This window comes from Aulonocara stuartgranti, assembly GCF_965226115.1.
Source record: "Aulonocara stuartgranti genome assembly, chromosome: 15".
NCBI lineage: Eukaryota > Metazoa > Chordata > Actinopteri > Cichliformes > Cichlidae > Aulonocara > Aulonocara stuartgranti.
In genome coordinates this window covers 26,546,561-26,809,549 of record NC_138951.1, presented here as the reverse complement: position 1 = coordinate 26,809,549, position 262,989 = coordinate 26,546,561, and the positions used below count along the sequence as shown (strand labels likewise).

Sequence of the window (262,989 nt, the reverse complement as noted above, 5' to 3'; positions counted from 1 at the left end):
ACTGTGAGAAAGAGTGTATACACCTGCGCAGCGCTAACATTTACATTTCTTTTTACAGCAGATGGTTAATCATGTGATTTGATCATGTGATTTACAGCAGGACACAACTTAATGATGTTTTTCTACCACAGGATTACTGAGATTTTGTGTGAAGAAAACTGTAGTTACAGGCTATATGTTGATGATGAAATTACACTGTGTTGTTGAGAGAATGTTGGAGAAAATGTGACTGTTACAGGGGAGAAATTAATACAGTGTGATGAGACCATTGTTACTTTTTCCACAGCGAGTGTTAACTTTATGACTTTTCACAGCTCCTCTGGAATCTGGATGGCCGACACCTGACAACCAGGATGAACCGTGTGTTTGGCTAATGTTTGTTTTTCTTTAAGAGTGCTTGTAAAGGATTCAGCACAGACAGACAAGTGACAATTGAACAGATGTGCAGTGGTTACAAAATAGTTACATGGGGCTCATTATCTGACCACTATTGGGCTCATGGTGAGTAACAAACTTAAGGGAAGTCACTGATTACAATGTGGAATGACGTTGAGATGTTAAATGATTTGGCAAGGCAAGGCAAGGCAAATTTATTTGTATAGCACAACAAGGTGATTCAAAGTGCTTTACAAAGTGCTTTACAGAGACATTAGAAACAAAAACAAATAAAAAGTATGATTTACAATTGATTAAAACAAGCAAACAAACAAACTAACTAAACACACACATTTCACACCTGTTCGCGCGATCTGAAACCTTATCGTAAGGGGAGCTACCAGTCCTTCTGTGGACGAGCTACTTTCTATTTTAAATTCCCTGAATTTAAAATACTCTCTAGACCCAGTCTAGACCCAGTTGGGGAGCTACCCAGAGCTCTAATCCCACACCTGTTCGCGCGATCTGAACCCTTATCGTAAGGGGAGCTACCAGTCCTTCTGTGGACGAGCTACTTTCTATTTTAAATTCCCTGAATTTAAAATACTCTCTAGACCCAGTCTAGACCCAGCTGGGGAGCTACCAAGAGCTCTAACCCACTTAACAAACAAACAAACAAACAAAACAGTATGTAAAATCAAAACAGATAAAATCTGAACAGTAGATAAAATCAGTAGTTAATGTAAGTTTTGAAATTTAAGCTTAACTAATTAACAAACAAACAAAACAGTATATAAAATCAAAACAGATAAAATCAGAAATAGATAAGATCAGTAGTTAATGTAAGTTTTGAAATTTAAGCTTAAAAGTTTGGAACAAATTATGGGAAAAAGTAGGAGTTTAATGAGTTTAGAATAAACCTGCAATGATACTTGTCTCTGTGACGCTGAATACTTTATTACTCTTATGATCTATAGTTGGTTGCAAATGTGAAGTTGTTTTAACTTAAAGACTTTTTCTTCTAGGATACAGGCTCTGGGTGGAGCTGGGAGCTAAACAAGCAAAACATTTAATTGCTGACTAATGTTTTTACACAGGGTTACAGCTTGGAGTGAAGCTGCTCCAAGGGACAAACCCTGGAGATTGTTTTAGGGAGACTGTGCAACATTCTTGTACATGTCTCATTGGGGAGTTGACACATGGCGAAAGCCGTGTGGCAAGAGGAGTGTCATTTTTTAATTTGTAGAGACAATATACCCTGATAGCCAGTGTGAGAACTAGTAGAACAGTAAAGTTAAGACTTAGGAAGACAGGCAGGTAGGGATGGGTATTGATAAGATTTTAACGATTCCGATTCCATTTTCGATTCTGTTTAACGATTCGATTCTTTATCGATTCTCTTATCGATTCTTATTTTTAAAAAAGGAGAACACTAAGGTCGATTAGCTTAGAACTTTGTTTTTTATCTTCTCTTTGAACAAGATAGAAATTTAGGAGTAACATGGCCTTACAAACCCAACACTGAGATCTTAAGAGATCCAGCCTACGGCTCTTCAATGGGGTGTCACAGGGTCCCCAGGAAAAAAAATGTAAATGTAAAATAATAAAATAAATATTCTCCTGTAGCAATAACAAAGTGTAACATAAATTATTCTGTAGCAATTACACAAGAATATCCAGTAATGTCCTGCCTACAATTAAACACATTCACTTACCAAAGTGAAATCGGGGCATCTGCTGTGGCAAATGGGTGCAAGCCTTTGACCACAAACTCAGTCACTGCTCGGTGACATTCGTCTATCCTGGCCTGAAAGGAGACGCTACCGGTAGACTGCAGTGAGAACTGCCAGCATCTGAGCCAGACTCTGTCTCTCTCGTCATGGTCACCTAAATGCACAGTAATGGCAGGTTTTGTAATAAGGCAGATCGCGCTAACATAATATGCACTGTTAGTTGATTATTTACCTGCCGCATTAACGGGAGAGGACGTGTAAACGTTACCGCTGCTGCTGGGTTGAGATTCACGAGTCCGGAGCGGAATTAAAAACACGACATTCATTTAAGGTTATCACGTGTTTTGTGAGCAAATGCTTTTGCATATTCGTAGTGTTTCCTCCCTTAAATGAAATATCTACTTTGCAAGTATTGCAAGTTGCCCTGTTGTCATCCGTTCTCGTAAAGTATAACCAAGCTTTTGAGCATTTGAGCCGCTGGCGCCGTGTTTCCTGCCAGGTAAATGACGCTCCGCAACGTGGTGACGTCATTCGGGGCGACTGGAATCGATAAGGGAATCGTTTGCAAAAATGGCAAACGATTCCAAGGAATTGAAACAGTGGGAACCGGTTCTCAACAAGAACCGGGTTTCGATACCCATCCCTACAGGCAGGACATGGTTAGACTGTATAGAATTAGTTAGGATATACATGAGGACTACTCCAACAGAGAACGGTCTGACTCTTTGAGATTACATATGTTAGAGCATTTAGAGTTCTAGTCTTCTATAGTGATGATAGAAAAGCAGAAGAGAGCATATTAGCAGATTAGATGCTTGAAATGTTTAAAAATAAAGAAGTCTTGAGAACAAATGATCTGCCAGATGATTCTGTTTCTCCGCAGGAGCAGAGTCTGAAGTCTGGAGATTGGATGTTGATAAGGCCATGGAGAGGAAGTGCTGATCCAGTCCGCGATGGAAAGGTCATATCAATGTTTACCTCAAATATTGTATGATAAGTAGGGCTGGGTATCGTCACTGATTTCTAGAATCGATTCAATTCCGATTCACAAGGTCCCGAATCGATTCGATCCACGATTCGATTTAATTCGATTTAATTCAATTTAATTCGATTCGATTCGATTTAAATCTGGGAAATTTTGACAGTCAGAAATATTATAATTCAAATCAGTACATTTACATATTTTTGTATCAATAAAAAGGAAGCTGACACACGCAAGACTTTATCAAAGGTGTGAGCATCACAGCAGATGCCTTTGTGTCAAAGTAGCTGAAGATAAAACACAGAAAAACATGAAGGTGATTTTCCTGGCCTGGGATTTTATAAAAATATTCTGCAGTACATCAAAAATGAAAGAAAACCATTAACCCTTTAAGACCTACCATAGAACCAAGTCCGCCAGAGCTTATATTATATTTTTACATGCTGTGGAGCCATTTTTGGGAGCATTTCAAGTTGCTATACATCAATACAACCATTATAGCCCAGATGTTAATAATATGTATTCATTAAGTGCATAGTAATTACATAAATTGCAAAAAAGTGCAATAAACTACAAAAAAATTGAAAATCGTTTTTGATTTTTTAACATATATTTGTAGTTAGAGAAATTTAAGAGGCTTATCCCTCAAAACTGTAAATACAAAAAAGTTGCACAAAATAGTTTCCCACCACAGGAAATTTATTTTGAGTGTCTTCATAGTTTTATTTTTGAAATACACCAATTTTTATACACTGCAGGAAAAACAAAAATAAATATTATACTGCAAATTTGCAAAAAAGCAGCATATGCATCAAAATAAACTATTTCCAGCAGTGCAATATGAGTCCTAAGCATCCCAGAAACGACACAGAAAGTCATAAAGTCAAAGATAACTTTTAAAAAGAGCAGTATAGGCCCTGAGGCCCTGATCGCAAAAAAGACTACATTTCCGCGAAAATGACGTCACTTCCGGTTTCGGCCAGGTAATGGCGGAAATGCAAAAGTTCGCGCTGACGTCTATTCCAACGTAGGAAGTGTTTTGATCAGCTGATCGGACCGGCAAAGCGTGTTTCTGGAATATTATGTTTTTGTTCCTGCAAGCGCTTTTTATGCAGTTTTTGCAGAGCTTTATGTGGAAGGAAACCGTGACCTAGGACAAGCTGATGGCACAATATGTAAGTAAAAAAATTTTTGCGCTAGCTTACGTGGTTGCAGTGCTACCGGGATTTAAAAATAGTTACGCATAACAGAGCGTTCCGCTCCGATCGGCTCTAAAGGGTTAATCAGCATATGAACATTACCTCTGAAGTTACAGCGGTTTTATTAGAGACACGGTTAAGCGTTTTGCATTTTGAATAATTTTAAAAAGTTTACATTTGTTCAGTATTGAACAGCAGAAATGAGGTTTTCTTTTCGGAAGAATGTAAAAGGGAAAAAAACAGTGGCTGACAGCGCTGTAAACTACGGTAGACTGGTGCGTAACAAGCAAGCGAATAATGAAGAAAGGGAAACTGTTCTTGAAGTACAGAGAGAGAGAGGGGGGAGGGAGGGAGAGAGAGAGAGAGCGAGAGAGAGAGAGCTGTGCATCGCGGTGGAAGCAAAACAGTAAAAGTCAGAGTGAATTCATGACGATTTTATGTGAATCGTTTGGATCTTCTTTTGCTGCTGGTTCGGTCAATATTGTTTGGAGAGAGATCTGTCATGATCCTGGGTCGTTGACCCAGCGTTTTGTGTTTCTTTTTGGGTTCATCTTGTGTTTGGTGTTTATTCTGATTCTGTATTAATTCTTTGGGTTGGTTGTCGTGTTTATTATCCCTACCTGTGTCTCCCCTCTGTGCTCCGTTCAGGTCCCTGTGTTTTTGTTGCAAAACAGTCTGGGTGTTTCCGGTTTTACTTTGTAGGTCTGCCTCTCATCATGTCCATTAGTATCAGCTGTGTCCACCCCTGCACGTCATCTCCTCATTACCTAGTGTGTATTTATAGTGTGTGTTGGCTTCTGTTCATCGTCGGATCGTCTGTGTTTCTCGGTGTAACTACGTCTCTCTGCATTGTCCGCTCCTCGTTTCATGCTTAGGTTTGTTATTTAGTTTTCCCAGTCTAGGTTTTTTCAGTTATTCGTCTTGTCTCACTACCTGTTCAGTCGCTCCACTTCTGCAAATAAAACTTCATTCTCATCACCAGTCAACTGCCTGCATTTTGGGTTCTTTTCCTCCTACACCACACGGCTCACGCCGGCAGCCGTGACAGCACGATCCGACCATACTATGGACCCCGCAGGCTCCGCCCGTGAGGAAGATATTCTCCGCGTACAGTGTCTGATGAGCCGAATAACCCGCGCCACGGACCCACGGACAATTTCTGTTGGACTAAACGCTATTAAGGCGATCGTCGAAGGAAATCCTTTCCTTCGTGAGCTTTCCTGCTATGGAGATTTCATGGGAGAATTAAGCCGAGGCCAGGAGGCGTGGCGGGCTCGGGAGCGGTCAGAGCGCGTCGATTCCCGGAAGGCCTCGCTGCAGTCGCAGCCGATGGAGATCTCTGCAACGCAGCAGCAGACTTTACCACGGAGAGCTGTTTCCGTGCCGGTGCCAAGGAATTCTTCAGCCTCCGCGTCCCGCTCTGATCACTACACACCTGCCTCTTTCCTCGCGGCTATGTGGTCAGACGATGAGGAGCCAGATTCCTTTTCCCCATCACCACTAGCCTCCTCTGTCGTCTTCTCCGCCTCCTCCTCCCGCAAGAAACGGCGTATGCGCCGCCAGCGCTCCTCTCCTCAGCTGGACTCTGAGATTATGACACAGCCAGCTGTGGTGAGTGGTAAAGACTGTCTTTCTGCTTTCTCCGAACTGCAAAGTGTTACCCCAGAGACTGAATCCAAAGTTTCTATGGGCTCAGGATCAGATATCACTGTCTCAGTTAATGCTGAAGCGGCAAAATTAAAGACTGTGGTTTCAGAGACCATTTTTTCCAGTCCCAGGGATTTAAGGGGCTCTCTTCATGCACCCTCTGAATCCAGGGATGCTTTAAAGGGTACGGTTAATACTGACTCCAGGATTGGAGATGCTAGCCCTGTTTTTCAAGGGACTGCGACCCCCTCCGGGGCCTCCCCAGAAGCTGAGCCACCTTCCTCAGCTGATTCTGGACCCCTGGAGGTTAAGGAGCCAGGGCAGGTCGTTCAGGAGCAGTCGCCTTTCCCACTGTTAGCACAGCCGTTAGCTCAGTCTCCAGCATCAGCTGCTCACTTGCCCTTAGCTCAGCTACCAGCTCAGGTTGCAGGTCAGCTATTAGTTCCACCACCTGTTCAGCCATCACCTTCACCTACTCCTCCTGTACATGCAAGCCAACCCATAACGGACAGTTCAACAACTTCTTACTCTAAGCAGAGAGACAAACCCAATAACAATGGAAACATTCCTCAAGAGCTGGCCAGTTCTGAGACTGAGACACACTCCAGGGCCTCCCCAGAGGCTTGGTTTCGGCCCCCAGCTGACTCTGGACCCCTGGAGGTTAAGAAGCCAGCTGAGGACTGCACCGGACTGTCGCTGCCTGAGCTGAGTCACTGCTCAGTGCAGCTGCAGTCTGCTTTATGTTTGCCAGAGGCCCGTGTGCCTGCTGGTTCTGTTGCGTCCCTGCCAGAGGCCCGTGTGCCTGCTGGTTCTGTTGCGTCCCTGCCAGAGGCCCGTGTGCCTGCTGGTTCTGTTGCGTTCCTGCCAGAGGCCCGTGGGCCTGCTGGTTCTGTTCCGTCTCTGCCAGAGGTCTCCGCACCTGCTGGTTCTGTTCTGTGTGTGCCAGGGGCTCCAGTGCCCACTGGTTCTGAGACTGTTTTTTCTGGGGGGCCGGAGGAGCCCGTCCAGCGTCCTGCCTCGTCAGCTGGGGGGCCCGAGGAGCCCGTCCAGCCCCAAGACTCGTCAGCTGGAGGGCCCAAGGGGCCCGTCCAGCGTCCTGCCTCGTCAGCTGGAGGGCCCGAGGAGCCCGTCCAGCCGCCAGCTGCAGCCTCATCATCCTCGCCAGCTGCAGCTTCATCCACGCCGCGGGCAGCAGCAGCTTCTTCCACGCCTGCAGCGCTACAGTCTCCGGCTTCCACGCCGTCGCCTGCTGCAGCCTCATCATCCTCGCCAGCTGCAGCCTCCCTGTCTTCACCCACACCGTCGCCTGGTCCAGCCTCTCTGTCTTCACCCACACCATCGCCTGGTCCAGCCTCCCTGTCTTCACCCACACCGTCGCCTGGTCCAGCTTCAGCTTCATCAGCTTCGCCGTCGCCTGGTCCAGCTTCAGCTTCATCAGCTCCGCCTGGTCCGGCCTCCTCATCAGTGTCATCAGCTTCGCCTGGTCCGGCATCTGCTTCAGCATCTTCCTCGCCTGGTCCAGCGTCTGCTTTGGCTTCATCCGCTTCGCCTGGTCCAGCCACTGCTTCATCCTCGTCTGGTCCAGCCACTGCTTCATCCTCGTCTGGTCCAGCCTCCGCTTCATCCTCGTCTGGTCCAGCCTCCGCTTCATCCTCGTCTGGTCCAGCCTCCGTGTCTTCAGCATCGCCTGGTCCGGCTCCAGCACCCTCATCAGCTTCGCCTGGTCCAGCTTCAGCCTCCTCATCAGCTGCTGCCTAGCCTGGTCCAGCTTCTGCTTCTGCTTCAGCCTCGCCTGGTCCAGCTTCTGCTTCTGCTTCAGCCTCGCCTGGTCCTGCTTCTGCTTCTGCTTCAGCCTCGCCTGGTCCTGCTTCTGCTTCTGCTTCAGCCTCGCCTGGTCCAGCCTCCGCTTCTGCTTCAGTCTCGCCTGGTCCAGCCTCCGCATCCTCATCATCCTCATCAGCCTCGCCTGGTCCAGCCTCCGCATCCTCATCATCCTCATCAGCCTCGCCTGGTCCAGCCTCCGCATCCTCATCATCCTCATCAGCTTCGTCTGGTCCAGCCTCCGCTTCCGCCTCGTCTGGTCCAGCCTCCGCTTCGCCTGGGGCTGCAGGGGCCACGCAGCCTTCAGGTCCCCTACTACCGCCTCCTCATCGTCGGTCATCTGCCGGGCCGCTTGTTGGGCATCTCCGCCACCGTGGACGCCCTCCTGAGCACCCCCCTGAACGCCGCCACTGCCTTCCGCGTGGCCGGCCCCCTTCTCCCATCACTCGCGAACAAGACCCCGAGATACTTGAACTCCTCCACTTGTGGCAGGAACTCATCCCTGACCCGGAGTGGGCACTCCACCCTTTTCCGGCTGAGAACCATGGCCTCAGATTTGGAGGTGCTGATCCTCATTCCCACTGCTTCACACTCGGCTGCGAACCGTTCCAGTGCGAGCTGGAGGCCTTCACCCGATGAAGCCAACAGAACCACATCTTCTGCAAAAATCAGAGATGAGATTCTGAGGCCACCAAAGCGAAAGCCCTCCGCCACTTGGCTGCGCCTAGAAATCCTGTCCATAAAAATTATGAACAGAACCGGAGACAAAGGGCAGCCCTGGCGAAGCCCATCACCCACCGGGAACGAGTCTGACTTATTGCCGGCAATGCGAACCAAGCTCTTGCAACGGTTGTATAGGGATCGAATGGCCCGTAGCAATGGGCCAGACACCCCATATTCCCGCAACACCTCCCACAGGACACCCCGAGGGACACGGTCGAATGCCTTCTCCAAGTCCACAAAACACATGTAGACTGGTTGGGCAAACTCCCATGCACCCTCAAGTATCCTGGAGAGGATAAAGAGCTGGTCCAGTGTTCCTCCTGTATCCGAGGTTCGACTAACGGACGAACTCTCCTTTCCAGCACCCTGGCATAGACTTTCCCAGGGAGGCTGAGGAGTGTGATCCCCCTGTAGTTGGAACACACCCTCCGGTCCCCTTTCTTAAAGATGGGGACCACCACCCCGGTCTGCCAGTCCACAGGTACTGCCCCTGATCTCCACGCAACATTGCAGAGGCGTGTCAACCAGGACAGCCCTACAACGTCCAGAGCCTTCAGGAACTCGAGGCGGACCTCATCAACACCAGGGGCTCTGCCACCAAGGAGTTGTTTAACTGCCTCAGTGACCTCGCCCCCGGAAATTGGCGGGTCATTCCCCTCATCCCCAGACTCTGCTTCCTCCTCGGAAGACGTGTCAGTGGGATTAAGGAGGTCCTCGAAGTATTCCTTCCACCGCCTGACAATTTTCTCAGTCGACGTCAGCAGCGCTCCGCCAGCACTATACACAGTGCAGGTAGAGCACCGCTTTCCCCTCCTGAGACGTCTGACGGTTTGCCAGAATCTCTTCGAGGCAGTCCGAAAGTCTTTTTCCATGGCCTCTCCGAACTCACCCACACCCGAGTTTTTGCTTCAGCCACTGCCCGAGCCGCATTCCGCTTGGCCTGTCGATACCTGTCGGCTGCCTCCGGAGTCCCACAGGCTAACCAAGCCCGATAGGACTCCTTCTTCAGCCTGGTGGCTCCCTTCACCTCTGGTGTCCACCATTTGGTTCGGGGATTACCACCACGGCAGGCACCCACCACCTTGCGGCCGCAGCTCTGAACATGGTCCATTCGGACTCAATGTCCCCAGTCTCCCTCGGAATGCTGTCGAAGCTCTGCCGGAGGTGTGCGTTGAAGATCTCGCGGACTGGGGCCTCTGCTAGACGTTCCCAGCACACCCTCACTACGCGTTTAGGTGCACCAGGTCTGTCCAGCGTCCTCCCCCGCCACCTGATCCAACTCACCACCAGGTGGTGATCAGTTGACAGCTCAGCCCCTCTCTTTACCCGAGTGTCCAGAACATATGGTCGCAGGTCTGCTGATACGATTACAAAATCGATCATCGACCTACGGCCTAGAGCGTCCTGGTGCCACGTGCACTTATGGACACTCTTATGTTCGAACAGGGTGTTCGTTATGGCCAAACTGTGGTTAGCACAGAAGTCCAATAACAGAGCACCGCTCGGGTTCAGATCAGGGAGGCCGTTCCTCCCAATCACGCCCCTCCAGGTCTCGCTGTCGTTACCCATGTGAGCATTGAAGTCTCCCAGCAGGACAACAGAGTCTCCAGGTGGAGCACCCTCCAGCACCCCCCCCAGGGACTCTAAGAAGGCTGGGTACTCTGAACTGCCACTCGGCGCATAAGCACAGATGACAGTCAGGACCCGTTCCCTGACCCTAAGGCGCAGGGAACAAACCCTCTCGTCCACCGGGAAAAACCCCAACGTACCGGCAGCAAGCCGAGGGGATATTAGGATACCCACCCCAGCCCGCCGCCTCTCACCAGGGACAACTCCAGACTGAGACAGAGTCCAGCCCCTCTCCAGGAGACTGGTTCCAGAGCCCAAGCCATGTGTAGAGGTGAGCCTGACTATATCTAGCCGGTACCTCTCAACCTCACGCACTAACTCAGGCTCCTTCCCCACCAGAGAGGTGACATTCCATGTCCCTATTGCCAGTCTTGGCAGCCGGGGGTCAGTCCGCCAGGGCCTCCGCTCCTGGCCGCCACCCGGCACACAATGCACCCGACCCCTATGGCGCCTCCTGCGGGTGGTGCCCGGCCTCTCGGCCTGGGGCTCGGTCACTCAGGCACAGCTGGCGGCCGGCGGAGCTCACGGGCGCGTCACTGCAACTCCCCCTGGCTTCTGCTCCGCGGCTGCTGAGTGAACCCTCATCTGGGACTCTCCTCAGCTCTTACTGGAACAGTGGCGCGGCTGCCCCTCTGTTGGTCTTCCATGGTTTCTTGTGTTCTGGGGGCCTCTGGATGTCTGGAGTTTTGATCTCCTCCATACCTGCTTCACACCCTGGAGGACGGGGCTGTGGCCCCCCCACACTCCCTAGCAGATCGTTACATGGAGAAACCTTTGGAATGCAAGCATGCTGATCCACACAGGTATGCACACAGGTGTACACATGGGTATTCACAGACGCGGACTACAGCTTTCTTGGCTGCTGCCTCAAAGCACATTGTGCGCTGTCTATCTTGCGTGCTGCACAATATCGTTTATTATTTAGTATCTACTGATATCTACTGCTAGCTAGTTTATTGTGATGGTGCTGTTTTTTTTATTATGTTGCTCTTTGTTGTTTGCTTTCTCTTCTGTTTTTTTTCTCCATACAGGTGACCCAGGTGTTTTGTTTTTTTGTTTGTTTGTTTTTTTCTTTCTTCCCCCCCTTCTCACCGTCTCTTCTCCCCTTTGGTTTTCTTTCTCTCCCTCTCTTCCCATATGGAAAAGAAATAGTAAAAACATATATGATTTACTCATGAAAGTGGCCAATTTCTCATTACTTTCATATATTTTTTTAGTAAGTATACAAAACATACAAGTTTCATTGTATAATTTTTCAAGGGATCTTATATGTGTTTTCACTCTTGTATGCTTTTCGTACAAGTTTCATACAAGACAGATAAAAACTTTATAAGATTTATATATATCTTTTCCATGTGGGTTTCTTTCATTCTTTCTCCCTGTCCTATCCCCCAGTCATGTCTGTCCCGTTTGTAGCAACTGAAAATAAAATAAATTCATAATTATAATAAAGGTCAATCAAATGGACCAATATGGCAAGGCCATGATGATCCACTTGGTAAAATAAATCCGCTTGGCATCTTTCTTGGCCTTAAGACAACAATTCTGATGGCTAAAGATCCAAAAGGGACACAAAAAAACAAACAAAAACAAAACAAAAAAAACACAGCGCTGTAAACAACGGTAGACTGGTGGGTAATAAGCAAATGAATAATGCACAAAACAGATTTGAGACGGGAAACTGTTCCTGCGTGTGGGGGGGCGGGGGGGGAGGGGGAGGAGAGGGAGAGAGAGAGATGAAGTGTGATTTTTTTATAAAAGTCAGAGGGAATTCATGACGACATTGATCAAATGTGAAGCGTAGTTTGCTGCTTCTTTTGCTGCTGGCTCGGCGAATTTTGGTTGGAGAGAGTCAAAACCTGCAGCTCAGAATCTAGCGCAAAAAAGACGTAAACACCCGGAACCGACGCATCGGAATCGCTAAGCTCCGACAGTGTGTCCGTGTACAGGCCGTCGGGTGAGAAAGCCGAGAAAGACAAAGCTCTGTGTTTACGTCTTTGTGTGGAATCTGTTAATGAATTGATATCGCTTTATTCAAGCTACTCACCTCTCTCTTCCACCTGCACTTTCAACTGGACCACGGCCAATCAGAGAGGTCCCGCCCCTGACTATCTCTGATTGATTTAGTCCACTATAGGGGCATAATGTGTGTCTGCTGTTGACCAGTTTGGGTTTTTTTTGTTACCCGAATTTATTTATTTTATTTTTTTTTTTGCGACCAAATTGGTCGCACTCTAGAGCCCTGAGTGTATATTTATTTTTATATATATTCTTATATATATTTTTTGTTTACTTGCACTGCTGTAACTGGAGCCTCGCTGTCTCGTCTCTCTATATCTCTCTATACTGTATGTAGCGGAGATGACAATAAAGTTTACTTTGACTTCAGCAGCAAGCAGGTGCACCGAGGGCTCTCGCGCTCACTTTTCACGTATAGAATTTTGAAAAAAAAACATTGGTGCAAATTATAAGTCTGTATCATAATGTCTGGTGTTTTCGTGTTTGTTTTTATTTTGTTTTATTTTGCGGGTTGGTTATTAGATGCTGCTCCAGCCAGCCAGAGAATCCCCCGCCGCCCCGCCCTCTCGTCTCTGGGCCACAAGCAGCAGGCGCACCTCGCAAATGGAGGGCGCCCTTAGTCCCAGCAAATGGGCGATAGAAAACTGATAAGTGCCTATGCCATTCCCAATATGCGCTGGCATGATGTCAGGGAAGCATGAGTATGAGCTTTTTTTTTTCTTGCCGATTCCCGTGATGCCGGCTCCCCACCACAATGCCCGTGTCACCCGTATCAAAAAACGCTAATGCAAACACCCATTGTAAAATCCCCCTATGGTGCATCATAAACCCTAAGGCATTGAGTGTGTATGTGTATGTATGTGCACGTGTGTGTCTGTGCGTGTAAATGGGGTTGCATTTGTGTGACTTCCTGCTCCCAAAAGGGTCATCTCCCCCACCCTGTATATGGCTTAACCCCTTTAATGGTCTCACCATACACAAACACAGGTGAGCACATAAAGGGCAGGAAGTAAAACATCCTCACTAAATAAGAAAAAAAAGAACCCTCACATAGGATGTCCCTGTAGTTAAACAGTATAACCTCCCCCACCATTCAACACACTGGGGAGGACAATAGAATCACAAAAATGTTTTTGATCATACAGTTTAAGGCAAGGCTTACAAATTTAAGTACAATAATCAGGGCTGCACATAAGTGGTCCACAGGTGCGCATAAGCTGTCAAAATAAAAGACGCGCACCAGATAAGAAGTTTGTGTACATAAGATTTTCTGGATGAGGACGGACATTTGTTCAGAACTCTTAAAGATGTCGAAGAAGCAAGCTCCGTAAGCAATTACTTTGGTGTTCCTCCACCGCAAAAGAAGCGCAGAAATTCTGAGAATATGCGCTTCTTTTGTGGTTCGGACTCCTTCTGATGTTTCTTCGGAGGTGGGGGAACACCAAACACCTGCGGACCACTTATGTGCAGCCCTGACAATAATGGCAACATTTAACCATTTCAACCTAACAGTAATTTAATAATTGGAGGTGAATTTAATTCAGTATTAGACCCATACTTAGATAAATCCCTCTCCAAAAAGACCACAATGTGTAAAGGTAGCAGCTTATTAGAATGTACATGGATAAAATGAGCATTTGTGATGTCTGGAGAACTTTAAATCCTTCAGGAGGAGAGTACTCTTTCCACTCTTCTGCACATAATGTTTACTCTAGGATTGATTATTTTCTGATAGATGGAAAAATGCTCCCCAGTGTCCATAATGCAACCTATCACAACATCATTATTTCTGATCATTGTCCTGTCACCTGGTCTGTTACACTTGGTAACTTCACTAAAACACATAGGAGCTGGAGATGTGACCCACAATTGCTGAATGATTCAAAATTTCAATAATATAGAAATTCTCAGACCTCTATTTTTTGACATAAACATAAACTACACCTGATTTATTATGGGAACCATTTAAAGCCTATATTTAAAGTATAACATCGTATCAGGCCTCACAGAATAAAAATAATAAACCAGAACAGGTAAAATTAGAAAAAAATTATTCATGATTTGGACACTGACAATGCAAGGGTTCCCTCTTTAGATGAATACAACACTATTTGTGCATTAAAATACAAACTAAATCAGATACTATCCAGTAACATTAATAGAGCGTTCACCTTTGTAAGACAGAAGTATTTTGAATTTGGGGACAAGCTACATAAGCTACTAGCTAGACAGCTAAAGAAGTTAGAAAATGACAGCATGATTCACAAAATTAGATCGTTCAATGGAAACCTTGTCACTTCACACAAAGACATCAATGATAGCTTTAGACAGTTTTATGAATCTCTTTATACTACTCATTCCACTGCCAGGCCTAAAGACATGCAGGACTTTCTAGACAAATGTGACCTCCCTGTGTTGGATCAGGTGGATTGCAAGATCCCTAATGCCAAGATTTCAACTGAAGAAATCTAAATCTATTGGTTTATTAAAAAAATGGTAATGGAACCCCTGGCACAGACAATTCGTACTTATCCTGATATACATGGTTACGACACAACATATACCTCTAATACTATATCGCTCTATGGTGATGACATTTTACTATACATAACAAAACCCCAAACTTCTGTCCCAGCAATTCTCTCTGTTTTTGACAAATTTGGCTTGTAAACGTCAAAATTTGGCTTTTTTGACGTTTACAGGATCAACTGGCCCAGGAATTCGCATGACAAGGTGGGGCCAGGTTTCACAATGAACACACCCGAAACTCTGGCTGATTGGGTCCCACACCCAATTTCACACCTTGGCTCAGGCGATTAGAGGATCATCAGGGGGTCCTTTTGTCCCTCTGTGGGGGGTCACTCCCACTAGGTTTATATCTGGGACTCTCCACCATTTGACCTTAGAACTGAAGAAGCTTCTCGGATGAGAGGTGAAACGTCTTCAAGCAACTTAAAGTCCAGACGCTTTTCTTTGCAAGCTCCTTTGACCATATCTGTGAGTTCAATAAGGATGGTCTTTCTCCTGCAATATCTGCACTTGGTACAAAATATCCCAGTGTTTCATTATTATGCCGTTTATTTGGAATTACAAAACACATAGAATAAAAAAAAGAACATCTCTCTAAACACAGATCTCTTGGAGGACTTGCTCTACCTAATTTTATACATTATTACTAGGCAACAAATTTAAGAATAATTTCTCTCTTGCTGGATGATACAGCCTTACTCCCCAAAGGCCTGCAGATGGGGAATTTGTAAATTAAAAGACTTATATTCAAAGGATACCTTCATGTTGCGGAACCTGCTATACATTTCCCAGAGGTGGGTAGTAACGAGTTACATTTACTCCGTTACTTTTACTTGAGTACATTTGTGAAAAAGAAACGGTACTTTTACTCCGCTGCATAAATTCGACTCGTTAGTTTTTAAAAAATAATTAGTTTAACACATTAGATAACATGCCGCCAGTGGAGTTTCTGGTAACTTTTTTACCAATCAGATGTGGCCATGCAGTCACATGACCAGTTTGAAACTGTGGCAGGCAGAGCCGCCCAAGCGTTTCAAAGTAGCGGACACACAGAAAGAAGAAACACATGAAAACATGGCATAGCCAATTGTCTACGCTAGAGCTGAAGAGGATGAACACCCTTGGCCTCATATACAAAGAATGTTTCGCATAAAAGCAGTAGCCTACAAAAGAACAGCTATGTCTTCAGTGAGAGCTAAAACAAACCAACTTTTCTGTGTGAAAAAAACTCCGCTTGTGTAACTTGAGGAAAGTTTTCTCTAAATATCTTTTTAGCTGTGGTTAGCTGGATGTCAGTCTTATGTTACAGCAGCTGTGTCGAGCTTGATCTGCGAGTCATATTTTCGGCGCTACGTTGTAGTGAGATAAGTTTGTGGGTGTTTTGTGGAGCTTTGGCTGTCCTTTTAACTGCTCACTGGTTAGCTAGCGTAAGCTATAAGCTAACAGCTAGCCTGGTTAATGACGCTAGAGTTCAACGCGCATGCAAACAGCTTGTCTCTACTGCTTTAACTGTTAAAACAGAAGGCAATACTGTGGCTGACAGGGTTTATTATGTGAAACAGCAGCTTGTTTAGTTTAAACAGTCTGCATTAAGCTGGGCAAACACTGCGATTTTTTTCAGTCACGTTATTCAGCTCCTGCTCAAACTGTACAATTGAATCGCAGGGGTTAAAAGTTCATAGGTCACGATGCAGGGTCTCACACTATACGGCCTGATGCTCTGATGCAACTTGAGTGCTCAAACTGTGTGTCCATAACATGAAGCTTATCATACAAAATCTGTCTCTCGCTCTCCCTCTCTATGTCTTACACACACACACACCCTTTGCTAAATTACTAATGAAAAACATTGAGCAGACAGCTGCAATTGAGCAGCAGTGTCCATCCAACTCTTTTCATGGTTGTTGTAGTCGTGACAATTTTGTGAGGCCACATTGAAAAGCCTCGGATACGGAAGCGTGGTACGGAAGTGTAGAGCTGCAACCGAGGCAAAAGAAAAATAGAAAAGTATATTGTTCTAACAATATACTTTTCAAGTTTGTACAATATACTATCATGTTAGTACAATATACCTTTCACGTTTGAACAATATAATATCACGTTATTACAATATACATAATTATCACGTTCGTACAATATAAATATTATATAGGCTACATCGCAGTTCCAGTCACGCTTCCATCACCGTCTTTCTCGTCTTTTCCCAGAGTAACAGCCAAACAGGAGGATCCATTGGCTAGCACTGCTTAGCCTTGCACGCATTCTTATTTTAAATTTAATCTGGAATTCATTGCAAACTGTTTGTGCGGGTTATGAATGACAGGATTTTGTTTTTCTACAAGAGTTAGTAAAAAACATCTCCAGTGTGATCACATCTTCTTGCCAAACATCTGCAGCTTGACAGTGTATACAGCACTATAATAACCAGACCTAATTCTTTTGAAAACCATACATCTTTCCACAGGTCTCAACTTCATCAGACATCACCTAGACTAAGAGCTGGATGAGGCCAGCACAAACAGCGGCCTAACCGACTAAGATGATGGATCCATGGGGTCAGGAAAGCCAGAAGCAGGGCTGGAGAGGTACCTTTCATGTCCATTCACTGGAGGTGTGGATCTATTGCATGGCGTTCCTCACATCAAGAAGCTGTCAATCAAAATCGACAGCTCTTCATGCATCTGGAGCTTGTGAAGGACTTCTCAGTCATGCAGGACTCCTGTTCACTGCTAAACAGTTACAGCTTCACAGAAAGAACCTCGAGAGCAAACTGCTGCTGAAGCTTAACCATCACCTCACTGAGTGAAGAAATGGCACATTTTTGCTAAATATGCAGAAATAAATGCACACCCATACAATTTATGGTAAACTGAGCTCCCTTGTATGTACATATGTTGAAGATGCCTCATTCTAATGTTTTCTCTGAGGCTGCTGTGCCATTTGGAGCAAAAATGAATACAAAGTTTACAGCATATCTTGTCACTGGAAATTCTTTGCATTGTTTATGTGTTTATATTATTTACTGTAGGTATTGGTTAAAAAAAAATTATGTTGTGAAAAACTGAAATCTGGAAGTTAGAATTGTTGTACCTTGTTTTGTTGATCTTTTTACATATATTCCTGTTGAAAATACAAATTTTTTTTATATTTATTTATTTTTGTTTGTCTGATAGCATTTATTTAAAAAATAAATCAGTTACTCGCTACTTGAGTAGTCTTTTCACCAAGTACTTTTTTAATCTTACTTGAGTAACTTTTCACTTTTACTTGAGTAATAATATTTTAAAGTAATGCTACTCTTACTTGAGTACAATTTTTGGATACTCGACCCACCTCTGATATTTCCATAGGTAAAGCCACAGTTCTTACACAAGATAATATGGTGTTAAAAAGCATGGTCATTATTTGGCACAAAGTCAGGTGCCTGGAAGGATATGATAATTGTTTCTCCCTTCTTACTCCCATTCATGAAAATTCTGACTTCTTACCTGGTCTTTGGGCTGGTTTTGGACTCGGCATCCAATTCTATTTGGGAGAAGAAGTTTAAACTCTTACATAGGCTTTATATTACACCCGAGAAGAGGCACACAATGTTTCCAGCTTTGTGAAATCTCTGAAACAAATGTCAGTCTGCTGTTGGTTCTTTTTTTCCCCCATTGTCTGTGGACCTGTCCTGTTATTCTACAGTTTTGGAGATCACTCATAGACAAGTTATACATCATATTTAATTGCTGACTGCATCTGGGTCCAAGGACTTGCTTGTTAGGACTAAATGATGAGCTACCTGCCAACTTCCACAGAAAAGATCAGTGTAACCCGGATCAGAGTGCAATCTGTTTTACTAGATTTTAGTCATTTCCTACACTCTTCCTGCCATTGAACATTCCATGGTGTCCTGGGTGTGCATTCCTGGAATGCACACCAAGCCTTTGCAGCCTGCTAAAGATCACACATCCTATCACTACACAATTGATTATACACCTCTAAGCATATATGGTTAAATATTTCTAAGCATAAATGACAATCAACAATACAAAACCTAACAACCATCTTTAAGTACAGCTGACTCTGACATTATGTTCATGAACTGTTTATCTTCTACAGACATTTCTGCACGCTCATTACACTGGTTCTCCACAAAATCTTGATTATACTGTTTAACCAGCATTTCTTCTAAACTACTTATAGAAATGCGGTTTACCTGGACAAAACTAGCATCATGCTCATCCTTTTCACTACCCTGATTGAGTGGCCCATTGACAACCCAACCAAGCTGATTTAGCACAGCATAGGGTCCATTACCCTCACTGTTAATGATTCTCCAAGGTTCTAGTGCTTTGGAGAATTTACACCAATAAGCAGCCCAATGCCAGCATTTATCAGTGTCAACTCAACATCTTTTAAGTAAGGCCATTTTCTTAAGTCTTCTTCTTTAGTGACTGGAATAGCCTTTTGAGTGTACACATCAGGCAACCTCAAATACTCATTCTGTTTTAAAGCAGCTACTTCCATACCAAAAAGTTTATAGCTACTTACTGGCCTTTCCTGACCCATAGTCTTTAACATGATTTCCACTTTCTTTCCAGATGCATTTAACTGCATCATCAACGCCTCAGTGCAAAAAGTTGCAGAGCTGCCAGGATCAAGAAAGGCATATGTCTCAACAACCTTCATCCCATTTTCCAACTTCACTTTTACTGGAATAACTGACAAGGCACATTCATTAGCCCCGGCCCCAGTATGGCTACCAAAGTTCAAAGAAACAAGAGCATTTGAGACTAATGATTCTTTACAGACAGCTTTAGTTGCTTGCCACTGCCGTTGTTTTGAGTCTATGTGGAGAACAGTAGGGTGATTTTTATTACAGGTGTGGCACGTCAAACGATGTGGACAAGATTTACTTATATGGCCTCTCTGTAAGCAACCAAAGCATAAACCTTTACTCTTAAGGAATGTCACCGTTTCTTTGATGGCTTTTAGTTTGAATGAGTCACATACGTCCAAAAAATGATTTTGGTTACAAAACAAGCACCGAGTTTGATCCAACCCTTTATCTTCATGGCTTATTTGAATACGTTCCAGTTTGTGTTTGTCATTGTTCTGTTCTGAAACTACAGCAACAGAAGTAGCAAAGCTACTGCTTTTAGTTTTAAACGGTGCCTTTGAAGCCATCTTTTCTTTTGTGTTTTGACTCTCTCCAAAAACAGGATCTAATGCAGCTCTTGTTTGCTTTTCAAGAAAATCAAGAAGATCTTTAAATCTTGCTCTGCGATTGCACTTTTCTGTTATATCAATGACTATTATTCGCCATTTATCACGAAGTCTAAAAGGCAACTTTGAAACAAGAATCCTCATATTGGTTGAATTTTCCAGCTCATCAAGAAACCCGGCTTCATCCATTGTGTTGAAGCAGCTTCTTAGAAAGAATGTGTAAGCACGTAATGCTGAAGCATCATCAGACTTTAAAACTGACCCGTTGAGAGCCTTGTCTATAAATGCAGATGTTATCTTTGCTCTGTTACCAAAATTCCACTCAAGCTGCTTTTTTGCCTCAACATAAGCTTTCTGTGGACTCATGTGCATGCAACTTCTCACTAAAATTCTGGGCTGTCCTGTAGTAAACTGTTCTAAATAATAAAGCCTATCCTGCATGTTATCAGTCTTAGTTTCTATTCCTTGCTCAAACGCCTTAAGAAAGGATCTAAAATGCAAAGGATCACCACCAAAAACAGGAATTTCTTCTGCTGGAAGCAGTGACAACCTCTGTTGTTTTACAAGCATCTCAGTAATCTCATTTTTCTTTCTCATGATCTCTGTTAGGGCACTGCTGTGGACATCAACCTGAGAAGAGATTGGCCTTGGGCTTTCCCCTTCTGGTTTAACCTTAGCAGGTGCATGTGTCTCTAGGGGCATTGGCAAAGGTGAATGAACTAAAGGGGCTTTCTTTGTTCTTGAAGCCTTTTTGAACTGTAGCAGCAGGTATGAACTCAGTAGATGTTCCAGAAGGAGCTGTAATCCTGCCTTCTGATTCAACCTCAGGTGAAAATTTGCATTTTTGCATCTTGCCAAAACCAACTTAGTTCTTAGAGCCAATGCTTCTTTTCTTGCTTTTAATTGAACTTCTTCCAGTTCGAGCGCATGTTTTTCTTCCAGTGCGTCCACCTCCACTTTCAAAGCGGCTCTTTCCAACTCAGCTTCCATCAGCGCCATTGAAGCTGCACGCGAGCTTTTACTCCTTAAACTTAAGGCTGCAGTAACATTACTGGGCGCTTTACTAGAGCCCTTGCTGACAGGTTTAGCAACTCGTTCAGAAATCATGTCGCTCATTTCTTACTTGTGAGACACTGTCAGGCTGCGCAATGTCACTGTCATGAGATGCTACCTTTGATTCAACATTAGAGGCTGCAACTTCATCCTTTTGTGGATCACGGTCTGCATTTATCCAAGTGTCGATTTCATGCAGAAATTCTTTAAAACCGATCAGCTTAGGTTCATACCAATCGCTGTGATCTGTTTCCTTTTCATCATCGTTCAGCAATTTTTGAACTGAAGTCTGTAAGTCCATAAACTCTCCCAAGTAATCATTAAATGTTTTCATGTGTTCATCTATGGAAGCTTTTGATTCTCCAGCATCAATGAGAGCATTAATGTCATTTCGTTTTTTTGTCAGAACGCCAAGTTTCGCTCTGCATTTTTTAATCAAATTAAAAAGCTCTCTTTCTTGTTCCTCCATTTTAACCACAAAATTCGTTTCACAAGGTCAAAAAGATAATTGCTTAATATAAATGTTTCAGAATGTGACAGGTGAGACCTGGAGACTTGGGACCGCCCCTGGTGGGCGGAGCGGGTCTTTGCTCCTTTCATAAGCGCAGGTGTGGGCAGTTGGGTATTCCTCTGTAAACCTGAAGCTGCGAGTGCTTGGTCCGAGTTGGGCAAGTTGGTGTTTTTTAACGCCTGTCTATGAAAGTCTGATACGGGTCCTCCCCTAAACTTCTGTTAGAACGGTGGGAAACATTGCTCCCGGGAGAACGGTATATTGGACTTCATCGCCACTGACCCACATTTATTAGGGTGTGACACGAACTTGTGGACAGAGTACCGAGCTGCTGCTTTGCCAGGTGGATTTCTGGCTGCGGGCAAAGGACCCGACACATCAGTGTGTTTTAATTTGTTTTAACCTGGTGTAAGTCGACAGACTGACTGCTGCGGCTGTCGATGGTTTTGGTTTTTTGTTTTAATCTTTTCTGTATCAGTAGGCACCACAGATATTGATTCTTTTAGTATTTTAACCCCTTTTTATATATATATATATATACATACATATATATATATATATATACACACATATATATATTAGGGGTGCAACGATATTCGTATCGATATTGAACCGTTCGATACAGTGCTTTCGGTTCGGTGCGCATATGTATCGAACAATACAACATTTGTAATTTATTTTATCAATTTTCCTTCTGACGATGCTGTCTGTGTTGAGCGCTCAGTGAATCTGTGTTCGACTACTCCGCCTAGGCTGCACTGTCGAGCGCAGATCCACTGAGCGCTCAACACAGACAGCATAGTCAGAAGGAAGAGCGCAGGGCAAGCTAGCGAGACAGAAGTTAAGCTCTACTTGCAACAGGCAAATTGAACCTCATTCAGATCTGGCGTTTGGAATTATTTTGGTTTTCATGTGACGTATGACCCTGAAGGTAAGCGAGTCATGGACTAAAGTAAAACAGTATGTTGGATGTGCCATGCAATGCTCAGTTACATTGGTGTGAACTAGTGTGTTAGCGCAGTTAGCTCGTTAACGTGTTGGCCGTCTAGCCCCATGCACGGAGCGATCGGCGGTAGCTCGTTAACGGAGATTTGCCGTGTTGTGGCGTTAAGGTCATTTCAACGAGATTAACCTGAAAGCACTAGTGGGAACACAACGAATATGACTGCACATTTACGCCGACATCATCCTAGTGCAAAGACAAGTGGAAGCAGACAAAAAAAAGCAAGCATGCTACTAACTTTAGCCGAGTCATTTAGACAGCTGTTAGCACATGATTCTCCTTATGCTGCTGAGAATATACCCCAGAAGAAGCGGATAGTATAGCTTTTATTTTGGAAAGAGCCATTTCTCTGTAATAAACTCTCTTTTCCAAAGATGAGTGATTCCTCAATCAGATACAGGGCTCGCAATATCGCTAGCCCGACGTCCTGGGGCTAGCGATTTTTTCAGTCGGGCTACCAAAATCTTTCTCTTCCCTGCCCGTCGGGCTATTGTAGGAAAAATATATGTTAATGCTTTTGCATTCTTTCAGAAATGTAGCTGGGTAATTATGTCATTGGCATCGGTGAGCCACTGTCAATATGTGACATATTGAAGTCGCGTTTGAATTTGCGCTTGTTTTTTTGCTTTCACTTTGCAATCGTGCGAACTGTGTATAGAGAGCGACAGCACTGATCTGTGAGTGATGATAATTTGTGCACCAATTCCTCTGACATCGTCTTATTAATCGTTAGCTTACTATGCAAACATGACAAGTGAAATCTCCCGCAGCAAGCTTAAACATGTGAGAGGTTGATCGCGCAGAGAATCGCTGAGCTTATGTGAGTGAGCGTGTAAAAGCATTTCAGTTCTGCTGAGCCAAATAAGACAGGTCAGGGTGAAGAAGTGACAGCCAAAGAAAAGCTTACCACAAAACGGAGAAGTTATGACAAATCAGACTATAAGGCAAAAAGAAAGTGCAGCTTTATGGTTTCATGGACAAAAGAATTTCTGTGGCTGCGATATGATGAGCTAAATAACCAGGGCTGCACATAAGTGGTCCGCAGGTGCGCATTCGCTGTCACAATAAAAAACACGCACAAGGGTTAGGGTTAAATTTAAAAACTGTACTTTTGAGTTAAAATATATATTTATAATTTTAATAAATGACAAATTAAAAATGCATGAACATTTTTTTGTATCGAAAAAATATCGAACCGTGACACCAAAGTATCGAACCGAACCGAACCGTGAATTTTGTGTATCGTTGCACCCCTAATATATATATATATATATATATATATACATACATATATATATATATATATATATATATATATATATATATATATACATATATATATATATATATACATATATATATATATATATATATATGTATATATATATATATATATATATATATATGTATGTATGTATATATATATATATATATACATACATATATATATATATATATATATATATATATATATATATATATATATATATATACATATATATACTAGGGGTGCAACGATATATACATATATATATATATATATATATATATATATATATATATATACATACATATATATACATACATATATACATATACAGAAACTGCTGAAACAATGGTTCACCAGGGCAGTGGGGATGTACATTACTACTGGACGCTTGACCTGTTAACCTCTAAACCAGACCAGATAAGCCATAAAATGTTGACCACAGCTGAGGAGAGATTAGCTGAGGGCTATCATAGACAGGTGCCAGATGAAATGCATATCACACTTAGTTTTAAAACTACACCAGGACCTGATGAGGCCTACACTGAAAAAGTAATGAAATTAGGTCCTCAAAGAATTACTGTAAATGCAATATACACTGATGAAAAACAAATGGCAGGATGCAGTGCGATAATTTCTGAAGCAGCTCAACAACGTTTTAAGGGAAAGGTGCCACATGTTTTGTTAAGTGTAGCACAGCTGAGTGAAGAGATTTGGCATTCTTAGTGGAGCAGGGAGAGCACACTGAGTGGCAGCAAGCTGCAGGGGAATGGGAGGCAGATATGCACAACAGTATCTTCCGTAAGAAACTGGGATGGGTGACACATGCAACACCACAGATACACTTACAGGGAAGTGAGAATGAAACAGCAGAATGATATATGGTAGATTTAAATGATCACCCTGAGCTCAAACAGATCCCAGACATTTTGTGGTCAAAAGGGAAGACTGATGTAGGGTTAATGATAACAGCAAACCCAGTAGTAATTACAGCCTAAAACCTCATATAGACCCAGAGTGAAACAATATCCCCTCAAACCAGATGCAGAAGTAGGGATCAAGCCTGTAGTAGAAGACATGATTAAAGCAGGAATACTGGTAGAAGCCCCAAATGCAGCATGTAACATGCTCATTTTTCCAGTTTAAAAAGCAGATTCCCAGTCGTGGTGCCTGGTTCAAGACTTAAGGGCTGTAAATCAAGCTGTAGAGAGTATTGCACCATGTGTCCCAGACCCCCATACCTTGCTAAATCAGATAAAACCAGGCATGACATATTTCACAGTGGTAGATCTGAGTAATGCTTTCTTTTCCATACCAGTGCATGAGAATTCACAAGATTGGTTTGGATTTACACACCAAGGTAAAAAATACACCTACACTAGATTACCACAAGGTTTCTGTGACAGCCCTACCCTTTTTATGCAGGCAATTACTAATTGTTTGTCTGATTTCAAAATACTATCCCATTCACAGATACTAGTTTACGTGGATGATATTTTGATAGCGTCTGACTAAGAACAAAATTGTAAAACCACATCTATGGCGCTGCTGACACATCTAACAAAAACAGGGAATAAAGCGTCACTTTAAAAGTCACAGTGGATACAAAAGGAGGTGAAATTCTTAGGTCACCAGCTCAGTTCAGCAGGGAAAAGCATACACCCAGAGAGGAAAGCAGCTATTAGCAGCTCCTAGGCCAGTGACAAAGAAACACGATGCAGTTTCTAGGATTGTCTAATTATTGTCGTTCCTGGGTGACTAACTTTGCCGAAGTGACTCAACCACTGTTAGATATGGTGTATAGCCAGTCTTTAGCAATGTCAGATAGTCTGAGCTGGAAGCCAGAGGGAGAGCAGGCATTTTGCATGTTGAAACAACTGTCGACAAGTTCGACTGTGTTAGGATTGCCTGATTATAATAAGCCGTTTGTCCAAACAGTTGACTGTAAAGGACGTTTCATGACTTCAATGTTAGCACAAGACAGCGGGGGAAGAATGAAGCCAGTAGCCTACTATTCTAAAAGATTAGATCCAGTTGCTTGCGCTTTGCGTGTGTGAGGTCAGTATGTGCAGCGGCTCAAGCTGTACAATGTTGTGGGGAAATAGTTCTATTTCATCCTTTGACACTGCTAGTTCCATACAAGGTAGATGTTTTACTGCTGCACACTAAAATGACGTTTCTGTCACCTGCAAGACACTTGTCTTTAATGTCACTGCTACTCTCACAACCACACATAACCATAAAGCGGTGCACAACTTTGAATCCGTCAACCCTTCTGCCGACGGAGGATGAGGGCACTCCTCATGAGTGTAGAGAGCACGTGGAGAAGGAGTGTAAACCAAGAAATGACTTAACAGACATGCCACTTGTTGGGGGAAAGGTTTGGTTTGTTGACGGTTCAAGTTTTGCAACAGCAGAGGGACAGACTAAAACAGGTTTTGCTGTAGTAGATAGTGAGAAAGTTATCCGTGTAAGACAGTTAGCATGTTCCATGTCTGCTCAAGCAGCAGAAATAGTAGCTTTAACGGAAGCGTGTAAAGCTGCCAAGAAACAAAATGTGACAATATACACTGATAGCCAATATGCATTTGCTACATTACATTTCTTTGCAGTGCAGTGGGCAAGACGAGGTATGACAACCTTGACAGGGAAACCTGTAGAACATGCCAAGCTCCTGCAAAATTTGCTGGAGGCAGTATTATTGCCCAGCAGAATTGTTGTTTGTAAATGTGCAGCACATGCCCGAGGGAATGATCCAGTCACATTAGGGAATGCTTTTGCAGATAAGATTGCAAAAGAGGCAGCTTTAGGAGCACATGGTGTTCACATTTTAGTAGTACAACACCAGCAGACAATCCCTATTACACAATGGAAGAGACAGGCAGGACATGGGTAGACTGTATAGAATTAGTTAAAATGTATATGAGAATTACTCCGACAGAGAATGGTGTGACACCCTTTGAGATTATATATGGTAGACCATTCAGAGTTCCAGTATTCTGTAGTGATGATAGAAAAGCAGAAGAGAAGAACACATTAGCAGATTGGATGCTTAAAATGTTAAAGAGTAAGGAAGTCATGAGAACAAAAGATCTGCCTGATGATTCTGTTTCCCCACAGGAGCAGGGCCTGGAGATTGGGTGCTGATAAAGGCCTAAAGAGGAAGTACTGGTCCAGTCCGCGGTGGCAAGGTCGCTATCAGGTGCTGCTGATGACGCCCACAGCAGTGAAGATAGCTGAGAGGCCCACCTGGATACATTAAGCGCACTGCTTAATGTAATCTGAGGAGACCGTGGCTCAGGGGGTTGGGAATCGCATCTGTAACCGGAAGGTCACCGGTTCGATCCCTGGGCTCTCTGTCCTGGTCGTTGTGTCCTTGGGCAAGACACTTTACCCTACTTGCCTACTGGTGTTGGCCAGAGGGGCCGATGGCGCGATATGGCAGCCTCGCTTCTGTCAGTCTGCCCCAGGGCAGCTGTGGCTACAACTGTAGCTTGCCTCCACCAGTGTATGAATGTGAGAGTGAATGAATAGTGGCATTGTAAAGCGCTTTGGGTGCCTTGAAAAGTGCCATATAAATCCAATCCATTATTATTATTATTATTATTATTATTACTGCAAGAGGGTAACACACTTCCTGGCCGACTCTGGGTAATGGTGAAAAGTCCAGGTACAAAGGGTGCGCGACTTTTAGTGTCGTTTTGGTGTCAAACTGGTGAAGAAACCAACGGATCCTGAACCCAACTTAGCATGGCTGGGTATGTGCTGTTCACCTTCTTGGGCCTGTTGACCCTGTGTGGGCTGACAGGAGCACACTGGGACAAAGGAAACCACACCCAGTACCCACATGGGTTTTCAACAATTACTGGTGGGAGTTTATGAACACAACCGCTTACATAAACAACAAGACTAATTGTTATGTTTGTGCACACATGCCACTGTCTACACATTCTTCTGGGCTATAGCCGTATAGTATCACTGAGAGCGAGACAGTTTGTTTGCTTGTTTTAGCCACACACCCAGGAGGAAAACGTACTTGGAATAGACTATTTATAGTGATAATGGCCCACACATTGTAAATGAAGTGATTGGGTACATGGCAATCTCACCCTAAACTCTGGCTGATTGGGACCCACACCCATTTTCACACCTTGGCTCAGGCGATTAGAGGATCATCAGGGGGTCCTTTTGTCCCTCTTTGGGGGGATACTCCCACTAGGTTTAAATCTGGGACTCCCCACCATTTGACCTTAGAACTGAAGAAGCTTCTCGGATGAGAGGTGAAACGTCTTCAAGCAACTTAAATGGTAAATGGCCTGTATTTATATAGCGCTTTACTAGTCCCTAAGGACCCCAAAGCGCTTTACATATCCAGTCATTCACACACTGGTGATGGCAAGCTACATTGTAACCACAGCCACCCTGGGGCGCACTGACAGAGGCGAGGCTGCCAGACACTGGCGCCACCGGGCCCTCTGACCACCACCAGTAGGCAACGGGTGAAGTGTCTTGCCCAAGGACACAACGACCGAGACTGTCCAAGCCGGGGCTCGAACCGACAACCTTCCGATTACAAGGCGAACTCCCAACTCTTGAGCCACGATCGCCCCGAACTTAAAGAAGTCCAAACGCTTTTCTTTACAAGCTCCTTTGACTACGATGACCTGGATGACTGAGAACCTTCACAGACATACTTCACCGACCGGGGTTTCCCTTGCGCAAGTTAAAACCGATCAGTCGCTGTTTGTCTTGCTTTGTTAACGGGAATACGTTTCTGAACCAGCAGGGCTGCTGAAGCGCAGACCCAACAAGAACTGTGCCAGTAAAGCTCAGATATTTTTGTAAAATCCAGTTGGGAGCTATGAGAATGTTGTGTATTGATTTTACTTTTCTTGTTGTTACTTCTAGTGTGGTATAGGTCTTTAAAATGTGCTAACGCTACCAGTGTGATGCTAGCTGCTATGTGCAGGATGGAGGAAAGTATTCAAATACAGGAACTTGTTCTGGTTTTATTGAAGCAGTCAGGTTTTAGTAGAAGCAGCCTATCTCAGGATTCAAAATGTTTGTAAATGAAGTTATATTTGGTTGTTAAAAGGAAAAGTGATAATAAATAGTTATTATCACCATTTGTGTTTATTAAATCTTCATTTAAAAAAAAAACACACAACTTAACTGCAATCTGAAGTTTGCTGACACCTAGCAGTGAAAATGTTACACATTGTACCATGAAGAGTAGAAAACATCACTTCAAATATACCATACCCGTTTGTATCATTATACTGTGACAGTGGACTGATGAAAATTCATGCCCAGAAACAAATCAGTACATGAAGGTTGTGACTTTAACACTCCTGTGTTGGACAGTCTGTGTTTTTCACTCATGCATCGGTCTGATTTAATACACTCACATATCCACAGTTTGTCCTCAGTGTGGTCATATCATTCATGTGCGTCCTTCTGATTCATGCGTGTGAACTCAAGTCACAGACATGGTTTTATTATTTACCAAAAGGCAGGACAGATGACAGAACACTGACACTGAGACTTCGGTATGTGGAGTCCAGAGGTCCAGTTAGTGAAGAGACACGCTCCAATTTCCACTGTCAGATAGAGGCTAAAACATGCATTGCACACAGTGAATTCACTGCCCAGTGTTACACTGTCAGCAGAGCTGTCAGCAGCAATTTAAGTGTGATATCGTAGCAGAATTAACACTGTCACTCTCCGTCAATGGTCTAATTGGAATATTTCCATTTTTTTTCTTCTCGTTTTTTTTTTTCTTTTTTCCCATGTCTTTTTTATGCCGCTCACCCTTGTCCTTGGTTTCTTTCTTCTTATTTTCTTTCACTGCTTCCATCACCTACTTCCAGACTCATCCACAAACAACATCCTTTATTTCGACATATACGTAAAGCATGATCACGGACAGTCATGCGCTCAACGGCAGCACATTTACATCAATCACACAGTGCACACAGATGTATAGGATACACACACTTAAGTCAAGCGTACTCATATTAGTAAATATGCACACACATAATCAGACTCATTTTTTTTTCTCTCCTTCTCTCTATTTACGAACAAGTGATGTATTCTCTCCACCTGTCTAAGCGACACACACAGTGGCCTCTATACCTCGGGGAGTGGTGGGGGGAGATAGGCCTCCATAAGGCTATCTCCCCCCACCACTCCCCCTGCCAGTGGCAGACGCCCTCAGACATCGGTGCATTGGTGGTTCTTGGTGTCTGGGGATGGGCGTCCAGGTACACACCGGCTCACTCCTGGTGGCTGCTAGTTGGGGCCTGGAGCCTGGGGCTCACTCGGGGCCCTTTGGGGGGTGGGGTGCCCTCGGCCTCTGGGCCTGGGGCTCGGTCACTCTGGCACAGCTGGCTGCCGGCGGAGCTCACAGGCACGTCACTGCAACACTGCATTATACAATAAAATAATGTGATTAATACATAAGTAAAAGAAATTCCTATACAGCCATAGTCCTGTTTTTGTGGAGTCTAATTCTGCAAAGAGTCTGAACATTGAGGTCATGCCGTAACTCAGCTGAGTGCAACAAAGTACTCCTTTAAAAGTATTTTGTTGCACTCCTTTAAAAGGAAATCAGTAAACGTCCTTTAAACACCAGAGCTTTAAATCCCATTAAAGCCACAGAGACGTTAAAATAAAAACTCAGACTCGTAGAAATAGACGAAATAAACTGCATTTATTCTGAAAGGCACAAATCTGACAACTGAGCTGTAATGTTACATTCAAAGGATACATTGGGTGTCATAAAAATAAACCCAGGCACGAACAGTTAAAAAAAAAGAATGAGAGGAATTGCAACAAATAAGAGTTGGATATGAAGAAAAGCAGAGTTTTTGAAATGTTTGAGCCTTGAGACAAAATTAAAACTGAAAACCTGTATTTCATCAGGGCTTAAATGAGGATGTGAAAACCTCTGAAAAGTTTCAATTCTTAATCCTGGAAATCACCTGTGAGCAGATTAGGATTACACATTCACGTCAATGCAGACTACTTGCACAGTTCTGATATAAATGAAATGACAAACAGCAAATTAACATTAAAAAAAATTCTTAGGTACAAAATTTTAAAAAGGGATTGAAAACATGCCTGTAATGTGGGTGATGGAGCCTATCGGCTGTTATTTGTTGGTAGGTTTTAATGGTCAATGTCCAGTTAGTCTGCTGAGGAACCTTCTAACAGGTCAGGGGTCAGGTTTAGGCTCATCCCTTATATGGATATATTTTACTGTGTGACACACTTACATGACAGAATCACTGTAACATTGATCATCTGGCTGGAACACAACCAAACTCTAAGCCTGACCCCTGACCCTGATGACCAGTACTCCACGCAATGCCAGCCATCTTTTATTAATCTGCATTGATGGGTGGTGGCTGGCAGCGATATGAGTAAAAACAGCTCATTAAAAGTTTTCACAAAGCAATCACAGACATTGTCACCAGACAAGGAGCTAGAAGGTGTTGGTCTGATGACGAGTTTACTACAATGAGCTGATCAGGTGTGTTGGGGATTGGACAATCCCCCTCACTCTTAATTTGAAAATTCATGTGCTCGCTGTCGGGGTTCCTGGTACAGATGGTCCGATTAGAGTGGGTTTAGTTCTGGTTCTGCTCTTGAGGGTCTCTCTAACCAGAAAGTGCAGCAGGTGGAGAACTGGTTCATGAGCAGAACCAGGACCAGGGGGCGTAGTTCAGCTGTGGGAGGAGGGACTCACTGGAGAGGCAGCTGATTATTGCTGCCTATGCAGGTCACATATCTATTTTACCTGAGCACAGGAATATTTCAGGTGTGCAGGACTACACATCAGAGCCTGTTGCATCCTTTCTGGACCTTCAGAAGACAGGAAACACTCAGCCTGTTGGGAAGTTTCCAGTCGCTATCAGTCTTTTCAAGAACACATCAGTCAGAGAAACTCTTCAAGGTTATTTTTATCCTCGCTTAGAGCTCATCATCTGCAGCTGCAGGAGATGTTGAGCTCTGGGCTTCAATTGTGTAATACAGACAGCAGGAGGCTCTGCAGGAGACTCGTCTTCAGTCAAATGCAGGAGTTGGAATATTTCTCAATTAAAATGATGAAGTACAACAAGATGTGCAGCATGGTGTTAGATCTTTTTATCTTCAAAATATTTCACTCTGGATTAAGAATCTCGTCGGTAAAACAGAAGTGAGTCAGGAGAGGTGAGTTAGAGACTTGGAGCTTCAGAGATCAACACATGGATGTCTTCACATGGTGAAAGAAGCGCCACTGTTGCTGGACCCATCCATCGATCGACGAGTGGAGGACATGTAGAAGTCAGAGGTGACTCTGGAGAAGCGGCGTGGGGCCATGTACTTCTTTCCAAGACACCACAGGTCCCTGAAGATCCTCCTGAAGTGGTTCCTGAAGTTCACCCCTACGAAGGCGTACAGCACTGGGTTCAGGCAGCAGTGCATGTAAGCAATGGTCTGGAACACCGTCTTGGCCATCTCCAACATGTCCGCCTCACCACACGAGACCTCCTGAAACAGGCTGACCGTGTCATACAGCAGCACTATGTTGTAAGGCAGGTGGCAGATGATAAAAACGGCCACAACCACCAGCACCACCCGTACTGCTCTGTGCCGCTGGAAGTTTTTGGCCTTCAGCAGGGTGATGATGATGGCACTGTAGCAGAAGATCATGATGAAGAGTGGCAGAAAGAAACCCACGCTGATCTGGGTGCTGGGGATGCCCACCTTCACCGCAGCGGCTGTTTCTGAGTCTTTAAACTTGAACTCACAAACATGCGTTTGGTTATTAGGATCACTCAAGTGTGATGGCTCGTACCAGTTGTAGAAGTAGAAGCTGGGGACGGACACAAGTATAGCGAAGATCCAGACGATGGTACAGATGACGCGGCTGTATGACAGTGAGCGCAGTCTGAAACTACGCCGAGCCTGGACAATGGCGATGTAGCGGTCAGTGCTGATGCAGGCAAGCAGCAGCATGCCACTGTACAAGTTCACACTATAGGAGCCACGCAGCAGCTTGCAGGCCACCTGCCCCATCGGCCACGACCACTGCTCGTTGTAGACGATGAATGGCAGCGCCAGCACGAACAGCAGGTCAGCGATGGCCACGTTGAACAGGTAGATGTCAGTCATGGACTTGGTCCTCTTATAGAAGGCGTAGGTAACAATGACCAGGCTGTTTCCCACAAAGCCCAGGATGCAGATGATAGAGTGGATGTACGGGCCAATCACCTTCGCCGCACTCTGGTTGTTGGGAAATGAACAAAATCCACCGTAATCTAGGTAATCAATGACATTATTGTCATCATTGGACGTCGACATAGGGTATGCTTGGTTTGACATATTTGTGGTGTATGACTGGTTGGACATATTCGTGGTGTATGATTGGTTGGACATATTCGTGGTGTATGATTGGTTGGACATCTCCGTGGGGTATGATCGGTTGGACACCAAATCCTCTGCAGAGTAGATCACTGTAAAGCAAGCAGAGAGAAAACATCAAACTACAGCACATGTGTCTGATGGACTCACAGTGAAACAAAGACAATGGCAAGAGGAAGACCAGAGAACACATGATGAAGAAGCTGTGTGAATGCTATAGCATCTTCAGTTCGCACATTAATCAGCTCTGTATTTTCATAAAAAATTAAATGAAATCCACATGTTATTCAACTACATCTCTGCAAACACTTAACAGCTAAGGGCTGGTTCAGGTGCAGGGTCACCTGAACCAGCCCTAACTACAGGGAGTGCAGAATTATTAGGCAAGTTGTATTTGTGAGGAATAATTTTATTATTGAACAACAACCATGTTCTCAATGAACCCAAAAAACTCATTAATATCAAAGCTGAATGTTTCTGGAAGTAGTTTTTAGTTTTTTTTTAGTTTTAGCTATTTTAGGGGGATATCTGTGTGTGCAGGTGACTATTACTGTGCATAATTATTAGGCAACTTAACAAAAACAAATATATACCCATTTCAATTATTTATTTTTACCAGTGAAACCAATATAACATCTCCACATTCACAAATATACATTTCTGACATTCAAAAACAAAACAAAAACAAATCAGCGACCAATATAGCCACCTTTCTTTGCAAGGACACTCAAAAGCCTGCCATCCATGGATTCTGTCAGTGTTTTGATCTGTTCACCATCAACATTGCGTGCAGCAGCAACCACAGCCTCCCAGACACTGTTCAGAGAGGTGTACTGTTTTCTAGAGATGGCACGATACCACTTTTTTATGTCCGATACCGATACCGATATCATAAATTTGGATATCTGCCGATACCGATATGAATCCGATATAGTGTTTTTTAATCAACAAAACTGTTTTTTAAATATCTTGCTGCATTTTGTATAAGTTCATACTCAAGTTTAAAACAACAACTACACTAAAGCTATTCTGTTATACCTGTATGCAAAAAAAAATATTTCATAGTTCAGCAATACTGATCAATCTAATAAACTTAAACCTACACCATCCTCCCTATTCTGGTATTTTAAAGAGTACTTAGCATAAATATTAAGCAACCTAACTAATAGGGTTCCAACTCCCAGCAACAACAAAAATAAATAAATAAAAAATAGGGAACCACCCCTCACGCTCCACCTCATGATGCTTAATCAACGTAATCAACCTTAATTTGATGCAGTGTGAAAAAAAAAAAGCACAGAAATCAATTATTTTTCAAGAAATATTAAATAGATTCAACATCTTTCTTCAACAAAATTGCAGACTGCACAGATGGTACCTTCCCAAAGGAAAAAGTACTATAGCTTACTAGGGTATATATATTAGACTTAATAGTCACTATATACAGTAATTGACTTCTATTCATTTTACATCAAATTAAAACTTTGGGTGTCAGATAATTATTTATTAAAAGCTCGACATTTTAAATGAGAATAAGAAAGAAAAGTATGTCTTTGTGCCCCTTTTCCCTGTTCATGCCCTATCGGCCCCCCTGGCTAAACTTTGCTAGATCCGCCCCTGCACAGTTACAGCCGTCAGCTGTAGAAAAAGATCCTGGAGTAGAAAGTAATAATAAATACATTCTAACAATAGCTGATCAAGCTTAAACGTGCTGCTGTTGTTCAGCCGCTGGTTTCCTCTTTCTGGTGCAAAGTGGGCCAAAAGCAAACTAGAGACACGGACTCGCGACAGAAAAGCCGATCAGCTGATCGTTAAGCAGTTTCATGATTGAAGTAGCAGCAGGAGAGGCAGTCGCTCCATATATCGCTTCTTAAGCTTAACGCAGGAATGCTTTACAAACATTCAGAGATGGACTTACACACTTGCTTTACTTCTCTCGGGATAACTTTGTCGGAGATGAAATGCCGGGTTGCTAGCGAAGCTCCAAATGCTATCCAGACCACCGACAGGTCCCGCATGCCACAGCCGCTCTATCACGTGATGCATACTGCTCCGACGTGCTAACGTTCTGAGGTGAGTTACAGCGTGTTGCAAGTTTTGTGAGGTGCTTTCGTGATATTTAATGGATCGGATTACATTTTTTATTTTTCTCCGATATCCGATCCAGTAATTTAGGTCAGTATCGGACCGATACCGATACGTAATATCGGATCGGTCCATCTCTACTGTTTTCCCTCCTTGTAAATCTCACATTTGATGATGGACCACAGGTTCTCAATGGGGTTCAGATCAGGTGAACAAGGTGGCCATGTCATTAGTTTTTCTTCTTTTATACCCTTTCTTGCCAGCCACGCTGTGGAGTACTTGGACGCGTGTGATGGAGCATTGTCCTGCATGGAAATCATGTTTTTCTTGAAGGATGCAGACTTCTTCCTGTACCACTGCTTGAAGAAGGTGTCTTCCAGAAACTGGCAGTAGGACTGGGAGTTGAGCTTGACTCCATCCTCAACCCGAAAAGGCCCCACAAGCTCATCTTTGATGATACCAGCCCAAACCAGTACTCCACCTCCACCTTGCTGGCGTCTGAGTCGGACTGGAGCTCTCTGCCCTTTACCAATCCAGCCACGGGCCCATCCATCTGGCCCATCAAGACTCACTCTCATTTCATCAGTCCATAAAACCTTAGAAAAACCAGTCTTGAGATATTTCTTGGCCCAGTCTTGACGTTTCAGCTTGTGTGTCTTGTTCAGTGGTGGTCGTCTTTCAGCCTTTCTTACCTTGGCCATGTCTCTGAGTATTGCACACCTTGTGCTTTTGGGCACTCCAGTGATGTTGCAGCTCTGAAATATGGCCAAACTGGTGGCAAGTGGCATCTTGGCAGCTGCACGCTTGACTTTTCTCAGTTCATGGGCAGTTATTTTGCACCTTGGTTTTTCCACACGCTTCTTGCGACCCTGTTGACTATTTTGAATGAAATGCTTGATTGTTCGATGATCACGCTTCAGAAGCTTTGCAATTTTGAGAGTGATGCATCCCTCTGCAAGATATCTCACTATTTTTGACTTTTCTGAGCCTGTCAAGTCCTTCTTTTGACCCATTTTGCCAAAGGAAAGGACGTTGCCTAATAATTATGCACACCTGATATAGGGTGTTGATGTCATTAGACCACACCCCTTCTCATTACAGAGATGCACATCACCTAATATGCTTAATTGGTAGTAGGCTTTCGAGCCTATACAGCTTGGAGTAAGACAACATGCATGAAGAGGATGATGTGGACAAAATACTCATTTGCCTAATAATTCTGCACTCCCTGTATATGCTTTAGCAAAAAGGAAAATTTGAAGCCTAAGGAAGAACAAGTATTATACAAGTAATAAATGCATGAACTAGTTTTTCAGCATCACTCTGAGACAGGATATTTCTAATGGTAATGCACAAGAGAATTTAATTCTTCTTCTTGTTTTTCAGCTCCTTTCTCTAGCCATGTGATCATGTGCATTCATCTTCTCCTATCCAAGCATCCTCCTTTGTCACACCAACCCTCTGCATCTCCTCCTTCACTAAATCCATGGACCTCCTCTGAGGTCTTCCTCTTCTCCTCCTGCCTGGGAGCTCCATCTTCATCATCTTTTTTCCAATATATCCAGTCTCCCTCTGCACATGTTCAAACTATCCATCACAGCAAGTCTCACTACTGTTTTCAAACCCACCCTTTAATTCTAGCCTGCTCTTCCTTCTCTCTTTCTCATGCATGTATGATGTGAATAAGTATTGGTCGCAGCATTGAAACCTGTGGGTCTCCATGACTAACGCTGTGTGTGATGACAACTCTGTTTTTTGGAGTCTATCAGAGAGAAACGACTCAAACCAGCGCAGTGTTTCTTTTTAACACCAGCGTTTTATTGCAGTGAAACTCTAGGAGCACTAAGATGAGTTCACTGTCCAAGGCTGTGAGACAGTGGAAAGCAGCCTGAGCTGGAAATCCACAGAACTGCCTGTGGATCCCAGACACGTCATCCTAAATTACCAACTCCAAGAACTAAGTGCCACACTATTACCATAACTTTAACCTGAAGCAGGCATGTTTCCGGCTGATGAAACAGCATTTCAAAATACCACAGTGACTCTTCTTATTCATTAATTTAAACACTGTTTTTGGTGACTTTGATGCAAACACAGTGACAAAGCTTCACAGTGGGTGTAAGCTTATTTCTTTGAAACGTCCCATTGTCCACTTGAATGCTCTAAATGTTCCCATTTTCCCATAATCTCCCTCTTAAGAATCTGAAGAATGAGTTTTATCTCATTTTCATGTTGCCGTTGCTGTTCTCTGCATGTGTTATGTTCATGTTCCTGCACTGTGATGTGATCATTGTTGTGTCATTGTAAACTAGGCAGAACTCTGCGAGGCTCCTGGCCCTCGTTTGGGTTCTGAGCTCAATGTGAGGCTGATGGTAAGTGTTGGTTACAGCACAGACTGAGGTGTCTGTCAGTGAGATGTTTTTGGAAACAGCTTCTGAGGAAAGTCTGGATTGATTTGTAAAGAGAAAACAGACAGTGTCAGTCACAGAAAGCTTTGAGATGTTAATGAGTGACACACTTTACAGCCTCCAGATTTCAGCGCTTGCTCTTGATCTGACTCATCCCCGCTGAGCTACGAGTCCTGAAACCTAAACGGGACTTTGACATGTTAAACGTGTGAAAGTGGTGCAGAGACCGGTTACATTGAGCTGCTGCTGCTCGTAAACTCAGATGAGGACATGCTTGTTGCAGTGCCAATGGTGTGCGCGTCACGCCATTTCAGGTGTTTGAGCTTTTGCAGGAAGTTTGCAGAAAAGAGGTCAGAAACAGCGAGTGACCCACTTCGTGCATGCATGGTTTCCCCCCTGGTTACTTCCCCCACAATCCGCAGCCAACAAACACCTACCCCTCTTATGTTCTTCTTCACATATTCACATTTTTACCTTCATATCAAATGGACTGATTCTGATTCTTATATAGCGCTTTTCTACTCTCCCGGAGTACTCAAAGCGCTCTATACAACATGCCACATTCACCCAATCACACCCATTCTCACAAGCACTGACACTAAACTGAGTGCTGTCTAACTACATTTGCACACATTCATATGGATGGATGCATCGGAGAGCGGCAAAGATTAAAGTCGAGCCGAAAGAGCCAGGTGTGTCTAACTGACAGGCTCAGGTGTGTTTTTTTATCGATGTGCTTCCTGTAAATAAGAGAACTTCCTCCTAACCTTTAGCTGCAGTTAGTCATCAATAAATGTCCAAATGTCACTAAATGCTCTATGAATGCAAGGCACGAGTCAAGTTCATTTCATGTTACCAGCTGTAATCACCCAGTGTGAGCAAAAGTAATGAAAAGTAACTTTTATTTATCATCTTTTTAATGTAATTTCATTTTTCATTTTTATTTGATGTATTTTCATTTTTATATCTTTATATTTTTACCTTTGTGTAATTTATTTATTCTGCAGTTTGCTGTATTTTATTGTATTCTTCATATTTGATTTTTATACCTTTAGTTTTCTTTTAAACTTCATTTTGTTTAATAGTCTGGTTTATTTTGTATTGTCTTCTTTTCTTTATTATAATTCTTTATCATTTGCATAGGTTAAATTAATATAACTGTATTTATTTATTGTGTTTTTAAGCTTTTGTTCTGATTTGGTATAAATAAAAAGTATAAATAAAACTAAACTGAATATAGTCTCATGTAGTCTACAGTTTTTATTTTTATCTTTATTATTTTCTTATGTTAAATTAATGCAACTATATTTATTTGAAAGTCTTGCTTTTATATTTTTATTGTGTTTTTAATTGATTTTTGATTTGACAGGTGTGTTTGTGCCTTAAATAAAGTTCAGTCAGTCCATTAATCACAGGACGGGAAATGTAATAGATTATTTGGAGTATGCGGGCAGGTGTGCTCAATGCTGGCCTGAGATCAGCTGCTGGTTTTCAGGAAGTTAATTCACAAACACCTGAGCAGGTGACAGAAAGACACAAACGAGAAGTGGCCGTTTCCCACCACTCGCACGTCCGATGTTTGGGGCAGCGTGGTGGATGAAATCGTCTGAGGTCTTCTGGACCTTTCGCTTCCCCGCAGGTGACATTTGAAATACAGGAAGTCTGAGGGGACAAATTAGAGCCGAGGGCCCTGGGAGCAGAAGTGCAGAGCAGGAACCCGAGGTGTTTGAGGAACTATTTATTTCTCCTTTAAGATCAGTTTAACCTGCACGACACAGATGCCGCATCGCCGTTCCACCAAGGCTCATGGGAAGATTTCTATTCTGCTTGTGGAGAAATGTGAGCTGGCAGTTCATGACAGCTTGGAGCTTGCCTGGGCTCGCACGTTTATACTTAGAGTCCTTCTGAGAGTAGCCACTCACCCACATTTGGGTAGGCCAGAGGTTATTGAGCGTTTCTGACAAGTGGAAAAGTTCAGGCTCCAGAAAACGTGTTAAATTGATTCTAACGGTTTTTATTTCTTTGTTTTTCAAAGTTTAAAAATCAGATAAAGTATAAACATGATATTTTCTGCTTTGATGTTTCTGTTGACAATCATTAACCTGCATCTGACGGCAACCTCTTCTTCCAGCAAGCACAAACTTTATCCTGCAGTGATTTAACGACAATGTTTCTGAGCTGCAGAGATGCTGCAAAGCTGATGGACTCAGTTTCTCTTTGATTAAACTTTGTTCTTGATGCAGTAAAGAGGAATTTACTGTGTGGTTTCTGTGCTCATGCGAGCAGCTGACAGAACGTGCCATTCAGAGGGAAACGTTGTCTTATCGATTCGATCAACAGAAAACGCCTCACTGCACCACACCTGATCTTATCTAAAAAATATCACACATTACATCATTTAACAGAGTTTAACCTCAAACTTTCTCTCATGCTGTATTGAAAAGCAGGAAAAACACACCTGAAGGTTCAAAGTGCCACCTCTGAGCTTCAGCCTCTGTTTCCAGCCTGAAATGTTGACACAGCCTGCAGAGCAATGTGGAGAAGCTGGGGTCTGACCGTTCAAGTCAGCGCTACAGCAAAAACTCCAGTCAGAGAAAACTCACAGGTGTGGCGGTGGATGATGAAGCTGGCTGCTGAGGCCACACAGGTGAAGACAAGGATGAGGAGGGCGATGATGCAGCTGCACAGCATCCAACAAACACTAAGCGCTGCAATTAAAGAGAACTACAAAGCAGTGAGAAACCCCAGTGCGAGCCTTCCTCTTTACCCTGCCCTCTGTGTGTGTGTGTGTGTGTGTGTGTGTGTGTGTGTGTGTGTGTGTGTGTGCCCGGCTCAGCACACATTACTGTGATGTCAGCTCTTCGTCTCAGCTTCCTCTCACAGTTTGATAAAAGAAATAAAATAAAAGTCAGAATTGTTCCATTTTTCTGCCCAAGGTCTTGTCACTTCGTCTTTACTCACACTGAACTTTATTTATATCTCCTGTGGAGACAGAGCATTATAACATTTGGGGGTCGCTGCTGTAAGATTAAAGGCTGTGTGTGTGTGTGTGTTTGCTGATAAAAATCATTTTTGTATTATCTGTTGTGTCGGTTTCCTGTTGTGGTTCCTCTCGTGCTGTGGGGGGTTAAAAGTGCCATAGCAGCATTACACATGATTTATTGTTTGTAGTTTTGCTTCGCCTCAGATGACTCTCAGACCATCAGTGACGTTCAGACTCTCAGCTTTAATATAGTTCTGCATGGACCGCTCAGCATTACAGACGTGTCAGAAACATGTAGTAACACAGTCTATGGCATCATTACATGTTTAGATTTTCTGTAAAATTACAGTGTAATTATATTTACATACAAACACATGCTGTAAGTAAGCTTTGCCCGTGTATAAACTAAGAACATCATTATAAGCTTGCATAGGCCTGCAGGTTTATTCTTTATTGGGAGGGAGAACAGTCATTACCACGTTCATATCTGTAAAAGAAAAGCTGACCTCCCTCACGCACAGCAGCAGAGTGAATATTCAATAGAGATGTAAAAAGGAAGATTCCCTCCGTAATGCGGCACACACCCTGAGGACAGACCTGCAGAGCCTGGAGAAATAGTTTGTTGCTTTATAAGAAAGCCCTCCTCAAAGCCAGAACATCTTACTATTCATCACTGATTGAAGAAAATAAGAACAACCCGAGGTTTCTCTTCAGCACTGTAGCCAGGCTGACAAAAAGTGAAAAAAAAAAATGACTCATAATCATCTCAGATGTAACATTACCTACAACTACTTTCAGTACCATTGATATTCATTTAGAGTCTTTCATTTAGAGGCAGTATCAACAGAATGCATAGCATACATTTTCGCTATGAATATGACACCCAACTTTATCTATCCATGAAGCCAGATAACACACACCAATAAGTTAAACTGCAGTGATGAGTATGTCTTAAAGACATAAAGACCCTGATGGCCGCTAACTTTCTGCTTCTTAATTCAGATAAAACTGAGGTTATTGTACTCGGCCCTGAATATCTTGGAAATATGGTATCTAACCAGATTCTTACTCTTGATGGCATTACCTTGGCCTCCAGTAACACTGTGAGGAACCTTGGAGTCATTTTTGACCAGGACATGTCCTTCAATGAACATATTAAACAAATATGTAAGACTGCGTTCTTCCATTTGTGTAATACCTCTAAAATTAGAAATATCCTGTCTCAGAGTGACGCTGAAAAACTAGTTCATGCATTTATTACTTTTAGGATACTTGTTGTTCCTAGAGTATTTAAAAGTAGAATGGGAGGCAGAGCCTTTTCAGGCCTCTCTTCTGTGGAACCAGCTTCCAGTTTGGGTTTAGGATACAGACACTATCTCTACTTTTAAGATCAGGCTTCCTACTTTCCTTTTTGCTAAAGTATATAGTTAGAGCTGGATCAGGTGACCATAAGTTATGTTGCAATAGGTGTGGGATTCCCATGATGCACTGGGTGTTTCTTCTTCTCTCACTATGTGTTAATAGACCTCTCTGCACTGAATCATACTTATTAATCTCTGGCTCTCTTCCACAGGATGTCTTTTATCCTGTTCTCACCCCAATCGTTCGTGGCAGATGGCCGCCCCTACCTGAGCCTGGTGCTGCCCGAGGTTTCTTCCTGTTAAAAGAAAGTTTTTCTTTCCCAGTGTTGCCAAAGTGTACAGGGGGTCATATGATTGTTGGGTTTTTCTCTGTATATGTTACTGTAGGGTCTACCTTACAATATCAAGTGCTGTGAGGCGACTGTTGCTGTGATTTGGTGCTGTATAAATAAAACGGAATCGAAATATTCTGTGGACTGACGAGACAAAAGCTGAACTTTGTGAAGCATTTGAGTCCTGCGTCAAACTAACAGCATTTCATAAAGACATCACAGCAACAGTCAAACATGGTGGTGGTAGTGTGATGGTCTGCTAACACTGCAGCTTCAGGACAAACCATGAATTCTGCCTTCGACCATTTTCTGGTACAGAGCGGAATTCATGGTTCTGATGGCCATCATCATTTCCTGCCCTAAAGCTTACTGGGTAAAGACTAGTGGGCCAAAATTTGTCCACAGCGATGTTAAACACTCATTGAATAATAATAACAATGGATTGGATTTATATAGCGCTTTTCAAGGCACCCAATGCCACTATTCATTCACTCTCACATTCACATGAATGTGAGAGTTGTAGCCACAGCTGCCCTGGGGCAGATTGACAGAAGCGAGGCTGCCATATCGCGCCATCGGCCCCTCTGGCCAACACCAGTAGGCAGCAGGGTAAAGTGTCTTGCCCAAGGACACAATGACCAGGACGGAGAGCCCGGGGATCGAACCAGCGACCTTCCGGTTACAGATGCGCTTCCCAACCCGCTGAGCAACGGTCATGATAGCACGCACGCACGCACGCACGCACACACACACACACACACACACACACACACACACACACACACACACACACACACACACACACTAAAACCCAGGGAGGATGTATTGATTTATGAACACAGAGCTTTATTCTTCACTGAGACTGTACAAGCTTAAATATCAGGATATAAAGAAGAGGTGCATGATAGGAGGCTCAGCTCACGTCCTCCATGTAGTCGGCTCCATGACTCTGACTGAGCTGGGAGATGCTGACGTCCTGAGTGGATTCATCCACCTGTGGACAGAGACAGAAATGAGCCTGAGGCTGCAAGTGGAGCTACAGGTGGAGCTGCAGGGGCATGGTCTCACCTTGTCGCTGTGGTCGGGGCCCTCAATGGAAACCTCCTCGATCTCCTCGCCGATGCTCAGCTCGCTCTTGGAGAACTCAGAGCGGTGACTAAACAAATAGAAGAAAAAAAAGTGAGACAATCCTCCACCTGCTCAGCCTGACCGCAGGACAGATATCACTTTAATGCAAAACATGACAGTGGCTCTGTGGCACTGCGGTCAGCAACACATCTGTCCTCTGTTCCTTCGAGCTGAATCTGAACAGCTGCTGTAAAGGTGTGGAAGGTTTCAACTACTTTCTATTTCTATTTATTTATTTATTTATTTATATAGCACTTTTAATTACAACAGTGGTGTTGACCAAAGTGCTGTACAAACATACAAATTACACAATAAAATAGCAATATCAATTAACATCAATACCAAACAGCTAATAACAAATAAATAAGTAAATAACTCTCATGCAGAATTAAAAGCCAGTGAGTAGAAATGTGTTTTAAGATAGGATTTAAAAAGGTTGAGGGTAGGAACCAGTCTAATGTGGAGAGGCAAATCAATCCTCAATTTAGATGCCACGACTGCAAATGTACAATCACCTCCAAAAACCAACCTCGACCTTGGTGTGCCCAAGAGCAAAATATTATCCGATCTAAGAGTTCTAGGGGGCGTATAAGGCTGCAGTAGGTCTGACAGATACCCTGGGGCCTGTCCATTCAGTGCTTCATAAGTTACCAAGGTTTTTGTTTATTGATTCTAAAACGTACATGGAGCCAGTGAAGCGAGGCAACTACCGGGGAGATATGTTCATTTCTCTTCGTTCGTGTCAAAAGACAAGCAGCGGCATTCTGGACCAGCTGGAGCCTTGAAAGACAAGTCTGACTAATGCCAGAATATAAAGAATTACAGTAGTCCAGTTGGGATAGGATGAAAACATGAATTGCCCGTTCTAGGTTTTTAAAGGACAAAAAAAAGATCTCACCTTGGATAAAAGCCTCAGTTTAAAGAAAGACCGCTGTACAACTAAGCTAATCTATTTCTCAAAGGTGAACTTATTGTCAAATATAACCCCCAAATTTTTAGCATGCGATTTGATAAAAGGTTTTAAACTGCGAAAATTTAAATGTGAGGTTCTAGAATTGCAACTTGGTCCAAAAACGATCACTTCAGTTTTATTTTCGTTGAAATTAAGGAAATTAGAGGCCATCCAGGCCTCAACTTCGACGAGACACTGAAATAAAGGTTCTAGCGAGGCAGAACTGTTTCTCTTTAGCTAAAGATAGATCTGAGTGTCGTCAGCATAGGAGTGAAGACTAATGTTACTGTAACTGTCCCTGAGACAGTTAAAATAAAGTTGGTTATTTCATGTTTCTGTGATAGATTCATGCTTAATTTAGTTCTTTTATTTACAAGATAAGATGATAAAAGTGTAACATTAATTAAAAAACATGTCTAAAATATGTGATTACAAAATATGGGTTTGTTAAATATGTAAAGTGCTGTAAAGTTTGTATGAGGTAAAGTTTGTAATTGTCACATGACCAGAGTTTGGTTGAGAGCACAACCATGGCATTGTGGAGCTAGCATGGATACATGGCTACAGATGCATCTACAGCCTCAGCGTTAATGTTATTCTGCATGTGGTCCAAGAGGCGCACACGGTATGGTTTCATGTATATTGTTTGTATAATGTTGCATACGTGTTCTACACTGGTAATGAGAGGACATTTTTTGTGATATCCATTATTGTGCATTTTTCTGTTCTGCTTGCACAAGACTGTTTATGGACACTGATATGAGAGACTGAAAAGCTCAAAACATTTATGTTGTAAACTTTGTGTTTCTTCAGTTTTCACGGTGTCTGAAGACAATAAGAGTGAGAGAGAGAGAGAAATAAATTTCCGAAGACATCAGTATGATGCGTGGCCATTCTTTGTTGGACCCCTGTAGTTACAGTGAAAACGTACCGCCAACGTGGCTGGAAGTTCGACGTAAGAAGCAATGCATGTTCCAGAATAAGAAAAGAAGAAACGTTCTTGACAGCGCAGTGTGTGTGGTTCGAGAACACAGCGGAAAAGAGGCTTGCAAACTTAAAAAGAGGAAACACCATTATTGGCGCTTTGGACGGCAACGACCACGACTTCACCAATAGAGGGCGACATTGACCATCATAAACTACAGCTCTGCAAATCTCTGCCGCTGCACACAGCAAGAACTGTAAAATCCCTGGCGGTCTTCAAGGAAAAGATAACGGCTCTTCAGTCAGCGCCAGGTTGGGCTGTGATATATCCACAACTTCATGGAGAGGTTTGGAGTTTGGAGAGGTCTATTAAAATAATAATTTATTTTGTTTAAGAAAGGTACTGAGTTAAAGGTAACCAACCTGTCATTATAGCCAAAGTGTTCCCTTTTATTTTACAAGTGGTGTTGTTTAAAGTGTTCTAAAAATGTTTAAGAGTTCAACTTAAAAGAAGAATAACAAGGGGTGTAGTTAAGCAAATTGTTGCAAGAATCAGATTGTACTGAGAATTGTATATTTGCCAGGATCGCATGTACATATAGCAACAACTTGTTTATGCAGCAGGTTTGCTGAAACATGTACAATGTCAGTAAACACAGAAAAATCACATATTGAAGAATGCAGAGAACAAATTGATTCCCTTAAGGAAGAGCTAAGTAGATTGAATGAACAATTGAAATTACACACTGATGATGTCGAAAGAGAGAAATTGGAGTTACTCATAGGTGATATTCATGCTAAAATAGAAATCAAGCAGATAATGTTGAAGAAGCCTGCCTCTAATACTTCAAGACTAGAGCCCAGGAAATCCTCAAGGGAGCGAAAATTAACGCCCAAAATGCTAGAACTTAAGCAACAAGAGTTTTCTCAGAAGGAGAGTAAATTTAACTATATGACTATATCAAACTATATCAAACTATATGAAAGCTGGAAAGAACAAGTTAAAGCTACACGTTCCAAACTTAAAGATGAGTGCTCTGACCAGGAATTAGCTGACATGATGGATACTGTCGAAGGGCTAGAGTCACAAGTGAAAAATACATACGAAGATATGAGATCGCAGTCAGCCCCTTCTACTGAGACTAGAAGAAAAATTGATTCCTGCACAGCAGTAACAGCGGACTTGATGAGAATACTTAAAGTACGTATGAGTGAAGTGGGGCAAGAAGAGTTTGATGCTAAGGCAGAAAATGCAAGACTTCACATGGTGCTAGACAGAGAATATGCTCAGTCAATATTTGGGACTACAATCTCCCGACCTTCTGTACGTAGCTGCCGCTCAAGCTGTTTATCGGAGCAGCAAAGCATCAATGTAAAAAAGGCAGAGTGTGCTGCACAGCTTGCCGCGAAGCAGGCCGAGATAGAGATGGAGGAGGCTATTGCTACACAAAGGCAAGAGCTTAAAAGACTAGAAAATCAGCGAGATCTTCAGGTAATAACTGCAAAGCTAAAGGCTTATTCTCAAGCAGATTCAAGTGAAGCCTGTGGAGAAGACAAAAGCGCACACAGTGCGGTAGTCAGTTGTCCTCCATTAGCTCCTGAAGAAATCATACCAGAGCAAACCTACAAGAATAATAACAATGAACAACCAAACAATAATAACAATGAGTCATTGTTAATGCAAGCCTTGCATGACACAATGGTCCTCACCAGACTTCCTGCACCTGAGCCCCCAGTCTTCTCAGGGGACCCACTTAAGTTCTTAGAGTGGAGCACTAGTTTCAAAGCTTTGATAGAGCGGCGATGCACAAATCCAGCTGACAGGTTGTTCTACCTACGCAAATACATCAGTGGAGAAGCACGGTCTGTATTGGAGGGAAGCTTTTACAGAAAGGATGACGAAGCATATGACCAAGCTTGGGAAGCTTTGAATGCTCGGTATGGCCACCCCTTTATAATTCAGCGTGCATTTAGGGAAAAACTGAACAACTGGCCAAAGATTGGTTCAAGAGAGTCACTTAAACTGAGACAATTTAGTGATTTTCTGACAGCCTGCAGCAATGCTATGCCATACATCAAAGAACTGCAGGTGTTAAATGACTGTGAAGAGAATCAAAAATTGCTCCAAAAACTTCCTGACTGGGTGACTTCTCGTTGGAATCGTCGCGTCACAGTGCAGTTACAGCAAAAAGAAGAATATCCAAGCTTCAAACAATTTGCTGATTTTGTTGCACAAGAAGCGGAAGTTGCATGCAATCCTGTAACATCATTTCATGCCTTGAAACACACTGAAGAAAGGTCAGCTAGAGACATAAAGCGTCCAAAAGCTAATGCATACATCACAAATGTGAAAGCATCAGAGAGAACAACCACAGGATACAGCACATGTATTTGCTGTAGAGAAAGCCATTCTATTCACAAATGCCAGATCTTTGCTAAAATGTCCGTGGAGAACAAAAGAAAGTTCATACTTGACAATAACCTGTGCTTTGGTTGTCTCAGAAGAGGACACAATTCAAAAGACTGTAAGCGCAAGGCGACTTGCGGAGTTTGTAAAAAAACATCATCCAACAGCTCTTCACGAAGACCGTCCAAAGACTCCAGTGAACACATCATCACATAGAATGCAGGCAGAAGAAAACATATCTGCACTTTCTTGTTGCATGGACAGAGGAGATGGTGGGAGCACATCCATGATCGTGCCTGTGTGGGTTTCTTCAACCACCACTCCAGAGAGAGAGACCTTAGTGTATGCTCTATTAGATACACAGAGTAGCAACACTTTTGTAGATCAAGGGGTATGTGAGGAGATGGGGATGAGTTTAGAGCCAGTGAAGTTAAAGCTAACCACTATGATAGGAAGAGATTCCATTGTTCAGAGCGAAAGAGTTAGTGGGCTCAGAGTTAGAGGGTTTTCCTCCAAAAGCTTTATCAACTTGCCACTTGCCTATACCAGAGACTTCATCCCACTTGAACGTTCACACATTCCCACCTCTGAAACTGCCAAAAGATGGGAACATCTAATCAGAATAGCACAGGAGATGCCTGAGTTAATGGATTGCAAGGTCGGGCTGTTAATAGGCTACGACTGTCCTAGAGCACTGGCACCACGGCAAGTAATCGCGGGAGGTGACGAAGAGCCATATGCAATCAAGACAGACCTGGGCTGGAGCATTGTTGGCAGTTCACAAAAAATGGCAACATCAGCAGAAGTGACAGGCCTGTGCCATCGCTTATCTGTTAAGGAACTTCCACCCTTGACACCAGCCACCATCATCAGAGTGCTTGAGTCAGACTTCAAAGACACAGCTCCTGGAGAAAAGAGCATATCACAAGATGACATACAGTTCATGCAACTGCTAAATGAGAAAATACACCAGAATGCTGATGGGCACCTAGAGATGCCACTTCCCTTTAAGGCACGCCCTCAGCTGCCAGAAAATAAGCGTCTGGCTCTGGTGCGACTTAAGCACCTGAAAGGGAAGTTTGAGAAAAATCCCAAATTTAAGGACGATTATGTAAGGTTCATGGACAATGTCTTCAAGGAAGGTGATGCTGAAAGAGCTGAAGATGATCCCAGAGAAGGAAATATGTGGTATATTCCACATCAAGGCGTCTATCACCCGAGAAAACCGGAAAAAATCAGGGTTGTGTTTGACTGCTCTGCAAAGTACAGTGGCACAGCTCTGAATGATCACCTCTTGACTGGACCTGATCTCATCAACAGTTTGACTGGAGTACTCTGCCGATTTCGCCAACACCCAATTGCAATCATCTGTGATGTAGAAAAGATGTTTCACAGATTTCATGTAAACAGAGAGGACAGAAATTACTTGCGATTCCTGTGGTGGGAAAACGGTGAAACAAACACAGAGCCAAAATAATATCGCATGAAAGTCCATCTTTTCGGGGCCGCATCCTCACCAGGCTGCGCAAATTATGCAATGAAGTATCTTGCGAGCCAAAATGAAAGGGAACATCCCACAGCAGCCAACTTCATCAGAAGTAGTTTCTATGTTGATGATGGGCTAATCAGTGTAAAAACTGTGAATGCAGCCATTGAACTAGTGAGAGATGTGCGGAAGGTGTGTGCAAAGGCAAGACTAAGGCTCCACAAGTTCATATCCAACAATAGAGAAGTCCTGGAGTCAATTCCACATAGTGAACGAGCTAGTGGAGCCCAGGATGTGGACATCAGCCATCATGAACTCCCAGTTCAGACTGTGTTGGGAGTAAGGTGGAGTGTAAGCAGTGACACCTTCACCTTTAAAGTTGCCCTGGAGGAGAAACCAGTAACACGACGGGGAATTCTGTCCATTATAGCCTCTGTGTTTGACCCATTAGGCTTCTTGGCTCCTTTCCTTCTAATTAGAGCTGGGCGATAGAACGATAACGATATGTATCGCGATATAACTTTTACTCGATAGAGAAATTAAGCTATCGCGATAGACCTCGCCGCTCTTGTCCTCTTAAAAAAAAAAAAAAGGTCAGCCAATCCAAATTAGGTAGCGCAGAGCCGAACCAATCACAGCCGCAGCGTCACGTCGCGTGACTTGTTACGTACAGCACAAGTGCCAAGCCGCACGTGTGTTTGTTTGGGAAGCAGCCAGCGCGTAATGGAGCCAGCGCGTAATGGAGGAAATGAGTGTGCCGACTAGAAAAATCAACCGAGCGTGACCGAAGAGAAAACAGATGATGGTTCCAATGCCGGAGAGATTGTCGAACAGAAGAGCCAAAGAAGTTCCGTAGTGTGAAGGTATTTCGGCTATTTCAAGTCTGACAAAAACAGAGTAGCGTGCACTGTAAATGTGCCGAAAGCAAGTCTGGAAATACAATAAACTGGTGCATGCGTCACACTGTGCGCCACGTTATTGTTTCGGTGAAATGAATTTCTACAATACTGTTAATTCTACTCTGCAGTGTTTAAATGCTTACATATACACACAGTTACTGTCCCTCCACACAGACGACTCGGTTCTGCTTCTATGCCGCAGCTTTGTTTACTTTTTCCCACCGAGGCTTCTAGACTTCTGATTGGCCAACATTTCTGCACGGTTAGGAATCTAGCGCCACCTGCTGCTTTGGCATGTTCATAGCAGCGTTTTCCTTCATTTCTGCCTTTATGTGTGGACGGGATTATTTTTTAAAACGAAAACGGAAAATCTCCGTTTTCAAAAATACCCGTGTACGTGTGGACGTAGCCTCAGTCTCTGACTGGAAGCGCTAATTCGTCATTCGGCTTTTGTCAGACTAAAGTAACTGTTAAAACTGTTTGAAAAGCTCAGCTATACAACAAGGAGAGATTGAGAATTTCCTTTTAGTTCTCAGTTTATTTGATACTGACAAAAGTTAGTTTTGTCTGTTCTTCTGTAAAACAAACTAAGATTTATTTTTAGAATTAATATTTTGTTTCTAAGTGGAATTGACAATTTAGTCTGTTTCGTTTGTTCTATTTTGAAACTTAAACGCTTTAGCGGCTGCCTTTTGTGTAGTTTGCAATATTTGCCTTTATTTATCTGAAAAAGTCTCATGTTCCTTAAGTACATCTACCCTGTTGAACTTATTATGGGAAATAAATATTTAAATAAAAACAAGCTGCTGATTATTTCACATTTTACTTGTGAGCAACGGCACATTTAAATCTTACAAATATAGTTATTTGGCTTATATCGTGATAGATATCGTTATCGCCTGAAATGAAAAAAACATATCGTGATATGAAAAAATCTCATATCGCCCAGCTCTACTTCTAATAGGAAAGAAAATTCTACAGGAAATGTGTCTAAAGAGCATTGGATGGGATGAGCCACTGCCTGGTGAATTGAAGCCACAATGGGAGAGTTGGGTCACTGATCTGAAGAACCTGCAGAGACTCCAAATCCCAAGATGCTTTGTACCTGAAAGCCTTGGGAAAGTCCAGAGAATAGAACTCCACCACTTTTCAGATGCGAGCAATCGTGGGTATGGTCAGTGCTCATATGTTCGGGTGATGAGTGAAGACCAAGTGCATTGCTCCCTAGTCATGGGCAAAGCAAGAGTTGCACCCACAAAAGTTGTAACCATACCAAGGCTGGAATTAACAGCAGCAGTGGTGTCCTCAGCAGTCAGCAGAATGCTAAAAGAGGAACTGGAGCTCAAAATTGACCAAGAGTATTTCTGGACTGATTCACAGGTGGTTTTGGGCTACATTAACAACGAAGCTCGCAGATTTCACGTTTTTGTTGCTAATAGAGTGCAAAGAATCAGAGAAGCAATTGATCCTGCACAGTGGCACTATGTTGACACCAATCAAAATCCAGCGGATCACGCTTCCAGAGGCCTCACAGTAGCGGAACTCATCAGTTCAAATTGGCTCATTGGACCTCATTTCCTGTGGGAAAGAGAGCTTGTCACACCAGACTCAACTCCAGACCTTCTGGTAGGTGATCCAGAGGTCAAAACGACACAAATACTACAAACAAAGGTAGTAGAGGACAGGAACTTCTTGGAGAGACTCAAAAGGTTCTCAAAATGGCATACAGCAGTAAATCTAGTTGCTAGGATTCAGCAACTAGCCAAAAGAGCCAATGCAACAAAGGGTATAAATGTGGAAGACAGGAGAAAAGCAAGTCATGTGCTTATAAAATTAGCACAAGAAGATGCTTTCAAGGAGGAAATCCAAGCACTGAACCATGGTAAATTACCACAGAGCCATCCTTTGTTCCAACTTGACCCAATATTGCAAGACGGTGTTCTCAGGGTAGGAGGGCGGTTAAGGAAGGCTTCCTTACAGCTTGACATGAGGCATCCAATAATCCTACCCAAACATGGCATAATTACACACCTGATTTTAGATCAGTGCCATGAGAAAACCCAACATCAAGGCAGAGGACAGACACTTAATGAGCTGAGAGCAAATGGTTTCTGGGTTGTTGGTGGGAGCAAAGTTGTGGCTAATCACATTAAGCAATGTGTTACATGCAGGAGAGCTCGCAGGCCAACAGAAACACAAAGGATGGCTGATTTACCGGCCACTCGTGTTGACCCCTCACCACCATTTTCCTATTGCGGGATGGATTGCTTTGGACCTTTCCATACAAAGCAAAACCGCAAGGACTATAAGAGGTACGGTCTTATATTCTCTTGTTTGTCCTCTAGATCAGTCCACATAGAAATGTTGGAAGATCTCACGACAGATGCCTTCATAAATGCTTTGCGGTGTTTTATAGCTATTCGTGGAGCCATCAGACAAATCAGATCTGATCAAGGAACAAACTTTGTGGGGGCAAAAAATGAACTGACAGAGGCCTTAAAGGAAGTAGATAAGGACAGACTGTCTGCTTACCTGGCCAGGAAACAGTGTGACTTTGTCATGAATGTGCCTGACGCCAGTCACATGGGAGGTGTTTGGGAACGGCAGATAAGGACAGTCAGGGGTGTCTTAACCAAGGTCCTTTCACAGAGTGCTGGAAGATTAGATGATGCTTCTTTGAGAACATTCTTCTATGAAGCCATGGCAATTGTTAATAGCCGTCCTCTCACCACCGACCGAAGCCTTAGAGCCACTCACCCCAAACCATTTACTCACCATGAAAACCTCTGTACCACTGCCTCCACCTGGAAAATTTGTGCCAGAAGATCTGTATGCCAGGAAAAGGTGGCGCAGAGTTCAATATTTGGCAGAGCAATTCTGGAGTAGATGGAGGAATGAGTACCTCTCAAACATCACACTAAGACAACGCTGGCACTCTCCAAGACGAAATGTTAGAATAGGCAACATTGTCATTGTGAAAGACGAAGGAATCCCTCGCAGTGAATGGAAGCTTGGGAGAGTACTGGATGTTTGCAAAGATGAAGATGGTCTGGTTCGGAAAGCCAGAATACAACTAGGAAATAGAAAACTATCGAAAGAGGGTGAAAGGCTCAATAAACCATCCACTCTTGAACGCCCTATACATAAATTAGTGGTCCTAATAGAAAGTAACTAGAATGTTCCAGTGGAACTTCTGTAAGTGTGTATGGGATGGTTAAAGTATTAGGATTGACTTGCAAGTTTGTCACAATTAAGTACTGTTTGGTTCTGTAAATTCCTAGATTTATTCAAATTATTTACAGATTTCATAAATCATAGTAATTTGGTGGGAGTGTAACTGTCCCTGAGACAGTTAAAATAAAGTTGGTTATTTCATGTTTCTGTGATAGATTCATGCTTAATTTAGTTCTTTTATTTACAAGATAAGATGATAAAAGTGTAACATTAATTAAAAAACATGTCTGAAATATGTGATTACAAAATATGGGTTTGTTAAATATGTAAAGTGCTGTAAAGTTTGTATGAGGTAAAGTTTGTAATTGTCACATGACCAGAGTTTGGTTGAGAGCACAACCATGGCATTGTGGAGCTAGCATGGATACATGGCTACAGATGCATCTACAGCCTCAGCGTTAATGTTATTCTGCATGTGGTCCAAGAGGCGCACACGGTATGGTTTCATGTATATTGTTTGTATAATGTTGCATACGTGTTCTACACTGGTAATGAGAGGACATTTTTTGTGATATCCATTATTGTGCATTTTTCTGTTCTGCTTGCACAAGACTGTTTATGGACACTGATATGAGAGACTGAAAAGCTCAAAACATTTATGTTGTAAACTTTGTGTTTCTTCAGTTTTCACGGTGTCTGAAGACAATAAGAGTGAGAGAGAGAGAGAAATAAATTTCCGAAGACATCAGTATGATGCGTGGCCATTCTTTGTTGGACCCCTGTAGTTACAATTACATTTCCTGAAAATAAGACCCAGAGGCAACATATAGATAGAGAATAGAATTGGCCCCAGTACACAAACCTGGGGAACACCACAAGTAAAGGGGGCTGTGGAAGAAATAAAATCTCCAACCTTCACTGAGAAAGTCCTATCACAGAGGTATGAGATCTGAACCACTCTAATGGAGTACCTTTGATGCCGCAGTGCTCCAACCGTTGTGGTCAACAGTATCAAATGCAGCGGTCAAATCCAAAAGCAAAAGCACAGCTGAGACAGTGGCTATTAAAAGTTCTTAACGATCTTTTACAAGTGCTGTTTCAGTGCTATGAAAAGCTTTAAAACCAGACTGAAACCTCTTGAGAACATTGTGACCATATAGAAAAGATTGCAGCTGAACAAATACAACCTTTTCTAAAATTTTTCACAGAAATGGGAGCTTTGAAATAGGCCCAAAGTTTGCAAGAACAGAGGAATCAAGATTAGGTTTTTTTAAGCACAAGCTGGCACAACACCTGATTTAAGACTATTAAGGCTATTAAAAATGTCAGAACTGACAACCTTTTTTTAAGAAATGTGTTGGAACAACATCATTTGGACAAGATGTCTTTATGCCATTACAAAGTTCTTCCACCTGATCAAAACACACAGGCTCAAACTGATCAAAATCAGATGAATATTGCAAAAATGTCATGTGAAGGCAGGGCGGTCATAAATCGAAGATGTTTTATCTTATTTATAAAAAAAAAATGCAAAAATCTTTCACAAGTTTGTGTGGAACTATTTATGTGGGAAGCAGGAGAAATATTCAGGGCAGAGTCAATGGTTGAGAAAATAAGCCTGGGGTTGTTGAAGGTATTCTCAATAATACTGGCAAAAAACTTTGATTTTTCTGCTTTTACAATGTCCTGGTATTAGACAGGACATTAGACAGGCTGTCTCTCAGCATCAGGAAAGACACCTGCAACCCATCTTTTTTCCACTTACGTTCAGCCTACCTGCACTCTCATTTGGCTGAATGAAAAAAGTTTTAAACGGGGCAATCTAATCAAGAACAATTTTGCATTTATAATTAAAAGCTGATACAATCTGCTCTTGACACTTTTTTAAAAGCAATAGAAAATTGTCCTGTTGCAGATGGTTTAAATACAGGGTGTTGGAATAAAAAATGTAGTATGGCAATAGGATAAAAGTATGTCAAACACAACGGGACAGTGGTCAGAAAAAAAAACACGTCACATATTTCCATGTTTGAGACTGGTAGACCTAGAGACAGCACAAGATCCAGAGAGTGACCCTGTTTATGGGTTGGTCCCGACACAAACTGGGTAAAAAAGTCTCTGGCCAGTGGATTTGAAGAACAGCACACATGAATATTAAAATCACCAACAATTAATATTTGGGACATTTCCTACTAAAAAATTTGAAAAGCCTTTGATAAAATCTTTATGGTATTTTGGAGGTCTGTAGACTGCTGTGACAAGTGTCGGTCGAGGATGCCCCACTTCAAACCACAGAAGTTCAAAACTTGAATAAAAGTCAGTTAAAACCTGTTTGGATGCGAGCTTACTTTGTGCAGAAACATTTAAAAATCCCTGAAATCTGGGAGCAGCAAAAACGTTGCAAAAATCACAGCTGTGACGTCAAACACTGATTTAATCCATCATGCACATCAGTGGTTACCATGCAAGAAAAAACACAAACTACTTTTCCTGTCAATGTCTAAACTCTGGTCTAACACGCTTTTATGAAACATAACTTCATTTTGCCACTAGATGGTGCTATGACTGCCGTTAGCTGTGTTCGGGGTTGGACTTTCATCAGACATCTGGAGCAGGCTGGATTTCTCAGTGAAAGATCAAATAAAGTACTAAAGTAAGTACAAACACGATGCCGTAGAAAAAACGCTCTGATGTAATAATAATAATAATAATAATAACAATAATAATAATAATACTACTAATAATAATGATGATGATGATGATGATGATGATGATGCGTGGAGCAGATCCAGCAGCACCTTCGAAGTGTGAGTGCTCGACTCACAGATATCACAGGAACATCAGACCCTCTGAATCCTCGTGAATAAAAAGGACGTGAATAAAAAACAAGTGTGTGTGTGTGTGTGTGTGTGTGTGTGTGTGTGTGTGTGTGAGTGTGAGAGAGAGAAACTCACACACTGGTACGTACCTGTTGAAGTCGTCGTCGTACTCGACCTCGTCATCTGAGGGAAAAAAGTGAAAACCTCGTTAATCGTCTGACTTCATCCAGTTCAGAGTCAGGGTGGTTGAGGACCTATTTGTTTGTTTGCGTTTTATTTATGTTTCTGTCATTGAGCAAGAAGAACATACAGCTAGCTGTATGCGCTGCTGCTGCTCACTTCCTGTTCCTGCGGTGGACACTTGTGTAAACAGGAAGTTGTCAGTACCAGCTAAAGGTGTGCAAGCTCAGGCTCATCTGAACTTCATCAGTAAATTGTTTTTTTAATCTTGCACCTGTATGATGTCACAGAAGGGGGGGGGGGGGGGGGGCAGTTATCAGGAAAACATTTTGTGAAGGGGAAGGAGCTAAAGCAGTTAGTTTCAGACAGAGTATCAGACAAAGAAAGCAGCATCTGATTGATTAAAGGAGTACACCATGGGACTTCCGTTGACGCCATGATCTAGTCAAGCAGCATAAGGAACGAGCTCCGTCCAGATTAATACAATACTCCTAACTACAGTTTTTAAAACTGCAGTTTTTAAAAATGCAATTTCCATTCTAACCAACATGGCATCGTCCCTGAGAGGCAAGGGATCCAGCAAACAGGATCAAAATAAAGATAAAGGCGAGCATTTGACGCAATTAACTCTGTCCTTGAATGCAGATGCTAATGCTACTGCTAGCACTTGGGATGCAGATACGAGGATACTAGCAGAACTAGAGAAGATAAGAAAAGATAACAAAGATGGGCATATGGAAACACAGCAAGCTCTGACAAGACTGGAGGCATCTGTCAAGAATCTGAGAGAAGATATGACAAAGCTGGAAAACAGAACAACGGAGATGGAGGAGCGTATTGGTGACAGCGAAGACTCCACCAGGTGCCATAAACGAGCCCTCCGGTACTTCTTGCATAGAGAAATGGATCTCACTGCACGATGCGAGGACATGCAATATAGACTAAGATTGGAATAGAGCGAGCACACAGAGCCCTCGCCGCTAAGCCCAAGAACCCTGTCAGCACCGCGCTCGCTGGTGGTCAGATTCTGGGACTTCTCTGTGAAAGAGACCATCCTACAACAAGCCTGGGATCAGAAGCGAGTCTTATATATGGGCACACAGATATATTTTGACCATGATTTTTCCCCGGAACTGCAAAAGAGGAGAGCACTGGTACGAGATGCAGTAAAGCAATTAAATCTGAAAAACATAAGAGCCAAGTGTGTGTTTCCAGCAAAACAGAGACTGTTCAAGGATGGTGGTGAGAAGACGTTCTCAAGTTTGATGGATGCCCTGCTGACGCTTCAAGAGCTGGGGATACAAGTGCGAGTCGACCAGACGGAGTGCATGGAAGCGGAGCTATCCCGGTGCCGATGGTCAGCTGAGGGAACTAGGGCAGGTATGACCCTCTCCATTGCAGAAAATGAAAAATGTCTTTATGGAGCACTGAGATATTACTCTTGCCGAGTTCATTTTAGTTTTTCTTGGACATAAATGTTAGGAAAAGGTAACCAAATTTTGCTTGTTCAGTGGATGGAATGTGCACACACAAGTAGATACCAAATCCCCACTTATATAGCCGCAATGAACCGATCTGCGAGCGGGCAACAGTGACGACGTAACACATTGTGTTTTCCCCCCTCGGAGGACTCGTCACCACCCTCCGCCCTGGATACACCGGGGTCTGGATTACTCAGGTTGTTCTGAATTCAGTCGGGTACGTGGAAGCTACTGTTCTTAATGTTCTTTATTTGTTTACTTCTGAATGTTTTTCAGAAGTAAACAAACTCACTCACTCTTATGGGGAGGATTGAATGTATAAGGATGAATATTCTTATTAATTATAAATCACCACTCTTTCACAGATTTCTTAAGACCTTGTTTATAGAAATTTTAATATTATTGAGAATAAAAATAATTCAATTCAATTCAATTTTATTTATACAGCGCCAAATCACAACAACAGTCGCTTCAAGGCGCTTACAGTCACCTCAAGGCGCTTCCACACCTATTATTCCTATTTCAGAACCAACCCATTTTGATCCCACAGTCTGCATTCAAATTATTACAAAGCATTACATCTAAATTTATTTTGCAGAATAAAGGACCAAGGGTCAGACTCAAAATGTTAATGGAAAAGAAAAAGGGGGCCTCAAATTGCCTAACTTCAGAATGTACTACTGGGCAGCTCAATTAAAATCAATGGCTGCCTGGATTATTCATAATTCAGAAATGCAGTTGGTATCTATGGAAGAGTATTCATTACCAGGTATCTCCCTTCGGAGTCTCCCATTTCTCAACCCACAATCACGGGAAAAAAATTTTTAATAACTAATCCATGGGTCAAGCATACTGTAAAGATTTGGAACCAAGTGTTAAAAATGCTAAAAGGGAATTTGACCATGTCTTGAGCTGTTCCCATAAATGGAAATGTTGAGTTCCTTCCATCATTGTCAGATCGGAGTTTTGAGAGGTGGGCGGAGAAAGAACTGATTACAGTCAATCAGCTGTTTGAAAAGAATACTCTTAAAAGTTTTGCCCAACTAAGGGCTAAATATGCTTTATCCCCAGGGGACCATTAGAGATATTTGTAGTTAACAGACTACATTACCAAACATAATGATTGGGACAATATTAGAAGAGAACCAATCGGGTTAGAAAAACATTTTATAAAAAGGAGTTTTGACCTTGTTCGGGTGTTTGTCCAGTCATATATTGTTAACGTGTTTTATATATGTTTCATGTACTCTGTGTTATGTGATCTGAACCTGATGCGTGTCAGCCCTGAATCCTACCTAAGTGCAGAGATCCACTTCTGTCACTTGGAGCCTTGAAGCCTCTGTCTTTGTCCTGAGATGCTCCTGCAGAGAAATCACGAGTTCCATTTTATCTGTCAGCACCAACAGCGTGACTGAGACTGCTCCAGATCAAACAGGAAGGTCCACATCACCAGACCACACAACCATCCAACCACACGAACATCCAAACACACAACCATACCAGTTGGAGTCCAGAGAACGGCCATGTTCAGGATCACAATCAGTTTGTTAAAGATCAGGTGACCTCACAGAAACACACTCGACCCAAACTCGCTCCGAGAGAAATCAAACTGACCGTTCCTGCTGAGGTTTGGCTCCGACATGCTGCTTTGTCCTTTTCCTCCTCCTCCTTGACCCTCCAGCGACCCTCCTTGACTCCCCCTGGATCCGGACACCTCCCCCTTCCTGTGAAGAGGAGACCGCAAAGACTGAAGACCCTGACAGACAGTCCAGCAAGTCAAATTAATCAGACACCCCCCACTCCACCCCAGATTAGACATCCTCTCTTCCACCTAACCAGAGCAGACAGCATCAAACAGCAGATTGAACATGGACCAGAAACAGCGAGAGAAGAGGAGGGTTGTAAAGCGGCTGGTCTATCAGCTCCGCCTACAGCTGCACAGTTCAGACTGCTGGTTCCCATGCTGTGGGGCATGGCCCTTCACCAGGTCAGGAGATAAACCTTAGGGGTCGTAATATGAACACTCAGAAACTTTTCGTAGATTTTACATTTTCTGCACAGATCAAACACTCCTGTTAAGTCAGCAAGAGTCTGACTGAAAACCGAAAGGGGTGCACTTGATTTATGACAAAGAGAAGCCAGCAACAGCTTCAAGGCAAAAATAAATATAGAAAACATGGTGTTTAATCAGTTTATCCTGTCTTTATGATTTCTAAAGTCATCCCTGAAACTCAAAGCTGACCTATTAATGAAGCCTATAAATCATTTGACTATGTAAGGAGATCCCCTTTCTCTGACATCAGACAGTTCCAGGAATATAAAAACGGTTTATCAAAACACTTTCGTGCTCACGAGAGGAACCAAAATGTCAGAGCAGAGAGGAAAGCCTAGAGGTTTGATGCTGACCTGCTTCACCTGGAAGGATTCATCAGTGGCCAATCACATGAAGAGAGGTGCACCTGCAGCTCACCTGAGCTCAGAGGGATCAGAGAGAGGCTCGTCTCGCTCGCCCTCTGAGTCAGCAGCCAGCACAGACAGGCTAAAGCCAGGAGAAAGAGGAAGAGGAGAAAAGAAGGAAAGAAAGGAGTCAGTGAACATCAAAGTCTGAGCTTCTATTGAGGAGGACGTAATCAGCCATGAAAACTGTTAAACGCCCTCAGAGTCATGAGCAGAGGAGGAAGAGAAGCTTGGAGCTCCCCCGTGACCCACTTTCTCCACAAACGTCAATAAAGTTTTACATCGCCACCATCAAACTGTAATCTGAGCTGAGTACAGCTTAGTCCACGGGACTGGCGTCAACAGGGATGCTAATTTAACTCACGCGTAATGAGGCAGACAGGCGAGCAGCTCCGAGTTTACCTTCCCCAACACGTGACACGAGGCACAGCAGGGCGGGCACAGGTAAGAGCAGGGAGATCTTCGGCAAGTGTTTCTGTGGTCGCTCCGTCAGGCGGTGCTTACACGAGTGTTATTCCTGTATCTCTGTGTCCATCTGTGGGTGTGACGCCCCCTGCTATTAATGGGCAGCAGCGTGCAGAGCCCGTCACGTAGACAGGGAGCAGGGAGATCAATAACATCTGCTCATTGCTGATCGATCACTGATCTAAAAACTGTTTGATCAGACTGACATGGTTTCAGGTGCTGCCCAGACTCCGGCTGCTCCACTTTCATCACAAACGCTAAGCTGAGACCTGCGTCACGCTCTACAGGAGGTCACCCACATAGAGCTTGGCCACACCCACATAAAACAGTCACACACACAAAGACAGCTCGGTCACACCCACAGAGGGCTCAGTCACAGCCACAGAGGGCTCAATCCACACCCAGTCCATCTAGGGAACACCAACACCGTGATCCTGCTCCACATTCAAACCCCAGCTCACAGCTCTGAACGCCTCCTGACAAGCTGTTAGAAACACAGAATCGCTCCCACCATGGAGGAAACTCTCCAGCCAATCATCATCATCCTGGATAAATCTGAATGTTTGCATTCGTCAGTGAAACAGCCCAGAGCACAGAGACACTTCAGTGAAAATCTGCTCATTAAGAACAAATACAAATAAATTATAAATAATAATAATAATAATAATAATAATAATAATAATAATAATAATAATAATAATAACAACAACAACAACAACAACAACGATTCTTTACGCAGTCTGTAGTGAAGTGTGTCTGTGTTGGTCTCTGCGCATCTGTTTCACTAAAGTTCTTTAAATAAAGAATGTACAGCTCCTCTGATTGGGCATGATGGGACGTGCACACTCACTCGCTCAGACTTTTGCCTCGTCTCATGGAGGACACGTTGGAGCCAGAGAGACTCTCCTCCAACACAGGGACGGCACTACCGCAGGAGGAGTAGGAGGAGTAGGAGGAGAAGGAGGAGAGGAAGGACAGGGAGCACGTTCAGACACAGCACAGGTGTGAACAGCACAGACAGGTAAAGTTCTATGGTGTTATTTTTGTGCAACTATTTGCCACTATTTCAAAATAGTGGCACAAATATAACCCCATAAAATTCAGGTGTGAGATGAAAGAGAGAAAGCTGGAACAATTTCTTTTAAATGCAGAAAATTCAGTTTTCTATTACAACATGTTTGCATGTATCAAAATGTTCAGATTGTTTGCAACATTTATTTTATTGAAACAATTTGTAGGAAAGAAAATCTTAAAATTATTTTCCTTTTTTGGATTCAGCAAATATTTTCTGGAAATTTTCCTTTTATTTTGGAGGGGAGGGTAAATGTGAGGGGGAAGGATAACTACTGTGGTTTGAAGCTGAAAGGAAATACGTTTGACCCACAAATTCACACTGACTCAGAGGTCAAAGGTCAGCCAAGCTCACCAGCCATAGGTCTTCTGCGGTTTGGGCAAGGGGTCGTCAAAGAAAGAATCTCCTTCATCGAGGTCTTCCTCCTCCTCCAGGTCCAGGTGCTCCCTCTTGTCGGCAGAGATCTCCTCCTTCTGCTGGAAATCTCCTTTACTCAGAGAGCGTTCTGAGTCCTAAGCAGCGACATGACAAGTTCAGATCACACCGTGCACCCCAGACTGGAGGTGAGCAGGTGATGAAGACGCGGTAAAGAGGAAGATGTGGAGGCCGATTAAAGCTGTAGTAACGAGGTCACAGTGTTTCAGAGCAAAAAAGTTAGATTTGATCATAATCAGCTGCAGGTCTCAAACAAAAGCTGATGTTCAGCAGCCGGGAACTTCCTGTATGTTTCACAATACAAGCTTTTAAAGAGGCAGCAACACAAGTTAGAAAAATGTTCACGTCTTCATTCAGAAATAAACAAATCTATTTAATCAGTAAAACTAAAGATGTGTACTCTTTTGCAGCTTTTATTCTTAAAGATGCGAACAGGAAGAAGCCATTTTATCACATAAACACAGAATAAACTAGGTTTATGGTGGCAGTGATAGTGTCTGGTGAATTCAGATGCTGTCGCTCACAGGCTTAGTGTACTGCCCCTCAGCAGGCTTCCTGAAGTCCGCCAATCAAGAGAAATACAGCAGTGAGGGGAAGGAGGTAAAACGTATTTTCCCATAATCGGATAACTGATTATTCTGAACTACGACTGATGCAAAAGTACTCTGGAAAGTTGGGGATGTTTGAATATTAAAAGATTTAAAGTTAGAGCCTTTCATTTTATTTCCTAACCAGAAGAGCTGTGATCATTATAGCTGATGTCTTATGAGATGAACATAAGTCATAACATGAATAGCTTCCTGTTTCTGAGCTGTGACAGAGGAGGCCAGAGAGGAGCGTTAGTCAGAAGTGCTGCTGTTTATGGTGATGGTTAGCAATAGCACAAAGTGAGTCTCTCATCTGCTCCTCATTGTGTTACCTGGGCTGCTGTCTGACTTTGTCCTCTGAGGCCTTTATACCTGGGGATCTGTGCAGGACAGGATAGCAGCTATCAGCTAACAGGCTAACATCAGTGCTACACGGCTATCAGCTAACAGGTTATATCAGCTCTACATGGCTATCAGGATAGTATTACAGCTAAATGGTTATCAGCAGAGCTATCAGGCTAATATCAGCACTACACAGCTATCAGCTAAAAGGCTAACATCAGTGCTAATATCAGCTCTTAACATTACAGCTAAATGGTTATCAGCAGAGCTAACAGGCCATCATCTTCACTACATGGCAGTTAACAAGCTGAAATCAGTGCTAGCATTAACTCAATGCAGCTACCAGCAGAACTAACAGGCTAACATCAGCATCTTCATCTTGGTGCCAGCAGCTGTAACTGTGTTAGAACACAAATTAAACTGTTCTAATTCTATTTTGTGAACTATTTATCCCACAGTTTTCCTTCTATCGTGTACACATGTGCTAAAGTCTGCTGCAACCTGACCTTTAGTGAACTGTTTACTTTTAGGTTTGTTTCTGTATGTGTTTTAAATATTCTTTTAAATATTCTTTCCTTATCCAACTCAATTTTATTTTATTTAGCTAGCACCAAATTACAGCAACTGTCACCTCAAGGCGGTCGCGTTTGGGAAAAAAACAAAAATACAAACCCAGAATCGCTGTGATGTCACCAGCTTTAAATACAGGGAGATGAAGTAAAGCGGAATGACCTTTGACCGGTCAGATGACAGAGCAAACGTACCTTACTGACTTTCTGCTCAGGTAACTGGCTATGAGTCACACCCATATCAGAGTCCTGAAGCACCTGAACAAAGATGAGACCTTGTGAGACTCGGAGTTTCTGAAGAGCATTTTCTCGGATTTATACTCTAAATGTTTCACATTAACTCATAAAATGTGATCAGAAACCAAAAATTGAGTCTCACCACACTCCTGCACTGAGAGAAGAGCCGCCGGTACATCCCGAGGAACTGCTGGAAGTCTATAGCTGTAAACGTATTGATCAAATCAACCAGATCAATCAGACACAGATCAGTCAGAGCGCCATCAGAGTTTCTCATCAGTGTGATTGGTTTAAAATCGTTTTCTTACTTGTAGAGAAGTCTTTGTCTGAGGCTCTGAGCTCATCAGTGACGAACCTCTCCAACAAGTTCCTGTAGATCACACAAACAGATTAACCTTCATCATCATCGTCATCATCCTCAGACTCTTTCCGTGTCCCTCTTCACTGTCTGAAACAGGAAGTAAAACCTACTTGTTCACAGCGGGGAACAAATCAGTAAAGATGTTTTTCAGATTTTCTCTCAGCACTGAGCCGCTGTGGTCCTGCCGGGGGTCAAAGACAAAAGATCAATACTTGCAGCCTGTGGTTGGACAATAGCTGATGACATCACACACAGGTACAGTGTGGGGCTCACCTTGTCGTAAAAGTCAAACTTCTTATTGGCATTTGTGATCTGTTTCTGAGTCAGCTCCTACAACGAGGGGAAGGAAGGAAGTAGTTTATTTGCTGATAAGGATCAGATGTGACACGTGTGAACCTGTGACCTCACGCTAAACCTCTCTGAGCACGCTCAGTGATCAAAGAGCTGAAGCAAGATATTGGCTGAGATTAGATTGCAGCTCACAGAAAACAAACCACAGATTAAACCAAACCGGTGCAAGCAAACACACACACACAAAACACACGCCTTATATATACACACAGACACACATTGAACAGAAACCTTGGGGGGTTAAGGGATAACTCTGGATTATTTAATCTCACACTCAAATTGGCCTCTGAGTGATGCCACGGATGGAAAAATGTTCAGAGACCACGCCCACACCAACCCATAAATGCCCCTAACAGCAGGACGGGTTGACGAACTGACCAATCGAGCTCCAGAAATAGCACGGAGCCCCCCCCCTCCTCTCCACGCTCCTCCTGACTCATCCATCTGTGGCGTCAGTGTTCAGTTGGAAGTGAGTTAAATGAATCATTTTAAGTCAGATTCTCATGTTTGTGTCAGCTAAGCCGTTTCTTTCAGAAGGATCAAACGTGTGCAGCCTAATTTTACATTTTGGTCCATTTCAGTTCTCATAGTCGCTCTGATCTTCTGTATTGTTCTTCATGTTAGCTCCACCTGACTGTCAGGGGTGAAGCCCTGCCCACCTGCTGCTTCAAATAATCCTTACTGATCACCTCATTGTTTACTTGCATGTAACCACCAATGTGATTGGTTAGCTTCTGTCATCCACAGACTTTTTTAGCATTTAAACGAATAAAAGTCCAAATGTCTTCAAACTACACAAAAATTAAACAAACTTGATGTGGATCATACAAAGCTGCCGTGTCAGAGTCCAGAGCTGAACAGAAGACTTCATGCACGTTACTATCAGTACTAGTGTCAGTAGCAGTACTGTAATACCAGTACTGTGGGCTGGTTGCGTGTGCTGCAGAGTTCGGAGCAGAAACTAGGACACCCTGAGATCAACAGGAAACCAAAACCCTCCATCTACTGACATCATGACCCAGAATAACCCACACAGACACACGCACCGACACACAAACACACCAACACACACACACACACACAGTGAAGGAGAAGTCCGCTCATCTTGGGAATGCTCCCTCCTTGGTCTCCCTGCTCTCACACGCACACATTCCATCAATAACTCTTCATCACTTCACTGACATCATCATCCTCAGGAGGTTTGTCTCACCTCAGCCAAGGAGGCCGTTTTGTCCCGGTGGCGCCCCCTCCTGACAAGCTCCAGCAGCAGTGGAGACTTCCTGTTCAGGTCCAAGTCGGAGAGGCCGAGCTCCCTGGAGACCTGATCCCGCCCATCCAGACAGCTCGCCTGGACAAACACAGCAGCAGGAAGCAAATAAAGCTTTATCAATAAAACTAAACCAGAACTCGTCCAGCCGGCACAGGCCTCACGCTCAGCAACAGCATAAACATCCTTTATTGGCTGATACTGGCTTCTTTGTTTAAAAAAAAAAAAAAAAAAAAAAAAACCACACAGACAAAACTTTATTTAAACGCTGAGCAGACATGGAGCGGACACTTAAAGGTCGTGTTGCATTTGTCAGCAATAATGTTTGCATTATTGCAGTCCGTTCACCCTCATCAGTGAGCCATCGGCACCCTTACTCGCTGACAGCGTACAGGTTGAAGTCTGAACTCGCGAGTAGGCTGAATGTATCACCCCTGAGCCTCCCAACGACACCGGCGCTGTCTGCACACCTGTCAGCAGGCCTCCCTTGCCCTGCAGCTTCTCATTGAACCCTTCATCTAAAACAGAAACAAAGTTCTTACTGTTGTCACCATGCAGGGTGGGCGGCGTGAACACGCTAGTTTGCAACTGTGAGAACTTGAAAACAAGGCGACACAGGAGCCTGAAATTGACTCCATCAGTGTATCTACTAAAAATCTCAGAGGAGTTCAAATCTTAGTGTCCTCAGAGGTCAGAGATCAAGTGTTCTGAAAACGACAGCAGGAAGCTCCTGCTGAGTAAAGTCAGGCCTAACAGAGTTTAATCTCAGCATACCAGTAAAATCATCATCATCAGCCGATCTGACAGTCATTACTGTTACCGATGGCTCTCTGCACGTCTAGCTCCATCTGTGCTGGTCCTTGAAACACCTCTGCTGTAAGGTTGTATGAGGGGATGCAGAGGTGGAGGTGCAGCTGGATGCTTCTCTGCTTGGGCCGAGCAGTTTGTTCTAACGTGGGAGAATCGCATCGTCCTCGAGGGTTTGTGAGCTTTCCAGAGTTTGTAACTAAACAGAGAACAGAAACCGTCACACAGTCGAGGGGAAGCCAACCAGTGATCTAAGCTTCAAACCCACAAACCACGAGAAGGAAAATTGAGTCAGTTTGTGGTCGCGAGCGCGCCTCAGCGAGTCCTCGGCTACAGGAGGAGGAAACCGCTCGCTGTGTGGCGTTGAGCTTCAAGTGTTGAACACGGCGTTCAGGAGCTGCTTCGGTCCTTTGTTATTTACACATCATCGCTCACATTTTCTTTCCAGTCACAAGCCGCCATCATCACGCCTCTGATTTATCGATACACTGGAATATGTATTATTATGGATCCTCTACTGATACCACAGCTCTCATAGCTCAAACACTCAAACAGCAAATACAGCTGCACTTTCTTCACAGCTTCATGACACCTGAAAGCAGCATGAGGAGTCAGCGGCAATGACGAGGAGGAAGAGGTGGAGGAGAAGCTTCTGGTACTCACAGAGTTGATCTCTGGCTCGAAGACGGCGAGGCTGAAGTCCAGGTTAAAGACCTGCAGGAAGTCCACGATCAGACTCGCCACCAGACGACCTGCAAGGGCATGATATCATCACTATCACCATAATCAAGATGCATCACAGGGAAAACTTCTCTCTCAGCAGCTGAGATCATCTGATGCTGTGTTCAGAGACAATCTACCAATCCTTATCACTCATCAATCACTTCACGTATTGATTGATTACCTGGCGTGTCACTACTCATGATCTGTAAGACTGATCAAACACTAAAATCTGATTGATGTGACTTTGCTCGCATTGTCCTGACACTAATTTTAATGAAGCTTTTTTCTTCTCATTGTTTAACATCATTTAATTCCTGAAGGCCACAGGAAGCATCAGCATCTCATCACTTATTCACACAATTTAATCCCAAAAGGTGAAAAACATCCTGCTGGAGATGTCCAAACTCTTCACATGCCTCTGAAGCAGGGAACACTGTGATGAGCACTGTGATGTCACTAGGAAACCAGAAAACCATTTTTGGTCAGACGAACACGTCCTGACCTCCAACTCTCTGCTCGGCTTTCACACCACTGAACGTGGTCACTACTCATGCCACAGACCAACCAGGACTCAGCTGCAGGCCTCCAGTTTGACCCCAGTGGTTTAAACGAGCGTATGTCTGTGTGCATGTATGTGTATGTGTGAGCATGTCTGTGGCGTCCTGCTGCTGTGTGTTTGTGTGACACCCTCAAGGGCCAAAGAGATCAAAGCTCTGATCTTCATCATCATCAATGTGACTGCTGCTAAATAAAGGACAGAAAATCACATACCAACAGGAAGTCACATAATGCAGGAGTGACCCAGAATCTCAGGGTGTGAGTTGGAGTTAGCTCTGATTGGTGGATTCCTGTTAATGGAGCACACCTTATAAAAATACTGACACCATGTAAACGTCACAATGAACACCTAAAATCCAGGTGAACTCCTGCTCGTCAACTCTGTCTGCTCCCTGCAGTGGTCTGAGATAAGACCAGCTGACAGCTGTAGCCACAGTGCCCCCCTGTGGGGCACATAGGAGCTGCAACGCCTGCTGACCGAGGTCATTGCAGCCTTAACCTTTGCTGTCACAGCTCCAAAGAACGCCAACTGGTCTGTTCAAGAAAACCGGACTTACCATACACAAAGAAATGTATAACAATCATATCTTGTTGTATAAGGACTGCACTGCTTCAGCCAAATCTACATACTATTCTATGTATTCTATTAAACTATGGTTTAATCAGTTCTAGTGAAGGTAACTCCAGGTCTCTCGTTTCATTGTTTAGTAAAATTACAAAACCTCCGGACTGCTGATTTTTGCAACTCTCATATCTTTTTTCACTCATAAAATCGCTGATATCCACCAACAACTTAAATCTGTAGGAGCTTCTAGCTGTGAAGTAGACTTTCTGTTTTCCTCTTCCCTCCATAGCTGATGTACCAAATCTTACTCAAAAATCAAAATCAACCACTTGTCAGCTCGACCCTCTTCCCACTGTGTTAGTTAAAGCTTGTCTCCCTTCATTGGCTCCTCCTATAACTAGTATTATCCACTCTTCCCTTAACACTGGAATCATTCCTCCATCCCTGAAAACTGCTTCTGTCACTATAATTCTCAAAAAGTCTGGTGCAGATCCCAATAATTTTGATAATCTCCGCCCTATATCAAACCTCCCCTTTATTTTGAAATTTCAGTCTGGTTTCCGCCCCAATCATAGTACAGAAACGGCTTTGTTAAGGATTACTAATGACCTTCTGATGGCAGCTGATTCTGGTCTTTTAACCATCCTCATCCTTCTCGATCTTAGTGCGGCATTTGACACAATTTCTCATGGTATCCTCCTGAGCAGATTAGCATCCATTGGCATTAGTCACACCCCCCTTGCCTGGTTCACCTCATAGCTCTCAGACCGCACTCAGTTTATCCAACTTAAATCACACTCTTCAAGTTTCTTTCCCGTTTCTGCTGGTGTGCCCCAGGATTCAGTATTAGGGCCCTTTTTCATTATCTACATGCTCCCTCTTGGCCAAATATTCCAAAAATATAATATCAATTTTCATTGTTATGCTGATGACACCCAGCTCTGCATTTCCTCCAAACCTAATTCATCCCTTCCACCTACCTCCCTCTTATGGAGATCAGATCATGGTTCTCCTCCAATTTTCTCAAACTTAGCAGTAATAAAACAGTTTTACTCACTGGCACAGCCTCTATCTTAACCAAATCTAACAGTTTCTCCATTAAAAATTCCCCCATCCTTCCTTCCCCGCAGGTAAAGAGTTTGGGTGTCATACTTGACAGTCCTCTCTCATTTCATAACCCGATCTGCATACTTTTCACTTACGTAACATTAACCAGCTTCATCCCATCCTTAGTCAAAGCTGTGTCCCAGATGTAACACAGGCACTTTTATTAACATACAGCGTAGATGTACATTAAAAAATTACTCAAAAATAAATTATCAGCATTTATTAATAGTGCTCCATAAATAAAAGAAAACAATGTTGTTTTTGTGATAACAAAAATCTCACAATTGTGCAATCAAAATGTAAACTAACAGACGCTGAGTATAATAACAAAGAGACAGATTTCACAGCTGCTCTGTTCCCAAGTTCTACAGCGTGACTGAAAGCCTGGAGTTTGAAATCCTCTGTGTAACCGTGTCTTTTAACAGGAGCCATTTGAGGTCCCAATACGCACACAATACGGTAACATTACGTTGAAGCACAGTACGTATTACTCCGCAACAGTGGCGGTCCTAGCCTGTTTGGCGCTCTGGGCGAACACTCCCCACTTTTCTTGTCCATCTTCCATTGGTTTTAATTTTGCACTCCAGTATGAACACCCATCCCTCAACTCGAGGATCACCACAACATAATCTAACACACCTACACCTTAGTTCAGCGTTCCCCAACCTTTTTTGCACCACGGACCGGTTTATGCCCGACAATATTTTCACGGACCGGCCTTTAAGGTGTCGCGGATAAATACAACAACATAAAACTAGCACCGGCACCGAAAAAAAAGAAGATTTATTCATAACACACGTGAAAAGACCCAGGAAAACCAAGTTAACAATAAAAATGATAACAAAATAACGCCAAAAACTGATAAAAACCCTGAAAACCATGCATTTCACACCCGAGCCTCAACTCTCGCGGCCCGGTACCAAACGACTCGGCCCGGGGGTTGGGGACCGCTGCCTTAGTTCACAGATTCACTTTGTCTAGGGTGCATTTCTGAGATTTCACACAACCCAGGATTCAAATCGTGAATAGATAATGGGCTTGGATTTACAACATTATAAATTAAATGTGCTCTATTTGGAAGCAGCAGGGCCCCCTCCCCTTTCGATGGGTTGTGTGTAAGACTTTAAATCATCAAACTGTAAATTTTAAATTGTTATTGATCCCTTTACCCCTGGTCCTAAAGTGTATATTTATTTTCTTACTATTCTTATATTTATTGTTTGTTTACTTGCACTGCTGTAACTGGAGCCTCGTCGTCTCGTCTCTCTGTATACTGGACTGTATTTAGAGGAGATGACAATAAAGTTTACTTTGACTTCAGCAGCGAGCAGGCGCACCACTTTTCGTGTATAGAATTTCGAAAAAACATGGGTGCAAATTATAAGTCTGTATTATAATGTCTGGTATTTTCGTGTTTGTTGGTTTGTTTTTATTTTGTTTTATTTTGCGAGTTGGTTATTAGATGCTGCTCCAGCCAGTCAGAGAATCCCCCGCCGCCCCGCCCTCAACTCCCTGTGCCGCAGGCGCACATCGCAGACGAGGGCGACCTTACTCCCAGCAAATGGGCGATAGAAAACCGATCGGTGCCTATGCCATTCCCAATATGCGCTGGCATGACGTCGGGGCAGCATAAGTACGAGCATTTTTTTTTTTTTTTTTTTGCCGATGCCCGTGATGCCGCCCCCACCACGATGCCGCCCCGGGCAACCGCCCGTGTCGCCCGTATCTAAAACCGCTACTGCTCCGAGGGGCTCCAGACTACGGTAGCCGTAATGCTCCAACATCATCCATCAAGCGATGCGGCTTCGTAGTTCGTAGCTTACCAAAGTCGTACTAAAACATTTTTTGACAGATTGCTGAGCGCCGTGTACCACATAAAATCGGTTCACGGTCATTAAGAACAACCAGAATTCATACATAACGTGCACTGTCAACTTTTGAGAAAGCTGTTAGCGCGGTTAGCTCGTTAACACGTTGATGCGTCCAGCCCCACGCACAGGGCGATCCGCGGTAACGGAGATTTGCTGTGTCCGTCTTGTTGTTGCCTGGGGATGGGGGAGGGGGACTTGTGTTCAGTGAAGGAGAGGCGAGGCCGAGTAGAGACAAAAGAGAGGCAAACTTGCGGCTCCACAAGTATAATTATAACGCAACATATACCATATCGATATAAACGATGCTGTCACATCTTATATCTCGTATAAAAATATATCGATATTTAAAAAAAATAAAAAAACCTCGATATATCGCCCAGTCCTACTGCTGCCATCCTTGTCCATAGTCTTATTACTTCCTGGATCGATTATTGCAACTCTCTCTTATTTGGTCTCCCTAATAAGTCCCTCCATAAACTTCAACTTCTTCAGAATTCTGCAGCTCGGGTCATAACTCTTACGGTGTGTTCACACCGAACGCGATGGACGCGAATAGAGCGTCAGGTTTACATGTAAAGTCAATGGAAAGGCGCGATGACGCGCGATTGCGGGTCCCGCGAAAATTCGGAAGCAGATTTGCGTCGCGAAAACGCCAAAACGCGTGAAACGCGCGTCAGTGTAGCGCGTCAGTGTAGTGCGTCTGGCGCGTTTGACTCGCGAATAAAACCACGCGCGTGAGTTTTTGTGTTGCATTTTGTGCATACGCGCGTTTCGCGTCTACCGCTCGAGTTGGAAAAATCTGAACTCCAGCGTCAAATCGCGCCGCGACAACCAATCAGGAGCCTGGTGACGATTCAATGGAGGGGAAGGCTAGATCAATGCGGTAGCAAACAACTCGGAGCTGTACGACACCAGCTGCTTTCAGTACCGAGACAGGAATAAAAAGGACCGAGCTTGGAGGAAGATATGTGAAGAGATCGGGCAACCTGGTAAGTTCATTCATTTCTCTTTTGAAAGTTTTCACTGACCCGGGGAAGCCGCACAAAAGCTAGCAAGCCACCGCTATTTTCCCACTGACGTACAAATACCGTTCTGCTTTTATGCATGTTGTCATTTAGGAATATATTTTATTGTTTATTAATAAACAGCACACAGTGGTCCCGCTGTTCATCCGTCACTGCTTTGCTTTTTCGCTGATTTTTTATTGCACAGTACAGCATTGCATTCTGCAGCCTGATTGACAAATCTCCTGCGCTTGCCAAATTTATCACGTTTGGTTTTGATAACCATCGCGTCCAATAGAAAAAACAGCACAAAAACACCCATAACTATGAGCCTCATTCGGAAATAGACACCTGCACCGTGAGGGAAAAAGGCGCACGAAAGTGGCGGGCAGATGAAGACAAACCGCGGCATAATAATACTTTTACGTTTTGCAATCTACAAAGGTTTGCACTTTGAGAATCAATTGTTTGAACTGTGACCAGGGGCTAGTTATTCTGAGAACCCCTGCAATAAATGAGGGACCACTGTCTACTCTACGATTATTATATCCAACCTGTTAACATTTAATACTGTATTGATAGAACCAACTGATTCTGCAGCAGAGCATCCCCAGTCCCTGAGCTCCTGCTGCTGCACCCACAGATATGTACAGCAAGCACTGATACCTTTTTAGTCGGTGGGATTCCCTTGTGATCACCTTTACTAAATATCTACAACCAATCTGATTATATCCTGTTATTGTTTTTTTTTTTTTTTTTTTTCAATGTTGAAATTAAAATCTAGTAGCAGCCTTCTCATTTCTTTGTGTTTTGTGCTGTTTTACAGGCCCACAGAGGAGGACGGCTCCGAGGCAGATGAGGGACGGGTCCCAGGACGGTCCATCGGCGGTGGAGCTGGCCATCCTGGAGTCCCTGAAGAGGCCACACCAGTCTCCAATGGAGCATTTCCTCCTCAGCCTTGTTCCTGCTCTGGAGAGCAGCTGGTCCTTTTTATTCCTGTCTCTCTGTAAATTCTTATATTTTATATATTTATGTTTAATGTTTTTCTGTTTGAGACTTTTAATATTATTTCAAATAAATGTTTATAATGACTAATGTCTCAGTTCTACTACACAGCAAATGTTGGCACACAACTTGACACATGTAGAATTTATTTCATATTATACTAATGACAAAATATACTGATACAGTGGGATGCAGAAGTTTGGGCAACCTTGTTAATATACATTATTTTCCTGTATAAATCGTTGGTTGTTACAATAAAAAATGTCAGTTAAATATACAGGAGACACACACAGTGATATTTGAGAAGTGAAAAGAAGTTTACTGGATTTACAGAAAGTGTGCAATAATTGTTTAAACAAAATCAAGCAGGTGCATCAATTTGGGCACCACAAAAAAGAAATGAAATGAATATTTAGTGTATATCAATGTGTGTGTCTCCTATATGATATATGGGGTGCCTTTGTCTGGATGTGCTTCCCATCCAGAGCTGCACAGCACAGAGGAAAGTTCCAGCGCTCCTGGAATCCCTCTGTGATGGACCGCCAGTCTCCAGGTGAAGGCACAGCCATGAAGTCGTCCACTAGACAGTCCCAGATGGACGTCGCTGCCTGGGGGGTGATCTGGCTCACCGTGGACACACCGACTCTGAAACTGAACGCGATGGTCCTGAAGGAGTCCCCGGTGACAAGGAACCTGGACAAAATTGTTCAAAATCAGTATTATGTGTACTGCAGTTACAAAATACATTATTCAAATTCCAAAATACTTTTGTGATGTCAGATATAAATCACAAAACTTAAATCTTACATAAAACATTTTGTAATTATAAGGATAATTACAAAATGTATATTAGATAATATCTAAAACAGTTGTGTTTTGTTTTAACTTTAACATATCATAATTTGATTGGTAGCAACTTTCACAACTACAGTGAGCCAATCACTCATAATTCCTAAACATGTCAATCAGGTAGGAATGAAGTGAGACATTAATAGAAATAAAGAGTTGTGTGTTGACATGTAGCCCTTTCCTTGCTTAAATCATTAATATTTTTGAAAAATTAATCTGTGATAAGACAGCTTATCAAGATAGAACCACGTAACTAGAGATGAACCAAACTGTTCACAGTTTTATCTAACTCTGTTTTAATAAAGGCTGTGACCCCTGCTATAGAGTCTGACAGCTGCAGGGATTATATACAAATATTCAACTATCCCAGAATTAAACCAGGTCTAAATAAAAAGGAGTGAGTATCACTACAAAGGTTAACTCAGTGGTCCTAATGCTACAGTTTGATATCAGCAAACACCGAGCGCATACATTGATGTGACACCACAGCCATGCTATCATGCAAACACTGATAACAGCATAAATCGAATTAAATCGGGACTTGATGAGACCTTCTGAGTATCACTAGAAATATTATAAAGAGTCGTCTCTGTACCACAGTTTGCTTTCAGTAAACACCGACAGCATTCACTGTTAGCATAGCACATCCATGTTAGCAGTGTATAACTGGATGGATTAGCATATTAGCACAGATATCAATAAAGGACTACCGTATTAAATAGTTTTACTAACCTCAGGCAGACGGACAGGCGCTCTGCAGGTGGGATTGAGCGTCTGTAGTTGGTGTCTAGGCGGGCGATGCTGGGACCGACGAGGGAAAGCAGGTCCTCAAACTGGCCGACGGTGATAGCGCTGGAATCGGCCGTCATCCAGGCGCAGCTCCTGGAGCAAGTCATGAAACTCACCAAACTGCTCATGCCTCTGGAGGACCTGATGGACCCAGGTACGGCGAGGACGTCTTTTACGCTGCTGCTCTGCTCTCCACAGTACATAGAGAAGGGAGACTCTCTCTTCAAGCGCTAGCTCGATAGCTGCCATCTTGCAAAGATACCGGTCTGGCACAACTCCCTCCCACATTCCTCCCACATTTCCGGTTCACGCGCGTCAAAATATTTTGACGCGCGATGGATTTTTCTTGGACACGCGTTGAGACGCGAATGTACACGCGTCAAATTAGGGGCGTTTGGGGCGTTTTATTCGCGTCCATCGCGTTCGGTGTGAACACACCGTTACTCCCTTAAGAGACCATATTACCCCAATTCTTCAACAGTTTCACTGGTTGCCCATAGAAGCCAGGATAAACTTTAAAATCTTAGTTCTCACATTTAAGTGTATTCATAACCTCATCTTACCCTCCTTATCTCTGTGATCTGCTTCATATCCCCACTCTTACCCGCTCACTCAGATCTTCATCTGCCACTCATCTTGTTGTTCCTTCTACTCGCCTTATCACTATGGGGCACAGAGCTTTCAGTCGCTCTGCTCCTCGGCTCTGGAACTCACTTCCTTCAGCCGTAAGAAATATAGATTCCCTTCCCTTATTTAAGTCACAACTCAAAACCTACTTGTTTAAACTGGCTTACTCGCTTTAATACAGATTTTACTTGCTGTCAAATCGTGTTTTTTTTATTTTATTTGTTGTTTGTGGTTGTATTTTGTGTTTTTTGTATTTTAATTTATTATAATCTATTTTAATCTACTGTTTTATTGATGTCTTCTTCTCTTTGTAAGGTGACCTTGGGTTTTAGAAATAAAATGTATTATTAATATTATTATTACTTGTTGCCATTGTAACAAATACTGCAGTCTGATGATCAATGACATCAGGATAAGAAAGAAACGCATGGTGAACCTGCGGATGCTCCGCCATGGTGCTCACAGGCGGTTTCACTCTTAGTGCAAGCTGCTGGATCAGTGAGGGATTCTTTAGAGCATGTTTGAAATTATTTAAACCTTTATGAACTCTCTCGCTGATGAGTCTTTCTGTTGGACTAATTTTAGTAAAACTGTAAAATAACAGCCATGAAGCAGTGTGACCTTCATGTTTGTCAGCTTCACTATCCAAGGCAGCAACAGCACTGAACCAAGGTATGAAGGATATAGGCATAATTGATGTGTGGCGAAACCTCCATCCAGGCCAGAGGGACTTCTCCTTTTTTTCACCAGTACATAATACACACTCTAGAATTGATATGTTTCTTGTACCACAAAATATGATGGCAACAGTGATAGATTGCTCCTACTTAGCAGCTACTTTTTCAGACCATAATCCCATTAAACTTTCCTGGGCTACCAATATGTCGCAAAGTGTAACCTACAGGTGGAGGTTTAAAAATTATATGCTAGGAGACTCTGATTTTATTTCATATATGAACACTAATATTTAAATATTCCTAGATGCCAATTCAAACTCCTCTTCACATACCAATATTTGGGAAGCCCTCAAAGCCTATATGAGAGGTATGGTTATGTCATACGGTGCCAATAAGGTTAAAAAGGTCAGAGAGAAGATAACTAAATTGGAGATTGACATTAAAAACTTGGAACAGGAATATATTGCTACCAAAAAGGAAGAATACCTCAATATATTAACAAAAATAAGGTTGCAATATGATAATTTATGCACCAGCAGAGCAGAAGCAGCCATGGCCAGAACTAGATATCACTACTACGAATTTGGAAACAAAACAAGTAAACTACTGGCCTGGCAAATTAAGAAAGAAACATCTGATAAATTTATACGGACAATATTAACGGAAGATGATAAACTTCTTGATGAATCAGCACTCATAAATGCAGAGTTTAAACGGTTCTATGAAGATCTGTATAAATCTGAGCAAGGGGTCGACATAGAGCTGGGCGATAGAACGATAACGATATGTATCGCGATATAACTTTTACTCGATAGAGAAATTAAGCTATCGCGATAGACCTCGCCGCTCTTGTCCTCTTAAAAAAAAAAAAAAAAAAGGTCAGCCAATCCAAATTAAGCAGCGCAGAGCCGAACCAATCACAGCCGCAGCGTCACGTCGCGTGACTTGTTACGTACAGCACAAGTGCCAAGCCGCACGTGTGTTTGTTTGGGAAACAGCCAGCGGGTAATGGAGCCAGCGCGTAATGGAGGAAATGAGTGTGCCGACTAGAAAAATCAACCGAGCGTGACCGAAGAGAAAACAGATGATGGTTCCAATGCCGGAGAGATTGTCGAACGGAAGAGCCATAGAAGTTCCGTAGTGTGAAGGTATTTCGGCTATTTCAAGTCTGACAAAAACAGAGTAGCGTGCACTGTAAATGTGCCGAAAGCAAGTCTGGAAATACAATAAACTGGTGCATGCGTCACACTGTGCGCCACGTTATTGTTTCGGTGAAATGAATTTCTACAATACTGTTACTGTTAATTCTACTCTCTGCAGTGTTTAAATGCTTACATATACACACAGTTACTGTCCGTCCACACATATGACTCGGTTCTGCTTCTATGCCCCAGCTTTGTTTACTTTTTCCCGCCGAGGCTTCTAGACTTCTGATTGGCCAACATTTCTGCACGGTTAGGAATCTAGCGCCACCTGCTGCTTTGGCATGTTCATAGCAGCGTTTTCCTTCATTTCTGCCTTTATGTGTGGACGGGATTATTTTTTAAAACGAAAACGGAAAATCTCCGTTTTCAAAAATACCCGTGTACGTGTGGACGTAGCCTCAGTCTCTGACTGGAAGCGCTAATTCGTCATTCGGCTTTTGTCAGACTAAAGTAACTGTTAAAACTGTTTGAAAAGCTAAGCTATACAACAAGGAGAGATTGAGAATTTCCTTTTAGTTCTCAGTTTATTTGATATTGACAAAGGTTAGTCAGTTTTGTCTGTTCTTCTGTAAAACAAACTAAGATTTATTTTTAGAATTAATATTTTGTTTCTAAGTGGAATTGACAATTTAGTCTGTTTCGTTTGTTCTATTTTGAAACTTAAACGCTTTAGCGGCTGCCTTTTGTGTAGTTTGCAATATTTGCCTTTATTTATCTGAAAAAGTCTCATGTTCCTTAAGTACATCTACCCTGTTGAACTTATTATGGGAAATAAATATTTAAATAAAAACAAGCTGCTGATTATTTCACATTTTACTTGTGAGCAACGGCACATTTAAATCTTACAAATATAGTTATTTGGCTTATATCGTGATAGATATCGTTATCACCTGAAATGAAAAAAACATATCGTGATATGAAAAAATCTCATATCGCCCAGCTCTAGGTCGACAGTACTGCTGCAAAAAGATTTATAGATGGAATAACTCTTCCTAAATTACATAATGAGGACAAAGAACTGCTTGATGCAGATATATCTGAGATGGAGGTTCTTCAAGCCCTCAAGTGTTTACAAAATAATAAGACCCCTGGACCAGATGGATTTCCAGTTGATTATTATAAGGCTTTTTCTAATAAATTATTGACACCACTTACAAATATGATTAAAGAAGCTTTAGAAAATAATAAATTACCAGAATCATTGGAAATTGCAACAATCACATTATTGCCAAAACCGGGCAAGGACAAACAGAGATGTGACTCTTACCCTCAGCCTTTTAAATGCAGATTATAAAATATTATCTAAAATAATTGCACTTAGATTGGAGGACATTATGCCTAAGATAATAAATGCCAACTAAACAGGCTTCATTAAAAACAGACATGAAGCAGATAATGTGCGGCGTTTGCTCCATATACTGAATACTGCTTAAAAAAACCAAGACCCACTGCTAATAATCTCCATGGACGCTAATAAAGCATTTGACAGGATTGAGCCAAACTTTCTATTTCAGGCAATGGAAGCCATGGGCTTCGGAGAAAAGTTCACCCGCTATGTTAGGACACTTTTTAATGCCCCCAGAGCCAATATCATAACAAATAATGTGCTTTCTGGCACTTTCTCTTTAACTAGAGGTTGCAGACAAGGTTGTCCAAATTCCCCCTTGCTCTTTGCGATTGCGATCGAACCACTAGCAGTTGCCATCCATACTAATGCCTCCATATCTGGAATCAAATTCGGCACAAGTGAACATAAACTTTCTCTATACGCAGATGACCTCCTACTGTATATAACGGACCCTCTTAAATCAATTCCCTCTTTAATGAAGTGTCTTAAAGAATACAGTGCAGCCTCAGGATACAAGTTAAACTATACCAAAAGTGAGATTATGTTATTAAATATACAAGATAGCCGTATTAGAGCTCTTACTGACCCATTACAGTGGTGTAATAATGGATTTACGTATTTGGGTATACAAATTGGTAAATCCGAGGATCAAATATTCAAATTAAATCATATCAAACTGTTGGAGCAAACCAAACTTAATATTCAGAGATGGATGGATTTTCCATTATCTCTTATAGGGAGAATTAATGTTGTTAAAATGAACATTTTGCCTAAGTTTATCTACTTATTTCAATGTCTCCCTACAAATGTTCCTAAAAGTTTCTTCAAAGAGCTTAACAAACTCATAACGTCTTTCATATGGCAAAAGAAAAATCCAAGAGTCAAACTCTCCTCACTACAGGCCCCATATTCAAGGGGAGGACTTAATTTACCAAACTTTAGGAACTATTATCTTGCCTCCCAGTACCGATCAATTTGGATCTGGCTACATGCAGAGAGGAGTGAGGTTCGATGGGTTCCAATAGAACAACATGAGGTGAACCCCATACCATTAAAAGATGTTCCATTTTTAGGTACAAAAAAAATGTCTATCCAAGCTCACAAACAATTTGATAATATTAAACACCTTCTGTGCCTGGCAGGAATCCCACTCACTTCTGAAAATAAATATCTCTTTTCTTAGAAGGACACCCCTATGGGGCAACCCTGATCTCTCTTATCATATTGCTGACCCAATATTGCGGGGATGGAAAGACAGAAATATTCGAACTGTTGCCAACTTATACAATAATGATACATTTATTGACTTTCAACAACTAAAGGAAAAATTCAAACTCCCAGGACAAAATTTCTTCAAATTCCTACAAATAAGAGATTGGGTCAAAGAGAAATCCAAAGGATTATTCCCCGAGATTCCTAAAGAAACTCCTCTTGAAACGCATCTTTGCACCAAACCATGGAAGTCAATAAAAGGAATAGCATCTTCTATATACACTATTATCAATGAAAAGTTACCTGACTATAATAAAGCGTCTTTAAAAAGAAAATGGGAGACAGACCTGGGCTATGTCTATGAAGAGGTAGAATGGCACCATTTATTGGAACAGGCACAGACCATGTTAATTTCTACAAATCACAGGCAAATGCAATTTAATATATTTCATAGGATATATTATACCCCTTATAGGTTACATAAAATTGATATTAATTACTCCCCCAAATGTTTGAGATGTAAGGTGACAGATGGTGATCTCCTCCACATGCTGTGGAATTGCCCAGTGATAGAAGAGTTCTGGAGACGGGCCATTGAAATAATCTCAAGGGTAATGGGGATCCAAATCGAACTGGACCCAAAACTATGGATTTTAGGTGACACAGGTTCTATAAATGTGAATTATCACAAGAAATTTTTTATTTTACTTGCGAGTGCTGCAGTGAAAAAATGTATTCTGCTACATTGGAAATCTGAAAACTCTCCAACACTGAGACACTAGATTAATGAGCTAGCGTCCTACTGCACACCTGAGAAGATATTGCATAGTGTAAAAGGGAAATATGGAACCTTCGAAAAAATTTGGGGCCCCTTCCTGTCAGTACTACCGTCTTTGGACCTAACAGATCATAGAGATGACGCAAATCCCCCTGGGTCTGCCTTGAGTTGATCCCCGGTTAGGCCCTTCTGACTTGATTTCCTGAATGCTGTAGTTTTATCTTGTGGGATGTTGATTCCTGTGTATGAGAGTTTCTATAGATAGGTGTAAATATGGGCTGTCTGGATACACGAATGTGATGAGGTTGAGAGCCATACAGGGGTAAAGGGGTGGGGGGATGGTGGGAGGGGTTCACATGATGTTTTCTGTTTTGCTCAATTTTTTATTTTATTTTTTTTGAATTCTTTGTTCTTTGTTTGTTTGTGTGTTTGTTTTAAATTTCCGTAATTACCAATATTGTCATTATTATTATTATTATTATTATTATTATGCCTGTATTTTCTGTGTTTGGTTTTCAGATGTTTGAGGTTATCCATGAAAGGCATAGATACAAGAGTGTGCACCTGGGAGTGCTTCTGTGGTCAGTTGTGAGTTTTCTGTTTGTTTGTTTTTTTGTTTTTGTTTTCTTTCTTGCTTTGTGTGTATGTTTGTTTTTTTGTTCGTTTCCAATTTAAAAATGAAAATAAAGCTTAGAAAAAAAAATTTGTTGTTTGTGGTTGTATTTTGTGTTTTTTGTATTTTAATTTATTATAATCTATTTTAATCTACTGTTTTATTGATGTCTTCTTCTCTTTGTAAGGTGACCTTGGGTTTTAGAAAGGCGCCCTCAAATAAAATGTATTATTAATATTATTATTATTACTTGTTGCCATTGTAACAAATACTGCAGTCTGATGATCAATGACATCAGGATAAGAAAGAAACGCATGGTGACCTGCGGATGCTCCGCCATGGTGCTCACGGGCGGTTTCACTCTTAGTGCAAGCTGCTGGATCAGTGAGGGATTCTTTAGAGCATGTTTGAAATTATTTAAACCTTTATGAACTCTCTCGCTGATGAGTCTTTCTGTTGGACTAATTTTAGTAAAACTGTAAAATAACAGCCATGAAGCAGTATGACCTTCATCACTGCTAACCTGCTCGTGAAATGTTGCTGCTCAGCGAAACCGGCTGCAGGCAGGAAGAGGAAGTTGAGGAACTCACCGTCTTTGGTGTTGAGACATTTTTTCAGGCTCTCGTTGACCAGCGGACTTTTATTCTGAGGAGAAACATCAGCGAGAGCTCAGAACAGGTCAAAGCTGTCAGTCACACATCAAGACCATCATTGACCCCTCCCAACTTCCTGACTCCTCCCACCTCATTGTTCACTTTTCCAGACTACAAACTTAGATTTTAATCTAAACACACCATGAACCTGCTGTCTCACGTATTCCTGAATTTGAATACTTTATTAATGACGTAGTAATAGTCGCTCCAAGACACTAAAAACTGGAACTGACTAAACTAAAGTTAAAATATAGCAAAATAGCTCTTATTATAAATATTCCAGTATGCTACACAAATTAAATATATTTGGTTAAGATTGCCCTTGTTATGTGCAGATATTTTAGTGTGTGCTGTGTATTAGATGGAGGAGTTGTTCAGTGCTACATTACGTATAATCTCATGCTCTCGTTGTGACTGGCCAGCATGTCACAGAGTGAGTGGGAGGTATTGTCCGGCATTGTCCTGATCTTGGACTATGACGGACAGCACTGACTGATCAACACTGTGCTTGGAACTTCTGTGTGAATCACTCACCTCCAGTTTGTCCTGCTCCTCCATTGCCAGGAACACCGCCGCTCTCATCTCCGCCTGCAGGAACATGTCATCAATACAGGTAGTTATTGAAACCTATCAGTAAATTCATACATGTCATTCATGACAGATATTTCAAACTAAAAGGGTTTCCTAAATATTATTTCATTTCCATTCATCAGTTTTCTTCCAGTCATCGTATTCAGGGTCGTGGGGGGTGGAGCCTCTCCCAGAGGTGGGACACACCTGGACCAACCAGCGTGTTGCAGGACTAACAGCGTTTCATTCATTTGCTGTATTTCACATTATTTTTATATGAGCTCTCGGCGCAAATCTTCCTGGTTCCTGGATCAGATTTTAGGCTGACGGGTTCCAACTGTGCTGAAGTTAGCACGCACGAAACTAGACCTGCACAATCCACACAGCGCTTAGTTTAGATATAAGTCACAAACTGATCAGATATCAGTCACAAACTGATCAGATATCAGTCACAAACTGATCAGATATCAATAAGAGTGGTTTCAGGTTTGGAGGTAAGTCTTTCTCAGCACCTGACGCTGTCGAGTCACATGACAAAAACAGGGCGTGAAAGGAAATAAAAAAGGAAAACTATTTCTATTTGTTCTGTGAGGTTTCTTCTTCCTGGCTGTGAGCTTTGAGGTTCTATGCTGAGCCGCAGTTACACGTTATTAGTAATAAAATGTCTCATCTACTCTCACGGATGTTTAAACCGGTTTCAAAGGTTAGATCCTGCTTGATCGACAACAGCAGCAACAGAGCTCACACAGCTGCTGAACCTCTACACTCAGTCAGAACTTCATCTCTCCTCTCAGGTTAAATAAAATAAACCTGAAACAGTCTCTGAGCAGCCGGTTAGCAGTCGTTAGCTGCGAGTAGCTGTAGCCTATCCCGCCGTCAGGGCGTCTCACGTTAAACGTGACCTTTCACCTTCAGCTTGTTCAGAGCTCCGCTGTTCTCAAGATTCTGGATCAGCAGGTCCCGCAGTTCCGTGTCGTCCTCGGCTGCTGACATTTTTCTGTCTGAAGCTTAAGGTGCTAACGTAGCTAACTGCTGCTGCCAGGACAACACGCCAAAACAACCTGACGCAACTTCCGCCCTTTATTCTTCTGTTGCTCTTTAGCCGATCTGTACGCAGTTCAGCCTGAATGCCATCTTCTGGCTTGCAGTCGGAACTACAGCTGGATAATTTACCAGTTTAACAAACGGCGTTCACGGTCCGTGAGAGGGATTCAGCCTCACGTTTTTCATGTTATTTCTACTTTTATTATTTTTTACATTTAAGCCTTCAGTGTGGGACGGACAGATTTCGCAGGTCTTTCCTCCCCACTGCTGTCAGACTGTACAACAAAGACTCCAACTGATCAAACACACACATCCACACATGTGCAATAACACTAAGTGCAATTCTCTTTTCTTGCATCGTTGTATTTTTACTCAGTTGTATATAGAATTTGTATTCTATTTTTATCCTATTGTATATTTTATTCTATTTTATTCTACTGTATATAGTATTCTATTCTATTCTGTACAGTTGTGTACTGTATTTATTCTTATTATATTCTAATTTTTGCTACATAACTTTTGCACTGTCCACTTCCTGCTGTGACAAAACAAATTTCACACGTGTGGGACTAATAAAGGTTATTTTATCTTATGATTTCTAAGTTTCTGAGCTAGTTTGTGACCTTGTATTTATTATCTCTCCAGACGGAGTCTGTCTTCACATTAAATTAATAACTGCAATCGTTGCACGTCTGCTACAAAAAGCTTCAGAGGGGCCGAAAAATAAAACAGAAGACTCATAAGATCCCCGGTGAGTAGAAATACTGCACTGTACTGCAGGGCCGTGCAGAGAGGTTTAAAGGGGCGGGTGCTCGAAGTTAAAAGGGGGCACATTGAACCAGGCTGAATAACAACAACACACATTCATCAAGAATCTAATATAGGAAGGGCAGGGCTGTGTTGATCTGAGACTGTAGACATTAAAAAGTCCATAGGAGAGATGGTAGCTGATTAAACAAGTGTCATGAGATAATAACAAAATGCAAAGATTGGTGACAGCGCTTGGAACCATAAGGCAACAAAAAACTGTGAGAAATAATTTAGGCTCTGCCTGTGAATCACTCTTTGCTTCTCTTCTTCCTTCCATCCCATCATTTCATATATCACTCTCCACTTGCTGTCTACCTGAGAACAAGGCACAACTTGCTATTGCAATAAACTATAATCTAATTATCCACACCTAACAACTCTTGCACTTAATCTTTAATAAAATGATGACAGAAAAATGTTATAGCACTGCCTTTAGTAGCCTCACACAGCTCCTGCTGTTTCCTCCTCATGTCCTTACCAGGCATGTCTGGACAATGTTATATCATGAGTAAATCCATCTAAATAAAACACACACATGCACGCACACACAGTGACATTTTAGACCTTCTTCAGAATACTGTATATACTATGGGCATCATGGTGCTGATCCAGAATCCTTACATTATTATTTATTACTAGAGCTACAATAATAAAGCAATGAGGAGGGGGAAGTAATAAATATGAAATAATGTATTTATGATGATTCCATTTGTTTCACTATCCACTCTGTGCAGGGGCAAAGCTTATTACATTTTTAAACTGTAGAGATACAATCATTTTACTGCTGTAAAATCCAAATTTTGTCTTATTTAAAATATAAATCTAATATAATCTGCTTCTTAATGTATGTTCTTTAAAATACAGCGTGTTTTTTAACCTGTTAGCAGTCCTACAAATTTTAGGCAAAATTTGTAGGACTGCTAAGGGGTTAATATATTATAATTATAATAATGCATAATTATGTGGACATGCATACTAGATCGTTTTTTAGTGAAATATAATCCCTCCAGAAAGGCAGGAAAAGCCCTGTAACTTACTTTAAAACTAAATATGTTTCTTAATACTTTAAAACTAAATATGTTCCCTAAAACGGTGACAGAGCTACAGACCCATGACAGCCTTACACAGGTAGCCAGCAGCTATGACCAGCACTACTTGTGCAGTTAATAAAAGGACAGGTAATGTTTGTCGCGCTGTTGCACACACAGCACGCTCATTTGTTTCAGTTCGTCAGTTGCCACAAGACAACTTACCAACGTGTACGTAATAAGCTAATACTCCTGTGTGCTACACACTACAGTGTACGCTGTACACCTACTTACTGGTTTTGTCGCATCAGTCTGTGTCTCTGAGTTAACTTGTGTTTCTCCTACAGCTCCGGACCGCTAAAAATACGCGTGCTCTTTGTGAGCTCGTTCCCGGCTCGTAACCAGCGCGTTCTGCCGTCAAGGGCGATCATTGGTTAAATGTGATCATGTGACTGATGCAAGCCAGATCCTTTTATTTAGCAAAACTGTGATTAATAGTTAAATATCATTGTTGAGGGGTACAGACAGGACTCCGCACGCACGCACACATAAATTTTTTTTTTTTAAAGTTGCCTCAACAAAAGGGCACTTTGGGCACCCACCAGGAAAGGGGCGAGTGCTCAAGCCCCTCTAGCCCCCCCCCCCCCCTCTGCACGTGCCTGCTGTACTGCACAGAATACTGCATGCAAAAGGGTTACCAGAAATGACCAAAAAGCACCAATGAACGCCACAGTAAATCATTCCTACCTGTGGCCATCTCTCCTCCTTCTAATACAATGTAAACACTACAATAGTTACATCCTTTTGGCACACACTCTTTCTTACTCTGTAATTTTCTGTCAATTTGTTAATATTTATTTATAATCACATATGTCAACCCTGAATATTTATTACTTGGTGACTTGTATTGTATACATTATGCTATTTCTCATATCTTAACATACTGTATTGATAAATAGTCTAGTTTGTTTTTGTTAATGCTACTGTACTGACACAACTGTAACCCATATAATTTCCCTAGGGATTAATAAAGTATTCTGATTCTGATCAAATCAGGAATGGCTCTCATATACAGTAAAACACCTTCAGTCCCTCAATTTTGAGTGCGACCGACAGACTTTTTTTTAATGAATGAATTTATTAATTTATTAGTTATTGATTCCTGTTTTGCCAGTTTTATCCTTGAAGACTTAAACGATTAAAAAAGACTTTGCCTTCAGATGCGGTGAGCTGTGTGTGTGTTCTTTAGCCAGATGCCAACAGATGTTTCTGAGACTGATCTGAAGAGAAAGCAGCAGGAGGAGGAGGCAGACGGAGGGGGAGAGGAGGAGGAGCAGAAAGCAGAGAAGCACGCGCAGACGCACGGGCACGGACCTCCGGTGGATCACGGAGCCTCCGCCGCCTCTGCGCAGCTGCAGCCGGTATCAGAAGCAGTACGGTCGGCCTAACATCGGAACTATGGCCGACGACGGAGCTCCATCCACGGCCTGCACAGGCTCCAGCCTTCTGCAGCCGCTCAGCGAGCTCACCGACCTGCCGCTGGACCAGGTAAGAGCCGCCGGACCTCGGCGGCCGCCGCTCCGGAGGTCCGACACGGGGGTACAAAGAGAGGCGAGGACGGGGAAGGGAGGAGGGCTTTGTCCGTAAAAGTAAAGGGCGGAGGCCTCGTGCAGACTCCTGCAGCTGTGATGGATGAGAGGCTTCATGCTGCTCATTCACGTAAGGAGGAGGAGGAAGGGGATGTAGCTGTGCGGACTGTTCCTATTGTGATGATGATGAAGGGGAAAGGCATGTCGGTGGTGGTGGGGGAAGGGGAGGGGGGGTGATCTCTCACCCGTGATGCTCCTGAGGCTCCACCTTTCCTCTTAGGTTTCGTCTGCGCTGGGGTCAGGTGTGGAGCTTCTCTGACGCAGGTGTGGCTCAGGTGATAACCAGGCACAGCCATGACCTCCACGTCAGCTCCTGATTGGTCATTCCTCAGTCCAGAGCTCAGAGGGGGTGGAGCAGCTACTCATTCAGCAGATGGTAGATCAGAGTGTGGTTGTGTGGACCTTCACCAGGTGATCCTGGTGAGCTGCTGCACACACCTACCCTCTGACTGGCTGACAGCCAGGCCTCTGGAGCCGGTTCAGGTGACCAGCTGCCTCAGTTTACTAGTTTTACAGGGAAGTACTGATGATACCAGTATCTCCTGTGGGCTGATGTCATTGTGTGTGAGTCTTCAGAGAAAAATCCTGTTTCTACACCACACAGCAAGTTTCACGCCTCTGAGTGGAGGCTCTGGTGTCACTTCCCTCCAAGGCAGGAAGTGGGCACTGCCAGAGGTGCTCCGAGAAGGAGGCCGGGGGGTGCGACCCTCACCAAGGTCGCTCCTTCTCAAACAGCACATTTCATCTTCTGCTCGACCGTCTCTGATTTTCATAAATATTTATCGTCCATAGTGTGAACACATGGCCGCTGTAACCTTTAAACAGTTTGTAGATACTCTAACAGTACAACAGAGAGTATTACAGAGAACTGTTTGAAAACTGCTGCATCAGCAAACTTTCAGGCCTTTTTCACACATTCAAACATGAAAATCTCAAACCTGTAAAAGATCAAAGCCAGAGATCTCGCTGCTCCTTATTCCCATCGTCCTGACTCAGATGTGTACTTTGGGACAGGCACAGTAAAACCTGCCTGAGTATCATTTAGGTAGTTTCAAGGCGTCTTGTAACGTCTTATATTTCAGGACACTCTGATAAAAACTTCACACTGTAAGAAAATACCTCGTGACAGTGACTCAGTGATGAGTACTTCGACTTCACAGTGTTGCAAAAAAACACAAGAGAACTTTGAAAGTCAAATTCTGAGTTTTGAAGTACAAAGAGACACAAAGTACTGCAGGTGGTGATATCATTGCTCTGTTTACAAACACTCACAATACCACACACAATACTACAAAAAACTGACAGCGCTATTGATACTCTGACATTACTACAGATATTAGTCAGATAGCACTCTGATGTTATTTTCTTAGTATTCTGGTATTAGTCTGTAGTAGACGGTGACTGGACAATAACATGGGTGTTACTGTGCTAATGATGATGAAGATCCTCCTCCTCGCCTTCTTGCAGGAGGAGCTGCTTGGAGAAAAGGGCAGCCATTTTGTGCTTGTGTTGGTTCTGAAAGAGTCATGTGACACCTCTCTCACACCCAGGAGGGGGCGGTGGCGCTCAGGTTTGGTCCCCTCAGCAGGAGGAAGGCAGGATTAGCCAATGAGCATGCAGCACCCCTCTGTGAAGGTGTTAGAGAAGGTGAGGGGTCAGCCTGAGGGAGGCGGAGCAGTCTAACGGTGGGCGGGTCTGCCCTCTCTCACCTGGATGTACTGAAGCACCAATGAGGTGCTGTCTGTTTGCTTCACCTGCAGGTGAACTTCGTAGCGTGCCAGCTCTGCGCTCTGATCTCCGCCTTCTGGTTTCGTCTCTTCCTCCATCCCAGTAAGACCAGTCCCATCATCCGGCACGTGGTGGCCACGCTGCTGGGACTCTATTTTGCCATGTTCTGCTTCGGCTGGTAAGACCAACTACGACTCAGGATCAGTAAAACTGAGCTCTCCAAAGTCTGACTTATCCTAAAATTGAACTCTGATAGAGGTCACACGTGCATCGCTCATCTCACCTGTAATGGAAAAATTACACAATAATGATTGTCAGGAGCAGAAAACATCAGATGTGGCTGGACTAAATAAGAATCCGCTGTTAGAGCAGCTTTGCATGACTCGCAGTCATAATAATCCTTCTTTCATTTTCTCGCCGTCTGAAACAACTTTTAGCTCCTCTCCCCCTTTAAGAAAGCTTTCTTCTGATTCGGTCTGTGTGTCAGATGACCCTAAAACAAACTCTCTATGACATCATCCAGATCCCAGAGGGAAAAATGCTGTGACTGACTGAGTGTTGAGGGCAGCCTGAGCGTTGGCTCACAGAGATTACTGTTTGTACACCAAGCTGATTATGTTTAATGTGAGCATCCGTCACAGGAGCAGCAGGGGCAGGGATAGCTCAGTAGGTAGTAGGTAGGTAAAGTGGTCGCCCCATGATCGGAAGGTCGGCGGTTCGAATCCACTTAACGGCTACCCTGAGGTACCCTTGAGCAAGGTACCGTCCCTACACACTGCTCCCCGGGCGCCTGCTTAGTGGGCTGCCCACTGCTTCACTGAGTGAATGGGTCAAATGCAGAGAAAAACAAGTAATTTCCCCATGGGGATCAATAAAGTATCCATTATTATTATTATTATTATTATTAGACACATCACGTGTTCTGGTCAGCTGGTGTCTGGAGATGACGCTCTGTGTTCTCCTTGTTTTACAGGTATGCTCTCCACTTCCTGGTTCAGAGCGGACTCACCTACGGCATCATGATCCTCACCGGAGTCGAACACATGCACAAGTGAGCGTCACACACGACATGCATTAAAACGCTGCTAACAAGCCATTAACAAGCTCAGGGTTAATGAGGAAACCTTTTATCACCTTTGATGTCAGGAGAGCAGCTCACAGTCGGACCTCTGTTATTTCCAGCTCTGTGAACATTAGGTCATGCATACTGGCACAAAAGGACTTCCACAGATTCTGATGTTGTAAAAGTAACAATGTGCTCCTTTCAGCCAAACAAACATGACTGCACCAGGTGTTCTGTCCTCAAAAGGATGCAAACTTCAGACTGGTGAAGGTCTTAAACCCGTGGAGCTTCACATGAGCTACAGCCAGAAACCTGAGTGAGCCAGATCATCACAGAGGTCCTCAGACCTCAGTGAGGCCGTCAGGACCGCCGACCCCAAGTTGAATAACAGCCTGTTCTCTGTGTTTTTCCAGGTACTGCCTAGTGGTGGCGCTCACATACCTGAGTCTGTGTCAGATCACTCGAGTGTACGTCTTTGACTACGGCATGTACACCGCCGATTTCACAGGGTAACGCCTCCGCTCTGTGGCCCATTCACTCCTAAACGCCTCTCCGTGTCCAGGCTCTAATCTCTGCCTCTGCCCTCTCTGCAGCCCCATGATGGTCATCACTCAGAAGATCACCAGTCTGGCGTTTGAGATCCATGACGGTGAGCTGCACTCTCAGACAGGCTGTTTTCCGTAAATCCTGCAGGTTTTACTGTCCACTCTGTGTTTCTGACAGGAATGGCTCGGAAGGAGGAACATCTGACGGCGGGACAGAAGATTCTGGCAATAAGGTTTGTTCATGGTAGAAACATTATTTACTGGAACAGAAATCACTGTGTTTAGGCAGGAGGGTGGAGCTTAAGACAAAATCCATGCCTCCATGGTAGACACTTGTCAATCAAAGGTATCTCCGCCCTAATACTTCTCCCTAAAAGTAATGCAACTTCCTGCTGTACTTCTGTTCATGCAAAACAGGTTTAGTATGAAAAAATAGCTTCACCTAAACTAAAAACAAAAAATACTCGGCTGAGTCACTTTTACTGGATCAGTCCTTCAAAACTCATGACATAGCGGAACCCTTTGAATGGTCTTCTTCCTGCTCTTAGTAGATCTTTGCATGAACAATCCTCATTCTGTGGCCTTCATTTTTCATCACGTTATCGGCAGTGTTGGAGTTCAAAATTGTTGATTCTGCTCGTCTGGACGTTTCGTCACTCATCCAGGTGACTTCTTCAGTCTCAGTTGACTGCATGTTTCCTCAACCTTACAAACAGTACATTTACACAATAACTGAAATTAGCCACTAAATGAACAATCAGCTGTGAGGTCAGTTCCTTGATCATTAATCAATCAATGGTAGGCAGCTCTGAACAGCATATCCAGAACACCTTGGATTTTATTGAGAAGGTGAGAGATGTCATTATGGAGGCAGATGAAACAATGGTCTCATACAATGTTACATTTCTCTTCACTTGTGTTCCAGTCACTGAAGCGTTGGAGGTAGTTCGTAAGACATTACAGGATGACCCCAACCTTAGCAACAGGACCACTCTCAGCATTGACCAAGTGTGTTTACTTTTGGAACTGTGTCTTAATTCCACCTATTTCGCATACAAGGGTCAGTACTACAGTCAGAAACATGGGTGTGCCATGATTTCCCCAGTTTCACCCACTGTGGCCAACGTGTACATGGAAGAAGTGGGAATGAGGGCTCTTTTATCCTACTATGGAACATCACCAAGTCATTGGTTCAGGTATGTGGATGAAACCTGGGTGAAAATCAAATCTCAGCACGGGACGTACCACAATTCATGGATCACATTAACTCGATGGACCAACACATCAAATTCACAAGGGAGGAAGAGCTGCCATGATTAGTCGACTAGTCACGATTACGTCGACTATCAAAATCGTTGCCAAGTAATTTAATAGTCGATGCATCAATTTAAGCTTTTTAAGATCCTGCAAGACACAGGAATAAGTAGTAGGATTTAAGAGTGTAATAACGGACTGAAACAGAAGATGGCAGCAATGCATCTACAAGGATGCCAGCTGCCGTTAAACGCCAAAGAAGAAGAAGAAGCAGTCTCCGGTATCATAGCTGTGTCCAGATTCAGGGACTGCATATCTTCGGAAGCCACATTTGTAGGCAGATTATGTGACAGCGATGCAACGAAGGCTGTCACAATTTGAAGACTCCTCCAAATGCGACCTTAAGCACTTTGGCAAAATTACGTTCATCTGTTTTATAATGTCTAATAAGCCTCATAATAAGCACAGTCACTACATGACTGAAACACAAGCTTAATCTCTCTATCAATAAAAATAGTATACACGTATGCTTGAATAAAAACAAACAGGTGATATAGAACACTTTTATTTTTATTTTAGCATACACTCAAAAATTACAATAGACAGCTGCACTTTTGTAGGCCGAGTACGTAAAGGTGACGCGACAAAGGCTGTCCCAATTCAAAGACTCCTCCAAATGCGGTTGACAAATGCGTCCTGCTTTTCCCCAGATTTGAAGGATGGGTCAGGTGTATCCTTCGTAGCCCAACCTATCTCAGAATTCACAGTGTGGCCCAGCCAATTTCCAGTTTCCAACAATGGTGGCAGCTACTTAGTTTTAATATCACTCTTATTGCTCCTTCTGGGTCACAAAATAAACTTTTAAGATCAAGTCTGGACTTAAAGAAGTCCAGACGCTTTTCTTTGCAAGCTCCTTTGACTACGATGACCTGGATGATTGATTAGAGGATTAGAGGATCATCAGGGGGTCCTTTTGTCCCTCTGTGGGGGGTCACTCCCACTAGGTTTATATCTGGGACTCTCCACCATTTGACCTTAGAACTGAAGAAGCTTCTCGGATGAGAGGTGAAACGTCTTCAAGTAACTTAAAGAAGTCCAGACGCTTTTCTTTGCAAGCTCCTTTGACGACAATTTGCATATTAATGATCATAAACCAACCTCACAGCAAATTGTTCAATCAGTGGGCTGGTTTCAATTATTGCGCAAATCTACTGTTTATAAGATTAGGGAAACCTGCAGTCAACTGAGATTGAAGAAGTCGCTTGGATAAATGACGAAATGTTTCCCCCACTAAAAACGTTACATCCAGATGAACAGAATCACCTTTTGGGATTTACCTCCCTGGGTGATTTAGCATGCATCAAGACAGTGTTAGAGTTGTCACTCAAAAAACTAATCTATTGCACATTACTTGTTACTTATATTAAAAGTAGTGTTGTATGTTACTTAATTACTCACTGAAGAAAGTAATTTCTTACACAACCTGTTACATTACCTCCATGTCACTCCAACCTGAAGCACAGTCTGATAATTATCAATGAACAGTGTACACCTGAAGCTACAGTCGCACACTGACACAGATCTCTGTGCTAATGAGGACACACACACTCTTGAAGTTTGAATAAAAGCAAAGTTAAAACGAGCCAAACAGACTTCAGAGCAGTCGTCATGGTGATTCTGCTTTAGAAACATGAACAGGTAGAACTGCCTTTGTTAACCTATTGAAGTTCAGGGTCTGGCTGCTAGACTGGGGTCTGCATATACTCCACTCTTTCATCACTCTTAGGTTCTTGGCTAGCTTAGCATTAGCATGCTGTCTGTGCAGATGTTAGCTAAATATCAGACATGATAAATGGATATGTACTTTAGAGAGCTTTTCTAACTGAGGTTTTTACTACAAGTCTCACTATGCCAATCACATTAGCTCTTTGTTCTGTGTTCTGGTTCTCCTTTACTGTCTCCCCTTCATTGGCTCCATTAAAAATCCAGAATTTAAATCCTGCTCCTCACATTCAAGGTCTTGAATAATCAGGCCCCATCTTATCTTAACGACCTTATAGTATCATATCGTTAGAGCACTTCACTTTCACACTGCAGGCTTACTTGTTGTTCCTAGAGTATTTAAAAGTAGAATGGGAGGCAGAGCCTTCAGTTTTCAGGCCCCTCTTCTGTGGAACCAGCTTCCAGTTTGGATTCAGGAGACAGACAATATCTCTACTTTTAGGATTAGCCTTCAAACTTTCCTTTTTGCTAAAGCATATAGTTCGGGCTGGATCAGGTGACCCTGAATCCTCCCTTAGTTATGCTGCAATAGGTGAAGGTAGCTGGGGAATTCCCATGATGCACTGGGTGTTTCTTCTTAACTCACGTCACTCATGTGTTCGTACACCTCTCGCATTAAATCATTGGTTCAATAAAAAGAGATTAGTACAAGAAACTGAACATTATTTATTGACATACAGAATTTAATGAAACCATTTTGCATGTACTCTGATGGCCCACCACAGCAGAACAGAATCCCAGCAGTGATAGAAATTAGGGCGTGTGAAAACAGATCTTTCATATACAACTTGTTCATTTATTATTAATCTCTGGCTCTCTTCCACAGTGTGTCTTTTGTCCTGTGTTCCTCCCCTCACCCAAACCAGTCACAGCAGATGGCCGCCCCTCCCTGAGCCTGGTTCTGCTGGAGGTTTCTTCCTGTTAAAATGTAGTTTTTCCTTCCCACTGTCACCAGAGTGCTTTCTCATCGGGGCTCATGTGATTGTTGGGGTTTTCTCTGTTTTCTTTGTATTCTTGTAGGGTCTAAGTTACTGTAAAAAGCACCTTGAGGCAACTGTAGTTGTAATTTGGCGTTGTATAGATAAAACTGAATTGAAAATTGTTGGGACTTCCGGTTGAGCTTTGATGGAGTAGGACGCGAGTCTGGGAGCTCCCGCCGATTTCGATTAAATTGTTATTTATTCGCGTGTTTTGGCCGTATTTTCAGTCCTGTTTTGGTTTGTGGATTGTCTTGTTGAGAAGTTTTACTCGGGCCGGCGTAAAATGGCAGCAAAAAATGTTAAAACCCGCAGTACTATTCAGACACAACTGAGGCCTAGTTTGCAAACCGCGACCACACCCTCGAGTGAGCCGTCGTCTCCTGCAAAGCCCCCCACATGTCAAGCTAATCCTGATATTGAGGCTCTCAAGGTCGAGTTGCTGGCTTCGCTGAGGAAAGATATCGCCGACATCTTTAAAAAGGAACTTCAGGATACTCTGGGTGATGCTTTGTCTACCATTAAGTTCGACCTGCAGGCGGTGAAGACGCAGCTGGCGATCGATAAAGCTGCAAATGACGCTACCATGTCTGAGCTAAAAGGTACGGTGAAGGAGATGGAGCACGCACTTACTGTCTGCTCTGATGATATAGCTGAGATGAAAAACACTATCAAGGGTCTCACAGCTCATGTAGCCAAGCTGGAAAGTAAGTGTGAAGATTTGGAGTCCAGATCGCGGCGCAACAATGTTAGGATAGTGGGAGTACCGGAGGGCCCTGACACGTGCACCACTGCCGCCGTAGCTTCTTTGCTAAAAGAAGCATTTGATCTGGGGAAGGAGCCGCTTTTGGATCGTTCGCACAGGACCCTCCAACCCGCACCTAAGCCTGGCGACCGTCCACGAGCCATTGTATGCAGGTTTCATTACCACACTGACTGTGTCGACATTTTACGACGTGCTAGAGAACGCCGACAGATTAAAGTTGGAGATCGGACCATCTCAGTCTTCCCCGACTACACCGCCAGGGTGGCACGGGCTCGTGCTGCATTCAACACGGTCAGGCAGCAACTCCGTGGCATTGACGGTGTTCGGTATGGCCTGCTTCATCCAGCGCAACTCCGCATCACATATAAGGGTGTCGAGAAGGACTTTGTTTCGGCAGAGGAGGCCAGTGATTATGTCAAAACTTTGATTTCTGGGTGAGCCTCGTTAGCTCCTCAGTTTGATACTGTAATGCTGCTAAGGGTTCACGGTCTCCTTAGGTTTAACGCCACCTGTGCATTGTTTTCTTAGGCCATTGTGCTGGTTATTGTACTGTTGGTGTGCTGGTTCCTTTTATTTTCATTGTTATTTATTGAAACTGGATCATATAATATACTCTTGAACTTCGGACCAGTCCGGCACAATCTTCTCCAAGCTTGCTGCATTGATTTGCATAGGACTGAGTTGTTTTTCGTTTCTGTTAAATTTTTATTTATTTATTTTTTTGTTTGGTTGTTTTTGTTTTAATTGTTTATCTATTTATGTATGTTGTTTTTGTTCTTTGTTTTTTTAAATTTTATGCACTTTCGGTGATTTGTTGGAAAGTTCTCCTTCTGAGGAAGTCATATTTTGTACTGTGAGATCTTTTTTTGGTTGGTTGGTTTCCTTTTTATTTTTTCCCTTTTTAAAAAAAACATGTTTACTGTTACGCGCACACTGTTATGCTGTAGAGAAGTTGGTGAGAGGTTATTTTTCCCTCTCTCGCTTTTATTTTTATTTAGACAACAATTAGTCCAGTCACTTCGGTGAATCATTTTTGCTACTTTGGGGGTACACTGCTGTCTCCTTTGTTCTGTTCTGTGGAGACTTGGGGGTGTATTTGTGTTCAGGGTTGGGTTGGGGGGGGGGCTGTCCCATTTCGGCTCTTCATGGCCACTGGCATTTTGGTTTGGTCTTTTTCCTCTTCCTTTTTGTAAATGGTTAATGGAAATATAGACCCCAGCATTGCTGGGTCAGGTATGCCTCTTAGATTCATTAGTTGGAATATCAGAGGTATGGGTAACCCTGTTAAGAGATCTAAGGTTTTTACTCACTTGAAACGTCTAAATTCTGACATAGCATTTTTACAGGAGACTCATCTTCGCATTAAGGATCATTATAGGTTATATTGCCCTTGGGTAGGTCAGGTCTTTCACTCAAATTTTAATTCGAAGGCTAGAGGAGTGGCCATTCTCATTAATAAGAAAGTTCAATTCACTTTGACCAATGTTGTCGCTGATAGGAACGGTAGATACATCATTGTTGCTGGTACCCTAATGCAGAAAAAGGTTTTGTTGGTAAATGTATATGCCCCGAATTTTGATGATGCTGAATTCGCTAATAGATTGCTGAGTAACATCCCCTTTCTGAATACACATTTGCTTATCCTTGGTGGTGATCTGAATTGTGTTTTTGATCCAATTTTGGATCGATCTAGTCCTCGTAATTTGACTCAATCATCTATGTCTAAAACATTCTCAGATTTTATGAAACAGAATGATCTTGTTGATCCATGGAGATTTCGCAACCCTTCAATCAAAAAATTTTCATTCTTCTCTCAGGTCCACCAGTCTTATTCCAGGATTGATTATTTTTTCATCGACAGAACTCTTAATTCATGTGTTAATTCTTCCGACTATTCTGGTATTGTAATATCTGATCATTCTCCTCTGCTATTGGATGTTCATCTTTCTACCCATAAACGTAGCCCTCCACTTTGGAGATTTAACTCTCTCCTTCTGGCGGATAAAGAATTTTGTGAATTTATTTCAGGCTCTATTGAGGAGTTCTTGTCCTTCAATCAGGATGATTCTGTCTCATATTCTCTGCTATGGGAGACTCTTAAATGCTACCTGAGAGGTCAAGTTATTTCTTACTCTGTCCGTGCTAATAAAAAGATTAATGCCAGGCTTAAAGAACTTATAGCTGCAATTAGTAACCTTGATCAAAGTTATACACTGAACCCTTCTCCAGAATTACTGAAGCAGCGCCTTGATTTGCAAGCAGAATTTGATCTTATGTCAACCAAAGAGGCTGAGCACTTATTACTACGCAGTCGTGGCTCATATTACGAATATGGTGACAAGGCTAGTCGCTTGTTGGCACATCAGTTACGACGTCAGGCCTCCTCGCGTGTGATCCCCATTATTAAACACTCTGATGACAATATTACTACAGATCCCTTGGAAATTAATTCTACCTTTAAAACATTTTACTCTTTGTTGTACAGGTCCGAATTTCCCACGGATAAAGCTAAAATGAATGCATTTCTTCATAATCTTTCAAACCCTGTTATTGGTGCTAATGATGCGGGGCAATTGGACTCCCCATTATCTGTTGAAGAAGTATTAAAAGCTATTACAGCTATGCAGTCTAATAAAGCCCCGGGCCCGGATGGGTTTCCAATTGAATTCTATAAAACATTTATTGGTAAATTGGCACCATTGCTTTTGTCTGTGTTTAACGAATCCTTGGAAACCGGTTCATTACCACCTACTTTCACACAAGCAACCATAGCGCTCCTTCTCAAAAATGACAAGGACCCAACCTCCTGTGGTTCCTACAGGCCATTATCTCTGCTTAATGCCGATGCAAAGGTATTGGCTAAAGTAATTTCATCTCGCCTTGAGGATGTGCTTCCTCGAATTATATCTGAAGAGCAGAATGGCTTTATAAAGGGACGGCAATTGTTTTTTAATACCCGTACACTCTTTAATGTTATTTACTCAAAGCGTCTATCTGAACTTCCTGAACTTGTGATTTCTTTAGATGCTGAAAAGGCTTTCGATAGGGTGGAGTGGGAGTACTTGTTTGCAGTTTTAGAGAAATTTGGTTTTGGTGATAAATTTATTTCCTGGATTCGGCTTCTTTATTCGTCCCCTAAAGCCAGTGTTCATACTAATGATGTTTACTCTGATTATTTTGCGCTGGGTCGTGGTTGTCGTCAAGGTTGCCCTTTGTCTCCCTTACTCTTTGCCATTGCCATCGAGCCTCTGTCTATTACATTGCGATCTTCTTCTGTATTCAGGGGAATCATCCGTAATGGAATTACACATAAAGTATCATTGTATGCGGATGACTTGTTATTATATATGACTGACCCCGCATGCTCCATCCCTGCTGTTTTAAGTATTCTGGAGAACTTCAGTTCGTTTTCAGGTTATAAATTGAATTTGGGGAAAAGTGAGTGTTTTCCTGTTAATACGGCAGCACGTCAACTTCAACAGTCCGATCTACCCTTTCGTCTCAGTCCGTCTGGGTTTAAGTACTTAGGGATTAACGTGACTCGCTCTCTAGCTGGCCTTAAATCAGCAAATTTGTCTCCTCTTATATCTAGGGTCACATCTGATATTCAAAGATGGGGTAATCTCCCCCTTTCTTTAATCGGTAAGATTAACGTTGTTAAAATGAACATCTTACCAAAATTTTTATTTTTATTTCAGTCAATTCCCTTATTTTTGCCGAAACATTTTTTTGTTTCACTGGACAAGATTATTGGTTCTTTCATTTGGGGAGGGAAGCCACCTAGGGTCTCTAAAACTTTGCTGCAGCGATGCAGATTTAGTGGAGGACTTGCATTACCTAATTTTTTAGTCTATTACTGGGCCGCTCACATCCATAAACTTTGCTACTGGCTAAAATCTTCTGGTTCCTCGTGGTGTAAATTGGAGCTATCATCATGTAAGGGCTCTTCTTTACCGGCTTTGCTCTATTCCTCTTTACCCGTGAGACCCTCTCTGTACACTGATAATCAGGTGGTTCTTAACACACTCAAAATCTGGTTTCAGTTTAGACGTCACTTTAATTTTGTAATGCCGTCTTCCTCGGGTCCTCTAAGCGAAAACCATTTGTTTCCCCCTTCACTTTTGGACTCGACATTTTCAGTGTGGTGTGACAAGGGTATAAAACAGTTCAAACATTTATATGTGGATGGTGTTTTCGATAGTTTTCCCAACTTGTCTTCTCGTTACAATCTCCCTGTTACCCATTTGTTTCGCTATTTTCAAATTCGAAATTTTGTTGCTAAGTGTTTCCCAAATTTCCCCTCTTTACCTCCAGAACAGCAGTGGGAAACTACGTTATCATTTGTTCCTCATCACAGAGGAACCATTTCGAAACTCTATGATGCTATTCTGTCTTTTAGTAACCACTCTAATGTTAAGCTTAAGCGTACATGGGAAGAAGAACTGGGATTTCGAATACATGAGGAGTCTTGGGAACGGGCTATAACGAGGATACGATCTTCCACCTCCTGTGCTCGTCTTGGACTTATTCAATTTAAGGTCATACACAGGGTGCATTTCTCTAAGTCTAGACTTTCTGAATTGTATCCAGAAGTGGAAAATAAATGTGATAAATGCCATGGTTCTCCTTGTCACCTTAGCCACATGTTTTTTCTGTGCCCTGAGCTACAAGGTTTCTGGACAAGGTATTTTGCTATTATGTCAACTGTTCTTGGGGTAACTCTTCATCCTTGTCCTCTGATTGCTGTGTTTGGGATTCCTGCTCGCTCACTTACACTTGATTCCACACAAAGGGATATTATAGCCTTCACATCCCTATTAGCGAGACGTCTAATATTGTTGCATTGGAAGTCTGCTAAGTATCCTACTATTTCCCGGTGGCTTAAAGATGTCATGTTTTTTTTAAAACTTGAAAAAATTAAATATACGTTGAGAGGTTGCACAGCCAAATTTTTTCACAAGTGGCAACCCTTTATCTCTTATTTTGCCAGTCTAGAGGTATTGCCTGTTTAAATCTACTTTTGTTACTGTTATATTCCTCTAATATGTTTGATGGTTGTGTTGATCTGTGTGGGACTGGGGGGGGGGGGGGGGGGGGGGGGGGGCGTTGTGTTTTGTTTTTTTTGTTGTTTTTTTCATATATATATATATATATATATGTTAATTTACTTAGGAAAATTAAGAAAGGTTGATTGTATTTCGGTAACTGCAAGTACTGTTTTCTTTTTTCAATAAAAATATTTTCAAAAAAAAAAAAAACTGAATTGAAAATTGAATAGTTCTCCATGCCTTCTTTCGGAGCACGGCTGTTTCCATAGCATACAACATTCACAGGAGTTGCCAATAGAAAGCATTGTGGTGAAATGGTCTTAACCCTCTATTTATTTAGGAGAATGCCCAGTCTGCTGGAGTACTTCAGCTACAACTGTAACTTCATGGGGATCCTGGCTGGCCCCACCTGCTCCTACAACGACTACATCGGCTTCATCGAGGGAGCCCCTCGACGCTGCAGAGACTACAAGGATGAAAGGAAGTCCAGCAGCAAGCTGAGGCACAGTGAGCCCTCCCCAAACGTAGGTCGCATGACTAAGGTATACCTGTATTTACAGTATGAGCAGTCGCCCCCGCTTGACATTAAACAGAAAGCAGGTTTAAGACATTTACCGTTGAGACGTTTAAACTGAGGAGCGTAATCCATTTCTTCTTTTGTTCATGATTGCTGACTGAATTTAAGACATACTGAACCTGAATGAATACTATGTTTCTCCACAGATGGAGGTCGTACGTAAGGTCACCACCTCCTTCTTCTGCCTGCTGGTGTTTCTGTCAGTGTGTAAGGTTTTCCCAGTGGAGCGAAACATCGACGACAACTTCATTGCCAACACACCTTTCTATGCTCAAGTGGTTTACCTGTACCTGTCCATGCTGACTACCAGACCCAAGTACTACTTCGTCTGGACGCTTGGTGGGTGGCTGAAATCTGCTTTGTGCAAATAAACTTTCATGTGCTGCTTTAGAGAAATTGGATTAAAATCAAAATCTAACCGATCATTTGTGCTGAAATGAAAATGCTGGGTTCACTGTTAGCACAAACACACTGTTCATACCTAAATTTCTGACCAGTCACATCTGTGCTACAGCTGACGCCATCAACAACGCCGCCGGTTTTGGCTTCAATGGTTACGACAGTGACGGCTCTGCTCGCTGGGACCTCATCTCCAATCTGAGGATCCTGAAGATTGAGGTCAGGACCATCACAGACCTGGACAAGTTTACGAGTAGGGATGGGTATCGTTTAGGTTTTATCCGATATCGATGCCAAACCGGTACTTTTGAAATGGTGCCGGTGCTTAAACGGTGCTCAAACCGGTGCTTAAATTTGAATTTGAATTTGAATTTGAATTTGAATTTGAATTTGAAAGAATGGAGAACACAAAATTGGTCCAAAAACCTCTCATTTTCAGCTGTTTTTTTGTAAAAAGATAACAATGTTAGCCTTTTTTTATGGCATCACTCTTGGCTGGAAGCAGTGCTTAATCAATGGAAAAAACACAAACTTTGTCCAAAAACCTCTCATGTTTAACTGTTTTCCACTTTTTCTTTGGTCATTTTAGCCTTTTTGGCCAGGGTGAAGGGAGTATCTGCCATCAAACAAGAAGACAGCCGCATGTAGCTATGATGATGTTTGCTAGTTCACCTTACATGCATTAATTTGATAACGCTGTTAGCCTACTCAGCGTAAATTACACACGGACAACATTAAGCTACTCACGCAGAGAAGAACGGCTGCTGCTGCCATCATCATCCGTCATCATTTCTGCTACACTGGCAGGGCTAGGGGCCAGGACTCTATTCTTCGGGTTCTTGGGGGATGTTGCTAACTCAGGGTCCGATAACAGGCACCACACCCGCAGTAGATGTGCACGGTGTGAGGTCTCACAGCAAGCTATCAAATACGGCGCATTTCTCGGCTTTTAAAAAAAAAACGCTATGCGTCGCCAGGTGTTTCATCGAATTCGAGGTGTTACCTCCTTTGCACAGTATCACAGTATCAGCTTAAAGCACTTGTTGCAGGCTGCTGAGTTTGCATCTTTTGCTGTGAAGTACAGCCAGACTTTTGACCGCTTTGCCTTGGTCATTTTTAATCTGTAGCTCTGCTCTAAAAGAACGTACGTACCTGGACCCGCCTACTATCCTCGGAAACGTAAAATGATTGGCTAGAATCTAAAGTGTATCACAGCTCAGGAAAAAAAAGCACCGAAATAAAGCACCGAAATGTGCACTGCTTTTCGGTCTGGTTACTACCGTTTATGTCAGAACCGGTGCCATAATGGCACCGGATACCGGTACCCATCCCTATTTACGAGTCACTAAAATGGTTTGATAACATCAGTCTAATGGATCTCTGTCTGCTTCCAGTTTGCCACCAGCTTCAAAGTTTTCCTGGACAACTGGAACATTCAGACAGCACACTGGCTCAAAAGGTCACACTCAGTTACCTGATCTGGAATCTGTACCTGGCATGTGTAAAAATGACTGTTTGTGACCTCTGACCCCTTATCTCTGATTGACAGGGTGTGTTATGAGCGATGTCCCTACCATCCGACAGCAGCCACCTTCATCCTGTCAGCCATGTGGCACGGAGCCTATCCAGGATATTACCTCACCTTCCTCACAGGGATCGTCATCACGCTGGCAGCCAGAGCGGTGAGCCGCTGTTAGCTATTAGCCGCTAGCTGTTAGCCATTATCATTTAGCAGTTAGCTGTTATCTGTTAACTGATGTTGCTGCTAAGCCTTTGAAATGAGACCTGTGTCCATTTTAGCAGTCATCCATGTTAACTTCTCATCCTCAGGTCAGACACAACGTTCGACCATACTTCCTGCACTCCTCTGTACACAAACTGGTCTATGATGTCATCACGTGGGCAGCCACTCAGATTGCCATCTGCTACACGGTGATACCTTTTGTCTTGCTGTCTGTGGGTCCATCCATGAAGTTCTACAGGTCAGTAAGTCAGAAAGGGTTGACCAAAGTTTAATCAAGATTCAATCCAGGTTTAATGCATGTTTAACACAGCTTTAACCCAGGTTTAAATCAGGTTTTACCAAGGTTTAATATAAGTTATTCCAGGTTTAACCCAGATATATTTCAGGTTTACTGCTGGTGCAGCCCAGGTTTAAACCTTGTTTAACCCAGGTTTAATTCATGTGTAACTTTGACTGCTCATAGCAGCATTTCTGAATTTTCATCTTCTCTGCAGTTCCTGGTACTTTAGCCTCCACATCGGCTGCATTCTGGTCGCATTCGTGCTGCCCGTCAAACGGAGGAATCTCCCTCTCAAAGACCAGCAGAAGAGCCCAGTGCAGGAATCGCTTCAGCGCCACCTAGAGGCTACAGACAGGACCTGCAGCCAGAAGGCGAAAACCACATGAGACAGAGGACAGAGAGCGATGATGTGACATCATGCATTACATGGACGTGTACAGAAAGTGGGCAGATGGAGCTTCCTGCTGGCTGGGTACAGAAACATGATGACGATTACTTGGAGTCATAGGGAGGGGTATGGAAACAGGCCCCGTGTTGTCTTCAAAAGGATTCGTGACTGCTCAGATTCAGACAGATGTGTGGTGATGGAGGATTCATGTGTATAAATACATACAGTGTAAGTTGACATGGAGCTGCTGTGTGGGAAGCTGAGCTGCCCCAAACTCTCATGATCACCTGTGTAGTGTTTCTTTGTGGTTAAACACCTGCTGACTGTTCATCTGCAAGGAAGAAGAACAAAGGAAGGACGGGAAGAGTGGCTGGATGAGTGAAGCATGCACAAATGGAAGTCAGGCAGGTTAAACCACAGCATGACAGTGTTCACAGGGGCCGATAAAGGTCCACTCAGCAGTCTTACCCGTTTGGGTTTTTGCAGGTGTTACCTGGAGAGGGTGGCATCACGTTTACATTAGCAGATGTCTGAATCAGGTGATTTATGTCATTTCATTCCAAGCAGTCAGGTGTTTGCAGATTTAGCTCGAAGATTAAATGAACTGAAAGATCAGTAAGGGTCATATGATCATCTTTCACGTTAAAGGAGAACCATTGAGCTAACCTGCAGCTCTACTCAGCTGTATTACCCTCCAATGATTCAAAAATAATAAAATAAAAAAAAACAACAACTTTACTTTATTTAACTCTGGCTTCTCAGCTCAATAAACTCTTTTAGCTCCTCTCTCTTTAAAGTCATCCTTCTTTAAAATCCCACTTCCTTCTGAATGGCCAGCTTCTGAAAACCCACTGAGGGGCAGCACTCTGTACCTGTGAGCTGTGCTGCCCACAGGAGATGACCACATAAAGAAATCTAATGTAATGACAAAAATATAGAACAGCGTTGAAGCTGAGTGCTAAGAGCAGGTTTGAGACTAGATTACTTTACTTTGGGTTACTTTAGATTACTCTGGATTACGTTCACATGCTAGTGTTATTACTTTGACCTTGGGCCATGTTTCGTATGAACACATGCTAATATTATATAAGAAAATAAAGAAAGTGCTTCGGGTTGGGTTCATCGTGGTTCTGTAGTCTGGTCTTCGGATCTAGGAGGACGTTCCGACAGGAAGTGCTATGCGTTTACTGCTGTGTGTTTTTGTAAACTGAGGAAAACACATTTCTGTTTCCTGTTGCCATATTTGTATCGTCAGTGTTGTTCCTGGTGGAGATGTTCTGGGACACAGACACCTCTCTGTGGGCTTCATGGTTTTGTAAATGTGAATTAAAGCTGATTTTTGACACCTGACCAAGTGAACATGTGTGATTGTTGCTGGGATGGGTGGAAGTTTGAGTCTGCACTTTAAACTTTGGCAGGCTGATAGGAATCAAACTAGAGAACAACTCTGTTAATAATTCCTCAAATATCAGGTCATAAAGTCGCTGGGTGATGTTTGTGGTTCAGAGATTTCACCAGCACAGCATTAAACCCACAAACATGCACGCACAAACACTTTATTTAAAGCTATCACTCAGTGGATTTCTATCAAATACACCAGATGTTCTGCTATCCTCACACACTCCGGCCTTTCAGCCTGAGCTTGCATTTTCCTGCTTCTTCCTTAATTCTGAGTTAACCAAATGTTCCACTGCACTAACTTTGGCTTTTGTACAGGGGTGCAGTCTGTTACAGTATGTATAACCTCAGTAAGTATCTGGGTGCTTTACATAGTACAGTCATGACTGAAGGACAAACAGTCATAATAATGAATTGCACAGCCTGACATGCTCAAAATGTTAAACACTGAGATAAATGTGATTATGAGGCAAAGGTAAGGTTTATAGTGAGGCTGGACTCTGAGGAAGGAGAGAAGGACTTGTAGAGGCAGAGAGACCGAGCTGAAAAGGATGTGCAGCAGGTGAGAGTGACTCCCTCCCATGTGAAGGAGTTACTAACTATCCTCGACCAACTTATAAAAGATGTGAGAACATCTTATTTTGCTGATTTGATTAACGACAAACACAATCCAAGGTTATTGTTTCACGCCATCAGCAGACTCGTCAGTCTGCTGTTCACGTCCTGTTCTTTGACTTTAAACCAGTTTCCTCGACAGATCTTCTCAATATAGTCTCACACATGGACGCTGTCATCCTGCCCAGCGGTCATTATCCCTCCTAAATTCATCAAAGGCGTTATGCCTCATCTCCCTCAGATTCTTTCTATTATGAATCAATCCTTTTTATCTGGCTGCCTTCCAGATTACAGCTAGCATCTTTGCTCTGCTGTAAAACCCTACTTAGATCCCACTGTTTCAGATACTCACAGGACAATTTCCAAACTCACATTTATTTCTGAAATCCTTGAGAAAGTCTGTCAGGTCGTTTATCGTTTAAATTCCAGTCCGGTTAGAGATAAACCCACAGCACTGAACCAGCTTTATTGACTAAGGGTATTCTAATACAATCAGATAAAGCTGAGCTTTCTATTTTAGTCCCGCTCGACTTATCTGATCCCCTGCTGATCTCAGTAGGCGCCCCCATTCCCTGGGCCTGGACCCCCACCAAGGGCAGGGGGTCCAGGCCCATCCAGACCGGGACCCACAGCAGTAGCACCACCAAGCCCCACAGAGCCCGGGGCTCTACTCCCACCCCATCATCCAATTATCTTCCGGACTACATACAGTGGGGCAAAAAAGTATTTAGTCAGCCACCGATTGTGCAAGTTCCCCCACTTTAAATGATGACAGAGGTCAGTAATTTGCACCAGAGGTACACTTCAACTGTGAGAGACAGAATGTGAAAAAAAATCCATGAATCCACATGGTAGGATTTGTAAAGAATTTATTCGTAAATCAGGGTGGAAAATAAGTATTTGGTCACCTCAAACAAGGAAAATCTTTGGCTCTCACAGACCTGTAACGTCTTCTGTAAGAAGCTTTTCTGTCCCCCACTCGTTACCTGTATGAATGGCACCTGTTTGAACTCATCATCTGTATAAAAGACACCTGTCTGTCCACAGCCTCAAACAGTCAGACTCCAAACTCCGCCATGGCCAAGACCAAAGAGCTTTCGAAGGACACCAGGAAAAGTATTGTAGACCTGCACCAGACTGGGAAGAGTGAATCTACAATAGGCAAGCAGCTTGGTGTGAAAAAATCAACTGTGGGAGCAATCATCAGAAAATGGAAGACATACAAGACCACTGATAATCTCCCTCGATCTGGGGCTCCACGCAAGATCTCATCCCGTGGGGTCAAAATGATCATGAGAACGGTGAGCAAAGATCCCAGAACCACACGGGGGGACCTGGTGAATGACCTGCAGAGAGCTGGGACCAAAGTAACAAAGGTCACCATCAGTAACACACTACAACGGCAGGGAATCAAATCCTGCAGTGCCAGACGTGTTCCGCTGCTGAAGCCAGTGCATGTCCAGGCCCGTCTGAAGTTTGCCAGAGAGCACATGGATGATACAGCAGAGGATTGGGAGAATGTCATGTGGTCAGATGAAACCAAAGTAGAACTTCTTGGTATAAACTCAACTCGTCGTGTTTGGAGGAAGAAGAATACTGAGTTGCATCCCAAGAACACCATACCTACTGTGAAGCATGGGGGTGGAAACATCATGCTATGGGGCTGTTTTTCTGCCAAGGGGACAGGACGACTGATCCGTGTTAAGGACAGAATGAATGGGGCCATGTATCGTGAGATTTTGAGCCAAAACCTCCTTCCATCAGTGGGAACTTTGAAGATGAAACGAGGCTGGGTCTTCCAACATGACAATGATCCAAAACACACCGCCCGGGCAACAAAGGAGTGGCTCCGTAAGAAGCATTTGAAAGTCCTGGAGTGGCCCAGCCAGTCTCCAGACCTCAACCCCATAGAAAATCTGTGGCGGGAGTTGAAAGTCCGTGTTGCTCGGCGACAGCCCCAAAACATCACTGCTCCGAGAAGATCTGCATGGAGGAATGGGCCAAAATACCAGCTACTGTGTGTGCAAACCTGGTAAAGACCTATAGTAAACGTTTGACCTCTGTTATTGCCAACAAAGGTTATGTTACAAAGTATTGAGTTGTATTTTTGTTATTGACCAAATACTTATTTTCCACCCTGATTTACAAATAAATTCTTTACAAATCCTACCATGTGGATTCATGGATTTTTTTTTTTCACATTCTGTCTCTCACAGTTGAAGTGTACCTCTGGTGCAAATTACTGACCTCTGTCATCATTTTAGGTGGGGGAACTTGCACAATCGGTGGCTGACTAAATACTTTTTTGCCCCACTGTAAGACAATAGACACCTAGGTTGAGTTCATTCTCCACCTCTCCTAATCTCTCCCTCACCTGCAGAGTGAACTCCTGAAGAACAGAGACCTGCAAGGATGTAACAACCTCCCCGCCATTTGAAGGGACCCTCAGTTCTGCAAATGCACCAGAGGCCCCCCATGCCAGGGCTGGGCCCCCATGCACACACCCATCCACAACCTCGGTGACACACCACCATCAGGACCCAAGCCCCTGAGGCCCAGCCAGAGCCCCAAGCCCCCAAACCTGACTACCAGTCCAGTAACCCATGTCCGCCAGCACAGACTCTCCCCAAGCTCTGCTGCAGTGTAAGTTCTCATCACTCGTATGTAGAGTCCCACAGGGCTCAGTCCCTGGACCAGTTCTGTTTTCTTTACATACATTACCCCTGGGTCACCTATCTAATGGTTTTAATGGAATCTCCTACCACAGCTATACAGATGACACACAGCTATACTTTTCTGTAAAGCCCAGCAACCTCGACAGCGTCTCCTGACTCAACAAATGCTTCTTTGCCATTACTGAGTGTATATATTCAAATTTCCTCCATCTCAGTTCCAGTAAAACTGAGGTTCTAGTGCTCGGCCCAGACAGCTTCTCTAAGGAGGTTAGCCATTGCTTTGCCCCCTTGCCAATAACATGAAATCATATGCTAAAAACTTTGGAATCATCTTTGACTAACTTTTACTCTCACACCTCAGAGCTCATCCAGTTTTTCCTTCAGAAATATTGAAAAAATTGCACCCATTCAATCATCTGGAAGCTGTAGTTCACTCTCACCTTGATCATTTTTGATCGAAATATCTGTAGAAGCTGGCGAAGGCATGCCTTCACCAGCTTCTACAGATATTTCAGAATTCATGTTGCACAATTCATATTAATTTAAAATCTACTTTAAAATTCTGTTACCAACATATAAATGTCAACACGGACTCGCCCCTGCTTATCCAGCAGTCTCTGAAACCTTGTCACGGCAGCTGGCCTCTGACCCTCTAACCAGGGGTCTTAACTGATTTTAAAACCAGAGAAGATTGTGCTTTTGTGGTTTTTGCAATCAGGATCACTGTTTTTCATTTTCTTTCATACGCCTGCTAAAAACTCATTTTTATAGGTTAGCTGTGCCTTAATCTTTTCCACTTAATTTTCACCCATAGTTTGCAACCCTGCATAAATGCATGTGTGTGTATGTTGAAATATGTATATTTATCTTTAATGTGTGGCATTTACTGAAACTGTGAAGCACTCTGCAACTCTGTGTTTTGAAAAGTGCTACACAAATGCGGGCTGTAGGTTGGTGAGGTTTGTTGTACGTGTAACAAAGATGATCTTGGGCGTGAGAGAGACGGAGAGGTTAACTTTATGGATATTTATGTTTGTGGTGGTGAATGCTGAACTCTTGCCTCACCTGGTGTAAGTTTTTTTTTTTTTTTTTTGTTAGGTTAGCTTTTAGTATACTTTGAACTTGGGCCAAACCTACTTTCGTTACCTAAATTTTTTTTTTTTTTTTTGTACATAAAATTATTATAATCTGGTGTACTTTGATGTTGTTGGGTACTTTGGGTTGTTGGGTATTTTATGATATTTTATACTGTACGCTGGTGTACCTAAAATATGAAATCTGGTCTTTCCTTTGAATTAGGTTATGGATATCCGTTTGTTACATTAGGTATATATTTTATAGATTCCTTGGGTACCTAAACTGTACCTTGGGTACTTTGATCCCGTCCTTTGGGTACGTTAGGTGTACTTTCCTTTCATTCGGGTACTTTCGTTTGTTATACTCCTGAACACTCAGTGACTGGACTGACACACACAGGTATACCTTCATACATCAAGTTACTTTCTGGAATGCTCAGTCATTTTGCACAACCCACTGTCATTGTTTTGCTTTTCTACTGTGCTGTCTTGTGTCTGTATTGGCGTGCTTTGTCTGGTGTTGCACTGTTTTTGTTTTATTCTTTTATTCTTTTGCAATTGTTCTGCAATTTTTGCACACTTGCACTGTATGTAGTGCTGTCTTTATTGTCTGTTATATTTAGCACCAAAGTCTTGGAGGAACACTGTCTCGCTTCACTGTGTACTGTACCACTGTACATGGTTGGAATGACAATAAAGCCACTTGATTTGACTTGAAGGAGGTTGGTCCAGACGACACTTATGCAGGTATGGGGAGGTCTGGGAGAGAGGGTGGTGGACTTTTTAATAGTCTGTTTAAAAAGTACAGCACAATGCTGGAAATTGAGCGGATGATGGAAATGAAGAAGACGTGTACCAGTTCTGAGTTTCGAGAACATGGTGATGTGCAGAGCTGAAGGAAGTACAGCGTGATGAAAACACGGGAACCAGGTGTGTAAGTTAGGTTAAGCAGAGGTGAAGAAGAGAGTGCAGGCTGGGTGGAGATGGGGGTCGGGGGTGATGTGTGATGAAGACGCGTTGGAAGTGAAAAACACACTGGGCTTAGAGTGCGGGTGTTTTATTTTAAGTCATTTTAAACTAACAGGAAACTGCTGTCATGTGTGCTTTTATCGTAGCAGCCGAGAGCGGAAGCGGCGAGCTGGCTTTGGCACGCTTGACGGGCGGTGGACTGCGATTGGCTGCCTTGTCTCCGTGCCTCCTGCTGTTGTTCTGATCAGATCAAGATGGCTGCTGTTGTCGGGGATGGAGAGTGAGCTCAGGCTGACATCCGAACACAGGCCGAGGACACGCGCACCGACCCGCTGATCTACGGGAGCCAAACCCCGGACCCGGACCGCCCGAACTCACTCTGATTCTCCGTTGAAGGTAGAGGGGCTCTGCTCCCGTCGCTCTCTCCGCAGCATCCTCCCTGCCATCGATCGCTGTTTGATTGACACGTCGCCGGATCGGTCAGAAAAATCAGATTAGGGTGATTCGGTTTGATTTCCGCCCCGACGGTAAAACATAAAATCTGAGTGCTACCGGTGTAATATGGGGCTTTTTGCTGGTTGGTTCGGGGGTGGTGGGAGGGGTGGGGGCTCCGGGCGGTGAATGGGTGAAGGTTATCCCGGTTACCGCGGGAGATAACGGCGCTGTTAAGGTGACATGGCGGCGGTGTTTCACCGGTAATGAGTCCGAGAGTCCGCTGCCCTCACCGGGACCAGCCGGGCCGGTCAGATACACCACTGCACGGAAACATGGCGGTTTCTTCATTTACAGTGTGGTTGTTATTATTAACACTGGACCCGAGAGAGTCAACATAATAACATAAATCATTAAATGACGTCATCAGGTACCTACTTATTCAGCTTACAATAAAACCTGATCAATCAATATAACTACAGACAAAAAAAAACTCCGCAGTTAATCGATCATTATTATTGTGACTGGATTAAAATTGTCTGATTTATCTACATGTATTTATTTATCTATTATTTATTTGTTGCTGGTCCTGAGCAGTGGGATTATCGAAGACGTCACTGTTAGCACATTAATGAATTCTGTGACATATTGGAGCTGCTCCTCAGACACAGTTATTGTCTGCTCTTCAGTATGAATCCATAAAGATTTCAGTATCTGTGACTCTGCTCATGCCGGCATCTCAATCTTTGTTCTGGGACTTTGAAGCAGCTCTGACCTTTTTCTGACTCTTCTGTGTGACCTCTGGCCTCTAGACAAACTGTCCAACAAGCTCCAGTTTTAAAATTTTATTTGGATGTTACAGATTAGCAGATCTGTGCCGTGCCCCTCAGTAGGCTTCCAGAAGCCAGCGAATGAGGAGAAATGGGTTTTAGTGTAAAAGAGGATGAGTTGAGGTGTAAAAGTGAGGATCCACGACTGGAGAAATCCTGGAACATATTCACCTGGGTTGTTTTTATCCCTCGGCTCCTGGCAGAAAGCTGTGGGCGTGTTTGTGGCTGATTAGAGGGAAACGCTCGCTCATGTGGACAGACCTCAGGCTGTCTGTTCATGGCGGTTTGTCCGTTAGATGATGACTTCCTGTTTTATCAGGCATAGAGCAGAGCCGCCAGCAGATCTCAGGTCAGCTTGTTTCAAAGGAAACTGTCTTCAGACACTGGCTGATGTCTGCACCACAGAAATGTCACAGAGATTTAAACAGGCTGCAGCTGCCTCTCACTAAACCTGCCAGCGCCTCCTGCAGGCTGCTCAGCTCCCGAAAACCAGGAGAAAAACTGACACTTCAGTGTGATTATTGACAAACAGGAAGTACTCAAGTACAGCTAATTGCTTTTATCAGTAATTAAAATCTTCTTTGTCTCATAAACTCAAACAACAACATGCAGAAACACGTCTTTGTCCTTTAAACAGAATTCAAATAAAAACTAATGATGAGGGAATGAGGCGGTGGTGGTGGTGGAGTGGGGGAGCTACGGGGGCAGCTTGATTTATACCACAGGACGGCATGTTTCTGCAGCAGGTTCAAAGGTCACTGTTTGGCTGCAGTTAGAGGAGCAACAGCTGAGTGAATCTAAGAGTTTCATCTCAGAAGTTCAGCTCAGTTTTACCCAGCAGGCCAAGCATTTCACTGCCGTGTTTGTTGTGTCAGCAGGGGGCGCCGTGAGAGACCGCAGACATGGACACTACCACGTCCATCAAGATGACCACGCTGGCCATCCAGAACCTATTCAGCTACGTGGAGGAGGAGAACCTGTCCGCCCTGAAGGCTCACCTGGATCGCTTCAAGGAAGTGGATGGACGCAGTGACGTATGTAATTGCGCTGTGATGGTGGCAGCGCTCGCTTCACAGTCAGAAGACATTTTAGAGCATTTGAGCACAGATATCCCTCCTTTAACTGTATTTAATGACATTCATGTTCAGTGTCATTGTTTGTACTGTAGTTTTTCTTTGAATTCAGTTCATTAATGCTGTTGTATTATATTATTTTCATTTCTGGTCACTTTTTATTTGACTTTTATTCTTTAGTGATTTTTACCTTAGTGCTTGTTTTATTTTTCTGGTTTGTTTACCTGTTTGTTTGTGTACTTGCCTATGTGTGCAGAATGGTCAGACTCCTCTGATGCTGGCGGCCGAGCAGGGCAGTCTGGAGATCGTCCAGGAGCTCATCAGGAGAGGAGCCAATGTCAACCTGGATGATGTGGTGAGCGAAACGAGTGCTCTGTCACCAATGAGGAAAAAAAAACCTCCCCCATCCTCCGGTGCTATGGTTGCTAGGAGACAGGTGGGCAAGTTGGCCGGCTCCTGTTTCCATGGTAACCTTGTCTGTGTGTATTTTAGGACTGCTGGTCGGCTCTGATCTCCGCAGCCAAGGAGGGTCACGTGGAGGTGGTGAAGGAGCTGCTGGAGAACAGCGCCTACATCGAGCACAGGGATATGGTGGGAGCAAAGCCTCATGGGAAATGTCGTGCAGAGAATGGAGTAGCTAAACCGAGGGTTAACGTGTGTGTGTGTGTGTGTCCCAGGGTGGCTGGACAGCTCTCACATGGGCTGCTTATAAAGGTCGCGTGGAGGTTGCAAAACTGCTGCTGGAACACGGGGCCAACCCCAACACTACAGGACAGGTAACACACAGACAACACAGGTAACACACACGGACGAGAGAATTGATTTTGGCAGGAAGATTTTGTTGTGTTTTGGACGGTTTCAGTCCACAGTGTTTCAGTGATGGTGCTGACATGTCCTCCTGTGCCCCTCGCAGCAGTACAGTGTGTATCCGATCATCTGGGCCGCAGGTCGAGGACATGCTGACATCGTGAAGCTGCTCCTGCAAAATGGAGCCAAAGTCAACTGTTCAGACAAGGTGAGGGGGCGAGAGCCCAACAGAGAGCACACACACCTGCATGACCTGACCTGAAACAGCAAGAAACCACAGGAAACAGTGCAACACAACATCCGACTGACATCAAATAAATTAATCTCTGTGGGCTCGAGTGAATCGAGAGTAAGAAAGTAAAAACACCTGCACAGGAAACGTCCTGCAAAATAACACCAATACAACAATAAGTAGCATGATGGACAACAACAGGAAGTGACACAACACAGGAGCACACACCAAACACTATGCCATATTTCACAATAAAGCAGCTCAGAGAGGTGTGTGTGTTTCGTGTGTGTGTTACAGTACGGGACCACCCCTCTGATCTGGGCGGCGAGGAAAGGACACTTTGACTGCGTGATGCACCTGCTGGAGAACGGTGCTGACGTTGACCAGGAGGGGGCGGTACGACCTTAATCACCGTCACCACCTTCATCATCACCATCACTGCTGGCATGCCAGAATAATACGCGCCCACCTCTGTTAACTACTTCCTGTCTGTCCCCAGAACTCGATGACAGCACTGATCGTGGCGGTGAGGGGCGGGTACACGGAGGTGGTGAAGGAGCTGCTGAAGAGGAACCCCAACGTCAACATGACCGACAAGGACGGGAATACGGCACTGATGATCGCCGCCAAGGAGGGCTACACCGAGATCGTCCAGGATCTGCTGGATGCCGGCACCTATGTAAACATCCCTGACCGGGTGAGGCGCCAACAGGCATCGTCACATGACACACGCGGTTTCAATAACAGGGAAACTAAACGGCGTCCTGTGTGTTCCAGAGCGGCGATACGGTACTGATCGGAGCCGTGAGGGGCGGGCACGTGGAGATCGTCAGAGCTCTGCTGCACAAATACGCTGACATCGACATCAGAGGGCAGGTGAGGTTTTGGAGACACATTTCCTTCATCACATTGGAAACAGTGAGTTCATTTCTTAGCTCATTAGATGTTTATGAACATGAAAAATCTTTCCCATTTCCCAATTTCACGCACGCTGCAGTCAGACTAACACAGATGATATTTTATAAATGTGTCATCATTACTTAATTCAGTTGCAGGTTTAGGTTTGATTGTTTTGGCACTTGGTGTCCTCCGCAGTTTTGTCTCTGTTTTGATTTGCTGGTGTCTTCAACATTCTGATGAGAAGGACGACTGCTGTTACTCTGCGAGCATTCAGTAAAGAAGAACTTGAGGATCGGAGCCAATCAGATGCAGCGTAAAGTGATGTTGCTAATGTTATCTCTCTGCTCCACCTCCAGGAGAATAAGACGGCTCTTTACTGGGCCGTGGAGAAAGGAAACGCCACCATGGTGAGAGACATCCTGCAGTGTAACCCCGACACAGAGACCTGCACCAAGGTGAGAGCCCAGCACACCTGAGAACACCTGTCTCAGAGTAGGGGGTGGGGTTCTGTGGTTAACCTGAGTTTTGCTTTCAGGATGGAGAGACTCCGCTGATCAAAGCCACAAAGATGAGGAACATCGAGATCGTGGAGCTACTACTTGACAAAGGAGCAAAGGTGTCTGCTGTGGACAAGGTGAGAGCCAGATAGACTAGGGGTGGCTGTGGCTCAGGTGATAGAGCAGATGACCTACTTATTGGAAGGTTGGTGGTTCGATCCTTGGCTTTCTACATGCCAAATATCCTTGGGCAAGATACTAACCCCAAGTTGCCCTCCGATGCGTTCATCGGAGTGTGTATGTTGGTTAGTTTGCACTTGAGTTTAGAAGTGCTTTTATGAATGGGTGAATGAATGAGGCATGTTGTATACAGCGCTTTGAGTACTCTGGGAGAGTAGAAAAGCGCTATATAAGAATCAGTCCATTTACCATTTACCAATCAGTCCATAGACACAAGCATCACGTGTATCTACCTGCCCTTCAAAGTAAAAGCAGGTTTAAATATTTAGCTTGTTTTTTAGTCTGTAGATTTGTCACAGAGTGAAATGAATGAACAGGTTACAGAGGACCTGATGCTGACACCTGTTTTCACAGAAAGGGGACACTCCTCTCCACATTGCCATCCGGGGGCGGAGCCGGCGCCTGGCCGAGCTCCTCCTCAGGAACCCCAAAGATGGTCGCCTGCTGTACCGCCCCAACAAGGCTGGAGAGACGCCGTACAACGTTGACTGCAGCCACCAGAAAAGCATCCTGACGCAGATTTTTGGAGCACGTACGTCTTTTTCTGTCTCACCTCATAGTGGGCCTGAACTGCACGCAAACGCAGTGTTATGGTTGATGTTTGCTCAGCTTTGAGTCTCTTCGTCACTCCTTCAACCTTTAAATGAACCTGGGCCGATCTCACTGCTGAAACTTAAGAGTGAATCAGGTGAAAGAAGCTGTAATTGGAAAGTATGAAGTAATGAGGCAGCTTTACATGGTGCTTTGTGTTTTTGTAGGCTGCGGCTGCTCAGGGAGCCAGACTGGATATCCTCAGCTTGTTACACATAACTGGATCAGTCTGCAGTCAGAGATCAGAGTGTTATGAAGAAATCAAAGCCTGGCCTCAGTGCACAGCTCACAGTGATAACATCCTCGGCTGAAACCAAACTTCTTAGTTTTTCTCATATTTAAAAGTTGTGAGACTGTTTCACTATGTGGATCATTCTAAACAGTATCCCTTATAAATGTAGACCTCAAAATAATCTGCAAAACTTTCTCAAAAAGATAAGAAGATAACCCCCCTTTTAATTCATCCTGACCAAAACCAGCTTCGTAAAAGGTAGGCACTCATCAACAAACACGCGTAGACTACTTAATTTAATAGACTACTCATGCAGTAAAAACATTGAAACCACAATAATGTCTCTAGATGCTGAAAAAGCGTTTCCAGTTAACTGGAAATTTTTATTTTCAACTTTGCACAAATTTGGTTTTGGAAACTCTTTCATAAACTGGCTAAAATTATTATATAATTCCCCAACAGCTTGCGTCAGAACAAATGACCAAACATCCTCCAGCTTCTGTCTCCTGAGGGGTACCTGGCAGGGATGCCCACTCTCCCCTTCACTGTTTGCAATTTTTATCAAACCACTAGCAGCAGCTGGTAGTTTGGTCCTGCCTTCGCTATTGTGGTTGATGTGGAGGTAGGGATTGGCTTAGGCATCTGGAGAGTCCTTAGGGACATGTCTGTGAAGGTTCTCAGTCATCCAGGTCATCGTAGTTTAAGGAGCTTGGAAAGAAAAGCGTCTGGACTTCTTTAAGTTGGTTGAAAACGTTTCACCTCTCATCGGAGAAGCTTCTTCAGTTCTAGGGTCAAAAGGTGGAGAGTCCCAGATTTAAGCCCTGTGGGAGTGACCCCCCCAAGGGGGACAATGGACCCCCTAATGATCCTCTACCTAATCACATGAGCCAATGTGTGAAAACGGATGTAGGTCACAATCAGCCAGAGTTTCGGGTGAGCTCATTGTGAAACCTAGCCCCACCCCATTAAGTGATTTCCTGAGGTCACATGGCCTGGGATGTGAGTGGGCGTTAAGGCGTCTGGGAAGGGATCTCAAAACTGGATTATAGATGGCAGAGAGTTGGTGTCGTAAACCCCCGCCTCTGTTCAAAGATGGTCGCTCACAGTGGACATAGATGGCTTCTTTCACTCCTCTTTCAAACCATCTGTCCTCTCTGTCCAAAATGTGAACATTGGCATCCTCGAAAGAGTGTCCTTTATCCTTAAGGTGCAGATGGACTGCTGAGTCTTGTCCTGTGGAGGTGGCTCTTCTGTGTTGTGCCATGCGCTTGTGAAGTGGCTGTTTGGTCTCTCCAACGTAGAGGTCTTGGCATTCCTCTCTTACTTAGGGACATTTTCCCTGGAGGGCTTAACCCGGGGGTTGTGGTCATGAAATGGTTAGGGGGTGTGGTGGCTCTTAGATGGTGTTTCCCTCGTGACTGCGTGCTGCAGGGCTGGGGGAGGGTCTGTGCTGGCAGACGTAGGTTACTGGCCTGGTAGCCTGGCTGCCCTGGGTGGGTCTGGGGCAGGCGTGGGGGCTTGGGGTTCTGGGGGTGCTCTGCCTCCGGGCTGGGGCCCTGGCTGGACCTTGGAGGCTTGGGTTACCACCACGGTGCAGGGGAGGCATTCCCCCTCTGTCCCCTTATGGCCACTTGTGCCTCAATTTTATTCCACACATCCACATTATCACCCTCTCATAACACATACATATAGGGCCTTGGGAACGGGCACGTTATACAGCGTCCAGAGGATGGTCTGTGTATTCAATGTCACCTCGGGGCTGTGCTGACACCTGCTGTTCTCTGGCAGGAAGCACCATGCCCTCCCGTGTTCTAAATGCACTTTAGAACAACACGCAGCAACACTACACATCAGCAGGTGAAGGGATGTATGGGGTCTTCACACACCCCTGTTCTCTGCTAGCCATCAGGGCGGAGGGGCTGGGAGGAGGTGTTGACCGTCCGATTGGGGTCCCGGATGCGGGGCCTCCCTGCTGCTACGGAGCCGGGGGCGGTCTGCTTGTCTCCATCCCGGGGGAAAGGGTAACATCTCCTGGGTCTAGTTGCTTTCTACGGGCGAAGGTACCTGGACCCGGGGTATAGAGTATGTTTGGGGAGTGTGATTGTGTGTACAGTGTCCATTTGTGTCTGTCTTCCCGTTGGGTGAGTGCTGAGTATTCGTATATGTGTGCATGAGGGTGGGAATGCAGGTTTGTGTCTCTGTGTGCCTGTTCGTCTGTGTTTATATGTCAGGTCGGGTCTTAGACTGCACCTCTCTGGGAACATCTCAGGCCCTCCAAGGTATGGAGGCCTATCTATCCTCACCACACTGCCTGATGTGTTTCAGTGCGTTGGTGGTTCTTGGTGTCCGGGGCTGGGTGCTCAAGTATGTACCAGCTCACTCCCGGTGGCTGCGTGGCGGGGCCTGGTGCCCGTGGCTTGGTTGGACCTCTTCCGGAAAATAAAATAAATAAATAATAACACCAAAGGTCGATCAAATGGACCAATACAGCAAGGCTGTGATGATCCACTTGGTAAAGTAAATCTATTGGGTATCCTTGTTGGCCTTCAGACAATTTTGATGGCTAAAGAACCAAATAGGACAGTCAAAAACAAAAAAAACAAAGATGAAGGAAAAACTTGTAGTTTATCTGCAATAAGAGCTGATTTATGGTTACTGAATGCAGAGTGAGTGAATGAACAGTAAAGTATCATCAGCATATTGACATATTTACACCCACTCACAGGAAATAATGTCATGAGTAGAAAATGAAGTTCAGAAGCTGCAGGCTTGAGTTCCCTCTGCACTCTCTGCTCATTCAGACTTGGTGTTTGCTGTAAATTGATACAAAGAGTGAAATCAGCCACGCTGGGACTGCTCCGCAGGCTCGTGTTAATCGATCAGCTCATCTTACCAAAATCATTCTGACTCCAGAAATCTGATTACAATGCCACAGCAGATTACTTTTATCTGTTCTGTCCTCAGGGATCCTCAAATCAAAAGAATAAAAGACTCTCTGTGTCTCCACCCCCTCCAGGTCACCTGTCGCCCTCGGAGACGGACGGTGACATGCTGGGCTACGATCTGTACAGCTCGGCGCTCGCCGACATCCTGAGCGAGCCCACCATGCAGCCGCCCATCTGTGTGGGTCTGTACGCTCAGTGGGGCAGCGGCAAGTCCTTCCTGCTCAAGAAGCTGGAGGGTGAGTTCGTGTTCGCCACGCTCGCCAGGCTCACCACGCTCGTTACACTAAGGGTACACCTGGCCAACACGTACTGACACTCCTCTTTCTCCTCAGATGAGATGAAGACTTTTGCTGGGCAGCAGATTGAGCCGCTGTTTCAGTTCTCCTGGCTCGTTGTCTTCTTGTCCTTGCTGCTCTGTGGCTCCATCGCCATCATCCTCGGCTTCAGTGTGGACCCCAAGCTCGCCATGGCGGTCTCCCTCAGCCTGCTTGCCCTGCTTTACCTCTTCTTTGGTGAGAAACGCTTCGATGTTATGCCGCACGTTAACACATGACCTCCTGTACTGCCACCGGTGTTCACATAACCTTTTACATTCTGTAGTGGTGGTGTACTTTGGCGGCCGGAGGGAGGGAGATAACTGGACGTGGGCGTGGCTGCTGAGCACCCGCCTGGCGCGGCACATCGGGTACCTGGAGCTGCTGTTGAAGCTGATGTTCGTGAACCCGCCGGAGCTTCCGGAGCAGAGCACACGAGCGCTGCCCGTCAGGTAACGCCACCACATAGGGAGGTCATGATGTCACAGTAATGTCACGCTGATGTCATGATGATGTCACTTGTCTCCTGCAGGTTCCTGTTCACAGACTATAACCGGCTGTCCAGCGTTGGAGGAGAAACATCGATGGCCGAGATGATCGCCACGCTGTCGGACGCCTGCGAGCGAGAGTTCGGCTTCCTCGCCACACGACTCTTTAGAGTGTTTAAGACCGAGGAGACGCAAGGTATTGCATCACGTCCTGTCTGGCAGCCTGCGCTTCTTGAGGTCACCTGACCCAAGTCCAGTTTGGCTCAATCTCTTCTTCTTCGGTGCTCTCAGGTAAGAGGAAGTGGAAGAAGACGTGCTGCGTGCCGTCCTTCATCCTCTTCACCGTCGTGCTGGCCTGTCTCGTCACCGGCATGGCGCTGCTGGCCATCTTCAAGGTGGATGGCGAGAACCGGACAGTGAACGCGGTGCTGATCGCCATCGGCAGCGTGGTTGGCCTTGCTCTGCTGCTCAACTGCAGGACGTGGTGGCAGGTGACCGACTCGGTGCTGAACTCGCAGAGGAAGAGGCTCCACAGTGCCGCCAACAGGATGCACAAGCTGAAGAGCGAGGGCTTCATGAAGGTGAGGAGAGGACACAGTCTATGGAGCGGCGAGGGGGTCTCCTTGAGCCTGAGGGTCTTTAGTTTCAGTGTTTTTAATCCTCTGATGTCTCTGGTGGAGGGAAACAAGAGGCGGGGGCAAGGGTGTAGCTCAGGAGTCTTCCTGGTTCTGAATGAGCCCTTGAACGTAATTGGCTGGTTCTGCACACAGGAAAAAGCTTCATGTAGCTTGTGTGCTGTGGTGAACTTTCAGAATAAGAGCATGGGGGTGGTCATTTGAGTTTGTTAGTGTGAGCTCAGAGACTGAAGAGTCTGTCTGAGCTGAATTCTGATGCTTCTGCACACTTTCTCCTGCAGGTCCTGAAGCACGAGGTGGAGCTGATGGCAAGGATGGCGAAGACGATCGACGGGTTCACGCAGCACCAGACGAGGCTGGCGGTGGTCATTGATGGGCTGGACTCCTGCGAACAGGACAAAGTTCTGCAGATGCTCGACACGGTGAGACGCTCGCACGGCTTCATTCAGTCAGTGTTTTTAAAGATAACGGAGCAGAAGCATGGACACAGTCTGACCTCATCGTCATCTTTAACGCAAACGTTAGCTGTGACATCACAGCCTTAGTCAAGCTGAATCGTGTTTTCATTAGATGAATGTGATCAGTCGGAACAGCTCAGCTCTCATCACGTGGGTCAGATTTACTTTGAAAGGGCAGAAAGTTGCCTCAGATGGTCAGTGTAGGCATGTCCCTCCTGCAGGTGCGTGTGCTGTTCTCCAAAGGGCCCTTCATCTCCATCTTTGCCAGTGACCCGCACATCATCATCAAGGCCATCAACCAGAACCTGAACAGCGTCCTACGCGACTCCAACATCAACGGGCACGACTACATGAGGAACATCGTGCACCTGCCTGTCTTTCTCAACAGCAGGGGCCTCTCCAGCGCCAGGAAGATGTGCACTGCCACGCCCACCAACGGAGACGTCACCACCGCCGATGGTATCCACACACACAATGACTACGTTATACGAGACTTGCAGTTACATCGCTTTTTATCGTAGCCGATTAATGAAGCGTGCAGGTGACATCAGCAGCCTGTTGTCACATCCTTCTGCTGTCACGTGACCGCGTCTGCTCTGAAATCATGTTCGATGAAGTCTCACAGAGATTCACTCAGATTCAGTCTGGACCTGAAAATAAACCTTCGGTTTTATTTTTCTTACTAAGATAAAAGTATGAATTAGAGGAGCAGGAGTGCAGAGGCTATTCTGTAATCCCAGAATATCTGCACACATCATACTCACCTCTGTCTGTGGTTACAGAACGACATAATGTTTACATCTGTTTGTGTGTCAGCAGGGTGGCATGAGGAGCTAGACAGGAAGCTGTCTCAGCACAGTCTGGGAGAATTAACCAAGTTTGGCAGCAAGACGACGCTCAACCGTCGGGTGAGTGTGTGTGTGTGTGTGTGTGTGTGTGTGTGTGTGTGTGTGTGTGTGTGTGTGTGTGTGTGTGTGTGTTAATCTAATGACTTGTAGGTGGTCTCATGTTTCCTCTGATTGAATTAAATCCAGCTGCTTTTCAGGTTTTAATTTGAAAAGGGTGTGATGTGATTAGATGTGATCAGGTCCGTTTATTGACTGTGTCAATGAGCTGCTGTTTCTTGATTGACAGCTTGTGTAAATATACTCTATCCCTTGTGCGTGTGGTCATGTGACCTGTGTGGTGCACTTTGCAGGAAACGTACCGGCGCCGCCAGGTGCAGCGCTCGGTGACGCGTCAGATGTCGTTCGACCTGACGAAGCTGATGGTGACGGAGGATTGGTTCAGCGACATCAGCCCACAGACGATGAGGAGGCTGCTGAACATTGTCTCCGTCACAGGTGACCTCCATCACCTTCATTATTAGCAGGACACGGTCTGACTGCCGTCAGCCCGTCTGCCACTTCCTGCTGATCTTGTTGGTTCATTCCAGTATTTTTCATTAAAAAAACATTTTTATTATTATTATCATAATAATAATGCAGTTTTTAACCCCGCCTGCTCCTGTCCAGGCCGTCTGCTACGAGCCAATCAGATCAGCTTTAACTGGGACCGCCTGGCGTCGTGGATCAACCTGACGGAGCAGTGGCCCTACAGGACGTCCTGGCTCATCCTGTACCTGGAGGAGACCGACGGAGTCCCTGACCATGCCACGCTCAAGACCATCTATGAGAGGTCAGAGGTCACCCTCCCTCCACAGGTGTAAAACGACACTGGGTCAGCTGATCAGTGTGTCCTCTCTCCCTAAGAGTGTCTAAGAACATCCCAACCACAAAGGACGTGGAGCCGCTGCTGGAGATCGACGGAGACGTGCGCAGCTTCGAGGTCTTCCTGTCATCACGGACACCTGTCCTTACAGCGAGGGACATTCGCACCTTCCTGCCTTGCACCGTCAACCTGGACCCCAAACTCCGTGAAATCATTGCAGGTACGAGTACTGCTCAGTACTGCTGAAAATACTGCTCAGTGTATTGCTGACTGTACTTCCTGTTGCTCTCATGAGCGTGGCGTGATTTGATGACATCATCAGTTTGAGATTCCTCCACAGATGTTCGCGCTGCCCGTGAGCAGATGAACATGGGCACGTACCCACCCCTGCCCCTGCAGGAAGCTCAGCCCCGCCCCACATCAGTCTACAGTCAGGTGTCGTCGACGTGCTCGCCCTCCGCGTCCTTCACCGGGCCTTTCAACCCACCGGCGGGGGGCGTGGTCTCCCCGCCACCTCACAGCAGCTACTACAGCGGCATGGCCAACACACAGCATCCCTTCTACAACAGAGTGAGTAAAGGTCCCGCCCCTGCCCACACCTCATGATGTCATTGAAACCTGTAGGTGGCTGAGCAGCAGGTAGCGTAGCGATGTCATCGGTTCACGTGACGACTGTCCCGCCTCAGTCCCTTTCATCGTTTGTGTTGTTTTGCTTGATTTGATTTCATTTCCTGTTTCACTGAATCCCTGCTGTCTCACACAGCCCACTGATCAGCTGACAGGCTGCCGTCCAGCTCCGTAGAGTAAAAGGAGTCGACAGAAAGCTTCACAGAGAGTTGAATAAAGTTCAACTTTCAGCTAGCTTCAGCTAATGATGATTTTTTTATTTTGAATGCGTCAAAAGTTTTGACATCATAACAAAAAAAGCACAGAAATACAAACAGAAACGACAAAAAACACAAATGTTCATGAAACACATTGAAATAAAAATTCAAAGTTTCACATTCCTGTTTTATTCTTGTCAATTGTCTGCTGACGCTGACCGGGTGTCAGGCGGCAGGGATTCGCTCTTTGATTTGACAGGTTTTTTTATGTTTCATCACATCCACCGACATTATTTAAATTTTTCACCTCCTCCCCCTCAGCCATATTTTCCCCACCACCTTTACCAGCTGCCACGCCCACTCGTGGCTTCCTTCCCACCACACCTCCATCCACGACCACCTCCTAAAAGCTCCTTCAGCAGGGATGCCGCTGCTCCCGCCGCTCCTGTAAGTACGGCTGTAGCTGGAAGCTATGACTCAACATGAACGTTTTTAACAAGTTTCTATTTTTCTGATATTTCGTCTTAAAATGTGAAAAAATAATGAAACTTGTCTGTTTTCAGTTTTTGAATCTGAAACTTAAAATGTTTAGTTTTATTACCTGGTGAAGAAGAAACATAAAATATTTTAGAATAAAATCTTTTCGAAACTCCGCCCACCAGATGTTTGTTTGCTCAGAGGTTTTCCTCTAGAAATCTAGAAAGAGTCTAAGTCAGAGTTTTAGTTTTCTTTGCTTGTGGTCTGTGAAGGCTCCTCTGTTTTCCCCTCTTTTACTGCTGCTGTTATTCTCCTCTTTGGTTTCTGGAAACACTGAACCAGTGGCGGTTTCTTAAAACTGTGCCTTCAGTAGAAATCATTGTGCTGTCCTGTCGTTCATCTGTGTTTCCTCATGTTTTCATCCCCAAACTGTCTGTCTGTCTGCAGTCTAAGAGTTCTTCTTTGAAAAGGAAGCAGGTATTTAACCTTACCTAACATGACCCTCCTTGTCTCTTTCCCTCCTTCCTTCCTGAAGTGTCCACAGCAAGCGTCCGCGTGTTTTGGTGTTGATCGCTCTCGTTCAGCCAGCTGACAAATCGGCCTCAGAAGTTTTCTATGAGGTTCTCAAGGATGTTTCAGACACAACAGGTTCCCACAGGAACACTTGAAACATAACAAGTGACTTTTTATGAAATACTTCGCTTCACAACTGAGCATGCTCTGTTTTTATTTAAGGAGCAAAATTTCTGATTTGTAGTTACAGTGAAATGAAAAACAGATCCAAGCATGAACATGAGCCAGTGATTGAGCCGTGACCGATCTGAACTTCAGCCGGACTTGAGCCGGATGCTGTGGACCAAAGGAGGAAGTGTTCCAACCACTACAACCCCCCAGCATGCACCTTGCCTCTACTAGCATGTGGCTTCAAAAAGTAGTAGTGGCATAGATCAAAAATTTGTTGTTTGATCTATTCAGAAACTTTAACTTGACTTTTGACCCCTCACTGCTAACCCACACAGCTGCTCACCACCCCAAACTCCCCCAGCCCCACCTCTGCATGGTGAAAAAATGTCCTGACTGTGAGTTAAAGGTGCTCACAAAGCTTTAAAACATCTGTTGGACAGTAATTTTCTGTACGTCATTGGGGACATTTCTGTGTTTCAGGCCACGTTTCAGCAAAAAGTTATCTTAAAATTAAAAATTGGCCTAAAAGAAACAGATGAGTCCTGTGCTAGCTGTGCTAAGTCACGTGACATGGTTATCCAGATCCAGATAAACTGTACATCAGAGGTAGTACAAAACATGGACGTAGCTTCTGGGTCCAAAAAATAAAGCAGTCACGTGTGCCTTAAACTGTTTTGGATTTTATGGCCGCCAGGAGGTGACACTGTAAAATTTCTTCTGGTTCTATAGAAGTCTGTGGGATGACCTCTGACATTTATAAATACCTTCCTTATGTTGCTTAGTCTCTCATATCGGGTCAAAACAAGGTTATTCAATAAATTTTGGTCATTCTGAGCATGAGAGAAAATTTTCCAATTATGCATGATGATTTTCAGAGCTGCTGCTCTTCCTCACATCTGATTTCTAAAGAGCAAGTTAACAGTGGTGAAGCTGATCAGTGGGCGATCTCACAGTGGCTACATCCGTCTTTTACATGTCTGTCAGGTGTACTTTTACCTGAGTTAGCGTTTATGTTTTTAGTCTGGTGGAGTCACTGAAGAGAAATGTTGAGCTAAAAGCATTAAGCTCAGGTTGAGACTTTAACCTGCCAGGATTTGGATGAAGTTTCTATTCATCTCACAGCTGGATGTCACATCTGAAAATAATGACATTTGTTATTAAAATCTAAAAAATGTTGGATATTTTTCCCTGGGAAATATATCTGTGTTCAGGGCTCCGCCTCCGTTGCGTCTGCCACTCCGCCCGTCCTCCTAAGCTCCATGACCACAGAGGCTGTCTGTGAGCGCGTGCGGCATATGGAAGGCATCGACCAGAGCATGATAGGACAGTACACCGCCACCATCAGGAAGGTCAGTGACACAACTTCACAGGAAAGCAGAAAGCCAGGGACCTGAGACTGAAATACAAATGTTTTTCATTTTCAGGCAAACGTTAACGGCAGAGTTCTGTCTCAGTGTAACATCGACGAGCTGAAGAAGGAAATGAACATGAACTTTGGAGACTGGCAGCTCTTCAGGGCAACGGTCAGTCCAGGCAGTGAATGCATTAATAATAATAATAATAATAATAATAATAATAATAATAATAATAATAATAATAATAATAATAAACTTTATTTATAAAGCACACTTAAAAACCAAGGTTATGCCAAGGTGCTTAACAAGTAAGATAGAGAATAGGTGGAGGATAATAGAAATAGGATCAAAGTAAGTATGCAAGCAGATAACTCACTGATACATAGGAAAGCAACAGGTACAGAGCAAACAAGAATTTAAATGAGCATAAAAGTGCATGATATAAAAGAAATATTAACTAGAGGGAAAGGTAAGATTGAATAAGTGGGTTTTTAATCGTGATTTGAACAGTGCAATGGAATCAGATGCGCGGAGGTCGAGAGGAAGGGTGTTCCACAGTACCGGGGCAGCCAGAGCAAGCGCACGGTCACCCCGGGACTTCAGTCGAGATCTGGGTTGGGTCAGAAGTAGTTGAGTGGCAGATCTGAGTGTTCTAGCAGGAGTATGTGGTTTGAGAAGTTCACTAAGATAACTTGGCGCTAATTTATTAATAGTTTTGAAAGTAAGGAGTAATATTTTAAATTGAATACGGTACTTTATGGGCAGCCAATGCAGGCTAGCTAGGACAGGAGTAATATGGCAAAATTTCCTGGTACCAGTCAAAAGGCGGGCTGCTGCATTTTGGACTGTTTGCAGTCTAAGAAGAAGAGAAGAGGGAAGACCGTAGTACCAAGAGTTACAATAATCCAACCTGGAGGTCACAAAAGCGTGAATAAGCTTCTCCAGGTCCTCATAATGCCTAGCCTTAGAGATAAGGCGCAGTTGGTGGAAGCTAGATCTCACTACAGCAGACACTTGCTTATCGAGTTTGAGCGAGCTATCCAGCAGTACACCCAAGTTACTGACATAGTCACAAGAAAAGCTAGCAAAGGAACCCAGGGCAGCACAGAGTTGGGCACGAGGGATATTACTGTTGAACACCACAATCTCAGTCTTCTTATCGTTTAAAACGAGGGAATTACTCAGGAACCATTCTTTGACCTCCCGCATGCATTCTTGAAAGTAGTGCAGGGACACAGCAAGGTCATCAGTAAGTTCAAAATAGATCTGTATGTCATCGGCATAACAGTGGAAGGCGATATTGTATTTTTCAAAGATTGCGTCTAGAGGGAGCAAATACAATGAGAAGAGAATAGGGCCTAAAACTGATCCTTGAGGCACACCACAACAGACCGGAGCGGAGGAAGAGGAGAAGGTGCCTAAGTGAACTGATAAGGATCTATCAGCGAGGTATGATTTAAACCAGTCGAGGGCAGTGCCTCTAATACCCAGTGTGCTCAAGTCTTAGTAATAAAATGTTATGGTCCACCGTATCAAAGGCCGAAGAGAGGTCCAGTAAAACTAGGACCATAGAGCGTCACTAATGCTAAGAATATCATTAGCATTACTGACTAATAGCGTAAAATTATCTCCATATAGGTGAATTTTCTAAAACAGAAACCCTGTAGCAGTGGAAAACCAAAAAATTGGGGTTTATTAAAACAGTTTTCAGTGACCTGCAGCAGCTTTTGGGTTCATTTCCACATAAAACACATCTTGGTTTACTGCTATGTAATGACTTAAAATAAGATCCACCTCCTCCTTCCTGCTGAAGGTTTTGGACATGCGTCACATTGAGAGCCAGGTGCTACATGAGGAAACTGCCAGCGAGCAAGGTAGCGTCATTGGCGGTCACATCGAGCCAGTAAGGCGAGTGATGGCTCCACCCCACGCTGGCGCCCCGAACACGGATGCATCACCAATGTACAGCTTCAACCTGAGCTTCGAGGAGCTGAGCACGGTGGGACTGGATGACCCGCAGCGACACGGAAACATGCCGTGGATGGTAACTATAGAACATGTGATCTGTGATGTCAGATGTGAGGGGTCTGATGCTGAAGAATGTTGTTTTCTGTCTGTCTTCAGGGTGGCGCTCACAGAACCGCCAGCATGACCAGTCTGAACTCGCAGGAGTCCTCCAATGACATCTCCAAGCTGACGGACAAGCAGCAGGCAGAGTACCGCGATGCCTACCAGGAATACATCGCCCAGATGGCCCAGCTGGAGTTGGGCGTCATCACTGGGGAGAAGCCCATCCAACCACAACCGGGACAGTTCATGACATCATCATCTGAGGATAAGAGCAAGGATGGCACCGAGCAGGATGGACGCAAATCCTTCAACAAGAGGAGCAGCAGCAAACCGGCAGCGGACAACACTGACTTTGCTTCCAATGGTGAGGCGCTAGATCCCATCAGAGAAGAAGACGAGAAGGGTGACCACGGGTCTTCCAAGTCAGTGCTCACCCGCAAGTCCTCAGCTGAAAGAGGCGGGCTGTTCCAGGGCGCTGCTGATCTCAAGCTGAAGGCCAGTGGTGGGTTGCGCTACCAGAAGCTGACCAGCGATGACGAGGAGTCTGAAGAGTCGGATCACGCCCCCCTGCTGAAAGATGGCAAGAAGGTGGTGGACCCCAAACTGCCCGGCGGTTCACTGGCGCTGAAAGGGAAGGACTACCTCTCTGATGCCATGCTGGACAAGAAAGACTCGTCTGACTCTGGCGTGAGGTCCAATGAGAGCTCGCCCAACCACTCGCTGCAGGACGAGGAGGCGGACCTGTCGCAGCTGGACAGGGCCAACCTGATTGAGCTGAATGAAGAGAGCCTAGCCCGGAAGCGTGGCCTTCCCAGCAGCCTCAGCGGCCTGCAGGACCCGGCGGTGGCGCGCATGTCCATCTGCTCCGAGGATCAGTGCAGCCTGCTGGCGAGCAGCCCGGAGGAGAGTTGGCCGTCGTCCAGGAGCTACAACCTGAACCGCACGCCAAGCAATGTCACCCTCAACAACAACACCAATGCCCAGCAGGCCAACCGCGCCCGCCAGCCCCCAGAGGGCTCCACCTCCTCCAACCCCTCCTCCTCCACCTCCTCCACCAGCGAGGTCATCATCCCCCCGAGCTCCGGGACCACCACAACCACCACAACTTCTACTCGGCCGGGGCCAAACAACGAGAACGTCAGAGTGGTTCACTTGAAGCGTGGCCTGAAGCCCGGAGACCCGCCGGAGATCTGCACTGTGTCCTCCGACACTGTCACCTTCGGCGAGGAGCGTGAGAGCATCCTGTGACCTCACAGCGAGGAGGGGAAGAGCGCCAAGGGTCCACTGAGAGTCGCCTTTCAACTTCTGCAACCAATCAGGACTCTAGAATGGTTTGACGAGTTTGACGAAGAAAAAAAACATTTGATCAGTGAAAAAGAAAAAAAGCTAAATTTGACTGAAAAATTATCAAAAATCTGAAATTAGGAAGAAAAAATATGTTTAGAAGTTTTGGACTTTAAATCTGAGCAGAAGAAGAAGAGTGGCTGCTGGAGGACCTCAATTTCAGTGTTAATGGTAGATGTTTGTGCATGCTCACTTGTAGTCCGTAGGTAACATGAAGCTTCGTAGAGACGTAACGTGAAGCTGCTGCATGTCGTTATTGTCCTGCTCTGATGTGATTGGGCGCTTCCGGCCTGTTTACATCGTGACAGAGTTCATTATTGATGCTTATCGTTCACGCCCCTGAAAGCGATCGCCACTGACATCGCATCCAATTGTTTAACAGCGAGAGAGGTGACTTCCTGCTGTCAGAACACCACAAACTAATTGGCCAATTAGAGACAGACACCTAACCTATTTAGGGTCAAACCAGCCAATGGGAATGATCTGGTGTTTCATCAGTTAGAGCAAGGTTTCCATGGTGATACAAATCACCAGCTTCCTGTGAGTCCAGAAACATCAGCAGAGCTTCCTGATTGTTTAGTAGAATATCCTTCAAGGACCAATCAGGAGAAAGAGTTGGAACAACACCTGCTCTAACTGATCAAACAGTGAACTAGCACCCTGAGAAATTACCTGGACAGGTGAGCGCAGACTTCCACTTCGCCCCCTGGTGATATTCAGCATTACAAATGGGTTATTCACCCATTGCTGAGGTGTACTGCAGTCAGTTATAATCAGAAAAAAACCTTGTTAACTATTTTGCAATGATCTTCGTGAACGAGTATTTAATCGGCTTTTTGTGTTTGGTGTCACACTGACGTGGTGCTCTTACAGTGAAGTGAATCTGTGATCATGTCGTTTGGTCTGAAAATCTTTGAAATCATGGATGAGTTTAACGTCCTCCAATCATCAGGAAAAAAATTCTGACCAATCAGCAGTGAACGTGAGCTTTGTCGGACATTTATGAACGACAGGAAATGAAAATGAAGATACCAAAATTATCCAGATATCTTAAGATTTCAGAATAAAATAACAAAAATAAATGTTTCCTTCAAAATAAATAATGAATAATATAGCTGTTTTCAGTGTTAGATTCTAAAAGCATGTTTCTGTAACGCTGTCGTTTGTGTCTCGCGCTCTCAGTGATCATGTGACCTGTCTCAGGACGAAGTTAATGGAAAAAATGTTTCTGTGAACTAAAAATAAAAAACCTGCATGTTGAAAGTATCAGAGTACATTTATTGAACAATGAACACAGTAGTGAGCATTTTAAATAAATAAATATTTTATTTTGTTCTGAACACTTTTTAGGAACTTTTACAGGAAATTGGACATAAAGAAGCAAAAACAAATATTTACAGTTTCTAAAAGACATTTTTTATTTTTGTGTGTTTATTTTTTTATTTCAGTATTTCATTTGGATTTTTTAACTTTTGGCCTTCCTTAGTTTAAAGGGAAAAATCCAAAAACTTATGCTAGGTTTCTTATTTTCATTTTACAGACCCTATACTTTTTTCATTTGAGTGGAAAAATATTTTTATTAGAATTAATGTTTAAAAATATTTTCATAAACTATTTACATTTCAATATTTTAAAAGTTTCAGCCGTTACTGGACAAAATGTCTGTCCCCACGAGTTTGAAGACATGTCTGAGACTCAAAATATGGTTTTAGTGTCAGGGTTACAGTTAGGTTAAGGTTAGGTTTAAGCTCAGGGTTAGAATTGGGCATTCATGTTGACTGTTAGGGTTAGTGCATAGGGGAAGTATTATCTCAATTAGATGTCCCCACAAAGATATAAAAACAAGTGTGTGTGTGTGTGTGTGTGTGTCCTGGTTTGGATGTTCCAGCTGGATCGGAATGCTGTTACCATGGGTGATAAGATGCCAAACATCTGCCTCTCCTGCAATCACATGACTCTGATCCGCCTGGACTATAGCAGGAAACAGCAACAATGAAACATGGTAAACATGTTGATGGTGAAGATGTGATGATGATGAAGGCTGTTCGTCCTTTGTCTGTGGAGCTGAAGGATAATTAAAGTTTTTAACAGTGCTTTATTTAAAACTGCAGTTCATCAGACAGTCTGAAGCTGATTAAATGTTAAATCAGAGACGTGTCAGCAGGGGGCAGAATTTGCTGCCATCACATAATTCCCACAGTGCTGAGCGGCCCATTGGATTGTGACACAGACCTGTTTTGACCTTTTATAAATGCCTCAGAGTCTGTCAGACACATGCAGGGGAGGGGGGATGTGAAGGAGATTTGAGCACCCGCCCTTTCAAACATCTCTGCACGGCCCTGGAGTCTGTACTGATACATCTCTGGGGCATGACTAGCATAGACTGCTAACTATTGTAACTATGGCGACGCTCCATGATCTGCCATTATTGCAAAAAATGGTCCACAGGAGTGACTGGAATGACACAACTCTCCCCTTCATTGACTCTAATTTGAGCCAACCAGGTAAAAGTGAGGGTATGATGTGAAATGTAGGAATGAACTGAACCAAATGAGCCTGCTGATGTTCATCAATTACTTCCTGTGAGGAAATAAATCTGTTGATGTCTCCACTTCACAAACAAATAAGCAAACAAACATTTGTGGCAAACAAATCTAAACCATTAGGATAATTTTAAAAAGTTGGACTTTAAAGACTTTATTTTCTTCACATATTTAATTTGACTTCTTTGGACTTCTTAAATTCAGATTTATATTTGGATTTAATTGGATTGGATATATATATATATATATATATATATATATATATATATATATATATATATATATACACATTTCACTTTTTATTTCTAAATGCTGACTTTGTTCAATAATGTATTTTTTCTTCATTTACAATTTTTTTGACTTGTGAAGTTTCTTCTTCAGCTGCTCTTTTCTGAAACTGCAGGAGCAGAGTGGAAGATGGGAGTTGTTGTCCAGCAGGTGCCACAGATGAGCTGTTTGAAGATATTTGTTTTATTTAATTAAGTTTTATTTTGTATTCTTTTATTTTTTGAGTTATTGTTGTTAATTTATCAAACATCACAAATGTAAACACAGCTGATCAGTCAGTTGACGCTTAGATGTCCTCAATCAGCTTCAAAGAAGGTTAGAAGCATGATGGGAAATGTAGGAAGAAGTCTGGGTGACTTTGTCTGTGAAGGTTCTCAGTCATCCAGGTCATTGTAGTCAGTGATGGAGGAAAGAAAAGTGTCTGGACTTCTTTAAGTTGCTTGAAGACGTTTCACCTCTTATTTGAAAAAGCTTCTCGGATGAGAGGTGAAATGTCTTCAAGCAACTTAAAGAAGTCCAGATGCTTTTAAAACATGAAGCTCAAAAATGCACGTCAGTGAATGCATTGCTATGCAGATGAACTTGATGGCAGTCCCTGTGGGGTGTCAGTGAATGCATCGCGGCTGCTGCTCTGATGTTTCAGATAAAAGCGAGTGGTTGATAAGAGTGCGATTTCACGCTCTGGTGAAAATATGCAAACACAGCAGAGGAAGCCAATCAGAGCTGAGATCAGATCCCAGATGTTCGCCTCCACAACTCACCAGACACAAGGCCACACCTGCCAGCCTGACAGGGGCGCTGCAGTCACTGTGGTCTGTGATGGTACCGGCGTCGGCTCCTATGTGTTTGTTTCTCTTCATGTTTTACTGGTTACTTTTCGTTTGTCTCTGCTGTTCTTGCTTCAGACGTCAGTGATAAAAAAAACCTCCAGGCTGAATTTCATTAAACTTTTTGAGGAGGTGGAGTCGGCCCAAGGAAGACGAGCTTTACCTTTGATTTCACAAAGCTCTGATTTTTGCAGGAGAGGCGACACGTCTTCAAGAAACCTAAAGAAGTCTAGTTGGTTTTCTTTCAAGCTCCTTATACAATATTTATTTTGTGGTTAATTACTCACATGTTTGTTGGGAAGAGACAGTGTTTCTGGTGCCGACCTGCTTCACTGATCTATTATTGATATGATTCACTGCTCAGCCTCTCGGACTTTTGCTTCTTTCTGCTGCTAAAAGCACATTTTTAAATATATTTTTACTTCCCCAATGACCTCGTCCTCTCATTACCCAGAATGCCGCTGTGTTGGCCTCAATTATCCAGAGCAGAACCTTCAGATTTATCAGGCCGGTGGGGATCCGGCTGCCTTTAATCTGCTGCCAAACATCTGATCAGAGAGTAGTGGGGATAGAGAGGTGAGCAGTCTGACTGTTTCCTCTGATTTGACCATGAGCAGCGACATGCGCTGAAGTCAGCTCACTCCAAATCCCAGACGTTTCCCGACCTCTGTGATGTATGCACAGGTGAAAACCAAGGAGGATCTTCTCTAACAACCTAGAGGTGAAGGAAAGTATACTGCTCTCTGATTGACTGTTTATCAGGCCTTGATGTCAGAGTTAACAACCAGCAAACAACTGAACAAAGACAAACTATGCTCTGCAAACAACAGCCAATCAAAACCAACCTTCTCAGAAAAGACACCAGTAATGTGTCTGAAATCTGTGGTACTCTTGACCTTAGACATTACTGCACATAACACAATAATGTATCTGATACACTTGTGTCGTCACCATTATCATCATTATGTTGGTTCAGGATCAACACTGCTGACCAGTGGAGAAAATGTGGAGAAAAAAAGAAAACGATGGCTTGGTTTGTATGAAACTCAAAAGTGTTTTCTTTATTAATTTCTACAATATAACAAATAAAGTACCAAGCTGTTAACATTTGAGTGTTTGTGGATGTGAGTGGAAGAGTAATCTGCAGAGAACCTTAAAACTGGGCCAAACCGACCAGTGCGTGCAGTTTTTATGATCTTTCGAGCGTTGGCTTTAAAGTTATAGGGTGGTACTAGCTAAAATAACTGTCCAGAGGCATTACCATAATGTGTGACAAGACACACACACACCTGGTTAGCAGGTATTGAGCTCTCCATTTGCCATCTAAGCAAACTCCATCTTCATCCCTCCTCCTCTGTATATTTACTGATAACACATTTTCACAGTGCGTAATAAAAGCATGAACATGTTGCTGCTTAGGTCAGGCCAGTCCTCTAAAACAGGTTTGAATATAGATCATTGGGACTTCCTGCTTAAATAGAGGTTAGATAAAGGTCCATGTAAGGTCATCATTTTGAGACAGAGCTTTTTAGAAGTTCAGACCAAACATCAATAGGAGTTGGAAAAAGAACAAAAGCTGCAGTTCCTCTAGCGTCTAGCAGAGGTAGCAGTGAGTCAGTCAGTAGAAATAAATATGTTTCCACCTGATACAAAAACTCTTTTGGTATCTATAGCTAATTTAAAAATTCCGTTATTAGGGGTGTGGTCTCTGTCACGGACAGGTGAATGGTGATACAGGTGGCTGTAGCTGCTAGCTGTCTGCTAATTTCACCTGGACTAGACCTCTGGCCCATGTTTGTGCTGTTGGAGCCTTTTTGAACATTTTAATGACATCATGTGACCAATAATATGATTGCTGTGAGGTCATTGTACTAACAGATGGTCCAAGAAGACAGTACTCCAGTTTTGCATCTGATGGTACCAAACAGTCTCTGGCTGTAGTACAATAATCAAGAGTTGGCTGATAACAGACTGTCCTTTTTATTTTTTAAATAATTTTTTAAAAATAAAAAAAAAATGATAAGACTGTCCACAGGCCAGTGAGTTGTGCTGTAGCGGCCATGTTTGTATAACATCTTTGGGACTGTTTAAGGGTCCTGGGAATACTGTAGGTCAGAGAAGGTCCTGTTTTTAAAGCTGCGTGAGGAAAAACCCTCACAGTGCCTCCGATGATGTCACTTTCTCTTTTCTGACTCCTTAAAAATCTTAACTTCTTGACTCTTTCATGATCAGTTTTGAAGTCCACTGATTGTTAACATGAGTCATGTGACCACTGAAAACATCATGCCCTGCTCTGCCTTGCTCTGATAAACTGGGAGGACTAGTTCACACTCTGGAAACGCCAGAAGAGGTCAGACATCACTGGGGTCATCAAAGTGTGGAAGCTTAATCTCATTTAATGTGATGCATGCCTGCAAACAGCCTCAGAAACACCAGACGTGAAAAAAATAAAGTTTCACTTACACAGACAGGCTTCAGATGTCTCAGGTGCAATTATGCTGTCCAGCTGAAACATATGGAAGAATCTATATATAGATATCTCTCTCTCTCTCTCTATCGTGTGATTAAAAATTTAAATCTCAAGAAATTCTAAATGATCACAGCATGAATTAAAAATTAAGTTACTGATCATTTAGAGAAAAAAAGTCCAAATGTTGCTATGGCCTCTCATTGTGTCTGTGACACAAATTGTGTTCACCGTACGAGGCTGTAACCATCGATGACTTCGCGTCTGTCCACAGCAGCAGCTCATTTTGCACAAATCTGCCCGACGTGGACTGAAAACGGAGTTTGACCTAACCAACAGTCAAAAACATGAACATTACAAACTGATGGAAGGTTTAATAAAGCAGCAGGGCTCTTAAAGGAGCCAATCAGATCCCAGGAGGATCAATAATGAGACAGAGGCGCTGATCAGTTTGCAGCTGATTTATTCAGCTTCACATACACACTCCATCATAACGCACAGAATCACTGGTTTTTGGATTTCCCTTTTTTCCTTCATATTGCACCAAAAATAATGAGCAAACAACAGCATGAAAAAGCAACAAACTTCTTGTTTCCCTCAAACATTTTTAAACACCAGTAGGTACAGACAGGCCTGAATGTGTGTAACCAGTAAAACAAGGGAGTAAAGCAAGGCAGGCCACACGGGTTTGAACCCTCACATAGGAGACCAGTGGAAGAGTCTGACATTCCCTTTGACTGTACAAAAATAGGCTTGAAAATATTTAATCTAGTTTCCTTAAAAAGATGAGGTATGCTCGGTTCGGTAATATCACAAATATCCACACCTGAACGGGAAAAAAAAAAAAAAAAGTCAGTCGGTGTCGTCCGGGTCCGACCCGAGCGGCAGAAACGAGTCCATAAAAGCCTATCGGTTCATCTGCTCACGAGCACCAAGTCCACGCCAGAACGCAGCCAGCCACAGCGCTTGGAGCCCGTGCAGCAGCAGCCGCGACACCCCGCTCCCTGACCGGAGCTCGAACGGGGGTGAAGGGTCAGACTAGCAGGTAAACACCAGGTCCGTGAAGTCGGCCTTCAGCCAGTCAGCGGCAATCATCTCGCTCAGCTCCGGCGTGCAGTAGTCCGGGAACTCGAAGTGGGACCCGAGGCTGCCCCCCTCCGTGCATCCGCAGGCGTCCAGGTCCTTATCCACAAGCGACAGGCTCAAGCTCCCCGAGGCCGAGCTAGACGACGAGTTCCACGGGTCAGAGCAGGACTGCAGGCCGCCCAGGAAGTTGGAGGTGAAATCCAGCGGCTCCACGGGGAGGTCATCCAGGTCTTCCCCGCAGCAGGAGGAGGCGGAGGTGCAGACGGAGCGGGAGGGGGAAGCTGGGGAGAGGGAGGCGGGGTGGACCGGCGTGCTATGCCGTGTGAAGCTGAAGTAGAGACGGCCAGAGGACGGGAACGTGCTGGGTCCCACAGCGGAATCCCGGGGGGGCAGCTTGGTGATACTGTAGCAGGGCAGCTCTTCTTCCTCCTCCTCCTCTGAGGATGATGAGGATGAGTCGTCATTGTCCTCCTCCTCGCTGTCCGTATAGTCACGTTTGCTGAGTGTAATAGCGCTCGGCACGTACCGTAACCGGTGATCCGTCTGCCGGGCGCTGAGCTGATAGCGGGGGTTCAGTAGCTGGTACTCGGGGTCCGGCTGCTGGTGTTTCAGCTGGTACCGGGAGTTTAGTTGCCGGCACCGGGGGTCTAGTTGCTGGTGTGGTTTATCTCGGTCCTGTGGTTTCCGCTGGTGGCGGGAGTCCGTCTGCTGGTCTTGCGGGGGGAGACTGCCCGCTTTGACGGCCCCGCCCACCGACTTGCCGGCTCGGGGGAACTTCTTCGCCGCAGCAGGGGTCTTGTGAGACGGTGTGTCGTTTCTCTCCTGGTACTGACCGGCCGACCTCCCCTCGGTCCGGGGCTTCTTCTTGGGCCGGTACTTGTAGTTAGGGTAGTCGGCCATGTGCTGCAGCCGGAGGCGCTCCGCTTCCCGGATGAACGGAACCTTCTCGTTGTCGGTTAACATTTTCCAACGCTTCCCGAGCCACTTGGAGATCTCGGCGTTGTGCATGTCCGGAGACTGCTCCATGATCTTCCTCCGCTCGATTTTAGACCACACCATGAAGGCATTCATGGGCCGTTTGATGTGGCCCGAGGCGGTCTTACGCCGCTCCGGTTTCTGCGGCGAGGGGCTGCCGGCACAGGCCCCCACCGTCCGGCTCCGCTCCGGGGCAGCTGCTTCACGGTAGCCGGCGGTGAGCCTCGCCTCAGTGGGCTCCTTGTGCAGACCCATCGTCTGAAATAATCCCTGAAAGCCACCGGGCCGGACCGGCTGATCCCGCTGATGTTCCCGCGGTTTCCTTCAGTTTCTCAGTTTGTCTGTACTCGCGCCCCTCAGTCACGCTTAATGCATTTCGTGCGCGAGCTCTCAAACCGGCGTCTTTTTAACCGAAGTAGAAGTCGTTCCCGCCCTCAACCAATCAGCGTTGTTTTGCAAGAACACCTTCCCGCCTCCGCTTCGCCCTCAGCGAGTCACAGTGTAGAGCTCCTCCCCCGCGTGTTAGCTCACCCGCCTCAGGCCGTTACTCCAAATCATTCTCAATAGATCAATCAGTGAAAGTAATCAATGGTTGCGGCTCTCTATCGACAAAAGAGAAATATTCCCATTGTGTGTGTGTGTGTGTGTGTGTGTGTGTGTATGAGAGATGGTTCAGTGTGAACAAACTGGTGGTCACTTACATATTGAATAAAGCCTGGTTTATTTCACTGTTTAATAACAATCACAGCTGGATCTCATGTGTTTCTGATATTAAATGAGTGAAAAGCTCAGCGCTCAGGTAACAAGCCCTCTAAGGCTCCTTGAAGAGTCCTTAAGGACATCCCAGGAATCCTTTAGGAAGGCTGGGAGGTTCCTGGAGTCTTCAAGGAGTTCCAGTTATTCTGCTTAGATAATCTCAGTTCCTGATGTGGAGCTGGTTTGGCTTCTTCCAGAACCACAGTTGGACCCCAGGAGAACATTGAGCTCATCAGGAGAGACAGTCAGCATCAGAAACTGAGCAAACCGTGTTTGCTTACGTTACAGTTATGAAGGACTTCCTGTGCACGACCACAAACAAACACACACAGGAGCCCCACAGAGACACTGCCTCTCAGGGGGTCACAGGTCACTGTTGTTGCTGCACTGCTTTAATGCTCTCAGGTAAAAGAAGTCTGAAACCAAAACTGCTCCCCCTCAGCTGAACAACCGTCCTCACCCAGTGCCCTCAGCCCCCCCTCGCCCAGCACCAAGCCTTTCTAACTGCCCTACAGGAAATTTCCATCTGTAAGCAGCGTGTGAGGACAGTCAGGTAGACAACGCCCCCCCGGCCGCCCTGCAGAGATTCCCACTTGTACAGCAAATAAACATCCAGACATCAGCTGACACAGGTCCGAGTCCTTGGGAACATGTGTTTAAGGTCACATTTCAATAAAAAAAAATCACATAAAAAAACCTCCTTCTGTGGATAAAGTTCCTAAACCAGAAAATAAAATAAAAAAAGAATTTACACACAACGTGACAAGAAACCAGGAGCAGTGCATATGAAGCTTTTGTAAGCACAGCTCGGCTGCTGCTGGGGGATTCAGGCCCTTTAAAATGTAAATTAAAGCTTTTAGAGAGCCGTTAGGACCTTTTATCCCTCCGAATGAAATAATTAACCTGGTGTTTGTTGAAATGCAGGTACAGTCAGGGCTTCTACCTGCCAGCTGCTGTAACAGTTGACAGGTAGATTGTGGATGTTTATAAAGTGAACTTCTGGATAAAACAGTTAGTGCGCTGTCTGATTTAATGATTCCCGAATCCAGCTGGTAGCTGCCGATCCTGCACCAGCACACGGTCCACGTGTGTGTGTGAGTGTTTCTGTGTGTTTGTCTGTGTGTTTGTATGTGTCTGCAGCTCAGAGTTTCTACTGAAAAGATCTGAACTTTTTAAGTTTTTAACCTTTTTAAGGTTTTGAAGACAACTGTTATAATTGTTAGAAATGAGTCACGATTTTGACTTTTATTTCATGTCTTTTAGTTTAATTCAATTACTTCAGCATATTTGTTTAACCTTCATACTGTGAACACTTTGAGAGGTCACAGGGGTCGGGTCCTGTGTTTTAGATCATCTTTGGTCAGCAGTTCATCGGTGCAGCAGAAATCTGCATGGACGTTCAAGTTTTACACCCCCAGGGTGCACCTTCAGGCTCCTGTCAGCACTGACCTAGCCCCGTCCCCCAGGGCATGAAGCAGGTGATCCAGGCCCCAGACATCCAGAGGCCCCAGAGTCTGAGAGCCCAAGGAGGACCATCGGAGGGGCATCCGTGCCACCCTCCTGGGAAGAGCTGAGGAGAGCCCCAGACAAGGGGTCACCCAGCAGCCACGGAGCAGAAGCCAGAGGGGGACCTCCATATCCAAGGCTGGACTGGGACAAAAAATCGGCCCGGGCATTTTGACTAGAGACCGGCCCACCAGGATAAAGATTGAAAATGTGATGTCATTCAGGGGTAAAACCGCAAAGGATTCTGGGAACTTGTGGCAAGAGGTACTAGCGCACGCAGGCTTTCAATTGAACTCAGTTACACAGCGCTTAAAAGAAACCCAAAAGATGGCAAGAAGCTGTTGTATTATTAACTGCAATAGCCGGTCGCATGACAGCCACGGGAAGCCGACGGGTAAAGGGATCGGTTGTTATCGGATTACGTCGTTGAAGAGAAATTGTTCGAGCCATGTTTCCGAAGTAACAAAGAGGCGACGGATGGCCTGGATATACCAAATATAACGTCTCAGAACACTCCAGCTCACATGTTAGTCTGCTCCAAGCATTCCCACAAAGGTCAGAGTTTTGTAGTAGTAAATACGTCATTTTTCTTAACATAATTGGTGATATAGGTTACAAGCAAGTCTGGCGCTGAACAGAAATTGTCGCGCTATGCTCCTTTATTTATTGTGCATAAATAGTGAATTGTCCTGACACAATATTGCGTTTCGCTTCTGTTATTATGGTACATTGACAAAAACATATACTTTTATTCACAGGATAAAACAGTTGTTTTGTATCACTAATTGTCCATTGCGATTACAACATACAATATTATTGTCACTGCTACATTTCTGTAATGCTACCAGAAATTATTTCCACTACTAATTAATTAAATGGTAAATGGCCTGTATTTATATAGCGCTTTACTAGTCCCTAAGGACCCCAAAGCGCTTTACATATCCAGTCATCCACCCATTCACACACTGGTGATGGCAAGCTACATTGTAGCCACAGCCACCCTGGGGCGCACTGACAGAGGCGAGGCTGCCGGACACTGGCGCCACCGGGCCCTCTGACCACCACCAGTAGGCAACGGGTGAAGTGTCTTGCCCAAGGACACAACGACCGAGACTGTCCAAGCCGGGGCTCGAACCGGCAACCTTCCGATTACAAGGCGACCTCCCAACTCTTGAGCCACGATCGCCCCCCTAATTACCGTTGAGCTCAAAGGTTATATTAATAAACGGTTAACAAATGTGTATGTCTGTGAAGGTTTTCAGTCATCCAGGTCATCGTAGTCAAAGGAGCTTGCAAAGAAAGGCGTCTGGACAGTGTTTTAGGTGTTTAGCAATGTTATAAGTGGCTGAGTTTATGCTACTGACTATGGGTCTGAGTGGGACAGCTTCCTTGTGGATTTTAGGAAGTCCGTAAATGCAGGGTATCGCATCCCCTGGGTAAAGGCGGTGATATGTAAGGCGGTCAATAATTTTGTCCTTTTCAAAGTCTTGAAGGCAAGCTATAACTTTCTTTTTGTAGCTGCTTGTGGGGTCTCGCTTTAAGGCTTCGTAGGTATTGTTGTCACTGAGGAGAGTAGTGATCTTTGTATGGTAATCTGTAGTGTTTAGGACCACGGTGCATCTTCCCTTATCAGCTGGTAAAACAGTGATGTTGTGGTCTTTGCTCAGGGAAGCGACGGCCTTCTTTTCCTGTATTGTGAGGTTGGATGGAGGGAGCGTGGCTGAGACTTTCATCCTGATTTGCTCTGCTTCTGTCTGTGATAATTTATTAATCCGTATGACAGATTCTGTGGCTGTGATGAGGTCCACTATGGGCAATTGTTGTGGAGAAATGGCAAAAATTGCTACCATCCTTGCTCCTCTTGTGGGGAACACCCCACACCACATCAAGAACTCCACCGACTTCACCGACAAGGTCCAGAAACTTACCCTGGATCCAGATGAAACCATGGTGTCCTTTGATGTAGTCTCTCTCTTAACTTGCATACCCACCACGGAGGCCGTGGAGACTGTCAGAAAACAACTACAAGAAGACAGCTCCTTGGAGGACAGGACCAACTTCACACCCGATCAGATCTGCACACTGTTAGACCTCTGCCTCACCACTACATATTTCAAGTACAACGAAGGCTTTTACAGACAAAAACATGGCTGTGCCATGGGCTCCCCCGTGTCACCTATTGTAGCCAACCTTTACATGGAGGAAGTGGAAAGGAAAGTGGAAAGTTCAAAGGAAGAGTACCCAGCCACTGGTACAGATATGTGGACGACACCTGGGTCAAAATCAAGACATAAGAAGTGGAATCCTTCACTGCGCACATTAACGTGGTGGATAAAAACATCAAGTTCACCAGGGAAGACACAAAGGACAACTGTTTGCCTTTCCTGGACTGCGCTGTGCACATTGAAGAGAACGGCAACCTCAACATCGAAGTTTACCGGAAGCCCACACACACGGACCAGTACCTCCTCTTTGACTCCCATCACCCTCTGGAACACAAACTTGGAGTAATTAGGACCCTACACCACCGGGCAGAACATGTTCCCTCTAAGCCTGAAGGAAAAAAGAAGGAACACACACATGTAAAGGAAGCACTCAAAACGTGCGGCTATCCTAAATGGGCGTTCTTAAAGTCAGCAAAGAGGCACAGAAAAGAAGTCCAGACACCAGCGAGGGAGGATAAGAAAGACAGACGCAACAACATTGTCATCCCCTATGTAGCCGGTGTATCAGAAAAACTCAGGAGAGTTTTCTCCAAGCATGACCCAGCAACACGCTCAGACAAAAACTGGTTCACCCGAAAGACAAAACGCCAAAACACAGACTTAACAATGTGGTGTATGCTGTACAGTGCAGCGAGGAATGCCCAGACCTCTACATTGAAGAGACCAAACAGCCACTTCACAAGCGCATGGCACAACACAGAAGAGCCACCTCCACAGGACAAGACTCAGCTGTCCATCTGCATCTTTCTTAAGGATAAAGGACACTCTTTCGAGGATGCCAATGTTCACATTTTGGACAGAGAGGACAGATGGTTTGAAAGAGGAGTGAAAGAAGCCATCTATGTCCACTGTGAGCGACCATCTTTGAACAGAGGCGGTGGTTTACGACACCAACTCTCTGCCATCTATAATCCAGTTTTGAGATCCCTTCCCAGACGCCTTAACGCCCACTCACATCCTGGGCCATCTGATCTCAGGAATTCGCATGATAAGGTGGGGCCAGGTTTCACAATGAACACACCCGAAACTCTGGCTGATTGGGACCCACACCCAGTTTCACACCTTGGCTCAGGCGATTAGAGGATCATCAGGGGGTCCTTTTGTCCCTCTGTGGGGGGTTACTCCACCTAGGTTTATATCTGGGACTCTCCGCCATTTGACCTTAGAACTGAAGAAGCTTCTCGGATGAGAGGTGAAACGTCTTCAAGTAACTTAAAGAAGTCCAGACGCCTTTCTTTACAAGCTCCTTTGATTAACGAATGTGTATTTATGACGATGATTTGTGAGACTGGTAAACTTACCTTTGTTCGTACGATGGTCTTTCGTTCTACACGGTGCATTTCAAGGTCCTGTCCCATCCGTCGGTAAACTGTACCTGGGCTTGTTGCAGTGACCTGAAGTTACTAAACTTCATGAGTGTATGCACTCACTCCAAGAACCGTATAATTATAAATCTGAGCATGATGAAAGTTGGGCAGCACGCTAACGTCTTTTGTCCACTCTGTGTGCTCCTAAGGGTCTGACCCTTTCACTCCTTTTATTTTTTCCTCGTATCTTTTCTTTGTCTTTTTGTCGAGTCTGTCTTTGTACGGACCGGCATTGTTCTCCTTTTGTTTTGTACATTCCTTTTTTGTGCGGCAAAGAAAAAAACAAGAAGGTATTGGAACCGGAGAATGAACGTTTTGCGGTGCTGCAAATGCTTGCATTTGCTGCGGTGTTTGGATTGTTTTGCCACGAGTTCCCGGCATGCAATGCGCGAAAATCACGTGATTGCTAAACAAGGGGGAGGGTGCATCCGGCCTCCTCGGCTGTAATTGGTCCAGCCCAGAGTCGATCATGACCAATTGGCCAATCCAACACCTTTCATTATATATACCCTTCCTAAAAAAAAAAAAAAATCCATCGGCCCATAAAAACAAAAAATCGCCAGCGGCCCACCGGGCAAATGCCCGGTATGCCCGATGGCCAGTCCAGCTATGTCCATATCTTTGGGGGCCTGAAATCAGCTAGGTTCAGTTTGTCCAGTTTGATCTGAAACATTTAATAAACCATCCTCCTGCGTCTGGTCTTGCTACCTGAGTGTTCACGCCTCACACCGAGGCTGCAGAAACAGAAAATGTTGAACCAAACAGACTCAAAGACTTTGTTAAATTTACATATATTTCTCTGGTGTGGAGTAAATTCTGCTTTTATTTGATAAAACTGAATTAGCAATGACTTTAATAACTCCAATTTTAAATGGTCAGTATCGTCTGCAGCACGAAACCCAACAGCAACAATGATTTCTTAAACCACAGAGAAACAAAGGCAACAACCCGCAGTGAGGTCATGCATCAGGACTGAGCTCTCTGTGGTGATGATGATAATGGTGGTGATCATCATCATCATCATCATCATCATCATCATCATCATCATGTGGATTGGTGGGATCTGTGAAAATAAAACTGAGGTTTAAAACTGGAAACCTGTGGATGTCAACATAACCCTAAACATGGATGGATGGAATCGCAGCCGGAGTTACAGGTTGAGCAGCCCTGTTCTAACCTGTCAGCAGGTGGGGGTGTAACCTTGGATTTATGTTGCCATGGAAACAGGGTCCATGGTGCATGATGGCTGGAGTGTCAATGTACATGTATTTGTACATTTGTACATGTACAGGTGTTTGCGTGTGTGCACATGTGTGAATATTGATCAGTCAGTGTTGCATCCAAGCTGATCAATTCATGTGATCAGTACAGACAGAGTCACCTGACAGGTGAGGACCTGTCAGGTGACTCTGAGCTCAGTATCTTTATTTGAATGATGGATCCGAGCAGGTGTTCACAATGAATGAACACCTGCCTGAGCCTGGAGCAGCTGCAGGAGGAAACAAACGTGCTTTGATGGACCGACTCTCAGTCTGCTGGTCCTGTTGTCCAGCAGGCCCAGTGTATGCTGGGAGGTCTTGTCTTGCAGCTCCATGTTTCCTCATCTGAAGGCTGTGTGCAGCTGCTGAAGGCGGTTCTGGTTCTGGTGTGATCGGTCAGTCTAACAGGAAGTTTCGAGTTGTTGGATGAAACCCTACGAGCTGTTGACGCTTTTTGAGTCTGAGGCTGCGATTTAAACTTTATCTGATCTAATTGTGTTTTTTTCAGGGACGATGCTGCTTTTTGCTTCAGAGCTATCAGGCCTGTTATGATTGATGACCTGCTGTCACATGACCCCTCACCACAAAATAAAGTAATCAGTGAGATTATGCACTGCTAATCTAACAGACAGATGAAATCATTTTTAATCTTAATCATTTTGAAAAGAAAGATGATCAGTGATCTGATCAGTGTTAATGGTGGGTGATAATGCTTTCAGTCTGGCAGCTCTAATATTCTCCACTGCTGGTGTCTTAAAATGAGGAGCTGGTGCTCTGCTGGTCACATGCTGTGATGGGCATAACACCAAGTAATCTCCCTAACCCCTGGTCTCTCAGATGGCCACCCCTCCTTGAGCCTGGTTCCGCTGCAGGTTTCTTCCTGGTAAAAAGAAGTTTTCCTTCCCACTGTCTCCAAAGTGCTTGCTCATCTGGGGTTGTCTGATTGTTGGGGTTCTCTGTATTACTGCAGGGCCTTTACCTTACAGTGTATAACACCTTGAGGTGACTGTTGTTGTGATTTAGTGCTATATAAATAAAGTTGAATTGAGTTATATGAGAGGGCTTTTAGCTGCAGTAAAGATGTATATGTACACAGGATGGGAGCAAGAAAGGATTCTACGTGTTTCTTTTATTCATGTGGATAAAAAACAAAGACGATGAGTTGCTGAGAAAACATCCACAATTGTCATTCACGTTTGTGTTCCTTGAACATGAGCCAGGTTTAACCGCACAGGCTTGTTTTCCTCTGCAGTCCTGAATGTTAATGGCATATTAAATTAATCAAGAAATCCAAACGTACAGAGGACTGTGAGCATAAAGACAAGACAGAAAATATGCCAAATAAAAGCCACGTGACATATTAAAGATCAAACGCACTTATACAAAGTCCCAAAGACAGACACAGACTTTCAGTGACACTTCATCACTAACCTGGTCCTGTTTTATAGATTCAATATGATGCTCCTTATTCCTGCTGCTGTTCCTGACGTTTACTGCCCTCAGGGTTTAACAAGAATATCTGCAAGTTTAATCGTGTTTTAAAAACACATACTTACAATGATGAATTTCTGTTTTTTCTAATGTTGCAGGTTCTGCTTTTAAAATCTTTCTAGTCACCATGAATCAAACAATAATGAATGATATAATGAGATAAACTGGTTGTAGTGGTTAAACTGGTGGTTATAATAATAATAATTATTATTATTATCCCATCATCATGCACTGCACTATTAACCTTAACCTATTAACCTTCGGATTAGCAGCTCCACCCTCAGGGTGATATCTAAAACCTGCAGGCCCCTGAGGCCTGGAGTTCGACACCCCTGATTTAGACTAAAGACTGAAAAACTCCCCTCTGTTTCTAACTACTTGGTAAGATCCCACTTCCCCCCTAATATATAGAAGTTTGGAATTTCCCATTTCCTGTTTGGCGGTCTGGACCTCAAAGAGGGTAGCAACATGGAATAGAGCAACCTTCAAATGTTCTGGTAGCACTGATAATCCACCCATGCAAGAAATAGGTTTAAATACATGAGCCTGTACAGCAGATGCTTTGGAGAATGACCAGAAATACACATTTGATTCCACCTGGTCCACAGCAGCTTTAGCGGCACACTTCAGGTGTGAGCATGTTTCATGTCTGTACTGATTACACGAATTGATCAGCTTGGATGCAACACTGACTGATCAATATTCACACATATGCACACACACAAACACCTGTACATGTACAAATGTACAAATATATGTACATTGACACTCCAGCCATCATGCACCATGGGCCCTGTTTCCATGGCAACATAAATCCAAGGTTACACCCCCACCCTCCAATCTCAACATGTAATTGGTAGTCATGGAAACCGGGCTGCTCTAAACTCTCCTGATGGAGGAATGACATCCATCAGACCACCCACCTCCAACCCAGAACTCCCAGTGAGATGCTGGGAGGTGGTGGAGGAGATGGAGGAGGTGGAGACTTACAGATAATTTTGTTGATCATTTAGTGTTTCATGTTTTAGTTTTGAGTTTTGACTCCAGATTTATTGATCTGGACTTCAAGAGTGTTCAATGAAATGCTCCAATTAGTTAAGAGTGAGAAAAAAATGTCTTGTTATAAAGTATTTGAAATTTAAAAACAAACAAACAAAACACTACATTTTCAGAAATATTTGTGGTTGTTTTCTTGTTTGTTTGTTTTGTACTACTTGAACACTAAAGTGGCCCTACAATGAGAGGACAGTGCCAGCAGTGGCCCACATCTCATTTAAGTTTGAGACCCCTGCTGTAGTCAGACAGCCCCCTGTGAACAAGTGCTTTGGCGACAGTGGGAAAGAAAAGCTCACTTTTAACAGGAAGAAACCTCTGGCAGAGGTGAGGGGGTGAGGGGCATAGACATGCTGTGGAAGAGAGCCAGAGATTAATAATAAGTAATGATTAAATGCAGAGAGGTGTATAAACACATAGTGAGTGAAGAAGAAACACCCAGTGCATCATGGGAATCCCCCAGCAGCCTATATCTGTTGCAGCATAACTAAGGGAGGATTCAGGGTCACCTGATCCAGCCCTAACTATAAGATTTGTCAAAAAGGAAAGTTTGAAGCCTAATCTTAAAAGTAGAGATAGTGTCTGTCTCCTAGATCAAAATTGGAAGCTGGTTTTCATTAAGAAAGCAGTCCTACATATTTATTTTATATGTGCATTGAAGGACATATCCTGATCAAAACTGACCTCAAGGTTCCTCACAGTGTTACTGGAGGCCAAGGCTCTTGGTTAGATACCATATTTCTAAGATTGGTACAACAACCTCAAGTTTGTGAAAATCCACATACATTCTTTTAACCAACCTTTGTTACTTAAAATAGATACATTTTATCATGAAATATATTTTTGACATGATGCTGAGGACATCCTGGATTAACCTCTCTGACTCATACAGGATCCCAGTTGTTCACTGTTCACTGAAACCAGCGATCGAGATGGAAACTCATCAGCAAAATTCTCTGTGGAAATCCCAGGAAGTTGATCCTTTGTCTGGATGTTGTGTTCTCAGTGTGAAACGCAGCTTTGAGTGTCAGCTGACCCTTAGAAACATTTCCATAATGACAGTAACCAGCACTGTTGATGAAGAATGGGCCACATGCTCAGTCTCATGGTCATTAAAATGCAAATTATAATGACTGTTGATGAGTGGTCATCAGCAGCATTCCCAGAGGGCTGCGGATGGCTGTAAACGTCACCTGGATGAATCGTTTCTCCCAAAACACAGCAGGAAGTGCCTCTGCAACTGCAGGTATCGCCTGTTTTATCCCGTCTGCGGTTCAGTTTTGGCATTTGCTCATAAAGCTCACGAGGACATGTGTCACCTTCATAAATGTGCCAAAAATCAGGTGGAAATCAAACTTGTACCTTCCACTGCCCACAGCTCAGTGTTCCTGTAACTCTGTCCACCCCTCAGCTGTCTGTGGTGAGTGTCATGTCCAGACATGCCTTCAGATCTCACATTACCACAGGCCTCATTAGGAGTAAGTATGCAGCTGTCAAGTAAACAGCACACCTGTTCAGGTGTTCCAGCTGAATCGGGGCATGCTGTTTTTTCTTCTTTGTTTACTTTGGAAGCTGTTTTTTTCCCTGTGTTCTCTTCCTGATTTTTTTGTGAGCTCCTCCAACACATCCAAACACACGAAACATAAAGCGACAGCATCTCTATGAGTTTATTCTGGCTGTAACTGAAACATGCACAAACTGGTTCTACCACCAACACCTGCAGTTCCTCTGATGTTCATCAGAGGCAGCAGTGAGTGCCCCCCCTATAGAAAACGAACTCATCACTAGTGCTGTAAAATTGATAAAGAGCAGAATTCAAACAGTTTGTTCTCTAACATCTTGCTGGACAAGAAGATGTTCCTCGGGGATCAGATATGATTTATGTTCAGGCTAAAGAAGCGGGTTTAATTCTTTAAAAGTCAGAGGCTTACAGATCAAGCTGTATGTGTTGCAGCGCTAACCGTCATACAATACAAAAACACACAGCCATGGGGGTCAACATAACAAGCACAGAACTAAAGACAAAGGATGAGCTACAAAGAAATAAAGAGCCATGAACACCAGGAGATACCAGAACGCTAAAGATCACCAATCCAGAGCACAGAAGCATCAAAGATGATATGCACACAATCTCAGCCGAAGGACCACGAAAACGACCCTCAGGCCTTCATTAGCAGCTTCATGTCTGTGAAACCAGTGCTGTGAAACTGCACAAAGTGCATTCTGGGTAACCTTTCAGGCTCCAGCAGCCTGTGGGACAGGTGAGAGCAGGTTCTTTACAGCCTGGATGTGTCTCACTGATGGGGATCGTTTACGTTTTAAGGTGTTCATGGTTCTCAGAGCTCAGGATCTGTGGATGTGACATTTTCCTCCTGCTCGTGTCGGCTCACTTGCGTGTCAAATGTTAGATCAGCCACCCATCAGGAACATCTGGAGGAGAGTGGAGGACTCCAGGCTTTCCTTCACTTCTTGTCTGTGTGAGTGATCAGAGCGAGGATGGTGGCGGTTGTTCTGATTGAGGTGGGACGATGAGCTCTGACAGGCTCCAAACAGAAGCTGTCATTGTCATGGCGGCGTCTATACCTCCAGATGAGCCGGTGATGGATTTAACTGTCTGAACACATTCCTGCAGCAGTACAGGGTGCCATTATTCTGCTGTGATTAAGTGGCGAGTGCCGAGGAAGGACGCCTCTGTGACAGCAATCAGCACACAAACCGAGGATAAAGGACGCTCTGCAGTCCGAGCTGCGCTCAGGTGGAAGACAGGCCATCTTTATGTCAGTCTGCCTTCTGATGGACTCTTGCATTGAAAAGTGAAACGGTAAAAAAAAATGAGGGCCACGAGGGAACATCTGCAGATTACTACTAAGCTTCAGATGTTCTGAAACACAAAGCGGATGAAGTTTAAGGGGGTACAACATGAGTGAAAGGGGTGCACAACATGGCCTACTGAAATCAGCAGAATGGAGGAGAAGTATAGTGACATGCCAATTTTCTGTCCCCACAAAGATGTCTAAACATGTACATGCCTATATACACACACACATGCTGAGCAGAAGTTGCAGTGATGCACACTAATGCCTTTTGCCTCCCTGGCAAAACTTTGCTAGATCCGCCTCTGCACAGTTACCAGCCGTCAGCTGCGTAGAAAAGGATCCTGGTGTAGAAAGTAATATTAAATAAATTCTAACAACAGCTTATCAAGCTTAAACGTGCAGCTGTTGTTTATCCGCTGGTTTCCTCTTTCTGGCGCAAAGTGGGCGATAAACAAACAAGAGAGACGGGACGTGTGACCTTCAGGCTACACCTGACCTTCCTCTGATTTGGACAGAGAAACTGTCAAACTGGGCCAGAACTTTCTGGACACTTCCTGTGGGAATGTACCAAGTGTGGTATGAAGAAGGGGAGGCTATTTGTACTCTGATAACTGTTTCCTGTTGTTTTCAACAACAACCTCGGGACCCTCTCCCTGCTAACACATGGAGCAGGAGAAGCTCTGTGATTGGACGACACCTTCACAACCTGTCTGCGATCATTCCAGGTCAGCAGGCCTCGCCAAGTGAATCAGGACTGAGGTGGCTCCTGAAATGTAATCAGGTGATCAGATGACCTCTTGAAGACTTTAAAGTGCCCAGATGTTTCTGTACAGAGGTGAAAATGATGTGACAGATGTTTTTTTTAACAGCTTTAAATGGCTCTCATTTCTGAGAGCTCTTTGTGTGCTGATAAAGCTCTTCTCATTTAATTTTAAAGTGACAGAAACATGAAAGGAGGGGGGAGAGAGCCAACAAGGAAATCACAAGGATTCTTTTCTTTTTCCGAGGCACAGTGAGGCTTGCTGCTCCGGGCCACTGCACCTCTCAGGGTTACAGGCCAGCTCGCTAATAAGCTCCAACACAAAACCCCCAGCAGGCTGAGGGGGAGGGTGGATGAGAGTGGAGGAGGGTGGAGGAGGAGGTGGCAGATGCCAGACTTGGGACCCAGCAGATGGAGCCTGATGAATCCTGAAAAGAAGGAATTGAAACCCGGAGAAGTTGCCAAGCGGCCGGCTGTAATTATCGCCACGCCTGTGGGTTCATTGTCAATTAGAGAGGCGGTTGGGGCGAGTGACAGCTGTGGCAGATGGTAAAGTTCCAGGGAGAGAGAGAGAGGGGGGTTCCTCTCCAGTGCAAAGCTCAGACCATCAGGCTGCGATTCAGCAGCGGCTCACAGGAAACAACATTATGACCACGTTTAATTTCATTTTACAGTTATATAAATTTTTCATTGGTTGGTGTTTTGGTGACATCGCTCACGTTTCCACAGATTTCCTCATTTACATATTTTACATTTATCCCTTTAGTCTTTTTTTTGGGGGGGATGTGGCAGTTTTTGGGTGAGAGTGGGGTGCTGGCGCAAAGCAAGTAACAGACACGTCACAGCGCCCCCTGATATGCACCTCAGGTATATTTGAACAGTTTTCAGTTTGGGTGTTTTAATCCAGCTTCAGTGCCTCCAGTGTGATTTCATTTCATGAAACAAAACTCGAACACACTTTATGTTTAAAAAGAAGAAATGTAATCAGGTAAAAGAAGATTTCCCATTTCGGATCAGAATAAATGACAATTATAATTAAAAACTACCGGGGAGGGGATCCCGGAGCAGACCGAGAACACGCTGGGGACATGATGTCCCTCGGCTGGTTTGGTCCGACTCAGAAGAACTGCAAGAGGAGGCTGGAGAGGTGCAGGGCCTAGAATGGATGCATGGAAGGATATATCTTACAAGCTGCTCTATCCATCCATTCTCCGCTTATCCATGTCAACGACCGCACCACCCTCTGTTATACTAAGATGAGAGCACTGGTACTAAATCTTTGAATCTTTGGATGGGTAAATGGATGGGTGTTGGGTGGAGGCTGGGCCATGTATTTACATATTTCTGTAGGAGCAGGTGTGGTTGGACCCGTGCTCTCTGTGGAAGTGGCAATTTGGTGGTTTGGTTTTGCCATCACACGTGTTCAGACGCTTGAGAGCATGTTAAAGTTTAGATCATGGTCACCCGTGTGTCCGTCTGGTTTTGGTGTTGAACTTGTGAAGATGTAATTTTTTTCTGCTCTGCAGACATGCTGAACTGTTGTGTGTTTGACTCCGTCAGTGCTCCGCTCTGCCTCCACCTGAACCTGCACTGCTTGGTGATTGCCATGAGTCGATCTGAAGTTTATCTCAGACACACATGTGCACCCTAAACATGTTAATGATTCTCATTGAGTCCATTCAGTTCAGTCACTGTGCTCCTGATCTTTGTTTTACTCCGCCTCCTCAGCAACATCATTATTACACCTCAGACCAGTAAAAGTGAACCGAGTAATTGTGGAATAATAGCCTCCTGGGCTGCTCTGATTACTCGTTCATACAGTTATTTATAAGCATGAGGGGATTTCGTAGGGTGACGATGAGGAATACTGCGGCTCATCCTTCAACACAACAACTGTTTGATAAAGTTCATGAGCTTTTTTGTTTGTATCCTGAAGTGCCTTGAGGCGACTTATGTTGTGATTTGGCGCTATATAAATAAAATTGAATTGAATTGAATTGAATCCTGGAGATAATGTCTGGACAAGACACTGGGACCACAGACGATGGTTTTACAGTGAGTACAAGCACTTCAACCTCCAGAACAGCTAATGGGGTTAAGTCAAGCTAACCGCTAACATGAACAGTGTCAGGTGATACCTGTGCAGGACCTCATGGAGCTGCTGGAGCTGATCAGAGAAGCTCTTCAGCTCTGACCACTGATAAGGAATCTGAGGTATCAACTGCTGGTTATTAGTAATTAAAAACTAGTTAGTTATTTAGTTAGTTACGTTTGAGTTGCTTATGAGTTTATCACCTGTCACCAGATAAAGGTAAAGATATTGTTAACAAGTATTATTAAGGAAGGACACCTGGTCACAGGTGGATGGCGAGCTAGCACAAATACATCTTGGTAACAGGTGCATTAACCATGGCAAAGGGCCCTACAACAGGTAGTAAAGACTAAGCCTACTGGCCAGTGATGTGTACCATGACCGCTGACCCTGTCACCTTAACAACAGCCTGTTTGATCACCTGACAGATTGGAAAGACTACAGGTGTCTCAAGTTTTTCCCTGTGGATTAAACTCACAGTTATGTACTGCATCATGCAGAGTGGGCCTGAGACCAGCAGATATTGATCTCATGTTAGTGCATGTGATATTATTTTCACCCTTCCATTGTTTTAATCCACTTTATCCTGTCCTGTGTTAGATGTTGTTGTGTTCTCTGCATGGCTGTGTTGGGCTGAATGATGCTGCAAATTTCCTGCTTTTAAAAAAAATGAAGGGGCGTCACTCCGAGACAGGATATTTCTAATTTTAGAGATGTTGCTCAAATGGAAGAAAGCAGTCCTACATATTTGTTTAATATGTACATTGAAGGTAGGGCTGCCACAATCAGTTGACTAGTCACGATTACGCTAACTATCAAAATTGTCGATGACTAATTTAATAGTCGATGCATCGTTTGAAGCTTCATAAGATTCCTGGGGTTCAAGGCTCACCAGAGCCGGCAAGAACAGGGAACTCCCCGGCACATTGTTTTCAGATCCTGAGCGGTCTTTCGCTACTCAGGTTAAACATGATATTTAAGTCACTTAGATGACTTAAAAATGTTATTGTTTGGCTTTTTTCAGTGTTTTATTTGTTCCTGAGTAAATCGGTTTGGCTGAGATTAAAGTTAAGGTTTCCTACAGCTGAATAAACGGCAAGCAGAAAACTGATCATTGTCTTGTTATATTTTAAACACCAAAGAGCAGACGGCTGAGTTTATTAAACTCCACCGAGACAATCTGCAAATTTCATTAAAAGTTTAATAAACTATCATCTTGTCTTTATTTTTGGTTAGCACATGCCTTAAACACTTCAAGCTGTAAGCTAATGATATAAAAGCAGATGCATGCTGGGCCAATACGCTATCCTTTTACATCCAATGGATGATGATCTGATTAGTCAACTAATCGCAAAAATAATCGGTGAGTAGTTGACTATCAAAATAATCGTTTGTGGCAGCCCTAATTGAAGGACATATCCTGGTCAAAAGATTCCTCACGAATGATTTAGCACTCCTCTGGGTCACGCCAGGCGCCAAAACCAACATGTTGGCAGCTTTGATCTGTGGGTGAAGAGTACAGCTGACTGTTGTTACTTTTACATATGTTTACATCATTATTCAAATCTTTGGTCCCATTTAACATGTACATACTTTATTCTCATACTGAAGATGGAAGCCCTACCCTGGTGGTTATCTTAGAGCCTGATTGGCTGACAGATAGTGGACAGCTTTAGCTGAGATGGTGTTCACTGGTAATAAAGAAGATAGATGGCTCTAATGCTCACTCACTCATCTTCATCATGGTTTTAATTCTCAGAGTAATCGAATCTGAAAGTTTACAGTTGAATATGATATAAAATTGGCTTCTAGATGTGACTCAGAGGGAGTCACGTTCAGAAGCCCTTTCACCTGCTCTCACCTGTCCCACAGGCTGATATAAGTACAGAAGTTTACCCAGAACACACTTTGTGACTTTTCCTGCAGCAATCATCACACTGATGCTGGTCACGTGATCTGAGAGTAAAACCAATCAGGTCGGAGTTTCTAGCAGAGCTTAAATGTGTTTGTAGCCCTGGAGGATTTTGAAAGTTTCACATGTAACTACATTTAACTGAGATGGAAACACACAAGGAAGAGAATTTGAGCAAGACTTTAAAGTCTTTAAAACTCCCAATTCAAACATGCTTCAAAGCAAGAAGAAAGACGTTTCAACACGTTAAATGTTATTCTGGGCCTCCGTCTCCTGTTTTTTGCAGCAGGCTCAGACTGAGGTGCCCCCAGAGGCCCCCAGACTCTTCAACCTGATTACAGCTGTAGGCAAACAGACTCACAGAGGAGGCAGCTGCACACTCCAGAGACATTAACATGAGAAAGAGGTCACACACACACACACACACACACACACACACACACACACACACACACACACACACACACACACACACACACAACTTTAAAACCCTCTGAAAAATAATATTTTCACACACAAATAAAATAAAATAGAAGCACACTGATTGTTCTACAGTGGGTGGATGTCTTAGTGCCGGGCTGGAACAGCCAGCAAATGAGTTTGTGGTCTTGGAGGAATCACCTGCTCCTAGGAGATGGTGACTGACATCAGCAGGTAGAGGATGGCGCATCCTGGGACACAAGGATGTCCATATCCAGAATGAGCAGGAAGACCAACCCAGAGGCTCTGTTTCCTACCAAAGCTGACGTGTGCATAAAAATGATTTCCTATCGGTCAATTGTGGTGAGTCCAAAGTACTGCTGTGGTCTGCTGGAAGCTGGTGATGACATCAGACACAGGACAGGAACGCTGGCTCTGTGATTGGCTGTGGTCGAGAGGAGGTCAATAAACAAACTGTTACAGATCATGGATCATCGTGACTACCCACCGCGCCACTTAGTGGATCAGCTCCTTCTCTACAGGGGACACATACAGGAGATCTGTCACATCACATGTTCTCACCCACTGAACTACAGTTCATCTGTCTGACTGACAAATATCTACCTCATCTTATTATCCATCGTTTCCATGAGTATTTCTAGTCTCATTTTATTAAAAAAAAAAACCCCTGATATTTGGCCCCTAAAAGTAGAACTATGGCTGTCAGTCAAGTCTAAGAGTGACACAAAGGAATTTGTACACATGGTAGGAACAGTTTCCAGTTACAGGTATCTGGGACTGTTTGTACACTAACCTCACAGCAGCCATCTTATTGGTCACATGATGTCATTAAAATGCTCCAAAAGGCACCAACGGCACAAACACAGTCCAGATATCCAGTTCAGGGACTCCGGTTAACTAAGGTGAAGCTAGCAGACAGCTAGCAGCTACAGCCATCTGTTTCACCATCCACCTGTCAGTCAAACAAGCCACGCCCTTAATATTACAAACATTAAGCCTTAATACAGTTTAACCAGTTGAGTTATAAAAACCTCCTCCCCTGTACAGGTGTTATAGGTGTCTCTGACTTCTGATATGAAACCAAGATAAACCATTGGTCTCACTCATCTTCAGTATATAAAACTGTGTCATCTGCATATAGTGACACTCTTCTTCTGCTCATTCCTCTCTGTTACTTCCTCTTTACTCTGTAACAAAAGCTGAGTATAGTTGTTATAAAGGGAAAAATTATCTAGAACCAAAACAACAACCAAAATAGTTGTTGTATCAGGCTGTTAGTGTTTATTGTTGACTGATTGACTGCTGCCTCTGCTGGACATTAGTGGGACTGCAGGTCCTGCTGCTAGATATGGAAACAGTTTTACCTGCACTTTAATTATAAACAAGCTTTTGCCTGTTTTCTAATCAAAGTTTAGAATGGCCACAGCAGGCAGCTCCAGTTTTTTAAGACATCATGAGCTTCCTCCTCTTCCTCTTGGGATAAAACTAGGATCATTCACTTGATCACATGTGAATGTGTACAGCACTAAGCTGTGGATCCACTAATAAAGCATCAGTACATTACAAGCTGTTTCTGTTCCTGGTGGATAAACGGCTCTTCTGCTTGAGTTAAAAACCTTCAGCAGATCCCTGATCTCCCAGTTCAAACCAGCAGGACTGGAGCAGGATGATGTCATAGTCTAATTCTCTCAGCTGATAGGTTGATGAGTCACCCTGGGGGCGACAGTTGGCCCGCAGGCTGCAGATTTTTAATCTCTTCTTCTGCACTGTAATGAAGGCGAGTAAACAGCAGTGGCGTCTTTACCTCGTCCTCCTGCTGGGATTCAAATGACACATTAAATCTAACAAGAAAGCGATGAATATTTAGATTCTCCTCCTCACTGTTTTCTCCGAGGATGGAGACTCCTGAGTATTTTCTCCCACACAATCACTCTGCAGTTCTGTCTGCTCACTTGTTCTCTATTCTCTTGTCTTTGTTGTGCGTGCACGGTGATGGCTGTGCAGCATCCAGCGCTGGTAGTAATGATGTGTATTTTCGTGTGTGTGTTTGGAAATGGAAATAAGTCTGAGGATGTTAGATCCCTGCAGATTTGGGAAAATGTGAATACAATCAGTGTGTAAGAAACAGGCCAAGCTTAGCAGCTTATTAAGCGAAGGGAGCGAAGGGCGCGTCACGCTGTTTCATTCTGGTTTAATTCACACATTTCTACAGACTTTCATTATGTCAGCTGCTTAAATCTGAACTCGGAAAGTCAGCAGTGAGCTGAAAAACCTCTGACATTCAGCTCTTTAGTTTGAGGGCTGGGAACCATTTCACCCTCAGATCTTGAAATCAAATTGAGATCCAGACTCTTCAGGTCCAGTAAAGCAATGAGTGTGGCTGTTCTCTCGAAGCTTGATGTCTGGGTGTGGAAAAAAGAGGCTTTAGGAGGTTTAGCAGAGGAGGAACAGGTTTGTGAGTTGGTTTCACACCAACTCTGCTTGAGCTAAACAAAACAGGTCAGAGTCAGAGTCTTGTTGAGGGTCATCGATGGGAAGAGACAAACACTGTCATGTGACAGGAAGAAGATCATGAAAATGATCCAAGCTTCAGCCCAGAGAAAGTCTGAGATGATTCATCTACCGCTGGATGACTTGGCTGGCTTGTTGTTTAAATGTATCCTGGTCTTCACTGAGATCTTCTCGTCAGCAACATCAGCTTTCATTCTGCCAACCTGCTGCTGTTGGCTGAGTAACGTCTGAGGAGTTTAGACTCCTTGATCCAAACTCAGTGACAAACCTGAAACTCTGAAGAAACCCCACCACCAACAGTAAAGCTCTGGTGTGGCTCCCATGGTCTTGTTAGAGGCGTGATGCCGGCTGAAATACACACAGTGTCTCCTGAAGACGACGGCAAGAAGCACAGGGTCACTGTCTGAGTTCCAATAGGATTCATTTTCTGTTTCAGTATCACTGAATGTTTATTCACACTCAAAAAATCAGAACAATCAAGCATGATATGAAAAAAAAATCGTTGATGTGGAATAAGACATTTTTACAAATTTTGCACATCTAGCTTGCAGAGGTGTTCGTGGCCCTCACGGTAAACTGATGGGGCTCCAGATTTCATACTTTAGAGTTTAGCTTCACAAGTCTAAACTCTAAAGCCTGAAGCCTGAGGACTGAACCGGTGTCTCTCAGAACAAGTGAGAGAAGGTGAAAGGTGTGTTTACCTGCATTTGTTCCACAGATCTGGGTGTTAGCAGCTAGTTGATATCTGAAGATGATGTAATCTGCTCTGACTCTGCAGATCCTGCAGCTGAACCAGGATCTGAGCCAACAGACTGCCAGGTCTGATGCGAAGTTTCCTTCCTCTGTGGGTTTTAGTCAGTGATGAATGAAACTTGTTTGAACATGTCCAGAAGACAAACCCCCAGAAACTCCGAGCTCTTCTCCTCCTGTGCAGGAGGTGCAGGTCACACACACTCTGCTCCTCACACAAGATTTAAAGGGTTAAAAAATGAGTCAGAAACAGAAAAGGAGAATGATAAATATTATTATATTATATTATATTATATTATATTATATTATATTATATTATATTATATTATATTATATTATATTATATTATATTATATTATATTATATTATATTATTTTATATATTTACACTTAATATTATAATAAATATGAACTCAGTCCAGTGAGATGTAACCATGGATACCAGCTCCAAATTTAAAAGGTTAAATGTGCTCATCTCGCTCTGGGGTCCACAGATCGGCACCAGTGTGCTCTCAGTGATGAAGATCTACAGTTTATGATGGAAAAATAGCATTTAGACCCTTGTACTGAAAACTATAACACTGATACTGAACTGTTACTGAACTGTTGACAGTACAGATAGAAAGTACAAAAAGTTTGTTACTGTATTTCAGTACAATTTTCAGCTCTTTGTACTTTACTTGAGCATTTATTTTTTGAGTACTTTTTAGTTTCACTCCCTACATTTCAAAACAGGCTCGTTACTTTGGGTTCAGCTGCATCATTAGTGATAGTCTGGAGTTCAACTGGCTGGAACAACTGCAGGTGTCCACATGTTGTATTCATGGAACGTAGCATCTAGCTAGCCCTACAGAAGAGGAGTGGGCATAAAGGGAGCAACGTTTTTTAAGTGTTAGGGAATTTGAAATGCACCATTTCATTCAGCTCAACAGACATTAACAAATACACAAACTGTTTGTTTGCAGTTTGTCTCACAGTGTTTTGCAGCTAAAGGTCTAGCTGCTGTATTTCACAGGGAGAGAAAAGAAGGAGAGCTAATTTCACTCAGAGAAAGATAAGAAAGACAGAACAGGAGAGGAAGAAGAGCGCTTAGATTTAAAGGGAAGGACTGCTCATTTACAGCACACATGTAAGTCCTCATGTTTTTACATCTGTACATGTGACATTGTTTTTTCATATTGCAAAACCTGCTGCTAAACAAACTGAGGCAGATTAGCTGTGTTATTTAAGGGCTGCACGAAAATCCTCTGCAGGTTATTGCAGGATAAACAGGTTAGTTTGCTGCACTGTGGTGGATTTACAGTAAAGAACAGTGTGTGACTGGTGCACAGTGGCTGTGATTTCATGGTCACGGTTAGCTTACATCAAGTGTAGCAGAGATTCATATGCCTTGGTTGCATAGTGTCTAATATAAAGACAGCATAAACAGTGTACTGTCAGTGTAGAGAATGAAATCAGCCAGGACAACTCAGGGAACATCTGCTCACATTTGGTTGAATTCAGGTGTGTACATCCACAAAGAGCAGCAGGTCAGCTGATCACAGCCTGTACACTAAGAAAATCTACTAAAGTTCTAAATAGAAATTGTTATGAGTTATGATTATTTTCCCCACACTGAGACATTACAAGTCACCCCTTCCTCCTACCTGCTGAATCCACTTTAACACCTCACTGTACACATTTTCCTATTTAGAGGTAAAGTCCCCCTCTACAGTGGAGGCAAAAGAAAATGAGGAATGTGTGAGTATAATGAGGAAATGTACTTGAGTACTTACCAGAAGTAAAACAACCGCCTTACTTATTTATAATATTAATAATGCAATATTTACACACCATAAAGCTACTTATTAAAGAAGCATGCCTGTCTCGCCTCCATCCATTCCTCCCAGCAGGTATAAAGCATGACACGCCTCCCCCATAAACATAAAAATTATTGGTTTTATCATGGTGGTAATGATTATTTATGAAGCGTGCAGGAAACGGATGGAGGCGGGCGGAGGGCAGCTGAAGGCGGCAGCGTTATCAGCTGATGATAATGTGGCTATTTGAATTTCCAGCAGGCGATGCATCACATAGATTTACTGCAGGAGTCGTCTTCACTGCGGCTGATTAATGCAGGGAGAATAAAGGCAACACTTTACTACCTGCTGCACTCATCTCCATCACTTATGATGACTTATGTATATATATATGTATATATTGTACTATTCTTAGTTAGCGTATTGTCTGTCTTGTCTTAATGTTGGTTTATGTTGGTTTATAATGGAGCACTGTAACAAAAAATAATTTCCCCCAGGGATCAATAAAGTATTCTGATTCTGATCACCTCCACCCTGCAGTCAGTGAAGTAAGGCACATGTGAAAGGTTTGTATTGTTAATTCTGAGCTCTGAAATAACCACCATGGTGACTTACTGAGGAACTCTGTAGGATAAAGACTGAGTGGGTGCTGGATCACTGTTAGATCTGTGAAACAGCCCCAAGATGCTGAAACTACATCAGCACAGCGCCGCGTCATATTTAATAACTCTGATCCATATACTGAACAATAATGGCTTTGTGGTGTCACCAGGATTATCCCTCTGTGGTGGGTCCGCTTTACGTTTCCAGGATTGTGGAGCGCTACGTTATCAGCGGTCCTGGGCCATGTGGGTCCTGGCTCAGCTTCGGCGCCTAATAAGCTCATCACTGGACCCACTTCAGTTTGCCTACCAGCCTGGCATTGGAGCGGATGATGCCGTCATTCACCTCCTACATCGTTCCCTCGCTCACCTGGAGACCGCTGGAAGCACTGTGAGAATCATGTTCTTTGATTTCTCCAGTGCCTTCAACACCATTCTTCCCTCGGTTCTAAAGGACAAGCTGGTGAACTCTGGAGTGGACCATCACCTCACTACCTGGATCCTGGACTACCTCACCGACCGACCACAGTATGTGAGGACTCAGGGCTGTGTGTCGGACAGGGTCGTCTGCAGTACGGGGGCCCCACAGGGAACGGTTCTGGCTCCTTTCCTCTTCACCATCTACACTGCAGACTTCTCCCACAATTCCACCCAGTGCTTCCTGCAGAAGTTCTCTGATGACTCTGCAATAGTCGGCCTCATCACTGATGGGGACGACAAGGAGTACAGAGGTCTGACCCAAGACTTTGTGGACTGGTGCCAGCTGAACTACCTCCAGATCAACGCCAGTAAAACCAAGGAACTGGTGGTAGACTTCCGCAGGCACAAGCATTCTCCACTGCAACCACTGAACATCCAAGGTATGGACATTGAGGCTGTGGACAGCTACAGGTACCTTGGTGTTCATCTGAACAATAGACTGGACTGGACTCATAACTCAGACGCCCTCTACAGGAAAGGGCAGAGCAGGCTGTACCTGCTGCGGAGACTCAGGTCGTTTGGAGTGGAGGGCCCACTCCTGAAGAAATTCTATGACTCTGTTGTGGCTTCTGCTATCTTTTATGGCGTGGTCTGCTGGGGCGGCAGCATCTCTGCTGGGGACAGGAAGAGACTGAACAGGGTGATCCGAAGGGCCAGCTCTGTTCTAGGATGCCCTCTGGACCCAGTGGAGGTGGTGAGTGACAGGAGAACGGCGGCTAAGCTGTCATCCCTGATGGACAACATCTCCCACCCCATGCAGCAGACTGTGACAGCACTGAGCAGCTCCTTCAGTGGGAGACTGCGGCACCCACGGTGTGGGACGGAGAGATTTCCCAGGTCTTTCCTCCCCACTGCTGTCAGACTCCATAATAAAGACTTTAACTGATCAAGCACACACATCCATACATATGCAATAATACTAAGTGCAATAATCCTTTCTGTCATCGTTGTATTTTTACTCAGTTGTATATAGTATTTGTATTTGTATTCTATTTTTATCTTATTGTATATTTATTTTATTTTATTCTACTGTATATAGTATTTTATTTTATTCTATTCTGTACAGTTGTGTACTGTATTTATTCTTATTGTATTCTAATTTTTGCCTCATAACTTTTGCACTGTCCACTTCCTGCTGTGACAAAACAAATTTCTCACGTGTGGGACTAATAAAGGTTATCTTATCTTATCTTATCTTATTCTTAGTTCCTTGTATTTTTGCATTTCGTTCCTTAGGCCATGTTTCCTGAGTTGCCCTGTTGTGTTGTTCCCTAAGTGTTTTCCCTTCGTGACTCTTACCCCCTGTGTGCCCCTCTGTGTATTTATGAGCCCTCGTCTCTCTTTGTGTTTTATTCTATGTTTTCCCCAGCCCGTTATGTCTGTGTTCTCCCCGTGCTCTCTCTCCTCCTGTCTGAACCTCTGTACTTCCTGTTTTACTTTGCCCGTCTCCCGTTAGTGTTGTGTTCACTCCTGCCGTGTCTTGTTATGATTATCAGTGTCACCTGTGTTCCCCGTGTGCTCCCACTTCCCTCGTTAACCCTCTGTGTATTTATGTCTGCGTCTCCCTCAGTTCTGTGTCGCGTTCTCCCTCATGCTGCGTGGATTTCCCTGTGTCTCTCTCTCCGAGTGTTAGTTTACTTTTCCCAGTTTAGTTTTGTATTTTCCTACGTTCTGCCTCTTCAGCAATAAAGCTGTTTTTTGAGTTCATCCCCTGAGTCTGTGAGTTTTGCGATTGGGTCCTCATCCTGCCTGCCACACAGCGACCATGACAGCTTGTTTATCATCAGATAATATGAATGCAGATACCTATCAGTCAAAGAGGCCATGCCCCTAATAATGCAAACATAGTTGATTGACTTGTTTCTTGAAATCCATCCCAGGTGCAACGCGTTTCCAGCACAAGCTCAACGTAAAGTGAGGCTGAAGCATGCAGGGACTGTGTGAGAGCGTGTAACTGAAACTAGACACGAACCTGCAGAGATTCCCAGCAGGCTGCATTAACAGGAAAGCACAGATCTTATTTAATGTCAGCAGCAGGAGCGGGAATAATTGAGTAAGTTGGTATTTTTCACGATAAAGAGTAAGAAATAACAAATATTTCATTTTGTAATTTGAGATTCTGAGTGGACTGAGGGACGAGTGCTCTTTATCGTATTTTGGGCTCCACGTTGCTATCTTGCTGGGATCAGGCTCTGCTGGTGTGACGTGATGGATCGGGCTTCTGTGGTTGTTTTTCATAGAAATGAAGTGAAACTAATGTTTTTTTTTGTTTTTTTTTTAGTGGAAGAAAGGAAATCAATCTAAAGCAGTGTGTGGAAACCTGAGCTGTCTGATGTAATCAAGCAGATAGTGCTGAGCGTGTGCCGCAGTGCTGCTCCGCATCACTGTAATTGCATCAGCGTCCATTTTCTGACACGCTCCAACACAGGCTGAGGGATTTCCATTTCCATAAATCAGCCTTCGCGCCTCATCTGAAGCACCGCCTTCTCCTCTTTAATGTTCACTCCGGAGAATTTCAGGGTGGAATCTTAGGGTGGAATCTCAGGGTGATGTAAACCATCAATGACTCAGTTTGAGTCAAAGCCAACAAAGACTCCAAATGCTGCTGACTGATTTAAAACCACAGCTAAGGGCCAAAAGAGCACCGAATGTCAGACAAACACCTGTTTGTGTGACAGAGCTTTTAAGAGCGTAGCATTTAAAAATAACAGTGTGAAGTGAGACCAAAAACGTAAAAGGGAAATAAAAGCCTAAAACGGTCTGGAGGTTTTCAGCATGGCAGCTAATGTTAGATCTGTTATGTTCCCTCATTCCTGTTATGGATCTCCTCCAGCGTGTTGAAGCAGCGATCCATGTCACCGATCCAAAGATTGACTTTCAGAAAATAAATCAAATCCTGTTTTTAATGAGCTCTGAACAAGCTGGCAGTTCACAGAGTTTCTCCTCAGGGCGTACAAGCCTGCAAATATCTAAAAAACACCAGCTCTCTCCTCAACTCCATGTGCTTCAGCCCTAACCCTGCAGAGATAAACTAGTCACTGAGTTAGGGTTAGGGTTAAACTCGGTGAACCAGAAGCTGATGAAGTCTGAGGTGGGTGTGATCTCAGGGTGGGAGGTAGCACTCGGATTGTGTTTCTGGATGTGGTGTGAAACCCCCGTTAGCGCTTTGTTTTCATGTGGCTGAACTGTTGAGTCTTCATGTGATGAACACCCACAGCTTCTGTCCTGCGTTCAGACTTCAGCTCGTAAAGACTCTTTCCTGGTTATGAACAAACTTGTGGTGGTCTGGTCTAACACCAGCTCCACCTGCCCCACCTCTGAAGCTGCTGAATTACTGATGATGATGATGATGATCATCATTTATTTAATTATTTATTTTTAGTATTTTATTTTTGCTTTTACAACTGAACACAACATCCTTATACAGATTCAACTGTAAACAATTACTACAGTTAGCATATAGAAAATAGAAAAAAAAATAATAATGAATAAATAAATAAATAAATAAAATGGGAAGGTGCACACGGAGGGGGAGGTATAAGATTAAGGATGATTAATTTCTAGGAATTTTAGAAATGGCTGCCAAATCATGCAAAAACGTGCCATTTTTCCTTTCCTGTCAAATCTTATCTGTTTCACCCTGGCAACAGTCACCATCTCATTAAGCCACCTCTTAAAACACGGGGCCGAAGGGGACCGCCACTGCAAAAGAATGAGTTTCTTTGCAGCAAGCATACCTGTCATGGCTACTGGACGGACTCACGTGCAGACAGTTCCTTTCTTAGAGAACAAAAGGAAATTTATTTACAACAGGGATCACCTAAGTGCTATATATATGTACAGTGAGTTGGGAGGGGGGTCCAGGGCTCCAGGGAGAGAAGGGGGGGGGAAATCCACGCACACGCTTCCTCTTCCACACAGTCACCGCCACAGCTCCTCCGCACACACGCACCCCTCTTCAGCCGCACTTGTTCCAAAACTCCACACATGCTGCCACACCCGGGCAGGTCCCGTGATTTGGTCCAGAAGAGGGATATCTACACACAAAAGTTAACGTTAGTTCCACAGCAAAATACATACAGTGGAATCTTTTGATAATGCCGAGAGCACGAACTCAGGAGGTTCAACGTTCCAGCGGTGAGCTGCTCTGTGCCACTGCCTTAAATAGCAGCTGGGGAAATCAGCCAGATCAACAGCAGGTGGACACAATCACACAGGTGCGTGGGCCAAGAGTGAGAGCTTGTAATGAGCTCCACCCAGGCAGAGAGGACGAGGGACAGACAAAGAAAACAAAAACAAAAAAGAACAACAACAAGACCTGTAGCCAGCGTGAGCCAACCAGAGAGACACGGGGACAATGACAATACCCATTGTGATTATCTGTTTTTGTGAACAGGACAAGGATTCAATTGAGGCAGAAGATCCAAGTATAGCCAGTGTACCATCAAGTGGTACTTTTTTCCTAAATTGGTTTGAAAACCATGTAAAAATCCGGTATCAAAAAGCATTCAAGACTGGGCAGTGCCAAAATAGTTGTGCAAGGAAACCTTCATCAGTGTTACATCTATCACATAGGGGGGATACAGAGTTATAAATCCAGTTAAGTTTGAGTTTAAAAAATGTGAATGACTTTAAACTGGATTAGTTTGTATCTGGTGTTATTGAGCCTTTCTGAATGCTGGACAAGCAGTTTAACCATTGGTCCTCAGACAGAGGGACACCGAGGTCTTCAGCTCCTGTATTCCTGATTCGATCAGAATCTGCTGGAATTGTAAAGCACTTAACAAACTGGGATATCAGATGTCCCACCACCAGTGGCCCTCTGACCACTGGTGGTGGTCAGAGGGCCCGGTGGCGCCAGTGTCCGGCAGCCTCGCCTCTGTCAGTGCGCCCCAGGGCAGCTGTGGCTACAATGTAGCTTGCCATCGCCAGTGTGTGAATGTGTGTGTGAATGGGTGAATGACTGAATGTAGTGTGAAGCGCTTTGGGGTCCTTAGGGACTAGAAAAAGCGCTATACAAATGCAGGCCATTTACCATTTATATATGTTTAGAGTTTGCTTTCAGAATTGTTTCAAGGTAAGTATGATTTAGTGGTTTCAGTGGAAAGTCTGCAAAGTTTCGTTGAACAAAATTCCTTATTTGAAGATAGCGGAAAAATTGTGATTGAGGTAACTGAAACTTTTGTTGGAGTTGAAAGAAAGAAGCAAATTTGTCATCTATATATAAGTCCTCAATATGTTTCAACCCCTTTTCCTCCCACTCTAAAAACACCCTGTCCATTTTTCCTGGTTTAAACAAATGGTTGTGTTATTGGCATTCTTACTGAGAGGTCAGGTAATTTAAGAGATTTCCTGATTTGACTTAATATCTTTAGAGAGTGTTTAACAACAAAATTACAACTGATCCATTTATTAGAGGAACTGGTGTTAGAAAACAATACAGCCGGTAATGAGGTTTCAAATACTATTGCTGACTCTACCTGAAGCCAGAGCGGGAGATTATCATAATGGTGGTCGATAGGCCGACCCCACTGCCAGTGTAATAGAGCTCTTGAGTTTGCAGACCAGTAATAGTGTCTAAACACAGGGAGACCCAACCCCCCCACTGGAAGTACTTTTTTGAAGATGAGCTTGGATAATCATTTATTTATATAGCACTTTAAAAACACACTTGGTAGACCAAAGTGCTGTACAATACAAATATAAATATAGTAATAAAATAGCAAAAACCACACATAGCAATAAAATTAATTTTAAAAAAAAGTCAGTCACCCACAGAGTTAAAAGCCAGGGAATAAACATAGGTTTTTAATCCGGATTTAAAAACTGGCACTGATGTAGCTTGTCTAATATGGAGAGGAAGGTTATTCCAAAGCATTGGAGCCACAACAGAGAACGCTCGGTCTCCTCTAAGTTTTAGCCGTGACTTTGGTCCTGAAAGCAACAGTTGGTCAGCTGACCGAAGCGAACAAATGGGGACATGGGGCTTCAACAAATCAGACAAATAAACAGGTACCAGACCGTTTAGAGATTTAAAAAACAATAAAAGAACTTTAAAACGGATCCTAAATTCAATTGGAAGCCAATGTAGAGAGGCCAAAACCGGAGTGATGTGGTCGAATTTCCTTCTGTCAGTTAAAAATCGTGCCGCGGCAATTTGTACTAGTTGCAAGCGTGACAAAGTGCCTTGCCCAACTCCTATTAAAAGAGAATTGCAATAATCGAAACGTGAAGTAATAAAGACGTTAATAACACTTTCCAAGTTACGCTTGGAAAGAAAGGGCTTAACCTTCGATAAACGTCTGAGGTGATAGAATGCTGATTTCACCACCCTGTTTACGTGACCATCAAAGGTAAGTGCAGAATCAATTTTTACTCTGAGATTTGTGACCGAACTCTTTAAATGGGGAGTCAAAGCGGCAAGATCAGCATCTGGAGCCTCAGAAAAACCATTTGGGCCAAATAAGATCGCTTCCGTCTTACGATAATTAAAATTTAAAAAGTTTTTTGCAAGCCATGCTTTAATATCACTAAGGCAGTCAAGCAGAGATTGACTTGGGAGACTATCAGAATGACTAAAAGGTAAATAAAGCTGGCAGTCATCTGTATATAGATGGAATGAAACTTTATGTTTTCGGAATATCGCACCAAAAGGGCAAAACGTACAGTAAAAGCAATAATGGCCCAAGAATAGATCCCTGTGGTACACTCCAAAGCAGAGGAGTCATGTCCAACAAGACCAGCACTGCATATTTACCACGGTCTGTCGTTATCAGAATGTCATTCATAACTTTTACGAGGGCTGTCTCCGTACTGTGAAATGGCTTAAGGCCGGACTGAAAGATTTCCGACAATTGAGAGTCATTCAAATAGTCCATCCACTGAGTATAAACAATTCTTTCCAGAATCTTACTAAGAAAGGCAAGTTTAGAGATGGGTCTAAAATTTGACATGACTGAACTGTCTAAGCCTGGTTTCTGACTTCATCATTACATCGGGGACGATCCACATCTGCACGGCACGGCTTAAGTGTTGTTTTGTCACAGCTGCGGCGGCAGTCGTGTGGGGTTGAAGGGATAAGGACCCAATCGCAGGCACTGACGATGCAATGAGTGAGCTTAATTTACATGAGGTGATAATACAGACAGAGCAGAGATGGGACAGATAGGAACTAAGAACAAACCTAAACTGGGACAATCTAACCACCAAATCTGAAACCATAACTCAAAGGAAAACATAAAGGGTGGAACACAGGATGACGCGTGGAGGTAACACAGATGCACCAGTAACAAGCAGTAAAAAACACAGGGCTTACACACACACAGGAGCAATCAGGGAATGGGAGACAGGAGGGAAACACAGCTGGGAAAAATCAGAGCTGTCGAGACAAGGGGAAGCAAAACCAGGCACACTACACATGGGACAGGGACTATCAAAGTAGAACAGGAAATACAACAGGTATGCACAGACACGAGCTTAACACAAGACATAAGACATGGCAACAGCGTGGGGACACAGAGATGTGGGACCAGGGCAGGCACCTAGACACCGAACAAAAGGAGCTCAAAATACAAAACAGAAACCAAACCTAATGACAAGGAAATCCTAACAAGAATTAACCTGAAACATAAGATAATAATCAAAACCAAAACAATTGAGTCCACTGGCTCAAGACCATGACAGTTTTTAACGTTGGAAGATAAAAAGTGAACACTGACGATTGAGAGGTGCTCTGTCAGCGTGGAGTAGCTGAGCTGAACAGCTCCAGGTTTCATGAGTGAGAAAGATGAGAAGATGAAAAAGAAAAACAAAAAGAGACAAAAACATGAGAAAAGAACAAAACAAGGCCATAAAACCCCAAAACTCTCTTTAATAATAATAATAGATTGCATTTATATAGCGCTTTTTTGTAAACCCTCAAAGCACTTTACAATTCCACTATTCATTCATACACTGGTGGAGGCAAGCTACAGTTGTAGCCACAGCTGCCCTGGGGCAGACTGACAGAAGCGAGGCTGCCATATCACGCCATCGGCCCCTCCAGCCATCACCAGTAGGCGGTAGGTGAAGTGTCTTGCCCAAGGACACAACGACTGTCCGAGTCGGGGCTCGAACCAGCAACCTTCCGGTTACAAGACGAACTGCCAACTCTTTGAGCCACGATTGCCCACGATCTCTGCTTCCTCATGATCCTCTGTCCTATTTCTACTCTGATTCAATCCTGTGTCACGAAAACATTTCAGTGTTAATTTTAGAACAAGTCTGCTTAAAGTTTTAAAAAGAGGCAGATGGTTGTGACGTGGTGGCGTTTGCGTCATGGCCCATGGCCCTCATGTTGAGACGATGTCTCACATACGGATTAAAACTTAAGGACTTTTCTAGAGTCAGGCTTTTATCCAGTCATACTCAGAATAATCAGCAGCTCAAGAAGTTAAAAGAGGAAAATGAAAGTGAATCTGTGCTGTGAGCAGCTTCCTCCTACAGCTCTGTGAGGACCTTCAAGAAGAGTTCTCGGGGTTCTTCTTTGGATGTTTCTGCCTTTTGTTCTCTGTCAGGATGATCTCACACTGCTTCAGTCATGCTGAAGTCCAGCTCTGATAGAGTTCCCCTGTGTGTTTCTATCCAGGTTTTAATGCACAGCAGTGTGTTTGGATCATGGTTGAGCTGAAAATGAAAGCAGATAATAAGATGTTTCCAGATGTTCCTATATGGTGGACTCTGTAATTCATCAGTTCATCAAAGATCTCCAACACCACTGACTGACCTGCAGCTGAAACTATGACAGAGTCTCCACCCTGTTTCACAGATGGCTGCAGACTCTCAGTGTTGGACCTCCTCCTGACATCTTCTTACTGACCATTAAGTTGATCCATCAGACCTGTTCCTCTGGTCTTCAGACCTCAACTTTTCCTCTTGCAACTTTGGGCTGACTCAGCATGTAACAGAGGCCACACATAATAGAGGACACACTCTCGACCTACTGATCTCCAAGAGCCTGAGCATTTCAAACATTACTGTGTCTGATGTGGGCTTATCTGATCATTACTGTGTTTTCTTTGAAAGTAAAATCTCAGCCCACACAAATATATCAACAGCAGTGATCACAAAACGGTGTATAACTGAAGACAGTAGTGAGATCTTTAACCAGGTCTTCCCATTAACACCTGACCTGTCCAAAGGTTCAGTCAATGAGCTTGTCAATAGCTTTAATGCAAAAATGTTAAATGTAATGGATACTATTTCCCCCATTAAGGTGAAGGTTATCTCTGGAAGGAAAAAGTCTCCATGGAGAAACTCCACACTAGTGAAAAATGAAAAAAGAGAGTGTAGGAAAGCTGAGCGCAGATGGAGAAAAACAAACCTCCAGGTTCACTATGACATCTATAAAGAGAAACTTCACAATTATAATTTACAACTGAGGAGTGCAAGAAGGTCCTACTTCTCTGACATCATCACTAAAAACAGCCATAATGCTCGGGTCTTATTTTCTACAGTTACAGGCTAACAAACCCTCCTGTGCCAGTGGCAGCTGAACTTCATCCAACCATGGCCTGCAATAACTTTGCCAAATTCTTCACAGACAAAATCCAAAAGATTAGACAAGCAGTTGGTACATCAACAGCAGATCCAGGATATGTACTGTGTCCACCGAAAAACTGTTTAAACACCATCAAACAGTTTCACCCGATTAACAGCAAAGACCTGGAGGACATCTTAGGTCAACTGAACTCCTCCTCTTGCTGTTTAGATGTCCTGCCAACAAGTTTTTTCAAAAAGGTCTCAAAGACTTTAGAGTCAGACCTGTTACAGATCGTCAACTTTTCTTTATTATCAGGTGTGTTTCCAGAATCACTAAAAACTGCTGTAATCAAACCTATACTGAAAAAGGACAATCTTGACAAGACACAAATGAACAACTACAGGCCGATCTCAAATCTCCCATTTTTAAGTAAGATCATTGAAAAAGCAGTTTCTCAACAGCTCAATTACTTCTTAAAACAGAATAATTGCTACGATGCCTTCCAGTCAGGTTTTAGACAGAACCACAGCACTGAAACCGCTCTGACAAAAGTGTTTAATGACATATGTCTGAACACAGACAGTGGAAAAATGTCAGTCCTAGTTTTACTGGATCTCAGTGCAGCATTTGATACGGTTGACCACAACATATTACTCAAACGACTGGAGAACTGGGCAGGTCTTTCAGGAACTGTACTAAACTGGTTCAAAACATACTTTGTATCAATAGGTAACTTCACATCCGAGCAGACAAGTATCACATGTGGAGTTCCCCAAGGTTCCATCTTGGGACCCCCTCTGTTTAACATTTACATGCTCCCACTGGCACAGATTATAAAGAACAACAAAATAAACTACCACAGCTATGCAGATGACACACAAATATATATCACAATGTCACCAGGAGACCGAGGCACTGTACAGGCTCTTGGTAAATGCATTGAGGAAATTAATGACTGGTTGTGCCACAATTTTCTCCAGCTAAACAAAAACAAAACTGAAGTAATAGTCTTTGGCGCCAAAGAAAAACGATTACAGGTCACCAGAGAACTTCAATCTATACATCTAAAAACCACAAACCAGGCGAGAAATTTGGGTGTAGTGATGGATGCAGACCTAAACTTAGAAAAACACATTAAGACAATAACAAAGTCAGCTTACTATCACCTCAAGAATATTTCAAGGATAAAAGATCTGATGTCTCAACAGGACCTGGAAAAACTAGTCCATGCATTCATTTTTAGTAGGCTTGACTACTGTAACAGCATCTTTACAGGTCTACCTAAAAAATCAGTCAGACAACTACAGCTCATTCAGAACTCTGCTGCTCGAGTCCTCACTAAGACGAAAAAAGTGGACCACATCAGTCCAGCTCTGAGGTCCTTACACTGGCTACCTGTCCGTCAGAGGATAGACTTTAAAGTTCTGATGCTGGCCTATAAAGCTCTGAATGGTTTAGGACCAAAATACATCAGTGACCTCCTGACCCAGTATGAACCTTCCAGATCCCTCAGGTCATCTGGATCCGGTCTTTTATCAGTTCCCAGAGTCAGAACCAGACACGGAGAAGCTGCATTCAGCTTTTATGCTCCTTATATCTGGAACAAACTCCCAGAAAGCCTCAGATCAGCTGAAACACTCAGTTTATTTAAATCCAGGTTGAAGACTCACCTATTCTCAGCTGCATTCGAATAAAGCACCAAATCCACACTTTTAAGCTTAAATTTCAAAACTTACACTAACTACTGATCTTATCTATTTCTGATTTTATCTGTTTTGATTTTATATACTGTTTTGTTTGTTTGTTAAGCTTAAATTTCAAAACTTACATTAACTACTGATTTTATCTGGTCTGATTTTATATACTGTTTTGTTTGTTTGTTTGTTTGTTTGTTAAGTGGGTTTAGAGCTCTGGGTAGCTCCCCAGCTGGGTCTAGACTGGGTCTAGAGAGTATTTTAAATTCAGGGAATTTAAAATAGAAAGTAGCTCTTCCACAGAAGGACTGGTAGCTCCCCTTACGATAAGGGTTCAGATCGCGCGAACAGGTGTGAAATGTGTGTGTTTAGTTAGTTAGTTTGTTTGCTTGTTTTAATCAATTTTAAATCATGCTTTTTATTTGTTTTTGTTTCTAATGTCTCTGTAAAGCACTTTGAATCACCTTGTTGTTGAATTGTGCTATACAAATAAATTCGCCTTTGCCTTTGCCTTTGCCTTGTTTCCCTTCATTATGAACGTCTTCCTGTTAGCTGTCCTTCAGACATGTCTGTGAGGCTTTTGCGAACAGCAGATGATTAGCTGAAGATCCAGATTGTCTCTCAGCTCCTGTGTTGGGTCTTTCAGATGCTGCTCACCTGCTATAGAGTTTGTAGGCCTTAGACAGGAGCTCAGAAAGGCCAGCAGGTCATAGTTTGATGGATTTGAAGGTTTGATGAGAGTTTATTTGAGGGAGTTTATTTATTTATCTAAATGAGTTTCATCTTCAGACCTGTGATGCAGCTGTGAGTTACTGATCTTGCTGCAGTTATTTGCAGGCTTGTCTTTCTGTTTATTGAGGATCTGTCTGCTCTCAGCAGCTTCCTTTTTTTGTGAAAACAAAGACCAATCAGAGTTCAGGGCTGAGTGAGCAGCAGAACAGCGGATCCTCGTTTTCCTGCAGTTACATAAGGAAGATAAGCGAGGCCGCCCAGCATGCCTCACACCTCACACAGTAAACAGATTAATTACAGTTAATTGTGCTGATGAAGAGCGGCCGGATGCTGATTGGCCTGTCGCTTTGATGCATTGCCTCCTCAGCGGAGTCGCAGAGAAAACCTACATCATTAAACACGGACGTGACGATCTACCCATCCTCCGAGTGCTGCCACGGCTTCATGGCCACATTTTTCTCTCTGGTGTCCTTCTCATATTTTCACCTAAACATCTCCATCCAAACATCAGGAACAAAGAGAAAGCTGCTGTTTGGTGCAGAGACAGGTGAGATGTTTGAGGCTGACAGGAAAACACACACCTTTTTCAAATCTCACGAACGGCTCCATTAGCAGCAGAAAACAGCCGAATGAACATTTTCAGATCATTATTAATGATTAGCCGGGTGATTACTTTTTCTGGAACATCACTCTGGTTATATGTCTGATCTCAGGCTTGTCTATCTCTGAAAGTTATCTGATTACATTAATGTTTCGAAGCTCTGGAGTCTTGTCCAGCTCAGCTCATTTGATAAAATCAAAACTCGTCTGAGCTGAAGAGCCACACAAACATGGAGAGCAGCAGATCAGAGGCTGAGGCTTTTAGTCTAAAGGGCCTTCAGTCGCTCACAGTTCTCTTACTTGTCTCCATGTGCAGAAACCTCTGTTGGGAATGAAACTGCAGGGCGGTGGATAAATTTACAGCTGGGCGATTCTAATCTGTTTTTACATTTTTTTCTTATTATCATTAAAATAAAACTTTCATGACTCTGTTGGTCTGCACATGAATAATTTCACACGCTGACCTGCCAGCCATTCAGAATCCTTTACATGTATGTTCATGTCTCTGCAGCTCAGCAGCAGCACTGACACAGAAATGTAAACACTCGCTCAGTATTTCAGGTAAAGTCTGAAATACTGAGCGAGTGTTTGCACAGGTGAGCATCTGAGTGTCGAGGCTCCGGGTGAGCAGGTGACGCTCCGAGGGCGTGCAGTGAGTCAGCGTCTCTCCATCGAAGCGTGACAGACAGCTGACTGACTCACCTGCCTCAGTCCCCACAGATCTGTCTGAGTCATCAGGTTAGGCGTGATGTCACCTGATGAATCACTAAAAATCTCAGGAATCTCAGGAAGTAGATGAGGCAGGACAAGGTGATGTTAGTGCCCCCCCCCAGAGGCTACCTTAAAACCACCGCATAGACAGGTAATATCACAACACAGACACACACACACTGATATACACACTCTCAGGAATACACACATCACTTCCTGTCCTTGGTTTGTGAGGTGGAGCTCAGCCTTGTTAGAGTCCAGACTATCTTGTGACCCTCGGGCTTTGACCTCTGACCCAAGCTGCTCTGACTAAAGGTGTCAGTGACCTCTCTGAGTGAGGTCAGAGACTGTAATGAGGCTTCTTATTGGTGGTTACAGACAGCTGAGGACGGTGTGCTCTGACCTCTGGGATTTGTGCCGCTGACCTGTCAACTCGTTTGCGCAGCAGACATGCTTGATTTGGTGGTTTGAACCCAGCGTTGGCCACAGGTGAGCAAACCTTGGCGGTGTGGGTGTGTTTTCCTTGGTAGCAGCATTTTTTTTCTTTTTTAAATCAATGAAAAGGTTTATTGTTCCATAAACACTAAACTAGTGTTGGCACACAGTCACAGAAGGTCATAGCAAATCTCTGGATCTTTTAGCTGCTCTGAAGTCCAAACGTTGGATTATTAATCACAGATAAACCTGATCAACAACCTGCTGATAACACTTGTTTGAAACATGGAGCTGACCTGACGTACGCCTCATTTATTGATCGCTGAGGCTGTGGCGGGTGAGCGAGCCTGAGCTGGATTTCAACCAATCGAACGCAACAAAATGTGATGTCACCAGGATGTCAGTTCCTCCTGTTCTTCTTCAGTGACATCACTGAGGGTGTGACATCTCCCAGAGTTTCTGTTTTCTGTTTTCAGGTGTTACAGGTGTTTCCAGTGCGGGACTGACTCCAGTCTGTTTTGTGTGTGTGTGTGTGTGTGTGTGTGTGTGTGTGTGTGTGTGTATTGATGGTCTGCTTCCAGAGGGCACCCCTCTTTCACTCTTGTATGCTTTTCATACAAGTTTCACACAAGACAGATACAAACTTTATAAGATTTATATATATCTTTTCCACATGTGTGACTACGCCAGCTGGAGGAGTTTCCAGGATGTTGTAATCAGGCCACAAACACCAGCATCATAGCATCTGCACTCAGTTGTATTCATGTTTATGTTCCTGCACCTGGTTTCATTATGAACATCACCACTGACAGCAGACAGGTGGGATGGCCTTTGCATGCTTGGATCCAGGATCAGCTGATCACAGGTGAGCAGGTGCAGGTGTGTGAGCTCCTCTGCAGGTGAAGGGTATCATATGATATTTGGGGTTTTCTCTATATGTATTATTGTAGAGTCTACCTTACAATATAAAGCGCCTTGAGGCAACTGTTGTTGTGATTTGGCGCTGTATAAATAAAATTGAATTGAATAGATCACACCTTGAGCAGTTCAGACTGAATGAGATTTCTAAAACCTGCTGCTCCTGTCTGATTTCCTGTCCTCCTCAGCTGTTCAGCACCAAATGACTACCATACAAACAAATACAGAGCTTCAGCTTAGTGGACAAACACCTCTGTGACACTTAAACATAGGGGAATATCAGGGTTTCTCCACCTCCATCTGTCTAAACTCTTTATGTGGTGTTAGTCACTCTTTGTCTCCTGATGTCCAATTTTACCACAATCAGTGAATCCGGGACCAAAGCCAGGGGACAGAAGGCCAGGATTTGGTCCCTTGGATGAGAACGTGTGAAGGAAACACGAGGATATTTGGAGGACTTCAGGTTACTGAGCTGTTCCTGCAGCACTGACAGAACACAGAGCCAAGAGACGTTTCCTCTCATTGCGTTTTACTGAACGCCTCTGAAAGCACCGTTTCCATCATCCTGTGACACTCACCATCAGCAGCAGCACTTCAAACACCCAGCAGCCCTGGGCTCCCTGCTCCTACATCTATTTTTAATTAGACAGGAGCGACACCCCTGCTGGGGCGCCGGAGTTCACCGAAGTTCACCGGCAGGTCTCCGTTTGATGTTTTCAACTTCCTGAGTCGACTGTCAGGGAGACAACATGGCGGGAAATCAGTGCAGTTACAGGGAGGTACGAAGGAAAAAACGTGACAAAAAAAATGATTAATGCAACGATATAAAAATGCATCAATAAAATATGAAAATCCAAAACAGAAATAATTAAAAAAATTCTTTTGCACTGTGCTACCAATGAAAGCTAAATTCATCATAATACTTACCTATAATCACCAAAATCATATTTTTGAACAAATTATTGAACTAAAAATACACAAAATTAATACAAAAATAAAATTATATTAAATTAATAATAAAATACAAATAAAATAATTTGAATTATTTTAATAAAATAAAAATGAGGCTCAGCTGTGTTTAATGAGTGCCTGGGGGCGGGGCCATGAATAATGTATGTTTTGTTCTGTTTCAGAGCAGCGCTGTCATGTGATGGCTGTTGGAAATTAAAGTGCCCGCGGCGGGATCCATGAACCTGTACTTTGGATACTTCAGGACATATCCAGACCCCTCCAGGCTGTCCTGCAGATTTCACACTTAAGTAACATGCAGGGTGTTGTTCACCTGTGGAGGTAAAAGGTAAGACAGCAGCCTCAGGTGAGTCCACTCTGGAGCAGGTGTTTTCTAGGACGATCTGTGGATGATCCACGGTTGTGACAGTTCTTGGACGGTTACTGATCTTCTACACTCAGGTATTCACTGTCAGTTAAAACATAAATGCTCAGTGGACCAATAGTTCTCAGTGTGGAGCTCAGACGGGGGGTGGAGGAGATTTTTGCTGGAGCTGATTCACATCAGTGGATTGAGCTACTGGTCGTCACATCCTGTTTGTGTTGTGTTGTGTGTACTCAGTGGAAGATTTTGTCTCTGTGTTTGGAGACGAGGCGTCGATCTGCTGCTGAACGTGTCCTGAGAGCTCGGCTCTACAACAACCGCTCAGTTTACTGCTCCTGCTCATTATTTCCATAAAACCACGTCCTGTGTTTGTTTTAAGATTAAGCACAGAGAAAGCTCTGAAATACCTTCTATCACTGTGTTGTGGTCAAAGCTGTGAGAGTTTCCATGAATAAACCTGTGACAGCAGGACGCCCCCATGAGAGCATTTCTGCTTTCATTTCTTCTTCCAAAGACAAAAACAAAGAAAACACGTACACAACGTGAACACCTAGAATCTTCGATCTCCCCGACATATCGATCTGAAATCTACATCTTCTGGAAGAAAAGTGAAGGTAGACGTCGCTCCATCATTATAAACTCATTCCTCATCACATTAATCTTGGTAAAATGAGAGGACAGTTGAATAATAGAGCATCCTTCATGCACATAAAAAGTGAGATGAATCACCTCCATAACACACCCTGCTCCCTGAAAACTAGAGACTATAATGCTGAAATACAGTTTCTCCATAAAATTATGGAGAAATAAAGCGGTACATAAATGTACTTACAGTATGACTTAAGTATTTGTAGGTAAACATAACTACACTGTAGTTTCTAATAAATTACTTATTATCAGGCTGTATAATAAAGTGTTACTGGCCTCATTAAAAAGAAGGTGATGTGTTCAAAGACACAAAAGGAAGTTGGAGAAAGCCCCTCCGTGTCTTGGTGTGTGTGGCTCACCTAGCACACCTGAAGCTCCTTTTGTTGCTGAGAACCACACGAAAAACCAACTGATATCTGACATGAACACATTCACTTCATCACAAAAACACAGCTCGTGATTCAGGAGACGAAGGCGCCGTGCCGGCGTTAGTGTGTCACAGACGGTTTGAGATTTTCTGAGCTGAGCGCAGCAGCTGAATCCTCCCGGTCTGCATGCAAATGAGGAGCATCCCAAATTACCTCATGCATGAAGAGACACAATCAATAATTATCAGCACGGCGACGCCTGCTCTGCATGCTGATGGAAACCTCAGCAGAGCTGCGGCTTCACATTTTCCTGCTCATGTCATGACCGACACATGTATCAGCCTCACACCTGACTTCAGCTTCAGGGCCAAAGATTGGCTTATGTTACAGGAAAAGAAAGTCACACAATCTCTGATTCTGTTCATCTGGACATAGCGTGGGAGAAACGTTTCGTCACGCATCGTCACGCATCGTCACTGGAAGAAGTCACTTGGATGAGTGACGAAACGTTTCTCCCACTGAAAATGCTACGTCCAGATGAACAGAATCAACTTTTGGAGATTTACTTACCTGGATGATTGAGCATGCATCAAAATGTCACAGAACATTATTTCATTTTTTCCCGCTGTCATAATTTCTGCAGCCACCAGAGGGAGCTGTAATTTAACTGCACCAAGTGCTGCTGGAAGGCCAGACAGCAGCTGTGATCTGTGGTGACAGTAGGTGGAGCCTGCAGAGGTGGAGGTATGCTATGGAGAGAAGTGGAATGAAATTCAACAGAAGCAAAACAGAATACATGAGTATGAAGGAAAGCCATCCACAGAGAGATGAAGAAGACACACAGGATGGAGTGGGTGGAGGCAAGTGTGACAGACGGAGAACAACAGTGAAAAGGAAAGTTCAAAGATGGAGGTGAGCCTTGCTGTGATGGAGATGGTAGAACTGGAGATGTTCGAGGCTTAGGTGGTCTGAGCATGTGCAGAGGAGGGAGGGTGGAGGATGAATATGGAGCCGCGGGCAGGAGAAGAGGAAGAGCTCAGAGGAGGTTCATGGATGAAGGAGGACACACAGAGGGCTGGAGTGACACAGGAGGATGCTGGGATGGAGGCAGATGTTTGGCTTTGGCAAATGTAAGACATCCGTCTCCCCTCGGCTTGCTTGGCTCCACCAATCACCAATCATCAAGATTCAGAGCAGGCGAGGACGCATGGGTCCACCTGTCTGACTCTTCTGTGCCACTCTACACAGTGAACAGGGAACTTTTAGAGTCACCTGGAAAATATACCTGCATTAATGAGTGTCAGTGAGCAGACTTCTTCTCTTAAATAATAATAATAATAATAATAACTTTATTTATAAAGCGCTTTTAGACAAAGTGCTGTACAGCTATTTGAAAATAAAGAGATAAATAAATAAAAGCAATACAAGTTAAAAACACAATAACAAGTTAAAAAAATATTAAAAGTTAAAAACGATAAAAATTGCAAAGCTTCTGAAGCGTGATCATCGAACAATCAAGAGTTTCATTCAAAATAGTCAACAGGGTCGCAAGAAGCGTGTGGAAAAACCAAGGTGCAAAATAACTGCCCATGAACTGAGAAAAGTCAAGCGTGCAGCTGCCAAGATGCCACTTGCCACCAGTTTGGCCATATTTCAGAGCTGCAACATCACTGGAGTGCCCAAAAGCACAAGGTGTGCAATACTCAGAGACATGGCCAAGGTAAGAAAGGCTGAAAGACGACCACCACTGAACAAGACACACAAGCTGAAACGTCAAGACTGGGCCAAGAAATATCTCAAGACTGGTTTTTCTAAGGTTTTATGGACTGATGAAATGAGAGTGAGTCTTGATGGGCCAGATGGATGGGCCCGTGACTGGATTGGTAAAGGGCAGAGAGCTCCAGTCCGACTCAGACGCCAGCAAGGTGGAGGTGGAGTACTGGTTTGGGCTGGTATCATCAAAGATGAGCTTGTGGGGCCTTTTCGGGTTGAGGATGGAGTCAAGCTCAACTCCCAGTCCTACTGCCAGTTTCTGGAAGACACCTTCTTCAAGCAGTGGTACAGGAAGAAGTCTGCATCCTTCAAGAAAAACATGATTTTCATGCAGGACAATGCTCCATCACACACGTCCAAGTACTCCACAGCGTGGCTGGCAAGAAAGGGTATAAAAGAAGAAAAACTAATGACATGGCCACCTTGTTCACCTGATCTGAACCCCATTGAGAACCTGTGGTCCATCATCAAATGTGAGATTTACAAGGAGGGAAAACAGTACACCTCTCTGAACAGTGTCTGGGAGGCTGTGGTTGCTGCTGCACGCAATGTTGATGGTGACCAGATCAAAACACTGACAGAATCCATGGATGGCAGGCTTTTGAGTGTCCTTGCAAAGAAAGGTGGCTATATTGGTCGCTGATTTGTTTTTGTTTTGTTTTTGAATGTCAGAAATGTATATTTGTGAATGTGGAGATGTTATATTGGTGTCACTGGTAAAAATAAATAATTGAAATGGGTATATATTTGTTTTTTGTTAAGTTGCCTAATAATTATGCACAGTAATAGTCACCTGCACACACAGATATCCCCCTAAAATAGCTAAAACTAAAAACTACTTCCAAAAACATTCAGCTTTGATATTAATGAGTTTTTTGGGTTCATTGAGAACATGGTTGTTGTTCAATAATAAAATTATTCCTCAAAAATACAACTTGCCTAATAATTCTGCACTCCCTGTATAACTACAACTGTCAGTGTGTGTGTGTGTGTGTGTGTGTGTGTGTGTGTTTCCTGTGAATTCGCTCCTCCTTCTCTCTCTCCCCCTCTGAGCCGGGAGAGCAGACAGAGCAGCCTAGCGTGGTGGGAAAATGAAGTCTGTCGCAGCGTCAAGGTGGGGTGAGTGTGTGTGTGTCTGTGGGCTGAGTGTGTGTTCTGCATAAAGATTAGCTGTAATGAAAAAGAGGGAGGAGATTCTGGCTGCTGATTGGCTGGCTCCTCGGTGGCATCTGTGGGTTTCTCACCGTTTACCTTCTGCCTCTGAGATCTAAATGTTTGGGTGCTCTCTGTTTCACTGAGCACTGCCAGCTGATAGAAAACAGCTGACCTCTAAGGATGCTTCACGTCTCTGATATGATTCCGACTACACTGTGAGGACACATGTTACTGTTAGTTATTAATATAGACGATAACCTGGACTGGGTCAAAAACATCGCTACCCTCTGCAGGAGGGGTCAGAGTCTCTGAGGTCTGTTAACATCTGCCAGACAATGCTCAGGATTTTCTATGAGTCTGTTGTGGCCAGTGCCATCCTCTGTGTTGTTTCATGCTGGGGCAGCAGGTTGAGGGTCACAGATGCCAACAGACTAAATAAACAGATTACAAGGACAGTAATGTTGTGGGGATTGAGATGGACTCCCTTAGGATTGTGTCTGAGAGGTGGCTGTTGTCCAAGATAAGGGCAATGCTGGACGATACCTCCCACCCGGGGTGGGTGGGAGGTATCGTCCAGCATTGCCCTTATAAATGATTATTTGAGGTCCTGGTTCTTAGCAGCTGGAAGCACTTAGGGTTAGGTTCTCTTCTGACCTCTGACCTCAACAAGGTATTTTCTCCCAGAGAACTGCTGGATAATTTCCCCATTTTCAGACCTTCTTTCCAAACTTGTACAGCATGAGTCATTGGCCCCATTCATATCAGCACTGTTTCTATCTAACATCCACACATGTTCATGCTCTGATGGATAAATTTCAAAGCAGCGTGGAGTTAGTGTCGTGCCCAAGGATTTTTGGCATGCAGACAGAGCAGCCAGGAATTGAACCGCCCACCTTGCGATTAGTAGATGACCCGCCCTCTCTCACCCTCAATCCCAGCAGATCGGTGTTTTCTGAAACACACACACCAACAGCCGTGACAGATTCAAACTCACCTAAATCACCTTTCTTCATGAATGTTTGGACTTCAGCGATTTGTTTTCATCATGTCTGTATGCCTAAATGAGCTGCTGATGTGATTGGCTGATTACATATTTAACGAGCTGCTGAACAATTGTACCTAATAAAGTGTCTTGCTGAAGGAGCAGCAGCAGGCAATGACTGGGCTGTTTGAGCTGCTGTTGATGTGCTGCTCAGTGCAGTCGCAGATGTTCTCTGACAGAAACACGTTCATGAACCAAAGTCTGCGATAAACCAGCCGAGACCAAACATTCAGGTTTGTAATATTAGCAATGAAGGCTACACATCTGTTGTTCTTCTGCATGTTTCTGTGAGGAGGGACGAGCCAGAGCCAAGATCAGTGATGACTTCAGTAATAATTAGGTTGAACACTGCAGGAGCCCCAAAGCCACCATTACTACCAAGTATGTGAGGAGCAGGATTTTTAACGTGGATTTAACAGGAAGCCAGTGAAGAGAAGCAAATATAGTTCTCTGTCTGTTCTCTGTCTAGACCCTGTCAGCACTGTGCTGCATAATAATAATAATAATAATAATAATGTGTGTTAAGGGTAAATTTAAAATGACTGCAGCAATGATGTGAATACTGTTGGTGGTAAAAGCAGAGAAAATAAGAGGAGCGCCAACGGAGATCAAACATAAATATCACATAACATCCAGCATCAGTCCAACAGTTGCTGAAGGGTCTCTGAGTTCAGCTGCAGAAGAGGAGGGCGGGTCTCCGGACTCCTGGGCTTACTAGACAGGCGCTAATCCGTTTCCTCCTGAAGGAGCATCTCATTATGAGCCAACGGTCAGTGAACAAGTTATCATATGCGCTCTGCATGCCGCCATTGATCATCCTCTTTGCCATGGAGTCGTCAGCTCCCCTCTGAGCAGTTGAACCTGACAAACAGTGAATCAGCAGAACACGGGCCGCCGTCCATCAGAAAGCACTCACGAGGAAGAAGTCGATTGAAGCAGATGAGGTTATGATTGGTTCTCTGCTGTCCACAGTCTGACGCGTTATTATTCACAGGAAATACAAAGACTTTTAAAGACGTCACAGTGCAGACGTTTTTAAACAAGCGCTGACTGCACTGTGACCAGAGGACCCCCCACATCAGAGAAACACAAAGCAATGAAAACCCAAAGACCCCCACCAGCGTGACAAAGGTGGAGCGACTCTAACCACCAGGACCGCGCCTGCTCAGGTTTATCAGCTGGTTCTACTCTGTTGTTCTTTTCTTTTGTTTGACAGATGTCACAGCGGCGCCTCCTCCATGCACTAATGCAGAGTGTGGGCTACTCAATGGTGTAACCGATGAAATCCCAGAGCAGTTTTACAGGAAAAGTTTCCACGTTCACCTTTTAATATTTTTTCTTTTAACCTTTTTCTATATCAGTGATTTTCCCATAAACATGACGTGAAATACCAAAGTCACAGATGACCTCAGCCCGGGCTCAGATTTAAAGGAAGAAACAAAGCTGGGAAAACTTTGGACTTCCAAGGTTAAAGTCATACATTAAAAGAATAACTCTGAGTTTATGAGAAACACCCCAGAATAAAAACCTGCTGTAAAAACTGTGTAAAGTTGTTGGTTTGATCCCTGGCTGCTCCGAACTGTGTGCCAAATGACCCGAATATAAATGTGTGAATGATGCACGCTGTATGAAGCACTCTGAGTGCTCAGGTAGAAAAGCACAAACATGAATCTAAGATCTTAAAGACTGTTACACATTTTGATATCAGTCAGATGATTAAACATCTTGATTTTAAAGAATCATCAAAAGTCTCATTTTCAACTGTGTCACAAAAGGACAGGACAGAAGCATTCATCAAACCTCCAAGCTGATCGTGTGTCTGCAGTACGTACTGAAAACGATAAGATTCACGGCCCAGTAACCACCAGGACCCCACTCATTGAGTTTCCAGAGCTGCTATCGCAGCACATGGTTTTAATATGTTCACAACTTTATAAGATTCAAATACTGACAGATAAAGCTACAACTACTGACTGAATGCATGACCTTACTGTCTCTATTAATAACTTTGATCCAGTAAAAGTAGAAAATAGAGAGTACCAGAGCAAACATTAGACCCTTCCTTTAAGACGATCTCATTTCATGAATTAGATTAAAGATTGGATTTGTGCAGGATTCAGTCCTGCTGGATTTTAATATCTATGATCAGCTTTATTGAACAGGATAAGTCAATCGGCTGCTCCTTTTCTCTTCAGCGAGCTGTCAGTCCTGAATGAGAGTCGATGGAGTCCCAGCATCCGTCCTGATCACCTCTATACAGGCAGTGCAGAATTATTAGGCAAGTTGTATTTTTGAGGAATAATTTTGTTATTGAACAACAACCATGTTCTCAATGAACCCAAAAAACTCATTAATATCAAAGCTGAATGTTTTTGGAAGTAGTTTTTAGTTTGTTTTTAGTTTTAGCTATTTTAGGGGGATATCTGTGTGTGCAGGTGACTATTACTGTGCATAATTATTAGGAAACTTAACAAAAAACAAATATATACCCATTTCAATTATTTATTTTTACCAGTGACACCAATATAACATCTCCACATTCACAAATATACATTTCTGACATTCAAAAACAAAACAAAAACAAATCAGCGACCAATATAGCCACCTTTCCTTGCAAGGACACTCAAAAGCCTGCCATCCATGGATTCTGTCAGTGTTTTGATCTGTTCACCATCAACATTGCGTGCAGCAGCAACCACAGCCTCCCAGACACTGTTCAGAGAGGTGTACTGTTTTCCCTCCTTGTAAATCTCACATTTGATGATGGACCACAGGTTCTCAATGGGGTTCAGATCAGGTGAACAAGGTGGCCATGTCATTAGTTTTACTTCTTTTATACCCTTTCTTGCCAGCCACGCTGTGGAGTACTTGGACGCGTGTGATGGAGCATTGTCCTGCATGAAAATCATGTTTTTCTTGAAGGATGCAGACTTCTTCCTGTACCACTGCTTGAAGAAGGTGTCTTCCAGAAACTGGCAGTAGGACTGGGAGTTGAGCTTGACTCCATCCTCAACCCGAAAAGGCCCCACAAGCTCATCTTTGATGATACCAGCCCAAACCAGTACTCCCCCTCCACCTTGCTGGCGTCTGAGTCGGACTGGAGCTCTCTGCCCTTTACCAATCCAGTCACGGGCCCATCCATCTGGCCCATCAAGACTCACTCTCCTTTCATCAGTCCATAAAACCTTAGAAAAACCAGTCTTGAGATATTTCTTGGCCCAGTCTTGACGTTTCAGCTTGTGTGTCTTGTTCAGTGGTGGTCGTCTTTCAGCCTTTCTTACCTTGGCCATGTCTCTGAGTATTGCACACCTTGTGCTTTTGGGCACTCCAGTGATGTTGCAGCTCTGAAATATGGCCAAACTGGTGGCAAGTGGCATCTTGGCAGCTGCACGCTTGACTTTTCTCAGTTCATGGGCAGTTATTTTGCGCCTTGGTTTTTCCACACGCTTCTTGCGACCCTGGTGACTATTTTGAATGAAACTCTTGATTGTTCGATGATCACGCTTCAGAAGCTTTGCAATTTTGAGACTGCTGCATCCCTCTGCAAGATATCTCACTATTTTTGACTTTTCTGAGCCTGTCAAGTCCTTCTTTTGACCCATTTTGCCAAAGGAAAGGACGTTGCCTAATAATTATGCACACCTGATATAGGGTGTTGATGTCATTAGACCACACCCCTTCTCATTACAGAGATGCACATCACCTAATATGCTTAATTGGTAGTAGGCTTTCGAGCCTATACAGCTTGGAGTAAGACAACATGCATGAAGAGGATGATGTGGACAAAATACTCATTTGCCTAATAATTCTGCACTCCCTGTATTTATTATCTGTCCAGCTCTAATTTAAATGTGAATCATTTCATGTTTAGTAACAAACAAAACGATTTGTATCAGAGCTGACTGTAAGCAAAGGAATGATGAATCTCAGGATGTATGCAGCGTCTGTAACCTGTGGATCTTCACTGACAGCCACACTTGAGCTGAAGAAGTCCAGCAGTGTGCTCAGATGTAATGGGTCTACTGAGAGACACTGAGATGGTCAGGGCTAGGGTTAGGACACGTCCACCTGTCAGAAAGAGTCTGAGGAAAGAGGCATTCGTTTACACGAACGGCTTCCTTCAGCTTTGAGTATTTGCTGTATTCAATATGAAAATAAAGTGAAGCTTTTTAAAACCATGTCCAAACCTCCATGGTGTCTCAGCATGTTTGGCTGTGTTTCTCAGGTCCCATAAACATTGTTAGTTGTTTATTATGAAACACTCAGTCAAAATAAACATGTTCCACGAAAATCCTTCTAAAACTAGTGTACCGTATTTTTCGGACTATAAGGTGCACTGGATTATAAGGCGCATTATGCGAAACAAAGATCATGAGAATCCTTGGCAGCCTACGTGTATTGCAGCATAACTAAGGGAGGATTCAGGGTCACCTGGTCCAGCCCTAACTATATGTTTAGCAAAAAGGAAAGTTTTAAGCCTAATCTTAAAAGTAGAGATAGTGTCTGTCTCCCGAATCCAAACTGGAAGCTGGTTCCACAGAAGAGGGGCCTGAAAACTGAAGGCTCTGCCTCCCATTCTACTTTTAAATACTCTAGGAACAACAAGTAAGCCTGCAGAGCGAGAGCGAAGTGCTCTAATAGGGTGATATGGTACTACAAGGTCATTAAGATAAGATGGGGCCTGATTATTTAAGACCTTGTATGTGAGGAGCAGGATTTTGAATTCAATTCTGGATTTAACAGGAAGCCAATGAAGGGAAGCCAAAACAGGAGAAATATGCTCTCTCTTTCTAGTCCCTGTCAGTACTCTTGCTGCAGCATTTTGGATTAACTGAAGGCTTTTTAGTGAGTTTTTTGGACATCCTGATAATAATGAATTACAGTAGTCCAGCCTGGAAGTAATAAATGCATGAACTAGTTTTTCAGCGTCACTCTGAGACAGGATAATTCTAATTTTAGAGATGTTGCGCAAATGGAAGAACGCAGTCTTACATATTTGTTTAATATGTGCATTGAAGGACATATCCTGGTCAAAAATGACTCCAAGGTTCCTCACAGCGTTACTGGAGGCCAAGGTAATGCCATCCAGAGTAAGAGTCTGGTTAGATACCATATTTCTAAGATTTTCAGGGCCGAGTAAAATAACCTCAGTTTTATCTGAATTAAGAAGCAGAAAGTTAGCGGCCATCCAGGTCTTTATGTCTTTAAGACATTCCTACAGTTTAACTAATTGGTGTGTGTTATCTGCCTTCATAGATGATCTGTTAGCTGTTTGACAACTACTCTTTCAAGGATTTTTGATATGAAAGGAAGGTTAGCGATTCGCCTATAATTAGCTAAGACTGCTGGGTCTAGAGATGGCTTTTTGAGTAAAGGTTTAACTACAGCCAGCTTGAAGGCCTGTGGTACATAGCGGATTATTGGAGATAGGTTGATCATATTTAAGATCAAAGAATTTATTAATGGCAGGACTTCTTTGAGCAGTTTTGTAGGAATGGGATCTAAAAGACACGTTGATGGTTTGGAGGAAGTAATTATTGAAGTTAACTCAGAAAGATCAGTTGGACAAAAAGAGCCTAAATGAATATCAATGGTACTGAAAGTAGCTGTAGATAATATTACATCTGTGAGATGATTAATGGTAATTTTTTCTCTAATGATAAAAATTTTACTTGTGAAGAAGTTCATGAAGTCATTACTAGTTAACGTTAAAGGGATTGTTGGCTCAAAAGAGCTCTGACTTTTTGTCAGCCTGGCTACAGTGCTGAAGAGAAACCTGGGGTTGTTCTTATTTTCTTCAATCATTGACGAATAGTAAGATGTTCCTCCTGCGGAGGGCTTTCTTTTTTTTCTTTTTTCTTTTTGCCTGTCCCATTTGGTTCTTTAGCCAGAATTGTTGTCTGAAGACCAACAAGGGTACCCAATGGATTTATTTTGCCAAATGGATCATCGTGGCATTGCCGTATTGGTCCATTTGATCGACCTTTGTTTTTATTGATTATTTTATTTTATTTTCAGTTGTTACAGACGGGACAGACATGAGTGAGGGATAGGAAAGGGAGAAAGAAAGAGGAAGGAAAAGAAAAACAGAAGCGGAGAGGGACAGTGAGAAAGGGGGGGGGGATCTCCTGGATCACCTGTTGAGAGAAAGAATAGAAAACAAGCAAAAAGGTGTAATTTAGGTCTACGAACAGTGAACACCCATGTGCACACCTGTGTGGATCAGCGCGCTTGTATGGGCTCAAAATGTGGTCATAAATATTTTGTACTTGTAAATCGATTTTGTACTTGTAAAAAAGATTTGTATGTGTAAAAAAAATTTGTGCGTGCGTAAAAAAGATTTGTATGTGTAAAAAAGATTTGTATGTGTAAAAAAGATTTGTGTGTGCGTAAAAAAGATTTGTATGTGTAAAAAAGATTTGTGTGTGCGTAAAAAAGATTTGTATGTGTAAAAAAGATTTGTGTGTGCGTAAAAAAGATTTGTATGTGTAAAAAAGATTTGTGTGTGGACTTAGCCCAAAAAAAACCCTGCAAGTTACAAGTACGAATTTTGACCCTATTTTTCTTCCTTTAAGCTGATTGGTCAATGTCATGTCAATCACAAATTAAACAATCCAATCAGAGAACAGATGGGTTTGGCTGTCGGAGGGGCGCTTTTTTGAACTGCAGGTCCTTGAAGGGTAATCTCTATATAAATATCTGATAGCAGCTAGGTCCCCTTACTTTCAGCAGCTGTTGAAAGGATAAAGTTGTGGTATATCAGTGGTTAGAAATACCATTATTACTTTAGGATTAGTTTAACACAACGTCAGGGCTGACCCGGGACCATTGCTGTGAGTCACAGTGCGCAGCATAAAAGTCCTTTCACATCGGACGCAGGATGTGCTGCTAATGCTAATTGCTAACTAAAAGCAAAGGATCCAGAATTTGTTGCTGGCTGCTGGGCTCTGTGGGTTTTTGCAGCAGCTCTACCTGTACTAGATGCACCTGCTCCTTGTCTTTTCTATCTCTGACTTTATGTGAACTACAAGAGTTTGTGGGGTTTTTTTACTAGTTCTTCAAATGTTCAATAAAAACATCTATGCTAATTCATAACGAAGAAAGCTTTGTAATGAAGACTGTCATTTCCAAAACACTGCCCCCCCCCGCGTCCACAGCGCTGTTGAAAAGGCTGTATTAAACACGTAGTCCTGTGACACAAAAATCACCAAACTCGGACGACCACAGACTGTTTTCCTTCGTGGTGATGAAGGAAAACGCTGGGTTGGCATGTAAAAGGGCATTTATTCCCTTCAAAGACCTGCAGTTCAACAAAAGCGCCCCTCCGACAGCCAAACCCATCTGTTCTCTGATTGGATTGTTACATTTGTGATTGACATGACATTGACCAATCAGATGAAAGGAAGAAAAATAGGGTCAAAATTCGTAGTTGTAACTTGCAGGTTTTTTTTGGCTAAGTCCACACACAAATCTTTTTTACACACACACAAATCTTTTTTACACATACAAATCTTTTTTACAAGTACAAAACCGATTTACAAGTACAAAATATTTATGACCACATTTTGAGCCCATACGCTTGTATTCAAATGGTTTCCACATGTAATGGTCTGCAAGAGGATGTAGAGAGCCATAGCCCCGTCCCCCAGGGCATGAAGCAGGCATGGAGGAGATCCAGGCCCCAGACATCTAGAGGCCCCAGAGTGCGAGAGCCCAAGGAGGACCACCAGAGGGGCATCCGTGCCACCCTCATGGGAAGGGCTGAGGATCCCCAGACGAGGCGTCACCCAGTAGCCACCGAGCAGAAGCTAGAGGGGGCTGCAGAGGGCTTTCTTATAAAGCAGCAAACTATTTCTCCAGGCTAAATAATGATCCTCTAAATTTGTGACACACCATTTCCTCTCCAGCTTATGAGTCATCTGCTTTAGGCTACGTGTTTGAGAATTATACCACGGAGTCAGGCACTTCTGATTAGAGACCTTAGTTTTCACAGGAGCTACAGTATCCAGAGTCGTACGTAGTGAGGAGGTAAAATTATTAACAAGATAATCGATCTCTGTTGCGTTCAGATAGCTGCTCTGCTCTATGAGCATTGAAGATGATAACAGTGGGTTGATTATATTCTTAAACTTAGTTACAGCACTTTCAGAAAGACATCTACTGTAATAAAGTCTGCTCCCCACTGCTGTGTAATCAATTATTGTAAAAGTAAATGTTATCAGGAAATGATCAGACAGGAGAGGGTTTTCAGGAAACACTGTTAAATGTTCAGTTTCTATGCCATATGTTAAAACAAGATCTAGAGTGTGATTAAAGTGGTGGGTGGGTTCTTTTACATTTTGAGAGAAACCAATTGAGTCTAATAACAGATTAAATGCCATGTTGAGGCTGTCACTTTTAGCATCTACATGGATGTTAAAATCACCCACAATAATTATTTTATCTGAACTCAGAACTAAATTAGATAAAAAGTCTGAGAAATCAGACAGAAACTCTGTGTAAGGCCCAGGTGGACGATAGATGATAACAAGTAAGACTGGTTTCTGAGTTTTACAGCTGGGGTGGACGAGGCTAAGCATCAGGCTTTCAGATGAATTAAAAGTCTGTCTTGGTCTTTCATTAATTAATAGGCTGGTGTGAAAAATTGCTGCCACACCGCCCCCTCGGCCTGTGCTTCGAGATTTCTGGTAGTTAGAATGACTCGGGGGTGTTGATTCATTTAAACTAACATAATCATCCTGCTGCAACCAGGTTTCTGTAAGGCAGAGTAAATCAATTTGTTGATCAATTATTAAGTCATGTACTAACAGAGACTTGGAGGAGAGAGACCTAATATTTAATAATCCACATTTCACTGTTTTACTCTTAGGTTCAGATGTGGATACTGTATTGTTCTTTCTTTGTAATTGTTTATGTTTAAGTTGTTTGTTGCTGGTTTTTAGTTTGTGTTTTTGGGAGCTGACACAGTCTCTGTGGAGATGGGTTTTTGGGGGGGTAGCAGGAGGAGAGAAGCTGCAGAGAGGCGTGTCAGACTGCAACTCTGCTTCCTGGTCCCAACTCTGGATAGTCATATTTTGGGGGGTTTAATAAATTTGTCCATATTTCTAGAAATGAGAGCTGCTCCATCCAAAGTGGGATGGATGATGTCTCTCCTAACAAGACCAGGTTTCCTCCAGAAGGTTTGCCAATTATCTATGAAGCCCACATCCTTTCTGGGACACCACTCAGACAGCCAGCAATTTAAGGAGAACAAGCGGCTAAACATGTCACTCCTGGTCTGATTGGGGAGGGGACCAGAGAAAACTACAGTACAATTGGTTCGAGGTTAGTAAGAACAACCAGAATTCATACTTCAGGCTCACCAGATCATAAGGCACACTGTTGATTTTTGAGAAAATTGAAGGACTTTAAGTGCGCCTTATAGTGTGGAAAAATACAGTAAGCTGTTAGTAGCGGGTGGAGCTACATCAGTGTTGTGGTTGGAGGTTTAGGGGGTGAGGTTAGACGTGCTCATCCTCTTCCTCACCGCTGTGGTTTGGATTTCCACCGTGTTATGCTAACGACGCCGCTGCTCTCTTGGGGAGAATTCCCAACGACGCGGTTTACAAAATATTCCAGTGAGGTAGTTGGAAATGTGATTCAGGAGTCTTGGGGGAAATAAGCTCACAGGGTGGTGTAATATCCTTACCCTGTTAGACGAAGCAATAATCTCCACAGAGCCAGCAAGGGGACGCCTGTATCCCCGGGACGCTGAGCAATGCCAGGGGAGAGACTGCTGGCATTCATGAGGCCGCCATCACAACTGGAGTCATCATGTTGTTAAATCAAAAGACACAATGTCGTAGTCTCATCCAAGCGCTTTATTCCTTATGCCATGTTTTACCGCTCACTCACAACTAAAACTCTCCGCAGTATCTCGCGATATAACAGAAAATAACAAGTTAACAATCTCCCTCTTTCTTTTAGAAAAATAAAAAATAAAAGTATAAACACCCCCTGCAAACATTTGTATACATATAGATATATAAACAAAACAAAAACAACATTTCAATGTGCTTGCTTTACTTAAAGCATACTATCATTGCACACAATAAACAATAGTGCATTTTAATGCAAAGAAAACTTAGTAAACAAGGGATCACAGTATCCAGAGTCCTTCATGTAGTGCTTTTAGAAGGGTTAAAGGTGAAACTCCCTTTTTTGTTAGACAATCAGCAAGTTGGGATTTTGGAATCTGACCAACAAACCTGTCTGATTTTCTTGGCTTGTATAAGCTCTTTAATGCTGCTTATTTCTAGCCTCAGTCTCTTCTCTGTAACCTGCTTAGTGGACTTGAGTGCATCAAACAAGGAATGATTGTCAGTCACACAGATCAACGGAAGAGCATTCAGACCAGTGTTACCAGTTGTAAGCTCAGAAAAAAGTGTTGCCAGGAAGACAGCACTGTCTATTCCATCTGACATTCACTTCATCAAACACACCATTACTTTGCCAGCTCTCAATCTCCTGCTACTTAGCAGAATCAAAGGAAATATCTTTTGTTATTGTCATCCAGGGAAGGATGGATGTTGTTTTACTTTGCTGTGTTTTAATGTGAAGTGTGCTTATTTATTTTTTATATTGCATGTTTTGGTTATATCTTGTGGAGTGTTTTATTTATCCTGCATGTTTTGGTTGCATCTGTCAATTTGTCCTGGAGAGACTCCGCCCTTTTCCTGTTTTACTAATTGAACACACCTGAGAGGAAAGGAGCGAGTGGTAATTTACAGAGAGTGCTCAGTGACACATGGGACTGGTGAAGCTTGGCGTTCAGGGAGAGAGGAGGATACAGCACCAGCAACCAGGGACGCGGCGCGAGCAGTCCGACTGCTGCAGCAACAGGAGGCCAGATTACGCGTCTGCGGGAAATTAGAGGCGGCGAGGCGGGCTGGTGCCGATTGGCGGTTACAAAGAAGCGGCGGGCAGAGTTAAGAGCTCTGCCCACCCGGGGTAAGTCTTTTGACTTGTCCCCTTTTAATGAATGAAAGCTGCCTAAAAGAGTACTGACTGCCACTGCCTCCCTTTCTTTAGCGCACCGGGGCGCAGAACGCGGAGAGGAAGGCGAGGACGCCGCCAGGTTTCCCTCCTGCACCGCTTCACTGGATTTTTAATTCTTTGTAGTGCCTGTTTATTTCGAGTTATTGTCATGTTTATGAAAATAAATTTTTCATTTGGAAAAATGTTAACATGTGGTCATTTTTCATACATGTATTATGAAACACACAACTACATATTAGTTTGTTTGGTTTTTTTAGACTTAGACTACCAGTGAAATACAATAACATTCATGTTTGAATGTTAGGGGGTGTAAGGAAGAGGACTCCCTTACTGCATTTATTTATATTGTATTGTCTGTATAGCACTTTAGAGCACACCTTTCACTTTATTAAAAGCACCTTATCAAGCAATTTATGAGCATTGCACTTTAAGCATGGATTTGCACACAAGAAGTTTAAATATTTATTGACTATTTATTGGGAATTTTAAAATCAGTTGGTGGCCTTATTTCAGATCCTGCACAGCTGCTCCTCGTCAAGGAATGTGGTGGTTGTCTGTCAGGAGAGAAGAATGGTGATTGAGATTGTGATTAAGGTTTACCAATAAGGAAAACTAATGCAAATGTGTGTGTGAAATCTAGGGATAAAAGTGGTGCAAATTAGTGATGGGACGTTCTGTATCGAGGCTTCGGAGCGTGTGTCGAGTAATGGAGGGGGCGTTTCCGCGAAGCGCGTATCGAGGCTTGCTTCATTTATGGGAGGAGCTGAAAATGATGACGTCCGAAGCCTCGCTGCCCGGCTGTACCACGTGACTGGTTCATGAAGTGGTTCGAACTTTGCCGCGAGATATGACAGCGATATAAACCCCTCAGACTTCATTCAAAAATGTGGGTGTTTGATGGAGAGTTGCGGTTAGTGAGAGTTTGGAGACCGTATGGAGGTTTATGAGAGTGAGGAGAGTCAGGAGAGAATGGAGCCAGCTAAGAAGAGGAGGATGTCCTCCCCTGTGTGGGAACATTTTGATCTTATTCCTCCCAACAAGGTATGTAAATTTCTACAGAAGATGTATTTTGATGATACTGATGGTGCAATACAATTTATGTTGAGCTGTCTTGACTTTTGTACAAGGTGAAGTGTTTGCTATGTGCCAGGGAGCTGGGATATAACAACAACACCTCATCCATGCTTAGGCACTACAGAGCTTTGCATGAGAATAAGGGGGACACCGATCGTGGAGCAAGACCAGGTGAGCCATCAAATGCAATGATAATATAGGATGCAGTAATGTTACTAAATGATATAACAATATTATACAACTGTTATAAGTTACGTGTGTGATATTTATATTTGTGCTTTGTCTTTATTGTCTTTCCTCAGGAGAACAATCTCAAATAGATGAAGACCTGGTCAGCATGGTGATTGAGGACTCCCAGCCATTTAGCATTGTGGAGAACAAAGGATTCAAAAGATTTGTTAAATCATTAAATCCCAGCTATGTTCTCCCCACTAAAAAGGTCATAAAAGCAGTGAAAATTTAGTTTTTACAGAATAAAATGTGAACAGGCAGGACTGAGGCTCAAAGCCTCAGTGTGTAGCTGTCCATACCTCAACGTTACAAAAGCACAACCACTGTCCACACCCCAACCACACCTCACCTCACAGTAAATGATCATTTCCAATTCAAGCATTTCCAAATAATCATTTCCCATACTGCCACTATAAATATACACAGTATACTGCCATCACTACAATATAGATGTTTTACACACTCCTTTTGTTGTTGACATTTACAGGCTGTGTGCAAAATGCCACACTCTTCAAATTCATGCCAGCTATTATTTTTACGTCCAGTAGGTGTCCTGCTAGAGCAAATGAAGCTTCATGAAGCTTCGCGTTGGGGTGAACCAATTGGATGAAAAGCTTCAGTGCTTCATGGGGCTTCATCTGCCCATCACTAGTGCAAATAAGTGTTTGTAAGTTAATGATTACTCACCTTTCTTGCCTGTGTCCTCTTCAAGGTGTTTGGGCAAATGTTTCCCCGGGGGTCCAGACACCATTTAAAGGTTCCGGGAGAGACCATTGGTAAAGAGAGTGTGGTGAATCTTTTTGTGCTTGGGTTTCTGGGTTTTTATAATATTGGGTTTGGTGTAACATTAAAGTGTGAAGTATTTATTAATATGTAAATGTGAAAATGTATTTATGTATTTATTTATTCTTATTGATATATTGTATACTGTGGTGGAAGGTTGGGATTTAAGAATTTACCTGAGAGTGGAATAATGGTTAAGTCTGTGACAGCTGAACATATTTAAGGCTGCCAGTTGTCATTAGAGGATGGATTTTTGTGCTGTGAAGAAGCGCGACAAGTTAATTGTTTTAAGGAGAGCCATATAGCAAATAAATACTTTGTTCCACTACACTTTCCTTGGTCTGTCTCACAGCCGCTAAGGGCTGCCCTGTTACAAGTGGTGTCAGGAGTGTGTCACTCATGCCACCGTGAGAAGATGATGACAAGAGGTGGAAGAAAGCCAGGCCAAGAGGAGCAGCCTGATGAAGGAGTTGGAGCTTCATCTGAGCTAGAGGCCATGGCAGCAACAAGCCCTGAGAACAAATTGGAGGAGTTGACAGGGTTGGTGAAATCTCTTATGCGGTCTCAAGCAGCCAGAGACCAAAAGTGGGAGAAGGATTTGTCACGTCAGGAGCAAAGGTGGAAAGGCATGCAGCATCAATTTCAGCAAATCCAGCTACAAGTTAACGCTGTAACTGATAAGCCTGACCCACCAGAGGCGCCAGCGCCCCCTACAACATCTGAAGAACAAGAACTTGGATTCAATGGTGAAGACATTCCAGTGGCCAGTGGGTCCAGGTCTTTAATTGAACCAAAACTTTTTCCTCTGTCACCAGAAGATGACATTGAACATTTTCTGACTACGTTTGAAAGAATGGCAAACGTGTGTCGATGGCCCAGAGATGAGTGGGCTATTCGTCTGGTTCCCCTGTTGACAGGTAGAGCCCGCACAGCCTACATTCTTATGGATTTAACAGACTCTGAGAATTATGATAAGGTGAAAGAGGCAATTCTGGCAAAATATGAGATCACTGCTGACACCTACAGACGCCGCTTCAGATCTCTGAAAGTGGAGCCAGGTGAGACGCCACGTGAACTTTATGTAAGATTGAAAGACCTGTTTTCAAGATGGATTAAACCTGAAAAATCAACTGTAGAAGAAATATCTGAGCAGATAATTCTGGAGCAGTTTTTGAGAATGGTTAATCCAGAGCTGGAGATTTGGATACGTGAGCATGACCCGAAGACTGCAAAGGAAGCAGCTAGCCTCGCAGAGGTTTTCACTTCAGCCAGAAAAGGAAGCAAGAGCACCTACTTCAGCCGGGAGACCCACTACGCCCAACCAAGTAAGTCCATTGGGGGTGAACAGGGTTCTGGTCAAGTTCAGGCTAGAAATCTTTCTAGTTCTAGGCAGCTCCCTTCCCATAGACCTCACAATGTGAAGAAATCCTTTAAGTCTTCAGTTCAGGATATTAAATGTTATCACTGTCATAACTTTGGCCATACACAACAATTTTGCCCTGCACTTAAGTCAAAACCATCTCTTTTATGTGCAGTTCCAAGACCAGCCACAGAGCCAGTAGGAAAGAAAGCTTGTACTGTCCCTGTTTTAATTAATGGGCGTAAAGAGGAAGCTTTGCTTGACTCTAGGTGCTTCCAAACTCTTGTACACTCTAGCATAATTTCAGGAGAAAAGCTAAGTGGGGTTGGGGGCTACAATAAGTTGTGTGCATGGAGACGAACACAGGTACCCCACTGCTGAGGTTTACCTGACAGTAGGAGGTCAAACCTACTTGTTAGTGGTAGCTGTTGTTCCCAGTTTGCCATATTCAGTGATACTTGGTAATGACATCCCCACTCTTTTTGATCTAATAGATCAGTCGGATTATGACCCTCAAGTGAGTGCTGAGAAAGACATTCAAGGCTTAGGTGATGAATCTGGAAGCTTCCTCTAGATATGACAGTTGAGCCATTTAAATCCTGTCATGTAGTCACAAGAGCACAAAGTGCAAAGGAAATGATGCAAGAACTACCCTTTTTTGAGGAGTCTCTCGAAACGGAGCCAGGGAAGATTAGGAAGTCTAGGGCTCAGAAAAGACGAGAAAAGTTCAAAGGCTCAGGGGGAAAAGGTACAGCATTGTTCCCTAAGCCAAATAACCAACTTGAGTTTGATGTTCCCTCAGATTTAGGTGCACTCCAAAGAAGCGACCCTACTCTAAAACCCTGGTTTGAGAAGGTAACCGAGGTAGAGGGGGCTAGTCAAGGTCAGGTAAGCTGTCTTGCAGACACTGTTTACTTGATTAAAGGAGGCATCTTGTACCAGAGAAAGGGGAAGTGCGAAGCTGTGACACTCCCACAACAGTTCAGAGACAAAGTTATGGATTTGGGTCATTCAATTCCATGGGCAGGTCATATGGCTTTTCACAAAACACTGAATAGGATCAGCAGCCGTTTTGTTTGGCCAGGGATGTATGTCCAGGTTTCTGAGTTTTGCCGTTCCTGTGAAAAATGTCAGTTGACCTCAGGTAAAGGAGTAGCACGAGCCCAGTTGCAACCGCTGCCAATTATTGAAACACCGTTTGAGAGGCTAGGCATGGATATCGTGGGCCCTTTAGAGAGGAGCTCCACAGGTCATCGCTACATATTAGTCATATGTGACTATGCAACACGGTTTCCTGAGGCCTTCCCACTCAGATCAATTAAAGCTCGTCACATTGCTAATCGTCTTCTGCAGCTTTTCTCTAGGGTAGGCATACCAAGAGAAATTCTGACGGATTGTGGAACGAACTTTCTATCAAAGTTTTTGCAGCAGGTTTATAAGCTGTTAGGGATAAAGGGACTTAAGACCACCCCGTATCACCCCCAAACGGACGGGCTAGTGGAGAGATACAACCAGACTCTCAAAAGTATGCTGCGCAAGTTTGTCTCTGACACAGGTGCTGACTGGGATCAATGGCTGCCATACCTTCTGTTCGCCTACCGGGAGGTCCCGCAGGTTTCCACTGGCTTCTCGCCTTTTGAACTTTTATACGGTCGCCAAGTGAGAGGCCCCCTGGATCTGCTTAAGGACTGCTGGGAGGAATCCAAAGCAGAAGGCGAAAACATCGCAGCTTACGTCATCACCATGAGAGAGAGGTTGGAGAAAATGGCATCATTGATGCAAGACAACATGAAAGCTGCACAAAAACATCAAAAGACTTGGTATGATCAGAAGGCCAGGGATAGGGTCTTCCTTCCAGGTCAGAAAGTACTGTTATTGCTTCCCACCAGCGATAACAAGTTGCTGACAAAATGGCATGGACCATACGAGATCGTCAGACAAGTGAGTAAAGTCACTTATGAGCTGAATATGCCAGAAAGAGTTAAAAAATATCAGACATTTCACGTGAACTTGTTGAAGGAATTCCACAGCCGACAAGAGCCGGTCTATCAGTTACTGGTGCGTTCAGTTAAGGATGAGGAGGTGACTGAGAAGTTCTTTCCAACTAACATTCAAGTTTGTGCTTCAGTTGACCTTTCTCATTTGTCTCCTACTGAGCAGGCTGATATAAAACCACTCGTGGACCCACAGCTCTTTCGAGAAACACCAGGTTTCACATCACTGGTTCAGCATAAGATACGGGTGAAGGAGGATGCACCCGTTTGACAAAAGAGCTACAGAATTCCAGAACGGTTGGTGCCAGTGCTGCAGAAAGAAATAAAACTGATGTTGGACCTGGGAATCATTGAGGTGTCAAGTAGTGAGTGGTGCAGCCCGATTGTTTTGGTACCAAAGAAAGATGACACCCTGAGATTCTGTATTGATTTCAGATATTTGAATGCAGTATCCAAGTTTGATCCCTACCCAATGCCCAGGGTGGATGACCTGCTGGAGAGAGTTGGATCAGCAACGTACATTACAACACTTGATTTGTGTAAAGGATACTGGCAAGTGGCTTTGGCACCAGAAGCAAGAGAGCTGACAGCCTTCAAAACTCCGTTTGGTATGTACCAATTTAAAGTCATGCCATTTGGTCTTCAAGGTGCACCAGCGACATTCCAACGATTAATGGACCATGTACTGAGAGATGTGTCAGCATTCTCTGCAGCATATCTGGATGACGTGGTGGTGTACAGCCAGTCCTGGGAAGCGCATGTCATTCACCTACAGAAGGTGCTACACTCCATCAGAATGGCTGGACTGACTATCAATCCCAAGAAGTGCTCCATAGCCAAGAGAGAAGTGGAGTACTTGGGCTGTGTAGTTGGCTCTGGGAAGATAAAGCCGCAGGTTGGAAAGATTGAAGCAATTCAGTCCTTCCCAGTTCCGACAACTAAAAGGAAGGTGAGAGGTTTTCTGGGTCTAGTAGGCTGGTACCGGAAATTCATACCTTCTTTTGCAGAGCGATCCACTGTACTTAATAACCTCACAAAAGGCTCAGCCCCTAACAAAGTGCGTTGGACGGAAGACTGTGAGCGAGCATTCAGAGACCTCAAGGAAGCAGTTTCCACACATCCAGTTCTACACAGTCCAGACTTCAACAAGCCATTCATCTTGCAAACTGATGCTTCGGGAGTTGGCCTTGGTGCTGTCCTTCAGCAAGAGGTGGATGGTGAAAGAAGGCCTGTGGTGTTTCTGAGTCGGAAACTACTCGACAGGGAGACGAGGTACTCGACGGTGGAGAAAGAGTGCTTGGCCATGAAATGGGCTATTGAGGCCTTGAGGTATTATCTTCTGGGACGTCACTTCACTCTGGAGACTGATCATCGTGCCCTCCAGTGGTTGAACCGCATGAGGGATGCGAATGCCCGCATTGCAGGATGGTACCTGTCTCTGCAGCCTTATGACTTTACGGTCCAGTATAGGCCGGGGAAGTCAAATGTGGTTGCTGATTGTTTATCTAGGATGACAGAGGACTGAAGCACTTCGCGCTTAAGAGAGGGAGGAGGAAATGTAAGGAAGAGGACTCCCTTACTGCATTTATTTATATTGTATTGTCTGTATAGCACTTTAGAGCACACCTTTCACTTTATTAAAAGCACCTTATCAAGCAATTTATGAGCATTGCACTTTAAGCATGGATTTGCACACAAGAAGTTTAAATATTTATTGACTATTTATTGGGAATTTTAAAATCAGTTGGTGGCCTTATTTCAGATCCTGCACAGCTGCTCCTCGTCAAGGAATGTGGTGGTTGTCTGTCAGGAGAGAAGAATGGTGATTGAGATTGTGATTAAGGTTTACCAATAAGGAAAACTAATGCAAATGTGTGTGTGTGAAATCTAGGGATAAAAGTGGTGCAAATAAGTGTTTGTAAGTTAATGATTACTCACCTTTCTTGCCTGTGTCCTCTTCAAGGTGTTTGGGCAAATGTTTCCCCGGGGGTCCAGACACCATTTAAAGGTTCCGGGAGAGACCATTGGTAAAGAGAGTGTGGTGAATCTTTTTGTGCTTGGGTTTCTGGGTTTTTATAATATTGGGTTTGGTGTAACATTAAAGTGTGAAGTATTTATTAATATGTAAATGTGAAAATGTATTTATGTATTTATTTATTCTTATTGATATATTGTATACTGTGGTGGAAGGTTGGGATTTAAGAATTTACCTGAGAGTGGAATAATGGTTAAGTCTGTGACAGCTGAACATATTTAAGGCTGCCAGTTGTCATTAGAGGATGGATTTTTGTGTTGTGAAGAAGCTCGACAAGTTAATTGTTTTAAGGAGAGCCATATAGCAAATAAATACTTTGTTCCACTACACTTTCCTTGGTCTGTCTCACTGTGTTTCCAGCCGCTAAGGGCTGCCCTGTTACAGGGGGTGATCGTGGCTCAAGAGTTGGCAGTTCGTTTTGTAATCAGAAGGTTGCTGGTTCGAGCCCCGGCTCTGACAGCCTTGATCATTGTGTCCTTGGGCAAGACACTTCACCCGTTGCCTACTGGTGGTGGTCAGAGGGCCCGGTGGCGCCAGTGTCCGGCAGCCTCGCCTCTGTCAGTGCGCCCCAGGGTGGCTGTGGCTACAATGTAGCTGCCATCACCAGTGTGTGAATGGGTGAATGACTGGATGTGTAAAGCACTTTGGGGTCCTTAGGTACTAAGTAAAGTGCTATACAAATACAGGCCATTTACCATATTTAATACTAAGTAAAATTTTGATTACGTTCAGTTTACAATATTAAGTAAATGGAACAAAATTTTGGATTAACTGACCATCTATATTTCAGTTACATTGACCAGTGTTATTTACTCAATTTTTTCATGTTTGTGTAATGACTACAATTATTCATTTCAAATTAATATGTTTAAGCTTTAGTTATTCAATTGATCAAGTATATTGAACAGATTTGACTGGTTTCAAATCTACTCAATATTTTTAAGTGTAAAAGTGTTGCCTCGAAAATTTTAAGTAAATGTCAGTTTTAGTTTTTAGAGTGAACCACTCCTTGTAACTAAGGTATGAAGTGAAACATGCTGAACATCTCTCCACCCTCTGCCAGTGGCCAAAACATTAAACTTTCAGAATGTGGACAAAAGCTGACATTATGGTTGCTACCCCCATCTTTCATATGGGGGTAACATAACATGGACTGAACCACCACTCACAACCACTAGCACTTTATATAGCCTCTGTAGGAATTATGTCACTTATCTTTTTTGGGTTTTTTAAAAAATATTTTTATTGAAAAAAGAAAACAGTACTTGCATGCAAGTACTGTTGTTAGTACTGTACTTATATCTGATAACATTTGGATAATTAAATGCAAATCAAAAGAATCATGTTGTATTAGCTGAATATCATAATGTTGATCTAACTAACCTTGTTGACTTAAATTGAGAAGACTAAATAAAACCTACTCAACCAAAACAAGCTCTACTTACTTTAAGAAATAACATGTTGTATTTACTCCACCCAGTTATGTCAACCGGTTCCACACAACTGGGTTAGTGAAATATAAAATGTATGATACATTTAATTTGAACAAGAAATTTTAAGTAAATCTGATAAATCTACTCACCCAAAACACGCTCTACTGAAACTATAGGATTAAATCACTTTAACAGAATTGCAACTTACTCTATTTAGGTTGTAAATTAAATAAATCGAACACAAGTTTATTCAGTTAACCTAACTTTAATAAGACTTTGTGTAAAACTTCTTGAAGCACACTTTGAGCAATTCAAATGCTTCTAGATCTTTTTTCATAAACAATCTTTACATATATTCAACTGCATTTTAAGTGCAGGAAGACAAGATACAGAATGTCACGTTAAACTGAAATGATTAAAACTGGAAATTGTTGTGATTCCAACATTTTTAACATCAACATGACTTAATTTAAACTTGATTTGGCTACAATGAAAAGCCCACAATACAGCCCTGCAAACAGCAGGTAGAAATTACTTTAGTGTCATTTTTGTCCATATTTAGAAAAATAACCTTTGCTTCAAAACTTCAACTGAAGTCCAAAGTTAGGAGCAGTCTTTTTCAGTATAGTTGGATGTTGGTAAAAGTTCAAGAACAAAGAACGCAGAAAAGTGAAAGGCCTTGCAGAAGTTCTTGTGGCAATTCAAACACAACAGTTTATAAAGTGCAAAGAGAAAGGTTCGAGAACCTTAAAGTTCAGTGTCCTCTATAGTTCAGTGCAGGCTGTTTCACTCAAGCAGTTTGTTTTTCAGAACCTGCACCTTCATGGATAGGTTGTTCCCATCCAACTCCATCAGCACCTTCTGAAGAAATTCAAATGTGTATTTCAGGTGCTTTGGGTAGCTCAGATTTAGACTGTAGATTAGTCCAAGCAGGAGGGCACAACCCTTTGGCACATCACTAAGAGCTTGCAGCACAGTGCATCCTTCTATGATGACACCAATGTCCTCAGGTGTATCTGCAGAGTCTGCTTCTTCATGTCTGACAACATAGACTCCCAAAGTCAGCTGCTCCGTTTCTCTGCTTGCTCCAAGATCCACATCCTTTAAATAAAAATAAAAGAAAAAGATAAGTTAATTGCATACATATACATATGAACAAGTAAGTCCACCTTCCATTTCCAATCCTAAATTAAAAAAAGGAAAATAACTGATCGTTTTCCTTTTTTAACTTACCAAGAATTCCTTGAACAGGTCATCTGGCTTTTCATTTAAGTAGACACAGACAGCTTTCAGAATGCATTCCCGTCGAACATCAACGCTGGGATTCTGGTGGAGATAAGAACTCAATATGAGAGAAGTTTCCTATTTTGGTTCCTTTCAACCTCTTTACAAAACAAAGTCAAAAATATTAACACATAATCCAGGTAAGTGATTAAGCAACGTTTCATAACGCACATCAGTGACGTGCAGTGAGGTTCATGATTGGTAAGGCACTGACTCCTCTGTGTCAGATTAACAAATATATGAACCCAAAAATCGAAGCTTTTCAATTTTGATATTACGTGAAAGCTTTCATTTTTGCATCCGAAGCTTCTCGGATGAGAGGTGAAACGTCTTCAAGCAACTTGAAGAAGTCCAGACGCTTTTCTTTCCAAGCTCCTTAGATAACAATAAGAGTTACAATAAAACATCATAATAGTATTTTTGCCTATAAATCTATCAATGCAGCCTCACAAATACTGCAAATTAAACTTCGCAAATGTGCTTGTTGAATTGATGATAAGTTTGACATTAATGGAAGTAATAGTCTCAACTAAATTATCATATATTTTTTTTTTAGAGGTTTGAAAGCAGTCTATCATTTTAATCACATAGGACGTGTGTTATCACAATATTGATAAGCGATGCAATAAGTGCCCAGCCCTACAGAAGATGCATTAAAATTTATTTAGGTTTGGTGTGTCTCATTTTTTGTGTGTAGTAAATAAATTGGTCAAATGACTTGGAAGCAATTATAGGAAAATCATTAATTTTACATCAATTTATTAATTTATAAATAAGAGATGCATTCAAATAAAATTGGTGCGTCTCATTGCTTAGGACTGATTTGGTGTCAATTTGTCCTTTGTGAAATTTACTTATGTTCCCTAAGTGCGCTGCTTTATCCACTGTGTCAATGGCGCTCTCAGTGTAATGTGATTACACTGTGAATCCATATACGTGTACCTCTTATACATGTTGCCTTTAGGGTTCAGCACTGCCCTCCATCAGCCTCACTCCATGCATTTTTGCAGCACATTTATGACCAACAACATTAAACATGTAACACACATTCATCAAATAAATTAGGTAGTCTACAGAAAGTCATCATTTGTATTACATGTGTAACCAAACATGTATGTTGGCGATTTAGAGAAACAGCAGAGGGATTGCGCATGTGTGTGTCCGTGGTGAGACACAGCATCATCATTGCCCCCTCTCAGCGTTTTACCTTGTATTTGAACAGAAAATCTGTAATGACGGCAATTTTGACCATAAAAATATTGAAATCACACAGAAAGCAAATTTAAAATCTAGTGTACAAATTGAATTTCTCTTTTGTTAGTATTTTACTTCTAATTAAGGTGCCTCACTTGACTGCATGTCACTGATTCACATGTATCCACAAAATATTCAAATACACAAAATTTCAGTTGAAAAAAATTTCTGAGTAATGACAGACACAGAAGTTGAAGCATTCAAATAATTTCAGAGCTCAATCAAGGTAAACTAAAATACATACCCCATCCATGGCTGCCATGATTAAGTTGATATTGCGTTTAGCTGTCCCCCCTTTCTTTTTGAACACTCTAAGAAGGTGGTCAGCGTAGTGGTCCAGCTTGGCCATGAAAGTCGACAACAAAGGGACCATGGTGATGCGGGTGAACTCCGCAACAACCTGAAACATATTAAAAATTACAACTAGAGAGTATTCTCTATTACCGTAATTGTCGGGCTATAAGCCGCTACTTTTTGCACAAGCTTTGAACCCTGCGGCTTTTAGTCAGGTGCGGCTTTTCTATGGATTGTCCATGATTTTTGTGATATCGTAAGACGATTTGTTTTATTTGTTCCGCTGTTGTACGGCACTACGTTGCCTGGCGGAAGGGCATGTGATCAGACACACAGTATCGGGGTTCAAGAGTGGTATGTTGGTCACATGTCCATCCGCTAGGAAACATAGTGCCGTACAAGTAGCGCGAAAAACAAACTTCAAAGTAGCGCTACGCGTTCAGCAGGAGGCGTGGATGACGAGCGGTGATAAACTTGCGAAAAGCAAGTTATGCTCAACTCCACCAGTGGAATCTGACAGCGTGGAAAAGTGTGAAAACATCCATGATCACCAACAGATTTCGAAGGGCTGGACTACTGCATGATGGAGAGGAGGACACCGCCAAGGCCCTTCAGAGGGTGTTCGACTCTGACACTGACAACGAGGATTTGTTTGGGTTTGAAAGTGACAACGAAGGAAAGAAGCGGAGAGTGGATGAGTAGCCATCCTGAGCCTGTTCGTTTCCGACACTGGAGAAGAGGACTTTGGTGGTTTTAGTGCGCAGGAAAAAGAGAAAGATGGTGGTGAGTGACTGACTTTTCTTTTTGTTAAAGCCGTGTCACTGCACCTGAGCCTAAAAGGTAGTGAGAATCTATTTTTCTGGTGTACTGTAGGTTATTGTTATGTACTACATTTGTTACTCATTTATGAAGCACAGTACATGTTTCGTACTTGTAATTACCGCTACTTGTACATATACCTAAAAAGTTATGCAAATATGTACCCATAACTTGTTTTTCAAAATATTAATAAAAGGGGCGTGTCTCCAAACAGCCATCTCTTTCCTGACAATTCCCTTTGTGCATATTCTCTTACATATGATAAGTCAACATTGAAACACCTGCGGCTTTTAGTCAGGTGCGGCTAATGTATGTACAAAACAGGATTTTCCCCTGATTTTAGCTTGTGCGGCTAATATTCAGGTGCGCTTTGTAGTCCGGGAAATACGGTAATTTGATTAGAGGCCACATGCAAGAATGTTACAACTTTCAGTCAAACATTTTGTATCTTTTAAAATTAACAGTTTACAGTACTTTGTTCTTCTTCGCCTTGAGGCAACTTTTGTTGTGATTTGGTGCTATATAAATAAAATTGAATAGAATTCAAATACAAGTTCTTATAAGAATGACTTGCAATAACAAAGTTAGTAAGAATTACCTCAGTCTCTGAAAACAGGGCAGGCCATCTGTTTTTGACCTCTGCAATGAATGGCATGTCTTTGATGATTTCCTGGCAAAGGTTTTTTCCATTTTTCTTTTTATTAGTTGATCATTATTCTTCTTTTTGACCTCTAGTAGAAGAGCTTTCCTTTCTTCCTCAAGGCTCTCTTTAGTTTCACCTGGTGGATAATCCGGACAGAAGTTGACTTCTGCCTTCCGTGGCTTCTTCACCTGGTTGGGACCTGGACCCATGCCACTTCGCTTTTCTTTCACTGAATTAATGGTCAGCTCTTGGCAGCCGATGTTCCTTAGTCTAGTTCGATAGTTTGCCATTTTGTATTTCAGGCTGATTTTCCATCCATAATAGCCAGTGACTGAACCTTGCTCCTTTAAGCATGGATATTTTGTTATCAAGGCCTCCGCTACATTATCAAATTCTGCGCTGGAAGGATAGATTTTGTATTTGACCATTTCTGATGCCAGACTTTGCAATATATCAGATTTGAGTTTGGTACTTGGATGCAGAAGAGTACCATTGTTAAGGAAGGCTTGGTTTCCTTGTTCTAACTGAAACTGCACCTCATAACTAAACTCAGGTATTTGGAATTTCAAGGGCCATGGTTGTGATCTCAGTGAAGAATCTGATGAGGTAGATTCAGCAGAAGAAAGAATGTCTGTATCAGCTAGAGAACATGGGGTGGAACAGTCATCTCTTTCCTGGGGTGTGGCATTGAGGGAGACTACATCCGACTCAACTGGCAAGTAAACAACTTTAACTGTGGACTTGTCTTTGATTTCTGAAGGCAGTGTCAAGTTCACAAACTCGTTGTCAAATTCAATGTCTCTGTACTGAAGCCTGAAGTTTCCAGTCAAACCAAATTGCCTTCTAATTTCTTCCTTAAGGTACTCTAGTGAACTGGGTATCCCATTGGGAAGAGATAATTTTGATGCGTTGTCCTCTCCAAGAATGATTCTTAAAGTTGCAGCCATCTTGTTTTCATTCTGGAAAACAAAAAAAACCAAACAACTTTTCTTTTCATTTTGGTGGAATTTATTTGCAACTAAATTACCCGTTAATGTTTCTTAATGAAAACCAATCTAAAATTTAATTTTTAAGCCTAGTTTATACTTCTTCGTCAGTGTGGGCACAGAGACGTGCCGTGTCATTTTGCGCAAGGCAAGCACCCTGTAGCAAGGACGGACAGAGACATGCCCAAGTTTTTAGATAAATATCAAATTCCATGGACAGCGCAAGCCTGTGATTGGTCAGCTAACTACTTCAATTCAGGAAAGTCACTCTTCCGGTTTTCTCATCTCACAAAAACAGCGATTTAAGAGGTAAAGAGAGAGTAGAAAGCAGAGTTCTACCATGGAGCCGATTGAAGAACATCTAGCTGATGAAGTCTGACAATACAAGCTTTAAACAATCGGTCCCGGAAAGATTAAAAGATAGCGAGTCACATGAGTTGTGCCAGTCTCAAGAAGCAATGCACCACCTTGCTGCCCTGGCAAATTGCTTTGAAACAGTCACAAAGCAGCAGAGAAGTTTGAAAGGATCAAAGCTCCGTCAGTGTGCCTGAGTGTATGTACTGGTCTCCTGGTGGAGAAGTATAAACTAGGCTTTGTGTTACTGTAAATGTGTCAAAGATCTGAAGTCACCACTAAGAAAAAATATCAAATAAAACTTACCAGCAACATGTACAAATCTTTTTAAGGTTACCATTCGTAGGGATCCAACTTTGTATTCAGCCAATGGATAGTGGTCAGCAAGTTCCTTCTGATCAACTGCTGCGAACTCTCTTGTTGGATGCAACTCAAAGGCTCGATAATGTTCTCTATAATCACTGCAAAAACCCACCTCCTTAATACTAGAAAAATACACTTATTTTTGGTGAAGATTTGCTTAAAACAAGTGAAATGTTGGTTGGCAAGATGGCGTCGTAGCGCAAACACCCGTCTCGCTGTGCTCCGGTGAGGTCCCCCGATTATCCGTCTAAAATACGTGTTCACCTGGTGAAACGTTACAAATGTGCGTGGGAGTAACTCTATAATGAGTCTGGACGACTATTTTTCTAAAATGCCTAACGTCAGGTCTAAGAAAAAGACAGCTCCGGTTGTGCAAGCTTGCGACATTGTGGGTCCTATGGCGGCTGAGCCTGAAGAAGCTAACGCCAGCGACACAGAAATCTCCGCTGACGCTGAGGAAACTGGGAGTGATATCGACCCGAATATCCTTGCGGCTCTGAGTAAGATAACTGACAGCATTACAACTTTATTGGATGTTAAAGTTGATACTGTGCTGGCCGCAATCCGTGAACAGACGTCTCGGATCCAGGCTCTGGCGACACGGGTGGGAGACGCCGAGATACGGATTTCAGGCGTGGAAGACACGGCAGGTGTATTGCAGGCGAAAGTGGCTCGACTCGAAAAACAAGTAACTGACATGGCAGACCACATGGACGATTTAGAGAACCGCAGCCGCAGATGTAACCTTCGCCTGGTCGGGCTTCCCGAGGGCACGGAGGGAAATGATGTTGTCGCCTTCATGGAGTCATGGCTCCCCTCCTATCTCGAGCTCACAACTAAAAATGGGAAGATCAAACTAGACCGCGCTCACCGCTCTCTAGCACCGAGGCCGGGCCCCAGCCAGCGCGCCAGACCCATCATTATGAAGCTTCACAACTTTGCTGATAAACAACGTGTGATGGCCGCAGCTCGGCGCCTGGCTACGCAGCCGAACCAACCAACAAGTCGGATCAAAGTCTCCTTCTTTAATGATTATTCAGCGGCGGTAGCCAAGAAACGCAAGGCTTTCGACGAGGTGAAAAGCTGCCTGAGGAAGAAGAATGTGGATTATGTGCTTCTCTACCCCGCCACACTGAGGCTGTTTGCCAACGGCAAGGAGAAGAGATTTAACACACCGGAGGCAGCTGCGTCCTACGCGGACTCGCTGCCCTGAATCCCCGTAACCACCGGAGTACTCCTTTTCTTCACACTATGCCTTAATTAACCGGTGTGAGTACTTGCCGAATCTAGGCGTATATGACTCTTTTTTTCGTCCTCGCTGCTTATAAGCGACCAGGTGAAATCTTCCACCCCATCGGGCACCGGACGGACTGTGTTTTCGTCTATGGGTAGGCGTGAGTTACGCGCGTGCAATGCCCTTCGGCTTTCCCGACGGGCAGGAGGAGATTGGTTTTTCCCTACATGTTTAGTAGGGCTGTTGCCAAATCACTGTTCTTTGAATGTTCCGTCACACAGCTCTTTCATGCCTTTTTTATTTTTATTTTATTTATTTATTTTTTCAACCAGGGTGTGGTGAACCCTTTGGCTCAATATGCTTTGTGTGATACATGAATAAGTCTAATAATGAGTAGGCTGCGAATATGCACCTGGAATGTACGAGGGGTTCACAGCCCTATTAAGAGGAGGAAGATATTTACTTGTCTAAGAAAGGACGGTGTAGATGTTGCTATGTTACAAGAGACATATCTTGATAATAATGAACACTTGAAGTTGCAACAAGGATTATATGGACAAGTGTTTTTTTCATCCTTCACTACAAGAAGTAGAGGAGTGGCAGTGTTGATTAGGAAAAATGTACCTTTTGTAGTAACTGATTGCGTTAAGGATCTGAAGGGCCGCTACGTGATAGTCAAAGGGATTTTGCAAGGCCAAAATATCTTATTACTGAATGTTTATTTTCCACCTGCCCACCCAACTACCTTTCTTACCAAAATGTTTCTGGAATTAGCCCCATTTCTTCCTAACTCTACCGTTATTATTGGTGGTGATTTCAACTTAATGTTAAATCCGCTTATGGACAGATTTCCACACAGCATTGCAACTCCTTCTCCTCAGGCCAAAGCGCTTCATGCTCTATGCGACGAGTTTGGACTTGTGGATGCTTGGAGATATACTCACCCCTCCGATAAGCAATACACATTTTTTTCGGCTCCGCATAGGTCCCAAACTAGAATTGATTACTTTTTTCTCCCGAAAACTGACTTAGGTTCAGTAGTATCGTGCGACATAACAAGTATAATCATCTCAGATCACGCTAGGGTAATCATGGATCTCGATCTTAAAGCTGCGCTTCATAGGTCCCGCCACTGGAGGCTTAATACCATTATTCTTAAGGATGAGGAATTTACCTCTCACTTCTCTGCAGAATTTAAAGCGTTTTTGGATATCAACACCCCCTCAGCTACTACTGCCTCTGTTTTGTGGGAAACATGCAAAGCTTATGCGAGGGGCCTAATTATTTCGTATTCTGCGACAAAGAAGTGACAACGGATGGAGGAACAAAAATCTTTAGAGAGCGAATTGATGGATAAGGAGAAAACATATATTGCCTCCCCATCACCACCATTATGGCAAGAAATAACCGCACTCAGGTCAGCGCTGAATTGCCTTCTTACCAGAGATGCAGAGAAGAAACTTAAATACACCAGACAGAGGTTCTACGAGCATGGAGATAAGGCCGGTAAATGTCTGGCGTACTATGTTAAGAAGCGCGCAGAATCGAATACCATTGCAGCGATATCTGATGAAGACAAGATATATGAAAACAAACTGATAAATGACTGTGTTAAGAAGTTCTACGAAGCCTTGTACTCTTCTCAACAAGTCCCGGAGGGGGTGCAGCTGATGCATAATTTCTTCACCCAATTCGACTTACCAAATTTGTCAGAGGAACAGAAGACTGCCCTTAACAGCCCTATAACTAAGACTGAAGTGTTTAAGTCTATTAAATCACTGCGAAGTGGAAAGTCGCCAGGGCCTGATGGCTTCTGTTGTGAATTTTATAAACAGTTTCGGGATATTATTGTGGAACCGCTTCTTGATATGTTCAACCACTCCTTCATTATGGGTGAATTCCCGCAGACACTGAAGGAAGCCAACATTTCCCTAATTCTAAAGAAAGGGAAGTGTCCTGATTTGTGCGGATCCTATAGACCTATAGCCCTCTTGAATGTAGATAGGAAACTGCTTTCTAAAATTCTGGCCACCCGCTTAGAAAATTTTTTACCTGTGCTGATAAGGGAGGACCAGACAGGCTTTATAAAGGGTCGAAACTCAGCCACCAATGTTAGACGCTTACTGAACGCTATTGTAGCTTTCAAGCAAAAATCTATTGACGGCCTGGTGCTTTCTCTCGATGCGGAGAAAGCATTTGACAGAATTGAGTGGTCTTATTTGTTGTATACTCTGGGCAAATTCGGCTTAGGGGAGAATTTTATAAAATGGGTCAAAGTTATCTACAATAATCCACAGGCAGCAGTCCTGACTAATGGACTTAGGTCTGATTACTTCAACACTCATAGGGGAGTTATGCAGGGCTGCCCCTTATCGCCCCTTCTATTCGCTCTGGCCATAGAGCCTCTTGCTGAGGCCATAAGGGCGACGCCCACAATACGTAGTTTAGAGATTGGACAGCTGTGTCATAAAATAACCTTATACGCGGACGACATCTTGATTCTTTTGACTAACCCTGTAACATCCGTACCCAGTCTCATTGAGGTGATTGACAGGTTTAGCCATTTCTCTGGCTATAGAATCAATTTGGCTAAGTCAGAGGCCATGCCTCTCGGTACTCTTTTCACAATGCCGGCTACTGTTCCTTCCTTTCCTTTTAAATGGTCTCCTAATGGATTTGTGTATTTGGGGATCTTTATTACCCCGTCTCTCGACCAATTGTACAAAGCCAACTTCACACCCTTATTTGGCAAACTCAAACAGGACCTAGAGCGGTGGGCGTCACTTCCTGTCTCCTGGCTAGGACGCATTGCCCTGATCAAAATGAATGTGCTGCCCAGGCTATTGTATCCTATCCAAATGATCCCCGTCTTGTTCTCTAAGAGAGTACTGAAGGACATAAATGGTTGGCTCACCTCTTTCATCTGGAACAAGCGCAGACCCAGACTCAAGATGGCAGTGTTGCATCTGCCAAGCTCCAGGGGCGGCTTGGATCTACCTAATATTAGATTGTATCAGCTTTCTGCCCATTTAAGATTTGTGAACGACTGGGTTAGGGGTAAAACCTCAATCTGGTCGGATATTGAGACAGCTCTGTCACAATGCAAACTGAGCGATCTATTATTTTGTAATGATTTTAACGGAATTAAGGCCCTTTGTGCAAATCCTGTAACAATCAACACCCTAAAAGCGTGGCGAATTGTCCGCCGTCTTGAGGGAAGATCGAGAATAACATCAACCTTTACCCCTATAATGAATAACCCTGCTTTCCCTCCGGGTTCTTTGGACCCCGGCTTTCAACGATGGTCTGATAAGAATATTAAGTCTCTTGGTGACCTTTTCTCGGGTGGTGAACTCATGTCGTTTGAACAGCTTACCAACAGTTACGGCTTGCCTAGACAGGATTTCTTTCGTTTTTTGCAAATACGACACTATATCACTCACAATACAACCCTTGCTGAGCACCCTGAAGTATCTGATGTTGAGAGGGTTTTGTTTGGGCAACAGCTGACGGTGTCTCTGAGTTCATTTTACCATGTGCTTAATGCTTTGACTACCACTGATGCGCAGGGGATTAGAGGTGTGTGGGAGAGGGAACTGTCGGTAACCATAGATGAAGATAAGTGGGATACCGTTTGGTCTCTCGCAAAAAGGATTTCAATTTGTACTCGGACAAGAGCAATCCAATTTAAGATTTTACACAGATTACACGTATCCCCTCACCGCAGACACCTCTTCAGCCGCTCTCTTTCCCCTGTGTGTCTTAAGTGCAAAACTGATGTAGGGACTTTAACTCACTGTTTTTGGTCCTGTTATAAGCTTCAAGAATACTGGGCTGACATTACAGGTGAACTGGGGAAAGTCTTCCACGTTGATATAGAGATGGACCCTTTGTCCCTGATTCTAGGTCTTCCAAGTGACCGCCTAAAAGCGGCGGCCAACAAAAGATTGTATAACACTCTAACATTTGCAGCCAGGAAAAATATCCTCTTACAATGGATCAACGATAGGACTCCCACTGTCTGTGGCTGGCGCAAAATAGTTTTTGAACTGATTCCTCTGGAATACCTCACACACGTTATACACCACAGTGTGGGTCAGTTCTATGGGATGTGGCACCCCTTTTTGGACTATATTGGACCGGACCTTTCCGCTATCTTATTCAAAGGACTACTACACACGTGATCACCACCCGGGCGCTGTAAGACTGACTCACCACCTCTTGTATGTTATATTTTGTATTTTGTATCTTGTATTATGCCTTATTTAAGAGCTGTTGTGTACGTTTTGTGTTTGTACTGTTTTGTTGTTCTGTGTCTACTGTCGAGACACTGTCGTGTTAAAGGAAAATCTGCAATAAAAACAATGATGAAAAAAAAATAAAATAAAACAAGTGAAATTATCTGCCCATGGGGTAAGTGTTTTTTTCTTAATAAGATTTCTTGAAATAAGAACAATATCTAGATTTAAATAAAGCTAAAAAATAAGTATTTTACACTCATTCCAGGGAACAAATCAGAACATTGAAACTTAAAATAAGCTTTAACCACTTATTGTAGGCCACAAATAAGATAATAAAGCTAAAAATAAGTCTTTTACACTTATTACAGGCAACAAATTAGAACAATTGAAACTTAAAATAAGCTTTAACCACTGATTGTAGGCCACAAATAAAGATAATAAAGCTAAAAATAAGTCTTTTACACTTATTCCAGGCAACCAATCATGGCTTGAAACCTAAAATAAGCTTTAACCACTTGTTCTAAGTAAAATGTTGAAGAAATTAAATCTGAAAATAGGCATAAAACACTTATTCTAACAAACAAATCAAGGCAAATAATCTAAAAACTAGTACATTAAATCTTTTTTAAGAAATTTCTTCTTTTTAAATTTAGCTAAACACTACTTTAAGATTATATTGCTGATTAAGGACAAAACAAAACTGAAACAGAGTAAAAGTGTCCATCTTTATTTGTCCACTTTAACAATAACCTGCAGATAATAAAGATACAATTGAACAGTACAGGTCCAACATTATGAGTTTGTTTAAGTGGTTTCAACATTTCAACAGCCTTAGAGGTTTCGCCATTGCCCCATTAAAATTGACGAGTGACATAGGAAGACCACAAAGATTCAAATTTCTTCCGAATGACACCAAATACCACAAAACTTGTCTGGGTGAGTAAATGAACATTTTCCATTTTAGAAATAAGACCCAGATTGAAAAAACAAACAAAAACAAAACAGAAGTGCCCTCTCCTAATCTTATCTGAAATTTACACACTACTTTCCAATAAATGCATGCCATTCTGCCAGGGCTTTTCTGTAAGATGATGTAGTGTCATGCTCATGAATGGCATCCTGGAGAACTTCTGTCTGAATGACAGACAGCAGGGTTGCCACGCATTTGGGGTAAGTCAGATGGAGTGCATAAAAGTATGCCATCACATATATCATAGCCTCACCAATTTTTTCTTTGTCAAATGTTGTAACTGGTAAATTACCAACAGCAATGACACACTTGCAGCCATCGAACATCACTACTGGACATGACAAGCTTCGTTTCTGGAGGACAGCATCTGGATCTTCTGTAGGCTGCAAGACACAAAAGACATGACAGTCAACATCTTATGTTAATTGTATGTTTTTTTGCTGGGAATTGATCATAACGTTGGAGATGTCATTATCTTGTTCTTTGTTGGTTACACACATTTTATAGTAGTTTTGACTTATGGTTTATCAAGCGACTTCTTATGTGACCACACTCGTGTACATTAAATACGTTATAAATTAATGAAAACAATAAATTATAGATTTAAGTCTTTCGGCTGAAACTGAAAAAGCATTTTTGAGTCATGTTTGACCGAAATATTTTGTTTGCCAAATTTTCTGTAGATCTTTATAAGCAAATTTTATAAAACTTACCTTCAGGACATGTAGAAATGCTTCAGAAGCATTCCCCATCTTTTTTGGTGGATGGGCAGGTGTGGGAAAGAGGGTTGGAAGAGCCTTCATCAGTGCAAGGTGGGCTTCAGCTGGACAAAGCAGAAACAAACCTTCATAAACATAAATTTTAAAGGATGAGAACTTTGTATTCAAATGGTAAAACTTACTTTTGTCCATGGTCATTGGTGGATTCATTGCCTTCTTTGACACACCGTAGAACTCTACCCTGGAGCAGAATTCTTCCCATCTCAGTTTTACTTGACTGATGAACTTGTTGTTGTGGGGATCCAAAATTCTGCGAAGCTCACCCAACGCCTACAATAGGTTTAAAAAAATAAGTAGACAAATAAAATCAAAATAACTTTACTACCACACCAAATATATTTGAAATTAAAGTGATTATTTATTAACTCTTCCAAAAACTTACATGATGCAATTCTTTAAAGCATGGATATGCATCCAAGATGAGGCAAGCTCTGTTCTCCTCTTTCATGGTGTCTGAGTCAATGAAGGATCTTCTGGCTTCAAACTCGAGGTCTAATAGCTGGGACACATATTCTTGGTTTGGTTTTGCCTTCTTACACATTTCTTGTAATGTTTTGTAATGTCTTGCTTGTATTTGCCGACTATCCTTGTCAGCTAAGATAGAGAGAAGTACAAGAGCATTTTGGTTTTTCATTGTTACTGAAGTAGACTTCCACAAAACATTAGTCAAAGTCAAAGTCAAGTCAAAGTCAACTTTATTGTCAATTCTGCCACATGTACAGGACATACAGAGAATAGAAACTTCGTTACTCTCAATCCCTAGATAAAATAGAAAATGAACATTTAAATATAAGAGTGATTAAAAATGCAAGTGAAATATTTTAAAGTAAAAAACAATTAAATAATATAATACAATTTTACATATAACAAGAAAGCTATACAATATACAATATAAGGGTAAATGACATTGAGTGCAAACCAGGCAGAGTAGTGCAAATAGGCAAATAGTGCAAATGGAGATTTGGTAATGTACGGTATGAGATAGTGTAACACAAAGTCTTATGAGGTAATGGCAGTCCGATGCTCCACAAAGTGACTGGTAACTGGTGCAGGCCAGTGAGTGAGTCACAGAGTGTGTGTGTGTGAGTGTGTGTGACAGAGTTCAGTGAGACCGTGGAGGAGAGAGGGGAGAGGGGGCAGAATCGGGAGGGAGTTAAGCTTCCTGACAGCCTGATGGATGAAGCTGTCCTTCAGCCTGCTGGTCCTGGCCTGGAGACTCCGCAGTCTCCTCCCCGACGGCAGCAGCTTGAAGAAGCTTTGCATTGGGTGCGTGGGATCAGCCGCTATGCAAAGGGCTTTTTTAGTGAGACGGGTGCTGTAAATGTCCTGGAGGGAGAGGAGAGAGACACCAATGATCCTCTCTGCAGCTCTCACTATGCGTTGGAGGGTTCTATGACAGGACGCATTGCAGGCTCCAAACCACACAGTGATGCAGCTCGACAGGATGCTCTCGATGGTGCCTCTGTAGAAAGTGTGCATGATGGGGGCTGGTGCTCCTGCTCTTCTTAGTTTGCGGAGAAAGAAGAGACGCTGCTGTGATTTCTTGGCCAGTGCTGTGGTGTTGTACGTCCAGGAGAGATCCTCTGTGATGTGCACACCCAAGAACTTGGTGCTGCTCACTCTCTCCACAGACGCTCCGTCAATGGTCAGAGGAGCATGTTGGGTGTGCATTCTCCTGAAGTTCACAACAATCTCCTTTGTCTTCTCCACATTCAGAGAGAGATTGTTGTCAGCACACCACGTGGCCAGGCGTCTCACCTCGCTTCTGTAGTCGGTCTCATCCCTGTTGCTAATGAGACCCACCACCGTTGTGTCGTCCGCAAACTTGATGAAGAGGTTGGAGCTGTATGATGGAGTGCAGTCATGGGTCAGCAGAGTGAAGAGGAGGGGGCTCAGCACACATCCCTGCGGGGCCCCCGTGTTTAAAATGATGGTGCTGGATGTGTTACTGCCGACCCGTACTGCTTGAGGTCTTCCGGTGAGGAAATCCAACAGCCAGTTGCACAGTGAGGTGTTGAGCCCCAGCTGGACCAGTTTTTGAGTGAGCTGTTGGGGGATTATAGTGTTGAATGCTGAACTGAAATCTATGAACAGCATTCGAACATATGAGTCTTTTTTGTCCAGGTGTGTGAGTGCTGAGTGGAGTGCAGTGGAGATGGCATCATCGGTTGAGCGGTTGGGCCGATACGCAAACTGGAAGGGATCCAGGGAGGGGGGCAGGACAGTCTTGATGTGTTGCATGACTAGTCGTTCGAAGCACTTCATCAGGATGGGAGTAAGTGCAACAGGACGGTAGTCATTAAAGCAGGAGGGAGATGACTTTTTTGGAACCGGAATGATTGTGGTGGCTTTAAAACATGTGGGGACGACAGCCTGGATGAGTGATATGTTGAAGATGTCTGTGAAGACATCAGTGAGTTCCACTGCACAGTCTCTCAGTACACGACCAGGAATGTTGTCAGGACCCGGAGCTTTACGTGCATTGATCCTGCTGAGGGATCTCCTCACGCTGTCCGGGGACAGAGTCATCACCTGGTCACCAGGAGGGGGTGGGGTCTTCTGTGCAGTGGTGCTGTTTTGGACTTCAAAGCGAGCAAAGAAAGTGTTCAGCTTGTTCAGCAGGGGGATAGTGCTATCACAGGTCTGTGGTGGGGGCTTGTAATCTGTGATGGTCTGAATGCCCCGCCACAGGCTCCGTGAGTCTCTGCTGTCTTTGAAGTGATGAGATATTTTCCTGGAGTACTGTCTCTTAGCCTCTCTGATGCCACGGGAAAGGTTGGCCCTAGCTGTCCTCAGGCTTGCCTCGTCTCCATCTCTGAAGGCAACATTCCGAGCTTTCAGCAGCCTGTAGACCTCTCCTGTCATCCATGGTTTTTGATTGGCCCGGACAGTTATGGTTTTCGTGACTGTTACATCCTCAATACACTTGTTGATGTAGGCAGTAACAGTCTCTGCGTACTCCTGGAGGTCAGTGGTGTTGTTATAGGTGGCAGCCTGCTTAAACATGTTCCAGTCTGTGGTGTTGAAGCAGTCCTGTAAAGCCTCTGAAGACCCTTCTGGCCACACTTTTATCTGCTTATGAACCGGTTTGGTGACTTTAACGAGCGGTCTGTAGGCAGGCATTAGCATGACAGTGATATGGTCTGAGGCGCCGAGGTGGGGGAGGGGAAAAGCTTTGTAAGCTCCTCTCTGGGTGGTGTAAACAAAGTCCAGTGTGTTATTTCCCCTTGTTGGAAAGTCAATGTGTTGTTGTATTTTTGGAAACACGCACTTTAAGTCTGCATGATTGAAATCCCCAGCCAGGATGAGAAAAGCATCAGGATGGGCTGTCTGCTGCTCACTGATGTGCTGGTACAGTTCATTCAGTGCCTCATTCCTGTTGTTGACATTGGAGGAGGGAGGGATGTACACAGCGCACAGTAGTATGGCTGTATATTCCCTCGGTAGATAGAATGGCCGGCACTTAATGACCATTAACTCCAGCACTGGTGAGCAGTGTTTGCAGACCGCAACAGCATCGCGACACCAGGCATCATTGATGTAAACACAAAGTCCTCCCCCGCGGGTCTTACCTCCCGCGACGATGACTCTGTCAGCACGGTAGCATGTTAGCTGGTCGAGCTGAATGGCGCGGTCCGGGACACTGTCGCTGAGCCATGTTTCCGTGAACACAAAAGCACAGCAGTCCTTTACATTCCTTTGAGATGAACGTAGCAGTCGGATGTCGTCCAGTTTATTTTCTAGCGAGCGTACGTTGGCCAGAACGATAGAGAGGATTGGCGGGTTTGTGTGGGCTAGCCGCTAGCCTAGCTCGGATGCCACCGCGCTTACCCCTCTTCTGCTTCCTCTCACACCGCTTGAGGCGCATCCATTGTGGGCGAAGTGCGGGAGTGGGGGTCGGTTATGGCGTTATTTTTGTGCCACTATTCTGAGCGGACGTAAAAAAAAATTGAGCGCACGTAAAAAAAAATTGCAGGTGCAAGTGTTGCATTTTGAGGAGAAATTTATTTTGAGCTTACAAAAGCTGAATTTGAGTGAACAAAATTCATTGCTGCGTGCAAAAAATGTATTTCAGTGTTTGCGCTTATCCATATACACACACAATAGCACCCCCTCTCGCTCAGTTTTTTCATTTGCGCTTGCTCGCAATGTGTTGCTTGCGCTCACAACATTCTCTGCTTCGTACGCTCAACTCTCTGTACATCGTTATAAGTGTGCCACAAAACCAACCAATCACAGACTTGGTTTCAAAAATTCTGATTGGCTCTTACGGTCTCCAATCAGCTCACTAGCTACTGCTTTCCGGACACCGGAAACACTGTCCACTCAGCCTCGCTTCTTGCAGATAGAGGGATTTTTGATTTACTCTGCAGCTAAAGAAGAGATGGCAGAATCAAACAATGGCTCCAATAATACTACACCACAGTATCAGGTGAGTTTAATTTTTTTTGTGTGAATTTAGTAATTTGCTGTCCTTTCTGTTTAATATGCTGTGAAATTGTAGTTACAGATGCAGCTGTAGAGTTTAAGCTATCCTTATGGGTAATTACCAGCGTAGTTGTCTTACTGAGGCAGTGTATCGTAATCATGTTTTTTAGGGTAATGGTGCAGTTGAGTCAGCAGTAAGAAATCTGGTGTCTTTGCTGCTTAACAACATATCCACAAATCCTTCAGGGAGGCCAACAGAGAGTGGGCAGCCGGAGCCTAGAAATCTGACTATCCAGCAAGAGATGACAAGGTTTTTGCTTTTTTTGTGTGTTTTTTTTATTTTAACTTTTTGCAATCTTTTCTGTTAAAGTTATTTGGTTTGTGGATTTATCAACATTGATTTTTAAATTAAAATGTGCTATTAAGGACTGATGTCATATTTAATAACTTTATTAAACAATAACCCTTATGTTATGCAACACTGCATTTTTTAAACTCATGCATTTTCATCCCACAGGTCATTTCCAGGATATTTCAAATCACACTTGAGCCGTGGTAAAAAGAGATGTTTAACATCTACTAAGCAGCTTGTTAAGGCAGGCAGTAAGACCACAGGCCTCAGTTTTTATTTGCTGTCAAAAAACACATCCTACACACCTTTGCCAGCTGAGGAGCTTGAACTCCTACAAGCTGGCATGGGGAGACAAACAGTGTCTCTTCCAGAAGATGGTGACTAGGGCTGCTCAATTAATCGAATTTTAATCACGATTACGATCTGGGCTTTCAACGATCATTAAAAATGACTGAGCCGATTATTAGCCCCTCCCTAATTTATCCGCGACACCTTAAAGGCCGGTCCGTGAAAATATTGTCGGGCATAAACTGGTCCGTGGCGCAAAAAAGGTTGGAGACCGCTGATTAAGAGGACCCGAGGGAAGCTCGGAAAGTGTGACTGCCGTTGGTTGAAAAGAGAGTTTAAAAAAAAAAAACTTCAGTGGTGTTGCACACTATTTTATATTATTTTTTTAAAGTCATTGTTAACCCTTTAAAGCCGGTCAGAGCAGCACGCTCCGTTTTGCGTAACTATTTTTAAATCCCTGTAGAACCTGAACCGTGTAAGCTAGCGCAATAATTTGTTTTGCATATGAAACCGGAGGAGTTGTACTTACATCTGATGCCATCAGCTTGTCCTCGGTCACGGTTTCGTTCCACATATAGCTTTGCAAAAATTGCATAAAAAGCGCTTGCAGGAACAAAAACATAATATTCCAGAAACACGCTTTGCCGTTCCTATCAGCTGTTCGTAACACTTCCCACAGTGAAATGATGCACATGCTGTTTTCTTTGCAAATTTGCATCATAGGATTGTTTTTTGTTTTTCCTGCAGTATATAAAAATTGCTGTATCTCCAAAATAAAACTATGAAGACACTCAAAATAAATTTCCTGTTGTTGTAAACTATTTTTTGCAACTTTATTGTATTTAAAGTTTTGAGGGATAAACCTCTTAAATTTCTCCAAGTAGAAATATATGTAAACAAAACAAAAGCGATTTTCAATTTTTTTTGTAGTTTATTGCACTTTTTTGCAATTTATGTAATTACTATGGACTTAATGCATACATATTATTAAAATATGGGCTATAACAGTTGTATTGATGTATAGCAACTTGAAATGCTCCCACAAATGGCACTACAGCATGTAAAAAAAATAATATAAGCTCTGGTGGACTTGGTTCTATAGTAGGTCTTAAAGGGTTAAATAAATATCGTCAAATAATCGTGATCTCAATTTCAGTGAAAATAATCGTGATTATCATTTTTGCCATAATCGAGCAGCCCTAATGGTGACCATGCAGAGGTAAGTTTGTGTAGTCAGTATTAAAATCAGTCATTGGCAGACGCATTTAGCCTGAATCATATGCCACAGTCCATTTAGTGTTCCATTCTGCTTAACTGTGTTTTTAACTAAGATTTCTAGACTTCTGGAAGAAACCTTTCCAAAAATGGAATATCTTTGTGGAGGATGGCTCTTACATAAGGCAACAGGTTTGTTGTTAATTCAGTTTTTATGTATTTTTTTGGCATTCTTGCGTGCTCATACTGCATTATGATTATGTAGTTGATACTTTTGCTGCTTGATTGTTTATGCTATTTTTCTGTCAATAAAGGTGGCAGTGGTCGACGAAAGCTCACTGTAATTCCACCTGAAACAGAAGGATATTCTGTCAAAACACTGAAAGCTGTGTCAGGAGGTGGCAAATCCACTTTTTACATAGTACCTCCTCAGGAAACATTAGACACATCTCCTCTACCTCCCGACTCACAGCACTTTTCAAAGATGCCAAAGAAGATATGTTACCAGTGTAATGAAGTTATGCCTCTGCAGATGCTTGCAGTACACATCAATACGTGCAAAGGAAAATTCTCTCCTGATGAGACTGATGATGAGGTGAGACAATTTTGATGAAATCAAAATGAGCAATTTTGATTGAATAATATAGTATCACAATTACTGTTTTTTGATTCAGCAGGAATCGGAGTTATGCATTGTGAAAAGCAAATGCAAGGTAAACCTAGCACATTACTAAAAACCATAGTAACTACAATGAATTTTGTATCGGTAATGATCTTTTTCCCACTATGCCTAACATGTACCCATTTTTGGAATTGTAGGTTATTTGTCCAATATGCACTAAGGATTTTCCTGAAGATGAGATCACAGTCCATGCGAGTCTGTGTGGGGATAGGTAATCTTTTTTCAGCCGTTTATGAAAAAATGTTAATCAGTAACAGTCCACACAAACATATGTATTTTTTATTTTTATTTTTTTAAACTTTGTTTTGTCATCAGCTTTCAATGCATGGTGCCTGAAGAAAATGACCAAACTACAGGGACATCAGCTCAAACTTCAGTATGCACAACAGACAGGTACTTTTTGCTCTATTATAGTTCATATACACACTATTATGCAGAACCATTTGTTAAAATTATGTGTGTAAGATCTTTTACACAATACCTGGGGTTTAATTTCATATAAAACATTTTATGATCACACTACTTTAAATTATTGTTAAAGGTTGTTGCACAGAACATGCTGCAATAATTTCTAATCACGTTTAATGTGGTAGCCTCTTTTAATCTAAAGATGATTATTTTTCTTTGAGAGCTTAGGATGTTTTCTACCCTGTTTTTGTTAAGCGTGGAAGATGTATTGCGTTGCCTTGAACAACAAGTCGACACCACAACAGAATTTAAGTTGTGTGTGGACAGAGAAGACCTTCCAGACAGAGGCATTCTCCAGTGGCAGAGAAAAAAAGCTGCATCTCCCACCAGTGTTCTTAGGGTGGCTTTCATTGGAGAGGCAGGCGTGGATACAGGAGCACTTAGGAAAGAGTTTTTGAGTGGTGAGTTGCCTATTACCTGTTTTGTCCTAGTGTCAATAAATAATGGATAACTTAAAAATGCGGATATTTTTTGTATGAAAGACATGATTTCAGGTATTGAAAGCAGATTCTTTGAAGGACTTGAGAACAAGGGCAAAACCCCGAAGTATTCTCTGACCGATCTTGATAATGAAAACTTCAGATTGGTTACATACGAGCTTTGTGTATTACATTTAATACGCATCCGATATTTTTGTAAATGTTACCTGAAAATGAATTATAATCATTTGTCTACACAGAACTGTTGGTGAAATAATTGCAGTCAGCCTCGCCCAAGGAGGCCCATCTCCTGCCTTTTTCAAAGAATGGTGCTACAATTTCCTCTGCTCAGGAGAGGTTGATTTCAGCTGTCTGTCTAAGGAGGATGTTGCAGATGTGGAATCTTCCCTGCTCATCCGCAAAGTGAGCACCTGGTTTAGCTCTGGCACATGATATATTATGAGTATGGTGTTTTTAAACACTTTTAACCTTCTGTATTTCCTCTTTCACATTATACATTTCCAGGTTGAAGATGCAGCAGACATACAGTCTCTGATGATGTGGGCTGATGAAATTGTCAGCTGAGGATACACAAACCAGATAAAGATGGATAGTAAGGAAAGCATGATCCGGTAAGGGAGAAAAAATCAGAGAGATCATTAACCCCCCCCCCCCATCCCCAACTAGTTTTTCATTTTGTTTGTTTTTTGTTTGTTTTTTTTAAGTGCTATTGTCTTACACTCTACAACAAGACTGATTCCAATGCTACAGCAGCTCCGAAAGGGCATGGAACTGTATGGTCTTGTGAACCTGATGGCTGTAAATCCTGAAGCTTGCCACAGTTTGTTTGTTCCTGGGAAAATCCTCAAAGTAAGTATTAACATAGCAGCTTCAGTCTGATCCAAAGACAGTCCACTTATCTGTACTGTAGTTATCCTGTATTTATTTATTAGTTTTGAATGAACAATATATCTATAATATAATCTACTTTATTTCCTTATTTACAGCCAGACGCTGATTTCATTATGATGAGCTGCCAACCACATTTCAGTGAAAAAGGGACATCTAGGGAGAGAACTGAGAGGAAGATCATAAATTTTTTGCAAGATTTCTTGCAGGAGATTGAAGTATCAGGTACTATATAGTATTAGCTGTATATACCTATAGTATTGTATATATACCGTATGCATCTGTTAAATATTTTTGCTTTAACATGCAGGGCACTAGAAAGTATTCTTAGTTGTTAATTTAAAACATTGTAATCCAGATTGCTTTTTATTTAGAAAAGACTTCAGAAACATTTTCAAACATCACAGATGGAAACACAGGCGGTGCAGGTGGTGAAAAATCAGAGTCTCTTGCTGTCCACCATGTGCTCCAGTGGATGACCGGCCAGTCCCATGTTCCCATCCTTCCTGATGAAAAGAGACATTTCAAAATAACATGCAAGTTTGACCATGAATGTAAGGAGCGGCTGGGAGATCACTCCATTTGTTACCCAGTTGTGAGTGCATGCACTTGTACTGTGACTTTTCCAGTGCAGCATCTGGACACTTACACAGTGTTTAAAACCATAATGAGTGCAGCAGTTAAATATGGTGGTGGATTCCACAGAGTTTAACACATTGTTGTCTTGTAATTTGGAAACTAAATGAGTAAAAATGTTTGTAAACATTAGCTGTTAAGATGTTCGTAGCCGTTTCATGAAAATGACAAGACTTCAAAACTTTGTGTAGGGTCCTACGTTGATAGATAATAAGCAAGTGCTTTGTTTGCTTGTCTACTTGTAATCTGAATGTTTTAGCAAAGAAATCCAGTATTTGAGAACTTAAAAGAACGTTGACTTTCACGTCCATGTTAAGTGTCACTGTTGGTTTGACACCTGTAGCAAGAATTGTATGTACAGGTCACGACCGTGTGACTCAGAATGTTCCAAGGGATTAATAGTTCTCTGAAGCCCCTCCAGGGTTTCCTCATCCAGTGGGCATTCAACTTCAGGAACCACAACTGTGCTGTTAGATTCTTCTTGCAGTACAGCACTCTCCCAGTCAATGCCTGGATCCCGAAGCTCCTTCAAATCCACAAACATATATAATGGTCATTATTCCAGAATAGGTACTTTTGGGAGGAATGTTATTTTGTGTAAGCGTTTTTTCCATTAAAATACAACAATTTAAAAAGAATGCCTTTGTTTTCATGTTCTTCTTACTGTAATTTAGATTAGTGGTAATTGATAAGCAAGAATGTATAAAATCACCAGAAGCATCTCCCAGATGTGCTGCAAGTGTTTTAATTTGTTAATTTCAGAAGAGAAGAGTTAACTGCTAACTAAAATTTTGAAATTCAACATTTAAATTAAAAAAAAAAAAAAAAAAAAAACAGATTATGAGCTGGTACCTCAAGTCTCTCGCCCTCGTCCAGCTCTTATAGATGTCCCATACACCAGAGCTGTTCAGGAGTGAGACCACCTTCTGTCCTGAGGGGATGATTATTCCATCCTCCAACAAAGGTGACAAGATCTGCTCGGAGTCGAGGGACAAAGATGTAGTGGACACCAAAAAGATGAATGACATCTGAAATGTCAAGCAGGCCATCCTCCTCGAGTGAGTGAAGAATATCATGGTACTTGCTAGTGACTGCAATCCAGACATCACACCAAAGTCGTTCTACTCTGTAAATACATTTGAATTTGGATTTCAGGTATTTCATGCTTCAAATCAATATCAGAACTGCTACAACAATCTACCCATGCAGTCAATAATAATATAAAAAACATCAAAAGACTAACCTCTGATTGTGGACACTCTTTCCAGATATGAAACTCGCTCTCCCTGTTCCTCTTGTGGCAAACATGAAATGTGCAATGTCCAGGTTTTCTACTCCTTGATCTGCCCTAACCCTATGATAAAAATACATTTTTAAGGAATTTTTAAAGTTTTCTTTAATGATACTTGTTGCTAGCATATAAATTAAATCAGGGCATAAAACCTTGATGGCAAGCCGTGAAGCTGGGCTGATCTCAGGAAAAATGAGAATGCAGTTTTTGCCCTGTTGTTAGTTGCTGCATCCAAGTACAGGACCTGCAGTGAAAACAAATGGAAAATTAAAGATCTGGTTTCAGATCATGTATAGTTTTTCAGTTAATAATGCAGTTTCATAATAAGTGTTCAAGGAATATTGTACGGTTCTATGTTCATAACCATAATTCAAAGCTTGAGTAGTCTATACATCAATATTGGTAGTACTTATCAAAAAATGAAAATGGCCTTTTAGTTTAACCTTTTTTGGTAAAGAACTGATTAGAAATTAAAAAAATAATAATTGCAAATCGTCCACTATGTTGGCTTGCTGAATAATTCATGTTCATAAAAAAACAACCTAATAAAGCTCTCATTTCAAAACTACCAAATATTCTACATAACAGTTACACTTTTACCTTCCTTGAGTAGCCATCCACTCCACCAAAGATCACAACATTGTACCTGTTTCAGAGGGAAAACAATCTCACTAAGGCTTGATTTGCAGAACATGTAAGACATTGAAAATACATTTTTCAGTATGCACACTTGCCACTGACTTAAACTGGACACTTGTCAGGTGTGCTGAAAATAATACCAACATTTTTATATGTTTATAAGTTCAATGAGACTAAATATTTTAGTTCTCTTGTCATGATTTTTTTTAAGTTTTCTGGAGCACTTAACATATTATGTGTTGATAGGCTTGTTATCATGGAAAATATCGATATACAAAGTGTAAATAACTGCTCAAGAAAATTTACAATTACCAATATTGCTGGTTTTGTTACACATCCTGTATTCCTTTTACTTAATATTACTCTATCAAGTGCTTTTTAAAATATTATAAATACACTGAAAGACCTATCAGATAAGGTTGATTAAAGCAGATTTAAAGTATAACGTGCATCTTTTTGCCCAACTTGTGTTAAAGCTATATAAGTGGGTATTTTACCTTATTAGCTTGTGATTTGTGTCTATGTGGACCAGGGAGAGAGGGCCTCGCACCGAGTAGCTTCTTCGCACAACACAGCCTAGTTCTGTGATCCGTTTGAAGATCCCTACAGCATCAACTCGATGCATGGAGGCCATCATTCTCCACCACTGAACACGGAGACCCATAGAAACCAAATGTCCTTGAACCATTCGATAGCCAGCATTTGGCATCTGATTTTTGATAGCCGATATGATGTTGTCCAGCTCTTGGTCATTCATTGTGCTGTATGTTCCTCTCACAGACAAGTCAAATTCTTGCATCCTCCTGTAGATTGTTCTTCTTGAAACACCAAGACATTTAGCAATGCAGCTGACTGGCAGCTGAATGTCCAACAAATTCTTGAGTCTTTCTCTCTCTAGTACGATTTTGGGGTGGCCAGGTCCCAGACCAACTTCTGTTTCCAGTTCAATAATGGCCACAGAGCTGATGTTAATTTCACACTGAACCAGATGATGAACGTTTTGTAGAGCCTCTGTAATCTCTGACAGACCGCCTATTTGCTGAGAGAAAGATTCAAACAGAACAAGCTCATGACGAGTCAAGAACTCCAAATAATCCAGATTTAGTGGTTGTTGGTTTAAAGCAGCTTCCAGTTTAGAGAGGAGTCTATGCATCATTTGCTGTCTCAGTATGTCCTGTTAAAAGCAGCAAGGAACATGGACAAGTACAATGAAATGATGTATCTCAGACAAAAATAAACAACCCATAAAACAAACTACATGAGGTACATCATTTTTCAAGTTTGCATAGTTTGCAAATTAGCTAACGTCAGTTATCAAGCGAATAATAATTAACAAAATGATTTTATATTACTTACATGTGGCCGGGACATGCTCTTTTCGTGCTGCTATTCAGTATTCGACGACATAAAAAAGAGCTACTCAAGTATAATTTGGAAAAATTAGTCAGTTGGCATGGTTGTATGATGCAACTACATTCTACTACACCAACAATAGTCTTAAAAAATAATATATTTTAAAATAAAATGATTAAAGATATTATCCGCAAATTGGGGTTTAAGAGATTTTAGCTGGATTTAGCTACATTTCGGACAGTGTTTCCGGAAAGCAGTAGCTAGCGAGCTGATTGGAGACCGTAAGAGCCAATCAGAATTTTTGAAACCAAGTCTGTGATTGGTTGGTTTTGTGGCACACTTATAACGGTGTACAGAGAGTTGAGCGTACGAAGCAGAGAATGTTGTGAGCGCAAGCAACACATTGCGAGCAAGCGCAAATGAAAAAACTGAGCGAGAGGGGGTGCTATTGTGTGTGTATATGGATAAGCGCAAACACTGAAATACATTTTTTGCACGCAGCAATGAATTTTGTTCACTCAAATTCAGCTTTTGTAAGCTCAAAATAAATTTCTCCTCAAAATGCAACACTTGCACCTGCAATTTTTTTTTACGTGCGCTCAGAATAGTGGCACAAAAATAACGCCATAGTCGGTGATTTAGTAGGCCTTCGGAGCAGACCCAGATCTTTCAGCTTCTCGGTGTCCACAGAGTTTAACTTAAAAAGTTTGTTTCTGCCGATGTCGAGAAGAAGTGTTCGGGCATATCCTCGCTTGCACACAGATAGACGCGACAAAGTCTTACAAAAACACTGCAACTTACAGGACGAAAAACACGAAAAAGTAGTTTGTTTGGGAGAGAGAGAAGCCGCTGCGTGTGTACGCGCCGCCATCATTTTTTGGAAGCTACTACTGGCTGTGTGTTGATAACCATTTTACAAAATTACTAGTACTCACATGAAGTGGAGGCATTGTCAGAATTTCTGACAGGTGATAACAGAGTAGATGCACCACTGGAAGAACTGCGATCAGCATCTTCATCATCAGCTTCTTCATCCCTTGGGTAGAGGTCAGTGAGCCTTCTCTTGGGCCGTCCCCTCTCCGGTGTTGGTCCTTGCCTTTTTACTGGGGTTTTCATATTTTGCAGCCTTTTTTGTAACTTGGCATTAATGCTCTCCTGGTGAAAATACATATATATCATGCCCCCTGAACAAAACAAAATGATTTATATATGAGACACAAATACAAGAACTTACGTGTTTTACGCTTGCATCATTATCCTGCAGCATAGGATAATATTCCACAACTTTTTTAGCCATTGCAGTGATTTCGGTCTTAGAGGGGTATCGCTCCATTTGGCCTTGGCTTGCTCTCAAAAGGGACACCATACTTCTGATTGTATTTCTCACCAATCTGCATCTCAGTTCTTTTGACATGACGCATGCCTGTTCCCTGCCGGAGCAGGCCAACTCCAGGTAACTCTTTCGGCATTGCTCCAACTCACTGTCGGTGTACAGAACATATTCCGGAGGACTGGGGAGCTGCAAGGTTTTCAGCTGGCTTACATTAGCATCAGCAGTTGGAGGGCCTGTTGCAACTACCCTGGGTGAAGAAGTTGTTTCAGGTTTCTGTGGTAGCGGATGGTCTTCCTGGTTTAGGGTGAGAAAATAAAAATGTCAAGTACTGCTAAAATAAAAGCATACTTTCTGGAGATTAGTTGAACTAAATATTTTTTACATAATACCTCAGGATGAATTATTGACCACACATGTTTTCTTCTGAGAAAGTGCTCAGGCCCAGAAAAAAGGTCCCTCAGATCATCACGGGTCAATGTTAAAAGCATGCGCTCGTCAATGCTTGCAGCTAACAAAAAGACAAACACCAGTTAAACTGTGCAAGCACATAACTGCACAAACATAACTGTTTTTTTAATATATATATACACACACACACACACAAATATATTATCAAATATAACCTTTAAGGACAGATACTGTTACATCATCCAGCTTCTCCATTGCTCAGTCACCTGCAAGACAAATGTTTACAATTAGTGTTATGTTAAAAACATTTGAAAAGTTGAATCTTAATTGAGTCCCATGAGAATCAAATTGATTCACGTCAAAGAATCGTTTTGATTGTTCAACATTTTTACCCTTTTTAAAGCTATTATAGAAAAGAAATGTCCAGACAGCCCGGCTGAGGTCTGAAAGGGTTATACAATATTGCCCGGTGAACTTTTACTCACCCAGATTTGTGTCATTGAATTTCATCAATAAGATTATGCTGACTAGGGCTGCCAGATCATGCATCCATTGGACGTAAAATGTACAGCTTATTGCACCAGCAGTATCTGCTCTTACATAACGATCATTAGCTTATAGCTTTAAGTGTTTAAGGTATGTGCTAACTAAAAATAAAGGCAAGATGATAGTTTATTACATTTTAAAGAAATTTGCAGATTGCTCATTGCTATCTAAAATATAAAAGGACACCGGAGTATATTCTCCAGCATCTCACACTTCTGATAATCAGTTGTCTGCTTGACGTTTATTCAGCTGTGTAAAAACTATAACTTTAATCTCAGCCAAACCGATTTACTCAGGAACAAATAAAATACTGAAAAAAGCCAAACAATAACATTTTTAAGTTATTTAAGTGACTTATATATCATGTTCACCTGAGTAGTGAAAGACGGCGGTGGTCCGTGGACCGGCTCTACGTGGACGGACAGCTCTACCGCGACCCCGGCACCACACCGTGGTTATATTGACTGCACTCCAGATAAGAACCCGCTACACTCTTTTCTTATTCATTCACACTTTCCCCTTTAACATGGGTTTAACCTAGTAATATCAATATGATGTCATAGCAGATATAACACCGTCACCCTCCGTCATTGCTTTAATTGGAATGTTTCCGTTTCGTTTCTTTTTTGTTGTTGTTGCTCACAGTTCATGTGGTTTCTTTCTTTCTCTTGTCTTTCACTGCTGTGGTCACCTACTTCCCCACTCACCTACAAACAACACCCTCTATTTCTCCATATTTTCACACCACGATCACGCAAACACATCAGCTCAACGGCAGCACATTTACAACAGCCTAACAGCACGCACAGACTTGCAGGACACATAAGCAAGCCACGCTTGTTCATATTAGTGAATATTCACACACATAGTCAGACTTATGGAGCCTCTCACCACACTTCTTTTTCTCTTTCTATTTACAAACAAGGGATGTTTCCACATTCTCTCCACCTGTCTAAACGAAACACCCAGCGTACATCATTAGACATACACACACAATTATGGGCATGCTGAGGTTTGTCACATGGAATGTAAATGGAGCTGGCACCAGAGGAAAGAGGTTAAAGATATTTAACCAGCTTAAAAAACTACAGGCAGATGTTGTTTTATTACAAGAAACTCATAAACCTGTCACAGGTTTAAACGAACTTAAAACACCTGAGTCTCCTAACGTGTTTGCAGCCTGTTATAATTCTAGACAACGGGGAGTAGCAATTTTAATACATAAAAATGTTAATTTTACAGTACTCGATACAGTTATAGATCCAGAAGGTAGATTTCTAATTATTAAACTATCAATATTGAACAAAAAACTATGTATTGTAAGTATATACGGTCCAAATGTTGATGAACCCTCATTCTTCCACGGATTTTTTAGTGCACTCTCTGAACACCTTGATTGCACACTCATTCTTGGCGGTGACCTCAACCTTGGACTAAATGAAGACATGGATAGGCTCAACACAACAGGAACTCAGCGCAATTGGCAATCCACAAATATAATCAAACAGTATATGAGCGACTTTGGTCTTTGCGATGCATGGCGCTCTCTTCACCCCACCAGTAAGGAATATACTTTTTTCTCGCATGTTCATCACTCCTACTCTCGTCTTGATTATTTTTTGGTCAGCAGCTCACTGCTGTGTGACATTTCAGACACTGAGATTCATCCTATAGCTGTCAGCGATCATGCTCCTGTATCTTTAACACTAATGCACAAGAATAACACTACGCCAAGTAAAAGCTGGAGATTTAATACATCATTGCTTAAAGAGGAAGACTTTATTAAATATTTTAAAAAGGAATGGACGTCATATTTAGACTTTAATGACACTCCCGGAATATCTGCTTCTGTTCTATGGGAAGCAGGGAAAGCTGTGATGAGAGGTAAAATAATTTCTTTCTCATCACACAAAAAGAAAGAAGAAAACAAAAATATTCAGGAATTAGAAAAAAACATCAAATCACTAGAAGAAGCCTACGCGTGCAACCAAGATCAGGAAACATTGAACAAAATATGCAAAACAAAACTAGAATTAAATGAAATTATTAATAAAAAAACACAATTCCTTATACAAAGACTACGCTTGCAGAATTTTGAACACAGTAACAAATCAGGTCGATTTCTAGCTAACCAGCTAAAAATAAATAAAGAAAAAACAACTATATGTGCTGCTAAAGATTTATCGGGGAACACAACATATGATCCTGGAATAATAAACAACATTTTTAGGGATTTCTATGAAACTTTATACTCACCACAAATAAACCCATCTAAAAATGAAATTGATCTGTTTCTTGACAACGTAACTCTTCTAAAATTACTAGACAGTCAAGCAATGGAACTGGATTCGCCACTGACGCCAAGTGAACTCCAGGAAGCCCTGATAAGTATGCCCAATAATAAGGCTCCAGGTCTAGACGGCTTCCCTGCAGAATTCTACAAAGAATTCTGGACAATTTTGGCACCAGTATTCCACGGCATGTTGCAGGAAATCGAGGAAAATGGCAGACTACCACCAAATATGAATTCTGCCAACATTAGTCTCCTGCTAAAACCAGGCAAAGACCCTTTATTTCCCTCAAGCTATCGTCCAATTTCTCTTTTAAATGTAGACCTTAAAATAATCTGCAAAGCTCTTTCAAAGAGATTAGAGAAAATGACCCCCCTCTTAATTCATCCTGACCAAACTGGTTTCATAAAAGGTCGGCACTCCTCAACAAACACTCGTAGATTACTTAATTTAATAGACTACTCATACGATAAAAACATCGAAACCATAATATTATCTCTAGATGCAGAAAAAGCATTTGACAGAGTTAACTGGAAATTTTTATTCGCAACTTTACACAAATTTGGTTTTGGAAACTCTTTCATAAACTGGATAAGAATATTATACAATTCCCCAACAGCTCGTATCAGAACAAATGACCAGACATCCTCCAGCTTCTGTCTCCTGAGGGGCACTGGTTTTCAAGAGTTTCAGATTATTCAATTAACTGGCCAAAATCTCCAGTTCTCCCCATTAACTGCTCCTTCCATAATTCTTCCTCTGCCCCACTGCAATCTGGAAATATTAAATATTTAGGTATTAATGTCTCTCCTAAGCTTTCAGACTTAACTAAATTAAACCACATCCCACTTCTAAAGAAAGTAGAAGGCGATCTGACTAGATGGAAATCTTTACCCATATCACTCATGGGAAGGGTCGCCACTATAAAAATGATGATCTTGCCAAAAATAAATTACTTATTTTCGATGATCCCTAACAAACCATCACAAGATTGGTTCAGATCTCTGGATTCATATATTTCCAAATTCCTTTGGAAAGATAAACCCCCGCGTATCAGCTTAAAAACGCTACAAAGAACCAAGGATAGAGGAGGATTAGATCTGCCTAATTTTCACCAATACTTCTTAGCCAACAGGCTTCAGTTCATCTCAGAATGGTTAAAACATACCTTCTTAGATAAGCCCTGGCTAGATGTCGAACAGGCACTATGCAAGGATCTAGAGATTTCAGACCTACCATTTATTTATCCACCAGTGTGTGAATGTGAGAGTGAATGAATAGTGGTATTGTAAAGCGCTTTGGGTGCCTTGAAAAGCGCTATATAAATCCAATCCATTATTATTATTATTATTATTATTAGCTCAAACATCAAAAGACACGAATGCTTTAAAAGTATCAACATCAGCTTTTCTCTGACAGCATGGTGGGAGTTTCTAAAAATAACAGAGTCTTCATTAATCCCATGCAAACGTACACCTATCTGGAATAACCCTGACATATTACAAAACAATAATATGATTAATTTCCCAGAATGGAGTTGTAAAGGAATTAAATACTTAGAACATATATTAGAGGGAACAGAATTTATTCCATTTGACAGACTAGTTGCACAATATGGGATCAACAAGACAAGATTTTTAGAATATCAACAAATTAAATCCATAGTAAAAAAAAAAATTTAACCTCAGTCAAGTTGAATTACAAACACCACCAAGTGTGGCACATTTTCTTACTCTTAAATCCCCCAAATTATTATCTAAAATATACAGAACACTTTCTAAATTAGATGAATCAATATCCCTTCCTATTGCAAAGTGGGAAGCAGATTTATCAGTCAGCTTAGACCAAAACTTCTGGTCTCAGATTTGCTTAAAAACCTTTAAATTAATTAAAAAACCCAGTCTGCAATTAATACAATACAAAATACTACATAGAGTGCACTATACAGGTCATCGAATGTTCAAGATGGGCTTTACATCTTCCAACAACTGCTCACACTGTCAAGGCAATACACCAGACAATTACATCCACGCTCTTTGGTTCTGTCCACCAGTGCAAAAGTTTTGGCGCGAGATATGTGAAGACTTATCAAAGTGTCTGAAATGTAACATTCCAACTTCCCCCTTAGTGTGTTTGTTGGGCAGCTTAGATAATGTCACTTCAGAAAAGAATATAGCCCATATGGTTTTCACTGCCCTATGCATAGCCAAGAAAACGGTCCTCATGAACTGGAAAAATAAAAATAATCTTAATTCTAACCAATATAGAAATTATCTATTAGATTACATTAGTCTTGATACAGCCTCTGCCACCACATCAGATCAATTGCTCTGGGCTCCTTTTATCAGCTCCATCACCTAGTGGGGGTGGGGGGTCATAGTTTGGTCCCGCCTTCACTGTTGTGATTGGTGTGGGGGTAGGGACAGGCTTAGGGCGTCGGGGGGTTCACCGGAGGCATCTTCCTTGGGGGGCTCAACCCGGGGTAGCGGTCATGTCCGGTTGGGGGCTCTGTTGGCTCTCAGGTGACTGTTTCCTCGCGGCTGCGTGCAGCGGGGCTAGGGGAGGGTCTGTGCTGACGGACGTGGGTTACTGACCTGGTAGCCTGGCTGGCCCTGGGTGGGTCCGGGATGGGCGTGGGGTTCTGGGGGTGCTCCGTCTCTGGGCTGGGGCCCAGGGGGCTTGGGTCCTGGTTGGTGTGTTGCCGGGGTTGTGGGCGGGTGGGTGCATGGGGGCCCAGCCCTGGAGCAGGGTGCCGCCGGTGCGTCGAGCCGCCTGGGGGGCTCTTCAACTGGTGGGGGAGATGGTCACATCTTGCAGGAGCTTTCCTCTCTTCAGGAACTCTCTCTGCAGGAGGGGGAGATACAGGAGAGGTGGAGGAAGATCTCAGCCTGGGCGTTTACTGTCTTATGTAGTCTGGAAGATGAGTGGATGATGGGGTGGGTGCAGTTTTCTCTGTGGTGGGGTTGGGTGGACAGTCCCGGGCTCTGTGAAATTTTAAAACTAACTAGCTCATTTTTGGAAACTGAGCTAGGCCGCGCTATGAATTCTGGGATACAGCTTCTTCTTCTTCTTCGGGGTTTAACGGCAGCTGGCATCCTTGCACATACAGTGCTGCAATCTTCTGTTTCAATTTTGAATCGATACACAGCGCTACTTGTTTTACCAACCAGCCTGATTCCTGAATAACACTGTTTTGAGCCCACTTTAATAAATCCAATTAATATCAAGTCGTGGGCAGCACGGTGGCACGGTGGTTAGCACTGTTGCCGCACAGCAAGAAGGTCCTGAGTTCAATTCCACCATCAGGCCGGGGTCTTTCTGTGTGGAGTTTGCATGTTCTCCCCGTGTTTGCGTGGGTTCTCTCCGGGTACTCCGGCTTCCTCCCACCGTCCAAAGACATGCAGCTTGTGGGGATAGGTTAATTGGATAATCCAAATTGTCACTAGGTGTGAATGTGAGTGCGAATGGTTGTCTGTCCCTGTGTGTTAGCCCTGTGACAGACTGGCGACCTGTCCAGGGTGTACCCCGCCTTTCGCCCTATGACAGCTGGGATGGGCTCCAGCGCCCCCCGCGACCCTGAAAAGGATAAGCGGAAGCGAATGGATGGATGGATGGATATTAATTTAAACCCACACCTTGTGAGGGAATTCAAGCAGCTAGTAAATCAGTCAAAGACAATTGGAAAACCCTGAATGTGGTTAATTAGCTCTCTTGCTAATTGAAAGAAATTCTCAGTGTGCCTATTAACTTAAGTTAATACAAACGGCTAATACTGCCCCTTATAAATAGCATAGCTAGGAATTCTCACAACATTACAGTAGATACTTCACTAAATAATGTTCTCTGAACCACATGCGAGGGCTGCTAAGCTAACGCTAGCATCCGTTAGCATGCTACATTACTCCTTCCCGCGCTCAAATTAAATTTATTATTCTGTCCGCTTGACTTTAAAATAGTGATTAGACTACACACTACTTACATTCGAAAAATTAAAATTGCTTACCTCTCTTTCTTGACGAAGTTTTCTCTCACAGTTTTTCTTTCAATGCTCAGGTGCAGAAGATTCCTGTGACTCCAAATTCAAACGGTGTTGGGTAACAACTAACATGGAACACGAAGGGGGGTGCACATCTCAATTTTTGCTTCTATATACAATTTAGTGGTTTGTACGTTCATAAAACACAGTCAGTATGATAGGTAAATTTCTTCTTCATTGATTTAAAATAAACTCTTATAGGTGTTATTTCATTTTACCTTATTTGTGACCATTTTTTGTTTTTACAGCTCCAGTTTGTAATACCCCCCTCCCCCCATGAACTTGGTATTTCCCAAACTAGCGCGGCAACAGCTCCACACTGCAACATATTTTTTGCTTGACTTTAGTCTAATACAATGGCCTGTTGGAGGTGTGTGATTTGCTTCGTCTTTGTGGCGTTAACATTGAAGTCTCTCTTAAGTCACATTAATACTGCACACAGTCGCAGTCCAGATTTCCGTGTCATTTGTGGAGTCGATGGATGCGCCGAGGATTACCGTGTTTTCAACTCGTTTTACCACCATCTCAGACGCACACATCCACAATACATCTCCACTGGGAACCCGCCTACAGGATGGCTGACAGCTTCATCCGATGCAAATGTATTAGGAGGCGAAAATTTTGGTACAGCCATTTTTGCCGACTATACTGCCGAACCCAGACAAACTGTTAGCAATGGCAATGGCACTGAAGTAGAGCCACCACCACTAGACCCCCCAGTAACATCGGAGGTGTTGGAGGAGGAGCGACAGGAAAGTCAGAACGTGATGGAGCAAGACGCGGCTGAGCTTCAAACACCTCGTCAGAATCAGGTAATGTACTTTATGTGTTTCTGTGTGTACGCGCGCGAATTTTTAAATGTATGTGTGTTGTTTAACCTTAACCAAGCACAGTTACCCCAATTCAGCTTTAGTAAAACCGTAGTAAAGCCTAACTAGAGAAAATGTACTCAGTTCAAGTGAAAATTATAGTTTTAAAGTTATGTGTTTTCTAAGATAAACTACTTGATTAGAATATTTTAATAGGTATGAAGGCCAGTGCTGAATTTCAAATGCATGAATCCGCTGAAATTCAGGCTTGCACAACAATGTAGGCTTAGTTACCATACTTAAACATAATAAATAAACTTATTTACCAGTGTTGTGTACCTGCCATGGTTGTTGTTAGATGCTCCATGAACCAAGCAGCTTTCAAATTTTTCTTTCAGTTAACTTCAGAGTAGATTCCATAAAGATTGGTTAAGTTTCATTAAATAACTCTTAAATTGTTCATAACATTTGCAGCTTCATTAGCTATCCATTGTAGTATGAATCTTTTAATAGCAAAAATGTACAACAGTTTGGAATATTTCTTTGTTTTGTTTTGCATCTGGTGGAATTTGAAACACATTCTGAGTGAGTCATTTTTCTTACACAATTGTTTTTCTTTTTGTCCTGTAGGGTAAAAGAGAAACTGTTGATCTTGCCAGATGTGCAGCTGCATTTGCTATTGGTGTGCGGGAGCAATGCCACCTATCACAGGTACTGCTTCATCTGATATTATGGGGGTGTCATTGTTAACTTGTTAATAAGTCTGGTTCAATGTAAGGCTGCAACTAATGATTTTTTTTTTCATAATCTGTCCACTATCTTTGCAATTAATTGATTGTTTTTCATCGCTGGTTTTATTCAGCTATTACTTTCACCTATATAAGTTATTAAGAACAAATGTACATTACGAAGAAGTTAAGCACAAGAGTTGTGCAGTTCACTGCAATGTATGTAACTCTGGGCACACTCAACAGTTTAAAATAGGCTTAACAGTGTAAAATGTGTTCACTTTTAGGCATAAAAGACAAATGAAGTAGAATTACATAAAAAAAATAAATGAGGTAATCATTTGTTCACTTTTTCTGTTGTAACCTTTCATGCTCCTCCATCTTGCTCGGTGCAATGTGTTTGTGCCACGTGAGTCATGCATGTGGCATGTCATGCAAAACAATGCCAATTATTGGCTGATTTCTTCTTCTACTGCTCCACTGGTAAATTACAACATTCAGTGGCTCATTAATTTGAGCTAAAGAAATAGAGTTGCATTTTGCTTCTGTTATATTTTCTATTTACGCTTTCATGTCTCTGATGTGTTTTTTTTTTCCCCATCAGAGGAGTGTCAACAACATTGTCCTTGGTGTCCAACAGTATCAAACAGCTCTTCTGACGTCCTTGAGGGGAAAAATAAAGACCATCCTTGAAAGGCAACCTGACAGCAATGGACCTTTACAACAAGAAGTTCTTTCAACACTGGATAACTTTCAGGATCCCTTTCCCATATGTGCAGCTTCAAACCTACAGGACCGTGTAACACAGATGCATTTCAACCCTGTCACACCTGAGGAGATCATCATTTCCAATTATGCCTGTAGAGTTAAAAAGGGAGAATCGAGAGTTCTTGCAATCAAAAACAAGTCTTTCTACTACATTCCTTTGATTGAAAGTTTGAAACAGCTATTATCCAATTCAAGACTATTTGACATGCTCAGTGCTGGACCTCAGAGTTGCCCCAACGCCAGTTTTTTGTATGACATTAATGATGGAATTATTTTCAAAACCCACCCACTGTTTTCAAAGAAGAACTCTGCTTTACAACTGATACTCTATTCTGATGAGATAGAAATGTGTAACCCCCTAGGGTCACGTGCGAGTGTAAATAAACTACTAATGTTTTATTACACCTTAGGCAACATAGACCCTAAGTTTAGATCAAAGTTGGCTTCCATCAGACTTCTCGCAATCGCAAAGTCTAGGGACATAGATGAGTGGGGGGTAGATATAATACTGCGGAGAATCAATGAGGACTTGAAGTTACTGTACGATGGTGTTATGATTAACACTGTCAATGGGGAATTTTATTTAAACGGAGCAGTTGTTGCTGTGTGTGGAGACACTCTTGCCCAGCATGAGCTTGCAGGATTTAAGGAAGGAGTTGGTTTTGCATATAGCAAATGTCGTCATTGTGAGTGTACTTTTGATGAAATGCAAGAAAATTTCAATGAACATAGTTTCACCAGACGGACATTGGACGGACACATTAGGCAGTGCATTGAAATAGAAAGGGCAACTACCGAATTTTTGAAATCCTCGCTCAAAACGACTTTTGGCATAAATAGACAAAGCAAATTAGTTGATTTCCCAGGTTTTAATCTCATAGAGCAGATGCCACAGGATATTATGCATGTAATTCTTGAAGGAGTGGCACCAATGGAAATTAAGTGTGTGTTGAAATACCTTGTTTTATCTGGAAATTTGGATTTGGACTTGTTTAATTCTGCCATGCAGAACTTTCCTTTTTCATCAGTGGACATACGTGACAAGCCTTCACCAATTAGTATTGCTACTTTAGCTTCAAGTGACAACAGACTCAAACAATCCTCTGGACAAATGCTTATATTGATCAAGATTTTGCCATTCTTATTGTACAGTGTTGTAGAGAAAAATCCCTTTATCCAGTTTATTTTGGATTTAATTGAAATTGTTAAAATACTTTTTGCCCCAGTTGTGTCTTTACAAACTGTGTCCAAACTAAAAAAAATGATAGAAGATCATCTTAAACAATTCAGGCAACTATTCCCAGAAAAAAATGTAATACCAAAGCAACATTACATGCTGCATCTTCCCTCTCAAATTATTGCCCTGGGACCTGTAATACGTCATATGTGCATGAGATTCGAGTCTAAACACAGTTTTTTTAAACAATGGTCATCCAAATTAAACTTTAAGAATGTGTGCAAGTCTCTTGTAAACCACAATCAGCTGCTGGAGTGTTGCCAAAGTGAAGCAGGAACTGAGCATCCGATATTTGTAAATGAGAAAGAACTAGGTCCTGTATCAGAGGTTGCTAATATGGACCATTTACAATCAAAGGTTGTAGAGTTTTTGGGGATTGAAGATGCTATACATCATGCCGTTAGAGTAAAGTGGCTTATTTTACATGGAAACAAATACATCTGTGACAGGTCTCTTATACTCATTTCAGCAAATGGTTTAAACCCTATCTTTGGACTTGTAAAAAACATTTTTATTGTTAATAGTGTACTTTATTGTTTTGAATACCAGGTGTATGAAACCTTGGGTTTCAACAAAGACTTTCTTGCCTATGAAATTGCAATTCCCAACCTTGCCCAAGCAACTGAACTGACTGATGTTGAAGACCTACTTGATTTTACGTCATATTACCCAGTCAATTTCAGAAACAGTGTCTATGTTATGACAAAATATAACCTTGAAGATGTCCTTTCTTTAAAAACCTGAAATAAATACCTTCCAATGAGTGACTTTCTTATTTCAAGGAAAAAGGTGAATGTTTCTTATTTTGAGATAATTTTTGTTTTACACTCAATCTAAAAGCTATTTTTGCTTGAAATAAATGTAAAATGGTTCATTTTTAGATATACAGACTAAATAAGGAAAAAAAGTAATATATACTTGAAACAAGTCTAATCATCTAACACATGAGACTGGAAACTAGCTTGTAATGTTCAAAACAAGATGGACAAGATAATCTGGCTAAAATTAAGACAATAAATCTTGTCAAGCTACAAGGAATTTGCAGTGATAGGAGTTGAGTTTTTTAACAATAAGAGTCAACTCGTCTTTAATAATGCACAACTGCATTATTTCTGAAAATCCCGGAAGACCACCACAGGATCCATGCACAACTATCATGCCCTTTTTATATCTGATGCCATTGACAGTGACACTTTGGGCCAGGTTTATTTCAGAGATTTCTGGGTGCTTCTGTACAAGCGAGTTCACAACATCATCATGAAGGATATCAATTGAGACTCTTGAGGTTTGCAAAACTTCCAATGAAGACTTCTCGTTGTCAGGGCGAAGCAAATTATAAGCAACCATTAGCTGATGCTTGTTTGCCAGTGTAAATGTTACATTTCTGAAATTATGTATGTGCCTAACAACCTGCTTAAAAAAGCTATGTTTGGCCTCGAACCGCATAGTCCATAATGATACAAGAGGACCAAAACATTTAATCATTTCAGGATAGTGCTCCAGAAAATGATGTTTTGGCAACAACCTTTGATCAGGAAAGAGTGCTTGGTAGCATTTACGATGATCTGAGATTGTGCATTCCAGATATGCAATAGATTCTAAAGTATGAACATTTGCCACAACCAAATCTGCAATATCTTTCAAATACAATATCACCTGCCATGCAGGTTCATCAATAGGAACAAGTTTTCCAACAATTAGTGGAAGTAACCGAAGAAGGCACCAATTTTCATGTGCATTCCCACCAATTGTGTGCTTCTGCTGCAGGTTTTTGGGTAACACGTGAGGACGGTTAGTTTTATCCCCACATTTGTAGGGAAAAGACAGTATGAGATTATTCAGATGTTGAAGAGTAAATAACTTTTTAGATATTAGCACTGCAATGCACTTTGCCAGTTCAACGGGAACTATGCCTTCGAATAGATCATGGACAATGTCAGGTGGGTATCCACTTATCACATTAAAGTGAGATAAGCTCTTAGTTAAAACACATCCTGTCCTTACACCAAAGCAGCTTACCCCTTTTTCCTCACAGGTTTTAATGTGCAACTGATGAACCTCCTTGGTCCTACGGTCAAAGGCTCCTGATTTCACCTCGAGCTGCTGGATGTCTGAAAGCTGAGCTGTACAAAAGCGGCAAAAATATTTTCCTGAGAAACTCTCAATAAATCCAGCTAGGCCATGAGCCCCAAGATTATCAGCTATAACGCACTGAACGGTCCCTTTAATGAATGATCCAAGCTGTGGAATGAAAACCCCTTCCTGCTCTAAAGTTACTAGGTCATGCAACAGTGGCTCAAAAAGTTTTTGATAGCCGTATTCTTTGACAAAATCCACTTTGCACAGCAGTGCTAAATAGATTGATGAAAGGGCTGAGCTGCTACCAGGGGGCAAGTTACCAAAAGTCCAGTACACAGCACAAAGCTTGTGTTTCTTGCGTGATGTTCCCAATGGATTGCAAACTTCAAAATCATCTACATATAAACACAGAGAGATCCGCAAAACTTCACTAGAAAAAAAAGGATTTATTTTGTAATATTCACCATCTTGAAAACAAGTGTATTGGTTATTACTTTCAAGGCAGGTTGTGTAGTTGTCAACAAGCTTATCAATTATATCTTTACGGCAAAGTAACTGATGTAAAGACTTCAGCAGGGGAACATACTGAAAAGTCTTATTGGAATATGCTTCAAGTTTATACTCAACAGGTTCCAGCACTTCAAAATATTCTTTATAATATTGTTTACGTTTAAATGAGGTGGAAAGTGGACCACCCTTCGCTATAGCTTTCACCACAGGATTATTTGCATTAATGGCAAGGTTAACTTCATTAATTATTTGAAAGTCAGCCTGAACTTTGTGCCTCCTGAATACCTCAACAGCGGTTGTGTTTGAAACGGGCACTACAGCAGAAGTAAAAATGAAGTGTAATTCTTCCAACAATTCATCAATGGCAGAGCTGGGTACATGTGAAAAAATCTCTAATTTGAGCAAGACAGCAGCAAATTTCCTAATTATGGTTTCCTGCAAGTTCTCATTTTCAGCTTCAACAAAACTAGGACCACTGGAGTTAGAGTGATTTTCTCTATCATCTGTTAAGTGTTCCTCAGATAGCTGATCTTCATTTACAAACCCTTTCAAAACTTCAGGTTTAAAGTCTTTTTCTGTGCAATTTCCATGTTTTCTATTCTTATGCGATTTGAAAGTACCATATATATTTGTTTGAAATGAACAGTTTTGAAAGATACAAGTGACTGTCTCAAAACACTTGAGATGGTTGTTAACATGGGAGAAATACTCTTTAACTGATATCAGTTCGCTTCCAGGACACAAGGAACATGTAAAGATAACTGGTTCTCCTGATCTACTTGAAGAATCAATATGACATCGACTCAAATGTGTTTTGAGAGCATTCCATGTTTTAAATGAACAAGGGCATTCATAGTATGTGCATGGATATGAGTGTCTTTGACCATAATGGCCATGCTTTAATCTGTAATGCTTTAGTAATTGGTACCTTGTCAAAACACTTTCAGTACACTGTCTGCACTTCCACATTTAAAACCTAGGGAAAAAAATGAAAGAAGTTTGTTAATCATCATCAATAACTGTTTTTTTTTAAAGAGCATAGATTTGTTTATCTATGTTGTACACGTTCCATTAATACCTCAAATACTTACAACCACATCTGAGCCACTTTTGTTGCATCTATTGAGAGACAGAACTAGCTAACCAACCTAAAATGAAAAGGGAACACACAAATTGTTACTTTGATAACCAATGGAAACTGATACAAGGAGTTAAATGCATTATATATATATATATATATATATATATATATATATATATATATATATATATACACACATATATATATATAACAGTGTTACACATTATTCTGCACTTCAATGACAACAGATGAACGCATGTCTTATACTTTACAAATCAAAGTGTTAATCGCTTAAATCCCTGAGTTTGACACTAAACCAGAAATCAACATGGAGTCGAATTTTTTCAAACAACGTAGCAACTTAATTGATGCATGTTTCTAAAATACACTACACATGCATTTCATTCTTCAAACTACAGGATCGCTGGCGCTCCCAGTGGTCATTACTGATGTCAGGGAGCAGGTGCAGTAGATGTTGGGAGTAATTTTAAAACTGTCGGTCTCAGTAGGAAAGTCTAACCTTAACAGGAATCGCAAAAGATTTTGGAAAATTACACCGAAGCAGGTTCAACAATATTTGTTAAATGTCTTCATACTTCTAACACTTCTTAAGCTAAAGTGTTAAAAAATTTACCAGGCATCATTTGTTTAAAAAAAATGCAAAAGTATTCCCGAAAGTGTCAGAAGTTTATCAGTTAGCATACATTAATCAAATTTGTCATACTTAAATTGTTGTACTTACCAAATAATCCTCAGATGGCAATAGATCCTATCCAGGATACTAAGCACATGCAAGTCTCAGTTGAAAATGGCGGATGATCAAACTTCTACACTGCACATGTGCAAACTCAGAAGTACAGAGAGCCTCTTAGGACAATCCTCTTTAAATTAAAGTGCTCTTCATTTTAAATGAACTTTTTACGTTGGATTTAATTTACTGCAATTTGTTGTATTGAAATATTGTGTTGTTAATTAAATTCAAAACAACATACTTGTGTTTAAAGTTAAAAACCAATTGGTGGCATTAGTTTTAACATAAAACATTTACATAATGCTACCAACATCAGTATGTCATTTCTTAGAGTGCAGTAACCGAAATACAATCAACCTTTCTTCATTTTCCTAAGTAAACAAAAAAAAAAAAAAAAAAAAATATATATATATATATATATATATATATATATATGGAAAAAAAAAAACACAACGCCCCCCCCCCCCCCCCCCCCCCCCCAGTCCCACACAGATCAACACAACCATCAAACATAGAGGAATATAACAGTAACAAAAGTAGATTTAAACAGGCAATACCTCTAGACTAGCAAAATAAGAGATAAAGGGTTGCCACTTGTGAAAAAATTTGGCTGTGCAACCTCTCAACGTATATTTAATTTTTTCAAGTTTTAAAAAAAACATGACATCTTTAAGCCACCGGGAAACAGTAGGATACTTAACAGGCTTCCAATGCAACAATGTTAGATGTCTCGCTAATAGGGATGTGAAGGCTATAATATCCTTTTGTGTGGAATCAAGTGTAAGTGAGCGAACAGGAATCCCAAATACAGCAATCAGAGGACAAGGATGAAGAGTTACCCCAAGAACAGTTGACATAATAGCAAAATACCCTGTCCAGAAACCTTGTAGCTCAGGACACAGAAAAAACATGTGGCTAAGGTGACAAGGAGAACCGTGGCATTTATCACATTTATTTTCCACTTCTGGATACAATTCAGAAAGTCTAGACTTAGAGAAATGCACCCTGTGTATGACCTTAAATTGAATAAGTCCAAGACGAGCACAGGAGGTGGAAGATCGTACCCTTGTTATAGCCTGTTCCCAAGACTCCTCATGTATTCGAATTCCCAGTTCTCCTTCCCATGTACACTTAAGCTTAACATTAGAGTGGTTACTAAAAGACAGAATAGCATCATAGAGTTTCGAAATGGTTCCTCTGTGATGAGGAACAAATGATAACGTAGTTTCCCACTGCAGTTCTGGAGCTAAAGAGGGGAAATTTGGGAAACACTTGGCAACAAAATTTCGAATTTGAAAATAGCGAAACAAATGGGTAATAGGGAGATTATAACGAGAAGACAAGTTGGGAAAACTATCGAAAACACCATCCACATATAAATGTTTGAACTGTTTTATACCCTTGTCACTCCACACTGAGAGTCCAAAATGTCGATGTCCAATGTCGAGTCCAAAAGTGAAGGGGGAAACAAATGGTTGTTGCTTAGAGGACCCGAGGAAGACGGCATTACAAAATTAAAGTGACGTCTAAACTGAAACCAGATTTTGAGTGTGTTAAGAACCACCTGATTATCAGTGTACAGAGAGGGTCTTACGGGTAAAGAGGAATAGAGCAAAGCCGGTAAAGAAGAGCCCTTACATGATGATAACTCCAATTTACACCAGGAGAAGACTCCAAACCTCCCTCCACCCGCTCATTGTAGTGTTGATGCATGTGTGTTCTAAGGTGCAATTAAAACCCAGGAGGGCATGGAGCTACCTGCCAGAGAGCAGCAGGTAAGCGCATAGTCCCTCCTGCTAGCCTTCAATGTCTACATGTATTTAAAATTGAGAGGTGGGCAACGACGCCAGGGGTGAGGTATACACCCTGATGGTAATTTGGACTCCGTGTATCGTGCCCACCCCCAAGATCCTATATGTATGTGTAATGAGAGTGTGAGTAATGTGAATGTCTAAGTTGTGGGATAAAATTGAGGCAGAGGCAGCCAGAAGGGGACAGAGGGGGGGGGGTAGCCTCCTCTGCACCCTGGTGACATACCCCTACTCCAAGACCCTGCATGTGTGGGTGGTTGTGGTGGAGCGGGAAGAGGGAGGCAGCTGGAGATGGGGAGGGAAGGAAGGGAGGGGCAGGTGACCCCTCCCTGGGGCCAGCTCCCCCGCTGACCCCAGTAGGCACTCCCATACTCCGCGACCCGCCAGGGAAAGGGGGCCCAGGCCCATCCAGACCGGGGCCCAGTGCAGCAGCACCCCCGGGCCCCACAGAGCCCGGGACTGTCCACCCAACCCCACCACAGAGAAAACTGCACCCACCGAACCATCCACTCATCTTCCAGACTACATGAGACAATAGACGCCCAGGCTGAGATCTTCCTCCACCTCTCCTGTATCTCCCCCTCCTGCAGAGAGTTCCTGAGGAGAGGAAAGCTCCTGCAAGGTGTGACAATCTCCCCCACCAGTTGAAGAGCCCCCCAGGTGGCTCGACGCACCGGCGGCACCCTGCGCCAGGGATGGGCCCCCATGCACCCACTCGCCCACAACCCCGGCAACACACAAACCAGGACCCAAGGCCCCGAGGCCCGGCCAGGGCCCCAGCCCAGAGACGGAGCGCCCCCAGAATCTCACGCCCATCCCGGACCCACCCAGGGGCAGCCAGGCTACCAGGTTAGTAATCCACGTCCGTCAGCACAGACCCTCCCCTAGCCCCGCTGCACGCAGCCACAAGGAAACAGTCACCCGAGAGCCAAAAGAGCCCCCAACCGGACATGACCGCTACCCCGGGTTGAGCCCCCCAAGGAAGATGGCTCCGGGGAACCCCCCGACGCCCTAAGCCTGTCCCTACCCCCACACCAATCACAACAGTGAAGGCGGGACCAAACTATGACCCCCCACCCCCACTAGGTGATGGAGCTGATCAAAGGAGCCCAGAGCAATTGATCTGATGTGGTGGCAGAGGCTGTATCAAGACTAATGTAATCTAATAGATAATTTCTATATTGGTTAGAATTAAGATTATTTTTATTTTTCCAGTTCATGAGGACCGTTTTCTTGGCTATGCATAGGGCAGTGAAAACCATATGGGCTATATTCTTTTCTGAAGTGACATTATCTAAGCTGCCCAACAAACACACTAAGGGGGAAGTTGGAATGTTACATTTCAGACACTTCGATAAGTCTTCACATATCTTGCGCCAAAACTTCTGCACTGGTGGACAGAACCAAAGAGCGTGAATGTAATTGTCTGGTGTATTGCCTTGACAGTGTGAGCAGTTGTTGGAAGATGTAAAGCCCATCTTGAACATCCGATGACCTGTATAGTGCACTCCATGTAGTATTTTGTATTGTATTAATTGCAGACTGGGATTTTTAATCAATTTAAAGGTTTTTAAGCATACCTGAGACCAGAAGTTTTGGTCAAAGCTGACTGATAAATCTGCTTCCCACTTTGCAATAGGAAGGGATATTGATTCATCTAATTTAGAAAGTGTTCTGTATATTTTAGATAATAATTTGGGGGATTTAAGAGTAAGGAAATGTGCCACACTTGGTGGTGTTTGTAGTTCACCTTGACTGAGGTTAAATTTCTTTTTTACTATTGATTTAATTTGTTGATATTCTAAAAATCTTTTCTTGTTGATCCCATATTGTGCAACTAGTCTGTCAAATGGAATAAATTCTGTTCCCTCTAATATATGTTCTAAGTATTTAATTCCTTTACAACTCCATTCTGGGAAATTAATCATATTATTGTTTTGTAATATGTCAGGGTTATTCCAGATAGGTGTACGTTTGCATGGGATTAATGAAGACTCTGTTATTTTTAGAAACTCCCACCATGCTGTCAGAGAAAAGCTGATGTTGATACTTTTAAAGCATTCGTGTCTTTTGATGTTTGAGCTAATAATAATAATAATAATAATAATGGATTGGATTTATATAGCGATTTTCAAGGCACCCAAAGCGCTTTACAATACCACTATTCATTCACTCTCACATTCACACACTGGTGGATAAATAAATGGTAGGTCTGAAATCTCTAGATCCTTGCATAGTGCCTGTTCGACATCTAGCCAGGGCTTATCTAAGAAGGTATGTTTTAACCATTCTGAGATGAACTGAAGCCTGTTGGCTAAGAAGTATTGGTGAAAATTAGGCAGATCTAATCCTCCTCTATCCTTGGTTCTTTGCAGCGTTTTTAAGCTTATACGCGGGGGTTTATCTTTCCAAAGGAATTTGGAAATATATGAATCCAGAGATCTGAACCAATCTTGTGATGGTTTGTTAGGGATCATCAAAAATAAGTAATTTATTTTTAGCAAGATCATCATTTTTATAGTGGCGACCCTTCCCATGAGTGATATGGGTAAAGATTTCCATCTAGTCAGATCGCCTTCTACTTTCTTTAGAAGTGGGATGTGGTTTAATTTAGTTAAGTCTGAAAGCTTAGGAGAAACATTAATACCTAAATATTTAATATTTCCGGATTGCAGTGGGGCAGAGGAAGAATTATGGAAGGAGCAGTTAATGGGGAGAACTGGAGATTTTGGCCAGTTAATTGAATAATCTGAAACTCTTGAAAACCAGTTTATTAGAGTAATTACCTCAGAGAGGTTGGTTTGTGTGTTTTGCAGAAAAAGCAACACATCATCCCCATAGAGACTGATTTTATGTTCTATGTTCTTACATTTTATGCCCTTAATTGTTGTAGCCTGTCTAAATGCTGCTGCTAGAGGTTCGATAAAAATTGCAAAAAGTGAAGGGGAGAGTGGGCATCCCTGTCTGGTGCCCCTCAGGAGACAGAAGCTGGAGGATGTCTGGTCATTTGTTCTGATACGAGCTGTTGGGGAATTGTATAATATTCTTATCCAGTTTATGAAAGAGTTTCCAAAACCAAATTTGTGTAAAGTTGCGAATAAAAATTTCCAGTTAACTCTGTCAAATGCTTTTTCTGCATCTAGAGATAATATTATGGTTTCGATGTTTTTATTGTATGAGTAGTCTATTAAATTAAGTAATCTACGAGTGTTTGTTGAGGAGTGCCGACCTTTTATGAAACCAGTTTGGTCAGGATGAATTAAGAGGGGGGTCATTTTCTCTAATCTCTTTGAGAGAGCTTTGCAGATTATTTTAAGGTCTACATTTAAAAGAGAAATTGGACGATAGCTTGAGGGAAATAAAGGGTCTTTGCCTGGTTTTAGCAGGAGACTAATGTTGGCAGAATTCATATTTGGTGGTAGTCTGCCATTTTCCTCGATTTCCTGCAACATTCCGTGGAATACTGGTGCCAGAATTGTCCAGAATTCTTTGTAGAATTCTGCAGGGAAGCCGTCTGGTCCTGGAGCCTTATTATTGGGCATACTTATCAGGGCTTCCTGGAGTTCACTTGGCGTCAGTGGCGAATCCAGTTCCATTGCTTGACTGTCTAGTAATTTTGGAAGAGTTACGTTGTCAAGAAACAGATCAATTTCATTTTTAGATGGGTTTATTTGTGGTGAGTATAAAGTTTCATAGAAATCCCTAAAAATGTTGTTTATTCTTCCAGGGTCATATATTGTGTTCCCCGATAAATCTTTAGCAGCACATATAGTTGTTTTTTCTTTCTTTGTTTTTAGCTGGTTAGCTAGAAATCGACCTGATTTGTTACTGTGTTCAAAATTCTGCAAGCGAAGTCTTTGTATAAGGAATTGTGTTTTTTTATTAATAGTTTCATTTAATTCTAGTTTTGTCTTGCGTATTTTGTTCAATGTTTCCTGATCTTGGTCGCACGCGTAGGCTTCTTCTAGTGATTTGATGGTTTTTTCTAATTCCTGAATATTTTTGTTTTCTTCTTTCTTTTTGTGTGATGAGAAAGAAATTATTTTACCTCTCATCACAGCTTTCCCTGCTTCCCATAGAACAGAAGCAGATATTCCGGGAGTGTCATTAAAGTCTAAATATGACGTCCATTCCTTTTTAAAATATTTAATAAAGTCTTCATCTTTAAGCAATGATGTATTAAATCTCCAGCTTTTACTTGGCGTAGTATTATTCTTGTGCATTAGTGTTAAAGATACAGGAGCATGATCGCTGACAGCTATAGGATGAATCTCAGTGTCTGAAATGTCACTCAGCAGTGAGCTGCTGACCAAAAAATAATCCAGACGAGAGTAGGAGTGATGAACATGCGAGAAAAAAGTATATTCCTTACTGTTGGGGTGAAGGGAGCGCCATGCATCGCGAAGGCCAAAGTCGCTCATATACTGTTTGATTATATTTGTGGATTGCCAATTGCGCTGAGTTCCTGTTGTGTTGAGCCTATCCATTTCTTCATTTAATCCAAGGTTGAGTATGCAATCGAGGTGTTCAGAGAGTGTACTAAAAAATCCGTGGAAGAATGAGGGTTCATCAACATTTGGACCATATATACTTACAATACATAGTTTTTTGTTCAATATTGATAGTTTAATAATTAGAAATCTACCCTCTGGATCTATAACTGTATCGAGTACTGTAAAATAACATTTTTATGTATTAAAATTGCTACTCCCCGTTGTCTAGAATTATAACAGGCTGCAAACACGTTAGGAAACTCAGGTGTTTTAAGTTCGTTTAAACCTGTGACAGGTCTGTGAGTTTCTTGTAATAAAACAACATCTGCCTGTAGTTTTTTAAGCTGGTTAAATATCTTTAACCTCTTTCCTCTGGTGCCAGCTCCATTTACATTCCATGTGACAAACCTCAGCATGCCCATAATTGTGTGTGTATGTCTAATGATGTATGCTGGGTGTTTTGTTTAGACAGGTGGAGAGAATGTGGAAACATCCCTTGTTTGTAAATAGAAAGAGAGAGAGAAAAAAAAGTGTGGTGAGAGGCTCCATAAGTCTGACTATGTGTGTGAATATTCACTAATATGAACAAGCGTGGCTTGTGTTATGTGTCCTGCAAGTCTGTGCGTGCTGTGCGGCTGTTTTGAATGTGTTGCCGTTGAGCGGATGTGTTTGCGTGATCGTGGTGTGAAAATATGGAGAAATAGAGGGTGTTGTTTGTAGGTGAGTGGGGAAGTAGGTGATCACAGCAGTGAAAGACAAGAGAAAGAAAGAAACCACATGAACTGTGAGCAACAACAAAAAAAAAAGAAACGAAATGGAAACATTCCAATTAAAGTAATGACGGAGGGTGACGGTGTTATATCTGCTATGACATCATATTGATATTACTAGGTTAAACCCATGTTAAAGGAGAAAGTGTGAATGAATAAGAAAAGAGTGTAGTGGGTTCTTATCTGGAGTGCAGTCAATATAACCACAGTGTGGTGCCGGGGTCGCGGTAGAGCTGTCCGTCCACGTAGAGCCGGTCCACGGCGATGACAGCACGGGAGCCTTTCTGGATGAAGCTACGTCGAACTGGGAACAGGACCTTGCGTCGTTCCAGGATCTCTTTGGGGAACTGGTCGTTCACGCTGAAGTCCGTTCCTTTCAGCTCTCTGCCGCGACTCTTCACCTGTTCCTTCTGTTTGAATTGACCGAATTTGGCCACAATAGGCCGTGGTCTCCCGGTCCGTGACCTCACGCCCCCCAAGCGATGCACTCTATCGAAGTCGATGTTCTTTACGGTGTCCTCCGGCAGCTTCAGGTGGATTTTAATGAAGCTTTTCACCGTTGCCTCCGCGTCCTCTCCGGCAGATTCTGGAATACCAGAAAACACAAGATTATCTCTCATGCTTGTAGATCGATAACGGACTCTTTTATTTTTTTATTTTCAATGTTTAGCTGGGTCACGTTATCGGTGAGAGATTTGACCGACTCCCGTAGCGTGGCATTTTCAGCGGCAAGCGTTTCCACCTGCTGCTGGCTGAATTCCAGGGATTCTCTCAGAGATTTAAATTCCCGGTGTAAAATCTCCACCAGGGACAGCCTCGCATCGAAACTGGACAATCGCTTGTCGATTGACTCCAGGATGTCTGCGATGTCTTTGCCGGCAGGCGATGTTGTACCGGGGGAGTCTGCCGGGCGACATCTCTTCGATGACGGCGTCTCAATTTTGGCCGGGGAAGATGCACTCTGGGCCTTCTTCATTACTAAATCTTGAAAACAGCGGTCGATGTAATCTTGGAGAGCGTCTAAACTCTCCCCATTGTCCTCCAGGGTGTTAGAGATGATAGGACAGATGTTGTTAGTTATATGACAATTGATTAGTATATTTGGTAATACTGAAGCTTGAAAAACCTTTGTTAAACTCTATGCTACCATTTGCTTTTTTTCCCGCCAAATCTCCGGCGTCTGACGTCACCTACAACATGGGTCGCTTACCTTACTCGTCACTTCTGTCACTTACCGTCCTAAGAGATTCTACACACTGTTGACGTCTGGATTTTTAATTCTTAGTGACTCTTATACCGTGGCAGACGCCACTGGACTTTTAATGTTGTGTTTTATTGATTTTTACTGTGTTGTCCCCTGGCCAGGGTTGTTTTAATTCATTTTATATTTTTAACTATTTAAATATAATAAATTATATTTTAACTATACAGTTTTTATTCGTGTGCTTTCCCTTGGCGGCTCCACTGCTCTGTCCGTTTGGAGGAAGGTTTCCCTCCTTTAAAAAACACTGTGGAAATAAAATCACCTTCGCTCCGTTACATAATTGGCGTTGTCGACAGAATACGGAGTTAAGAGCAGTTGGGCTAGTCAGGGAAATAGCAAAGATGATGATGCCTGTATATCCCGGAGCCCCGTGGCTGCCGAAATTTAAAGGGCCTGATCAGGATGTGCAATATCAGGATTGGAAGGAGCAGATGCAGGGGCTGCTGGGATCGCAGGATTTGCCTGAAGTGAGGAAAGTTGCTATTGTGTTGGGAGCGCTAGCAGGTGAGGCTAAACGTCAGGTCAGTGTTCTTGAAACCAGTGAAAGAGACCAAGTACAAAAAATCTTTTCTTTTTTAGACTCTTTATATGGTGATCGTGTCCCCACCCCAGTTCTTAGGTCACAGTTTTTTAGTTGCACTCAGAACCCAAGTGAAACCGTATCTTCATTTATTTTGTGGTTGAGAGAATTATACTGTAGGTTGCGAAAGCATGATCCAGATAATGTCCCCTCTGATGCAGCCCTGCGAGATCAATTGTTGCTAGGATTGCGGGAGGGCCCTGTAAGTCAGGCACTGAAAGTCTATGTGCGGCGTAACCCAGATCAAGATTTTGCTGCCATACGCCAGGAGGCACTGCTGCTTGACTCAGAACATGTACAGCCCCAGTCTGAGGTAACCTGCCTGTCTGTAAATAAGTCTCATGCTCCTTTTAAGGTTGAACAGAAAGAAGATTGGAGACAGGTGTTAAAGCAGAAGATACTGGAGGACGTCAAGGCACAAATGAAGGGATTGGCACAAGAGCTAGTAAGAGAAATTAGAGGCTCCACTCAGCCAGCTGTAGCTACTCTTCCGCCTGCACCTCAGTTTAGGAGAAGACTGCGACAATTAAATGCTAGCTGGGATGCACAAGGTCGGCCTATCTGTCGGAGGTGTAAACAAGCAGGACATATAGCTAGGTTTTGCCGGACCTCCATTTCTTCCCAGCCAAGTTTAAACTAGATGACCCTGCTGCTGAGGTCCGAGGGGCGGGGGCTTTTGGTTCACCTAAGCAATTAAGGGCCACAGAAACATTTATTGGGCGGTGTCCAACAGTGAAGATAGTGATCGAGGGGGTGGAGCTTCAAGGCTTGTTAGATACAGGATCACAAATGACTTTGATACAGGAGAGTTTGTTTAATGAGCATTTTTCCCAGGCTAAGCTTGAGAAAACTCCAACTGCCTTTAAGCTGAGAGCCGCCAATGGTCTGGAAATTCCCTATACCACCTATGCTGTCCTGGACATGGAAAAGGAAGGTGTTAAGGTTCCTGGACGCGGGGTTGTGGTGGTAAAAGATGACCATTGTACGCACCCACTGATTGTTGGAATGTATTTAAGTGGCTGGAAAAGACTGTTCCTGTCCCACAGCAATTAACGAATCAACAGGCCTGGAGGACTGCCTTCGCAACATGCAGACGGATAGAAGCAAGTACAGTGGAGGACGGAATGGTGGGGTATGTACGGCTAGCTGGCCGACGCAAAATTAAAGTTCCCCCGAGGAGTGAAATAATGGTGTGGGGCCGGGCTCAGATGGGTCCACAAGGAACAGATTATTGTGCCCTAGTGGAGGCACTGCCTGAAACCCCTGATGTGGGGGTGGCGAGAACCCTTGTCATGGTAAGGGTGATGTCATCTGCTGGGTTCAAAGCCGAGGGGACATACCTCCAGCTGGCGGCCTCAGTCAGCTCCTGTATTTCGGCAATACGAGTACTTACAAACACTTTATAGTGGCAGGACTCGGACTGGATCCAGTTCAACACAGTGGTAGAATCGGTCCATAAAGTAGTCTCACTAATGGGCAGAGTAAGCTCACTGAGGAGGAGTCTAGACAGTTGTGCCCCAGCCAGTACGGCACACAACTCTAAACGGGGAATTGACAGTTTCTTGCGGGGAGCTACACGTGATCTGGCCATGATAAAGGCAGTGTGGACCTCATGTTCTGCCGATTTAAATCTCAAATATGCCACTGCTCCGTAAGCACTCTCTGACGCATCACAAAATACATGCAGCTGGAAAGTTCCCTCTTGGGTTGCTGGGGCTGTGTAGCATCTAGGCAGACAGATTTCTGGTAGATACTGTAGCTCACTCACCCACTCTTGCCATCGCTGGAGTAACTCGCCCTCGATGGGATCATCCCAGTTCCTGTCGTTCTGCCACAGACGTTGAACAATAACCTTTGCCCGGGTCGTGAAGGGGATGATGAAACCCAGTCGGTCGTATTGAGAGGCAAGGATGCTGTAGATGTTTCTCATGGTTCACTCCTGAGGAACCACTGGCCGACATCTGTAGGCGATCTGGTCTGTGGAGCAGTGCCATGCCAAGCCTAAGGTTGGTTCTTGGGGATCTGGTTGGTGTTCAGTCAACCACAGCTCGCAGGTAGGGGACTTTGCTTCAGAGGGGAGATGAGCAATGGCCTCTGGGTAGTTACTTGCCCACCGTCGGATTTCGAAACCACCAGTAGATAGCAACTCTCTGATGTTATCGACAAGTGGTCGTGCCTGCAAAGCAAAGGGCAGAGATTGCAAACAGTTATCAACATAAAATGAGCGCAGCACTGAGTTTAGTACTTGTTCATTGCCATCTTTATGATCCTGCACATGACGCTGAAGGGCATACGTGGCACAACAGGGGCTGCATATGGTTCCAAAGGGCAGGACACACCACTCATAAATGTCCGGGCTCCGATCTCTTTCCATATTTCTCCACACGAATCTCAGCAGGGGCCGGTCATGCGGAAGAAGCCGCACCTGATGGAACATACCTCGTATGTCCCCACTCACAGCAACAGGGTGCTCCCTAAATCTCAACAGGACACCTATTAAGGATGGACCGAGAGTTGGACCTGGTAGCAGCTGATCGTTAAGGCAGTCTTGCCTGTATTGGAAGGAACAGTTGAAAACTATCCTAGGCTTATTGTTATGATGCCCAATATGATACCTGAGGTACCCCTGAGCAAGGTACCGTCCCTACACACTGCTCCCCGGGCGCCTGCTTAGTGGGCTGCCCACTGCTTCACTGAGTGAATGGGTCAAATGCAGAGAAAAAACAAGTAATTTCCCCATGGGGATCAATAAAGTATCCATTATTATTATTATCATTATTATTATTATGATGGGGAATGAACCAGGATTCATCTGTGCGGTTTGCCTCTTCAGGAGTGAGTTTTCTTACATAACCTGCTTGTTCCAGTTTGTGTATTTCTGCATTGTACACAGCCGCTAGATCAGGAACTTTAATCAGGCGCTTCTCTGCGGACCGAAGGAGAGCCATCACTGCGCCATGGTCAGTTCGTAGTTTAGTGGAGTCTCTGCGGCGAAGCAGAGGAGTAGCATAGCGAGCTATTCCATCCACCTGTACACGTTCTGTGGTTTTCTGCAGTAACTCCAGTGCCTCTTTGTCTTGTTTAGAGCGAGTTACCTCTTTCTCTGATCGAAAGGGGAGCACATCTAACTGCCACAGCTTCTCAACGTTCTGTCTTAGCGCTTGAGAAGGAGTTGGTAACAGGGATGTGTGCAGACATGAAGCTTCAGTAGGTAGATGTAGAAAGGTAGCCGGTCCCTGGATGGCCCAACCGAGGTTAGTGTTGACAGCAACAGGGCTGCCTAGTGGACCAACTTTGACAGGTGACAGAGGGGTGATGAGCTGGACATTATCTGAGCCTATAAGAAGCATAGGCTGCACATCCTTAAATGCTTTGATGGGAACGTCGGCCAGATGTGGATATCTCTGATGGAGTATGTCCACTGGACAGGATTGTTTTGTCAGATTAAGTTCTTTAGCAGTAAAAACACGTCTGATGTGATGTTTGATTTGGGGAGAGCTGGGTGCGCTTAGTTCAAAAGAAACAGATGCACCTTGTAACTGTGACACCTCCTGCCTGATGGTTCGTAGTTTGAGGGACTCCTCTGTGATATTTAATTGCAGGTAATGAACCGCTGCAGATAGAACAATAGTCCGCTCTGATCCATCGTCAAGAATGGCGTAGGTGGACAGAGATCGCCCATTATTGTGGAGGGTAACTGGGACCACTTTAAGCATGACTCTGCCTGAATGAGTGACTTGGTCCAAATACACCATGCTGGAGGCTGTACTCAATGTCAGGATACTCTTGTTTGAGCGAGAGGCAGCTTCATGAAGGATCTGCAGGTGTTGTTCTCCACAGGTGGCACAAGGTTTCTTCAGATTGCAACTGTCAGGCTGGTGACTCCGACCACATCTCCAGCATCTCTTATTGTCATTAATCCACGTAATAATCTGTGTAGTACTCAGCTTACTGAAGTCAGAACAGGAACTCGAGTAATGTTCTGTACTGCTACAGAAGGGGCAGTAGGGCTTAAATTTCTCTCTTTTCTTCCCTTTCATAGGTTCTTTACTGTCAGTAGGGGCTGAAGTGGTATTAGCCATCGGTGTTGTAGGCTTGTCAGTGCCATAGTAGACTGATGAGGATGTCTTTAATGGTCGTGATGACTTGTCTCTACGATCTGAGCGGGGTTTATCAGATATGTAGCTTTCTGTAGCCCTTCGTGATATCTGTATGGCCTGTGACTTCCTCTCCAACCACTGTGCAAAGTCAGGGAGAGTATAGGTGTTAGCTGAGTCACTCCGCAAGATGCCCTTTGCAAGACAATATTCAGCAAAACTGTCTTGATAGGAGAAGGGGAGTTTACTCAAAAGCCGGTCCACATGGGAGCCACACTCTAGTTCGCTCTTAGCAGCTCCTTCCATGGAGTTTAGTAGTTCCACCAAACTACTAACTGATAGAGCAAAGTCTTCAAACCCCTGTGCATCTCCAGCTTTCACTGTAGGAGCTCTCAAAATGTTGTTAATTTCACCTTGGACTAATTGGCGTGGTTGTCCATAGCGCTGCTGTAGAGCCTGCATTGCTTTAGTGAAGGGCATAGGGTCATGCACATACCTCTTTGCAAGCTGAAACGCAGGAGGAAACTTTAGATGATCCAGCAGTACTTGGAATTTGTAATCCTCAGACAGATGTGGATGTGGTCCCAAAACTCCATCCAGACCTTTCTTCAGTAGCAGGAAATCACTCTCTTTTCCTGTGGTGAAGCGGATTAGGTTGGGTTTAGGGATGCCATAAGAAGAGGAAATAGCCATCTCCATCAAGTTCGGTCTCTGAGAGGAAAGCAGAGATGAGGAGTGTTGTGGGCTGCTCTGAATTACATCATGCTGTGAACTGACAGGTGGCGGTGCAGCTGGAGCAGGATGCTGATAGGTATACTGTGAGCTAACAGCAGGTGGCAGCACTGGTGTAACGTATGGCTGACTGAGAGGTGGGCCTAAAGTCCAAGGTGGATAACCTGGAGAGGGCATGCCAGGCGGCAGCGTGACAGGGTACTGCATAGTGCCAGGGATACTAAACTGAGCAGCACTGTGTGGCACAGACCACTGTGGGGTTGATGACTGCCAATTCAGGTCTCTTTGTTGATACCAGGGAGGACGTGGCTGATCTGTTGCTGTAAATGCAGACCGGGGTACCACTGGTGTTGGCTGAGCAGCTGATGGCATAGAAGAGTGGACGTATAGAGGGGGCTGAGGAATAGGTCGGTTAACAGGGAGAGTAGGAGCTGTTGACTGTAATATTTGAGGGTTATCAACATGATGAGCTGTGGAAGGGGAGGTCTGCTGTACAGTATGAAACTGAGGGCCAGGTATTACTGGAGATATGGGAGGGATGTTTTCTAGTCCGCCCATAGGAGGAGCTTGTGTAGGATTATTATCCACAGTTAGTAAAGGCATACTATGGCTCCGGACCTGGGTTTGTAACTGTACTTGGGGGGTTCTTTGGCCAAAGTTCAAAGACACTTGTATAGCGCTCTGTATCTCCCTCATCTGCTCCTGTACCTGAGTAACACACTGCTCCATCCTCCTTATTCTCTCCATCTCTGGTGAGCCGTCGATGCCAGCGGTTTGGTGTATTGGAGTAGCTGCGTTAGTATTCGGTGGAACTGGGTTAGTCGGCTGTGGGGGATAGGTCCAGATGAAGTCATCCAGATATCTTGGAGCCCTATGTGGTCTCCTGTGCTGGGCACCTGGTTGTTCTTCATCATATCGGGATGTCGGCATGTTAGGAAAAGCTGTAATTACTCCGGCTCGAAGGACCACTTGAACTGGACATGTGTGTGCTTAATAAACTGGCAAATTACAGCAGGATTTTCCTATCCTCGGTCAGAAGGCACAGGTGACTTATATGATGAAAGAGAGGGTCCACAGCAATGATAATTAGGGTTCCTTTAATCCAAAACATCTCCAGAAGTGAATTCGTGTGAGTATATGTATGTGTGTGTGGTTCTGTAAAATAACAGAAATTACAATTAGCAAACAATTAAAGTCAACCAAACTGGTCTAAATAATACAGAAAGGGTTGAACAGAAAGACTAATTCGAAAATGACTAAACACCACCCCCTGGTGGACACAAATGGGCTGCTGCACAGGGATAGACTCCATCTTTACTTTGGGCAGCTCAGTTCACAAGGGTAGCACCATTTTGGTCAAATCAGCGTGAATATACAGTGTCTCGTGGCTACACAAACCGCTGGAAAACTCTATAAAAGCATGACACAATGTACATAGGCAAGTATATGATAAGTTACAACCATAGAACAAACAAATACAAGGCACTTACTTATCATTCACGCACACGCACGACACATATTCAGTACAACAGCCCAGCTCCACCAGCGCTATCACGGTGAACCAGCGCAAACACAAACAAAGGATGGGAGGAATGTACCACCTTAGCAGTGGTTAGAGGGGGTCCGTGGAACAGTCTATATGCACAAATCGCAGGGGTTTTATACAAGACTGCTTTTACTACCCCAGTCGGGTTGTTTGAGTTCGAGCGGATGCTGTTTGGTCTGTGCAATGCACCCGCTACATTTCAACGGCTGATGCAGCACTGTTTGAGTGGACAGATTGCAGAGTCTTTATTGGTGTACTTGGATGACATTATCATTTATTCACCTGACTTTTCGTCTCATTTACAGCATTTAGATGAAGTGTTTCAGAGGCTGTGGCGTCATGGGTTGAAGTTACAGCCGAAAAAGTGCAAGTTCCTGCAACAGGAGGTGAAATTTCTGGGGCATGTAGTGGATAAGTGTGGTGTAAGACCAGACCCTGATAAGATTTCTGCAGTGATGGATTGGCCGGTCCCTGATACCATCAGACAAGTCAGATCCTTTTTGGGCCTGGCTGGCTACTACAGACGTTTTGTGTCCGGCTTTGCTAAAATCGCACGCCCTTTAAATGCAATATTGACAGGGGTCCCTGTGAACAAGAAAACAGACCGTCGCAAAGTGCAGTGGTCCCCAGAATGTCAAACAGCATTTGAGGCACTCAAAGCAGCTTTAACGCAAGCACCTGTTTTAGCATACGCAGATTACTCTCTTCCCTTTATTGTGTATACTGACGGCAGTGGTTGCGGGCTGGGAGCCATTTTGGCCCAGGTTCAAGAGGGCCAAGAAAGGGTAATAGCGTACACCAGCAGAACCTTACACCACACGGAACGGAATGACGCCAACTATAGTTCCTTCAAGTTGGAGCTGTTAGCCCTTAAGTGGGCAGTTACCGAAAAATTTAAAGACTATCTGACTGGTGCACGATTCGTTGTGTATACTGATAATAACCCTGTGGCCCATTTACAGACTGCTCGCTTGGGCGCAGTAGAACAACGTTGGGTTGCCCAGCTGGCCTCTTTCGACTGCGAGATGAAGTATCGTTCGGGTAAGAGTAATATTAATGCTGATGCCCTTTCTCGATTCCCCACTGTCCCAGCAGAGCACCTGGAAGCGCAGGTACGTCAGTTTCATCTGGGTTGTGTCCCCTGTAGTCTACAAAAAGAGAGGGTAGAACCTAGGGCTCCACTGCACCCTATTTCAGTCTCATACCATTTGGAGGTTGTAGGCATGGATTTTCTGTCCTTAGGCCGGCCAACTGACACTTATCAAAACATACTTGTGGTTACTGATCTGTTTACACGGTTCACTTGGGCTATCCCTACAATATCAAATCAAATCAAATCAAATCACTTTTATTGTCACATCACATGTGCAGGTACATTGGTACAGCACATGTGAGTGAAATTCTTGTGTGCGAGCTTCACAAGCAACAGAGTTGTGCAAAATACAATAATGTAAACCAAAATAAATATAAACCAAACAGCAGAGACTACAGTAAAGGCTTTGTGGAAGTATGTGATACAGCCGTGCAGTTGCCCAGGCCGACTCCACTCCGACTGTGGGTCTAATTTCAAATCTGCATTAATGAAACAACTCTGTGATACCTATGGTATAACTAAAAGCCGCACGACACCTTACCACCCTGCAGGGAATGGTAGTGTAGAACGTTTCAATCAGACCCTATTGAACATGCTTCGCTCACTAGAATCAGTTAGACAGAGTCAGTGGGTAGGAAATCTGCCAGAACTCATCCATGCTTATAACAATACTATCCATAGTTCCACAGGTTATGCGCCTGCCTATTTGATGTTTGGTCGACACTTGAGACTTCCTGTGGATGTGGCATTAGGCGTGCCCCCCCAGCAGGCGAGGCAGGATGTAAGTGAGTGGGTATATTCTCATCAACAGAAACTCTCCCTAGCTTACCGTTTGGCTGGGCAGAGGATGTATAGTGCGGCCTCCCAACACAAAAGCCAGTATGAGAAAAGAGGTTGTACCCTCCCATTGTTGCCCAGGGAGAGAGTCTGGGTACGTGACCGAAACAGACAGGGCAAAGGAAAACTGTGTTCCTGGTGGTCTCCTGAGCCGTATGTGGTGTTGGAACAGGTGGGAGATACGGGCTTAGTGTATAAGGTCAAACCAGAAAAGGGGGGTAACATACAAACTTTACATAGGAATGCCTTAAAAGTGTGCATTGAATGAATATGAATATGAATGAATGAATATGAATGAATATTCTTTATTGTCATTGTCACAGGTACAATGAAATTGAAAGATGTCTCTGGTCAGTGCAACATCACAAAAGATAAATACTTAAAAACTATAATTAAATACTTAAAAACTATAATGATAGGATATAAAAGATAGAAATACATATAAAATACAGTATTCTCATACCGTAGATACACCCAAGCAATCCAGGCCTAAGGCCCCATACAGACACTCAACATACGACCTAGTTGATATATCACTCAAACAATCAATCACTCAATCAATTTGTTAGCGCATCCAACAAAACATGTCTGAAAGCATTCCAACATCAAGGGCACAAATGA

At 43.1% G+C, this 262,989-nt stretch overlaps 10 protein-coding genes and 4 long non-coding RNA genes across 29 annotated transcripts; 7 read left to right on the top strand and 7 right to left on the bottom strand.

The window, feature by feature from the left end:
- Positions 1-30,414: 30,414 nt before the first annotated feature.
- Positions 30,415-40,315, bottom strand: ccr6a (chemokine (C-C motif) receptor 6a). Its single transcript, XM_082507036.1, is given in 3 exon segments — positions 30,415-31,996; positions 31,998-33,202; positions 40,207-40,315. Coding segments are annotated over 3 exon segments (1,368 nt in total). The 5' UTR covers positions 40,295-40,315; the 3' UTR covers positions 30,415-31,921.
- A 2,789-nt stretch (positions 40,316-43,104) lies between these two features.
- cep43 (centrosomal protein 43) lies at positions 43,105-86,117 on the bottom strand. 5 transcript variants are annotated; one of them, XM_082507034.1, is made up of 19 exons: positions 86,010-86,117; positions 82,798-82,851; positions 82,201-82,255; positions 67,343-67,431; positions 65,816-65,953; positions 64,528-64,584; positions 64,365-64,435; positions 64,202-64,263; positions 64,036-64,097; positions 63,852-63,914; positions 63,078-63,125; positions 62,078-62,235; positions 61,502-61,576; positions 60,200-60,268; positions 59,344-59,453; positions 59,025-59,090; positions 56,218-56,251; positions 43,348-43,435; positions 43,105-43,273 (listed from the first exon to the last, which is right to left on the bottom strand). In XM_082507034.1, the coding sequence occupies exons 2-19, from the start codon at positions 82,843-82,845 to the stop codon at positions 43,193-43,195; spliced, it is 1,374 nt and encodes a 457-aa protein (XP_082363160.1). In that variant the 5' UTR covers positions 82,846-82,851; positions 86,010-86,117; the 3' UTR covers positions 43,105-43,192. The 5 variants fall into 5 exon arrangements, with proteins under 5 accessions (XP_082363160.1, XP_082363157.1, XP_082363159.1 ...); XM_082507031.1 differs by lacking the exon at positions 86,010-86,117 and adding an exon at positions 83,743-83,905; XM_082507033.1 differs by lacking the exons at positions 61,502-61,576; positions 86,010-86,117 and adding an exon at positions 83,743-83,905.
- Positions 43,445-56,205, top strand: LOC309690161. The gene is made up of 3 exons (XR_014271620.1): positions 43,445-44,984; positions 45,173-53,745; positions 53,934-56,205. It is a non-coding gene; the product is annotated as an uncharacterized lncRNA (long non-coding RNA).
- Positions 72,384-73,598, top strand: LOC309690157. The gene is made up of 2 exons (XR_014271615.1): positions 72,384-72,492; positions 73,334-73,598. It is a non-coding gene; the product is annotated as an uncharacterized lncRNA (long non-coding RNA).
- Positions 73,796-75,446, bottom strand: LOC309690150 (uncharacterized protein). Its single transcript, XM_082507080.1, has 2 exons — positions 75,094-75,446; positions 73,796-74,205 (listed from the first exon to the last, which is right to left on the bottom strand). The coding sequence occupies exons 1-2, from the start codon at positions 75,351-75,353 to the stop codon at positions 73,935-73,937; spliced, it is 531 nt and encodes a 176-aa protein (XP_082363206.1). The 5' UTR covers positions 75,354-75,446; the 3' UTR covers positions 73,796-73,934.
- A 969-nt stretch (positions 86,118-87,086) lies between the features above and the next one.
- mboat2b (membrane bound O-acyltransferase domain containing 2b) lies at positions 87,087-105,265 on the top strand. 2 transcript variants are annotated; one of them, XM_082507029.1, is made up of 14 exons: positions 87,179-87,263; positions 88,915-89,011; positions 89,125-89,270; positions 90,066-90,143; positions 90,569-90,664; positions 90,749-90,804; positions 90,879-90,933; positions 100,868-101,051; positions 101,251-101,443; positions 101,619-101,722; positions 102,898-102,962; positions 103,053-103,185; positions 103,334-103,485; positions 103,742-105,265. In XM_082507029.1, exons 2-14 carry the CDS (start codon positions 88,973-88,975, stop codon positions 103,911-103,913), a joined length of 1,473 nt encoding a protein of 490 aa, XP_082363155.1. In that variant the 5' UTR covers positions 87,179-87,263; positions 88,915-88,972; the 3' UTR covers positions 103,914-105,265. The 2 variants fall into 2 exon arrangements, with proteins under 2 accessions (XP_082363154.1, XP_082363155.1); XM_082507028.1 differs by lacking the exon at positions 88,915-89,011 and having other exon boundaries at positions 87,087-87,263.
- A 5,196-nt stretch (positions 105,266-110,461) lies between these two features.
- Positions 110,462-131,052, top strand: kidins220b (kinase D-interacting substrate 220b). 10 transcript variants are annotated; one of them, XM_082504454.1, is made up of 31 exons: positions 110,462-110,609; positions 110,795-111,044; positions 112,789-112,944; positions 113,240-113,338; positions 113,476-113,574; positions 113,661-113,759; positions 113,897-113,998; positions 114,320-114,418; positions 114,522-114,719; positions 114,800-114,898; positions 115,279-115,377; positions 115,458-115,556; positions 116,014-116,191; positions 119,499-119,663; positions 119,760-119,939; positions 120,028-120,193; positions 120,274-120,425; positions 120,521-120,810; positions 121,146-121,286; positions 121,544-121,781; positions 122,139-122,230; positions 122,521-122,665; positions 122,837-122,999; positions 123,074-123,252; positions 123,373-123,602; positions 124,178-124,303; positions 124,781-124,810; positions 126,229-126,366; positions 126,442-126,540; positions 128,186-128,416; positions 128,497-131,052. In XM_082504454.1, exons 3-31 carry the CDS (start codon positions 112,813-112,815, stop codon positions 129,688-129,690), a joined length of 5,262 nt encoding a protein of 1,753 aa, XP_082360580.1. In that variant the 5' UTR covers positions 110,462-110,609; positions 110,795-111,044; positions 112,789-112,812; the 3' UTR covers positions 129,691-131,052. The 10 variants fall into 10 exon arrangements, 9 of the variants coding, with proteins under 9 accessions (XP_082360580.1, XP_082360582.1, XP_082360579.1 ...); XM_082504456.1 differs by lacking the exon at positions 110,462-110,609 and having other exon boundaries at positions 110,661-111,044; positions 122,142-122,230; XM_082504453.1 differs by lacking the exon at positions 110,462-110,609 and having other exon boundaries at positions 110,661-111,044.
- A 5,305-nt stretch (positions 131,053-136,357) lies between these two features.
- sox11b (SRY-box transcription factor 11b) lies at positions 136,358-138,458 on the bottom strand. The gene has a single exon (XM_082504327.1). It carries the CDS (start codon positions 138,225-138,227, stop codon positions 136,950-136,952), a length of 1,278 nt encoding a protein of 425 aa, XP_082360453.1. The 5' UTR covers positions 138,228-138,458; the 3' UTR covers positions 136,358-136,949.
- Positions 138,459-202,901: 64,443 nt separating this feature from the next.
- Positions 202,902-205,513, bottom strand: LOC309689640 (uncharacterized protein). Its single transcript, XM_082506214.1, has 3 exons — positions 205,450-205,513; positions 203,901-203,993; positions 202,902-203,768 (listed from the first exon to the last, which is right to left on the bottom strand). Exons 1-3 carry the CDS (start codon positions 205,465-205,467, stop codon positions 203,454-203,456), a joined length of 426 nt encoding a protein of 141 aa, XP_082362340.1. The 5' UTR covers positions 205,468-205,513; the 3' UTR covers positions 202,902-203,453.
- A 9,337-nt stretch (positions 205,514-214,850) lies between these two features.
- On the bottom strand, positions 214,851-229,927 carry LOC309689265 (uncharacterized protein). Its single transcript, XM_082505555.1, has 6 exons — positions 229,803-229,927; positions 229,504-229,723; positions 216,271-216,482; positions 216,011-216,158; positions 215,823-215,932; positions 214,851-215,492 (listed from the first exon to the last, which is right to left on the bottom strand). Exons 1-6 carry the CDS (start codon positions 229,899-229,901, stop codon positions 215,181-215,183), a joined length of 1,101 nt encoding a protein of 366 aa, XP_082361681.1. The 5' UTR covers positions 229,902-229,927; the 3' UTR covers positions 214,851-215,180.
- Positions 219,965-221,253, top strand: LOC309689267. Its single transcript, XR_014271318.1, has 3 exons — positions 219,965-220,320; positions 220,487-220,626; positions 220,834-221,253. It is a non-coding gene; the product is annotated as an uncharacterized lncRNA (long non-coding RNA).
- On the top strand, positions 221,746-225,923 carry LOC309689266 (uncharacterized protein). Its single transcript, XM_082505556.1, has 10 exons — positions 221,746-222,363; positions 222,486-222,766; positions 222,846-222,884; positions 222,991-223,064; positions 223,169-223,246; positions 223,517-223,722; positions 224,001-224,163; positions 224,266-224,372; positions 224,466-224,610; positions 224,748-225,923. The coding sequence occupies exons 1-7, from the start codon at positions 222,321-222,323 to the stop codon at positions 224,015-224,017; spliced, it is 738 nt and encodes a 245-aa protein (XP_082361682.1). The 5' UTR covers positions 221,746-222,320; the 3' UTR covers positions 224,018-224,163; positions 224,266-224,372; positions 224,466-224,610; positions 224,748-225,923.
- An 8-nt stretch (positions 229,928-229,935) lies between the features above and the next one.
- On the bottom strand, positions 229,936-245,219 carry LOC309689268. 2 transcript variants are annotated; one of them, XR_014271319.1, is made up of 6 exons: positions 245,137-245,219; positions 244,405-244,461; positions 244,242-244,289; positions 230,525-230,575; positions 230,291-230,409; positions 229,936-230,195 (listed from the first exon to the last, which is right to left on the bottom strand). It is a non-coding gene; the product is annotated as an uncharacterized lncRNA (long non-coding RNA). The 2 variants fall into 2 exon arrangements; XR_014271320.1 differs by lacking the exons at positions 244,242-244,289; positions 244,405-244,461; positions 245,137-245,219 and adding an exon at positions 237,150-237,216 and having other exon boundaries at positions 229,937-230,195.
- Positions 237,271-242,503, top strand: LOC309689737 (uncharacterized protein; the record flags this gene model as incomplete). Its single annotated transcript, XM_082506358.1, has 4 exons — positions 237,271-237,994; positions 238,622-238,702; positions 239,324-240,142; positions 242,492-242,503. Exons 1-4 carry the CDS (start codon positions 237,539-237,541, stop codon positions 242,501-242,503), a joined length of 1,368 nt encoding a protein of 455 aa, XP_082362484.1. The 5' UTR covers positions 237,271-237,538.
- Positions 245,220-262,989: the final 17,770 nt, after the last annotated feature.

Bases quoted from the DNA above. Each gene is read 5' to 3' on its own strand.
- LOC309689640 (XM_082506214.1), bottom strand. The intron at 203,769-203,900 runs GTAAGTTAAAAA...TTTTATTTAAAG, and splicing joins ACCTGTTCAAGGAATTCTTG to GATGTGGATCTTGGAGCAAG.
- LOC309689266 (XM_082505556.1), top strand. From the start codon at position 222,321: ATGGAATATCTTTGTGGAGGATGGCTCTTACATAAGGCAACAG. The intron at 222,767-222,845 runs GTGAGACAATTT...TTTTTGATTCAG, and splicing joins CTGATGAGACTGATGATGAG to CAGGAATCGGAGTTATGCAT. The intron at 222,885-222,990 runs GTAAACCTAGCA...TTGGAATTGTAG, and splicing joins TTGTGAAAAGCAAATGCAAG to GTTATTTGTCCAATATGCAC.
- cep43 (XM_082507031.1), bottom strand. From the start codon at position 83,826: ATGTCAGCAGCCGAGGACGACACGGAACTGCGGGACCTGCTGATCCAG. The intron at 64,436-64,527 runs GTGAGCCCCACA...GACCCCCGGCAG, and splicing joins AGTTTGACTTTTACGACAAG to GACCACAGCGGCTCAGTGCT. The intron at 63,126-63,851 runs GTACGTTTGCTC...TGTCCTGCACAG, and splicing joins CTGAGCAGAAAGTCAGTAAG to ATCCCCAGGTATAAAGGCCT.
- LOC309690150 (XM_082507080.1), bottom strand. From the start codon at position 75,353: ATGTACTGTGGAGAGCAGAGCAGCAGCGTAAAAGACGTCCTCGCCGTA. The intron at 74,206-75,093 runs GTTAGTAAAACT...AATTTTGTCCAG, and splicing joins CGCCTGTCCGTCTGCCTGAG to GTTCCTTGTCACCGGGGACT.
- sox11b (XM_082504327.1), bottom strand. From the start codon at position 138,227: ATGGGTCTGCACAAGGAGCCCACTGAGGCGAGGCTCACCGCCGGCTAC.
- kidins220b (XM_082504454.1), top strand. From the start codon at position 112,813: ATGGACACTACCACGTCCATCAAGATGACCACGCTGGCCATCCAGAAC. The intron at 114,899-115,278 runs GTGAGGTTTTGG...CTCCACCTCCAG, and splicing joins ACATCGACATCAGAGGGCAG to GAGAATAAGACGGCTCTTTA. The intron at 122,666-122,836 runs GTGACCTCCATC...GCTCCTGTCCAG, and splicing joins GAACATTGTCTCCGTCACAG to GCCGTCTGCTACGAGCCAAT.
- mboat2b (XM_082507028.1), top strand. From the start codon at position 87,174: ATGGCCGACGACGGAGCTCCATCCACGGCCTGCACAGGCTCCAGCCTT. The intron at 90,144-90,568 runs GTGAGCGTCACA...GTGTTTTTCCAG, and splicing joins GGAGTCGAACACATGCACAA to GTACTGCCTAGTGGTGGCGC. The intron at 101,723-102,897 runs GTCAGGACCATC...GTCTGCTTCCAG, and splicing joins TGAGGATCCTGAAGATTGAG to TTTGCCACCAGCTTCAAAGT.
- LOC309689265 (XM_082505555.1), bottom strand. From the start codon at position 229,901: ATGGAGCGATACCCCTCTAAGACCGAAATCACTGCAATGGCTAAAAAA. The intron at 216,483-229,503 runs GTGAGTACTAGT...TCTCTATCTTAG, and splicing joins TGACAATGCCTCCACTTCAT to CTGACAAGGATAGTCGGCAA. The intron at 215,933-216,010 runs GTAAGTTTTACC...TGCTTTGTCCAG, and splicing joins ACCAATGACCATGGACAAAA to CTGAAGCCCACCTTGCACTG.